Source organism: Pantherophis guttatus, chromosome 7 (genome assembly GCF_059756535.1).
Source record: "Pantherophis guttatus breed Tessera chromosome 7, ASM5975653v1, whole genome shotgun sequence".
Taxonomy (NCBI): domain Eukaryota; kingdom Metazoa; phylum Chordata; class Lepidosauria; order Squamata; family Colubridae; genus Pantherophis; species Pantherophis guttatus.
This window is the reverse complement of record NC_142069.1, coordinates 75,072,736-75,361,093: the sequence shown is the minus strand read 5'-3', so window position 1 is coordinate 75,361,093 and position 288,358 is coordinate 75,072,736.

Below are 288,358 nucleotides of genomic sequence, written 5' to 3'. Positions count from 1 at the left end.
AGAAGAATAAACAACACAATAAAAAAAATATGTAGTTCCTAGACCTAGAATGACTCTATCATTTTCTCCTAAGCTCCGTGACTCTAAATCTAGAATTGCTTTCCTCTTATTCAACATTGACAAAGAGGGGGTGATTTAAAAAAAATAAAAATAAAAAGGAAGACGATTAGAATGTTATCTTATTTATGGAGAATTGAACAAGCATTATGATAGATTACTGAAACCGATGCCTTCGATAGAAGTGTGCTTTGAACAGGGTTTGATAACATTTGCTGTGGACACCTTTGTGACAGAATTTTGGATGAAATAAGGTCGATTCTTTAGAAGGATATAACTCTGAATCAACATAAAGAAAATCAAATCAAATCCAGGACATGATGGTAAATCAAGTCCATTTGGGACAAAGGGAAAAACAAAACCGATGCATTGAAGTTCTAATCCAGCGCCACTATGATCTTCTGCCCATCATTGTGCTATAATTTTATGAGCTTTTAGGGTCTGATCACTAACTGATGTATGTGGATAACACCCATTAAAGTTAATGGAATTTGCAATTGAAATTAATGGAGGACTAATCCATTTAATGACATAACAAGCTAGCTCCAGTTTTCAGATTACTAAATCATTAAAAGGACAAAGTGAGACATGAAAATTATAGTGTTAATAAAATCTAGCAGGCAGCTATATATTGATTTCCTTTTTCTTTTCTTTTCCCATTTCTCAGAAATCTTTGATGGCTTTTGGCCTGGAGGCTAAGAAAGTTCATCAGTACCACCATTAGACAGAAATATTGTTGAAACTTTGGTGACTTGGAAACATGGAGCTTATTCCCAATTTTTTCGATGTGTTTATTCCCACTTTTTTTTTTTTTGAAAAGTATGTGATCTAATAAATTCCCTGATTTTTTTTTCTTAAAAGAACATTACCTTTGATGTTTAATATGCAAATTTACAACTTCAGTATAAATATTTTAGTTCCAAAAGGCTAACTCCTAATATAAAGATCATTTAATAATGTTTTGACTGGATTTAATTAAGAGGTTTGATCAATATATGAGCCAAATTATTAAAACTAGATGCAATTACTCATGTTAAATTTATCAAGAAAGAACAAAAGCAGTGTAGTTACTAACATATTGGACCAAGAAAAAATATTCTAGTCCTCCTTGTGGCACTGAAATTGTCTGATTTGGGGGCAATCACTCTTTTCTAGTCTAGATGGGAAATCCGAAAACATCTATCTACAAACCCACACTGGACTAGTGTAGTAGTTTATCACCTGTAATCTTGCATGAAAAGGCTTTCATTTCAGGGTAATAGTAACAATCACAATAATTAACCAGGTAATGGCGTTTTTTCAGTTGGGTATTTTAAATTCTATCAATCATCCAGAATATTTTTGGAGTCGGACAATTTCAAAATCCAAAAATTAAATTAAGCCTGATGCCTTATCATACCAAACTGGCTTTTTAAGACCATTACTGTTATTGTTTTTGTAAATATGGATGATGAGAGAGACATATAATTACAGCAATCTGCCATAGTGCATTCAGGTGGTCTTACTTCTATGCAAATGGTAAATAGGCTTTAGACTTATTGAATAAAAATAAAGATGTTGTGTTGTCATTTTTATATAATAGGGGCATTTCACAAAGAGGTGGAATATAAATAAACCAAAGACAGGATAATATGTGAGGTTTTAGTGATACAGTGTTCCTTACCCTGTTGAAACCAAATATCCCCAAAGCCTACGTACCTCTTTTATATATTCAGACACAATTACACCTGTATCGTAATTCATTTCCAGAGTACACTGCCTCATTAGACTCATTGTTATTTGCTTTCACACAATTTCCAAAGGCAGAATACAGTCTCATTGCACAACATATTAAATATCTAGTGTGCTGTATTTTTTTTATTATTTCCTCACACACATTGAATCTTTATTGCTTTTTTAAAATAATCCTGTCCAGATCTAGTAAATTTATCCTTTTTCCCATTATTCTGTGTGTGTGTGTGTGTGTGTTTTATTTTATTTATTTATTTTATTTGAAAAACAGTACCTTGTCAGGATAACATTTACAAATAGTGCAAAACCAATGAAAAATTAATAGTAAATCTTAATGCATAAACTAATAACAATAATAATAATAATAATATAATACCAATAATTATAATAGTATAACCAAAAAACTTAAACTAAATTTCATTTTATATTAGCTAATCTAGTGTGATATTGATTTCTTAGTTTAGAAGGGGTTAAAAATAACTTTCCTTTTAATACAGGTTTTTTCAGGAATTAGGGAAAATAAGTACTGCTTCACATCTTGACTTAAGCTGATAGCTTTAGATGAAAAGCTCTACACGGTTTGTTTTCAGATTATATTTTTTGAGTTGTTGTTTTTTTTTTACTAAAAATAATAGCAAAAAGGCAGAAACAAAACACTGTTGATGATAGACAATTCAGGATGTTTGACACCTGACTCTCCAAAGCACCCGTCCCAAAAATTATTTGAGCTTATTACTAAATCCTAAAAATCCCCATAATTGATGAGCCATACCTCCCATCAATTACTTTTCAAGAAACGTCCTGAGCCAAGGATTCTTTTCAAGTATGCGCCTGAAAACCTAATGAAGCCATTCTTTGATTGAATTTTCACAATGGCTTGATAGTAAGCTTCACTTTAGGGACTTGATATGTGTGTTTGTCTGTGTATGTGTGGCTCTCTATTCTGAGAAGTTCAAACTTCTCAGTGACTTATTCTTAATTCAAGCCTTATACCACACAAGGAGTCAAAGGACTCAGTCTCGTGGCCTTCTGAAATACTTGAGTCTGGCAGTGATGTTCCAGAAGAAATATACCTAAATTCCCCCCCCCCCCCCTTATTTTGGGGGTTTAAGTGTAGGAATAAAAGCAAAAGATCTCTTGAAAATTCAATTACTAGAATCCCCCTCATAAGCAACTCCCCACCAAAATTCCTGAAATTGCACTGTCCACATTCATCTATTTGGCTTCTAAATTTCAACAGAACTAACTCAAATGGTTGCTACTATAGTGGCATTACCTGAAGGCCGTAGTTCACAGATTGTCCATTTGTGATTGAAGCATGATACTCAACATGTGGACAAGAATAAGCACATGTCTATGGTTGTCTGAAACATTTTGTTTCTTGAAGCAATGCATGAAACAATACATTTAATTTATCTACAAAAGCTGGCTGGCCTGAAAATTGACAGTTTTTTTAAAAAACATTACCAGATAGGAACCCTCCACTTCTTATGAAGGTCTGGATAATTAATCAGCATTAGTTAGACTGTGTAATCCACAGCCTATCTTGTCAATCTACTATATAGTTCATAACTTACTACTGATGCCTCATCCTATTTCAAAGTAGCATTTATGACTTGAATCAACTACATACCTTTGGCTCCAACCTATCCTTGGTTCTAACATGAAACCCTTTTCCACAGCCTTTCTTAGTCATCTCCACACAACTGTCTGAAAAAAAAATCTTCATGTTTTATGCAGAAAGGTTTCTTTCAAAATACAAAACCGTTACAGTAAATAATACTTACTTGCACTGAATTTTTCCTGCGTACAGCTATACATGTATGTATAAAACAGTGGTGGGTTTCAAAAATTTTTTACTACCGGTTCTGTGGGTGTGGTTTGGTGGGCATGGCAGGGGAAGGATACTGTAAAATCTCCATTCCCACGCCACTCTAGGGGAAGGATACTGTAAAATCTCCATTTCCTCCCCAATCCAGGGGAAGGTTACTGCAAAATCCCCATTTCCTCCCGATCAGCTGGGACTTGGGAGGCAGAGAATAGATGGGGGCAGGGCCAGTCAGAATTTTTATTACTGGTTCTCTGAACTACTCAAAATGTCTGCTACCGGTTCTCCAGAACTGGTCAGAACCTGCTGAAACCCACCTCTGGTATAAAAGCTTATTCTGTGTATACTTAATTGCCAGAAAGGTCTCCAGAGGGGTGAAAATATCAAGAGGGCGGCAACAACCTGGTGACCAAAGCAACACTTTTTTATACAGGCACTATAATGCTTATTTAAAAGGCCATGGCTTCAATTTCTTGGTCGTGCATTCAACCTTGGCTTTTTTTGCCCTTCATCTGATTATTGCTAAAAGAAATTTACATAACTCATCATGTCAGAGGGAAATCTATAACATATAAATAAACCAGTAGGTGGAGTTACTAAGTGTGATCCAACCTCAGATATGTGTGGACTTAATAGCTTGCTTATTTATTTATTTAATCAAATACTCTGGCTTGTTTGCATTCTCTTCTTGAAGCCCATTGCCCTTCAAGTGAGACCTATTTATAATAATAATAAAAAAAATCACATTTCACATTTCTTTGGCTGAGAAAAATATGCCAGATCCTTGTTAATCTATTTTCACCAGTAACCGATATAACACCCTTGTCATTGATTAAGGGCTATTTCATCTTTTGTTCTTGAAAAAGAAAGATATGAAAAATGTTGGTTAGTTGAGAATGAATAGATTCTAAATTCATAGATCAATAAATAGAAGGAGATCCATCATGTACCACATTAGCACACTTTCGCTTAGGCTTTTTAAAGAATTTGTGCAAAAAACTTTGTTTCTACAGTCCAGAAATCCAAACTGTGCACTTTTAGTTCACTCAGAATATATTATGAAAATAGGATTAATTATGCAATTGCAATTTGACCCTAATAAATCAGCCATGCTTGATTTATTGGGCCCAATCTCCATTTAGTAATAATGGAAGTGGTAATCATCCCTTGGTAACAGTGCTATCCTTGCTTAATTTTGAAGCTCACAGCAAATAGTAGATGAGAAAGACAGGGCAAATTTGGGTCAGATTGTTCAGTACCTGACCTTAAATTGGGTGTCCATTCTTCATCTCTATCCAGGGGACCCCAACCCATCATCTATTGTATGATAAGGTGATTGATGTCTACTCTGAATTGGATTTATTTATTTACTTACTTACTTACTTACTTACTTACTTACTTACTTACTTATCAGACTTATATGCCGCCCTTTCTCCACAAGGACTCAGGGCGGCTCACAGCAATAAGCAACAACAAGTCCAAATTAAAATTCAAACAATAAAAAATCTAAAATTCCCGTTAAAACCCCTTCAGTCCAGGCCAGCCTGGCGAAACAACCATGTTTTAAGGTCACGGCGGAAAGAGCGAAGATCGGGGGCCACCCAAAGCCCCAAGGGGAGCTGATTCCAGAGGGTAGGTGCGCCTACAGAGAAGGCTCGCTCTCTAGGGGCCGTCAGCTCACATTGCTTGGCTAATGGAACCCCAAGTAGGCCCTCTTTGTGTGAGAGCACTGGGCGATGGGGAGCACAGCGGGCGATGAGGAGTTGTTGCTGGCTGCAGGCGATCCGCCAGATACCCCGGGCCTAAGCCATGTAGGGCTTTATAGGTAATCACCAACACCTTGAACCTCACCTGGTTCAACTTAGAACTGTTTTAATTATAATTATTTCATTATAATTTAAACAGTGTTTTTTTAAAAAAAAATAAGTTTCGTTTAAAATTAAATAAGGACAAGTTAAAAATCCAGCAGATCAGAAATATCAAACATTTACCTGTCTACGCTATGTGAAATTCTTTTCTGTCACTCTCCATGCTTCTATCCTTTCTGTTTTAAAACAGGACCTTTTGTGGCAGTATTCCAATTGAGAACTCTGAGAAATCAACTTGAAGGAAAGCTCTTCCACATGCTCACAAGTTTGTTGGAGCCAAAATAAATAAATAAATAAAATAAAAATCACATCATCTGAATTTTGGGGTCATCTGGATTTTGCCGTTGGTTGAAAACGTTACATTTGCTGACATCTCTCATAAAGGGAAGTTTTAGAGAGATAACTGTTTTAAAAAAAAAAAGCCTCTATCAAACGAAATGTTTGAGTTCTCTGCTTTAGGAGTTCAACAGAAGCTAAAAAGCACGTGAGGAAGGGTAGAAATGCTAGTTTTGAACTCTTGAGATTTATATTTCAGTGGACCCTGTTCTTATTATACAGGACTCTGGTGGCCATGGAAATCAGCACCATATTTAAAAAAGGTAAGGAACAGAAGAGGAAAAGGGAAGAGAAGTTATGACAAGTACAAATTTCACATTTTTTTTCCTCTGGCAACTGAAAGCTTCTGATGAATCAAGCAGATACTATGAATCTTTCTTCTTCTGAAAGCTTCTGAATTTCACAAGCAGGTTTTAGGATCTTTATTCTTTACCAGAGTTCAGCTCTCTAACCAAAAAGGTTTTTAGCTCCATTGATACCTTGTTGTGCTGTAAAGAAAATGGCCCCATGGAGCTATTTCCTTTTAATATAGCTTGGGAAAATAAAATTACATAGTAACAGTAGTGGGTTCCTCCCGGTTCGGCCCAGTTCTCCTGAGCCGGTAGTGGTGACGATATGATGTCACCAAACCGGTTCTGCCCCCTGCCCCCCTGCGCCCCCCCACTCCCCCGTCCCCCACCCCCCGCATTATTCTTACCTTTTATTTAGCCCCACCCAATCTATTGCTGCTTCCTGAGTCCCAGCTGATGGCTAGAGGGAAAAAAACTGTTTAAACTCTTGCCGCGGGGCTTCAAAGGGCTGCCCTACAGCTGATCAGTGTTAAAAGAAAACAAATGAGTAGACCAGTGCCTGCAAAAATAAATGGGTAGATCAGTGCCTGCAAAAATACATGAGTAGATAAGTGCCTGCAAAAATACATGAGTAGACCAGTGCCTGCAAAAATAAATGATTAGACCAGTGCCTGCAAAAAATAAATGGATAGACTGGTACAGCTCTGCAAGCAGTTAAAAGCCTGGTAGACCAGTACCTCTGCTAAATCCTAAATAATTGTCACATGACATTCAAACCATGCCCACAAAATAAGTCACGCCCACAGAACTGGTAGTAAAAAAATTTAGAACCCACCCCTGCATAGTAAGAATAGGGTGGTGGTAGCAGGGAAGTCCATTCGGGAAAAAAACCATTAAATACACTATAGAATCATAGAATCATAGGGCTGGAAGAGACCTCAGAGGTTTTCTAGTCCAACCCCTAGCACAAGGCAGGAGCCTTATACCATCCCAGTCAACCCACAATTCTGGGAGGCAAGTTATTCCATTGATTAATTTTTCTCACTGTCAAGAAATTTCTCCTTATTTCTAGGTTGGGTATTTTCTTTTTCAATGAAAAATAGAATTGTCAGATTCAATACCAGTTCACTTAGAGTAAAAAAAAACCCTGGAGAAATGGATTTATGAATGGGCAGACCTTTCTTTCTTTCTTTCTTTCTTTCTTTCTTTCTTTCTTTCTTTCTTTCTTTCTTTCTTTCTTTCTTTCTTTCTCTCTCTCTCTCTCTCTCTCTCTCTCTCTCTCTCTCTCTCCTTCCTTCCATATCACCCCCCTGACAGATCACCCCTCTCACCTGTCATTGCCAACCTCTATATGGAATACTTTGAAACCCAAGCTCTAGAAAAATCCGATCACAAACCCAAACTCTGGCTCAGATATGTGGACGACACCTTCATAATCTGCCACATGGGAAAGAAAAACTGGACAACTTCCTCACACACCTCAACAGCCTACACCCCAAAATACTGTTCACCATGGAAACAGAAGTGAACAACCAACTTCCCTTCCTGGATGTCTTAGTCTACAGAAAATCCAATGGCTCTCTAGGACACACTATATACCAGAAGAAAACACACACAAACCGCTATCTGCACGCACTCTCACACCACCACCCTGCCCAGATCAACTCTGTAGCCAAGACACTCATTTCCAGAACAAAACGCTTAGCTGACGAACAACACCTAAAAACCGAACTACACACCCTCACTAACGTACTCACATCCAATGGATTCCAAAGAAATAAGATCACCAACCTAATCCAAAAAGAAACCCCCACTAAAATCCAAGACAGAGAACAAGAAAACGGCAAGGCCCTCCTCCCATACATAAAAGGCACCACAGACAGAATAAGCAAAATCCTCCACAAACATAACATCAAGACAGCATTCTGCACAAACCGAAAAATATCCACCATCCTAAGGAACCCCAAAGACAAAATTGAGTTAGAAAATCAAGGAGTATATGAAATCCCATGCACCGCCTGCCCCACCACATACATCGGACAAACCAACAGACGAATAAGTGCACGCATAGAAGAACACAAGAACTCAGTCAAAAAAGAGGAACCAACTTCTTCCCTGGTCCAACACCTTAAAGCCACAGGACATGATATTGACTTTAAAAAGACCAGAACTATCGCCAAAACTGAACACTTTAACAACAGAATAATCAGAGAAGCCATCGAGATAGAAAAACGCCCACACAGCATGAACAAACGAGACGATACCTCCCGCCTACCAGCCATTTGGAAACCCGCCCTTATTGACAAACGAGTCCCTAACATGACGAATGACACCAGACCCACACTCACGAGAGCCACACCTGATGTCACCACCACACATCCACGCAGAAAGCAGACTCAAACCCACACTGATAATGACCCACGACCAAGGACCAGAAGCCAGACCGCAGCTGCATCAATAGCCACTTTAAACCCCTCCAATCCATACATGAAGCAGACTGACACCCACCATGAAGAGCTCGCATGGCCACAAACACGAAGCCAAACAACAACAACGCAGCTCACCAGCTCAAATCCCCCTGCAACTCAGACTAAGCCGAGCACAACCAAGCCCCCACCCAAACAGAACACACCCCCAGCCAATCAGAGCACAGCCAAGCCCCTAACCAATCAGAACACACCTCCACCCAATCAGAACACAGCCAAGTTCCCACCCAATCAGCTCACACCTCCACTAGCAGTTAAAAGGAAGAGACAGCTGCGATCTCACATTGCTCCTGGAAGCACGAAGCCGAGAACACCAGCCTGAAGATGACGAATGAGACTTCGTCGAAACGTCGCCAAGACACTTCCAATTTTACGTGGGAGAAGACCCGAATAACCAAAGACCTACATATATATATATATTCGTCATCTTCAATCTGCTTCATGTATGGATTGGAGGGGTTTAAAGTGGCTAATGATGCAGCTGCGGTCTGGCTTCTGGTCCTTGGTCGTGGGTCATTATCAGTGTGGGTTTGAGTCTGCTTTCTGCATGGATGTATGGTGGTGACATCAGGTGTGGCTCTCGTGAGTGTGGGTCTGGTGTCATTCGTCGTGTTAGGGACTCGTTTGTCAATAAGGGCGGGTTTCCAAATGGCTGGTAGGCGGGAGGTATCGTCTCGTTTGTTATATATATATATATATATATATATATATATATATATATAGATAGATAGATAGATAGATATAGATATAGATATATATATATATATAGATATATATATAGATATATAGATATATAGATATATAGATATATAGATATATAGATATATAGATATATAGATATAGATAGATAGATAGATAGATAGATAGATAGATATAGATATAGATATAGATATAGATATAGATATAGATATAGATATAGATATAGATATAGATATAGATATAGATATAGATACACACACACACATACACATACACACATACATACATACATATATGTAGGTCTTTGGTTATTTGGGTTTTCTCCCGCGTAAAATTGGAAGTGTCTTGGCGACGTTTTGACGAAGTTAGAAGCACAAAGCTGAAAACACCAGCCTGAAGATGACGAATGAGACTTCGTCGAAACGTCGCCAAGACACTTCCAATTTTACGCGGGAGAAAATCCAAATAACCAAAGACCTACATGCAAACACCCGCGAAAACCTCAGAAAACATATATATAGATATATAGGTTCTGAACACACCTCCACCCAATCAGAACACAGCCAAGCTCCCACCCAATCAGTTCACACCCCCACTGGCAGTTAAAAGGAAGAAACAGCTGCAATCACACATTGCTCCTAGAAACACGAAGCCGAAAACACCAGCCTGAAGATGACGAATGAGATTTCGTCGAAACGTTGCCAAGACACTTCCAATTTTACGCGGGAATAAACCCAAATAATCAAAGACTTACATCTCTATCTATCTCTATCTATCTATCTCTATCTATCTATCTATCTATCTATCTATCTATCTATCTATCTATCTATCCATATCCACTTTTGGATACTTCAACTGGCAGTTGCATGATCTTTATCTTACATAGCAGGCAAACATTAAGCTCCTGAAAGCGGATACCTCAATACAAAAGAAAACTGATTTTGAATTCAGTAACAGGAATTGCTTCCAGCATCCTGCTATGTGTTTCCTTGGTTTATACTTCCTTTATTTGAGGTCTCTGCTTCTCTCACACATTCATTCCTTGCTTTTGATTTCTGCTGGCTCCCTGTCATGACATTGCTCCTCTAGTAATACCTACAAGCCTTTTTTCTAAAGCACATTTGGCATGCTTTCCTTTCCTTTCTTCCTTTCTTTATCCTGTGAAAGACTTGTCATCTCTCTGAGATATCCACCCTGCCAGTAATCCACTCTGGAGTACATGAAGTTTTCCATACAGAGACATAAGTCTTATACATATGGCCATTTTTTTCCTTTTGCAAGTAGACCGATATATCAAATGAAATATAAATTATTTTACTCTGCTTTTTTTTCTATAACACAAGCAGAAGATCTGGCTCACATCCTATTTGACTGTTGTTTGTATAAGGGGGTGAGAGACAGTATCTTGGTCCATATACCAAACAAATGACCCATTGGGACTCCCATATCTAAGGTGACCAACTTTTTTACAATGAGGACACAAATAAATTGAAGAAAAAAAATATCGTAAATAAAAGAAACATTTTATTCATTGCAACAATGAGTCTAATGCGTGCGTGTGTGCCGTGTCATGTTTTGGTAAGAAGTAAACAAAGACACTTGCATGCGGTGCACTCTCTCAAAACAATTCTCCTGTGCAGAGCGCATGCATCTCATAATCGTGTCTCGACGCACTGTACAAATTGTCATGTCAAATACAAATACGTCACATCACACACAACGGATTGGATTGGCATTGATTGAATACGGAGATTTACAGATTAGTCCTCAAATATCGAAAAGCAGGACCTGTAGGAGGACACTTTTCAAGAGAGGACAGAACTTATAAAAGAAGGACTGTCCTCCCTAAAGGAGGATGATTGGGCACCTTACCATATCAAAACAACTTACTTTATGTGCAGCCAGAACCTGAAAATAATATTTAACACAGCACAGTACTTAAACAAAATGGTTCGTTGAGATCTTCATACATGGGACTGAATGGGGTAGATTGTAAGGATAACACTGAAATATATTTTTATGTCATTTTACTCTGTTTTATATATTTATGTATCAAATTATATTGTATCTAATCCTATAACTATTGTATTTTACCCTACTTTTATTTTAAATTGTTTGTATAAGATTTTAATGGTGATACGTGTTTGCACTTTGTGCTTTGATATGGCCTATAGGCTAATCAATAAAGCTAACTAAGTATAACACAAGCTCAAACTAGACATAAGTGTAGTTAATTTTCTTCTTTTTTTCTTTTTACTATCAGCCCATAACAGTTCTGGATTAAAGTAGTTTAAAAATGGAAGTTTAAATATAAGAAAAAGAGTGGAGGAAAATGGCCCAATCCTTCCTGCTTTAACCATTGCTTTCAGATTTGATCTCTTCTTCAGCTACTTTCCTACAAAGGGGAAAAAGGTTACATGGGTATTAATATAATTTTTACTGGAAATGGAAAAGAAACTAGGTGGTGATGAATGTGTGCGCTTTTGAACCTAACTTTTATCAACAAAGTTATAAGTTAAGGAGATGTCACTAAGGTCAGGAATGAACACGTCATAAGTCACAGCATCATCTTAAAAAATCAGAACATGCATTTCGGAAAGAAAGCATTTCTATTCCTTGCTTCAGCAAAATCTCTCTCTCTCTCTCTCTCTCTCTCTCTCTCTCTCCCTCCCTCCCTCCTCCTTCCCTCCCTCTTTCCCCCCTCCCTCCTCCCACCACCCTGGATCATATTCATGTCATTCACACTGACAAATCTAATATATGTTTGAAACATTAATGTTTGAAATAGAATATAGTAACCAACAATATTTTTGAGTATAGACACCATTAAAGATTAGATTTCTGATTTGGAAGAGGTGGGACTTACGTCTGCTGGTGTTTCTGTAGCCCCTTTCGGTAATGCACAGACACAGCTGTTATTTTTGTTCTTTCTTCCTATCCAGTTCCCTTGTTCCCCCAGTTCGCCTCCGTTTTTCTTCTGTTTTCATCACAGTGCAGCCACCATTGTATGTGTCTGCCCTGATCCATTATGCCAAAATGATGTGATGACCTCACGACACAAACACCACCATTTCCTACTTGTGTCATGAAGCTGCACGCACTATGCAGCGATATACTTGGAATACCTATTTCATATCACCTTCAGTGTGACTAGCACTTTTTAATACTCTTTTCTTCTTCCTTTCTGTTGATTCTACTGGAACAAAAAGAGTGGAATGTATTCATTTCTTTGTTTGTTCACTTCCTTGCTGTTTGCATTTCTACGTATATGAATCTTTCTGCGTGTGAGAATTTTTTTTCTGAGACAGAATGCTTGCTATAGGCAGACAGGAGATCAATGAATGTTATAAACCAGGGGTGTCAAACTCAAGGCTTGCGGGCCTACCCTGGAAACAGTGAGGGACCAGCCCGCAGTGCCTCTGCCAGTGAAAACAGGCTCCCAAGTTCCGTTTCCGGCTGCAATGGCCTCCTGCAACCCTCTGCCAGCAAAAACAAGCTCAGGAGGGCCACATGGCCGTCTCAAGTTCCATTTTCACTGGCAGAGGGCTGCAGGAGGCCATTGCAGCTGGAAACGGAGGTTGAAAGCCCATTTTTGCTGGCAGAGCACTCATGCCCCGACATGAGTGACATCGAGCAGGCCACGCCCACCCTGGCCACATACACCCTGCCCCCCCTGAGGTCAAACACAATCCTGATATGGCCCTCAATGAAATAGAATTTGACACTCCTGTTATAAATGGTATACTTCATTTTACAAGAAATTAAATCATGGTTCTTGTATGATTATTATTATTAGTTATGGTTTATAGTCAGCTGGATGTTTAGACTGCATTTGGCATTATTGTCCACCTTTCAAGTTTTTACCAAGGCCCTTGGTAAAGATATGGAAATGTTGCTATTTGATGGTATTAAGGGTGCCATCACAGAATATAAACTGTTCCAAGTAAAGCTGCCTTTTGCAGTGCAGCGATAGCAATTTTGTCAATGCCAATGGTGTTCAAGTGATACTCCAGATGTTTTGGGATTACAGCTAAGGCTCCTGTCACTATTGGTGCTGTCTTTGCTTTCTTTCATCGTCATTCCTTTTTTTTTAATTTTGGTAATCTTTATAAAATTGTGATGGATAAACAACCTTTCTTCCAGTAATCCTACAACTGCTAACCCTGGATGCTCAGCCAACAGTCCTGAGTCCTGTAGCCCATTTGTCACCAGGTATATAGGATTTTATCTTGATAAAGTGTTGTGGCTCTGTCCTCCGAGCCTATCTTATCGGAGGAAGAAGGCTCCGAACATGAAGGAGAGGAGACGGCCAGGCCTCCCTCTCCAGGACCCTCCTCTCTGGCAATGCCTCAGGTGTCTCCCGAAGGAGAAGAGATTGACCAGGAGCCAGGTGTTTCCGAGCCGTCGGATAGTGACGAAGAAACATTGTGGTTGGACCCACGCCAGCGTCGGAGAGACAAGCGTGAGCAGTAGAAAAGGAGACGTGCCAGAGATTAAGCTGAGTCACTGGACCACACCCCACAGGCTATAAAAGGGAGTGTGGTTGCCATTCAGATTCTGTGACGGACAAAGCTAATCTCTGACGAGGCACTTGCACCTTCGGACACAACATCTATTTGCCGTGGATTTAATTACAAACTGGACTATCCAAACTGTGTGTATTATTGTCTGTGTTATCGGAGTAAAAGCTCTTGGCAGGCAGTCACGGAGTTGCTGCCAAGTTCCTTATCACTGACGTTGTGTGTTTGAAGAGTTTATTTAACCCTCGGCTGGCTGGTTGGGGGTGTGCATGGTACGGGGACAGAACATAAAGAAAAAAAATCATCTTAAATGAGGCTACTGACTTATGCTTATGAAACTATATATATATACTGTATCAGGGTAACATATTGGGGGATCTGGTTTCATAAATGGACAACTGTTAGTTAACTATGTGGAAACATTGGATTCCTACTCTTCTGGGTTTTTTTTTTTTAGGTTAGTTCTAATTTCAATGCCAGATACAACACATACTCATACATACACAGAGACAAATGTATATAAAAACAACATGAAGCCATTAAAACCTTTTATCAAATAGATAGTTCTATTGTTGAACTGCTCTATGGCAAATCTAGACAGCATACTAAAAAACGGAGACATCACCCTACCAACTAGAGGTGACTAGAGAAGACTCCTGCGAGTCCCTTGGACTGCAAGGCAATCAAATTGATCAGTCCTAGAGGAGATCAACCCTGACTGCTCTTTAGAAGGCCAGATCCTGAAGATGAAACTCAAATACTTTGGCCACCTAATGAGAAGGAAGGACTCACTGGAGAAGAGCCTAACGCTGGAAAAGATTGAGGGCAAAAGAAGAAGGGGATGACACTGGAGTCACTGAAGCAGTAGGAGTGAGCTTAAATGGACTCCAGAGGATGGTAGAGGACAGGAAGGCCTGGAGGAATGCTGTCCATGGGGTCATGATGGGTCTGACATAACTTCACAACTAACAACAACAAATTGAACTGCTCTTACCATTAGGATTTTTAGCTGCCATTTCAGGCAATATCTGTTCTTTTATGTCTTAAAGTTCTTCAGCCAAATTATTGTTGCAAAGTATGCCATTGTTTTTCTCCCTATCCTCCATCAGTTTGTTCTTATTTATTACAACAAAAGAACACTCTATAGATTAGATAACATTTAACCCATCCCAATAAATGAGCAAGTTCTCTGCTTAAATCTTGCTCATTTGGACAATTTTCATAATGGCAAACATTCTTATATTCTCGCAGAGCAAATACAAAAAGCTTTTTAGTACAGCAGAAATGTGCACTAATTCAAGTCAGTACAAAAGCTTTTCATTTAGCCTGATTATGTGTGTGAGAGATTGAATTCTTGTGAGATTGAATGCATTAAACTCAAGTACATTCTTTTCTTTTCTTTTTTAAAGTGTTGAGCTCAAACAATTCCTCAAGTCTCCATAAATTTATTTTTTTGAGGCTTTTTTTAAAGGCAATTGAAATGAAAGAAAGAAAGAAAAACATTGTCTAGCTTTCCAATGACAAGGAAAGTGGTAAATATTCAAACAAGTTCCTTGAAATATACTAAACTACACATTTTTCACAAGAGATCAAGGTAATGTGGACAAAAGTGTCTCTTTATTTCACTGAACTATTTGTAGAATCTTCTAGGAATAACATTAAGGATAATAGCAATATCTTCTCAGTGGCAGTAAATATCCTTTTCTCCCTTACCTGTTTCCCTCATTTTTAAAAGGTTTTATGCTTCCAGCCAATTGTTTGAAAAAAGAGAAGAAAAACATTTTTTTTTACTCTAATGATTAAAAATAAACTTCAGTACATCTGTACCTTGTACAACACTGAGTATTTAACAGTGATAAACTAAGATGTTTACAGAATTATGTCCTGTTTTAGGTTAGCTTCAGCAAATGATACTAGAGGTGAATTATTAAGCAGTTCATTATGGTTGCTATGTAAATTAGATTAAGACCAAGGACACCTTTTGGGGGAAGGATCAAAAAGTCAAGAGGTGGGATCCTTGGTGCTCTCTGAATGACGCTGTTTCCTTGCAGATGTTTCATTACTCAACTGTCCAATTCCTACACCCATACATCATTACAAGGAAGACTATTGCTCTAACTAACCTGCTCTTTGTATTTATATGAATACCTCTGCTTTTCCAGATCTTATTCATATTAACCATTGCAGTGCGGTCTGAACATTGGGCGCTATCTAACAAAATCAAATTCAATGGTGGAAAAAGTAAGGTTCTACATAGGCAAGAAAAACAAAGTGCAGAGGTACAGTATACAGTATGTGGTACCTTGCTCAATAGTAGTAACTGTGAGAGGGATCTTGGAGTCCTAGTGGACAACCATTTAAATAGGAGCCAGCAGTGTGCAGCAGCTGCCAAAAAAGCCAACACAGATCTAGGCTGCATAAACAGAGGGATAAAATGAAGGTCATGTGAAGTGTTAATATCACATTATAATGCCTTGGTAAGGCCACACTTGTAATACTGCATCCAGTTTTGGTCGCCACAATGTAAAAAGGATGTGGAGACTTTAGAAAGAGTGCAGAGAAGAACAACAAAGATGATTAGGGGACTGGAGGCTAAAACATATGAAGAACGGTTGCAGGAACTGGGTATGTCTAGTTTAATGAAAAGAAGAGGAGACATGATAGCAGTGTTCCAATATCTCAGGGGCTGCCACAAAGAAGAGGGAGTCAAGCTATTCTCCAAAGCACCTGAGGATAGGATAAGAAGCTATGGGTAGAAACTAATCAAGGAGAGAAGCAACTTAGAACTAAGGAGAAATTTCCTGAGAGTTAGAACAATTAATCAGTGGAACAACTTGCCTCCAGAAGTTATAAACGCTCCAACACTGGAAGTTTTTAAGAAGATGTTGGATAACCATTTGTCTGAAATGGTGTAGTGTTTCCTGCCTAAGCAGGGGGTTGGACCAGAAGACCTCTAAGATCCTTTCCAACTCTGTTATAATAACAATAATGATATTGTTATTATATTATATTATATTATATTAAGGTTATCCTGTGTTTGATTTCAGGAGTAGAACCATTGTGAACAATTTTGAATCCAAGGAAGATAAATTCTCGAACTAATTCCATTTCCTCCTTGTGATTTTAAACATCTTATGTCCATCTGCAGCTGTTGTGGTTATCTTTACTTTCCTGACATTAAGGTTCCTATTTTTTTCCCCACTTTCATCCTTGATTTTCCAGGACATTTATTCCAGATCTTCCTTATTTTGTGCCAATAGTATGTATCATCTGCATGTCTCAAAATAATTGAAAGAAATTGTACTTGAAGAATAGCATGGAGGGTACTTGCTTATAAAGTTACCAAAGGTCGGACTCAACTAAATTGTTAAAACAACAATAATTCTTGCAGTGAATGAAAAACAGCATAAATATTGGCCCCAGACCTAAAACCAAACATCAATTTAATTTGGAGATCTAAGGTTGGAGATGTAAAAATCTGAAGGTCCTATGCCATAACATTCACAAAGATTTATTAAGCTCTCAATAAAGCTGGCTATGAGTACTTGATAAGCATCATCACACCAGTGGAAATTTGTATAGGTATCTATACAATGGTGAAGGTCAAGAGAAGAAATGTGTGATATCGGACACAAATAAGAACAAGCTGGGTTTGCATGGTACATCACAATTTGATTTGGTACATCACTTCAATGATGATGTTTCATCATTTTATTATTATAGTGGTTTAGTATATAATGGCTCTTATCTCAGCAATCTGATTCAGGGGTATCCAACCTTGGCAACTTGAAGACTTCTGGAATTCAACTCCCAGAATTCCCCAGCCAATTTAAGTCCACAAGTCTTTGCCAAAGGTTGCCAAGGTTGGACATCCTTAACCCGACTCCTGAATCAAGATGTTCCTCCTCACAGAATAATAAAACACCGGTTAATGTTTGTCTCAGAATTGTTGACCTTCTCAAATAAACCAGACCAGTGAACCCTAGATGAGATAAATCTTCTTTATTGTTAAGTCTACATTTCCCTATTTCTTTTTCTTCATTTTTCTTCACTATCCCTATACAATGTAGGGACGTGTCTGCACCAGGGGTGAAATCCAAAATTTTTCCCTACTGGTTCTGTGGGCGTGGCTTGGTGGGTGTGGCAGGGAAAGGATACTGCAAAATCTCCATTCCCTCCCCACTCCAGGGGAAGGATGCTGCAAAATCCCCATTCCCTCCCCACTCCTGGGGAAGGATACTGCAAAATCTCCATTCCCTCCCCACTCCTGGGGAAGAATACTGCAAAATCTCCATTCCCACCCAACTCCAGGAGAAGGATACTGCAAAATCTCCATTCCCACCCCTCCTGGGGGAAGGATATTGCAAAATCTCCATTCCCACCCTACTCTGGGGCCAGCCAGAGGTGGTATTTGCTGGTTCTCAAAATTTCTATTACCGGTTCTCCAGAACCTGCTAGAACCTGCTGGATTTCACCCTTGGTCTGCACAGATTTTGCTAGACTGATTGTATTTGCTTTCTAATGGCTTAATTTTAAGGCATGGGTGTTCAACTTATTTTGGCTGATGGCCATATTTGGAGTTTTTAAATGGCATGCCAGGATCTGTTCTCTGAACAGATGTAGGCATAGCCTGAAAAGGTTGCTTAATTTTAACCCATATTATAATTTAATTAAATCTGAATACTGTTAATATGATTACCCTCTAGCCTTCTATTTAATAATTCTTCTCTTTTGTCACTTTAAAAATGACACCTGGGTAACAATTTTTCGAAGGTTTAGTAGGCACACTAAATAGTTAGTAGGCACCGTAAATAGTTACAGAAGCAGTTCTGTGGTCTCATACTGTAAATCTGTTATAAATCATAAAATACAGTTTATCCTCCCTAACTTACTTTTAAACCAATTTCCTTTTCACACTGGACATTCCATATATTCTGGAAACAACAGGAAATTTGATTAAAACTAAAAAATAAAACATTTTTTAAATGTATAAGGAGTCTCTAATAGTACACAAAAGATAATGATTACAGTATTGTCAAACTGGTCAGCATCCAGTTATGCTCTTGGGGAGAATATACTTCGGTAATATTTGTGTATTTCATATGCAGTGCTCTTGAAAGTTCAATTGACTGCATTTGAGTCAAGGAATATTTACATTTTCATACAGGAGAGGAAAGAGACACATGTATTTAACCTACAATGTCTACTCTCAGTCTTATTCCCCAACCTTTATCCAATGAGGCAGAAGATCTAGAGCAGGGGTGTCGAACTCAAGGCCCAGGGGCCCACAGGGTACTTAGAGCTGGCTCGCAGGGCCGCCCTGGAAACAGTGAATGACCAGCCCACTGTGCCTCTGCCAGGGAAAACAGAGCCCGTGACAGCTGCAAGAAGCCCTCCCAAGCTTCGTTTTCACTGGCAGAGGGTTGCAGGAGGCCGTTGCAGCCAAAAACAGAGCTTGGGAGCCCATTTTCACTGGCAGAGCACTCAGACCACCACATCCACCCCTGACACGAGTGATGTCGAGCTGGCCATGCCCACCCTGGCTCCCCAAGATCAAACACAATCCTGATGCAGCCCTCAATGAAATAGAGTTTGACATCCCTGACCTAGAGGAAACTTCTTCACCAGGGGTAGGTTCTATTTACCTTTACTACCGGTTTGCAGCAGGGCCGTGCACAAGTGCAGAAGATGATGTAAGGGACGGTGGGCGGAGCCTCCCGCCTGTTTTACTACCGGTTCTATAGAACCGGTGTGAACCGGGGGCAACCCACCACTACTCTTCACCCCTCATGCAATGGTCCAGGTGGAACCAAAGGATTTGGGGACTGCTGTTTCTTCCATAATTTAACACAGAGGACAAAACCTTTTGCAGAACCATATAGCTGGTCAACACAATTCTCCTACATTTTTTTTTAACCAGTGTAAGAGAGAATACACTTCAGAAAGAAGTAAAAACTTTCTAAGACATTTTCGTGGTAGAAGTGTGGTGCTCTTCCACCTTTTTATATAATGTGTTGCCAAGGTGGGTGTGAATATCCTGCCTTACATCTCACCAGTGAGTTGCCCGGTCTCTGATCTCCTGTTGCTATGGTTTTTCTTAGCATTTGTCCTGCTTAGCTGCAGGCTCTGCTTGTTTTCCACTATACTTGCCCAGTTCTCACAGCAAAGTTTATCAGTGCATGATACAACAACAAGAGATTTTTTTTTTTCAGATGACTTGTTGAAGAGTCTGATGCTGATTTGAGCTGAGAGGGAGTGACTAGCCTGAGGTAACTCAGCTGCCTTCTATCCCTAAGGGAAGTCTCAGCCTGGGTTCCCCAACACTAATCTAGCACATTATCCACTGCACCATGGAATAATGGGGTTATTTTTTTTTTGGTTCTATGGGTTTTTCCATTTGTGGTGTCACTTGTAATGGGGGAACCCTGTTCTTGTGAAGCTCAGGTAAATTTGGTCACTTACTTTTTTCTGCCCAATAATTGTTGAAGAACTTTGAAAGGCCACTTTTGCCCAAATGTAGCTCTCTGTCTGTGACCTGTTTTTGGATGTATCAGAGTTACCATATTTTTTGGAGTATAAGACACACCTTTCCCTCCAAAAAAGAGGGTGAAAATCTGGGTGCGTCTTATACTCCTACATTATACTCTGAATGTAGCCCTGCCCAGCTTCTCAAATGGAGGTTTCAGAGGCTGAAAAAAGCATCAGAAATGAAGCTTCAGAAAAAAGGCCCCCAAACAGAGCTTCAGAGGCTTTTTTTCTGAAACTCTGTTTGGGAGGCTTTCAAAGGCAGGAAAAAAAGCAAAAAAAAAAAGCAAGGCACAGAGCTCACAATCAAGGAACCTGTTGCTAAAATTTACTTCTGGGAACAGCTGATTGGGGATATTCCAGGAGGTCGATCCACCTGCAAACAGCTTTTTTCTTATTTTCCTCCCCAAAAACTAAGGTGCATCTTATACTCCGGTGCGTCTTATTCTCCAAAAAATACGGTATTTTAGAAATGTTCTGATCTAGTTTCCGAAAATAGTTCTTCAAGTTCTGTTAATTCTGTAAACAATTTTGAGACCTGAGTGTATTTAAAAGGTAACACTTCCACATCATTGATTACATCGTTGTTAGTGCTACTTACACATCGATAGTTCTGAATGTATTCGTACTTTTGTCTATCAGATGCATCTCAAGGATTTAGGATAGTTAAATATACATATTATTGTAATATATGCTCTGTTCCAAATACTGTAATGCCTGGTAACCGATGTGTTGCAATTCCATCCATTCCTGTTGTGTTTTTCCAGATCTTTTGTATGGTTCCAAGCGTGGCAACCATCACTGGCGCTTCATTTTTCAGTCTGTATTTGAAGGCTATATTTCCCTATTTTTCTTTTTTCTTTCTTATTGATCCTTCTATCTCCAGCTACTGCAATATCAATTATTCATAGTTGTTTCTTTGTAACTCTAGGCATGTCTAACTCATTATGGGCTAAATTTTTACTTGCTTGTATTTGGATGGCCCCAACATCTCTGAACTCTTCTTCTTTGACCACTTTTTCAATATTGTGATTCCAAAAATCCTCTCTTTAAGATTCCAATGAATCAAAGTGGTCATTATTGTATCTTTTTGAACATTCCAGTTTGGTGATGGTGGCACCTCTCAGGGTTGCTACCATAGGAAAATAGGAGGTGGGAGGAGTATTAAGTATGCTCCCTGCCTTGAGTTATTTATAAAAAAATAATAAAGGAAGGATACACAACCTAAAAACAAATAAAATAATAAAACAAAACAAAACAAAATCTCTTTATGCAGTTATCTGATATCCACCTGCCAAGTGTTCCACAGTCTCATCCTATTCTTTGCATATCTGGCATATGTTCCCCTGCTGAGCTTTTTCAATTTTAGCTTTCATTACCTTTGTCTGTAACAACTGCTTTTGAACTACTGAAACGAACCCTGCCATTTCTGTTGTAAATGTAATTTTCTTAACCATTGACGTGGTTTTCATTATTTCAGCGTGCTTTGAATTTTGTTAATGGACTGACCATGTGGCTTCTTTTGCCGGCTTTGCCTTATCATCGTCAGTTACTTATCCTTATATACTTCATTTATTTCATTGCTTTTTAATACATCATCCTTTATTAGCTCATTTAGAATATCTTCTTGACTACTCTTAGCATATTCAGCCAGAGCTTTTTTCTTTGCTGACTTGCAGCATTCCATCTCCAGCTTCACTATGAGTTGTTGTTGATATTATTGTTATTATTCCAAATCAATTCAATGCAATATGAGTTTCTCTTGTTAGAAAGTAATGGATTAAAATCTACCATGCTGATCCAGTATGAGCTGATAGATATTTTTCAACTTCCCTATGGTGGTTCACCAGCAGCCTGCGGAGCTGGCAGCAGAGTCGGACAGTGAGGAGGCTGGGGAGGATCATGGGCCAGTCCTGGAGTCTGGGGAAGGCTCGGACAAGGGCTCTGTGTCAGAGGCAGAGATGGGGCCAGGGCCATCTGGGAGTTATGTGTGGACTCCAGAGCCTCAGAGTCGGACATCAGAGAGGCAGAGGAACAGGGCAAGAACAGTTAAAACAAAAGGGACAACTTGGGAGTAAGGCTTGGAGATGATTGGCTCCTCCCATAAGACATAAAGGAAGAGCAAAGGCATATGGGCCTTTGCAGGAAGCAACGTTGTGATTGGTGTCAGTTTGTACTTTGAAACTCCGTTTTTGACTCTGTGTTTCCGTTTGGCCATACCAAAATAATTGCCAATTAGATCTTTGGTAGCGTGTCAAAGAAGATAAAGATGGATGTTTACCAGCCTTATCCAAAGGACTGTGGCAGACTTCTGTTGGACTATTTATAAACTCTTGGTGATTCAGCAGGTGCTGTGAATGAAAGGAATTCACAGCCGCTAAAATAAAAAAAGGGGTTTTGGGACTTATTGTGTGCTTTTTACTATATCAGGAAGCATAGGTCAGAACATTCCCTCTCTAGGGCTGAAAGAGAATAAATGATTCATCCAAAGTCACACAGCTGATTTCCATGCCTAAAAAAGAACTGGATAAGGCTGGTAAACACCCACCTTTATCTTCTTTGACATGCTGCCAAAGACCTAATTGGCAATTATTTTGGCAAGGCTATACGGAAACACAGAGTCAAAAATGGAGCTTCAAAGTACAAACTGACACCAATCACAACGTTGCTTCCTGCAAAGGCCCACATGCCTTTGCTCTTCCTTTATGTCTTATGGGAGGGGCCAATCATCTCCAGGGTCTTACTCCAGAGTTGTCCCTTTTGTTTTAACTGTTCTTGCCTTCTGGCAGCTCCACACATGCATGCACTAGGAACAGGCTCCCCCTGTTCCTCTGCCTCTCTGGAGGCTCTGGAGTCCACACATAACTCCCAGATGGCCCTGGCCCCATCTCTGCCTCTGACGCAGAGCCCTTGTCCAAGCCTTCCCCAGACTCCAGGACTCATCCATGTTCCCCCACCTCCTCACTGTCCGACTCCACTGCTAGCTCCACAGGCTGCTGGAAGACCACAACAGATTTGTGATTTGTAAGACAATGTGGGGTGGAATAATGGATAACTACTTGAGGAATATTTGGGCTTTATAAATCCAATATTTTGTAAAGAAACATTTTATAAATACAACATCTTCTTTCACAGAGCCAAATAACTAAATAGCTAACATGTTACAGGTAGATGTTTTAATCTACCTGTAACGTAAGTATTCTACTCGGTCCACTACTCTTTGATATTAGTGTGTGTTTATTACATATTCAGAGATGTCTCCCAAAAAGAATCAAAGGACAATTAATCTTCCACCTAATCAGGACAGACTAGTAAGGTCATGAATAACTGAGCTAAGCATTAAAATTTCATGCCGAGGATAGTTCTTGATTTTGAGCATGTGGAGGAAACCCAGAGGACATAATATCCATAATATGTCAACCATGTCAAAAAGATTTTTTTTTTCAAAATAAAACATAAGGGAATCTGTAGATGGCTGCAGTCAAGTAAAAGTCACCCAGGTTGAAATTGTTGTGACAATTGTACTAGCAAACCTCTTTTCCTCTAGATACTGTCAGTGTTTCATTTGATGAAAACCATTTGAGTGACACTGTCATTTTTCCATCCTTCGGGTTCTGCCATCTGGTTCTTATTCATTCCATGACCAGAAATAAACAAAAAGATAGAATCTCAAAAATGCTGTTAATAAATTATCTCGCAAAGCAGAGGATAAGACACAATTCAGCATTCCTAAATCCTCTTCTTCTGTCAATATTAAATGTATATGCAAATAAATGTCAAACACCATAATTCTAATTTTAGCCAAGAGTACCCTAATAAATTAAAAATCTCAGTGTAATCAATCCATACTTTTTTTTCCAATAGCAATATCAATTTGTGGTGAAGTAGGAATATCAAGCATGCTCAGAATATGAATTCACATCTGTGCTTTATTATCCCGCATGTGACAGAGGCTCCTTAAAATGGACTTGATGCCTCTGGGCTGGTTCACATTTGACAATAAATGGTTGGCAGAGCAGGTTTCCTTTCCTTTCCAGCTGGAAACATTATCTCCAAGCTCACACTGAATGCTATTTTACCTTTGAATCAACACAGTTGAACTTGGGAAGGTCTGTTTACTATATAATAAACCATAATCCAAAATTGTAATATATAAGATACCTAGTTCTGAGGGAATCTCCAGAAAGAAATATCCTTCCTTCCTTCCTTCCTTCCTTCCTTCCTTCCTTCCTTCCTTCCTTCCTTCCTTCCTTCCTTCCTTCCTCCCTCCCTCCCTCCCTCCCTCCCTCCCTCCCTCCCTTCCTTCCTTCCTTCCTTCCTTCCTTTAGATTTCAGGAAGCCACAAAATAAGAAGAAACAAAACCTGAGGTTCTTTTACCTTTGATGTAACTGCAAATGTTTTTATTTGAAAGGATTTTTTTTAAGTTTCTAAGATCTATCGGTGGCATAGAACAGTGGTCACCAACTGGTGGGCCATGGACCACTGGTGGTCCGTGGGAAAATTTTGGTGGTCCACAGAAAAAATATTTGCAAATATTTAGGCCAAATATTTGATTTAGGCCAAATATTTGATTTGGCCTAAATCTTCCCCCTTTTTAAATGTGGAAATTTTAAATTTTTAAATTTTAAATTCGTCTTATTTATAGGGGTATGGGTAAGGCGTTTTAAATTGGGGAGCCATTTTAGATTTAATTCTGTTTTAAACGTATTTGAATTGTTTATATTGTATGTTTTTTAATTTTTGGCTGTTCACCGCCCCGAGTCCTTCGGGAGAGGGGGCGGTATAAAAATCTAATAATAAATAATAAATAAAAATAAATATTGCACTAAATCAGGGGTCCTCAAACTACAGCCCCTGGGTGGGATATGTGCAATGAATGTTTGTGTTGCTGCAGAGAGTCTCCCCCTTTGAGGTCTTTTTGTGTGGGGCAGAGGAGGGGAAGAAATTCCAACTTGGTGTCTGCTTTGGCATCCTGGTGCGGGGCTTTGGGTGAAAGCTGGAGGGAAGTGCCGCTGGTGCCGAAGAGCCTGAGACCCTTGTTCCAGTGGGACTGCATCATGGCCTGGAACTGGCTGAGCATTTCAGCCCGCTGAGCCTCCAGGTGCCGGTACCTGGCCTGCACTCCCGCAGGTCTTCCCTCTACTTGGAAAGCTCATAGTCCTCAGTGAGGTGCTTCTGCTGAGATTTCTTCTCGGTTAGATCCAATTTGAACTGAGCTATTTTGCCAATTCTTTCTCATGGTGGTTGCTTAGCTCCAACAACTGTTCCTGTTAGGGCCATAAGGAGCCTGGGCAGGGAGGTGAGGAGTTGGCCACGCCCACCCAGTCACATGCCCACCTAGCCACGCCCATCCAGCCAGTCATTAGGCAGATCATATTAGTGGTCCGCGGGATTTGAAATTATGAATTTAGTGGTCCCTGAGGTCCGAAAGGTTGGTAACCCCTGGAATAGAACATTAGCCCCATTCTTGAAAGTCTCTCATTTTATACATCTTTCGGACATTTCAAATTTGGTTGAACATCTTTCTTTTGTATCCACAACACAAAGCTTTCTCTTTGGCTATGTTTCACTAGGGACCCAAACAACCTCTTGATATTCATTTTCACTATTTCACTATTGCTGTTCTCTTCTTGGGAAGACTGAAAGGATAAACCCTTGGGCTCTTTTTTTTTAGACCTGGTGACTGTCATTTTTCTCTTTTCAAAGACAGCTGTTAACTGGACAGCTAATGGGTTCTTGCCTTTTGAAATAGGCACTGCATAATGGAATATTTAAGGTTACATGCATTACCCTCGAGTGGTTTACATTTTTTTTCCCTTCTCTCTTTTTCTTTTAATGAGCACAGGAGGTTATGTTATTAGCAAATGTTGTCAAACTCAAAAGAAACAATCATATAAAAAGATAGCCTGCTGAAGCTGCAAATTAAATAAAAAGAAAGGAAAAAGCTGAAATCTTGAGAGTAAATGGCTGTGGTTCCAGGACTCTCTGTCGCATTTCTTAGTGACTCCTGAAAAAAGGTGGCTTAGGTGAAGAAAATTTAGCCCAGTTTCAGTTCATGTTTGAGAAATGTCTGTGATAGATTCTATAACACCAGCCAACCCAGGGGTGAAATCCAGAAGATTCCAACAGGTTCTGGAGAACTGGTAGCGGAAATTTTGAGCAGTTCGGAGAACCGGCAAATACCACCTCTGGCTGGCCCCAGAGTGAGGTGGGAATGGAGATTTTGCAATATCCTTCCCCTGGGGTGGGGTGGGAATGGAGATTTTGCAGTATCCTTCCCCTGCCATGCCCACCAAGCCACACCATGCCCACCAAGCCACACCCACAGAACCGGTAATAAAAAAATTTGAATTTCACCACTGAGCCAACCTATTTTCCAATCAGGGCACACATTTGGGAAAGCATCCGCTTACCACAGTAGGAAACAATTTCAATGTTCCTGGGCAGTGCGTATCTAACTAGAGTAAGGATTTGTGAAGCAGAGCCTTGTAACTTTAATAGAAATAGAGCAGTGATGGCAAACCTTTTCAGTGCGAAAAAGGAGCGCCCACACACGTGCGTGGCACCGAGTGCCAAAAATGGAGTACTTCACACACTTGTCAGGGCCGCGACCAGGAAGAGGAGCTGTCCAGAGGGCATCCCACGCACCAGATAAGGTACTTCCGGTTTCTGGCGCATGCATGTGCAGCGGCCAGCAAGTCTTCTGCTTGTGCATGCGCCGATCAGCTGGCCAGCGCACATGATTATGCCAGAAAATGGAAGACCAACTCTTCTGGTTTCTGGCACTTTCCCACGCACAAAGGCCAGCTGATTGTTGCATGCGCATACATGCCAGAAACCTGGAAGAGGAACAGGCAACTCCGTGCATGCCAGGCGACATGGTTCCATGTGCCACTTCAGGCACGTGTGCCATAGGTTCGCCATCACAAATAGAATTTATTTCAGGAAATACAAGAAGATGGGCAATGGATATCCATTTGGTGGTCAAGGTAGGTGAAGGAAAGGAGGGTGTGAGATGAGTGACATATAGCTTTGATAATTAAATAAATAAACATTGTGGCACAAGCCCTGCCCTCTTCTCAAGATATTGCATACAAATATGTTTGGCAAACTGATGTTCTGACAAAGCCATTAGATTCTGCAGATGCCTTTGGATAGGTGAATGTCTTGCAACTAGCTAACTATGTCTTTTCAGGTATGAGTCAAGAGAGTCAGTGCCTACAAAAATGAAGGAAGGAAGCATCCAGAGATTGATGTCACACACACAAAAATCAGGCCAAATAAGACATAAAAAGGGAATAAGGGGAAAGTTCTATTTTATCTGGACTTTATCCCATTTTATCTGGACCTCACTGCATGTTGTATTCAGTAGGATGTGATATGTTGTGTAAGAATAACAAAATTGGAAAGAATCTTGGAGGTTTTCTAGTCCAACCTGTTGCTGAAGCCTCCACCATTTCAGACAAATGGTTGTCCAATCCCAGGGCAATGGAATACTTTGAACCATTTGAAATAAAAGCATCAAGAATAATGCATTATTAGAGCAATAGTTGTTTATCTTTAGCCTTGGTTCAGCTGTTTTGGGAAGCATCCATTTGTTTTTCACTGCTGTGACTTGTAACTTTTGCTCTTCACACTGGTCAAAACATCAAAAGGCAATTCCACCATCAAAACAAAGAAGAGGAATTTTTCGTACAGCATATAATTAACTTGTGGAAATTGCTGGAATAAAAAGTTATGATAGTTAGTGATTTGGTATAGGGAAATTAAACCAACCCCTAAGGAACATTTTAATCCTGATTGTTCAGTTAGATGATTTGGTGAATTAGCTAGTAGCTTTCCTCAGTAAAAAGATACAAACAGTATATAGAACGAAACACTAAAATAGGTAAGCTTTATTTAAGAATTAATATTGGGATAGGAATAAATTAGATAAGTTTTCTACAGTTCTCTTCCATTATGGAGAGAGAATCAGTCTGGTGAGAACTGAATTGTAAAAGAGAAAAGGACTGAAGCTAGAAAGAAAGTTAGCAAGGTTTTGGGAGCATCAATCTAACAGGAGGCTACTTAGAAAAGAAAAGTGGATGGTTATTTGGTTTTATTTCATTATTTCAATTTATATGGCTGCCCATCTCAAATTCAGGAGTCTGGATAGCTGACTACACTTTAAAACTAGGCAAAATAATGTAAAACAGTATAAGTATAATCAGCAGCTAAGGTTAAAAAAACATCACCACAAATTAACAAAAGTGTTACATGGGATCTACCACATATCTGGAATCCCAAGACTGATGACAGAAGCACTTCTTAAAGGTCTTGCTAATTCAGCCCTAAATACAGAGTTCTCTGCAAACTATCTCCACATCTATTGCTCCTTCAGGTCAATATGTATTGAAGTGCAAGTAGCTGGTGAATGCAAAGCTGAAGTCTGCCAAATTTAGATTTTATTAAATTAATGGTTGTATAAGAGCTCTCCTATTCTAGATGACATTTTGCATTATTTGCTTCCATCTGTAGTAGGACACTTCCGCTGCACTGTGGAAACCTCCAACTCATTTTACTTTGTGAGACCCATAATTGGGGTCCTTAAAACTTGCCTGGATGACACCAGTGATTCTAACCATAGACACATTGAGCAAGAAACTTCTGATAGTGTGAAGGTGGTATCTCACATGGTATGTGAGGGTTATAGTCAAAAATCTAATTTCCATCAACCAAGTTCCAGTATAGATTTGAATTTTTAAGGAACGTAATATGGGGCTTAATTTTTGCAAGGCTTAACACCTGCTTTTGCTCTTGAAGAACTTTGCAACTGCCCCTGAAATGAAAAAGAGGTCAAGGTGTTTGGCTTTGCTCATTCTGGAGATATCTGGGACCTGCAAAACAGGTGCTCCATATATATGTCTTATGTTAATAAGTTATGACAGTTTTTAAGTCCTGAGAACTAAGTGGAACCTGATGCTGAAAATGAGTGTGGTTTTGAACCTTAGATTTATTTATTTTTTATTTAGTTTGTCAAACATGCACAAGATAACAGGTATAAGTATAAACATGGACATGAGCACATGAAATGAGTACAAGTTAATGGGGACAGTAGGACAGGGATGGTAGGCACTCTGGTGCGCTTATGCATGCTCCCTTACAGACCTCTTAGGAATGGTGTGAGGTCCATGGTAGACAGTTTAAGGTTAAAGCTATGGGAGTTTGAGGAAGTAACAACGGAGTCAGGTAGAGCATTCCAGTTATTGACCACTCTATTGCTGAAGTCGTATTTTCTGCAATTAAGTTTGGAGCGGTTTACCTTGAGTTTGTATCTATAGTTTACCCGTGTATTATTGTGGTTGAAGCTGAAGTAGTCATTGACAGGTGGGACATTGTAGCAGACAATTTTGTGTACTATGCTTAGGTCAGACTGTAGGCGGCATAGTTCAAGGTTGTCCAAGTCCAAAATTTCAAACCTGGTGGCATAAGGTATTCTATTATTTTTTATTTATTTATTTATAATTAAATTTATATACCGCCCTACTCCCAAAGGACTCAGGGTGGTGAATAGCCAAAAAGTAAAATATACATAATACAAATGTTAAAAACCATTATCAAATGGTTTTTATGAACCAATTTATGAACCATATCAAATTATGAACAGAGGGTTGGAGTACTCTTCTCGTGAAATATCTCTGGACCCGCTCAATCGTATTAATGTCCGATATACAGTGTTATAGATGTTATAGATAGAGATATAGCTATAGATGTTGAAGCTGGGGAGAAAAAATACTCTCAGTCCTGCTTATGGACTTACTGTTGTAGAAAATCCATGCGCAGAAACATCGTAGAAATCAGAAAGAATGTATATATTAGTCTGCTCCTTGATTTCATTCTGTGGGGTGCTTCTTAAATTCAAATGATATACTTGATAACCAAATCAATGTACTGTAGACCTTTAAGGTTTCTCAACAGGACAGCTGTGCAATTAATTAAGCCAGTTGCTTTGTTGGATATACAGCCATTGTATGGTTTGCTACGATTCTATAGATACCATAACGAGCAATTGATTGGGCACATGCTGACAGTATAGTGCCTTTATTTATTTTTATATATATATGCTGCCCTTCTCCGGAGACTCAGGGTGGCTTACAATGCGTTAAGCAATAGCCTTCATACTTTTGTATATACCTGCTTAGTAGGGCTTTCGCCCCCCCCAAGCAGTGTTCTTTTTTATACAAAGTCAGCTTATTGCCCCCACAATCTGGGTCCTCATTTTACCTACCTCGAAAGGGTGGAAGGCTGAGTCAACCTTGAGCCTCTATGAAAGAAGAGAGAAGTACCTACAACATTAAACTTTTAGATAACCCTGTTCCAGTGTAAGACAATTTCTAAAAAGAAGTGGATAATTCTAGCTTGGTTTATGAGCTGACTTCCATTAAATAAAAATCCTAAACAGCTTATCTGAAATGTTTTTTTTCTTCTGGAAATTGGAAGATTCTTTATTTCTTTTCACTAATAAATTATATACACAGTTTCCAGGAAGGGAATAATATGCCATCTAGTTTAAGATTATCAAAGGAGCATAATATTTTTAATAAGAATTTTACATGCCGAAGCTTGCTTTGGGAGGCAAAAAAAAGAGAGGCTTGCTAATGTCAATCATTAGATTTTTCTAAGGATCATTTCCTTTGACACTGTGATCAAAAGTAAGATAGGAAATGTCATTTCATTTAGAAGGAAATTAATTTAGAGAGCACAATCTCCAGTGTCTTTTACTTAAAAGTGAAATTAGAAAAGACAAATCTTAAAGTATGAGAAGCGTCAATGCTTTTGTCAGATGCATTTCAGAATATGAATAAGGATGTGAACCTGATTGTTTCTGTAAGTCATCAGCTCACTTCTTTTTCCTTTATTTAAAAATTTATTTAACTCATTTATATAGCTGCCCATCTTCTAATCAATTCTGGGAGGATTTGAAGAGCACATTAAGGCTAATGTGTACCTTTGCATTCCTTGAGTATTTTTATTAGGTAAGTTTTATTAAGTAAGTTTCATTGAACAAGAAACTTCTGTTGAGATTTCACATCTTCTCTGCAATCATATAAGAACCAGAGTATATGAAGAGCCAAAATGCCAAATAACTGTGCTTGATTGCAGAAAATACGACCTCAGTAAAAGAGTGGTCAATGCCTGGAATGCACTACCTGACTCTGTGATTTCATCTCCAAACTCCCAAAACTTTAACCTTAGACTGTACTGTTGACCTCACCGCATTCCTAAGAGGTCTGTAAGGGGCGTGCAAAAGTGCACCAGCGTGCCTACCGTCCCTGTCCTAATGTCCCCTTTTATTTGTTTCCATTTCATGTATTCATAATCATGTTTTTACTTATATCTGTTATCTTATACATGCTTGACAAAATAAATAAATAAATAAACAAACAAACAAACAAATAATCAGATGATTTAAATCTAGATTACAAGCTTATTAATATATCCTTTCAACAATTATCAACAACAGCCACAAAAAAGATGGCGGGGGGAGAGAAACTATGGATATTAAGGTAATTAGGTTAAGTTCTCTCCCCAAGAGGACTAGCCCACTCCTCTTGAATCAGCAGAAGAGGCCTGCTATGGATCCCATCTGCTAAAGAGGAGGGCAAGAAGACCTCATCCTCATGCTGTCCAGCTCTTATTTTTAGTTTTTACATAGATTTGAAATTTTAATTTGTACAGTTGAACATTTGACTATATTTTTGGTGGCACAGCAGACTAAAGTGATGTTAAGTAACGCCAGCTGCCTGCAATTGATGCAGGTTCAAATCTCACCAGGCTCAAGGTTGACTCAGCCTTCCTTTCGAGGTAGGTAAAATGAGGACCCGGATTGTGGGGGCAATAAGCTGACTTTGTATAAAAAAAGAACACCGCTTAGGGGGGCACGAAAGCCCTACTAAGCATGTATATACAAAAGTATGAAGTCTATTGCTTAATGCATTGTAAGCCGCCCTGAGTCTCCGGAGAAGGGCGGCATATAAATCAAACCAATAAATAAATAAATAAATAAATAATTTTTCTATTTGCTTTTTATAATCTGTAAGCCACCCAGAGTCACCTTATAGGAAAGACGGGTGGCATAAGCATTTACGAAATAATAAATAAAAATAAAGAAGCAAACTTTCTCTGCACAGATTGTATTTTAATACCATAGCAGAGGTTGTATTCAGCAGGTTCTGATAGTTCTGGAGAACCAGTAGTGGAAATTTTGAGTAGTTCGGAGAACCGGTAAATACCACCTCTGACTGGCCCCATCCCCATCTATTCTGTTCCTCCCGAGTCCCAGCTGAATGGGAGGAAATGGGGATTTTGCAGTAACCTTCCCCTGGAGTGGGGTTGGAATGGAGATTTTACAGTATCCTTCCCCTGAAACATCCACCAAGCCACGCCCACCAAGCCAAGCCACGCCCACAGAACCAGTAGTAAAATAAATTGAATCCCACCACTGCACCATAGCTTGTCTAAGAGAACGACCATTAACATCCTTCCAAAAGCCTAATTATAAATATGGTCTCATTTCTATCACTCAGTTGTACTAGTCGCAACATTTTATACCTTTTATACCTCTTGCTTAAATAACTTACTCTTCTTCTTGTTTTGTGATCCATGCTTCAAAACTGATCCTTTCCCAAAGAAAAGGAAATCTAGTACTACGGTAATACAGATTGTACTTGGCTTTTTACAAGAGCTAACCGAGTGACTCAGAAGACATACAGTGAAATATTTTTCAAGTAAACAACAGGTAGAAGAAGAAGAAGAAAAAAAAATCATTGCAGTTGTTCCTTTGCTCTTTTTTTTGGTGGGGGGGGGACTTCCTAGGATGTCCAAGACATTCTCTTTTAAAGGACAGAAGCACAGTTAATACATTATTTGTAGGAACGGGCTACATATTAAGAGATGTATGTTGCCCCTCTTACAAAAGTATGATTTCAGTAAGAGTGGGAAGAGATCTCCATGTCCTGTTTGGAGGGTTCTGAGAGCATTCTTTTAGTCATTATATACAATAGCTGAAGGTTGACTCAGCTTTCCATCTTTCCGAGGTTGGAAAAACGAGGACCCAGATTGTTGGGGGCAATATGCTGACTCTGTAAACTGCTTAGAGAGGGCTGTAAAAGCACTGTGAAGTGGTATATAAGTCTAAGTGCTATTGCTATTATGAGGGAAAGGATGACGAGAGAAGTGGTCGGCCCAATCCAGCCGAGCTATTAAGGTGAGACATAGGATATCTCTTTGTGCTTATATGCACTGTCCTATATGCACAGAACACTTAATATGAAAGACAATCTACGTGCACATACATTTATAGTTTATAGATTCTGTCCCACTTTTCCTGTTTGGTTTTGCTTCTTTTTTTCTTTTCTTTTTTCTTTCTTTTTTCCTTTTCCTTTTCCTTTTTTTTCCTTTTTTTTTTTTTTTGCATATGCTCAGTAAAACATTCATACAGAACCATCCACATGTGATTGTAAGGAAAAATATTTACACTAATGGGTCTTTGCCACATATACCAGATATACTGTTCAACATGCTAAGTCGGCATGTGAATACTTGCCTAAAATGTATATGAGAGCACAGCTCTGTTTTCACAGCATCTTTGGAAAAGCTTTCTTAATCTACTGGAGAAAATTACATAGGAACAACAGAGAGGAGGATTACTGAAAACTACAATGAAGGATTCCAAACTGAGAGCTCAGGAAGATTTTCATATCTAACCACTGAAATATCACTGGAACTCTCACATCTTAGTATTGACTCCTATGCTAAATGCGTTCATTGATTTGGTCTTTAGGAAATGCCTGAGACAAACATAATATTATTCTTTTGAAAGAGTTAAGTCACGATCATAACCTGAATTGGTTGGGCGGGTGTTTTCAATTTCAATATATATTTTTCTACAAGGAAAAATAAATCATCCATATATTATCTTCCAGATTCAAAGGATTAACAGAGTATGTTACCTAAAATTTAAAATGATCAGAATATTATATGTACTAAGGAATAGCAGGACTGATATCATTTGTATTCAGCTAAATCTGTTCATCAGGTTGGGGAATTAAATAAAAATTAGTCAAAATCTCAAATGGTTTACAACTAATTAAGAATTAAACAGAGTTTTTAAGAAGGTTTGAAGAGTAATTTATAGTACACAGAGAAAGATTAATCAACTGAGACAGTTGATTAGGAATCCTGGGGATAAAAGGTCACAAGAAAATGCATTAATTCAATTGAGTTGATTTTTAGTGAGGATTAAAATGTGTCCTCATATAGGCTGTAAAATATTGTACAGGTTTTAAGAGCATAAACTATACCATCATTTACACTTATGCAGTTCAAGACGTCTTCATATGCTTCCTTAATGAAGGAATGTACAGACATATTCACCATCTCTTGTACTTCATTCCAGCAATAAAGAATAGTTCAGTAATTGTAATCTGAAAAATCAGTAATTGGTAGATCACAAACATCCATGGCCAGATAAGAACAACCCAGGGGTGAAATCCAGCAGGTTCTAACAGGTTCTGGAGAACCGGTAGCAGAAATTTTGAGTAGTTCAGGGAACCGGCAAATACCACCTCCGGCTGGCCCCAAAGTGGGGTGGGAATGGAGATTTTGCAATATCCTTCCCCTGCCACACCCACCAAGCCATGCCCACAGAACCGGTAGGGAAAAATTTTGGATTTCACCCCTGGAACAACCATAATCCTCACCGATATTTCACACCAAACAGTCAGCAGAAAGACAAAGAATATGATTAGGAGATTATTCAGAGAAAGGCTGAAACAATTCCCTTGGTCAAGATTGCTACTTCCATCTGCTAGTGGTAGTTGAAATCATTGATCCACCACTTACTTATCCATTTCTTCTCCCTTATTTCAATTTATCCTTTATACATATAATTCTAATATTGATTTATTTACATATATACATATAGAGAACAATGTGCACAATTTCGTTTCTACAACCTGGATCTTTTCTATTTCCTCTTATTTGTTATTACATTTCCATTCCTATATCTTCCTCATTTGCTCTTTCCTTGCCTTTTATCTCTCTCCTCTAATCATTCATACCATTTCTCCCATACTATATAATATTCTGTTTCCTCTTTTTCTTATATTTCCTTTGTAAGTTTGTCCATTTCTGCACATTCCAAAACTTTTCTAATAAATTATCTTCTGTTGGTATATTGTTATTTTTCCAATTTTGTGCATATATTATTCTTGCTGCTGTTATGATATGTATAATTAAATATTGTATTTTTTTTTCATTAAAAAAATGGATTTTTTTTCTCTTTGGATTCTTGATTCACAAATCAGCAACCAGAACCTGAAAAGCTTGCTCACCTTAAACAAGTGATAGAATTTACTCAAAATGTTGACTTCAGCACTGGAAAGACCAAACTAGTCTGCACTGAATACTGGAAAGACCAAATGAAAAATAGAAAAGAGACACAGCAAGGCAAGGCAAAGCATTATATGGTCAGTACTTTTTTTAAAAAAAGCAGGCAAAGCAGATAGCAACAAGACCTGGCAATGACTAACAGCAGGAGTATTGAAGAGAGAGAGAGAGAGGGAGGGAGGGAGGGAGAGGGAGAGAGAAGAAAGAAGAGAGAGAGAGTGAGTCTAACTCTGGCTGCACAAAACCAAGTCTTAAGAACAAATGCAAACCTGAGTAGACAGCAACAGGTAGCAAGTGCTGCCTCTGCAAAGAAGCTAAAGAAACAGTGACCCCCTGGTTAACTGCTACAAGGGAATCACACACACTAACTACAAATAATAACACACAATCTAGCAACAATGGTGCATTAGCAGATCTGCAAGAAATACTGGTTGCCTGCAAGGAAGAACTGGTGAGACCACAGAAAATGGCAAACTAATAGAAAATGAAGAAGCTAAAGTACTCCGGGACTTTAGAATTCAAACAGGCAAGTACCTGCCATATAACATTCTTAATAACTGTTCATAAGAAACATAAAACATATCTGGAGAACAGACATGCATGCCTGGAGACAGTAGAATGGAAGAGAAAGAATGGTAGAAAGTCACAAAATATAAAACCTGCAAATAGAAGTAGGATGACCATGGAAAAAGAAAGGAATGATAGTACCAATACTAATAGGAACCTTTGATACAATTTATTTATTTATTTATTGGTTTGATTTATATGCTGCCCTCCTCCGGAGACTCAGGGCAGTTTACAATGCATTAAGCAATAGCCTTCATACTTTTATATATACCTGCTTAGTAGGGCTTTCGGCCCCTCCTAGGCGGTGTTCTTTTTTTATACAAAGTCAGCTTATTGCCCCCACAATCCGGGTCTTCATTTTACCTACCTCGAAAGGATGGAAGGCTGAGTCACCCTTGAGCCTGGTGAGATTTGAACTTGCAGTAATTGCAGGCAGCTGGTGTTACTTAACAGCACTTTAATTCCAAACTATCTGGGCTATCATTGGAACACATTGGCATTGATAAAAATCACCATCAGTCAATTGCAAAAAACAGATTAGGTAGGAAAAGAGAAATAGTTTGGTACAACAATTCATTTATCGGGGGAAAAACAATAAGACAATAAAACATCATTTCTAATTAAAGGTAATAATAACAATAACAAAAAAATCCCCATCAGCTGCATGTATTAGTTGGTCTACAACGAGCCTGGATAAATTACAAATGGGATTAGTAAAGAAAACATCCAAAAGATGAGAAAAGCACTACAGATAAAATTGACTACTGGAAACACCATCAAAGCCATCAATACCTTGTCACACTTTGATGTAATATACTGCTGTAATGACTAACTGGACACAAGCTGAATTGTGCAATTTGGATTGATAAACAAGAAAACTGATGATTATTCACTATGTATAACATCCCCACAGTGATATTGACAGATTGTACCTGCCCTTTAGAAATGGAGGCAGAGGTTTATTTCAGATAAAACAAACTGTAGGAGAAGAAAGCAGTTTGTTTGGCTGAAAAACAGCCAGGAACAAACATTGAAATAACTTAAATATTGGAATTTAACTAAAAGTATAGAAAATGAAAAGTGGATATCAAAATAATGTAATGAAAATATGAGCAAGATGCTCGTGAGGACATGGTTAACCATTATATGGTTAATTTCTACAAAAGATCAAGGGGAAAGTGGATAAAAATAAAACCTGGCAATTGCTTACAACTGGAACATTAGAAAGAAACTGGAGGCTTGATTTTGGCTGCTCAAGAGCAAGCTATTCAAACTAAATGCAATCAAGGCCAGAACTGAAAAAAAATCATCAAATGATTCAACATGCAGGTTGTGCAGAGAAGCAGGAAAAAAAAACAATAGATCATATTGTCAGCTTGTGCAAGAAGATCATACTGATTATAAACATAACATAGTTGCCAAAATGATTCACTGAAACATCTGTAAAAAAGATCATGTACCAATAATGAAAAATCAATGGGAAAATAGAGTTGAAAAAGTAGCTCAAAAAATTAAACTATTGTGGGATTACCAAATACAGATCGATAACATCTTGGCTCATAAGATATAACTGTGATTGAAAAGAAGAAAGTGTGGGTAACTGATGTAGCAATTCCTGGGGATACTAGAAGACAAAGAATTGGAGAAGGTCACAAAGGATCGAGATCTAAAAATCAAAATTGAAAAATTATGGCATAAACTGGCCGTGATGGTTCTAGTGGGTCATTGGCACACTAGGTGTGATCCAAAAAAACCTTGGACAGGTACTTAGAATATCTGTGCATTGACAACATTTCCATCTGTCAGGCCACACAGCTGGGATCCACACATATGCTATGCTGATATAGTCTGACATCCTGGGTTCTTGGGAAGGACTCGATGCGTACAAAGGCCAACAACAACAGCTAGAGAACTGGCAGCTGTGACTTCACATTGTTGTGAACAGGTAATAATATGCCAAATCCAGCCTAAACATCTGTTGACTGTGTGATCAACCATAACAATATTGTGCAATCAACCATACACTTTTATCTTCAGATTTAGATCAAAGAAAGAAGTGATTTTTCTCCTCAGTGTTTCTGTTGTTTTTGTGCCTGGTTCTGGGCCTTTAAATCTCTCTCTCTCTCTCTCTCTCTCTTTTTTTTTTTTTTTTGAACTGCAGTCTATGACATTATTCTCTCCTTCAGAGTCAGCTGTGGGTGTTCAGTGTTTAATGCAAATAAGCCCAGGCAGTCAACACTGATACATTTTTGAAGATGTATGTCTAAGAGGAACACATGGACCATGGCAATAGTTCTAATTGTTATATAGCTTCTCATGGAGCGAGATTTCATTGGTCTCCTGAAGCAGAATTACATACACTTTGTCCCATTCTCCCTCCTTGAATGATATGTTTGATTAACAAATGTTTCCTTATACAATTAATGTTGCCTCTCGGCCACTGGTTTTCCCCTGCTATAATTACAACATTTCCACCAGAGAGCAATAAAAGTGTTGAATACAACAAGCTAGCTAAGGTTAATGCAAATCACATAATGCATATATCGCAAATTTGCTGTGACTAGAAGTTCACGTAACTTTCCTTTGCATTTGGTTCTGAAAGTGATAACACCACTGTTTTTGTGCCACAATTTGCAATGAATTAAAAAATAATTTTATATTTATTTAGATTTTTATTTTGCTCAGTATTTTCCTACAGTCCCTTCTTATTTTGTTACTTCCTCCCTTTACCTGCCAATTCTTACTACAAACTCTGGGTTTTTCAATTACCTTTATATTACCTACTTGGAAGCATACTTGTAAAGGTATATTCTAACTGTGCAATTTGTTTTGACAGCATGATTTGTAGAGCTGCAGCAAGCTGTTCACCAGAGATTTGAAATCTGGTGAACAAACTCCCTAACCTAGCAAGCCTTAATTCACCAACGCACTGCCGTTCATCCATTAAGTCTGTGATGAAATGCAAATCAGAAAGGGGGCTGCTAAGAAGACAATGCAAAAATGCCAGGCTATTTTAAGCTTGAGAGTTAAGTGGAGGCACACAAAATCTGGATAAGTCAGTAAAAATGGCTGAAAATCCAGTAAATCCAGTAAATCCAGTAAAAAAACAACAACAACTGGATTTATAACAGGCAGAATAGTAGTAAAGGAGTGTGGATCAGAGGTGGGTTTCAGCAGGGTCTAACCAGTTCTGTAGAACCAGTAGCAGAAATTTTGAGTAGTTCGGAGAACCAATAAATACCACCTCTGACTGGCCCTGCCCTCATCTATTCTTTGCCTCCTGAGTCCCAGCTGATCGGGAGGAAATGGGGATTTTGCAGTAACCTTCCCCTGGATTGGGGAGGGAATGGAGATTTTACAGTATCCTTCCCCTGGAGTGGGGAGGGAATGAAGATTTTAGAGTATCCTTCCCCTGCCACGCCCACCAAGCCACGCCCACCAAGCCATGCAATGCCCACCAAGCCATACCCACAGAACCGGTAGTAAAAAAATTTGAAACCCACCACTGGTGTGGATCTTACCCATTTAAAAAATAATGAGGAAAGTAAATCATAAGTCAGACCAATAAGATTTCAAACTACATGTCCCAAGGGCCAGGTGGAGCTCCTGGGGAAATATCTGCTATTTCTTTGTCACATAAAACAATTAAGATTATGGCTACTTCTGGCTATCTGATTTAGAGACTGGAAGATCAGTGAATGAATATCTATAGCAGGAGTCCCCAGCCTTTTGGACCTCAGGGACCACCAAGTTTAATAATTTTAAATCCTGTGGACCAGAGGTGGGTTCTAAATTTTTTTACTACCGGTTCTGTGGGTGTGGCTTATTTTGTGGGTGTGGCTCAGAGGTCATGTGACTAGGTGGGCATGGCTAGCTGGTCAGAGTCATTTCTGGAAGGTCCTCGCACTTACGACCCGACTCATTTGTTTGCTTTTAACACTGATCAGCTGTAGGACGGCCCTTTGAAGCCCCGGGGCAAGAATTTAAACAGTTTTTTTTTCCCTCTAGCCATCAGCTGGGACTCAGGAGGCAGCAATAGATTGGGGGTGGGACCAAATAAAAGGTAAGAATAACGTGGGGGTGGGGGGGTGGGAGGGCGGGGGGGAGAACCGGTTCGGTGATGTCATATCATCACCTCTACTGGCTTGGCCGAACCAGACCGAACCGGGAGGAACCCACCACTGCTGTGGACCACTAATACGAATCCAGCGTGCCACTTGCTGAAGCACCTGGAGTCCCAGTGATGGGATGGGGTCCTTCAGGCACTCTCCCTCCTCTCTCTCGCTCCCCTCTCTCTTTCTCTCTCTCTCCCAGTCTTTCTCTCTCATTCTCTCTCTTTCATTCTCTCTCTGATTCTCTCTCTCTCTCTGATTCTCTTTCTCTCTCTCATCTCATGGGCCAGCCAGTGCCTTGGGGCTGAGAGGAAGTCAAGCATCTTCCTGAGAGACCGAGGTGTGTGGAGCACCAACAAGAGCCAGAAGAAATGGCCGCGAGATCCAGCAAGAGACAAAGCTTCACTCCCGCTCTGGAATATGGAGCGAATCTCCATCCCCCATCCTTCCCTTCTCAGGCCAGGTGAGGAGTGACTGAGAAGGGAGGGCGAGGGGCGGAGACAGCCACTGGTGGATTCAGCTGACAGGAAGCTACAGCAGAAGGAAAAAACAGCCTGGGGTTGCCGCCACCTGTTGCTTCGGCCCGCCTGCACCGCCACCCCCCCTATAGCACCATTACCTCATTGCAGCCAGCGAGGGCTGTGCTGCAAAATTGCAAGTTGCACAAACCTCCCTCTACAGTGGAGATTTACAGCCCCACCATGCCCGGCCAGTCCCATATTCCAGAGCTCTAGTCACAGGACTGGCCATTGCTCACCCCAGCAGCTCCTCCACCCAGGTGCGCCACGGACCACCAAAATTTTCTCCTGGACCACCAGTGGTCCATGCACCACCAGTGGTCCATGGACCACCAGTTGGTGACCACTGATCTATAGGAGGATTAAGAGAGCAAATGATGTTGTGTTTCATGGCACCATCATATAAATGAGACAACTGAGCCAAATTACATAATTTGTATCATTTGCCCAATAATTTTATGAAGAATATGATGTCATTTTAGCTCCTACAGGAAGCCAATGGATCAGTCAGGTTCACCCTGAATATTCCTGAAAATAGTTTACATCTTTTTAAAGAAAACCTTTTCTGAGGTATAGTGTCAAAGATCTCTATTGCTTTCAAAAGGCTCAAATGAGGAAACGCTTCTTCCTGTAAAAATAAAATCCGGACACAGGAAAAGAAAACTTAGCAGAAAGGTTAGGTCAGGTTCTTGCCCTAATATGTAAACCTTGTACAGTTATTACTGATGAGTAAATGGAATGTACATATCGGCAGGAACATGATTATCTCTGCTAGTTTGGTATAGCAGTTTTACCTGGAAAAAAGTTTGTGGGGATTGGGTATGTCAAGTTTAATCAAGAGAAGGATTAGGGATGATATGATAGCAATCTTCAATTACCGTGTTTCCCCGAAAATAAGACCGGGTCTTATATTAATTTTTGCTCCAAAAAACGCATTAGGGTTTATTTTCTGGTTAGGTCTTATTTTGGGGAAAATACGGTACTAAATGCATCCATCTGGTTGACAGTCTTAACTGGGGCTTATTTGGGTGATAGGGCTTATATTACGAGCATCCTGAAAAATCATGCTAGGACTTATTTTCCTATTGGGTCTTATTTTTGAGAAAACAGGGCAATTGTCACAGAGAAGGGTGGGTGAATGTCATCCTATTTTTCCTAAGCATCTGAGAGCAGAACAAGAAGTAACAGATGGAAGCTTAACAAAGAGATATCTAACCAAGAATTAAGGTTAAATTTCCTGCCAGTAGTTAAAAATTAATCAGTGGAATGGCTTACCTCTGAAAGTTGTAGGTGCTCCATCACTGGAGATTTTTAAGAAGAGATTGGAAAGCCATTTGTTTGGAGTAGGATAGGGTCTCCTGCTTGACCAGAGGGTTGGCCTAGAAGACTGCTCTGGATTCTGAATTCCAATTCTGGTATTCTGTATTTTGTATTCTATAAAGGTATGTGGGAATGCTACAATATGCTTATATTCAAAGAATGAAGAATATGAGGAAACCAGAGGAAAAAAAAATCCTAGTCATGCTGATAGCAAGTGCATCTCCATTTGCAAACTGTTCAGAAGTTGTGCAGAATGAGTAAGGGAGTGTTAGACATTCAAACCAGCAGTGCATACTCTATATAAAGTCATTAACTTCAATTTAATATACATAGGTTATCTCGTACATATTTCATGCATGTGTATACACTCAATATAAAGGCAACCCAACATGCATTTTGACCTTTGCTGTATCAAATCTCTAAGCCATTATAATTCTATCTGGACTCCTAGTTTAAGAGTTGAGTTTAGTTAAACATAGTTTAGTTTTTAGAAAATTTTTGATTTGCTATATAAACCAGGGATATCAGTGATGAGGTGCAGGTTTTTTTATTGAACAAAGTCTCACAAAAGACATATTAAGGGATGTGTGGAATAAAGGAGCAATGTGACTGCTATGGTCTAACTGGCTTGACTGGTATTTAGCATCTGCAAAAATGTGGTTAAAATAACTGTCCTGAAATATGAAACCAGGATGAATACAAAGGAACAAAGGAGCTGAAATGTATCTGAGCCTGGCTAGGTGGCTCAGTGGCTAAGACACTGAGCTTGTTGATCAGAAAGGTCGGCAGTTCGGCGGTTCAAATCGCTAGTATAGGTCTCCTGTGTGAGCAGGGGGTTGGACTAGATGACCTCCAAGGTACCTTCCAACTTTGTTACTGTTATAGTCTGTTATAGTATCTATAACAGCATAAGGGACTTGTCAAAACAGCTTCTGTTCTGGAAAAAGTTCTCAATGTTATGAAACCACTGCCTTTATCAACTTGAAAGCTGTAGATACTTGGAAATGTTCATTGTAACCTACTGATAATAGTTTCACAGATACTTGTGCATACACCAAGTAAACTTTAAGCAAGAACTTTCTAGATTACTTAGAAAAAAATCAAGTATTGAATAATGTATTAGCCAATGCAATTGTATTACCTAAAACTGTTTGTGTATAAATGACTCTAAAAGCTTGCTTGCGTGTGTGCCTTGGGTATTGCCCAAGGACACCTTATCAAATGTATTTTTTATATGCTTGACCCAACTCTTAATAAAAGTACTGGAAACTTCACAAATTGTTTCCTGTTTGAGTAGAGGAGTAGACTTAAATCTCATTAGTAGATGACCAGAAAGGGAGAAAAGCATTGAAGGAACTCATTTTTTCTCTGACATAAGTTAAAATTCAAGTATTTCTCACATGTTTTAAAATGTATGGTCAATGCTCAGGAAAAAAACAGTAGGAGAAATAAGAATAGGAAGGGGAAGGGGAGGGAGAAGGAGAAGGAAGGGAAAATCCTATCTACAAACATTCAATTTAAAACAATAACAAAACAACAACAAAAACCCACCATCCTCTGCCATCTTCTCTTCAATCAACAGTACTCAAATCCAGAGCCTTAGAGATGATAAATGATTAGTTTAGTTAGACTGATTCTAATTATGTTACCTAGAATATTGTATGTGGTTCAGATCTTCTCTGTTTTCTCTCTGTTTCTCAAGAAACACTTCAAAACTATCTTGTGTTTCAGGACTGGCACAAGGTTTGATGAATTCTGCAATTTGGACAGAAAAATGCTTACTTTTACTTCTGGAAGAATTTTTGGACAGATGGTCTAAGAATTCCCTAAGTAGGCAAACTAGGTGTCCAATTTGACTGGAGGCAATTAGTTAAAATAGTTTTTTTGTAAAAGAATGTCTATGGGAATTCTTAGTCATCTAGGTCATGGTTGTCCCAAAGATGCTTTTTTGAAGAAGCAACTGGACTTTGTTATTCCTTGAAGATGTTTTGCTTCTCCTCCAAGAAGCTTCAGTCAGAACTGAAGAAGCTTCTTGGAGGAGAAGCAAAAGGTCTTCAAGAAAAAGCAAAGTCTTTTTTATATATATACGGGGTTTTTTACTCTGCCAAAGCACCTTTGGGACATTTTTGGATGAGAGTTGTTTGAAAACTGAGTCTGCCAGGGAAATTCCAAACATTTCACACTTCTAAGTTAAAATACATAGTTTTCCCAAATAAATGTTACTTGGTTTATATTTTATTTAAATGCTATATTGTATGAATTCTTCCAGATAAAGATAAAATATATTAATGAATGTTGTTTGCTGCTTTTCTCATCAGTTATGGTCTCCCTCAGTGGATTAATATCCTTTGTGTTTAAATGATAGACAGACAGACAGACAGACAGACAGACAGACAGACAGATGATTGAAAGATAGATGATAGTTATCTAGCTAGATAGCTAAATAGACAATAGACGATAGACGATAGACAGACAGATAGACGATAGACGATAGACGATAGACGATAGACGATAGACGATAGACGATAGAAAATAGAAAATAATAGAAAATAGACAGACAGACAGACAGACACATAGATGATAGATGATAGATGATAGATAGATGATAGATGATAGATAGCTCGACGATAGACAATAGACAGACAGACAGACAGGTAGACAGGTAGACAGATGATAGACAGATAGACAGATGATAGATACTTAGATCTCCTATGAGGTAGTTTTAGGAGGCCTTTGCTAGTGGCATTTCATTCTTTCCAGCAGCACAATTTAGTTTGCTGACAAGGACTTGAGAAGTGCTGCAAACAAAAGTAGCGAAAGATCTGTGACTTTGCCAAAGTTTCATACATCAATATCCATCTACATGTTTCCCCATAAGGCTTCCGCTGACAACAACAAGCATCAGTTTAGTAACAACATCTGCTCCTTCTGCTGAACAGTCAGGGATTGACCCTCCTCTTTGCAACAAGCCTTTCTTATATATCCTGGACATGTTCCAAATATCTTTGCTTTTGGATACTTTCGGTTCCCAGAGGAAAATATTATTCGCTGCATCCAAATTCCTATCTTTGACCCTAAGGACCCGCTAGTATAACAATAATTCCCATTTCTGACATTTCTGCTTCTCAACCACTGATGAGAAAACTGACATGATTTATTTCCTGTGTTCTAGGGCTACTCAAAATGTATATTATGGAAAAGCTTTTCCTCCCTGACAAGTTCACTGAATTTATAAATTGTTCTTCTGCAATACACTGCTGTAAAAAAAAAAAAAACACCTAACCTGGTCTGCAGGAAAGATCTCAGAAAGGGGAAACACTGAACATAAAATGTAAAATGTTAGGGTCTCCAACTAGGCAGCTAAGGCAGTATCAGCAAGAAGACCAACTTGAGTGGTGATAAGGTGCTTCTGAGAACCAGCTACCTTGAATCAGTCTTGGCAACTTAGATATTGCAATGCACAGAAAGAAGATGGAAAGGAATGGAATGGAATGGAATGGAATGGAAGGGAAGGGAAGGGAAGGGAAGGGAAGGGAAGGGGAGAGGAGAGGAGAGGAGAGGAGACCTTGTAGGTCATCTAGTCCAACCCCTGCTCAAGCAGGATACCCTATGTCATTTCTGACAGATGGCTGTCCAGTCTCTTCTTGAAAGCTTCCAGTGATGAAGCTCCCACAACTTCTGAAGGCAAGCTGTTCCATTGGTTGATTGTTCTCACTATCAGAGAATTTCTCCTTATTTCTAGGTTGAATCTCTCCTTGATCAGTTTTCATTCGTTATTCCTTGTCTGGCCTTCAGGCGCTTTGGAAAATAGCTTGATCTCTTCCTCTCTGCGACAGCCCCTCCAACATTGGAACACTGCTATTATGTTTCCCCTGGTCCTTCTCTTCACTAGATTAGCCAATGTCTAGTTCTTGCAATGGTTGTTAATATATTTTAGCCTCCAGTCCCCTAATCATCCTGGTTGCTCTTCTCTGCTCTCTTTCTAGAGTCTCAACATCTTTTTTATGGTGTGGTGACCACAACTGGATGCAATATTCTAGATGTGGTCTTAGTAAGGCTTTATAAAGTGGTATTAGTATCTTACGTGATTTTGATTGAATCCCATGTTAATGCGATTTAGGATTGCATTGGCTTTTTTTGGCTGCTGCCACACACTGCTGGCTCATATTTAATTGATTGTCCACTAAGACGCCAAGATTCCTCTCACAGTTACTGCTATTAAGCCAGGTTGTTAAGCCAAAATGCAATGTAATTTGTTTTCTTTTGACTTACTTGATGTGTAAACCTACATATTAGGACTAAATGTGTGAACCAGGACCCCAACACATTGTTCAATAAACCATTCTAAAATAAAGACAAAAAACAAACAAGAACTACCTTGGCTTAGGTTAATTAAAAAAACCCAGGCTATTATGAGAAGGAGAAAATAAGTGTTGTGACCAGGCCCAAGTAAGTAGTATTAGACACAAACAGTTCCAAAACAAACAGACTTTATTAGAACAGCTGAGAATTAACTCATTCTCAGCGTAGTCCAAACTAAATTAAAACAAACTCTTCATAACACAAATTCTTCAGTCTAATAACCAACCTTGGTATAATTAGGCAAACTGCCAAAGGCTTCTCTTGGCAAATGTTCAGAAGCAGAAGACGCCGACCAGAGATAAGTGCAGCAAGACAAGAACAAGTCTATCAACATTGTTTTCTGACAAAAAGCCCAAGAGCCACTGCTGGTCTTTTAAGCCTTATGGGAGGGGCCAATCATCTCTTGGCCCTACTCCCAAGTCATCCTCTTTGCTGTAGCTGCTCTTCTGGCAGCTCTTCTCATGTGTGCACTAGGAACAGACTCCTCCTGTTCCTCTGCCTCTCTACTGTCAGCCTCTGGAGGCTCTGGAGTCCCCACATCACTCCCAGATGGCCCTGGCCCCATCTCTGCCTCCGACCAGAACCCTCATCCCCAGCCTCCAGGACTGGCCCCTGTTCTTCCTCAGCCTCATTGCTGTCTGACTCCACTGCCAGCTCCTCAGGTTGCTGGCGGACCACAACCATAAGTTTGAACAAGTATAAAACTATAGGTAGTCCTCAATTTACAATCATTTGGTTAGCAGCCATTCAAAGTCATAGTAGCATTGAAAAAAAAAGTTCTTACAACTGATATTTGCACTTGCAACTGTTGCTGTATCCCCACAATCACCTGATTAAATTCAGGCACTTGGCAACCAGCATGTAGTTACAATGAGTGCAGTGGCCATCAGTCTAATGATCACTATTTGTGACCTTTACAACCAACCAACCAACTTCTAACAAATGAAGTCAATGGTAGAAGCAGGATTCGCTTAACAACCACATCATTCACCTAAAAACAGCGGTGATTCACTTCAAAACAAAATGTCATAAAACTGGCTGTGACTCATGTAACAACCACCTTGCTCTGCAACAGAATTTCCTGTCCCAATTGTGGTCATATGTCCAGGATTTTCAATCAGACTCATATTTATTGCAAATATATGACTGTTCCAGCAGTGGGTTTCACATTTTGTTACCACCAGTTCACCGCGTGTGCACACACTTGCTTTTTGTGCACGTGCGCATCTTCCATGCATGTGCCCAGTCTCAAAAACTCAAAAACTCTATGCTGTGCCTAAATAGGATGGCATAAAGCAGTGCTGGGTTACTCCAGGTTCTGTCCGGTTCTTGCGAACCGGTAGTAAAAGTGGCAGGAGGCTCCGCCCACCCACCCAGATGTCATAGATGGTCTGTGCATGCACAGAAGTGCGAGCAAAGTGAGCATGCATGTGCGCACCCGTTGCGAATGGTAATAAAGGTAAGTAGAACCCACCCCTGGCATAGATTTCCACTACCAGTTCGCTCGAACCAGTCTAAACCAGCTGAATACCACCTCTGGACTATTCACAGGAGATGGTACAGAAGAACAAATCATTCTTCCAGACAGACGTGTGGATTCATGTTAGTTGCTTGAGATAGTTCAACTTGATGCAAGGGATCCTTGGAATAGTATTGTCAAAATCCCCAAGATGTTAGGAATAGCATTACAAGCAAAACCTATTTTTTTTTGTACATCAACATAATGTACAAATAGGTAGGGCTTCAGTCAAGATGCGTTTACCATCACCTTGCAGATTTTTAAGTCACCTTGTGTACACTTCTAGTTTGATAAGCACCCATCATCTGGCTCTATTCCCAGATAAATCTAGGTTTTTCAAGGAAAAGAAAGAAAGAGAAAGAAAATATTACATGAACAAACTTGTTAGATGAATAATTTTCAATTGATTACAAAAAGTATGGCAATCACTTCTTTCTAAATGCTAATTATCACAGAGATTTCATATAATTACATGTTTGTATACCTTTGTCTTCCTTTCATTCTCTCACCTAAAATAGGTTTTTGAGAAAAGGGCAAAATCAAAGGCAAAGAAATGAAAAAAAACATGTGGTGACTGTCTTCTGGTCTGCATATTAATCCAGGACATCATAATCAAACCAATTTATTTTGAGAAGCGGACTAATAATAGTAATAATTAGAAAAGGCCACAGTCTACACATACACTACATGAATACATTGCAATATCCTAAGATCTTGGGAAGAATTTAAAAACTGGCAGCTGTAACACTGTGTACATCATCATCATCATCATCATCATCATCATCATCATCATCATCAATCATCATTATCAATCATCCTTAACCATAGTTGCTGGGCAATTCTCAGGAATTCTAGCCCTGGATCTAGTCTTTACTTTCCACAAACTCTTGAAAGCAAACTAATCTTATCCAACAGGATTCTTAAGGGAATGGAAGTGAAAGAATTTTCCAAGAATGGAAACAGAACAATTAACGACTTGGGTAACTTAATCAGATATCTTCCATCTGACTCCTATGGTACCTATTAGATTGAGCCGTGGAGTTAAAGTTAAAAATGCTTAGGTAAAAAGAGGAAGATTGGGGCAGGGGAAACATAATTCATTGTTAGCATGAAGCAAATCCATAAAGGGAGCCACGCTTAAAATGAAGATTACATGGGAGCAAATTGCATAGGAGTAGAGCTGATCTATAAATAAAACTTTACATGTGAGACCCATTGGGACATGAAGAAAATGGAGATGAAGCAGCAAAAGCAACACCTGGAATGCCAGAGGACAATGGTAAAAAGTGAATCTGACCAAGCAAGGCAGGGATTCAAATAATTTAACAACCGGTTCTCTGCCCTAATGACTGGCTGGGTAGGCATGGCTGGGTAGGCATGTGACTGGGTGGGAATGGCCAACTCGACGTCACTCATCACACCCAGCCCTGCCTCCTGGTCACTCTCCCTTTCCTCAGGCCTTGGGCCTATACGCAACACCTCCAGAAATGAAAGGGTTAACCAACCCTAAAGTTTCCTGGTGCAAATGTTCTCCACCCCCCAGTGAAAGGATGGGGAGAGACCAGCAAAGCATTCTGCTCTCATCACCAAGGAAAGTAAGACATTGGAGGCTGAGCTTATTAAAAAGCAATATATTGTGTCATAACAGCCAACATTTCACACCTGAGGAGGCAGAGGCAATAAATCCCATTGAATCCTCATAAGCAATTTACAATTAAAGCCTAATTGCACCCCCAAAATAATAAATAAATAGCAGAAGGAGAAGGATTGACAATACTTCTATACAGACAATTCTGAAAGAGACTAAGCTAAAAATGGATTAACCCCTTCCTTCCCTCCTTCCTTCTCCACATTCCCATCTCTTTCCTTCCTTCCTTCTCTTTCTTCCTTCTCTCCTTCCTACCTTCTTTCCCCCCTACCTTCTCCTCATTCCCATCTCTTTGCTTCCTTCCTTCCTTCCTTCCTTCCTTCCTTCCTTCCTTCCTTCCTTCCTTCCTTCCTTCCTTCCTTCTCCTCATTCCCATCTCTTTCCTTCCTTCCTTCTCTCCTTCCTTCCTTCTCTCCTTCCTTCCTTTCTCCTTTCCCTCCCTCCTTCTCCTCATTTCCATCTCCCTCCCTCCTTCCTCCCTCTCTTTTTTCAGCCTGTTTTCTGGGGCATTTTGGGGCATTTTTCAGGCCATTTTTCACCCAAAAACAGCCAAAAATGTCCTGGAAAACATCCCAGAAAATGTCCTGAAAATGTCTGAAAAACAGCCCGAAAAACAACCAAAGACGGGCCAAAAAACAGCTCAAAAATGACCATTTTTGAGGCTGTTTTTCAGCCCGCTTTTGGGGCATTTTGGGGCTGTTTTTCACCCATAGGACACCAGTTTGACACCCCTGCTATAGACTAATTCAGCTGTTGGGGGAGATGTTGAGATTCTTTTTCACTTCCCTTACAGCTGTTGGACAATTCTATAGAACCTTAAAATCTTAAAAGGAAGGAACTTTTATTCTTTAACTTTTAATTCCTTTATTCCTAATGCAGAAAGGGCATTTTTCATCCAAGAGATTGCTCTTTGGATTTTACTTAAATATATCCAGTCTAAGGGGATATATTACTTCAGGAAACAGGTGCTAGCATTCTGTGTGATGTTATTTCAGCTACTTAAGAATGCTATTATATTCTCCCTCAGTTTTCTCTTCTGAAGGCAAGATGAGCTCAGCAACTTCAACATCCCTTCACAAAATCTTCAACAATTCCATGTGGGCCAAACTGAAGTTCTATCTTCCTGTTCTTGAACTAACAGTAAACAAAGGACTGGAATGCCATCCGTAAGATATATAGCAGATGAAAGATAATTGATAATCTGATTACAATTTTTATCCAACTCATTCAATCGTGCTGATTGTACAGATGATTATTTGCTATGAAACTTTCAACACAGAAACAAAACAAACAGTAGGATTCTCATACTTGTGGATGCTTTCTGTCTTAGGCACACAAGGAGGGTAAAAACTCTCTGACATTTCTGAGAGTTCTAGAAAAATGATTAGTGGTGGGTTTCACTTACCTTTGCTACCAGTTCGCTCACATGCGCAGAGTGTATTTGATGACGTCTGGGCAGGTGGGCGGAGCTTCCTGCCACTGCTGCTACAGGTTCGTCCAAACCAGGGTGAACCGGTAGCAACCAACCACTGATTGAGACATTATTGTCAGTTTTCTTTTTGCTCTGAATGAAGCACTTTTCAACACAGCCAGACTGAGAAAGAATGATCAATACCACGTGGGTTTCTTACATACTTCAAACCTACCCTAAATTCCTGTTTAAAAAAAGACATTAGTAATATAGTATCCTGTAATATATACAGATGAATCACATTTGACAGGTGCAAGTTGCCAAAGAGAATTGAATGGTATAACCATGTCCAAAAGAGACTTCTCCGTTCCAAAAAACAGGCAATTCTTGAGTAACACAAACTGCTGTGAGATAATAAGCCACTTGCGGTGTGCACAGTTCCATTCTTCATCAGTTGACTACTTTCCACACCATCCCACATCCTGGAAATGAAACAAATGACTGGCTTTGACTACTGTTGCTGCAGATGCTAGGAGAGTGTTGCACACAGATCATCATAAACTCTGACACATCAGCCTTAGATGAAAGATAGAACTATAAAAAAGAAAAAGAAATCCTATGATGTTGCCAGCAGCAGCCTCATCCCAGCTTCTCTTTTCTGTGTTGATGACTTATTGAAAGCCTAGCAATCACATCTCCATTAAAGCCCAAGGAGTGGGAAACAAAAGGAATTTTCGAAACAACAGAGAACCTATATTCAATTACTTAAAATTTTTATCCCCTTAATTACTAAGCTGAGGGACAGATAACTTATTCCTACCATTCTTCATGATCAGAAAGCAAAGAAAAAAATAATTTAAAAAACTTGGGCTGGATAATTAAATCTGAAAGAACCTCTGTTTCCTCCATGTACAGACACTTTGTGGAATACTGTATGGATAATGTAAATAATACAGTTGTACAGTATGTCAGGCCTGGAAGCCATCTTTTGCATTGGGCCTTCAGGCCTGCCACATTTACTACTGTGGGAAATGGGAGGGGGGATTGTATGGAGCAGGGATGATATATAGTCATAACAACATTCCTTTCTCAGAGAATCAAGGACATCTTGCCCTGCACTTGGAGGGGTGTGACTGGGAGGCAGCAGTGCTTTGATTGGACCACATGTGGGTGCTGGGCAGGGACTTGGACGTTCCTTTGGGTGGGGAAAACCTGGAAACTTTCAGATTCGGGTTTCCCCATATGTGCCAATAGGACATCTCTAATAACATGGAACTTTGAGGAACTTCAAGCCTCAGAATCTTCTTTTGTTGGGGGTGTTACTTGAAACCCTGAAACAGTGTTGTTCAGAATTATTAGGAAATTGTTATTGCCCAACTGGTTGGTCAGGAAATATATAAACCAACATTGTGTGTTTGTAGCTAAAAGTATTATATAGCTTTAAAAACTGTGTTGCATCATCATGCATTCTGATTGGCTGAGCTCTGTAGCCAATGTACTTAAGGAAAGCTGAATTATGGTTTGTGTGGACATTACACCATTTTACCTGTTGATATGCTGTAACTCTATATTTGATCTCTTTGCATGATCATTGCTTGATCATGACTATTTATTGCTTTTCTAATATTTATTGACTGTTTTTATATTGAATTGTGTTCCTGATTGAAACTAAAGAAGATCTGTTTAATTGTATTTTTCTACAACTGGTAAGAAGACTTTATATTTGGAAAATATCCCTGGACTGATCTTTATGTCACTTTATATGTGTATGACTCGGATTGTTTTTGGACTATGATTTTGCTTTTTCCCTAAAAATAAAATATTATCAAAACCCAGTTTGTTTGTATGTGAACTGTTATTATCCACAATCATTCTCAGTCGCTTTCGTGCGTAAACTCAAAGGGTACTCTGCTCAATAACCCACATCATCGGTTATGAGCCAAGAATATCCTTAACAAGAATGATAATTTCACAATAAGAAGTAGACACAAATGTTTGTATGCTTTGATCTAGAGATAGATAGATAGATAGATAGATAGATAGATAGATAGATAGATAGATAGATAGATAGATAGATAATGTCCTATGAAGCACTATGAAACCAGAAGTCTGCAAGTTCTAGTCCTGTCTTAGGACTTTGGGCCAGTCATTGTATCTTAGCCCTTGGAAGGAAGCAATGACAAATCACTTCTGAAAATCTTGCCAAGAAAAGTTCAGGCACTTGTTCAGACAGTCATCAGGAGTTAAGACTGATTTAAAAGTACTAACCCCCCCCCCAAGCCCCGCACCACCACCACAACTAGAACCTGCTGAATATTTAAAGAAACACCTCCAAAATATATTTTCTATACATTTCTGGTGGCTTCAGCAGCTATGTTGTACATGATCTTATCAAAGAAATTTAGACTAGGAAAATTGAATCTGATTATTTGAGTCTTCTTATTATGGGGTTTCTCTCAAAAATGCTTTCCTGGGAGCCATTTTTTTAACAACAATGTTCCTGATTTCAAAACCATTGTCAAGATAGTTAGATGTTAATTTTTGAAAGCATATATGTTGAAAAATGGGCCACTGAATATATTCATTTTTTCTATTGTTCCTGTGAAGCACCATTTCTTTTTCTTAAGTCTCCTATGGCTTAAAAATGTGTGCCATATTTTCTCCAAATAACTCAATTGCCGTCCCATAAATTTTAGCTTTACCATACTGAAAAGGTGGGTAGTAGACTAATAGATGGTGACTTAACCCAGGTTAAGAAGTGAGCTGGCTCAGTGGGAATTCAATTTTGTGTCTCCTTGACCTTTGTAAACCACTCAGTCCACTTCACATGTTCTTATGAACTTGGAAGCTAAAAATATCACTTCTAGGGCAGCAACATCAAGGGCATAAAATGAACTGGAATCTTATTATATTGCAGAATTTCCAAAGCCGTTTGTTTTGTAATCTTCCAAAGTTAAAGTGAAATATGATTACATACAGTACAGTGAAATCCTGAGTTGTATAAAGGTTAAGATGCTGGAGTAAGAGTGGGGAGACTTAGGTTCTAGTCCTCCCTTAAGCATGAATGACCTTAGATCAGTGGTGAAATCCAATTCTTTTTACTACCGGTTCTGTGGCCGTGGCTTGGTGGGTGTGGTGTGGTGTGGCTTGGTGGGCTTGGCTTGGTGGCGTGGCAGGGGAAGGATACTTCAAAATCTCCATTCCCTCCCCACACCTGGGGGAAGGATATTTTAATTTAATTTAATTTAATATTTAAATTTATATACCGCCCTTCTCCCGAAGGACTCAGGGCAGTGAACAGCCAGAAGTAAAAAACATCAAATACAAAATATAAAAACAATTTAAAAATGAATTAAACAATTTGGCCCAACAGTTAAAATCCCCCATTAAAATCCAAATTAAAATACACAATTGGAGAATCTTCAATATTGCAAAATCTTCATTCCCACCCCACTCCATGGGAAGGATACTGCATAATCCCCATTTATTTATTTATTTATTTATTTGTTCGATTTATATGCCGCCCTTCTCCGGAGACTCAGGGCGGCTTACAATACGTTAAGCAATAGCCTTCATACTTTTGTATATACTTGCTTAGTAGGGCTTTCACCCCCCCCCCCCAAGTGGTGTTCTTTTTTATACAAAGTCAGCTTATTGCCCCCACAATCTGGGTCCTCATTTTACCTACCTCGAAAGGATGGAAGGCTGAGTCAACCTTGAGTCTGGTGAGATTTGAACTTGCAGTAATTGCAGGCAGCTGGTGTTACTTAACAGCACTTTAGTCTGCTGCGCCACCAAGGCTCTTTTCCTTCCCACTCCTGGGGGAAGGATATTGCAAAATCTCCATTCCCACCCCACTCTGGGACCAGATAGAGGTGTTATTTGCTGGAGATATAGAAATTGTAATTTTAGTTGAAAGGACTAAAAACTGTTTAAATTTGAAATACTCTGTTCAGCAAAAATACGTTGTATGTTTGTGTGTGTGTTTGTGTATAAAATAAAAAAAAGTTTTATAAATAAATAATAAAAAAAGAATTGCTTAAATATTTATCCTTAAATAGATTATATAATCAAAAGGACATCACATTTGTATTACTAACTGGTCAGTATTGAACCCCTCCTTAAACTTTCCACTTATTCTGACTGCATTCTTTGTATTTGTCATATTCAACCAAGCTTTAGTTCCACACTTGTGCAACATATTTTTCATTCAAGTCTAATCACTTTATCATCGCTGTAATTTTATTCTGTTACTATCAACAGTGAGCTCCAACAGGTTGGAGAAGATGAGTTTTGCCCTTCTTTTTCAGAAGCCAGGTTGAAATAGTATTTTATTTAATAGTTCTTCAGTATGACCTTTGAAATAGTTGAACTAATGGTTATGCCTTACAGCATTTCTTTTCACAGTTTTTGTCTCATTTAATTAGCTGTAGAATCATCAAAGTCTTGACCTATTAATGACTGAATAAGTGATTAAGCCATACATTTTCTTTATTGATCTGAATAACATCATTCTAAAAGCAGTTCTATGTATCTGGGATCCCATCTCCAAGGCAATAGCGACATCAGTGGTGAGGTGCGAGCAAGGGTGAATGCAGCCTGGATGCGTTGGCAAGAACTCACAGGTGTGTTATGTGACAGATGAATGCCAACCCGTCTTAAATCTAAGATTTACAAGACAACCATCTGCCCTGTTGCACTGAATGCTGGGCAGCAACAACAGGGACCAAAAGCTATCTCCATGCCATGGAAATGCAAATGCTCCATTGGATATTGGGCATCTCCCTTCTTAACCATATCACAAATGAAACCATTTCAACAACATTTTGGTGTGGCACCAATTATAGAGAAGATGAGAGAAGACTTGCTCTGCTGGTATGGACATGTCCTGAGAGCAGCACCTTCCACCGTTGCCAAGACTGCCTACCAACTAGAAGTCAATGGCCAGCGACCTCACAGGGGCCCAACACAGAGATGGCAAGACACCATCAACAAAGATATACAAGCCGCGGGCCTGCACCCTGGAGACACAGCTGACCATGTAAAGTGGTGTTCAATGATACGAAAAGTGGACCCTGCACTTGTGGGAATACGCTAGGAAGAAGACAATTCTAAAAGCCGTTCTATGGATTCCAAAGGAAGGTCCCATTTTTTTTTTTTAATCATGCACTGTGGCTGTTTGGAACAGTGTTTTTTCCAGCTCAGCAACTTTAAAACAGACTAGAGAATTCTGGAATTTGAAGTTCACGTCTTAAAATTGCCATCTTGAGAAATACTGTTTTAGAATGTCTTTGAGCTGCATTCTGAGCTTGCCCTATTATTTTAAGTTGATAATGGACACCCTTCTTCATTTTATTACATTTCTTTCCATTCCTCAACAGTTGTCTGCTTGCCTTATCTTCAAGAATGGAAAAGTCCCATTAAGAGTCTTCTTATATTTAATGTAGACTGCTGCTTCAGAGCATTTGGAACCCGCACTGCATATCGGACATTAATACAATTGAGAGTGTTCAGAAATATTTCACAAGAAGAGTCCTCCACTCACAACAAAATACCTTATGCCACCAGACTTGAAATTCTGGGCTTAGAAAACTTAGAACTACGCCACCTTTGGTATGACCTAAGCGTAGCTCATAAAATTATCTGCTACAATGTCCTACCTGTCAGTGACTACTTCAGTTTCAACCACAACAATACACGAGCACACAATAGATACAAACTTAAAGTGAACTGCTCCAAACTCGATTGCAGAAAATACAACTTTAGCAACAGAGTGGTCAATGCCTAGAATGCACTACCTGACTGTGGTTTCATCCCAAAACCCCTAAAATTTTAACCTAAGACTGTCTGCTGTTGACCTCACCCCTTTCCTAAGAGGTCTGTAAGGGGTGTGCATAAGAACACCAGCATTCCTACTGTCCCTGTTCTAATGTTCCCTTTATTTGTATTCGTCTCATGTATTCAAATTATGTATATATATTATCTAATACATGCTTGGCAAAATAAAATTATTATTATTATTATTATTATTATTATTATTATTATTATTATTATTATTATCACTGCTCAGTTGGAATCATCAACTGGACTTGGCTAAACTGGAAAACTTGGACTGGGAAATGCACAAACTTTTGAATATGCACCACGTTTTACATCCACAAAGTGACTTCGACAGGTTGTACCTGCCAAGAAAAATAGGGGGCAGAGGATTATTGCAAATCCATCAAACTGTAGAAGAAGAAAAACAAAGTTTGAATGATTATGTGAACCAAAGTACAGAAAAATTGCTGCAGGCTGTGAAAACGGAGAACATTATAAAAACAACAGAAACAAAGTCAGAATATAAGGAAAGACAACTGGATGACAGATTAAATAGATGGAAAACCAAAGCTTTGCATGGACAGCACTTGAAAAACATTGAAGGAAAATATGATGACAACTTTACATGGGTGTGGCTTAAGATGGGAACCATCAGGAAAGAAACGGAAGGTTTAATACTCACTGCTCAAGAACAAGCAATACAAACTAATGCCATGAAAGCAAAGATACAAAAATCCACCGACAATCCAAACTGCTGACTTTGCAACAACAACGTTGAAACTGTTTCATGTTTAATATGTGAATGCAGCAAGATCGCACAAACTGATTACAAAGCTAGACATGACAGAGTTGCTAAATTAGTCCACTGCTCATTATGTAAAAAATACAACTTTCCTGTATCCAAAAAGTCATAGGAACATAAAGTGGAAAAAGTTATAGAAAATGAGAAGGTGAAGATCTTGTGGGACTTTCGAATACAGACAAATCGTCACTTGGAACACAACACACCAGACATCACAATTGTCGAAAACCAAAACGTACAATTTATTGACATTGTGGTACCAGGAGATGCCAGAGTTGAAGAAAAAGAACTGGAAAAAATCATGAAATATTGCAACCTGGCCATCGAAACTACACAGCTATGTATGAAACATGTAACAGTGATATCCATTGTCATCGGGGCACTTGGTACCATGTCCAAGAATTTTATAAGATAAATCAGAAAATTGTAGCTTCCTGCAATAACACCAGCAGAACTGCAAAAAACTGCACTACTTGGAACATCGTACATCTTAAGAAAGTACTTGGTTGATACCTTGGATCATTCACTGGAAATTGTGCCAGAAGTTTGGATCTGAGTACAGCAAAAACCACTGGGAACATCAGGTCGAGAAAGTTTTAGAGAATGAGAAACTCAAGATCTTGTGGGACTTTAGGATTCAGACTGACAGGCACTTGGTCCACAACACACCTGACATAACAATAGTTGAAAAGAAAAAAGTATGGTTCATTGACATTGCAATACCTGGTGATGCACGGATTGAAGATAAGCAGCAAGAAAAAATCACAAAGTACCGGGACTTGCAAATTGAAGTTGAGCGATTGTGGAAAAAGATTGTTGTCCCGATTGTAATTGGAGCCCTTGGAGCAATACCCAAAGGGCTACCCCGCTATTTAGAAATTCTAAATTTACCAGACTTGAACATTTTGACTCTATACTTTAAAACCACTTTACTCGGAACAGTTTACATCCTCCGATGATACCTTAACAGTTCCTAGGTCCTTGGTTAGGACTCGAGCTGCTGAGTTATTAACCAGCCTCAAAGGCTGTGAATCTCACTAAAGATTTATTATTATTATTATTATTATTATTATTATTATTATTATTATTATTATTATTATTATTATTTGAGAAGTCAGGAACTCAAAGAAACATCTTGGCCACTGAAATAAATGTAAAAGAACTCATTCATGAAAATGTTTCTAAATGTCCTGTTTGGAAAAATAACAAGCAAAAGCAACATTTCTCTGCAAAATTCAAGAAGAATGATGGGTATAAAAATGAAGAATACAGTTCTGATATGATTTTAATGTTTAATATTAAGACAGTTCTCTAAACTGCTTTTCAGAGCTATTAGAGGAATTGGAGATACCCTAATAGTTTCTCAGCCTCCACTGTTAATATTTGGACTGAAGTATCTCCGGAATTTATGAACTAGATCTCCCACATTTCCCTGAAATTAACTTTGCTATCTGAGAATTGAAGAACATCTAGAGATTAGAACTAGTTTCCTACTACACAATGCTCACTGGAATAAACATTAAGTTTCTCATCTTCCACTTATAGTCACCAATAATTTGGAACTAGGAGGAAGAAATCTGATAATATGATGTTTATCTTCACAGACAGCAGAAAAAAATAACTCCCTACAGAGCATAGGTCTAAAATCCCAACATATCCAAGTCAGAAGCACCTCATCAATAATATTTTTACTGCCTCACATTGAATGTCTTCCTTCATCAGAAATGTATTGAACATATATATCTCCTATTTCATACATGATCATTTTTCTTCTTGGCTGGAATATTAATATTATTAGTTTAGTTTGATCATATTACAGGCAGACAATAACAAGGCAACAAAACTGACACTTGGTGAGACAAAAGTGATTTGAAATGAGAATTATGAATTTAGTCAACTGAAGATTTATTACCCCAGTCTATGATGTCCCATGGTCATTGCCCTAATAAGTTATCAGAGCTACTGAAATATCAATTTGGCACATGGATTCACATGGTTGCTTGCATTTCTTTCCCAAACTTATTACTTAACTCTTCTGTCATTAGGAAATTAAATCAATGATTCTTGCAGAAACGAGAAAGTTAGGAGCCTAGGAGTATTTAAACTGCCTCATTCATTATTACCCAAGAAAAGTATTTTAAAGCATGTGAGTCTTTTTTAAACAGACTATTTATTTGAACATTTCTTTCCCGTCCTTTCCCCACTCCTAACTCTTGCCAACATAGGGGGAAAAATATGTTGCTGAACAGCTTTTCATAGGGCATGAGAATTGATTTTCTTGAGAAAAAGTACACTTGTTGATGCTTAATTAACTGTAAATAACAACCTATAGTTTTTTTCTTATTTCCAGCATGGATGGCAGAGACCCTACAGTGCTTCATTTCTATCTTGGTAAATACTTATGACCTGTGGTACACTTATTTTCAGTGCCATTAAATATGAAAGCATGTTTCTATTGTTGCCTAATGACCATACCTGTGAGGCAATAACCCAAATAAATAAATAAATAAACAAACAAACCTAGAAGGCATTTTTGAAAGGCTCCTTCCAAAACAATAAATTTGAATTTATATTCCTTTTTCTCTTTTTCTCAAGCATGCACATAGATGCAAACACACACATATGCACGTGCACGAACATGCGTGCGTGTGTGCGCGCGCACACACACACACACACAGAGTGCTGACTAAGAAAATGGTATTGTTTTTCCATGTTTTCTAAAAAACTTGCTGCAAAAGAAAGAACATTTTAGAAAATCTACGGTCGGGACAGAACCTTGGAAAAATGCCTGACAAGCTGTTACATTTCTTCTCTGTTATGATGCTCCTTTCAATTAACTAACTAACTAACTGACTGATTAACTAACTAGTATGTATGTATGTACTATATGTATGTATGGAGTCTCCTCAGTGGTGGGATTCAAATAATTTAACAACCAGTTGTCTGCCCTAATGACTGGCTGGGTTGGTGTGTCCATGGTGGGCATGGCCAGGGGATGTGACAGGCAGCACTCGGCCTCCTGCAACCCCCTGGGAGCAAAAATGGGCCATGGGGGGATGCACCACCCCTTTGCGCCCCTTTTTGGGCCTAGTAGGCCTCCCTGCAGCCTCCTGGGAGCAAAAATGGGCTGGGGGGCATGCCGCATCCCCCACACCCCATTTTGGGCCTAGGAGGCCTCCCTGAATCCTCCTGAGAGTGAAAACAGCAATGGGGGGGGCACCACACTCCCACATGCCCTGTTTTGGGCCTAGTAGGCCTCCCTGCACTTACCTGGGAGCCAAAATTGGGTGCATGGGGACTCTTGGAAGGGGCAGGGTGAGGTCAGCCAACAATTTAACTACCGGTTCGCCCGAATTGGGCCAAACAGGCTGAATCCCACCATTGGGTCTCCTGCTTGAGCAGTGGGCTGGCCTAGAAGATCCAAGGTCCCTTCCAGCGCTATTCTATTCTAACCGATTAATTAATTAACTAAGGAATAATACCATTAACTCATTTGTAACAGATATACTGGCTTTGCTGGTAACACCAAACCCTTTCCTGATTTGGAATTTTTTCCGTTTTTCTCTTTAATTTCTTTGTATATGTTTGAGATGATGTTACTTGTTAGAACAAAAAATACTACTAATAATAAATAATAAGAGATATACTGACACAGTTACCTTGTTAATATTTAAGAGCAGAACTGGATTATTTTTATTATATATATTAAAATGTGTTGTACATTGGCTGCATTATATGTATAGGCTGTCAAGCCTCAATCTCTTTACCTTCCAGAATATAAACTGGGAGAAGATGACTTGTATTACCATGCTTTGATTGACAGTTCCATTATTCAATCATCTCACAAGTAAAAAAATCAGATGAGTGACATTTTTGGACACTAGCAAGTGAATGGGTAACAATAATTATAAGTGTCATGATGTTTAAGAGAAACAAAAGCAATATTCTTTACTGTGTACAGTATGTCTTCAATTCAGTCTGGACTTGTGTATGCTTTTTCTGTTAAGAAAGAGAAACTGATTCAAAGTCACTCAGCTGGTTTTGTATCTAAGATCCCACAGTTCCTGGTTTCTAGCCTGGTGCATTTACAGCAAATTGATTGTATTATTTCACTTAGAAAACAAAGAAATAAAAAGAATTTTTAGATAGGGAATGGGTGATGCCTGGTTTACTGAAATTTTTGTGTGTGGTGCAGCTGCAAGAAAGGCAAATACAATTTTAGGCTTAAGGTTTATAATGTGCAAATCATGGGTAATAATAGCATCATGGTATTCTGCATTGTTACAATTCCATCTCAAAGACTAGGTCCAGTTCTGACACTACACTGTTCCATAGAGAATGGAACAGCTTTAGAGAAGACCAACAATTATAGCAATAGCACTTAGACTTATATATCGCTTCACAGTGTTTTACAGCCCTCTCTAAGTGATTTACAGAGTCAGCAAATTGCCTCCAACTATCTGGGTCCCCCTTTTACCGACCTCGAAAGGATGGAAGGCTTTGTCAATATTTCTACATATTGCTGCATTTTTTAAATATCTAAAAAGAAAATGACTAATGAGTTGAAGAAAATCTAAATGGTTAATAATGAATAGTAGAGAAAGAATAATGCCTGTTCTCTCTCACTACAAAGTAAAATCACAAAATAATAGATTAAATTACAGGAAGGCAAAGTCTGATCAAATGTTGTGGGGGGGAAGTATTAGTAGTAAGAGCAATTTGACAGTATAATTAATTACCAGAAGGATGGTGGGCTGTCCAACTCTTGAAGCTGATAACTATCCATCTAAGATCCTTTAATATGTAAGTGTCTATATAATAGTAACATCTTGATAGAAGTTTTAAAAAACCTCTCTCTCTTTTTGTTTTATATGCCGTCCTTCTCCGGAGACTCAGGGCGGCTTATAAGGCGTTAAGCAATAGCCTTCATACTTTTGTATATTTTATACAAAGTCAGCTTATTGCCCCCACAAACCGGGTCCTCATTTTACCTACCTTAGAAAGGATGGAAGGCTGAGACAACCTTGAGCCTGGTGAGAATTGAACTCGCAGTAATTGCAGGCAGGTGGAAGCTAAATACTACCTTTAACAGTAGCATTAGTCTGCTGCACCACTCCAGCTCCTGATGTTCCCCCTCCCCCTCCTTTTAAACAGCCTTCTGATCTAGAATCAGAAAAACCCTGTCTCCATTCATACAATACTATGTTTCCTTAAAGACAATAGAATGCTGGCAGGCAGGAATCTAAGCATAAGAATCAACCTACGTTTGAAAGAGATCAGGGGCTGCCACAAAGAAGAGGCAGTCAAGCTATTCTCCAAAGCACCTGAGGGTAAGACAAGAAGCAATGGGTGGAAACTAATCAAGGAGAGAAACAACTTAGAACTAAGGAGAAATTTCCTGACAGTTAGAACAATTAATCAGTGGAACAACTTGCCTCCAGAACTTGTGAATGCTCCAACACTGGAAGTTTTTAAGAAGAGGTTGGATAACCATTTATCTAAAGTGATGTAGGGTTTCCTGCCTAGGCAGGGGGTTGGACTAGAAGACCTCCAAGGTCCCTTCCAACTCTGTTACTTCTATTCTATTCTATTCTATTCTATTCTATTCTATTCTATTCTATTCTATTCTATTCTATTCTATTCTATTCTATTCTATTCTGATGGAAATTTCGCATCTAGGTCTATGTTTTTCTTGAGCCATGGAGATCAATCAGGAAGAGCCATGTGCCTGGAATTATTATTTTTTCTGATAAAGGAGATAACTAGAATAATATTTCCTCTAATCCTAAACAGCCATATGTTTTCTATTTTTAATTTCTCTGGCCTTAAAAACATATATTACATCCATACCTCCTGTTCCCAGTTATAAAATCCTACATCAACCTCGCACTTCCTTCACAAAGAGTTCAGAAATCCTATAAAAATCTTATGATGGGTCAGTCTCTAGCCAGCTGCCCCCAAAGCAAACCTTGCATTGTTTTGGACCAAATAAAGAAACCTCCTTTCCAACAACTCACTTCCACATCTTGATTGCTTCCCGGTTCAGAAGAAAGAAACCCAGGGAAATTCTCACAACAATCTAACATACTGTACTTAATAAACTTTTAAAAAAAGATATAATAGAGAGAAAAAGTAAGAATTGCAAGGAAAAAAGGGGGAAAGAAAATGAAAAATATAATAAAGAAAGAGAAAAGAAATATATAAATAAGTGACTTCTAACCTGCATCACAAGTATAAACAAATTTGGTTACTCGTCACCCCCAGTAAGGTTACAAACATTGATCTCTTCACTCTAAATCCCATCTCTTATCTATGAACAAATCCACGAAGCATAATATTTTCAGTCCTGATGTCAGCAGAAAGTTGATAAAGCCAGAAGTAACAATGTACCATATCATGCTGCACCGGTTGGAAGAGTTGGGGGTGGAAGGCACCATACTAAGGTGGTTCTCCTCCTTTCTCTCTGACCGGTCGCAGTCTGTGTTGACAGGGGGGCAGAGGTCGACCCCGAGGCCCCTCATATGTGGGGTGCTGCAGGGATCGGTTCTCTCGCCCCTTTTGTTCAACATTTATGTAAAGCCGCTGGGCGAGATCATCCGTGGTTTTGGGGTGAAGTACCATCAGTACGCGGATGACACCCAGCTGTACATCTCCACCCCGGACCACCCCAACGATGCCCTTGAAGTGATGTCCCAGTGCCTGGAGGCCGTACGGATCTGGATGGGGAGGAACAGGCTCAGGCTCAACCTATCCAAGACCGAGTGGCTGTGGTTTCCGACGTCCCGATATAGTCAGCTAGTGCCATCGCTGACTATTAGGGGCGAATCATTGGCCCCCACGGATAGGGCTCGCAACCTGGGTGTCCTCCTGGATTCATGGCTGTCGTTAGAAGAGCATCTGATGGCCGTGTCCGGGAGGATTTTTCATCAGGTTCGCCTGATCCGCCAGTTGCATCCCTATCTAGATCGGGACTCCCTACACACAGTCACTCATGCCCTCGTTACTTCTCGTCTGGACTACTGCAACGCTCTCTACATGGGGCTCCCCTTGAGGTGCACTCGGAGGCTTCAACTGGCGCAGAGTGCGGCCACGCGGGTGGTGATGGGAGCGACATGGAGTTCCCATGTAACACCTCTCCTGCGCGAGCTGCACTGGCTCCCGGTGGTCTTCCGAGTGCGCTTCAAGGTTTTGGTTATCATCTTTAAAGCGCTCCATGGCTTAGGACCTGGTTATTTACGGGACCACCTGCTACCACCAATAGCCTCCCACCGGCCAGTACGCTCCCATAGAGAGGGGCTCCTCCGGGTGCCGTCGGCCAAACAATGTCGGCTGTCGGCCCCTAGGGGGAGAGCCTTCTCTGTGGGGGCACCTACGATTTGGAACGAGCTCCCCCCGGAGATACGTAGGATCCCGGATCTGCGCACCTTCTGCTGCACGCTTAAGACTTTTCTATTTTATCAAGCTGGCCTGGCCTAAATCTTCCCCCTTTTTAAATGTGAAAATTTTAAATTTTTAAATTTTAAATTCGTCTTATTTATAGGGGCATGGGTAAGGCATTTTAAATTGGGGAGCCATTTTGGATTTAATTCTGTTTTAAACGTATTTTAATGTTTATATTGTATGTTTTTTAATTTTGGCTGTTCACCGCCCCGAGTCCTTCGGGAGAGGGGGCGGTATAAAAATCTAATAAATAAATAAATAAATAAATAAATAAATAAATAAATAAATATCTTTTACATTGTTTTAACCTTGATCAAATAAATAAACATTATATTTTTTCTTAATTTTATTTCTAGTGGTTTTAATTTTTAGACCATTCAAAGGATGTTCTAAGATTGGATTTCTCTTCATTTCTTCTTTGTCCCATTGAATAGAATTCTTCAAAGCTTTAACAAGCCACATTCATAAATCCAGTAGAAAAATAATTATCTGACTCAATCTCTTGGGTTCTCATTCGTATTTCCTTGATAAATTTTAAAAACTCACCCAAATTCTTTTCTAGATCCAGTGAAGCAACCTTTTCTAAATAATTTTTTTGGCCTGCCAGTTGTAAATTCACTTTCAATACCATCTCTATCTTGTCAAATGAAATTTGATCTCTATATAACATTTCTTCAAGCTTTAATTTGGATTTTTGCACTGAGCAGAGGATTGGACTCAGTGACCCAGATTGCTCCTTCCAACTGAAGGATTCTGTGACCATAATTACTGATTTTTAAATCATACATTATTATTATAATATTCAGTAGGGTTGTGTTAATGGTCAGTTTAAATATGAATTGAGATGTATTCCCAGAAGCTTGGAGGAAGGAGTTCAATGATTAAAAAAACAAAAAACAAACCAGTTTGGGACTAAATTTCTTCTCCATTGCCAGAGAAGAAAACTCATGGATGAGCAATAGAAAAAAACAAATACAAATTTTACTTAATTTAAAACTCCCTGCAGTACATCAGACAGATGAACAGAAATGGCAATTGGTAACTGAAGTATGGACTTTTTGACACCTTATTGACATTTATAAGATTGGATGAACCGTTCAAATAATCTATTCATGTCACTTTGTCTAGTGAAGCTATACTCAGATCTAGCAATCAAAGACATTCTTTAAGAAGATGGCAATGGTGCCCATAGTATCAACTTAACATGTTTAAATGGTGCGGGGTTTTGATTAGGGTAATCCTAGCTGCTATCTTGCCTTATTGAAGTGCTTGCTTGGAATGGACTAGAATTAAAGCTTTGCCAGTTTGTTTCCTCCTCATTTTGTACATCTCTGTTAATATCATCCCCAGACTGTTGAAGATTTGATGAAAGGCACAGTATATATTTGTTTTGAAGGGATGGGAACACTGGTGGGATCTTCCTGTTTTAACAACTGGTTAGGTGATCACATGATTTGCTTCGCAGGCACCCATGCCTGATGCAAGCTGCGTGCACGTGCGCAGTTTGAAGAAATCTTCACTTCCTGGCTTCTTCGGAGGAGTAATACAGCTGATTCGCACAGGAGTCTGCTCTACTGTGCAAATCAGCTGAGAAGATAAAGGTAGGAAAATAGCGCAGGCGGGTGGGTGGGCCCATCTGATCGTCGGGGTGAACCGGTTCACTCCAGCTGATTGTCAGAGCTACCAGTTTGCCCGAACCGGTCCAAACCGGTAGAATCCCACCCCAGATGGGAAATGCTGAGTAACTGAGGAAGATGGTAGCCTTCCATGACTATGTCACAGCTGAAGAGAAAGAAGCTCCCATAGTGTGAATGGAGTCTGATATTTAACCTCCTATTTTACAGTAGCAGAACGTTCAATCCAAATTACATATGGGTCTGGTATTTGGCTCATAGATGCCAATAACAAGAATATATTTGATTACTTTTTCGCAATGCTACCCTCCAAAACTTAGGATAAACAAGGATTCCTTATTTTACATCTTCCCCTTTTTTATTTTGCACGGTCAGTGCTTTCATGGATACTCAAATCTTCATTCCTTTCGGAAATCTAACACCAGGAAAAAACAACAACCATGCCTTAGTTTAGATCTATTTCTAACTAAATGTGCACAAAGGTATCTCCCCATTGCCCTTTCTCGCTATTAGGAAGGGATTTTGCAAGCTATTTGGGACTAACAATTACTGCAAATTGCAGGTTAAATTATTTTTATAGTCCACTAAAAAAGAATCAGGACACATTGTAATCACAAAAAGAGGGAGACTAAAGAAACAGTAATGAAAGTATAATTCAAAGTACCTGCTAATTTCCTAGTGTTTTATAGTAGATTAATATGCACTGCCAAATCCTTGATTTGTGTGTCTGGCTTCAAGCAGAATAGTGAAAAGTACATATCTATGGAATTCATGAAACATCCATTTGATCGCTGGTAAGAAATAAACATTTTTAATGAGATTTTCCTCCTGGTTGTGGGAAATCTATGCTCCTTAGCTAACAACAGATTTGGTAAAACCACCTTTCCACTCCTCTCTGTCTTTCCATCTATGTTTAATCTACAATCATTGCATCTGTACAAGAGGTAAACTCATTAGCCACCTGCTAATTTACTTCTGAGCACTTAAAACTAGGAAATGAAAAGCTGCCATTTGCTTTCCTCTCGAAAGGATTAAGCAAATCAAGAAAAGAACAGAACAGAAACAAATGTTTTCCCAATCCAGTGCACTTGTTCTGAAAAAGCTTAGTGCACCATCCCCTCCCAATGCAGCAAAAGAGAGTTCTCTAATGTCAACAATATTTTTCTGAAAGGATGGATTTGGGAATGCATGATCTGTATTGGACCATGTCAAAGCATTGGTACGATCCAGATCATTATATACATCATCTAGGACTGTGTTGGGAATATAGATGGTAGCTACCCCTCAGTCCTTGGGAAGGTTGAAAGTAGAGTACTAGTAGACTAAAAATAATAAATCATTTCCTCCAAATTCAGGCTGGCCCTGATCTTCTTGGCCTTCTGGAAAAAACTCAAGATCTGGCTTTGACATCTGGCCTGGAGATCAGACAACAGTGTGGAGTCCATCAAATGGCCAGAATGTTCTTGAATGATTGTGGTCTCCTGATGACTGTACTGTATGGTTTTTCATTGTTTTAATACTTAATTTAGTACGTGCATTGTTTGTATGGCTGCTTTGTTTGTTTGTTTTTTAAAATGTTGGTATTGTTTATGTTTTTAGTTGTAAGACACCCAGAGTTGTGTATGTGAGGTGGGCAGCATTGATGGATGAATATCAATTGCTCCTACTAAGAAAAGACTGTAATCATTAAAATACATCCCATCCATCCTTCCCATCTTAGTCTATAACCTGAGGAAAAAGCCAGGTCCACAGGACTTCTTTGGAAGACAACAGCATCAGGGCTGTCTGGGTCTTGGGAAGAAGGAATGCTATTGCACAGGGCAGGTGCTATAACAAGGAAGGTCTCTTGGTTCCATAAGACTATTTTTTTTTATTATTATTATTTATATGCCGCCCTTCTCCGGAGACTCAGGGCGGCTTACAATGCGCTAAGCAATAGCCTTCATCCTTTTGTATATTTATACAAAGTCAGCTTATTGCCCCCACAAACTGGGTCCTCAATTTACCTACCTTAGAAAGGATGGAAGGCTGAGTCAACCTTGAGCCTGGGGAGATTCGAACCTGCAGTAATTAGAGGCAGCTGGTCTTAATAACAGGGTGCTTTAGACCACTGTACTACCAAGGCTCTTGCCTAATTATATTGCCTAATAGATGGACCCAAGCATGCTGACCTTCTTAGATCTTCTTATGGATATAAACAATGAAGCAATAACTCCTCTTTACTTTCATCCTGTCCCCTGTTCATATTTTTCCAAAAGCCCTTCTTTCTGTGTGTAATAGGAACAACTGCAGAAAGATGCAATCCTAGATAGGATTGTACATATTCCTATTTAGGATAATAGTCTTGTAATGATGCTAAGAATTTGATTATTCTCTTATATTTTGCCAGGCTCATTAATCATCCTTTAAATAATGCCATGTATCATATTTTCCTGCCAGGCAAAGCGTGCATGCAACTCTTTTCTTTTCTTTTTTTCTTTTTCTTTTTCAAACTGACCAAGCAATTCATTTTAATGACTTCTTGTTAGGAATGTGTCACTCAATCTTAATAGTTTAAATTTAAGCAGGTTTTGCAAATGGGTAGGTTTGCAGATTAAACCAAAGAAATCTATCATATGATGCAGTGCTATGAATAATTATTTTAGCTGTGGATAAAACTATTTTTTAAGACATGTCAGAGCCCTGACATAAGTGAAGCAGCTGTGTTGAAAGCAAAGTTTAAAATCCAAGTGTAAATGTTTCATTCATCCATTCTATCCCATTCATAAGACAATATTTCAGGAATTGACTTTTGAAGTCCATTATGTGCTGAATTGACCCACATCTTTCTGAAATAATATACAGATTGAAACTTAGTAACCTACCAGTTTTTGCAGATCTTCTTTTGAAACTCTGTTCTTCAATCTAAATGAATATGAATTGAAAAGATATTTCAATTCCATTTATGTCTCTGTTCACAATGAAGAACAAACTTGTCTGAATGAAAGAAGCAGAATTTGAATGTTATCACTATGGTGATGTTGCAACATTGGTTGGTTAAGTGATGGTTGCTTCACCAACTGAATATTCTCAAAAAAAAACAAAACATGGTGAACATAAGTAGGAAACTTGCAGTAACATACAGCATAAGACTAAAATGCTTCATTCACATCTCACACTTATATTCAAATACCAGAACACAGATATATTCTAGTCTTTTGTATTTCCACAATCCGCCTTTGAAGTAACAAGATACTTATCTCCTTCTAATCAAACTCTTGCACAAGTTCTTGCAGAAAAGCAAATATTTGCTTTCTCTCAAACTTTAGAAAAGAAAGCATTAAGCACCAAGCTCATTTCCTATCTTGGCAAGGATGTCTACTCTCCTGCCCTTCTTCCTACTGTTGTTCAATTAATGTCCTTGCACATATATTTTTTCTGATATAATGCATGATATCAGCTGAGAAGAAAAAGTTGCTTAGGTAGGAGCTCCTTATATGCTGTGGAATCTTATGACGCACTAGCTAGGATAGGAAGAGATAGGAAAAAGTTTTCCGTATGGCAATGTTTTTGCTTTAAAGTCTTATTTTGTTTTGTTACCATCTTATACATCTTCTACTTATTTATCATTTCATTTTATCCAGTGGTGGGATTCAAATAATTTAATAACCGGTTCTCTGCCCTAATGTTTCTTCCAACAACCAGTTCACCAAACTGCTCAGAAAGTTAACAACCGGGTTCTCCTGAACTGGTGCGAACTGGCTGAATCCCACCATTGATTTTATCCCTTCCTCATACTCATTACAATTGTTCATAAATCAGAAGTTGGCATAGTCTCTCCCCCCACTCCAGATGTATAGAAGAATGCTTCACCAAAAAAAATGTTTGAGTAATATTTCCTTGCTTGTATGTTTAACTTTGAAGTTAGTGTGGGATGGAGTCACCATCATATTCACTTCAGGCAAGTCTTGGCCTATACCTGTCCTCCTGTCATGTAAATCTCTGTTAGCTAATCATAATTATATTATTCCCTCCATGATATTTATCCTCTAGAGTGATTCTTGATTAAATTATCATATAACTTACTGGTCAGGAGTATAGAGTCAAAAAGATCAAGAGGGTATGATCCTTATTTTCTCTCTCTCCCTCTCTCCCTCCCTCCCTCTCTCTCTCTCTCTCTCTCTCACACACACACACACAAAGAGGAATTAAATGCCTAAACTAGTCTATGAAGATCTATCAATCTGAGTAGGTCTAGATCAGGGGTTGGCAATCTTAAACACTCAAAGAACCACAAAGGTCCTAACCGGAAGCCCCCCATTCAATTCTGGAGCCTACTGGAAGTCTGGTTACCCCACCATAGAGTCTCCTCCTAGCACAGTGTTCTTTTTCCTCTACCTGTTCTAATCAAAGGTCCTATAAATTGTGAAGCTGACCGGCGACAGGGAGCCGCAGCAGAAGGATGAAAGAGCCACATGCGGCTCCAGAGGTGCGGGTTGCTGACCCCTAGTCTAGAAGATCTATGAAGGGCTACCACATGGAAGATCATGTTCATTTATTTTCAATAGCATTTATAGGGTAGGACAAGAAGCAATGGATGGAAGCTGGTCAGAAGGAGTTGCAAGCTAGAAATAAGAGGAATTTCCTGACAGTGAGAACTATTAAGCAGTGGAAGAACTTGCCTCCCAGAGTTGTGGATGCTCCATTGTTGGAGGCTTTCAAGAAAAGATTGAACAACAATTTGAGCAAGATGGTATGAGGACTTCTGTCTTGGACAGCAAGTTGAACTAGAAGATCTCAAAAATCCCTTCTCGCCTTATGATTCTACGGTCTATCAATCTGACTTGTACAATCTGAATCTTAAGCCGAGCTACAGTGCTGTGACTTCCCTTTAAAAACCCTCTGAGACATTTTTTTCAACTTTCTTCTTAGCTGAGTTCAAAAGCTACAGATCTGTTGATACCCAGAACTTTGGAATCAATGAGTTCCTCTGCTCTGAGAGGAAATCATTAGTATTTCTTAAAAAAAATAACTGCAAAAAAAAAGTATTAGACATGACTTAAACTCCTTATAGATTTTTAAAGAGTTCTTGCATTGCCAAAAACTACAGAGAAGCAGAAGGTGGATGCAAATTGGGCTGTAACGGCCAGAACTGAAGACATTTAGAAATAGCCTTGTCCTTCTTATAGCCCAGAACTCCAGGGTAGAATAAAACTGCTCTACACTAAGTGTTTATCACTTAGAAACAACCCCAATTTGGGAGAATAAACCCACTAAACTATGGAGTACGGCATCTGGGAGCAAAGAAAGTTGGAAAGCAAAATTTATTTGGGATTCTTTGCCTCAGGACCTTATAACTAATGTGTAATTCAGTTCAAGCAAATCATAATATAAGCCAGTACAAGTCTCATTCCACCCACTGGTGCTATATTTATTCCAGTTCTTTCCCAATGTTCACAGAAGCAGACCGACCTACAAATCTTTCAACGAGAGAACTCAGCTGCTATGAGAGGCAGGCTGTCTATGGCAGCTGGAGAACATGACAGTAAGTCTGGTCAAGGGAGTAACACAAATCACCCTTGCTCTGCATGGCTTGCATATAAAAAGAGGGAATCTGCACTGAAATATGTAGAGGTGTTTGGCTGGTGTGCTTAATCTGCAGATACATTCTGGCTGCATCATACACAGACAAAAAAACAATCTCTTTGCCATAACGTTCTGTGTTTCTCTTCTGTGGAAGCAGCTCTAGTCATAAAAAGGGAAAGCTCTTCATCTAGAAAGCTCTAAAAGCCTCTGATGAAGTAGGTGAGGTAGTAGATATGATGAAATAAAAATGCTGCCATTACTCCAGCACTACTATATGTTAGTATTGGAATTATTTAGGGATATAATATTCATGATGAATACTTATATGCATACATGCATCCTTATTTATATGTATGAGTATGTATGTATATGCACAGGGGTGGGCTTCAAAAATTTTAGCAAGGGGTTCTCTGCCCAGCTGATGGGTGGGCATGGCTATGGTGGGCGTGGCCTAGTCGGCCTCCTGCACCATGGCAGGGGGGAGGGGGCGTTTTTTCCCTCCCCAGGCTCTGGAGGCTTTCATTGAGCTCCGGGAGGGCAAAAAGAGCCTCCCCAAGCTACGGAGGCCCTCTGAAGGCCAGAAACAGGCCTTCCAGAACTTCCAGTAGGCCAGAATTGTTGCCCTCCCTGAGCCCCCTTGAGCGCCCTGCACTTACCTGCATCCAAAATGGGCTGCAGGGGGACTCCTGGGAGGGGCGGAGGCAGCCAGGTGTGGGATTTGGGGGTTCTCTGAACTGCACAGAATCTTAGCTAGAGATTTCTCCTGAACCCCTGCGAACCCCCAGCAGCCCACCCCTGCATATGCATATTCTCTAAGTGTGTATATGCATGCTTTATTGAATAATATTGTTTAATTGAGACTTGCTTAATTAAAAGGGCATTAAAAGCTTACTTCTTACTTCAATTGTCATATTATCTGAGGATGACCATGCCCACTCCATCCACACTGGCAGAAGGGACATGCTGCAAACCCATCAGTCAAGGAACTCCAGCCGGTAGGATCTAGGAGAAGAGCCTTTTCTGTTGGCTCTCGTCTTCTGAAACATGGTATCCCCCAAAGTGAGAACTGCACTCATCCTTTTGGCCTTCTGAAAGGGCTTGAGAACCTGACTTTGTCAATTGGTCTGGACCTTGATGGTGGGTATGTCATACTGGAGGTTGTTAATGTACTAAGAAGGGACCCACGTGCATTTGATCCCTTCCTTCCCATCTGTGATGATTTTTAATCATATGACAGTGTTCCAATATCTCAGGGGCTGCCACAAAGAAGAGGGATTCCACAAAGAAGAGGGCTGCCACCAGGGGTGGGTTCTAAATTTTTTTACTACCGGTTCTGTGGGCGTGGCTTATTTTGTGGATGTGGCTTGATGGTCATGTGACAATTATTTAGGATTTAGTAGGGGTACTGGTCTACCAGTACCAATCTACCCATTTATTTTTGCAGGCACTGATCTACTCATGTATTTTTGCAGGCACTGATCTACTCATGTATTTTTGGAGGCACCAGTCTACTTATTTGTTTTCTTTTAACACTGATCAGCTGTAAGGCAGCCCTTTGAAGCCCTGCGGCAAGAGTTTAAACAGTTTTTTTCCCTTTAGCCATCATCTGGGACTCAGGAGGCAGCAATATTGCTTAACACATTGTAAGCCGCCCTGAGTCTCCGGAGAAGGGCGGCATATAAATCAAATTAAAATAAAATTTAAAAAAAAATAGATTGGGGGTCAGGCCAAATAAAAGGTAAGAATAACGTGGGGGGTGGGTGGGTGGGTGGGTGGGTGTGGGTGGGGGCAGAACTGGTTCAGTGATGTCATATCATTATCGCTACCGGCTCGGCGGAACCAGGAGGAACCCACCACTGGCTGCCACAAAGAAGAGCTATTCTCTAAAGCACCTGAAGGTAGGACAAGAAGCAATGGGTGGAAACTAATCAATGAGAGAAGCAAGTTAGAACTAAGGAGAAATTCCTTGACAGTTAGAACAATTAATCAGTGGAAAACTTGCCTCCAGAAGTTGTGACTCCAACACTGGAAGTTTTTAAGAAGATGTTGGATAACCATTTGTCTGAAGTGGTGTAGGGTTTCCTGCCTAAGCAGGGGGTTGGACCAGAAGATCTCCAAGGTCCCTTCCAACTCTGTTATTCTATATTCTAATCAATTTCAGTGATAATATTTATTATTTAATGCTTTTACTTAAGTTAGCCAGAGTCATTAATTGAGATGGACAGCTATAGAAATTGATTGATTGATTGATTGATTGATTGAATGAATGAATGAATGAATGAATGAATGAATGAATGAATGAAATTCATTTATCTAGGTTCAATGTCCAAAACAAAGATACAGAGTCCATTGGAATGTCCCTCCCAAGGTACACCCTTCCTATCTCCTTTGGTTTGACCTTCAAACTTGATCAGCTATTGGTAACATAAAAAGCCTTTAATCAATCAATACATAAATTTATTTATTTATTTTATTTATTTTATTAGATTTCTATACTGCCCTACTCCCGAAGGACTCAGGGCGGTGCACAGCCAAACAATAAAAACACATACATACAAAATTTAAAAATAGAATAAAATCAAATTAAATAATTTTGGCCCCGACAAATTTAAAACCCCAAACTTTTAAAACCAATTTAAAATTGAATATATAAAATACTAAAAGATATTTAAAATTTTAAAAATCTTTTATAAAAGAGGGGGAAAATTAAGCCAGGCCGGCCTGGTGAAATAGTAAGGTCTTTAAGGCGCAGCGGAAGGTGCGCAGATCCGGGATCCTCCGTATCTCTGGGGGGAGCTCGTTCCAGATAGTAGGTGCCCCCACAGAGAAGGCTCTCCCCCTGGGGGCTGCCAGTCGGCATTGTTTGGCTGATGGCACCCAGAGGAGTCCTTCTCTATGGGAGCGTACCGGCCAGTGGGAGGCTATTGGTGGTAGTAGGTGGTCCCGCAAGTACCCAGGTCCTAAGCCATGGAAAAAAAACAAACCCTTAGACATTTAGCAAAAGCAGAGCTGCTATTTCTATATTCTTGAAAAATTGAGAAACAGGTCTTTTACAGTAACAGTACATAGGAAAAGAAGATCTGCAAAATACCTTTTTATGTATAATGTATAACCTCAGTTTCCAAAAGAAACAGCCTCTATGGTTTCTCCAGTGATGCACCTTAACCTCAGAGTCAGACCAAGTTAGATCAACAGTAAAGCAACGGATCTTAGATGTAGAAAGACAAATACAATTTCAAATATCCAAATTTTAGTGTCTAAACCAACCTCATCTTTATGCACAATTCCCAAATTTACAATAGCCTTGTTTTTAGTTCTTCCATAGATGTCTTGGAAAGGAAATAAAGGAAAAACCCACATGAAACCCAATAATGCCTCTGCAATATGGGTATCATAGAAACCACAGCTCATCTTCTTCTGTATTGCCATCTCTGTAGAGGGACATTTACCAGCAGTTCATTACCAATCTTTTATTTATATTTCTGATACACTCTGATAGCTTTTGTTTGCGCAAAAATAAAAACTTATCTGTAACTAAGATAAATTTATTTCTCTAAAAATAGTAAAACTTTGCTACGTTATATGTAAGGCCCACCAACCCACAAATGGTTGCTAATCATTGCTGTTGTTAGGGCATAGTTTTCATTTTATGTATTGTACTTGCAAGTATTTAGTGACAGAAATAAAAATTATTTCTGTCAGCCCTTGTATAACATCAGCCATATTAGGTTGTCCAGACCAAGAATCAGACTCTACAATAAGACTAGAACCAAATTTCACTGAGATAAACTACAGTAACTGAATTTTACAAGTCTATTTGGGTTTTATCTTCACTCCATCTTGTACCCCATTGACTTAGGGTAGAGTCCCTTCCAGGGATGAAATCCAGCAGGTTCTGACAGGTTCTGGAGAACCAGTAGTTGTTGTGGCCTGCCAGCGGCCTGCGCGGATCGTGGCTGATCCCGACGACGAGGAGGCTGGTGTGGTGTCGCGCCAGCAGCCTGCGCTGTGTCGGACAGCGAGGAGGCCGAAGAGGATGTGATGCCAGAGGCAGAGACTCAGCCAGGGCCTTCAGAACCTCCAGAGGCTCCTTCCAGTGGAGAAAGCAAAGTGGAGGAGCCTCTCCTCAATGCTTGGGCACGCAGGGCTGCCAAAAGGCAGGAGTGGCTACTTAGGAGGAGGAGGTCTACTCGAGAGTAGGACTTGAGGATAATTGGCCACTCCTTTAGCCTATTTAAATCACACGCAGCTAGTGCTTTCTTGCTAGAAACAACGTCTCATTACTACAGAGCATCTTGGAGAGTGAGCGACTTCTCATATCTGGTTTTCTGGGCTGGTTGCCAACCTTTGTTGGACTTTGTTCTTAATAACTTTGATAAGGACCCTTTGCACAGGAATCCTGCATTCTTGAAAGGGGTTTGTTTGGAATTAAACAGTGTTGTGAAGCTTGGTGTGTGTCACATTCTCTGGGAATCCGAAGCTGGGGCAGAACAGTAGTGGAAATTTTGAGTAGTTTGGAGAACTGGCAAATACCACCTCTGGCTGGCCCCAGAGTAGGGTGGGAATGGAGATTTTGCAATATTCTTCCCCTGGAGTGGGGAGGGAATGGAGATTTTGCAATATTCTTCCCTTGGAGTGAGGTGGAAGTGGAGATTTTGCAGTATCCTTCTCCTGCCACACCCACCAAGCCACATTCACGCCCACCAAACCATGCCCACAGAACTAATATGAATTTCACCACTGGTCTCTTCCTAATACTTTTTCCTTTTTCAGTACTTCAGGAACATTTCTCCCTTATTATGGGAACATTTTCTGAATATTCTCTTCAAGGCCTTTTCCGTGGCTCTCTACTATAATAGACATTCACATATGCAATAACGTAAGTTAACCCAGTGACTGAGTAAAGTTTATAAGATCATATAGCAGCTTGTTGAAAGTTAAAAAGAGAACACCACTCCACCTAAGGATAAATCTTTAACAGCTAAAAAAAAAACAGCTTTTCGATTTTACGTAAGTTCAGAACGAAGTGAAAAAAGGAATCGTTATTGTGCAATTAATAAAGAAGTTTCAGAAGATATATATAAATTGTGCCGTAAGTCTATATTTACAGCAATGAGAAATCTAGGCAAAGAATTCTACCTTCGTTCAGTTTTCATCTGACTCTCATTCCTTTGTTCCATTTCAGTCTGTAAATTTAATGGCAAGTTCTCAATGGCCACCTGAGTAGCTCTCCTGATCTTTCAATGTGCTACTCTTGACTGCCTACTTCATCCTTTGTTCAGCTCCATTTCCAAGAAGAAAGGAGTTTTGGTTGTAATTTCCCCCATCCTACACGACTCAAGCTCAAAGAGGCAAACCTATTGAAAGGCATGCCTTTTTCATCACCTTGTCCGCAATCTCATTTACCATTTCCCCCCCCCAGCAAGTATAAATCAAAAAAATGAAAGAGAAACATTGGCTTTTCATGAGCATTAATTCTCCTCTTCAGTTTTCTTCAGTTATTTAAAAAAAAAAATGTGTAAGGTTGAACAGTGTCCTTGACATTAGCTTTCTCACCATGTGGAAAGGCAATGGCATTCAGCGTTTTCAATCATCCCTGGAAGAATGCTGACAAGCCAATTGCCAATTCAGCTTTTCTTTGTGCACCTCTATTGTGAGGAAAGAAAGAAAGAAAGAAAGAAAGAAAGAAAGAAAGAAAGAAAGAAAGAAAGAAAGAAAGAAAGAAAGAAAGAAAGAAGGTTTCAATTTATAATGCATCTTTGTTTTCAAAGGAGCTTTAATTTGAGGTACACTTAGGTGTCGGCTTCTGTGAAATACTGTTATTCTGTGAATGGCTGGGTGGTATAAATTTCTTCTATCTCTATTTTAATGAGTAGCTCAAGCTTCTTTTTTATTTTTTTCCTTGCTAATGTTCTTTTGTTTGACAAGTACAATTGCCACTGAACCATGAATTTGAAAGAGAAAGAGAGAGAGAGAGAGAACAATATTTATAATAGTATATCCTTTTATAATAGGACATTCTTTTGTAGTGAGTCGAAGAATAAGGTAGATTATGTCATTTAGTCCAAATTGCTTTTAAAGATTAAAAAAAAAAAAAGACCAACAAGTACACTGCAGTGGAGTGGAGTGAGGTAAGTGTGGAAAAGAAACTCTTAGTTTTAGCAAAGAAATACTAAGAGTGTTAGGGTGTGTGTAAAAAGTATTTGTTGCTTGTGCAACGAGCAGAGCAGAAACACACAGGGAAGGAGATAAACGTGCAGCTCGTGTGAGAAAAATACTTTATATACAAGATAATAAGCAGTCTCGGTGTAGGTAAAACAGTCCAAGGTCATAAACAGTAATATCAGTCCAGTAATTATCTTCCCTTACCAAAGCAAACAGACTTTAGTAACTCTCGGTATACAGTACCATATAACAATCCAGTCTAACACCAATCAGCAGAAAGACGCAGGAATCAACAGGAGCAATCAGGAACAAAGAACGCTTCTCTGCGCTGCTTATTTATGCACTGTAGCCTAATTACAGGGTTCAAGCAAACCCTGATTACATGGCTCAGTTGTTTCTTAAAGAAACAGATATATTGCCTGACCAACAAGTTAGGAGTAAGCTACAAGCTGAACCTAACAAAGAGAATGAAGGAAAATATGGGGGAGAAGAGTCATCACTTCCTAAACTGTGCCAGCAAATACTGAGTAAAGCAACATTTTCCTTCATTTTTTTCATTCTGTTGTTGTTGTTGTCTCAAAAGTGCTTCAGAAAAGAATGTGCAGTGCACAATAATGTCTACACAGTGAGAGGACTTGTATAAATATAGTTCTTATTTCTAGATGGAAAGTATCTGCTACAGGCGGAGAATCATGGATCTTCTTGCAGCAGCTTACTAGGCGGATCACCCTTTCTTTAGCTTCCTTGCAGAGGCAGCATTTGCTCTCTGCTGCTCTCTTCTCAATTCTGATTTTGCATGCATTTATTCTTAAAGTTTGGTCTTCTGCAGCCAGAATTAGCCCCTCTTCAGGGGTGAAATTCAGCAGGTTCTGACAGGTTCTAAAGAACCGGTAGCGGAAATTTTGAGTAGTTCGGAGAATCGGCAAATACCACCTCTGGCTGGCCCCAGAGTGGGGAGGGAATGGGGATTTTGCAGTATCCCTCCCCTGCCATGCCCACCAAGCCACACCAACCAAGCCATGCCCACAGAACCGGTAGTAAAAGAAATTGAATTTCACCACTGCCCCTCTGTCTCTTTTTTCAATTTTCCTGCTGTTAGTCATTGTCAGGTCTCATGACCCATTTTGCCTGCTCTGTGTGTGTGTGTGTGTGTGTGTGTGTGTTTGTGTGTACTGGCCATGTGGAATAAACCAGAAAAGAATAACTAGTTGATAAGTCAATTCTACTTTATTGTAAAAGTACATTGAGAGAGTTTTTCAACTCTGAAAGTACAATCTTTTCACACACACACACACACACACACCCTGCCTATCCCGGTTTGTTTTTATAGCCCAAGATATTAGGAGAGTCTCTGCTAAGCCTCTTACCCTGTCCATTATCCAGTGGCAGACTCTGCTGTCACTTATCTGATCATCCCCTTGACAACTGTCCTGTCTTCCAAGGCGGGGTGGGCGGGTGGGGTTCAAAATCCGTTGCTACCGGTTCACTTGTGGGCAGGTGCTCACTTGCACGTGCGATGCTTCTGTGCATGCACAGACGCATCCGGGTGGGTTGGCGGAGCCTCCTGCCGCAGCCGCTACCAGTTCTCCTGAGCCGGGGTGAACCGGTAGCAACTCACCACTGTTCCAAGGTCTTTCTCACATACCATTGCAGAATCAGATGAATTATGAATTTTGGGGGTTGGTGGACACATTTGGAATTTTGGTAACATGATTTTGGTATTCTAAGAAATAAGACAAGGTGTCTAATATGGTGGACATGGACAGTCCCAAATCTTTATTGAAATTAAACTTGTTGGGATAATTCCCACTGCCCTTCCCCCCCCCAGAGTGCTCTTTCTTAGCTTGTGCTTCACTTTGATCTGTCCAGAGCACAAAACACTACCAAATAAAATCAGTGGCTTGCAACCACAAGCTCTTTTTATTTTTTTAAGAAATGTGAATATAGTGAGCCTATGATAAGTCTCAGAGATCCTTTTTGAAGTTCAGATCATGCTAGAACATAACATTTTTCACTTTTCAGTTTACATTCATAATACATCTGAGACTTTACTTCCAGCTAACCAACCAGTATCATCTGTATTTTGTATTTCAAACTATTAGCATTTTGACTTTCAGTTTTGATTCTAGCTGCCACATCTTTCAATCTTGCCATTCTTTTATATCATATAAGTTAAATATATACAGTATGGGAACATATATCCTTGTTTCGCCTTTTTCCTTGTTCTTCACAACTCATAAATTCTATTGGAAGTACAGTTCTTAGAGTAGCGTGCTTTTAATCACAAAGCTCCCTCAAAAAGGCAGGTGTTCTGAAACATTCATTTATCTTAAATTAATATGCTCCACATTCTGATAAGATCTATAGAGTTAAAGGTATTGCTGTAGTTAATTAAGCAAAAGTAAATCTTCTGTTGTCTTGCTAGTGCCAGTATCCATCCTATGTTAGCAGTATAATTTTATTTCCTGTCTGCTTTATAAAACCTTCATTTAAAATTTTTCCTATTTTATGAATCTAGTCTTTTTTTAAAATCTCAAGGAAATGTATGCTTGTGTGGAAAGAAATATCCATCTGGTTCAGTTCCAAGCCAGGAGAAAGAGACTGGAAACATGGAGGCTGATTGGAAAGATGGTTTAATGACAAAGCAGAATCACATGTAATTCTGGGCAGCTGACAAAATGGAGTTGAGAGTGGAGGGTTTTTATACCTTCTCTTGGTATTTGAGCTTCCTGTTCCTGTGCAAGAACATGTCCTTTAATTTTCTATTGGCTGTTGTCAGATTCCCATGGGTTTATGTAGGGGTTATATAGGGGTCATAGCTGGCTCTATAGGCAAAAGAGGAAATGCAAATCCTAGGTGTTTGCCTGAGCTCCCAGGTTTGGTTGAAGTTTAGACTGCTCTGAGATGATTCAATGTCTGAAATGCCCTTAGGAGATTGTACAATGTAGTGAACTCTGTGTCTTCTGCTAAATGGTAGTAGGTTAATCCTATTAGGTCCTGGAGGATCATGTCCTGTTCTTAATCCCATCACCCTGAAGCTGAAGGTCTTTTGTTTTTTAGATAGGCTGACCCAATCTTTCTTAATGGACATAAAATATCTGCTGGGTGTTATTAAGAAAGTGAGGAGTTGCTTTATGCCTTTAAAAATGTTTCCCCATTTCTCCCTTTCTCCCTATAATGTTCTGCCTTTTTAAATATTCCTCAAAATATTTCATTCTTCTAGGAGTGTGGGTGCTGACTTTCTACATTTGCATAAAGAGGTTGTGCCATGATGTGTAAATTTATGCATTCCTCTTCTTTGTTATAGCTATACAAAGATCAATTCCTAAAAACATAATCAATTTATCAGTTCCTAAAACCACAGTTTTAGTTATATTCACAGTTATATTCCATATTTTGTTCCTACATTACTGTTAGCACTCCTTCTGCTACAATTTTAAGCAACTCTCCTGCTGATTTTGTATCTAATAGCTAGTCTACCTCCCAACAAACTTTTAGTAAAGTCAGTTTCTGTGTATAGTCTATTTCTGCATGTATCATTATGTCCTTCTATGTTTCCATTTGCAAAGGAACTTCTATGTAGTCTTACCATAACGTGATCTGTTTCTGTGAGGTCTCTTCCATGATTATTTATTATTATTATTATTATTATTTATGTAATTTATTGATTGCTCTTCCCTGCATAGTTTTGGTTTAACTATACAGATCTCTGATTTCTGCAAACATGTTATCTATCAACTATCTGTCAACTATATCTACATCTATATCTGTATTATTTATTGCCTTTTTTCACATCCTTGACTCAGGTATTTTTTCTTATTCTTTCTCATTTGACATAGGCATTGTGTATTCAGTTGTCATTCGTCCTTCTCATTGCCTAAGGCTTTCATCTTCTGCCTTTCGCTAGCTTTCATGATAGCTTACTCTAAAAGCTACTTGGAATTTTGTCTTTTTGAAGTGTTATTGATTTCAAATTAGTTGATTTTGTAATTTGTTGAACTGCCTGTTTTCTCTAACTCTTAAATTTAATCCAAATATTTGCCACCAATAATTCATGATATATTTTACAGCCTATACCTGAAAGTGCCCTTTCTTCATTTCCAACTCTATCTGAAAATGTTCAACACCGTTCTAGAATGTTGAATGGGTTCTAACCTGGCCTCATCATCTGATACCTAAAGCTCAGGATTTGTCATCCTATCAATTTTCATCAAGTCCAGCCTAAGAATGACATAGAACCACCCAGGGAAAGTTCAATTCTTTATTTGTTCACACCAACAGACAGAATTTTCGCAGATTATCCTTTTTGTTGTTGTTAATTGTGAAGTTGTGTCTGACCCATCGTGACCCCATGGACAACATTCCTCCAGGCCTTCCTGTCCTCTACCATCCTCTGGAGTCCATTTAAGCTGACGCCTACTGCTTCAGTGACTCCATCCAGCCACCTGATTTTCTGTCATTCTTCTTTTGCCCTCAATCTTTCCCAGCATTAGTGAGTCCTTCCTTCTCACTAGGTAGCCAAAGTATTTGAGTTTCATCTTCAGGATCTGGCCTTCTAAAGAGCAGTCAGGGTTGATCTCCTCTAGGACTGACTGGTTTGATCGCCTTGCAGTCCAAGGGACTCGCAGGAGTCTTCTTCAGCACCATAGTTCAAAGGACTCAATTCTTTGTCACTCAGCCATTCTTATGGTCCAACTTTCACAGCCATACATTGCAACTGGGAACCCAAAGTCTTGACTATACACACTTTTGTTGGCAGGGTGATGTCTCTGCTTTTTAGTATGCTATCTAGATTTGCCATAGTTTTCCTCACCAGGATCAAGCATCTTTTAATTTCTTACCATCCCTTAAAGTTTCACAGCAAAAATATAGAATGGTCTGAGGTTTTTTTCAGGTTTGATTTTGGAATTTCTGCTAGATAGTCTAGTTTACCTCATACTTGAAGAACCCATCTATCATTGAAGAGTATTCTTGTTCTCTCCTCTGCTTTTTGCTTCCTTTGCCCTCCTATCACTCCACAGTGATAATACTTAGGAGGAAGAACACTTGTTTACTACTTGTAAATGGTAGCCTTTTTATCATTCTAATCTAATCAGGTTTCTCATACTACATCATTGAAGCCCTATGAAGCAGGAACTTCGTAAAGTATCCATATATTTTCTGTTCTTTTGTTAAGCAAGCACAGTTGATTTCTTTTGTGCCTGGAAATAGCAAAGTTTTGTACTTAAACCTATCACTATTCTAAGGAACCAAAGATTCTGCTTTTGCTGTGTTTCTCTCTCCCCACACACACATTGAGTGGTTCTTTCTTCTCTCTTAAGTAGGTGAGTTTTCAGCTTGATATTCACCATGCATATCTAGACAGTCAGCATTTTCTTTGAACTCTCAAAAGAGCATTAAGGAAGGAATGCTAATATCAGTTTCTCACCTCCTTCTATTTCTTTTTCTTGTTATCTCAAATCTTCTGAAATTCATATTTCTCTACCCTTTCTCTCTGAAGCAGTAATTTTGGGGGGAAAATCTGATCTCACCTTAACAGTTCTCTTGGAATAAAATGATTATGCTTCCTAGACTAAATTATTCTGGTAATGCATGGTCATTCTCTATATTTGATTGTTTTATCTACAGGGTCCAATCATCACTCTAGTCCTTTTCTCTGGTGGGATAAAGTCTCTGTAATAATCTCAATTGGTTTCCATAGAATTCTACCCTGGCACCATTCTTCTTTTAGAAAGATTTTGTTTTCAATCTTCTCCTTTATTAAAGGCATCTGCCCCAAGCAGGCTTAGTAACATACTGTACATCTACTTTACTTGTAGGTCTAACAACAATGTGCAAACAAACTTAATTTGCTTGAAATATTATCCTAATTTGGATAATTTCCCTGTGCAGTGTTAAAACTCAGTTGAATTTTAGCAGCTACTATTCCATTTGTGATTTCCTACTTAGTGATTTATCTGTTTGTTCCAGCACTTTCTGTTCTTACATACTATGATTATAGCCTACCTGAGATCTGTTGAGGTTTTTCTTTTTAAATTTCCTCTTGTAAACCTGGATAAGGTAATATAATTTTAATTTGGTCTTCTTTGGTTTGGTAAGTAGATATATTTAAATATTATTGTGTAATTGCTTTTATAATGTAGCTGATGCAAAATGTCATCATGAGTTTCTTTGTTTGGATGAAATCTGCAGAATAAAATACATATCAGCAAATACATATCAGCCATTTATGGTGGACTATAATATGGTGAACTATAATGACTATAATATTTAATATAGAAATATTCCAGTAGTTATGAATGCTGTACCTTAGACTTTACAAAAACGTCTAATTGTGTAGTATTATCTTTGATATTTCCACTCCAAATTCTCTCCCAGATGTAATCATTCTTCTTCATCTGATGACAATTCCCTTGCTTTCTAGCATTCTCTGGCTACATTTTTAGATATACGTATAAGTGTGTACAGAATGATCTTGTTATTTCATAAAAATCTAGAGTATTCTAACTTTTTTAATGTTTTCCTGCCTGCACAGGTTGGGAATAAAATGTTTGCATCTATCTTGTCTCCCTGGATGTTCTGTTCTCCCTACGTACCCATCCAAATATTCATCCATCCATCCATCCATCCATCCGTCCATCCAAGGGTGAAATCCAGGTGGTTCTGACAGGTTCTGGAGAACCGGTAGTGGAAATTTTGAGTAGTTCAGAGAACTGGCAAATACCACCTCTGGCTGGTCCCAGAGTGGGATGGGAATGGAGATTTTGCAATATCCTTCCCCCAGGAATGGAGATGGAATGGGGATTTTTAATTTTTTATTATTTATTTATTTTTATTAGTTCAATTTATATGCTGCCCTTCTCCGTAGACTCAGGGCATCTTACAATGCATTATAGCAATAGCCTGCATACTTTTATGTATATACCTGCTTATTAGGACTTTCGCCCCCCCCCCCAAGCGGTGTTGTTCTATACAAAGCTGGCTTATTGCCCCCACAATCCGGGTCCTCAATTTACCTACCTCGAAAGGATGGAAGGCTGAGTCAACCTTAAACCTGATGAGATTTGAACTCGCACTAATTGCCGGCAGCTGGCAGCTAAGTACTAGCACTTAACAGCACTTATTCCGCTGCACCACCGAGGCTCTTAATGCACTGATTTTGATACTGATTTTGCAGTATCCTTTTCCTGGACTGGGGTGGAAATGGAGATTTTGCAGTATCCTTCCCCTGCCACACCCACCACACCACGCTCATCAAGCCACACCACACCAAGTCCACCAAGCCACCCCCACAGAACCGGTAGTAAAAAAATTTGAATTTCACCACTGCATGCATGCATCCATGCATCCATCCATCCATCCATCCATCCATCCATCCATCCATCCATGCATTCTGTTTGGGAATTCAGTCAAGGCCTGAGGAAGTGGCTTGAATTTAGGCATAACCACAAAGGAATTTATTGATGTTACTATACTACTATTGAAAATATTTTTCATATGAAGAATGCATCTTATCTCTGAGAATAACACCTTTTTTAAGGCTTTAGATTGTTTAAAATACTTGTACATACTGAGTGGCTCTGAGTCTTTGGGTCTCCTGGTTCTGGGAAATTATCATTTTGTCACTGCATGGGGTGGCACTATCTCAGACAGAGCCAAATAATTTGGGGTTCTTTCTAGACTCATGACTCCTTTTGCACAGCTTTGTGTTGTACACCAACTGAGGTCTCTTCTGGATCATGAGGATAATCTACTCAAGATTACCTCATGGTGAGATAGGCAGCAAACAAATTTAATAATAAACAAACAAACATACAAACAAACATACAAATAAATGGTTATCCATGTCCTGGTCAGCTCCAGAATAATTACTGTAATGTGGTGGGGCTACCCTTGAAGAAAATCTGGAAGCTTCAGCTGGGGGAGATTGCAGCTACAGGCACACATTAAACCTCTATTCTGTGAGTTACAATTCAGGGATGACCATGGCGGATCTGAAGGAGGCGATGTGAGAGACATGGAGAGTGCTGATACATTAGAGCAGGGATGTCAAACTCGATTTCAATGAGGGCTGCATCAGGGTTGTGTTTGACCTTGGGGGGGCGGCAGAGTAGGCGTTGACAGGGTGGGCATGGCCAGCTTCACATCATTTGTGTCGGGGGCGTCTGTGGTGGTCTGAGCGCTCTACCAGAGAAAATGGGCTCCCAAGCTCCGTTTTCGGCTGCGATGGCCTCCTGCAACCCTCTGCCAGTGAAAGCAGAGCTTGGGAGGATCACCCTCCCAAGCTCTGTTTTCACTGGCAGAAGCACTGTGGGCCACTCCTTCACTGTTTCTAGGGTGGCCCCACAGGCCAGATCTAAGCACCCTGTGGGCCGGATTAGGCCCCTGGGCCTTGAGTTTGACACCCCTGCATTAGAGTGACCGAGGGTCAGACATGACTGTATGGCTGATGATGACTATGATGTAATTCATGGTTTTAATTTTTTTTCTTTTTAAAGCCCTAGATGGCATGAGATCAAGTTATTTGAGGGGCCACTTCTTCCTGATTACATCTACCTACCCCTCCAGATCCAGCAGAAGTGATATGCTATGGGTCCCATCAAATCAGTTCCATCTGGTAGGATCCAGACAGACTTCTCTGTTGTGGCCCCTGCCCTCTGGAACATTATTCCCATCAAGGTGAGATTAGTCCATCTTTATTGGCCTTCTGGAAGGCCCTTAAAACATGCTTTTTTTTCATCAACTTTGAGGAACCCATGGGGAACCTGCAAAATGGCTTGTAGGTAGGCTAGTTACTATGGTTCTTCTGCAATCTTGGGGTTTATGTATTTTTTAAATTTATGTTTCAGATTATTCTGTAGTTTTATCTGTTGCTATATTTATATGTCACTCACTATATGTCACATTTTCACGAGGTGGGCAGTTTTATAAATATAATAAATAACTAGATATACTATGCTCCATTTTCTTGTTACTTTCTGATTCTGGGACATGTTTTATATCTTGTGAAAATGGTTCATATTTTGTTATTATTCTCTGAAGAGGTAAAGAAGGTAGTTTTTATTTTATCTTTCATTAAAGATGAAAGCATTCATCTTTTTAGCTCTGTAACATTTTCTTTTAATACATTATTTTTTTCCCCTTCTGGGGCTCATCCAATCAATCAACTTTGCTTTCTTGTCATTGATATGTTGGCTGCCTCCAAATTCCAGAACTCACTGCCCACAATTTACGGTGGCAAAACATTTGGCCAAACAGGTGCCTGGCTTTAATTCATGAAAGCATATTTCAGAACAAATCTGTAACTCTTTACCATGTCAGTCCAATATCCTGTTTACCTTGGAGTTGTAGGCAAGGTTGGGAGAAGAAAACAGAAGAGCTGCCAAGGGAATGCTCATCAGAAGGGTTTGAGCCTATAAAAATTGAATGCAGGAGCACAAATATGTCAATTCTGTTTCTGTTTATTCATTTTGTACCCCACTTTTTACTTCATCAAGTATTAGAAAGATAATGTGTTTCCCAGAAAATAAGACCCTGCCTTATATTTTTTGAACCCTGAAATAAGCGTTTGGCCTTATTGCCATGCGCTCAAAAGCCCGATTGGGCTTATTATCAGGGGATGTCTTATTTTGGGGGAAACAGGGTAGTTAACAAAAGTTTTTTAAAAAAAGTTTAAAAAATGAAATCCCAAATTTTGAAACAAAGGTCTATAAACCTGGAAGTGTGTCAGACTATTCATGACTGGGAAGACGTGGTAACAAGGTCAGCCAATGAATAGGCATAGCAACTGGGTCAGCTAATGAGAGCTGTTTAGAAACAGAAACATAAGCAAGAAATCTGGGTATGGCTTATGTATTAAGCTCTGAGCTCTGAAGCAGCAAACTAGTCTGTCTGCTGAACTGAGAACTGAAACTAGGCTGCTGTACTCTGCTTGTGTTTTGCCTGTAACTTCTACCTCATTGGAAGAATCAGCTATTGGTATTGTACATTTATCTTCATGTGTTATATGTATATAAAGAAGTTAATGAATCCTGTGTGTGCTTTCTGAATTAGATTTTTGCAACAAACTCTGATGAAGTTTCAGACTCATCAGAGTTTGTTTTGCAACAAACTCTGATGAAGAGCAAGAGACCTTAGTTGCCATCTAGTCATTTCCCCAAATCAGTGAGATACTCAACTGAGCATGTCTTTCGAATGACCATCCAGCATTTGTTTGAAGATCTCTAGGGAAGGTGACCCAACATTTCAGGTGGCAGCCTGTTCTATTGACTGATAAGGCTGTAGTCAGGAAGCTCCTTCTCATATCTATTATTTCCATGTTTTGAAGAAACTGGTTCGGATCCAGTTCTCCAGCCAAACAGTGAATTAAGATCATTCATTTTTCTGTGTAATTAGCTGTGGAAGAAGATGGCAATAACTTCTCCATTATTTAGAGTAAACTACCCTCTCTTCTGGTTAAATATAATCAGATTGCAATTTAAAGGTAAAAAAATAAAATAAATAATTAAAAACTGGGAGAAGAGATACATCTTTACATTGTTTCTAAATGGTAAGATGTTGTGGGTGAAACAGTTCTTGAGGGACTGCAGAATTTAGCATTGGGACAATCCAGAAAAACAACCTCTCTCATCTATTTGATTGTTGGCAAGAATTATAAAAAGTGATTATTCCAACAATGTGCTTCCTATTGCTCAGTTATCTTTTGTAATTCCATAGTAGAAGACTTAGTGCCATGCTGATGGGAAAAGTTTACCTAATTCAATCCCTAGATTTCCTTTTGAGTTTTATATTCACATTCATGAATAAAGACTGAAAATCAGGCTTGTCAGATGTTACATCTTTTCTAACCTGCTCTATGGAGTAGAGAGTTGGTCTCTGACAGAAAACCACTTGAAGAAACTAGAAGCATTTGAAATGTGGATTTACAAACAACTGTTACGTATAAGCTAGGTTAACAAAATCACAAATGAGGAGGTGAGAAACTGCCTGGGAAAGCAAAGGGAAATAATCAAAGCCATTAAAAAGCAAAAGTTAGAATATTTTGGACATGTGATGTGACACCCAGAAAAATACGACATCCTTCACTTAATCCTCCAAGGAAAGATTGAAGGCAAATGAGGTCCAGGTAGAAGAGGCCTAAGGCTTCAAAACCTTAGGGACTAGTTTGGACAAAACTCAGCAGCACTTTTTGATACAGCTTGTTGACAAACATAGGATTCCCAACATGATCGCCAATGTCCAATGATGGATATGGCACAAGAAGAAGAAGAATTCACATTCATGGGAATAAAGTGTTAGATTCCAGTGTTCAGTTCAGAAAGCTGAATAACTGTTTGACTAAAGGTCAGTTGAGAATGTTAGGATGCAGATACTGTAGGTGAGCAGTCTCTCAACACATAGTTGTTCTTTTTAAACAATAATGACACAACCATGACAGATTGCAAGTAAGATGGGGTTTAACCAGAGGTGGTATTCAGCCGGTTTGGCCTGCTTCACCCGAACCGGTGCAGAAATCGTGGGTGGGGTCGCTCACCTGCCCCAGCTCTATGCCATCCTATTTAGGCATGTTTTTGAGATGCATGGGTGCATGCATGGAGGGTGTATGCGCCGGCAAAGCACATGAACAGAAGCCCGGGCGCATGCATGGACACGTGGGCACACATTTGTGAACTGGTAGGGAAAGTAAGTGAATACCACCCCTGGGTTTAACCCTTTCTGCTCTGAAGTGGTACTTCCAATCAAAATATCCCTACTGGGCTGGAAATGGGCTCCTTTTAAAAAATGAAAAGATATGAATTCATGCTTGAGTAGGTAAACTAGCTTACAAAGACTGGATTGTGCTTCTTTGTGCTTCAAAGAGGGAAGTCTTTGCATGCAATGATGTGTTGGTATCTCCATTTTGAACTTTGCGATTCCACAGAGAAAGCCTCTGTTTTGGGTCTCTGAAATCTTAGCCATCTATCATTAATAGACAGTTCCTGGAGATGTAGTTTTAAATGACTCAGAACAGAAAATGTCCAATCCACAATGCAGCCAGTGCCGAGAAAGAACCTGAAAAGCTGCAGTATTGTCACCAACAATAGAGTATCAATGCTTCCAGCCTATTATAAAAATGTTGGCCGCCTCTTGTCAGAAGATTAAAAAAATTCAACAGTAATCCAGGTCTTGTCTGACATGACACTTTGGAAGCAAAAACCCAGAAACTTTTGTACTTAGCTGTAATAGGATAACATGGTACAGTAGTTACAGTAATTGCCCATCTCTCCCTATTGCTTGGTCCTTTCTTTCTCCTTCCCCCAGCCCCATTTCCAAATAAAACATGGTAGCTGAAGTCCTGATATTAATGCATGCATGCTCAGAAAGGAGAGAAATCCAAACTGAATTGCTGCCCAGACCAATGAGGTACTTAAAAGAATACATTCTTTTACTGATGGTCTGAGGGCATATAGCCTTGTTTGACTGATCAGACTCTTCCGAGCTGTTACTTTAATGGCTCTGTTGTGCAGTGAGAACTGCTAGTAATGTGATTCCTTGGGACTCTCTCTCTCCTTAGAGACGTTTACAGCTTTTACACAGAAAAGCTCTAAAATTAGTCCATTCTTTTTCTTTTCTTTTTCCTTTTTTCCCCCTATACTTTACTCCTGCAATTCCTAGTGTTGGGTGAGAAAAAAACATCCCTTGGTTTAATTTGGAATCATTAATTGGGTGCAGTTTGTCCAAAATGGCAGTATTGTCTCATCATTTTGCAAACCATTTGTAGTAAATTTATGAATCGGAGAGGCTCTAAGATGACTGGAGGCTACTCAGAAGCCAGCAAGACAGGGCCTTCTTATCTTTGGGCTGGAAATGATAGTATAGACATCAAAAACGTCATCAAAATAGCTCAGAATAGCAAAGAGTGTTCTTTTTGCGCCAACTCAGAAAGCTCAAACTGCCCAAGGAGCTGCTGATCCAGTTCTACAGAGGAATTATTGAGTCTGTTATCTGCACCTCCATAACTGTCTGGTTTGGCTCTGCAACCAAACAAGACAGACACAGACTTCAACGGATAATTAGAACCACAAAAAAAAAAACAAAAAAAAAAACCCCAACAAAAAACAATGGCAACAACCTGCCTTCCATTGAGGATCTTTATACTGCAGGAGTCAAAAAGAGGACTGTGAAAATATTTACAGACCCCTCAATTGTTTCAACTTCTACCCTCAAAATGATGCTATAGAGCAGTGGTCACCAACCTTTTTATCGCCGCGGCCCGCTGAGCGCGCGCAGGGGTAGGGGCACGGCCCAGGAGCTTTTGCGCACGGCCCATTGCGCACGGCCCAGGAGCCTTTGCGCTGCAGCGTTCATGTCCCCCGGCCGCTGCGCGGCCCGGTGCCAGGTACTCCACGGCCCGGCACCGGTCCGCGGACCGGGGGTTGGGGACCACTGCTATAGAGCACTGCACACCAGAACAACTAGACACAAGGACAGTATTTTCCCGAATGCCATCACTCTGCTTAACAATTAATTTCCACAACACTGTCAAATAATTTACTAAGACTGTATTACTATTATTCTTCTCTTCCATACTAGTATCTATCTCTTCCCACTTATTACTATAACCATGTTGCTTGTATCTTTCAATTTATATTGTTTTTACTTGTTTCCTAGTACGATTTGATAGCTTATTAGTAACTTTGGCTATCACTAAGGGTTGTATCTTTTTATTCTTGATGAATGTATTTTGTTTTCCTTATATACACTGAGAGCATATACACCAAAGGCAAATTCCTTGTGTGTCCAATCACACTTGGCCAATAAAAGAATTCTATTCTATTCTATTCTATTCTATTCTATTCTATTCTATTCTATTCTATTCTATTCTATTCTATTCTATTCTATTCTATTCTATTCTATTCCATTCCATTCCATTCCATTCCATTCCATTCCATTCCATTCCATTTTATAGTTTAAGAGAAGGAAGCTTACAGAAGAGTTTCTGTATCTTCCTTATTGCTTTGCATTATCTTTTAATCTCTACAATATGGACTAGGCCTCTGTGATGCTGATGCTTGTTGTGGCAGCATAATTTGTAGTGTGGCATTTTATCATATACAACCTTAGATAGATATTGATCAAGGGGCATCTTGATCAATACTTTTGTAACCAGTAAACTCATAAAGTTGATATTATTGTTCTTTTCTCCTTGGTCACTTCCAACTCTTTGTGAATTGACAGACAGCATTTTGCAATAACTATCTGAATGATCAATGATTTCATCTAATCAGCTCACCTTCTAGAACACGAGTGTCAAACTCATGACGTCATGTTGTCGTCATGTTACATATCATGACTTCTTCCCCCTTTGCTAAACTGGGGGGTGGCCAGCGCGTGATGCATCCTGTCTGCGGGCTGCTAGTTTGACACCCCTGTTCTAGGAGCATGATCTAAGATCATGCAACTATTTATTTATTTATTATTTATTTATTTATTAGTCATATTTCTATGCCGCCCACTCTCCGAGGACTCTGGGCAGCTTACACCAAAGACAGTATACTAAATAGCATATTGCCTCCAACAATCTGGGTCCTCATTTTACCCACCTCGGAAGGATGGAAGGCTGAGTCAACTTTGAGCCGGTGAGATTTGATCTGCTGATCTGCTGAATTAGCAGTCAGCGGAAGTAGCTGCAGTACTGTACTCTAACCACTGCGCCACCTCAGCTCATGAATATTACTTGCCAGAAAGAAGGGGTCTTAATAGCTTTTGTTCTTGGATCTTTTCTTAATTAGGTCCATAGGGATTAGCACATTCCTTTTCATCTCTCCAAAGTTCTACTATTTAGTAGAACAGTCACTTTCTGTTTCCAAGTTTCTACACTGGTCTTAAAGACTAAAAAGCAAATCACACTTGCAGCAGTAATTCTGACAGATATTCTATTCCTAACTGCATGTGCGATAACAATGGACAACTGCAGCCAGAGGGTCTTGGTAGCCTGTTATATTAAATGTCCAGAACTTTGCAATAAAGTGCACATTATGCTTTGCAAAATGTGGGATAAACTGAAATTAAAGATTTAAGGAACCAGCTGTATTTCAAATCTGTATCCAAACAGACTGCATGGGTAATTGGACATCAGTCATTTATCCAAATGGTCTGTGGTCTATTATTGAAATGTTAACTGATGCCCAACAAATCAACAAAAGTTATATGTCCACTGAAATAATTTCAACAGATTTCAAAGTAGTTTTACGTCTTCAAGGTAATTTTATTTATGCATTTTGTTTAATTTACCATTCCTCAGAAATACCGATTAGCTCTAAGCATATATAAAAACACTTTGTGCATCACAATGTTTCTTAGGCATGGGAATTGCCTAAATAGTGAAATACAGCACCAGTTATATATTATGATTTTCCAAATCCTGATCCACTGCCAGCAGAGTAGTAAATCACTTGATAATGGAACGAGAAAATGAGTCATGGGTTGGCTTTCATCTGTATCTGCATATATTTTCTTATTTGAAGTGGAAGCCAATCTTAACAATCTTATTGGTCCAGTGACATTTTGCTTTATATTTAACTAATCAACAATATGATTATGGTTGATTGCATAGTCACCAGAGGTGGGTTTCAGCAGGTTCTGACCACTTATGGAGAACCGGTAGTGGAAATTTTGAGTAGTTCGGAGAACCGTAGTAAAAATTCTGACTGGCCCCGCCCCCATCTATTCTCTGCCTCCCGAGTCCCAGCTGATCAGGAGGAAATGGGGATTTTGCAGTAACCTTCCCCTGGATTGGAGAGGGAATGGAGATTTTACAGTATCCTTCCCCTGCCACACCCACCAAGCCATGCCATGCCCACCAAGCCACGTCCACAGAACTGGTAGTAAAAAAAATTGAAACCCACTGCTAATAGTCACCCAGGTGTTTAGACTGGATTTGGTGTTTTTAATCCCCCCATTGAGTCCTTCCCAAGACCCTGGGTAGTGTGGGAAGAAATATCCCTATGGTTCAGTTCCAAGCCATGACAAAGACACTGGAAACATGGAGGCTGATTGGAAATAAGGTTTAATGATGTACAGAACCACCAAGGACATGTTTTTGGTGCAGCTGACAAAATGGAGTTGAGAGTAGGTTTTTTTTATACCTTCTTTGAGCTTTACACTTGAACTTCCTGTTCTTGTGCAAGAGCATGTATTCTAATGGCTATTGTCAGATTCCCATGGGGCCATGTAGGGATTATGTAGGAGTCATAGCTGGCTTTATAGGCAAAGTACAAATCCTAGATCAGGGGTGAGATCCAGCTGGTTCTGACAGCTTCTGGAGAACCGGTATTGGAAATTTTGAGTAGTTTGGAGAACTGGCAAATACCACCTCTGGCTGCTCCCCGAGTGGGGTGGGAATGGGGATTTTGCAGCATCCTTCCCCTGGAGTGGGGTGGGAATGGAGATTTTGCAGCATCCTTCCCCTGGAGTGGCGTGGGAATGGAGATTTTGCAGTATCCATCCCCTGCCACGCCCACCAAGCCATGCCCATGAAGCCACACCACACCACACCCACCAAGCCACGCCCACAGAACCGGTAGTAAAAAAAATTGGATTTCACCACGGTCCTAGATGTTTGTCTGAGCTACGTTTGGTTGAAGTTTGGACTGCTCTGAGGGTGATGCAATAATTCCTATTGCGGCTTAATGGCTTTCGTCCTGTTTTGGATTTTGAGTGAGGGCTAATCCTATCACTCTGGCTTTGTTTAGACTTTGATGCAGGGAATTTCAAAATATCCTGTCTTGAATGGATTACCAAATCTGCATTTCTAAAAGCTGGCCTCAGTAACTCCTGGGGGCAGGAAGATTGAGTCTGCTTTCTGTCTTTTAAGAGCATGTTTCTCCATTTCTCCTTTAGGGAAATATAATATTTTGCCTTTTTAATATTCCTCAAAATATTTAATTCTTCCGGGGTGTGGGTGCTGACTTTCTATAGTAGATATTGATAGTGTTAAAGGTTTTAGTTTAGTTTAGTTTACTTTATTGTCATTGCACCTCGTACAATGAAATTAAATGCCATCTTGAGTGTACATTATAGCCATAAAAATAAAACACAAACACACATCCTTCACATGCTATACAATTGAACTGAAAACCCGATATTGCATTAATATTGCACTATCCAGCAAAATTCAATATAGTTACTGCCCTGGGATAGAAGCCATTTTTCAGCCTATTTGTCCTTGTTTTTATTATCCTGTACCACCTGCCAGATGGTAATAGTTAAAAAAAAAAGAAAAGAAAAGAAAAAAAAAGGGTGCCCAGGATGAAATAGATATTTAAGAATGTCTTGAATTTTCTTAAGGCAGCGGGAGCTATAAAGCTGTTCCAAAGAGGGGAGAGGGCAATCAATGATCCTCTGGGCAATGATTTCCACAGGATCTAAGCTTTTCTTAGTAAAATTATCTTACCAAATGACTGATGGTAATTTTGTCATTGCCAAAGATGTTCCAGTGGTACTTCAGATGTTTTGAGATTGCATTCAAGCCTCTTATTACTATTGGTATTATCTTTGCTTTTGTTTGACACGGTTGTTCAACTTCTATTTGCAGGATTTTATATTTTGTGATTTTTCTCCAGTTCTTTCTGGAAAGACTTTCTTTGTCTTTTTTTATCAATAATTGTTAAGTATGGGATGTTGTATGGCAGATGCTTGTCTGTTTGAATTTTGAAGTCCAAGAATACTTACTTAGTTCATTTTCTATTTCTTTGTCTATTTCATCAGTTCTTGTTTGAAGGCAAGTGGTATTTTTTGAAGATATTCCAATTCACCATTGTTCCTATTTTGCCATGCTCTTGTTCATATAATCAATATGTGCAATCTTCTTGAATTGTTTTTTCAGCTTCTTTGAAGAACTATTTTCTGTCTTCTCAATTCTGATTTTATATTGTTTGTTCATAAGCCTTGGTCTTGTGCAGCCAGAATTAGCCACTCTGTTTCTTTTTTCAACTTTCCTGCTTTTAGACATTGCCAAGTCATGCTATCTGTTTTTTTTTTTTTTTTAAATGTACTGTCTATGTCCGGGGTCTCCAACCTTAGCAACTTTTAAGACTTGTGGACTTCAAAGTCCAGCAAAGCTGGCTGAGGAATTCTGGGAGTTGAAGTCCACAAGTATTAAAGTTGCCAAGGTTGGAGACCCCTGGTCTATGTAATACTTTGCCTTTCAAACATCTCTTTTTTATTCTTTATTTGGTCTTGATTGTAAGCCAGTTTAGTTTCTTTGTTATTCAATGAGTTTCCATGTTGTACCAGTTTCTTTAGTGCATCTTCTTCATTGTCCTTCAGATATTCTTTCAATGCCCCTCTTTTTTTTCTTATTCAGCTGTCTGGTGGGTGGATGGGTGTGGAATTGCAAAATTTCACACCCACATATGCTCCTTGATAAATAGACCCTGTGTCAGGGTTCCAAGTAATACCCCCAGCGAAAGAAGACTCTGAAGCTTGAAGTTCCTCAAAGTTCCATTTTATTAGAGATGTCATCTCGGCACATCTGTGAAAACCCAACTCTAAAAGCTTCCAGGTTTTCCCCACCCAAATGAAAATCCAAATCCCTGCCCAGCACCCACATGTCCATCACATGGCCCAATCAATGCACCGTCCCAACTGGAGATGCCTCCCAGTCACACCCCTCCAGGTGCAGGGCAGGATGTCCTTGACTCCCAGAGAAAGGAATGACTATATATCTCCCCAGCTCCATACAATCCCCACTCCCAGCTTCCCACAGCACTAAATGTGGCAGGTCTGAAGGTCCAATGCAAAAGATGGCTTCCAGGCCTGACACCCTGTCAATATTGCTGCATGGATGAAGAGCATGATTTATTGTCATTATGTTTCTGGCCTTCCTATCTGAGGCTTCTATTTCATCTCAAGTCCAGTTAACTATTCAAGCTGTATATCTAATGGCTGGAACTGCCCAGGTGTTAATTGCTTTGTTAGTATTTCCACCACTGAGTGTGAACCTTAAGATCCTCTTCACTCTTCTGATGTATTCAGTACTAACCTTGACTTCAGTATGCTTTTTATTGTCTGCTTGAAGAATGCCGAGTTATTTGTAATGTTAGTCTTTATCCAGACTCTTGATGTTATTTCCTTAGCTTAATACCTTCAGTTTTCACTATTTTTTTTCCCTTTTGATGGTGAGTGTGACACTGTGTCACAGTGTGACACAGTCCAAACTCCATTGCAATAACTTGGCTGTATATTCTGATAGTGTTGAGCAGTAATTCAATTTCGGAGGATGTTTTTCCATACAGTTTTAGATCGTACATGTAAAGAAGGTGGAATAGACTGATAAATATTTTGATGTTTGATAGCCATGACCTTACTTGTTTAGTCTTGCTGGCAGAGGAATCAATGTAATGACAAACAGGAGTGGTGATAGTGAGTCTCTTTGAAAGATTCCTCTTGTGATGTTAATCTCTCTGTCTATCACAGTTGACCAGCAACTGTGTCTTTTATTGTGCCATTGATCGTTGCACAAAGTTTCTGATGTTCCTACTCTGTTATTTCTCGGCATTTTATTATCCAGTCTTGTGGCAGGGAGTCAAATGCCTTCTTTAAATCAATCAATTTCAATTACACATGGACACCCAAGCAGAGATGACCTGGAAAAGCCTTAGAAATCATGAGGTAAATCAGTGCTTGACGAAGAGATGTTGATGTACTTTATACACCAGAAATCCCCAGCTTTATGCATCAGTGGCAGTAGTGGGGGAAGCGGGAGAGAGGATGGTTTTGTGTAAACATCTGTCACGTGCACAAATGGAGCTTCGTGCCTTCATGTACTCACCAACTGCTTGTGCAGTCTGGTTTCCAACAGGCCATGGACTGGTACTGTGCTGCAGTAGTTGGAGTCCCCTGTCATACACTACACCTAGGAATGTTTTATGTGGCACTTTTACTGAATACATTTGTGGAAATGACAAGTGAAGAAACATGCATTGCAATGTTGTGATGGAAGTATGAGATTTGCATCATTGCAATATTATGATGCATGCATCAGTTTCAATAGTTTGTCATTCGGAGCTTGAGATAAGATGGGAGGCTATATAAATGTTTTAAATAAATAAAATGAAAGACATCAGAAGATTGTACATCCTTTTCATTATTTTGAAATTTTTTGAATATTTTCATTATTATATCATGGTTAGGAATAGGCACCACCCACCCACACTGCAATATTTATTAAGTAGCCCTAATGGGTGGGTTCTAAATATTTTTACTACCGCTTCTGTGGGCATGGCTTATTTTGTGGGCGTGGCTTGGTGTGGGGGGGTAATGTGCCTGGGTGGGCATCACCTTTTTTTTTTTTTTTTTACTTTTAAAAGCATTTTTTCTACAACTTTAAGAGAAAAAAAATGCTTTGAAATGCCTCTGCCGATCAGGCAACTCAGCTGGGATCGTCAGAGGCTTTTCAAAGCATTTTTTAACCACCTCTTCAGCTGAAGAGGTTGTAGACAAAATGCTTTGAAAAGCCTCTGATGTTCCCAGCTGAGCCGGGATCATCAAAGGCTTTTTTTTTTTACTTTTAAAAGCATTTTTCGGCCAAAGAGGTTGTAGAAAAAATGCTTTTAAAAGTTAAAAAAAAAAAGCCTATAATGAGGTGGATGGGGTAAGCGATGGGCGACCGGGCCGGAGACCAGTTCGGGGGTGTGGCCAGCCAATGTTATTACCGGTTCTTGGAACTACTACAAATTTTTACTACTGGTTCTTGCGAACCAGTGCGAACCGGGAGCAACCCACCACTGAGCTCTAACACATGTGATCTGCGTCTGTAGAGATTCTCAGTCATCCAGGTCCTGGTTGTCCGAAAAGTGCTTTTTTCAGGAGGCAACTGGACTTTCCTGTTTTTTCTTTTGAAGACGTTTTGCTTCTCACCCAAGAAGCTTCTTCAGCTCTGACAGGATAGTGGCATAGCAAGGAATATAAATCCTTCCATTCCCCGCTATCTATCAGAGCTGAAGAAGCTTCTTGGATGAGAAGCGAAGCATCTTCAAAAGAAAAAAACAAGAAAGTCCAGTTGCCTCATGAAAAAGCACCTTTGGGACACACATGCTCTATGTTAATTCGAGATAACTTCAGGGTACTGAGAAAAAGGTCAGTGAAAATCCATTGTGAAATCTTGAAGGAAAGATGGGGGGAAAAATCTAACCAAGAAACAAATGTAAGGGAACACTTTTCAGTGATTGTACACAACACCAAACTACTGTAAATGGATCAGCTCTTTAACTCAGAATATAAGTAAATAGCCCTGATCCTCCCCCCATTCCTTTACCAGATAACCAGTTCCTCATTTCCTCAGACTTGTGAGAAAAGGCAAGGCGGCTACATGAAAAATAACTGTATGTGGGCAGAACTGGCAGCTGCAGTCGCCTTGCAAGTGAGATGAAACAAGGACTGGAAGGAAGCCTTACACTAAGCGAGATCAAGCAGTTTAAGAGCAAAGTAAAAAAGAGGAAAGAAATAGCATTCTGAACAGCCTCAGAAGAAGGTGAATGCTTAGCAAGTCATTCCTACTTCTTTATTTGGCTGTGTGAAGTGTGTCACTTGCAAAGTAAACATGAAAATCAATGATTATTTGCAGGGGGGGATGGGTTTGTGAGAACCTGTAGTTAACGTTATGGCCGGTTTGGAGAACCTTCAAATCCCACCCCTGGCTGGCCCCTCCCACCCCGCTCCTCCCATCCCTCCCCACCACTCCCAGGAGTCTCCTCGCGGCCCGTTTTGGATGCGAGGTAAATGCAGGGCCTATGCGGAAGCTCGGGGAGGGAAAAAATGGGCCTCCTGGAAGTTCTGGACCAGTTTATAGCCTCCAGAGGGCCTCTGGTGCTCAGGGGAGGGGTTTCCACCCTCCCAGATGCTTGAGGAAAGCCTCCAGAGCCTGGAGAAAGTGAAAATGCCCCCCCCCCATGGTGCAGGAGGCTGACTAGGCCACACCCATCATGGCCATGCTAACCCAGCAACCGGGCAGAGAACCCGTTGCTGAAAATTTTGAAGCCCACCCCTGATTATTTGCCCTCCAACTATAAAGCTATATTTATTATTTTTTATTTTCCATTTAAATAAATTATTATTTATTTTCCATTTTTAATTGAAAATTGGAAAATCCTGCATTACAGGGCAACATTAATGGTTTATTTTCAGCATTATTCCCCCTGTTCAGAAGTTAAGTGAGATAATAAAATCATACAGAATCTTTCACAAGCCAAACATTTTAAAGAAAATCATTCTTATAAGAACAATCATAGACTCATTCCTTTGTATATGTATCTGACATTGATGAATTCTAAAACATTCAAAGTTTAACTTGCAATGAGTGGACTGCCATCTTGCTTTTTTTTTTTTTAACCACCTCTTCCCTGTACTTCCAAACCAATCTTAGTAGCTACAGTCATGATTGCATTTGTACAAAAAAATCTTCAGGGAAAAAATAAAAGGAAAATAGAAATCATAGCAAGTTTGATTTCTGGGAGAATTGCCAAAATGATCAGTCACGAAATAGCTATCTATGCTCTTTTGCCTGATAATATGTAAATTTCAACAAGTAGCTATGGAGAACATACAACTGAGCTCAAGCTTCTTTTTCTCTATGTCCTCCCTATTTTTCTAATATACTTTTCAAAATGTCCAGGAATATATTAGATTATTTTCTCCTATTTTTAGGAGCAGCATAAATCAAACCTGCCACAAGTATTAATATTTTGCTATGCATAGTTATAAGCTATTGGATATATTTTAGTTATACTTCTTTTGGTTAATGATTTTAGTCATGCTTATTTTAGTTAATATTTATCACTATGTGGTTGGTTTTTGCTTGGTTCTTTTTTAAAAAGATATGTTATATTATTTTTTTTGCTTTATCTTGATTTTTTTTTTCATTTTCCTGCTGTACCTCCATTAGGTATTATCTTGCCTTGAAACTGTATATCAGCTGATTCCAAAGAAACTAAGAAGGTTTAGATATGGCTTGCAGATCACTAGGCAGCCAGAGTTATAAACTACATTTCCAATTTAAAGGGGGAAAAAAAAACTTTAAAAGTCAGTGGTAAACCAGAGTTCTTACTATAGTCTTACTATGTAGACAATTTATGTGGATGGGTCCATGAAGTTACCAGGAGCCACATTTGACTAAAAAGAGGCTTTAGTGCTTTCCCTACAAATATTAAATGAGAGAGAGACAGAGACAGAGACAGAGAGACAAGAGACTACAATGTATCAATAATATTTCCTGATATAAAGAATAGAATAGAATAGAATAGAATAGAATAGAATAGAATAGAATAGAATAGAATAGAATAGAATAGAATAGAATAGAAGGATAGTGGATTATAGTAATGATGGGTACACCATTGGAAGACCTGACAGGAAATTTAGGGAAAGATCATGCTGAGGAATGTCTATCTCTATGGTCAATTTGAATTGACACTGACTTGATGGCACATTTTATTTTTTTTAAAAAATCCCTAACATAAGAGAAATATGTTAAAGAAACTAGTCTTTCCTTAGAGTAGCCAATCATTTATTTCAGCAATAAGGTCTGCCCCCACCATAAAATAAAATGTTGGCAAAGAGAAAGAAAAGAGCTGAAAGATAGAATAAAAAGCTCAAGTTAGGCACTTGTGCAGTAGTCTAATCTTTTAAACAAAGAGCCTGGTTCTAGCACAGCATCCAAATATCGACACTGCAATAGGAAAATAAATTGTGGTAGGGCAGAGCTTAGTAAAGGTGATAGGATAGGTTCTATTGAGGAATGTTGTTTTAGTGTGTTGACAGTTGGTTTTTTTGGATGCTAGTTTTTTATTGGTTCTCTTATGTTTTCATAAATGTTAGTGTGAGATACTCAAGTTATGACACATTGGATGACTGGCGAAGGAAGGAAGGAAGGAAGCAAGGAAGCAAGCAAGCAAGCTTCAACTCTGGAAGCTTTCAAGAAGAGACTGGACTGCCATCTGTTAGAAATGGTGTAGGGACTCCTGCTTGGGCAGGGGTTGGACTAGATGACCTACAAGCTCCCTTCCAACTCATATGTTAAAGACTAAGAAGTGGCTTGAAGGAGGAATAATACCCAATTATTTTTATGTCACAATATAAATTATATAACTATTCAGAAAATTCTTTGGGTTAACATTTTTTTGGAACAGAGGGTAAATAAAAGCATTGTAGTTAAAATACAGTGCAACTTTTGATCTGACAGAATTTTTTGCAGAAATAACAAGATTTTTTATACACCCGCACACACCCGCACACACCCGCACACACCCGCACACACACACACACACACACACATTTGTTTTCGTAGATTTTCATGGGTACAAGTCTTGGCGTATTCGGATCTTTTCCCGCGTAAGATTGAGAGTATCTTGGCGATGTTTCGACGAGGTCCCATTCGTCATCTTCAGGCTGGTGTCTTCGGTTTCATGCTTGTGCGAGCAAAGCATGATCGGAGATGCTGTCTCTCTATAAATACTGGTGAGAAGGTATGGAGTGCTAGCTTTGTTGTTTTAAGCGGGTTGCTTGACTGTGTTGTTACAGTTGATGTTTGCAGATTAGTCGGTTGTTTTTTAACATCTTGTGTGGTCGAGGTCCTAGCTGTGTGCCCATTAGTCTTCTGTGTTGTAACGACCTGAGTAATAGGTTGTGTGGTAGCATCCTGAGCTCTAGTGTTATGACATCCTGAGTCCTGTGCTGCAACATCCTGGAAAATTATACCACAGAACATATAGTACTGATCTTAGATTTATAAATGTTCTTATGAAGAGATAATGGAACATTAATGTCTTTGTGATTATTGCTAATTGTTAATGGCAAATATATTAAATCTGTGCTCTATGAATCAATAGAGCATGAAAACAGAAGGGTAATTAGAAATCTATAAATTGGAATATAAAATTACATGAGTTTTCTTTTCCTATAAGAACACCAGCTTTTTCTGGAAATGTATTGGGTCAGTGCTTTCATAGGTGAGGGAATCTGCACTAAAATGATATTTAACTGTTAAATCAATGATACTTGCTGTTTTAATCTTGGGATCAGATACTATAGAAAAAGTCTAATGTTATCTGTGCACTAAACTTGGTCTTTAAACAATTTGTCAATATAAAGAAGAAATTCCACCAGGGTCTATGCCTTTAAGCAGACCTGAAATCTAATAAAAGTCTCCAGTGCTCAGGGTACTATTTGACTGTATACTATACTGAATCAAGCTTCTTAACCTTGCTATCAAATTAAATATCTTGTAACACCCGAAGTCTCTCTGGTTCCTTAGTTACTCCCAACTGGCTTTTTATCACTGTGAAAGTTCATGTTATATGGTGAGCCATAAAACTAATATCACAGCAGCTAGATAATTGCACACTCATTCCCCCCTGGAATGTCTAGTTGGCTTCCACCACTGTGTCTAAACCAAGGTGAATATACATACTCCAAAGTACAACTTAACAAAGTGGGAAAATTGGCAATGGTGTAAAAAGGTCAAGATAAAAATGTAACTTTCCTCATATACCTTTTTCTGACCTGTTTAGCAAGCCTCTTTTTCACGAGGATTCTACTTGGCAGCATTAAAAAGAATAAAGAAAGAAAGAAAATAAATAAATAAATAAATAATTAATTAATTTAAAAAAAGCTGCATTGGAAGCAATTGAGAATGGGCATTGTTTTCATATGTAAACCTCTGCTTGTTGTTGTTATTGTTTATTTCCTGGCTTCCAAAGGCTACCAGGAGCAGGGTAGCAATGTCTGCATCTTGTTGTTGTTAGTTCTGAAGTGGTGTATGACCCATTGCGACCCCATGGACAATATTCCTCCAGGCCTTCCTGTCCTCTGCCATTCTCTGGAGTCCATTAAGCTGACGCCTACTGCTTCAGCGACTCCATCCAGCCACCTCATTCTCTGTCACCCCTTTCTTCCTTTTGACCTCAATCTTTCCCAGCATTAGGCTCTTCTCCAGTGAGTCCTTCCTTCTCATTAGGTGGCCAAAGTATTTGAGTTTCATCTTGAGTCAATGCAAAAAGATTAATGGACTATATATGGCTTTTGAATTATCAAGGCCCTGATTAAAAATCATTTGGGAAGGCAGGTTGATGTCATATTGCCTGTCAGGATGGTCTGTTTTCATTTAGCAATAAAAGTTAAAAGTTTCTTGATCTTTGCAAGTTAAAGAGGGAATTGGGCAATCATTCGATCAGCTAACATGGGATCAATTTCTCTCCCACCCCCGTTACTTCTCACTTAGTCTTTTTTGTATAATTTCTAATGCGTTGCTTTTCTGTAGTGCTTGTGGAAAGAAGACAAGGAACATTCAACACAATGCTTTGCTATCAGCATTGCATTTTATTTATTTACTAAAATATTTTTTGTGTTATGACCTTTTTTTTAAAAAAAAAAATAGATTTTGAGCTTCCAAAGGAAAAAAATATTTAGAAACCCAGAACTTAATGAAAGTAAAAAAAAAGGAAGTGGAAGAAAGGAAGGAAGGAAGGAAGGAGTTATATCTAAATACAATGGAGCTCAAGTCTTAAACACAATACGATTCCTTGACCACAAGGAATCGTATTGATCACACCTTTATGTTGTCAGTAAAAGGTCAATTCATACATAGAAAGTGTGGAGTCATCAGTCCACATTTTTAAATTAAATAGTCTTAGAACAGTGATGGCTAACCTTTTTGCCGTCATGTGCCAAAAGTGGGGGGAGCGCGGGGGAGTCGTGTGCGCATGTGCCAATACCCATAATTCAATGCACCCCCCCATGCATGCATGTGTGACACCCCCATGCTCCCCTTCCTTTTGGCACACAATGGCATGGTGGGCCTAGTAGGCCCGTTTTTTGCCCTCCCCAGGGTCCAAGAAAGCCTCTGGAGGCCGGAAACGGCCAATTTGCTGACTTCCGGTGGGGCAGGAAGTCCCGTTTTTCACACTCCCTGCGCTCCAGAGGCTTTCTAGGAGCCTGGGGAGGACAAAACCATGCCTTCCCCCCACCCGGAGGCCAGAAACAGCCCATTTGCCGGTGGGCCCGGAAGGCTTGAAAATCAGATGCGCGCGCCAGAGCTGAGCTAGGGCAACATTCGTGTGCTCACTAATATGGCTCTGTGTGCCACCTGTGGTACGCATGCCATAGGTTCGCCATCACGGCTCTAGAACCTTTCCTCTGGAGAAAAGCAATCTTTTTCCACATTGTTTTCTCCCTTACTGTGTAATATTGCCAAGTACTGGCTTCAGGTTTAAGATTGCTTTATTTTATAAACTATTTCAAGCTTATCTGAACATTGGTGATCATGTAGAATTGTTACATTTTTATTGGATTTTGATTGAATGACTTTCGTCTTGCTCATTTGTGAGTGATCTTGGTCTAAAAATAAGAAGACACGAAATTCCACTGCTTGTCCTGAATTAACCTATATTGCTGTCATCTACCCCCAATTTCTCAAAAGCATTTTGAACTCACATTTGTCCTTATTTCCAACAATATTTTAATGAATCAGCTTCTGTGATGGGATGGAGAAAGTTGCTAGGAGGCAGGGGAAGGACTCCTGCTAATTGAATAATTAACTTTCCACAAGTTCTGCTAAAAACAAAATAAAACACCAAATTTCAGATGCAGTACAGCAGAGTCAGCAATAAATTGGCTCAATTCCCAGAAATAGCTGAAGTTGTAGATCTGACAACTGCAGGCTCTGAAATATCCACAATGGAGTAACAGATAGTGAAGATTGCAGAATTAGCAGAGATGGCAAAATTGACTTGTCTCATTAGGGAAAGGACAATAACCTAATTTATTAGCCACTGGAAATCCCTTCTGGACTTTTTGCTGAAGAAAGAAAAAAAATGAACCTGTGATTTACTGTATGTGTTTGACGATTAGAAGGGGTAGACTATGGAAAGAAGGAAATTACGATCTAAATTATGAGAGAGAGGGGGCAAAATATCAATGTATCATAATGTTTTCTTTTCTCTTCTTCCTTTATTGTTTCTGTTTTCCTTCATTTCCATATTTTGTTCCTTATCTATTTACTATTTTTCTTTATTCTCTAAAATTTACACTGTCAACAAATTAATAAATTACACACACAAACACACACACACAAACACAAATCACTTTTACTACCAAAAGCAACTTGGAATGGAGGGATTTAAGATGAGGTATTTCCTATGGAACAAATGTACTCTATAACTGAGCTACAGATTTTCTTTTGCAATCTTAAAGGTAGGATCCAAATTATTAAGTAATTAAAATAAATCCATATATAATTGAAGTTCTGGGTGGGTGGGGGGGCAGAGAAGACTGGTTCCAATTCTTCTTTAAATAATTGTAGTATTATTACTGTTACAGTAATATTTGGTTTCCAAGTCAGCTCTATTCTGAAGAAAAGCAATAGCAATTTTTTGGGGGGGCAATAATCTAACAAGGTAAATCAGTTACTCTTGAACATGGTACAAAAAGGGATGCAGTGACTCAGTGGCTAAGACGCTGAGCTTGTCGATCGAAAGGTCAGCAGTTCAGCGGTTCAAATCCCTAGTGCTACGTAATGGGATGAGCTCCCATTACTTGTCACAGCTTCTGCCAACCTAGCAGTTCAAAAGCACGTAAAAAATACAAGAAGAAAAAATAGGGACCACCTTTGGTGGGAAGGTAACAGCGTTCCGTGTGCCTTTGGTGTTTAGTCATGCCGGCCACATGACCACGGAGACGTTTTCAGACAGCGCTGGCTCTTCGGCTTTGAAATGGAGATGAGCACCGCCCCCTAGAGTTGGGAACGACTAGCACATATGTGCGAGGGGAACCTTTACCTTTACTTAATCTGAGAAGTTCCAGAAATCTAACAATGTGAATCTTGGTCACTGTGGTCAATATATGTTTTTACAATTAAATGTTGATTCGTGGCAGAGTCATGATGGAGTGGAGAGCTGACAAGGAAAAATATAAGGTATAAGGACTTGCCTCTCCTCTCACTTCAAGAAAGCAGAACTCTTGAAACAGGCCTTATTTCCAAAGGAAACTTTTACTGAGAGAAAGCGATAGCGAGTAAAGCAAGGCAGGATCTGAAGTTCCCTCTCAGAACTGTTAGGCTAAATGTTGCAGAAAACCCCTCCCCTATGTCTAGTCCGAGGCGAGCCGGTCCACAGGTGCGAAGTTGTTGTGAGAACTCTGAGCTGAGAAAGTGATAAGAAGCTGTTCTCAGGAACTGCTCTGCCTGTTCCTTCAGAGCTGAGACAAAACAGATGGCCACCAGGCCAATTCCTCCCCCTCCCTTTCCTAAGCAGGTACATCAAAGTGACAGGAAAATCAGAAACTGGAAAGAGGTTGTAAAGGAGCATCCAGGGCTGTTAATCTAATCTTGCGTAGCTTCTTCTCTGGTAATATTGTACTACTAACTAGAGCATACAAAACATTTGCTAGACCAATTCTTGAATACAGCTCATCTGTCTGGAACCCGCACTGCATATCAGACATAAATACAACTGAGAGAGTCCAGAGATATTTTATGAGAAGAGTCCTCCATTCCTCTAACCACAATAAAATACCTTATGCGACCAGACTTCAAATTTTGGGCTTAGACAACTTAGAACTACGCCGACTTCAGTCTGACCTAAGCATAGTACATAAAATTATCTGCCACAATGTACTTCCTGTCAATGACTACTTCAGCTTCAACCACAACAATATACGAGCAAATAATAGATACAAACTCAAGGTAAACTGTTCCAAACTTGATTACAGAAAATATGAGTTCAGTAACAGAGTGGCCAATTCCTGGAATGCACTACCTGACTATGTAGTTTCTTCCCCAAACCCCCAAAACTTTAACCTTAAACTGTCTACTGTTGACCTCACCCCATTCCTAAGAGGTCTGTAAGGGGTGCGCATAAGTGCACCAGGGTGCCTACCGTCCCTGTCCTAATATTCCTTTTTACTTACTCTTTTCATGTATTCAAATTATGTTTATACTTTTACCTGTTATCTTATATATGCTTGACAAATAAATAAACCTATGAGAATGGCAGCATTCTGAAAGGGATCTAAGGCAGGAGTCTCCAACCTTGGCAACTTTAAGACTTGTGGACTTCAACTCCCAGAGTTCCTCAAACAGCAAACCTCAGCCAGCAAAGCAAAGCTGGCTGAGAAATTCTGGGAGTTGAAGTCCACAAGTCTAAAAATTGCCAAGGTTGGAGACCCCCTGACATAAGGACAGTTTGTGCAAAAGAATGCATTCTCCAAAATTATTTTCTCTTCTCAAATAAAGACATGCTCCAAGATTAGCACTGCTAATGAGAAGAATTTACATTACGTGTACAACGATGGAATTCCCATACCCAGAAAAAAATCACTAAACAGTCTTTTCCACCCATTTCCTTTACCATTGGCTAAATATTAGCAAATTAAGATTAAGACTAGCCAACCAGAGTTGCATGACAGCAAGATGGGTAGTGAATAAATTTACTAAACAAACAAATAAAGCAAGTGGATATTCAAGGAGAGACAAACCTTTTACTTTAATGAATCCAATTTCAAAGTATTCCGTGCTACCAATAATTATAAGTTTTCAATAAGGTTATAGTTTTAATAAAATTTGGTTCAACCTTTCCTAGATGTTGCTTACCTTAATCGAAAAGTGGTGCACCATTCCACAGATATATCACATCCATTTTTTTTGTTCTATTCTCAAAATGCCAAAATGCAATATGTTTCATTGTTAAAATATAGTAATCCAAAATGACCTTTAATATTTAATGCTTGCAGTGTTGCTCCAGCTCTTGAGACACACACCAATAACATTGGTGCATAAGGCAATAAACAAAAGCACAACCACTTTAGAATATTACAAAACGTTATGTGTTTAATACCCTATTGATCCATTTCTCACAGAGACAATCAAAGCAAATAGTAGGAGCCAGAAGTGTCACTTCAATTTTACATCATCATTTGTATACATACGCATAGGCCCTCACATATCACACATATACACAAACACACACTTGAAGCATTGTGTAAATATGCTGCCTCTTTTCCTTCCATTAACAGCATAGAAATACCAGCCAGATTGTTCCATGAAACATTTCTTTCTGATCTCCATGGGATGGTAGAGGACAGGAAGGCCTAGAGCCGTGATGGCGAACCTATGGCACGGGTGCCACAGGAAGCACGTGGAGCCATGTTGCCTGGCACGCCAGCTCAGCTCCGGTGTGCATGCGTCGGAGTCTCTGGAGGCTGGGGACGGCAAAAAAATCACTTCCTGTCCAACCAGAAGTTGGGAAATGGGCTGTTTTGGGCCTCCGAGGGGGTGGGGAAGGCTGTTTTCGCCCTCCCCAGATGCATAGAGAGGATCTGGAGCCAGGTGAGAAAGAAAAACAGGCCTACTGGACCATCGTGTGCAAGGAGCGGGGGGAAGGGGGGCTCGCATGCATGGTGTGGGGTGCATAGAATTATGGGTGTGGGCACATGTGCACGCGAACCTCCCCCGCCCCCCCCTTCCTGGCATGCGATGGCAAAAAGGTTAGCCATCACTGGCCTAGAGGAACGTTGTCCATGGGATCGCGATGGGTCGGACACGACTTCACAACTAACAACAACATTCCACACTATCATGCCAGAACAGAAGAAGCTTCTTGGATGAGACGCGAAACGTCTTCAAAAGAAAAAGCAAAGTTGGAAACAGCCCAGTTGCCTCCTGAAAATGCACCTTTGGGAAAAGTAGCTGAAGTATTTTTGAAGTCCAGAAGATCCAGATAACATTTGAAAGTGTCTCACTAACACACTGAACTATAAAAAGGAGGTGGAGATACAGCACAACTAATCCTATAAGATTCTGCTATCACAACCAATCTCGATAAAAAAAATTGTTTGTGCTTCCTGTGGAGTTGATTTCCTGGTCAGATCCATCTAGTGAGGCTGATATCCAGACAGTAATTTCTTAAGATGGCCAGTTTCATCAAAGGAGACAAGCTACTAAGTGGAAGAAGTCCAAGTAATCAGCAGTTGGGAAGAAAAATCAGAGACATCCTCGAGCTTTTTACTCCACAGCTTTGGGCATGTGTGCAATGTCGCTATGACATAGAAAACGGGAGGGGCTTGTGTCACAATGTTGCAGTGCTGCTTTTATCATTTCTGAAAAAGCACGCCCCCCCCACCCCCCAGGAATCAAGACTGACTTGGAGACAAGCACACACACACACACCAAGTTTACATTAAATTGATAGCTTGAGACGAGAACCAGCGGAATAGCGAAATGCTGGTTTAATTTAGTGATTTGTTATAATGTGTGTGAACTCTGAATTTATACATACATAAAAGGCATTGAAATAAGTTGTCCATGAATGTGCAGAATTCAGATTAGATCCAAGATTTGCTAGTGTTGCCTATATGACTTCATCACATTTTCTACAAATCTATTACTTCTATGATTTTTTACAAATATTGGAGAAGCTATATATTTGTCAACTTGAAAGTTTCCCTGACTTTGACTAATGAATCTAACACAAATACTGCATAATTTTATCTAATTCATAGCACTTTTAAAGGAAACTATGGCTGAATACCCATGCTCTGCTACGAAACTATGTGATCGGGCTTGATAAATTGACACTTACATCTTGAAAATTAATGAGTAGTTATGATTGGCCTCTCCTCTCCCCTTCTCTCCTTCAGCCTTGCCCCACAGATGCCTCCCCTATTCTATCCCCTTCTCTCCCTCAGCCTTGCCCCACAGAAGCCTCCCCTATCCTATCCCCTGCTTGCTGTTGTGAAAGTAAAACTGAAACTCCTCTCCTCTGCTTGTGTTTTGCATTTGGAACAGATTTGTTTTCAGGTGGGGAGGGGGACTGGAATTCCTCAGCATCAGAGCGTGGAACAGATTTGTTTTCAGGTGGGGAGTGGAGTTCCTTAGCATCAGAGGGCTGTTTAGAAAGTGAAACAGTATTTGTTGTGTGAGCAAGGAGACAGGAAGGAGCCTGGCCATGGCTTAGCTCAACTGTTCTGTATTAAAGCTGTTTGCTGCTGTGAAAGTAACACTGAAAGTGAAACTCCTCTCCTCTGCTTGTGTTTTGCATTTGGAACAGATTTCAGGTGGGGAGGGGGAGTAGAACTCCTTAGCATCAGAGCGTGTTAATCATAATGTAGGAAATATTAATGCTCTGATGGTCATTTCAAAAAATCCTTTCTTAGTGAAGAAAGGCTTCCTAGAAGCCAAGAGGAACATATGTGGCAAATTTCAAGTGGCCATTATATACATTCCCCCGCCCTATACATGTAGTATAGTTTCTTTTTGTAGTTTTCACAAGAATTCACAAGAATTATTTTTGGATACAAATCTTTTATCCCCAAAAAAATGCTTGTGTAAAATATTTTGCTATGAATGTCTGGCACTGCTAGATTCTGTGAATTATTGCTACACGTGTCACTGCAAAATGTGAATTGGTGGATCATATCATTTTCATTCTAAAAAATAAATCCATAGCAAACTTATTTTACAAGTATAGCAGCCATCCTAAAAATGATAACCGTCTCATACTATTGTATAACAGGAAGACAAACATCCATAGCCCATACTGGCCAGAATTCAGTATCAGCTCTGAATGGAAGAAGGAACATAAATCCAAAGAATGATTCATATGTTCTTCCATTTCTTCAGCTTCTAAAGGTCACTTGAAATAACCTGAAAAATCAGTAGCATTTTAAATTGGATCCGCTATTGATGTATTCACGCTTTCCATACCTGTGGTTTGTACTGTATATTTTACTTTCAAAAAAATATTTAAAATTTTAATAATGATGGTATTATATTTTTTTATAAAGATTGTATTTATAAAAGTGTTGTTTTGCCTTGATTCTTGTAGGTTGCCCAGAGTCCCTTTTTCTAATCTGGGAAGCAATACATATTTAAACAAACAAACAAACAAACAAACAAACAAACAAACAAACAAACAAACAAACAAACACTTTTCTTAGAAGGCCAGGTGTTGCTCTATACATTTTACAGGTACATATACCTAGGAGTGCTCCCAGAAGCTGTTCCTCTGCTTATTCAAGGCAATATTTATTCCACTGATTGCCGTGAGTGCTAATTATATGGAAGAACAGAATGACAATGATTTTAAGGAAAGTTGACTGGGCACAGGGGGATGGTGTAGGTAGATTTGGATCCCTGTGGGTCTTCTCCATTTATTAAACAGATGGTAAAAGTGCTGTCGAAAATGGCACAGTGATCAAGAGCAGAAGGGAACAGTGGGATCCGCTCCCACTTTACAATAATGCCTGCAATTCATTCTTGCAGAGGCTCGGTTGCAAGGTGAGCAACCTGCATGTTGGAAGTTTGATTTATTTGGCCTTCCCAGTCAATGATTGTGAAAAGAATTCATTATTGTCTGAAGCTAAGAAAGCTGGCGGCAGTTGAAATCTAACCAACAAATGAGAAATTGAAACAAAAACAATTGTGGAGAGGAAGTAGAATATAGACCGTAAAATAACATGGTTGGAAAGGACTTTCAAGGTCTTCTGGTCCAACATCTTTCTTGAGCAGGAGACTATATAACATTCCAGACAAATGGTCGCCCAATCTCTGCCTGAAAACTTCCAGTAATGGAGCACCCACAACTTCTGGAGACAAGCTGTTACACTCATTAATTCTTCTCACTCTCAGGAAATTTCTTCTTAATTCTAGAATGGATCTCTCTTTAATGATCTTCCACCCATTACTTCTTGTCTTGCCCTCAGGTACTTCGGAGAAAAAGTCAAGTCCCTCAAGTACTGGAAGACAGTTATCCTGTCACTCCCTTATCCTTGTCTTCAACAAGCTAGACTTTTCTAGTTCCCTCAGTTGTTCATCATATAGCGTGGCCTCCAGTTTCTTAGTCATATTTGTTGCTCTACTCCGCACTCTTTCAAGGGCCTCAGAATCTTTTCTGTATCATGGCAACCAAAACTGAGCGCAGTATACCACTAGTGTAGTACAGAGTGGTACTATCATTGCTTGTGATTTTGATGCTGTCTCTCTGTTGATGAATCCTAGGATGGCATTGGCTTTTTTGGCAGCTGCAGCACACTGCTGGCTCATACTTAAGTGGTGGTCCACTAAAAAGTTAGATTCCTCTCATAGTTATTACAGCTGAGCCAAGTACTGCTTATTCTATATCTGTGCATTTGATTTTCCCTGCCTGGGTGAAGGACCTTACCTTTCTCTCCCCTGAACTGCATTTTATTGAATAGGTCTCAGTAGTCAAGTCTGTAAAGATCCTTCTGTATCTTAAGTTTATACTCCAATTCCCTCCAGCTTGGTATTGTCTGCAAATTTGATGAGTTCTCCTTCTATTCCTTTGTCTAAATCATTTATTAAGATGTTCTGGAACAATACTGGACCTCACAGAGCTTTGAGTTATCCCACTGTATGCTTCCCTCTATGTAGATTAAGATCTACATATTGAGTGCAGTTGGTAATGTTGCTGTGAATCACACATTTTTCTATCTTACCAAGAAATAGCAAATCTTCTGTAGGAAGTTAGCACCCACCGCTCTCCTAGAAAAATGAAATATTTTAGGAAATATTAAAAAGGCAGAATATTTCCCCTAAAAGGGAGGCAGAAACTCACCCCACCCCCTTTGTCAATTAAGGCCTGTGCCAGCTCATCTGCAACCCAAAAGACATGGCTTCCAGGACATAATAGGGCCCATCTAGCAACAGAAACTCACCACACGGCACCTGGGAAGATTACATCAGCCAGCAAGGCTCAACCAAGCCTGGGAGACAGACAGCCTACAAAGTTAGCTAAGATCCCCGCCCCCTGGGAGTCTGACCACCAATCAGAGTACATTTCTTACACAGGAACATGAAGCTCTAGAGTGGAGCCCAGAGATGGCATAAAACCAGGGCATTCTCAGCATCTCTGCCCTTTTCTGCTCAGGAACTCAAGCCATGTGACCTTGTTCGTCAATAAACCTTCGTTCCAAGCAACTTCCATGAATCCAGTGTCTTTTTCCCCACTTGGAACGGAAGGACATTTCTTCTAACACTTCCTTAGCTGCCTTCAAGTTTGTTAAAGTCTAAGGCAGTCATTAAAGGCTTAGACTTTCCCAGTAGAAGCATAGACTTTTCCAGATGATCCTACACAATATCTCTCATTTCATGGTTCTGTTCAAGCTCACCCTTCTCTTGTGGCCATCAGACTGCTGTTGAACCAATGAGGTTTTGCTCATCACATCTTTATCTCATCTACAAACAATATTTGACTACATTGAGAACAAGCCTTGAGAACAAAATTTTTCATGTGTAATAAAATCAGGGTGTGCACTGAAAAGTATGCATGACGATTTGTCAGGTCAATGATTGTGAAAAGAGGTATTTAAGTGGAAAAGGAAAGGGTGGTGGTGGTGGTGTGTGTGACACATTTATTCTAGGTTCATTCATATTTTGACTAATCTGCTGTCCTCACCAGATGTCTTTCTCCAAATGCTCTTATTACACGCTTAGGTATGGTACACAGTTATTCAACTACTGTACTTTACATCATAATGCCCAATCTGTGTCAGCTATAGAAAATCACGTCAACAAATTAATGTGCCTCTCCTTTGCTATCCTTTCTGTGCTAAACAGACCTTTGTCTTTCCCCAATCCTGTTATTTTTGTGTTTTTAAGCTATGTGTGTTTAAGTCGCTCTGTTTTGCCAATTTTGAAATTTTTGTTGTTTCTAGAGAGCTAAGAAGACCGGAGTAAAAATTCTCAGCGATGGAGGACAGAGAACTTGTCAATGCAGCAGCACTAAAAGAATTTTAGAAAGCTATCTCTTAAAATCAAGGACAGGTCCTTGTGTTACATCTGTTATTTTTTTTCCCTATAGCCGTGATGGAGAAGCTATGGCACACAAGAAAGAAAGAGCCATCTTTCCAGGCACCCGAGCTGTTGCCCAACTCACCTGCAGCTGTGCATGCGCCCCAGCTGCTGTTGGGGGCTCCAGTGCGCATGTGCGCAATTCAGAGGACCCAGCTGGTCTTTGGAGATCTCCTGCGCATGCACACGCATTTCTGCATGCCCACGAGAGTACTTGCACACAGCGTGTGGATGCATACATGGTGTTTATGTATGTGCATTGTGCGCAAAAACTGCATGCATGTGCAGATAGGGCGATTGTGTTTGCAGCACATGGGGGGCACACGCGAAAGCTGTGGGCATGCAGAGATGGTGCAGTTGCACACGTGGCGCACAGGGAGGAGCCACAGATTAGCGTGGATAGCACGCGCAAAGCGCACAAACCGCATACCTCTTTGGCACTCGGTGAGTAAAAGGTTCACCACCACTGCCCTACAGCATGGAAATGATTTATCACTGAATTCTTCCAGGATGATTAGTTTAACTTTCTAATCTAGCCAACAAGTCTGAGATTTTTTTTCCATCTATCTCCCGTCCAAATACTGATAAGGTTTGACCCCACTTAGCAAGCTTAGTTGCTTAGTTAGGTAGTACCACCTGCTATGACACTGACAAGCGTGGAGGAACAATTTTAGCTTAAATGTACCCATCCTAACTGGGCAGTAGAAAAGCAATTTATGGTCTCCTCCTTACCAGTCAGAGGTGACTTCCATTCTCCAACCTTAAAACATGCTGAATTAAATAGTCCAATATACTAAAACCTGACTAGGTGGCTCAGTAGTTAAGACACTAGGCTTGTCAATCAGAAAGTTCAGCAGTTTGGCGGTTTGAATCCCTAGTACAGGTCTCCTGTGTGATCGGGGGTTGGACTAGATGACCTCCAAGGTCCCTTCCAACTCTGTTACTGTTACTATAAGGCCTTCTTACAGTGGTGAAATCCAATTTTTTTTACTACCAGTTCTGTGGGCGTGGCTTGATGGGCATGGTGTGGCTTGGTGGGTGTGGGTTGGTAGGCATGGCAGGGGAAGGATACTGCAAAATCTCCATTCCCTCCCCACTCCAGGGGAAGGATACTGCAAAATCTCCATTCCCATCCCACTCTGGGGCCAGCCAGAGGTGGTATTTGCCAGTTCTCCGAACTACTCAAAATTTCCGCTACCCGTTCTCTGAACTGCTCAAAATTTCCGTTACCAGTTCTCCAGAACCTGTCAGAACCTGCTGGATTTCACCCCTGCGTTCTTATATGTAAAAATCAAGACTATCTTCATGATAGTATATCCTGGCTAATTATTTGCATTTTTATGTGCATTCAGAATAACTAGAATGGTAGATATATTATATCAGGAATTTCGCTGACCTACTGATATGAAAGCAGCAAGGAGTCGTGGATACAACAGAGAGGGTTAGAATTCAGTAACAGGAAGATTGGGTTCCTGTTCAACTCCCTCTCTAAGCCCAATGTCCTCTGATGCCCTTCTCCTTTTGCTAGCAGAGCAAAGCCTTTGTATTTTGGAAACCTGTCTTGTTTGTTTCGTAATGGCCAAATTAAATGTAACGTGAATCACATCGATTCAATTAATAGCTCCATTTTTGCTATGCAAATAGTAGCTTTGGGAAAGCCAGAACAATCTTGGGATTGAGCCCTTCTGGAAGACAATTTCTCCTTCTCTGTCAGTTTCATCATTTTTTTAAAAATTGTTTTATTTTCTCTGTTTGTGAAGTCACTATTTGCATCTCAAAGAAGTCCCAATGCTGTAAGTGGAAGATTGCCTTCATATTTCAAATAGTAACATTGGAAAAGGGGATTTTTATTTAGTCCATGGCAAGGGTAGAAAAAAAAAACTCAGCTCTTCCTTCTTCAATTCAAAATTCAGTCCAAGCTTCTCCTTAGCTAAAACACTCATATTTAATTGCATCTGTGCAATTATTGTCACTTTTAGTTTAGCCCACAGGAGCACTTTAAAGAAAAGTGATACAGCATATACTTAAAAACAAATAAAGATGCAAGGCAAGCATTTCCTGCATGGGTTTAGTTATCTGGAAATAAAAAGTTTTCTTTCTTTCTTTCTTTCTTTCTTTCTTTCTTTCTTTCTTTCTTTCTTTCTTTCTTTCTTTCTTTCTCTCTCTCTCTCTCTCTCTCTCTCTCTCTCACTCCCTCCCCCCCTCCCTCCCTCCCTCCCTCTCTCTCTTTCTTTCTTTCTTATTTCCTAAGCCATGTTTTGGTTGTTACTGGCTTATAAAAGTAATTTCTCTTCCAGGTGGTATCAGAGTTTGTTGCAAAATCAAATCCAGAAAGCACAGACATGCAGACTGATGTAGCAGGATTCATTACCTTCTTTATATACATATAACACATGAAGATAAATGTACAATACCAATAGTGGCTCTTCAGTTTCAGATCAGTTCAGAGAGGCAGATTAGACTAGTTCAGACTTGTTTGCAGTTTCAGAGCTCAGAGCTTAATACCTAAGCCACGCCCTGACTTCTTGCTTAAGTTTCTGTTTCTAAACAGCTTTCATTGGCTGACCCAGTTGCTATGCCTATTCATTGGCTGACCTTGTTACCATGTCTTCCCAGTCATGAATAATCTGACAGGTGGTATGTAAACACCATATACCATTTGCCTAGAAAGATAAATGAAAGGTGGAAATGAAATTAAGGAAAGGATTGAATGGACCATTGAATCCCAGGTCAAGTATAGACTATATTTCAAAGTCACAGTATTAGGCTTCTTGAGGTTCTAAAACCTGAACTCTATATTCAGAACTTAACTGAGCTTAAATTTGTTCCCAGAAAGCAAAATGAGTGGAAAAAATAGTTTACCGTATTCTAAGCAGTACCATCTGTTTAGTTTCATGAATGGGATATTATCGTAGATGTCAGCAAATTAGCAGATGTACTTAACACTAGATAAGTATCTCTATTGTCAGAAAGAATTACTTGCTAACAGACAGTTTCAGCAAGAGTGAGGATAATTTAGCCAGTGGGTACCTAGAATAAAAGCCTATCAATTGAATGGCTGTTGAAGTCTTTCTCTATCAGCACTTCATACAGATAATTATGGAAACAATGGTTTTAATATAATACTGTAATATAGTTGAAATGTTCCTTTTCATGGTAACTACATATTTGGGACTGTTCATATGTAGAACATTGTTTTAAAAAAATCATGACATTGATATTCTGATTTGCCTCCAAAATATTAAGGCAATTTCTTGGTCGTATCCCTTCACTTTTCATCTACCCAACCCTCCTTCATGTGTAATAAGCTAAGTGCCTTGTGTCTACATAATCCAAAAAATCTGATTGTAGATTGTGTCCCATGTTTCTCCCGTTATATTTCAGGACTGATTTTTATACCAGTGGCTTTCAACTATGCACAGTAAATCCTCCTGGGCATTTAGTGTGATTTCATCCATAGTATACCAGATTCTGATTGAATATCATCAAGCTGTATATCTTATCTTGACTATGAAGCTCACTAGTGGCCTTGGACCAGCCAGTAGCCCTACAACCTGCTCTGAGAATAGAAGAATGTTATAAAGATTATAACTGAGATCCTGGCACCCGGCCGTCTCAATTCATGGCAAATAGCTGGGGAAGAAATGGAGGTAGTGACAGATTTTATTTTCCTGGGCTCCAAGATCACCACAGATGGGGACTGCAGCCAAGAAATTAAAAGACGTTTGTTCCTGGGGAGGAAAGCTATGGCAAAGTTAGACAGCATACTAAAAAGCAGAGACATCACTCTGCCAGCAAAAGGGTGCATAGCCAAGGCTATGGTTTTCCCAGTTGCAATGTATGTCTGTGAAAGTTGGATCATAAGAAAGGCTGAGCACCAAAGAATTGAGGCCTTTGAACTATGGTGCTGGAGAAGACTCCTGCGAGTCCCTTGGACTGCAAGGCGGACAAACAAGTCAGTTCTAGAAGAGATCAACCCTGACCACTCTTTAGTAGGCCAGATCCTGAAGATGAAACTGAAATACTTTGGCTATCTAATGAGAAGGAAGGACTCACTGGAGAAGAGTCTAATGGGAAAGATTGAGGGCAAAAGAAGAACGGAATGACAGAGAACCAGATGGCTGGATGGAGTCACTGAAGCAGTAGGCGTCAGCGTAAATGGACTCCAGAGGATGGTAGAGGACAGGAAGGCTTGGAGGAACATTGTCCATGGGGTCATGACAAAATAATGCAAGCATTTTAGAAGAGAATATTCATAGGTCAGGGTTGAGCTGTGGGGTTCTTGGTGCTCTCTGAGCTTCTTGCAGACTTTCATTACCAAACTAGGTAACATTATCATTGCTAGAAGGGAGTGTGGTTTGCTCTCACTTGATAGTGGCTTCCCCTGCCAGTGTTGGTCGAGTGGTCATGATGGTTCCTTTATTAAAGGTAAAGGTTCCCCTCACACATATGTGCTAGTCATTCCTGACTCTAGGGGGCAGTGTTCATCTCCGTTTCAAAGCCGAAGAGCCAGCACCATCCAAAGACGTCTCTGTGGTCATGTGGCCAGCATGACTAAATGCCAAAGGTGCATGGAACACTGTTACCTTCCCACCAGGTGGTCCCTATTTTTCTACTTGCATTTTTTATGTGCTTTCGAACTGCTAGGTTGGCAGAAGCTGGGACAAGTAACGGGAGCTCACCCCGTTACGCGGCATTAGGGATTCAAACCGCTGAACTGCTAACCTTTCGATTGACAAGCTCGGTGTCTTAGCCATTGAACTGCCATGTCCCTCTTTATTATCCTCCTTTATTACGCAGTTGTAATACTTCGCTTGTTTGTCTGCATTGGTAATTCTTTGATTGGTATACTGATTACTTCTTTATTATTGGTATAGTGTTAACCTTGGTGTTAATCTCTGCTAATCTGGGTGTTGATTGATGGTGAGGAAGTCTTTTGGTCTTTTTGTTTCCTTTGTTGGCTTTTTGATTTTCTCTTTGGAATGGTATATAGATGTTATTTATCTCTGTATGCTTCTTTATGGCTGATTTGTCTGAGTGTTTTTTTTAACTCTTTGCTGTATTTTCTTTATCTTTGCTCAGTGGAAACTACTGCAACTCAACTTTTCTTGGTAGCTTCTTCATAATTACAGACCCTCACACATATGCATGTTTTCCTGACTACTGTTGTGGCCCGTCAATGGCCTGTGCAGATTGTAGCTGATTCTGACAGCAAGGAGGCTGGTATGCTATTGCGCCAGCGACCTGTGCAGCTGGCACTCGAGTCAGACAATGAGGAGGTTGGAGAAGATGTGGTGCCAGAGGCAGGGATTCAGCCAGGGCCTTCAGAACCTCCAGAAGCTCCTTTAAATGAAGAGGACAAAGAGGAGGAGCCTCTTCTCGATGCATGGGCGCGCAGAGCTGCCAAAAGGCAGGAGTGGCTCCTCAGGAGGAGGTCTCCTCGAGAGTAATGCTTGGGGCTAATTGGCCACTCCCTTAGCCTATTTAAGGAGGAACGCCGACTGAAGCAAGTTGTAGGGAACAACTTTAGTTCATTCTCCTTCACGTTTGGATCTCTGCAAATTGCTTCTGGACTTTCTACCAACCTTAGTAAGATTGTGATTACTTTATCTTTGTTTTCTTGTAGGCTGTTAAGGAAGTTTATTAACAACCTTTGTTTGGAAAAGACTTGAGTTATTTTAGTAAATGTAAGTTTTGTACAAACTTTGTGTGTGCTGTGTTCTTTGGGGTCCGTAGCTGGGGCAGAACAACTACACATTCTGAGATACCTGAAAAAGAAGTTGTGCAGGCAAACTTGCATAAACTGGAACGAGATCCAACTATTGGCATTCAAAGCCAACCACAACAGATGTTTCTTCTCAATGTGGTTCTTCATTTGGAAAAGAGTGACAGCTGCATTTCCTCATTTTCTTTTATCTCAGCTATGAGTGTTGCTGAAAGGTTACCAAACAGAATCCCTCTCTGTTTTGTAAGGCGACTATCACCAGCCATCAGCTATACACATATACGTCCGCACACACAAATTCTCAGGACACAATCTAGCTGATGATTAAGATTACTGCACTGAGCTGTGATAAAAGCCATGGACCAACACCACTCTAGAGCCTGCTGGATAGACAAACGCAGCTTTGTCTCAGTGATGAATTTGGCCCAGCATTTCTGATTGTTATTTGCTTAAATGTTTACTGACTGCTCTGGCATACAAATGTTCCCACTAGAAAACAGGTTGGACACCAGCTGCGTTTTGCATGTACTTTCAAAGACAGAAGAACAGACCTTGTCCAAAATGTTTGGCAGCTGAACTACGACAGGCATTGTGATTTAACAGAGCAACATTTTATCATATACATTTGATTTTCTTCATTATTATTTTTTATTAAAAAAAGAAAAATCTTCTCCCCTGCCGTAATTACACTGCGCTAATAATGCATTCGCTCTTCTGCAGCAATTACAAACGAAGAAATACCTGAGTGCATATTTCATTGCTTGCTGTTGGTAACAACAGATGTGATTATTAAACACCCTCCACATGAAATATCCACAAGGTGCTTTGAAATGCACTGCCGGTAATTTTAATTTAAAGTATTGTCAGATGATGAGGAATTGTGTTTTAGTTCAAATGAAATTCTGGAATAACCAATGCCCAAATCAACACTTCATTCCTGGCATTAGGATTTATTACAGAACAGTGAGATTCAAAGCCTTTCATATATTCAGCCACAAAATATTTTTTAAGGCATTTTAATTTATCAGGCAGCCTTCACCAATTGCACTGAAACAAATGCCTACAATTTACGCTGATTATTAGAAAAATCACCCCTGAGAGTTTGTATTTATTTGTCTTTCACATCGTTAGATTTCTAGAAGTGTGATTGGCTTTCAAAATGAGACATATCCACAACCAATTCATAAAAGAGGATTAATGGGTACTAAGTCTACCGGCATTTATATGAGAACCTCTTGTGCAGAGGCAAGCTGCTGCTAAAGACAATATTAAATGTTAGGCAGTAAGAGTGGGAAATAGTATAGTCTTCATGTCCAGCTTGTGGCATTTCCTTAGCCACTGGGGAAAAATACGTTGCATAATTAATATTATTTTACCGACTGCAATCACAGACCCCCTTTAGAATGCAGTTTAGGCCAGTGGTATTAAAAGCCTATTATGGTTATTTTTAAGGCAGTAGGAAAAATGCATGTCCATAGGGCAGAGGTACAGAAAAAGGCATACTTGAAATGTTGGAATCTCTGTAACAGTAGCGGGATTCAAATCCCAGTGCTACCGGTTCGCTATTGGGAGTGTGCGGCACTTCTGTGCATGTGCAGAAGTTTCTGTGAATGCACAGAGTGTTTTTGATGAAGTTTGGGCAAGTTTGGGCAGGTGGGCAGAGCCTCCCGCCGCTGCTACTGATTTGCCCAAACTGGGGTGAACCGGTAGCAACCCACCACTGCTCTGTAACCTCTGGAAGACAAAAGGTGCCAGCCAGGGGTGGGTTCTACTTACCTTTATTACCGGTTCACAATGGGATCGCACATGCGCAGATTGCTGATGACGACATCCGGGATGATGGGAGGGGCCTCCCGCCGGTTTTACTACCGGTTCTTGTGAACTGGTCCAAACCAGGGGCAACCCACCACTGGTACCAGCCTCTAGTCTAGGAATTGACTATCTACTATCACCAATAGATGGGGTCCAGCAAGATCTTAAGAACTTCAAGTTCGCCTGCCTTGTAAAGTCAGCAAAACAATGAAAGTTTTTTTCCTAAACAGGAAAAAAATATCATCCAGAAAGAGAAAAGAATTGCCAAAACCTGAAGGTGATAGCATCACATTTCAATAGTTTCATTGGCATTCTCTTCATCCCACACCTACTACTAAAAACCCATTCCTTTTATTATTCATTTCATTTGTAGTCACAAGAAAAGATCCATCAGGGACAGTATAAAATCTATTATTACCTTCTGTCCTAAAATGCCGTCAGCTGAAGATAACATTGCAAAATTTGTTTTATCTAAGCCAAAATGGCCTGTTTTGTGCTCTAATAATTATGCAACCCAAGACATTATATAGGGAAAATGGGTAACAGGTTTTTTTTTCTCAGCTTTATAGCAGCCCTTTTAAAATACAGAAGCTTGAGGCTTTCTCTAACCCTAATATGACGAATGACTTTAAAATGTAAGTTGCCTGCATCTGTGTTATTGTGCAATAGTTTTCATTCTGGATTAAGTACAATGCATACAATAGAATCTTCAAGAATTCATCTTTAATGACTGTTCATTAAATATACTCTTCCAGATGTACTATTTAGAAGAATAACAACTGGCTCTGCTTAGGTGAGTATTAGTATTTCATTTAAAGTAAGCATATTCTATAATCTATGCATCCCATTCACTAATTTTGAATGAAGGCTCATGTTTCCTGGGCTTCCCCTTAACACTCACACACATTCACATGCATTCACACACATTCACACACAAACACGAGCTATTGAAAGAGACCACCTGCCATAATTCAAAGGCTACATTCGATACTCCAGAAATATGCAAACATCTGGATCATTACAGGATGACAGAATAAATAACTGAATAACCGAACTGGAAGATACCTTAGAGGTCTTCTAGTCAAACTCCCTGCTCAACCAGGAGACCCTATACCAGTGATGGCTAACCTTTTCCAGACCGAGTGCCCAAAGCACACATGTGCACGTGTGAATGCGGGCGTGCGGGCACAAATTCCCAAAATGCAATGCACACACACACACACACATGCCCCCCAGGCCCCTGCGCATGTGCACGTGGCCCCCACCCAGGTACACACAGCCCCAACACTTGCACATGCAGCCCCTAAGCATGTGCCCCACCCCCTGTGCATGTGCAGCAGATGCCCGAAGATCAGCTGGCCGGTGGGAGGCACGCACACATGCGCAGCAGAGTTGAACTGGGGCAACAGCTCACATACCCACAGGGAGGGCGCTGCTGCGTGCCACCTCTGGCCCTATACTATTTCAGATAAATGGCTGTCCAGTCTCTTCTTAAAAGCCTCCAGTGATGGAGCAACCACAACATCAGAAGGCAAGACATTGCACTGTTTAATTGTTTTTACTGTTGGGAAATTTCTCCTTTGTTCTAGGTTGCTTCTCTCCTTAATTAGTTTCCATCCATTGTTTCTTGTCTTGCCTTTTGGTGCTTTGACCGCCTCTTCTTTGTCATGGTCCCTCAACTATTAGCACATTGCTATTATATCACCCCCTAATCCTTCTTTTCACTAGATTAGACATACTCAATTCTTGCAACCGTTCTTCATATGTTTTACCCTTCAGGCCCCTAAAAATCTTCGTTGCTCTGCTCTTTCCAAAGTCTCAACATCTTTTAATATTGTGGTGACCAAAAGTTTCATCTAATCTGTATTTGTACACTTGATTTTCCTTGCCTAAGTATTGAACCTTACTTTTCTCTCCATTGAATTTTATTTTGTTAAATAAGTGTTTGAGTCTGTTGAAATCCATCTGCATCTTAAGCCTATCTTCTGGAATGTTGGCTACTCCTGCTAGCTTCTATATCCTCTGCACAGTTTGTCAGCCAGTTACAAATCCATCTGGTGGTGATGCTGTCTATCCCACATTTTATAGCTTACTAAGAAGTAGGTTGTAGTCTACTTTGTCAAATGCCTTACTGAAATCCAAGTCTACTATGTCCATAGCATTTCGGTGGTCCACTAATTTAGTTACTTTGTTAAAGAATGAAATAAGATTTATATGGCATGAACTGTTTTTGGCAAACCCATGTTGGCTTCTGGTAATAACCTTGCTTGCTTCTAAGTGATCGTAGATCTGTTGCTTGATTATCATTTCTAGGATCTTTCAAGATACTGATGTTAGGCTGATTGGTCTGTAGTTTCCTGGACCTGTTCCCCCCCCCAACCTCTTTTGAAGATGGGAACCACATCAGTTCTTTTTTAGTTTTCTTGTAATTTTCTGGTGCTCTAAGAACTTTGAAAGATATGGTTCAATATTTCATTGTCACATCTGTATAATTCCTTCAGAATTCTGGAATGTAATCCCTCAGGTTCTGGTGATTTGAAATCTACTAGAGCAGACAGTTGCCAACAAAACATCAGTGATTTTGGTATCACTTTGTAGCTATCTAAGAGTCATTTGGATGTCTTCAGCATAGATTTGGAAATTTGGGGTATCTAATCTGGAGCTAGGCTAGATTTCAGCTCATTCCAGGTATTGCAACATGATTCAGAAAAATAAAGCTATGTTTTCTTTGGAAGAATTTTTTTCTGTCATTAAGATATCAATATCTTTGCTGATGGTAATGGATACTTTTTCTTGTCTATTATATAATAAAGAAAACAGTAGAGCTTAGCCACTGCAATAAAATAGAGCCTTGGTAGTACAGTGGTTTAAAGCACCCTGTTATTAACACAGCTGCCTGCAATTACTGCAGGTTCAAATCTTACCAGGCTCAAGGTTGACTCAGCCTTCCATCCTTTCTAAGGTAGGTTAAATGAGGACCCAGTTTGTGGGGGCAATAAGCTGACTTTATATAAATATACAAAAGTATGAAGGCTATTGCTTAATGCATTGTATTAAGTCTCCTGAGTCTCCGGTCTCTATTTCTTCTTGAACAATCAACTATCTAGAATTTATAAGATCTTTAGAAAGCACACAAATATGGATGTCATTTTTAGTGTCCAGTTCTCTAGAAAGATCTGGAGCAGATTACTGGAATTATTTGCACAGGAAAGAAGGATGGGCTGATATTTCTCTGAGAAAGCTACATGTTGTACCTCTACCCCTAATTATGTCTTATGATTTCAGCAATAACCCAAACTAGATTTGCAACCTTAGTCTTACCTAGCTGTGACTTCTCCTAGGTATTTTGATATGGTGATGGCAGCAACCCACTGGTTCAAACACTTCAGCAATGTTTTCAAGCCAACAGTCATACTCATACATACAGTTTGACTGATATTCCTGACCTGCCCACACTTACTACCCAGTGGTGAAATCTAAAATTTGTTTATACCAGTTCTGTGGGCATGGCTTGGTGGTGGTGGTGGGGCTATATGGCTGGGTGGGCATGGCCATTTTTTTTTTTACTTTTAAAACCATTTTTTCTACAACCTCTTCGGCAAAGAGGTTGTAAAAAAATGCTTTCAAAAGGCTCTGACGATCCCAGCTGAGTTGCCTGATCGGCAGAGGCTTTTTTTCTTTTAAATGCCTCTGACAATCAGGCAACTCAGCTCGGATCGTCAGAGGCATTTAAAAGAAAAAAAGGTTTTTTTTTTCTTTTAAAAGCCTTTGACGATCCCAGCTGAGCTGCGCAATCATCAGAGGCTTTTTTTTTTTTTTTTACTTTTAAAGCATTTTTTCGGCCGAAGAGTTTGTAGAAAAAATGCTTTTAAAAGTAAAAAAAAAAAAAGCCTCTGATGATTGTGCAACTCAGCTGGGCATGGGGAAGGGCAGGGATTTTTGCTACCGGTTCTCTGAACCACCCGCCTCCATTGCTACCAGATTGGGCGATCTGGTCCGAACCAGGAGCATTTCACCCCTGTTACTACCCTGTTTCCCTGAAAATAAGACCCAACCAGAAAATAAGTCCTAGCATGATTTCTCAGGATGCTTGTAATATCAGCCCTACCCCCAAAATAAGCCCCAGTTAAGATTGTCAGCCAGATGAGTGCATTTAGTACCGTATTTTCCCCAAAATAAGACCTAACCAGACAATAAGCCCTAATGCATCTTTTGGAGCAAAAATTAATACAAGACCCGCTCTTATTTTGGGGAAAATGTGGTATCTCTGATCAACTTTCTATGTTGCCCATACAGTATGCAAGAGCCATATTCCTATGATTTGTTCACTCATCCCAAAGGTTGGGTCTGGCCATGAGGCTGTCATGCATTGAAAAGAGACTTGTTGTCCACTGAATTCAGTGATCAGTGCCCCCCTTCATCCTTCCTCCCATCCCCACCAGGGCTTTTTATATCAACAAACAACCAGATATTTGTAATGGCGCTGTACTGTCACCTTCTACCATGGGTGAAATCAGAGCTTTTCAGAGAACTTTGAATTAGGGAAGGAGAGTCATATCCGCCTACCATATCTTTCCTGAATAAAAATATATTACAAAATTACTCATTTCTCCACATTCCTTCTCCCTGTCCCACTCTCTCTCTCTCTCTCTCTCTCATACACACACTAAGCATACTTTCAACCATCTCCCAAGGCTAATCACATCATAACATTTCCCAATAGATAAAGCTAGACTGAAGTATGTAATTAAGTAATGTATACAAAATGCTCAACTTTGCATTTTTAATTCCAACAACTAGATTGGGATTTTCTAGTCCCAGATTCTTCTTATTGCTTTACTCTAGCATTTTGGGGGGAATTTCCCTAGACATGGCTTTTGCTGAACTTCTTTTTTAAGGTGATAGGGTATTAGTTATATATGAAGATTGGATCTTTGCTATATGCAGAAGGAGTTGCAGAATCTATTCTTCCTTCCTTCCTTCCTTCCTTCCTTCCTTCCTTCCTTCCTTCCTTCCTTCCTTCTTTCCTTCCTTCCTTCCTTCCTTCCTTCCTTCCTTCCTTCCTTCCTTCCTTCCTTTTTTCTTGCCTTCTTGCCTTCCTTCCTATAATGCAAGCCCAGAAGGACAAATGCTAATGTTAATGTGATTTTACAGCTTTGAACTTTCCCTCTTTTGGTATTTTTAACAACCAGTGAGAAGAATGGAGAACCCATAAGCATAATAATGAGAAAGAATGCATTGATTTAGACCTCCATCTTGGTGGGATTGCCTGGGACAACTGATACAAATAAAATGATTACAAAAATGGTACTTATCAGCTACTAAACTGGCTGCAAACAAATGTGCTTTAAAAACTGATGCAGTCACTTATGAGAAAGCTTATGAATAAAATGAATGATTGAAAATCCAATCTAATCCAATTCAAGCACTTGTATAGCATTCTTCAGGGAAAGTCTCTGAAGAGGCAAGACCAAAAATAGAGAAACTGCCCGCAGAAAAAAATAATTATTTCAAACTAAATATAATAGTTTCAAACTCAAGCTGCCAGATATATAAGTCAGCTTTGGCATCTTAGAATTCTAGGATATTCAGCCATAGAAAAACTTATTAAAGTGGTAATCAAAAGCACAACTCCTTAGCAGAAAATCCCTCCCAAACCAATCTGAATTACTTCCTACTAAACTTGACAAGGAATCTACAGGGCAATGTTTAAAGGTCCTATGTCCCCTTCTTTGAAAATAGCCAACTTATTTCTAAGTAAATATGCATAAAAATGAATGAAAGATCTTTAATGCAGGAAGGATGAAACTATCTGTATTCTTTTTGCCACATTCATAGTCTTTTTAAAGCTTTCGTTCATTTTATATTGTTTCTCCATCCAAACGTTGCTAAAGTCTGCATGACAAATCAAATGTCTTTTCATCTGCATGTTTCTATGCATAAATATTTTAGTGAGTTTATACAATATCTTTCCTAAAACTACACGAACACTTTTGGCAGCAATTTCTCCCAATGCATGCTTTTTAAAATGCAATTTTGTTTAAAGTATAAACACATATATAATTTTTTTGAGCAGGGAACTGTATTGTGGACTTTTATGAAGTGTAAAAATAGACTAGTTTGTGGATTCTAGTTAATGCAAAAATCTTTAGACAGTGCAAATTAATTTAATTGGATTTAATGTGATCAAAGCATATGTCTCCCTTTCCCCACTTAAAAGGTAGAAGGGCATTGAGCTAATTGTATTGTGAAAGACTGAAGACCCAATTTTAAGTGGATCTATTAAGATAGCTTTCCCAAGTACAAAAATAAATGAGTTTCTACCAAACTTGGATCAAGGGAGGCAAGCAGATGTTTATCATCTGAGGAAAATTTCCTTCAACGTTGATTTGAAATCTTTCTTTTCCTTGAAAACATAAAAGTCTGGAAATAGGGTAGAAAATACCCCAGACCCGATGATTTCATATTCTTTCCCTCATCATTGTACATTGTCAAGTGAAAAATCATTGGATGACAAATACTGATAAATAATCTTTAAAGTGCCAGGAAACATTTGGCAATGCCTCATCAAAATAATATCTCCCCATCTGGTCAGGTTTGAGAAAATCCAGTTGCTATCTCCTATACTCACAAGATTCATGAAATGTGGGTCTTCTCAGTGGCAGACAGTACTACAGACCATCTACAGGGGACTAAAAAGAAAATAAATAGTAGCCACAGCCATCTGATTCATACCCTACCTTTTTTTATATGGGGTTTCAATTGCATAATTTTTGCTCCCCTCTTGATTTTCTTTTTCAATTTCGGCCTGCTGCATAGACGACACTATAGAGCACTGCAAACCAAAACAACTAAACACAAGAACAGTATTTTCCTGAACGTCATTACTCTGCTAAACAAATAATCCCCTCAACACTGTCAAACTATTCATTAAGTTTGCATTACTATTACTATTAGTCTTCTCATCGTTCCTATCACCCATCTCCTCCCACTTATGACTGCATGATTGTAATTTTGTTGCTTGTATCCTTATGATTTATATTGATATTGATTGTTTCCTAGTATGATTTGATGGCTTATTTGTACCCTATGACTATCATTAAGTGTTGTACCTTATGATTCTTAACGAATGTATCTTGTCTTTTTATGTACACTGAGAGCATATGGACCAAAGACAAATTCCTTGTGTGTTTAATCACACTTGGCCAGTAAAGAATTCTATTCTATTCTATTCTATTCTATTCTATTCTATTCTATTCTATTCTATTCTATTCTATTCTATTCTATTCTATTCTATTCTATTCTAATCTTCTCCAAGTAATATGAATGCCCCCTGTACTATTGCAATTTCAAAAACTCTGCGTTCCACCTTACAGCTGGTTATCCTTTTCCCTTTCTTTTCAGATTTCTGAGCATTAGGGCTTTTTTTTAAGAGAGCTGGGCCTTTGCTTTATATGTCCAAAAGAAGATGTAATTTGAACATGGCCATTTGTGCCTCAAGTGAGAATAAATCAAGAGTTGGTTTATTCAACAATCCAATTGTTTGTTTTCTTGGCTATTCTCTGGAGTCTTTTCCAACATCAAAGTTCAAAAGCATCAATACTCTTCTTATCCTGACAATTGGCTTTGTCAGTGTATTCATGACTGGCAAAGACATGGTAACAAGGTCAGCCAATGGGAACTGTTTGGAAACTGAAACAGTATTTGATTGAAACAGCAAGGAGTCTGGGCATGGCTTAGGCTTAGCTTAACTCCCCTGTATAGAGGAAGTTCTCTTTCTCTGTATTAAGCTCTGAGCTCAAAAACTGAAACTAGTCTGCTAAATTGAAACTGAAACTGTTCTCTCCTCTGCCTGTGTTTTGCTTGTAACTACTACCACATTGAAAGAATCTGCCATTGGTATTGTACTTTTACTTATGTGTTATATTATATATAAAGAGAAGTTAATGAATCTTGCTGAATCAGGTACCTGTGTGTGCTTTCTGGATGTGGTTGCTGCTGCAAACTTTGTCACAGTGAATACAGTTACTTGCACTATTCTGATCTTCATAGATATAGACATATCACAGTATCTGAATATCTTTTTCATGGCCTTCATGACTGTTCTACCAAGTGCTAGACTAGATGGATAGTAAAAATTATCCATCAATTCAATATCTTCATTGGCGATTCTAAGGTTGATCTACCTGTTGTCACTAGTTTGACTATCTTTATATTTAATTTTAGTCCCAACTTTTCACTTTGTTCCTCAACTTTTCTTACTAGAGTTTGCAGATCCTTTACATTTTTGGCTATCAGGGCCTAGATGTTTCTTCCTCCAATTTTAAAACCACACTCATCTTCTTCCGATCCAGCTTCCTTTAATATATCTTCCACATTACAACTCTTTAAAAAATGACACAGAGTCCCTAAGTACAGTGGCTTAGTCAGCCTTGGTTTAATCCCAGTGCTAACCATAGAACTGAGATTGAATACCAGTGTCTGGGCTCCAAGTAGCACCCCCAACCAAATAAGACTCCAAGGCAAGCAATTCCACAAAGATCCATTTTATTAGAGATGTCATATTGACAGATGTGGGAAAACCCGAATCTGAAAGCTCCCGGGTTTTCCCCACCCAAAAGAAAATCAAAATCCTTTTCCCTGTACCCACATGTCCATCACATGGTCCAATCAATCCACTATCCCAACTGGAGATGCCTCCCAGTGACAACACTCCAGGTACAGGCTGAATGTCCTGGACTCTCAGAGAAAAGAATATTGTTATGGCTAAATAACTCTACCAAACTCCATGCAACTCCCCCTCCCACTTTTCCACAGCACTAAGTGTGGCAGCCAAAAGAAAAGATGGCCTCCAGAGTGGATAACCAGACTCAAAATTTTATGACTGGTCTCTGCATTCAGACATGCAATTTTCCTAGCCTGGGGAATCTTTCATTTCATGGAATGGAAAAATGTCCTTTTAATTTCCAGAAATCTGTGTGACCTATTATTCTGCACTCGGCAATGATAATTTCTATATAAATTTTTGCACAATTTCTTAAAATTCTAAAAGGACTCAAAGGAAGCTTTTTGACGGTTAAGGCAGTTTTTACGTACAACCCAGCACAGTGGTGAAATCCTGCCGGTTCTCTCTGGCTCGCGTGAACTGGTAGCGGCGGTGGCGCATAGTTTGGTGAACCGGTAGTGGTGGCAGCGCGAGGCTCCGCCCACCCATCCAGACATCATTACTTCCTGGTTTTAACCCAGGAAGTAACCTGTTTTTGACCCTCTGCGCATGCGCAGAGGGTGAAAAATCAGATGTGACAATGGTACCGCGTGCACTTCCGAACCGGTAGGGGAGTAAATAGATTTCACCCCTGACCCAGCACCAATAAAATCTTCTAAAACAGTGTCTAACAAACCTATGTAGGGTGATTCTACCAAAGCAGTGAAGGCTGAAGGCCAAATTTCATATTAACAACAGATCTATTTTAAGCCTAGATGTTAAAGGAACAGAGGAAAAGAAAAGCAGAAACAGTGACCCTCACAATGCCAGGAGCAAGTCTGAAACAGGAAGACAGTTGCATTTTGTTGTAAAGAATGTTAATGAAATATCTGCAAGTCCTTGGGTGCATATTGAATAAGGCTTTTGCTCTTTTCTGTATTTATTTAGTAATCAAGTTAAGACAGATTGTGGTCAGCAGGATACCCCCAGAGAAATGCAATGTCATTTTTATCCCATTTCTATGCAGCTGGAAATGAATTTCTACTGACATTTCTGCCTCTTGCCAAGCATTTAACTATTCTATAGTCTATTAATTGGACTGTACCTGGCACTGCACAATTAGCGATGGAAACTTGACAACGATAAATCAGAAAGCCATGTCCTGAAAAAGAAAGCCAGTGTGGGAACCACTATTGGTTTCTCCTACCCAGGGTTCCTTGTGGAGTATGAGTCATGATGAATGTGTCCATTTCAATTTCTTTCAGTTTCTAATTTTTCTAAATTTTAATTGATTCTCCCTTCGTCATCATATTTTCAAATTGAATACAAATTGTGTCGCGTGACCACTTTGCCTAATAATTCCATTTTGCTAATGTACGGAACTTCCTCAAGTATTTTCTCATGATTTTGCTTATATTTATAACTCATGGTCATAAGGCCATCAGGTTTTGGGTCTGTGAAAAATATATTTAATTTAATTTAATTTAACAGAGTTGGAAGGGACCTTAGAGGTCTTCTAGTCCAAACCCCTGCTTAAGTAGGAAACCCTACACCACTTCAGACAAATGGTTGTCCAGTCGCTTCTAAAAAACTTCCAATGTTGGAGCATTCACAACTTCTGGAGGCAAGTTGTTCCACTGATTAATTGTTCCAACTGTCAGGAAATTTCTCCTTAGTTCTAAGTTGCTTCTCTCTACAGATAGATAGATAGATTGATAGATAGATAGATAGATAGATAGATAGATAGATAGATAGGGCAAGTTTTGGGGATGCAATCAGATGGCATCACTTAACCATTGGGACTTTGATCAATGGGAGTAGGATACAAACTCTATCTGAGCAGATATGATGGAGAGAAGGTATGGATGAAAGGTGTTCCTTCAAATAATTAAGTCCTAAACTATGTTTTAGCTCGGTATAGGTATAGTACAGGTCAGTGATGGCGAACCTTTTTCTCGTTGCGTGCCGGAAGTGTGTGTGTGTGTGCGCGATAATGCCCGCGTGTGCCAGCATCCATAATGCAATGCGACCCCCCACGCATGCGCATACACACATGACACCCCATGCATGCACCCACATTGCGAACACTCCCCCAAGCATACGTTCTGCATTGCGCATGCGCAGTCCCCCACATGCTCTTCGTGCCTCCTCACCGCGACTTGTTTTGGGCTTTCGGGAGCAGGGATTGAAGCGCAAGAACCGGCTTGGCTGGGAAAAAAGGGGTGGGGGAAAGATCTGTTTTGGGGCTTCCCTTCTCCCCAGCCGAGCTCCAGACCTGTCCAGGGGCAGGGATTGAAGCTCCCAATTGCGCCAGAAGCAGCGCAAGAACCAGCTCGCCTGGGAAAAAAGGGGTGGGGGAAAGATCTGCTTTGGGGCTTCCCTTCTCCCCAGCCGAGCTCCAGACCTGTCCAGGGGCAGGGATTGAAGTCCCCAATTGCTGCTTCTGGCAGCGCAAGAACCGCTGTTGCCGGGGATGAGGGGGTGCCAGCGCCAGAAGAAGTGGGCTGGGGCTTCAATCCATTGGACAGCCTGCTCGGGTGCGGAGACAGGGAAGCCGCAGATCACAGATCCTTCCCACCACCCCCTTGCATCCGGCGGTGGCGGTTCTTGCGCTCCCCTTCCCCAGCGATGGCAGGAGCAGTTGGCGGGGGAGAGAGGGTGGTGGCAGGCTGCAGCAGCAGGCTGGTCGCGCTGGCTACAAGGCAGCAGCGGCTCCTCCTCCTGCCACCCTCGCGCTCCAGGCAGCGTCCAGGCAGCCATATCTGTCCTCCCCCTGCGCCAGCCCACGTGAATTCCAGGCAGTGCAGCTGCAGGGCCTTTCCTCACAGTGGCGATGGCGTGATGAGGCAAGCAGGCAGCCGGGCATAGGGGAGTGACTGGTGGCAGTGCTCCTGGCTGGCAAGGGGTGATCCCGGGGCTGTATGCGGGCAACGATGGCATGGCCGATGCGCACCCGCATTAAAGGCCAGCTGATTGTCATGCACGCATGCGCACCAGTAACCCGCAGACTAGCTGGCTGGTGCGCATACGTACCCTGGAAACCCGGAAGAGGAATGGGCGATGCCACGTGTGCCAGGCAACATGGCTCTGTGTGCCACTTCCGGCACGCGTGCCATCGGTTCGCCAACACTGGTATAGGTAATCCTTTACTTAAGAATTAGCAGCCATTTGAAATTACAATGGACTCCTGTCCAAAGGTATTTACAACCTGATTTCATTGTTACAATGCCACCCCCCACACGTGTGTGGTCATGTGATCACATTTTGAGCCCTTGGCAACTGGCAGACTTTTATGGCTGTTTGCAGCATTCCCTGGTCGCTGATCATGATTTTCTATGTTTGGTTTGCAGTGTTTCTAACAAAAAAAAAAAAAAAAACATTCGGTAAAATGGATCAGTGGTAAAATCCATTTTTTTTTTTACTACCGGTTCTTTGGGCGTGACTGGGTGGGAGTGGCTTGGTGGGTATGGCAGGGGAAGGATATTGCAAAAATCTCCATTCCCACCCCACTCTGGGGCCAGCCAGAGGTGGTATTTGCTGGTTCTCCGAACTACTCAAAATATCCGCTACCAGCTGTCCAGAACCTATCAGAACCTACTGGATTTCACCCCTGAAATAGATTCAATTTACAACCATGACATTCACTTAACAACTTCCCAACAGGAAGTTGGGTCCCAACATGGTAACTAGTTTAATGACTTCAGTGACCATAATTCCGGGGTCAATTATGGTGAAAAAGTGAGGACTACTGTATACTTTTGCACATATTTTTTTTACCATTATTGTGATGTTTGAATTGCATTTGAAAATTCAGAGAAAAAATATCTTAAAAAGATAACTGTAATTCATATTAACAGGAGAGGCATGCTCTAGTTCCCATTCACAGCCTTTTCTTCTGTGGCACCAATTTTGGGCATATCATCCCTTCCTCGATAGATCAGATTTGTCCCAACCTTTTTGGCTTTTCACAAGACATTAAAAACTTGGTTTTTCCATCAAGGCTGGGATCCTGATAATATAGATAACCCTATTGTATGGTTATTATGATTGCTGCTTCTCAGCTGCTATTTTATGTTATTTATTTATGTTAAAATCATTGTTTGTGTTTTACTTAGTTTCTTTTTGTTTAGTTTTGTTTTGTTAGCCATCCAGAGTCATGTATATGAAAGGGGTGGTCATATAATCTTTTTAAAATAAATTTCAATCAATCAATCAATCAATCAATCAATGCTATTTGATTATTTCTTCATTAAATTTATATGCCACTCATTTCACTGTCGAGCGACTGTGTGGCTTATTACATCACAACATACAATATAAAACAATTAGAGCAGTGGTGAAATTCAAATTTTTTTACTACTGGTTCTGTGGGCGTAGTTTGGTGTGGCTTGGTGGGCGTGGCTTGGTGGGTGTAGCAGGGGAAGGATACTGCAAAAACTCCATTTCCACCCCACTCTGGTACCAGCCAGAGATGGTATATTTGACGGTTCTCCGAACTACTCAAAATTTCCACTACCGGTTCTCTGAACTACTCAAAATTTCCACTACCAGTTCTCCAGAACCTGTCAGAACCTGATGGATTTCACCCCTGAATTAGAGTGTTAAAAACATTAAGCATTAAAATATTAAATAAATGCTACCCAACGATGACAAAAAAGGAAGATTTCAACCCTTGTTGAATGGATCTCATTGTCTGTGAAATTGGACTGCTGTTAATATTCCATGCCATCTCACAGGCCCAGTATACACATACTGTAGTTTCTTCTGTAACCTTTATAAATATTGAATCTGTTTCACAATAACATTTGCTACTATTAGAAGGTGGGGTTTTTTTTCTGTCTAAGTTACTAGTCATTTGTCCTGCTGCCTAGATTTTTATCTCATTTGAAAAAGGGAGATCTAGACTGATAAGTGGCATTTTTACATGACAAAGCTCCATACATTTATACACAATTTATATAAGAAAATCTGAAGTTCCAATTGCATGAATTATTGCCCTTAGACTGGAATTATTCTTTTTAGACCTGTGAGTGCTACTGGCCTTGTTATAGAATACACAGCACACTTGCAGAATATTTCTTCTCTTGAATTATTCAACCACAATTTGCATCTAAATAATAAGATTTTCTGAACTATGAAATGCTAGCTTATTGTTATTTCAAAGTTTATAATAAAACTATAACTTCAAGTGATAGAAATTAATTTATCCAGCTTCAGTGAGGGAGGTAGATATTAATAAGAGAAATGCTAATGAAAGTGGTGTCTCTACAGGATTTGAACCTGTACCATTTCATAATCTGTTCAATGAACCTATTCATAAATTACCCTGGGCCATCAGTATGATGTAGTCAAGTGTTTCTTTAGACAATTGAGGATACATTCACAGTCCCAGGAATGCCATAAAAATATATTGAATTGGAAAAGTAATTAAAAACTTTACATGACTATGAGATGCAGACAGAGTAGAGCTCATCACTAGACCTTTACATTTTTGAAATTCACACAAACATAATGTATACCTGCTCATACTTTGCCATTTTGAAAGAATCTTTAGAGAAATGCATTACTGATTACATACATTTCCTATCTCAGAATTCCATCTGAATGGTTACCTAGTCCCAGTAATCATTTAGAAACCTTTCTAACAGTTGTCATTTTGGGGTTTTCCCCATCCAAGTGCTGTTTAAAGGAGAAAATAACAGCTCTTTGATTTAAACTGGAATCAGTATGCAAATAATTTAATAATCTCATAATAATCTCAACTATTATTATCAAAGAGCCTTGATAGTACAGTGGTTTAGTGCACCCTGTTATTAACACAGCTGCCTGCAATTTCTGCTGGTTCGAATCTCTCCAAGGCTCAAGGTTGATTCAGCCTTCCATCCTTTCTAAGGTAGGTGAAATGAGGACCCAGTTTGTGGGGGCAATAAGCTGACTTTGTATAAAATATACAAAAGAATGAAGGCTATTGCTTAACGCATTGTAAGCCGCCCTGAGTCTCCGGAGAAGGGCGGCATATAAATCAAATTAAAAAAAAAAAAAAACTATATGCAACTCTGCAAAATCCTATTGACAGTAGATTATGAAAATGACACATGCACAGCAGTGGTGGTTTTACTTACCTTTACTACCAGTTTGCAACGGCATGCACAGATCGCTGATGATGACATCTGGGGCGGTGGGTGGGGCCTCCCGCCAGTTTTACTACTGGTTCTTGCAAACCGGTATATCGAGGGGGGCAGTGTGGAGAGGGTTTCCTCTTTAAAATTCTTGGGAGTGCTTATTAGTCAAGATCTTACCTGGAAAAAAACACGTCCCTAGTGATTGTCAAGGCCCAACAGAGACTTCATTTCCTTAGAGTCCTGCAAAAAAATCAGGTGGAACAATGGCTGATGACTTCTTTCTATCGGTCCACACTGCATTACAGTATGGTGTGCTGGTTTAACTGCTGCGGACAGGAAGGCACTACAGAGAGTGATCAATTCAGCACAAGAAACTATTGGTTGCCTTCTAACACCACTGGATGACGTCGCCAGGTCTCACTGCTTTAGCAGACTAAGAAAGATACTCAGAGATGATTCACACCCTGGTCAGTGTCTCTTCGCACTTCTACCATCGGGCAGAAGACATCGAAGCATAGCCAGCCAAATAAATAGGTTTAAAAATAGTTTCTATCCTTGGGCTATCAGACTCTTAAATACAACCACAATCACTCCACACACACACAGAAATGTATGACTAGTTTTTCTTTTTCTTTCTTTTTCTTTTTCCCCCCTAATTAGTTGCATAGGGATTATTCTTTATACTATTTATGTTGTTTGTATTTTTTGTCATGGATTGCACCAGTGAGGCTAAAACCAATTTTGTTGTATACATGATGTACAATGACAATAAAGGCTATACTATACTATGATGTTACCTCTAATCCTTCTATTTTTTTAGATTATCCAACCCAAATCCTGCAACCTTCATATGTTTTGGACTCCAGACCTGTAATCATCTTAGTTGCTCTTCTCTGAACTTTTTCCGAAGCCTCAACACCTTTTTTGTAGTGTGGTGACCAAAACTGGATGCCAGTTTTGTATTCCAGATGAACTTTTATGAAGGTTTTATAAAGAGGTACTAATACTTCACATAATTCTGATTCTATGCTCTGATTGATGAAGTTGTTGAAGATAAATGCACTTCATATGTTTTTCAACAAAAGGATGTGAGAAATTTAATAAAAGGGAGGGAGGGAGGGAGGGAGGAAGGAAGGAAGGAAGGAAGGAAAGAAGGAAGGAAGGAAGGAAGGAAGGAAGGAAGGAGACATTAGACTTCAAAATATTGCAGGAGTATTATTGATTATTTCATCAGACAAAATAATAGGTGTAAAACAATTAACCATTTGTTTCTTGTACCACATCATAGTATCTTCAAATCCACTTAAGTTCTAGTAAAGCTTCTCTGCCTATAAATGTCACTCTTAAAAATCTCCAATGATTAAACCTGATTCTAGAAAGCACCCAACCATGTGACATTTGAAACTGCTGCAGTTGTCTGAAAGTACAACTAATGTCATTTCAAGGTCTGGCTTCTTTACCTTATTACAGTCACAAATCATGCCACTGGATGTTTTAAGGATGAAACAGTCTAAACACTTTGATTGGCCTAGCTTTTCAGCCACAGAGTTAAATAGTTAAACAATGATTGATTGGAATAAGATTAGTTAAACCAATGTTAAATAAGCTTAAAAAGTGAGAGGATTGTGAAAAATGGGGTTTTTTTTCATTAATTTTCTCTGTGCTTTCAAAGATCAAGCTAAAACAACCTTTTGTATTAATGGCTAGAAATATTTTATTTTATTTATTTGTTGAGTACGTATTAGATAATATATATCTAAGTATAAGCATGAATTGAATACGTAAAATGAATATTTTTAAAATGATTTTAAAAATCATTTTAAAATGAATGAGCCCTGGTGGCACGGCAGACTAAAGCACTGTTATTAACATCAGCTGCCTGCAATTATTGCAAGTTCAAATCTCACCAGGCTCAAGGTTGACTCAGCCTTCCATTCTTCCGAGGTAGGTAAAATGAGGACCCAGATTGTGGGGGCAATAAGCTGACTTTGTATAAAATATACAAAAGCATGAAGGCTATTGCTTAACACATTGTAAGCCGCCCTGAGTCTCCGGAGAAGGGTGGCATATAAATCAATTTTTTTAAAAAAAATTTAAAAAATACAATTAAAGGGAACATTAGGACAGGGACGGTAGGCACACTGGTGCTCTTATGCACGCCCCTTACAGACCTCTTAGGAATGGGGTGAGGTCAACAGTAGACAGTCTTAGGTTAAAATTTGGGGGGTTTTGGGATGAAACCACAGAGTCAGGTAGTGAATTCCAGGCATTGACCACTCTGTTGCTGAAGTCATATTTTCTGCAATCGAGTTTGCAGCGGTTCACTTTAAGTTTGTATCTATTGTGTGCTCGTGTATTGTTGTGGTTGAAGCTGAAGTAGTCATTGACAGGTAGGACATTGTAGCAGATGATTTTATGAGCTATGCTTAGGTCATACCTAAGGCAGCATAGTTCTAAATTTTCTAAACCCAGAATTTCAAGTCTGGTGGCATAAGGTATTTCATTACGAGTGGAGGAGTGGAGGACTCTTCTTGTGAAATATTTCTGAACACGTTCAACTGTATTAATGTCCGATATGCAGTGCGGGTTCCAGACAGATGAGCTGTATTTGAGAATTGGTCTAGCAAATGTTTTGTATGCTCTGGTTAGTAGTACAACATTACCAGAGAAGAAGCTACGCAAGATTAGATTAACAGCCCTGGATGCTCCTTTACAAGTGTAATATTACTGGAGAAGAAGCTACTTAAGATTAGGTTTACAACCTAATCTAATCTAATGTTGCTAACCCTTTCATGAAATATTGGAATTAAATGATGTGTCAGAGCCAAATGCTCAAAACAATTGATATTCAGAGGGTGGGTTTTTTTGTTTTTCTTTTGGAATTCAACATTAACTCTGTGTAATGCCACAATAAAAATAATTACTATGTAAACTATGGATATAGGAACTTTCATAATCTCATGGAACAGCAAAAGATAAGAACAAATGTACATACATTCAGTAGAAACAGTGTGTCAGTTGGAGTCTATGCACCTCCAATTTTTGTAGTTGTTCATTAATTATATTTTCAAAAGCATTTTAAGTAGTAAAAAACTGACAAACCAGACTAATTCCAGTAATTCAAGCAAAGATACATTCTGTAGAATTTTAAGAAATGCAAATCTAGATTAGCACAGAACATATGCCAAAACAGAGTAATCATTGTAGCTCTGTGTATATTATGAGCATGTGGCTGTATGCTATATGTTAACATAGACATAATATGTACTATTGTCATTCCATATAATCCATATAATTGGATGTGGTTTTCTTTGCAAGTCAGGCTAATATGTAATGGGATGGCATCAAGACATGGAAATGTTCTACTATATTAATGAGGATGATTAGCTTGACCTGAAGCATCCATTTCATATTTAATTATAATATATTTTTTTGCCAGGATGCCTAAACTCGTATGTTGGTTATAAGGGATGTCCAAATCTTGCTGAATTATATAGGCTTGGCCTTTAAAATTTGAATCAAATAGGCTTGGAGCTTTCTGGGGATGTTAAGAGCTAAAGCTTTTCCAGTAGCACTGTGTAAATTTTTGAGTAGTAAGTTTGATCCAGAGGATATTCAGGTGAGTCTTTCAGATTGTGAAGTCAAATCAGTTGCCTTCAAGTTGCTTCAGGAGATTCATAGATGATTTAAAGATTCTTGGCATTGCATGCTCAAACATGGCTGGAGCTTTTCTTTTATTTATGGAGAAGAGGAGAAAATGGAACAGAATATGATATTTGCCTCTCTGATAATGACATAGTGATGGACAATGACTTTTACCACCTCCATAAATCCTATCACTATGTTTAGAACTTCTCATATTATTTAGATCTCATTGTAGGATTTGTTTTAGTACTCAGGTGTCAAACTCGCCACATCACATTGCCATCAAGTAATTTTTCATGATGTTTTCCCCATTCACGGAGCTAGGGTGGGCATGGCATGGCCTGCGGGCCACCAGTTTGACGCCCCTGTTTTAGAAGTTTCACTGGATGGGAAGGAGAGATTCAAATTTATTGTTCAAAATTCCAGTTTTGCTTTTCTTGTTCAAAATTTCAGTTTCCTCCCAATTCTATTTTTCATTGTTGTTGTTTTTTTGCCAGTCATTCTGTTTGTCTCATGTGTCCCACGGTTGCAATTAGTCCAATTCAATTCATTCCTTTTCCTGTTTTCATTTTCATTTTTCATTCATTCTCCTATCCCTGAAAGGCATACATCCCTTACTTTCTTTTTACTACTGTCTGCCTGATTTTTCCTGCGCTATGTGAATGAGACTGAGATAATATGCTTGCTTTTAAAGCTTTGCTTATATACTTGAATATATATTTATTATGATTTATTATATGTGCAGCAGTAATAACGTGCACAGAGTACACATATTGCTGGAAAAGCAACACATCATTTTTATGCTAATGGTTTGCTAACAAACCTACTACTCCAGAAAAGCAAGTGTTCTTTCAACTTTAATATGAATTGCCTTTTAAAGAATTTTAGAAAAAATCAAGTAAAACATTTGTCTGCATTGGTTCAGCATAATTTTTTTAATGTGCTTTTTATGGACAATCTGGAGACTGAAGTGCTGTCATTTAAAAGAGATATAGGGCAGTGATGGCTAACCTTTTTGCCATCATGTGCCAAAAGCAGTGGGCGTGCGGGGGGGGTCGCGCACATGCATGCCCACACCCTTAATTCTATGCGTCCCACCCCCCTGTGCATGTGTGCGCACCCCCCCTGCGCTCCCCCGCTTTTGGCACACGATGGCATAGCGGGCCCAATAGGCCCATTTTTTGCTGTCCCTAGACTCCAGAGCCTCTCTAGGAGCCTGGGGAAGGTGAAAACGGCCTTCCCCACCCACCCGGAGGCCCTCCGGAGGCCAAAAACGGCCTGTTTGCCAACTTCTGGTGGGACCGGAAGGGCCGTTTTTTGCTGTCTCCAGGCTCTGGAGCCTTTCTAGGAGCCACCGATATGGCTCCGCGTGCCACCTGTGGCACTCATGCCATAGGTTCGTCATCACGGATAGAGGGGAATAACTGCAGACTGCATGATGGTGAAAATCATGAAGATACCGTGCTGAAATTTTTCATGAAGTAAATTTTTTGCTTTCAGTTATCAAATTATGCTATCTTCAAATCTCAAGTCTTTGAATTTATTTATTTATTTATTTATTTATTTATTTATTTATTTATTTATTTATTGCTTCGATTTATATGCCACCCTTCTCCGGAGACTCAGGACGGCTTACAATGCATTAAGCAATAGCCTTCATACTTTTGTATATACCTGCTTAGTAGGGCTTTCGCACCCCCCCTAAGCAGTGTTCTTTTTTTATATATACAAAGTCAGTTTATTGCCCCCATAATCTGGGTCCTCATTTTACCTACCTCGAAAGGATGGAAGACTGAGTCAACCTTGAGCCTGGTGAGATTTGAACTTGCAGTAATTTCAGAAGCTGGTGTTACTTAACAGTACTTTAGTCTGCTGCGCCACCAATTTGAGTTTGAATTAGATCTTGCTTGATTTGCACACCCTCTAAACCTTGTTCCCTTAAATAGTCCTGTTGAACACAAAGATAAATTTAATACAAAACACAACAATTTTTTTTTTAAAAAAACATGGAATGGATATACTACATACAATGTTTGCATCAAGGGTCTTATGTCCCTGGGATGGCATACTAGCAACCAAGCACAGCTCCTGTGATCTATATGTCATTTTGCGCTATTGACAAAGTATTTAGATGAAAAATGTTCAAAAGGAAGGTCAGGCGTATCCATATTCAGGATTCTCCTTGACAGAAGTTTCAGTCAAGCCATCATTCTCTGTCTTAAAAATTTCACACATCTCTTTGAACTTCAAACAGCTACAGGCTACTGATATTCTAAGCACTATTAATAGCGGGACCTACTAATTGCCATTTTAATTTCCTGTAATACCTCATTATGATTCTAGATTGACTACAACCAACTGCCTGGCCCACACCGCCTCCATCATTGTGTGAACCTATTATCAGTTTGGAAAAACTGAGGTTTTCCTTCTGAGGATGCTTTGCCCAATGTTCGGATGTGAATCCAAGAAAGTCAAAGGAGCACAAATGTCATTTTTTGGTATGATAGTAGAGATGGTTTACATTACATTCCCTATCAAGTAAACCTTTTTCAGATAGCATCTGTGAAGAAAATAATAAGCTTTCACTAGCCCAGAATGAGGGAGCAGTTTGTCATTTTTAACTGATTCTCATACCTCATCTTCTAATCCCAGGAATGTTTTGCAGTAGCACACATATCTGTTAGGAACTTTTATCTGGTCATTTGACATCTTCAAGTCTGTGGCCACATCTCACTTCACCTTTATCCCGTAGGGTTATTATTGTTGCTAGCTGCACTAGGCATAGGAAACCTTAAGTGTAATTGCAAGAAGGTATCATTGACAGTCTGTATCTTGTTTTGTAACTCACACTGAACACACTGCAGTTGTGCTTCAGGTATTTTAATATAACATGTTTCCTAGGCTTCCTGTGTTTTAATTTGAATAACATCTTGAAGCTATAAATCCTCAGAAATATAACAGGCTAAAATTTGATCAAACAGTGGCATCCAGTGGGGAATGTAAAAGCATATTTTGCACAAGATGTTGTTGCTGTCTATCTTTTGGCTCCTTTTATTTTATCAAAGTGCTAACACAGGTGCATTAATAGCAATCCAGAATGGCAGACACAGGAGTATACATTTAGTTTACAAATTATCATACAGAGCTGGCCTTTATGTAAAATTTTAAGATCTCTGGCAGCTCCTTCACTTCCCACTATCACTGGCTTTTTTTAGTTGGCTTGGTTTCAATTCACGACTGTGCTTTTTGATTCATTATCGGGTTCTGACAGGGATTTCTTCTTCTGCTATCTCCTCTGAACAAAAATGGAATGAGACAAGACAAGTTCACTGTATGTATGGTAGAACTGCATAATTTAGGTATTAAAAGCAAACACATTGCGTCTATATGAAGCCTATGTGTAAGACCAAAACTGTCTAGCTTTTTTTCCCCCTTCTTTAGTAAATTTACAGTGAAAGGCAGTTCATGAGGAAATAAATGTTTGTGTATATTTGTAAAAGAAAGCTATTACTTTTATGCTTGAGGGTTTTTCTGGAAGCAACTAAGAATAGAGAAATGATTATGTATCAGATATTGGTTTGATATCAGCTCTCTTCTTATTCACTTCCATATGTCTGTAGATCACCTTGGTCTATTCTGAGGGGCACTATGGTGAAATCTGTCTTCCACTTTCACTAAATCTCTTCCATCTTCACTGCAAAGATGCTTTTCATTCATTCTCTCAGTTGAAATGTTAAAAAATGTTGGATGTATTTTGAGCATTCTTAGAGGACTTGGAAGATGGTATCTGTCTCACTTCCTTTGTGTCATATATCTGTATTGTTCTGCAACTGCTCTAGGAAAACACCATGAGAAGACCTTCCTTCCTTTCTTCTGTCTTTTCTTGAAGTTTATTTGCAAATTGAGAAGCCAAAAAGGTCAAAAGAAATGATTGCATAGTGAAAGAGAAGACATGATTGCAATAAATTTTCAGACAACAAGAAGAAGAAGAAGAAGAAGAAGAAGAAGAAGAAGAAGAAGAAGAAGAAGAAGAAGAAGAAGAAGAAGAAGAAGAAGAAGAGGAGGAGGAGGAGGAGGAGGAGGAGGAGGAGGAGGAGGAGGAGGAGGAGGAGGAGGAGGAGGAGGAGGAGGAGGACTCAAGAATTAATAGATATTTAGTGAATTTGGATTAAACAGAAAAGTAAACGACCAAAATAAAAAGAAGTGCATTGAGATTGTGTGATATAGAGAAAATGAATTAAGATCTAAAGCCCAAAGCAAATGTATCACAGAAGAGTTAGTGGCAAGGGAAAATGACAAGAAGTTCAAAAGAAGGTTTCAAAGGAAAGCTTTTGTTTTCCTCCAGGTATAAGTAACAGTAACAACAATACACCAACAATGATCATCAACTCTTTTCAGCTCATAGAAGGCATAGAACAAAAAAGTTAGAGAAACATTTTAGTTTGCATTGTAGGTGAATTATTTAATATTCTTAGCAATATGTCCTGGATGTGCAAATGACAAAATGTTGTCCCCATGCTAAAATTCAAAGGAGCAACTAATTATAATAAAGCTCATTATGGTTTTTTTTCCCTCCCCCTCTCTCTCTTGCAGCTGGAAGAATAGCAATCAATTCACAAAATGGTGTTCACAGTTGAATCTAAATAGTGAATTGCATGGTGCAATTGGGAAGTGTCACCATTATTGATAGTCTTCTACCCAAGTGAGAGTTATCCTGAATTTTAATTAGCAAAATATTCTTTCTCTTTACTCTGGATAAAACACTGAAGAATGACACATGTGTCAAAACAGTTTTATAAGCATAAAGAATGTGGCAATGTTCTGTAAAATAGCATGTTTTAGATAGTTTTCTGGTGCTAAAGAAATACATGATTAGAATTGAACACAAATACTCTTTCAAAATTCTCTGCTAAATTTGTCAGTTAAAGAGATTGAATGGGGTACTTCTTTTTTCTTTCCAAAAGGTGAAATCATGCAACAATTTCTCAAGGGAAACATTCAGGGGTGGGCTTCAAAAATTTTGGCAAGGGGTTCTCTGTCCAGTTGCTGGTGGGCATGGCCATGGTGGGCGTGGCCTAGTTGGCATCCTGCACCATGGCGGGAGGGGGGGGTGTTTTTGCCATGTGTGGGCGGAAGCTTTTTTCGAGCCTCCGGGACGGTCATCAGAGCCTTTTGAAACCATTTTTTTAATAACCTCTTCACTGAAGAGGTTGTAGAAGAAATGGTTTTAAAAGTTAAAAAAAATGGCCACATCCACCCAGTCACCTTACCCCCCCCACCAAGCCATGCCCACAGAACCGATAGTAACAAATTTTAGATTTCACCACTGGTTTATACCCATCGTTTCTTGTCTTGCTTTCTAATGCTTTGGAAAATAAGTTGCTCCCCTCTTCTTTGTGGCAGCTCCTCAAATACTGGAATACTGCTATCATGTCACCCCTAATCGTTCTTTTCTCTAAACTAGCCATACCTAGTTCCTGCAACTGGTCTTCATATGTTTTAGTCTCCAGACCTTTAATTATCCTAGTTGCTCTTCATGTCACTTTGACCAAAGTCTTTTTTGTAATATGGTGACCAAAACTGGATGCAGTCTTCCAGGTGTGGTCTTACTAAGGTTTCATAAAGCAGTACTAATACTTCACATGATTTTTATTCTCTGCCAGGATGCGTTCAGAAGGTTGATGATCAGTTTCTGCACTGAAGATAAATACAAGCTGCTATAACACAAAATCTTATCAACTGATGGCAATTATTTGGCTGTTTTAATGATTTCATGAATGAGTTAGTTTGATCTCTGAAATTCAACTCTGGAGTATCCTCTCAAGAGGGTGGGATGAGAACTGACTGTCTTTTAGTTTGCAGTGCCAGATGGATTTGTAAAAACATTGAAACAATTGCTATCCAAACCCATTTTTGATGGCTTCTTGGTTGTGTAATTTCATGCCTTGTATGATCACATTTTTTTTACCCTATTTCATTAGTGTGTGTGTATGTGTGTATGTTCCAGCATAACTCTGGAACACCTTGAGAAATTTCAATCAGACTTGGTACACAGATGACTTACTCTCTGGAAAAAAATACTGTGGGGCTAAGACACCCTTAACACACCTCAGGGTGTGTGTGTTCTGTTAAGATACACCCTGTTGTGCCTTAAAATGACTGCTACTGTACTGCCTTAAAATGGCTTCTACTGTACAGCACAGTGGAGTTGCCATGGTAATAGCTTCACAGTACTCCACAAGGGGGCTCCCTCCAGTAAGGAGGAAAATCCAACATTAGAAATTACGTTTCTAATGGACATTTTCAACAAGGCTTTGATTATTCTTGAGGACAAATGTATGGCTATGAACAGGTTCGCCTGATACGCCAGTTGCGCCCCTTTCTGGATCGGGACTCCCTACGCACAGTCACTCAAGCACTCGTCACTTCTCGTCTGGACTATTGTAACGCTCTCTACATGGGGCTCCCCTTGGGGTACACCCGGAGGCTCCAACTGGTGCAGAATGCGGCCGCGCGGGGGATTATGGGAGCGACTGGGCGCTCCCATGTGACTCCTCTCCTGCGCGAGCTGCATTGGCTTCCGGTGGACTTCCGGGTGCGCTTCAAGGTGTTGGTGACCACCTTTAAAGCGCTCCATGGCTTAGGGCCGGGGTACTTACGGGACCGCCTTCTGCCACCAATTGCCTCCCACCGGCCAGTTCGCTCCCACAGAGAGGGCCTCCTCAGGGTGCCGTCGGCTAGACAATGCCGGCTGGCGACCCCCAGGAGGAGAGCCTTCTCTGTGGTGGCACCTACCCTTTGGAACAATCTACCCCCAGAGATACGAGTGATCTCCGACCTCCGGACCTTTCGTCGGGCCCTAAAAACTCATCTCTTTCAGTTAGCCGGTCTCTCTTGATTTTATGATTTTATGGTTGGTTTTAAATTTTGATATGGATTTTAAATTGATAAATTTTAAACTATGGGCCAAATTTAATTATTTTAAATCTATTTTTAATCGTATTTATGTATAAATGTTTTTATTTTGGCTGTTCACCGCCCTGAGTCCGAAAGGAGAAGGGCGGTATAGAAATTCGAATAATAAATAAATAAATAAATAAACAATAAAACATTACTGCAACTCGGTCCATTTGCACAACTACGAGACCAACACGACGTACTTCACACAGATTACATACGAGAAAAGAACTACAATGTCGAACAGCTTAGTGCATATATCGTGAACAAGAAGCCACTTCTAAATTAAAATCAGAAAAAAGCATACGAAATGATCATGGATCAGCTAGCAAAACAAGAAGGTGGTATCATTTTATTTGATGTTTCCGGGGGCACATTTTTAACTAATTTAATTCTTGCCAAAATCAGGGCTCAGGGTGAAGTTGTTCTTCCTGTTTAATACAGGATTGGGATAAATACATATCTGGGCAACACCAGGTTATCAGCTAGTCTGATATAAAATTGTTTGGATTCTTGGATACGGAGTGATTTAAAATACCGCATAAATAAATAATCCTTTTCAGACAATGCAGTGCTTTATCAAGACTTGTGATGAAGAGGAGAGCCGTGCTTACATTCAATGAAATTGAATGTACCATTGCTATGTACTCTTGCACATAGTACCACAGGATGAGAACAAGTTAGGAAAAACGTAGGGAATAGCTTCTTTAACCTTCAGTTTGCATCCCCCATTTAAATGTATGGCTGAAGATGGCTTGCAGTTCCGAATTAATTCCTTTTAATTTAGAAGGTCATTTAGGACCGTTCCAATGCTATTCTATGTAAAATATATTTTTTATCTATTTATTGATTGCATGCCTTTATTTCTTGCCCTTCAACCTGGAAGAGTCCCCAAACTACTTACAAAATAATTAAAACAAGACAGTCCCTGCCCTTTGACTTACCATCTCAAAGGAGGAGGGCAGGGAGAAGAATAATTACTTAATCCGAACAGTGTTTTCATCAAGACTGTGTTGTGGAAAAGAATGCTTTCATAGCAAAATATGCATTATATGGATTAATTAATTGGTCGATGTTACAGAGTGCATTGCATATGCATACATAAAAAAATAACAATAGAAAACGTTTCTAAGGATAAAAAGGAATTGTGGAGAATTGTTGCCAGCAATTAACTGAGATTTCTAAATCTTATAATCCTGCTATCTAGTAAACAGAAACCAACTCTAGCCTATAGACAATAAAATGTATTCCTCTTCTATATTTTCAGAAAGAATAGCTTCTTCACTCTCTTCTGAGATTCATTTTAACACCTTCCCTATATAGACATCTTTTTTTTTCCCCTAGAGGGGACTAAATTAACAGCATAAATGAAAGTTGAAAACGTCTCAGACAAACAGCTGTGGAACTGATGTAGTGAAAAAAAAGATTGGTGGGATCATTCTTGGCTGTTCTTTGCACTGATACTCAGATAGATAGATAGATAGATAGATAGATAGATAGATAGATGGATGGATGGATGGATGGATGGATGGATGGATGGATGGATGGATATCTATATCTATATCTATCTATCTATCTATCTATCTATCTATCTATCTATCTATCTATCAAATCTCGAATACAGCTCATCTGTCTGCAACCCACACTGCATATCGGACATTAATACCATTGACAGAGTCCAGAGATATTTCATGAGAAGAGTCCTCCATTCCTCCACTTGCAACAGAATACCTTATGCCACCAGACTTGAAATTTTGGGTTTAGACAACTTAGAACTACACCGCCTTCAGTCTGACCTAAGCGTAGTACATAAAATTATCCACTACAATGTCTTGCCTGTCAATGACTACTTCAGCTTCAACCACAACAATACACAAGCACACAATAGATACAAACTTAAGGTAAACCACACCAAACTTGATTACAGGAAATACAACTTCAGCAACAGAGTGGCCAATGCCTGGAATGCACTACCTGACTCTGTAATTTAATTTAATTAAATTAAAACTTTAACTTTAACTTTAGACTACGGGTGAAATCCAAAATTTTTCCCTACCAGTTCTGCGGGCGTGGCTTGGTGGGCATGGCAGGGGAAGGATATTGCAAAATCTCCATTCCCACCCCACTCCTGGGGGAAGGATATTGCAAAATCTCCATTCCCACCCCACTCTGGGAACAGCCAGAGGTGGTATTTGCCGGTTCTCTGAACTACTCAAAATTTCCGCTACCGGTTCTCCAGAACCTGTTAGAAGCTGTTGGATTTCACCCCTGCTTTAGACTATCTACTGTTGACCTCGCCCTATTCCTAAGAGATCTGTAAGGGATGCGCATAAGCGTACCAACGTGCCTACTACCCCTGTCCTAATGTATTTATTCTTATCCATTTCATGTATTAATAACCATGTTATTAAACCATGTTTATACCTATATCTGTTATCTAATACATTCTTGACAAAATAAAATAAATAAATATAAATATAAATATTTACAATTAATTTTCCGCCAATTAACAAAGGGAAAACGGAAATCTAACCCAGTCAGTTATTGACTCTTCAGCCTATTGAATATTATCAGTAAGCTTTACACTAAACATTTATTTTGGAACTCGGTGAACTGGGGTAGAACAAGAAAAGATACCAAAAGATTAGATGCATCATAGCTAACTCTCCAAGGGTGTGTAATTCTGCAACATTAAATGGGAAAAGGAAATGTTTTAAACATTGAGTTCAAAACTAAAGGAGCTCCTCATGCCACCTTCGTAGATTTTTAATTGATTTGATTCCACCAGAGATAGGTGTTTGCCGGTATTAATAGCAAGGTAATTGCCATCATGCAGGATAGATGATTATCTATTCATTATCAAAATTTTATTTGCAGTTCAAGGTAAGAGGCAAATAAATAAGACAAGAATTGAACAGGCTTTAGGTTACAAATATTTCTGAGTAGTTTTCCTAATGATGGAAGTGACCAGTGGTGGGTTTCCAATATTCTTACCACTGGTTCACCACATGTGCACACACTCGCTTTGCGCACATGCATGCCTTCCGTGTATGCACCCGGCCTTCCGTGCATGCGCTTTGCTCACGCACCTTCCATCCATGCGCCCGACCTTGAAAAGATACCTAAATACGACGGCATAGAGCTGGGGCGGGTGGGCGGGTGGGCGGGTGGGTGGGCCCCCCGCGATTTTCACTACCGGTTCGCCCAAATCAGTACGAACCAGCTGAATACCACCTCTGGAAATGACCTTTAGCCTTAGTACCCTAGTATATTTTACACTACATGTTTTCTATAATTAAATTATTTATAACTAAGACAGTTGCTCAGCAGTATATGATATACAGGCAATACAGGTAGATAAGACCACTTAAATGATGCAATCAAACTTTCTTAGGACTATTTGCTGAGTCTCCAGTAGGTATGGAATGGACTACTACATTTAGAATTAATAGGATTAAACTGAGGCAAGAATATGGGGTGATTTATTTTAAAATATGTATTTTTCCTTAGCAAGTTTCACTGTCTAATTCTATGGAATAGTTTCATATCTGCTTAGGCAAGACTTTGGACTGATAAACGTAAAATGTATGAGTTTGTGGGGGGGGGGGCTTTTTTTTTTGGTAACCTGTGCTAAACTGAGTTTTACAGAGCAGACACAGAAAACTGAATTCCAGAGAAGTTTAACTTTTACACTTTATAATTATAGCTTTGGTTTTAATCTGGGAGATGTGCTTTAATAAAATGGTCGAATCTTTGCTTAGGGTTTTAAGGTTACTGAGAGAAGGTTTCCATTGCAGCTATATGATCTTGCAAACAAATCATCTCCTTTTAATGACCCCATAATTTCTTGCAGGGTGGAGTCTGAGCAACCGAAAGGATCTAAGTATTTACTGGCCAGATGCCCTTCCTTTCACCAATGCGGAGTTATATTCAGCAGATATATTCTCATTGTGCCCAGAGAGAGAAATATCTGCCTCTACCTAGGATCGAACTGACAGCCTCATGATTGTGAGGCAAAAGCTCCACCTCTAGCCCACCGCACCACTCATAGTGTTGCAAATAAATGCAGCTGCTTTAATATCTCAGATGCTGCATTCTACCCCTAGCTGTTTCAAAGCAACTCTTCCAAACTGAATCTGAGCACTGTCCATTCTCACTAGTTATGTATTGTAAATGCCCATCCTTCAAGTAGGATGGGCATTTACAATACATTTTATCCACAGACTACTTTTATGAGTGTGTAAGAATGAACAAATGAATGTTTATGTTGGCGTTATTTAAACTGTTTTCCCTGTTGAGGGGAAAGTACTGGTAAATTTGATTATTTTTTTTTTAGTCTGCCTGCCTACATCAAATATAAGAGCCGTGGTAGTGCAGTGGTTAGAATTCAGTACTGCAGGCTACTTCTGCTGCCTGCCAGCTGCCTGCAATTTGGCAGTTCAAATCTCACCAGGCTCAAGGTTGACTCAGCCTTCCATCCTTCCGAGATGGGTAAAATGAGGACCCAGATTGCTGGGGGCAATATGCTGACTCTGTAAACTGCTTAGAGAGGGCTGTAAAGCACTGTGAAACAGTATATAAGTCTAAGTGCTATTGCTATTGCTATATTGATTTAAGGTTGGTCAGGAAGTTTGATACCGTACTTTTGAGATCCCTGCCTTGTGACCAAATAAAAAAAGGAGTTTGCCTATGAAGTTCAACAGGAAGAAGAGACCATGAAGAGAGGAGAGTGACCAGAGATCCTGTGCATCCTGAAAATCTGTATCCTTAGGTAAGATAGATGAAAAGTTTATGTCTGAATAGTTGTTGATTATAAAAAAGATATATCCTGAGAACTGCTGACTTCCTATTGTGATTGAATAACTGATTCCTGCTGAGTAAACAGGGGCTATAGGAAGAATATAAAGCAGTCGGATTTCAGGGACCAAATACAACGAACTAGTGAACAAGAAGAATGAACAGGAGTTTGCCAACAGGGAATTGGGAGTTGGGGGCTTGTTAAAACTGTTTTCTTTTGTATGAACACCGTATATGTGGTTAATTTAAAATCCCAAGAATGGAACAAAGAGAAGTAATACGGGGTGGGGGGAATGAACAGACAGGAATATCTACTCCTAAACAGCATGTTTGTATTCCTGCCCGAAAGCAACCTGACATTTATTTTTAGCAAGTGAAACTTGTAGTGGTCCTTGAAGAAAAAGTCAGAAGACTGAAATGCTGAGTCGCCACACTTCAGCTGATGAGAGAGAATGAAGATTTATTAGCTCAAAAAAAGAAAAAAAGTTGCTACATAGAAACCGATCATGGAGGCAATTTTCCCGAAAGAATTAAGAAAAACAAAAACCACATCTAAGTGAACAACAGTTACACCCAGAAGTGAGTGATTAGGAAGATGTTTTGGAACACTGGACTTTGCAGAGGAAATAGACTTTGAATATTCCAAAGAGAAAAATAAATACATGTTGTTGAACAGGATCCAGAAAGAAATACATCTGAAAAGATGTAACTGTACCCTGAAAGAAGATAAATGAAATTGGTTAACACTTTGAGAAGAAACTAAAACAAATTGTGAAGACCAGACCTTTAGTTAATCAAATATATTCTCTCTGGAGCTTGGATCAAACATGTGACGAAACTGCTTCCAAGAGTTACCAAATCTACTGCCAGTTTGATCTTCCTGCTCATAGCTGGGTGGAGGGGAATGAGGGGGTCAAATGGTATTGCCTGGAATGGCTGCATAGACCTCAAAGTTCTTTATCCAGAACGTGGGCTGAAGTTATATTCTCAATCACCCATAATATTTATAGAAATATAAATACGCACACACTATATATATGGTAGGTCAGAGGTGTTAAACTCAAGGCCTAGGAGCTGAATCTGGCCCATGGGGTGCTGAGATTTGGCCCGTGGGCCACCCTGGAAACAGCGAAGCACTGGCCTGTGGTGCTTCTGCCAGTAAAAACAGAACTTGGGAGGGCCGTGTGAGGCCTGCCTGGGCTCAATTTTTGGCTGTAACAGCCTCCTGCAGCTCTCAACCAGCAAAAATGGAGCCTGGGGAGGCTGCACCTGGCCCTCCCAAGCTCCATTTTCTCTGGCAGAAGCACCCTAGGAGGCTGTCGCGGCCAAAAACAGAGCCTGGGCAGGCCTCACGCAGCCTCCCCAAGCTCTGTTTTTGCTGGCAGAGGGCTACAAGAAGCTGTCATGGTCAAAAATGGAGCCTTGATGAGTGACATTGAGCTGGCCATGCCCACCCTGGTCATGCCCCCCATTTCCCCAGGTCAAACACAACTCTGATGTGGCCCTCAATGAAATCGAGTTTGACCACCCCTGTGGTGGGTGATCACTAAAGGCGATAAGTTGATATTCTTAAACTGTGGTGCAAGTCATTTGACTTTATTTTCTTTTCTTTTTCATTTCATTTTTAGATTGATATTGTTTTAATTTGGAGTTATGAACAGAGATGTTCAAGATGGGTGGCTAGAAATGTTTTAAACAAATAAATAAATATAACTGATCCTTGCACTATTTAGAATTCTATTTGACAGGATGCCAAAAACTGCATCCTCTAAAACAGCTGTCATCAACTGGTGGTCCGTGGACCACTGGTGGTCTGCAAGAAAATGTTGGTGATCTGCAGAAAAATTATTTGCACTTTTTATATTGCACTAAATCAGGGGTCCTCAAACTACAGCCCGTCGGCCGGATAGATGCAATAAATGTTTGTGTTGCTGCAGAGAGTCTTCCCCCTTCAGGGTCTTTTTGTGTGGGTCGGAGGGGAGCATAAATTCCAACTCAGCATCTGCTTCAACCTCCTGGTGCAGTGCTTTGGGTGAAGGCTGGAGGGAAGTGTGGCTGGTGGCGAAGAGCCGGAGAGCCCAATTCCAGTGGGACTGCATCATGGCCTGGAACTGGCTGACCATCTCAGCCCACTGAGCCTCCAGGTGCTGGTACCTGGCCTTGCACTCCCGCAGGTCTTCCCTTTGCTTGAAAAGCCTATGCTCCTAGTCCTCAGTGAGATGCTTCCGCTGAGCCTCCTTCTTGGTCAGATCCAATTTGAACTGAGCCAGCTGTTTTGCCAACTCTTTCTGATGGTGGCTGCTTAGCTCCAACAACTGCTTCCTGTTGGGCACTAAGGAGCCTGGGTGGGCAGGCGAGGAGGGGCTGGGAGGGGAGGGGCAAGAAGAGGCCAGTGAGGCACCCCTCAATGTGAGTGACATCGAGTTGACCGCACCCACCCAGTCACATGATCACCTAGCCATTCCCACCCAGCCAGTCATTAGGTAGATCATATTAGTGGTCCGCAGGATTTAAAATTATGAATTTAGTGGTCCCTGAGGTCCAAAAGGTTGGTGACCCCTACTCTAAAAGGTTCCACCAGAACTCTATTATCCACCAAAAATTGTCAGTCCTTCAAAGTAAACTAGATGAGGACACTAGAATAGTATTACTACTAATACTACTTTGAACATGCCTTACTGACTTGGGACAAAGAAACTCTGGAGTCAAGTAGCTGCCCTATCTTCTCTGCTTTACAATTCCCAGTACCTTGCAAAATAGGAATGAGGGAAAGGTGTCCAATATAGCAACTGCTATTTTTTTATTTGGAGGGGATGTAACTTTGGTTTCCTTGCATCTGCTAGTTATGGTTGGACCTATAGGTTTCTGTGAATATATGTCTTAAACTTCATACTAATCTACCAGAGCTTCAAATTTCAGCCTGTCACTGCCAGCTCCTCCTATAGTCTTTCTCCTGATCCTATGAATTCAAGTGGCCCATGATAACCCTCCTCCACCTTCACCAGTTGGATAAAAGCAGCTAGTGGTAAGTAAGATGGTGCTGTTGCTGATGAAAAGGCCACTATCTGTTTAAGAGAGAAGGGCAGAAATGTTCACCCACTACCATCTAAGCCATGGAACAGTGCTATTCTTATTGTCATGAGCCCATTGTCATGCACTTACTTTTGTTACAAGATTACCGTAACAGAATATTGTGAAACTAGATGTGCTTCACCCTACCATTCTTTGAAAACCAGGGAGACTGAGGTTGACTCACTTGCCCAAATTATATTTCTACCCAGGACTCAGATTTATTTATTTCTGACCATTGCCTTGGTTGTGACTCTACCTCTTTTCCTCAGGGTTGTTCCTACTGTCCATTGAAAAACTGGTACTTATTGCAACTAAAATAGTAGCTACCACAGTATTTCAGTGGTTGTTGCAGCTTTAACTCACAACCAACAAACTCTAAATCACAAACTGCAGCTCACATAGATGTTGGTGAGGCAATTCTTCTAACAGCATGTTCCGCCCCAGCTACAGACCCCAAAGAACACAGCACACACAAAATCTATACAAAGTTTATTTTACTCAAATAAGGCTGTTAATAAACTTCCTTAACAGCCTACAAGTTTTGGTTTAGGTTTAGGTTTTATTAAATTTGTATACCGCCCTACTCCCGAAGGACTCAGGGCGGTGAACAGGTACAGGATAAAATACAGAAATACAAAAGTTAAAGACAATTTAAAACCAAATTAAATAATATTGGCCCACGACAATTAAAATCCCAATAAATTTAAAACAAATTAAAATTGCGATTTAAAATTTAAAAGAAAGGGGAGAAAAATTAGGCCAGGCCGGCTTGCTGGAATAAAAGGGTCTTAAGAGCACGGCGGAAGGTGTGCAGATCCGGGATCCTCCGTATCTCCGGGGGGAGCTCGTTCCAGATAGTTGGTACCCCACAGAGAAGGCCCTCCCCCTGGGAGGTAAGGTAATCACAGTCTTACTAGGGTTGGCAGAAAGCCCAGAAGCAATTTTGCAGAGAATCCAGACACGAAGGAGAGTGAACTAAAGTTGTTCCCTACAGCTTGCTGCAAATGGCGTTCCTCCTTAAATAGGCTAAGGAAATAGCCAATTAACTCCAAGCCTTACTCTCGAGGAGACCTCCTCCTGAGGAGCCACTCCTGCCTTTTGGCAGCTCTGCGCGCCCGTGCATTGAGAAGAGGCTCCTCCTCTTCTCCCTCTTCACTTATGGGAGTTTCTGGAGGTTCTGGAGGCCCTGGCTGAATCCCCGCCTCTGGCACCACATCTTCTCCAGCCTCCTCACTGTCTGACTCGAGCGCCAGCTGCACAGGCTGCTGGCGCAGCACCACACCAGCCTCCTTGTTGTCGGAATCAGCTACAATCTGCACAGGCCGCTGACGGGCCACAACACAGCAGTTCCAACCACATACATGTGCATATAAGGGCCATGCACAAGTCCCTTGGGCACTATGAAATAATGCAAACAAATTCAACCTCACATCTCTAGCCTTTTAGATTCGTTCAATATGATATTAAAACGGTGTCATTTCACCCAGAAAATATTGCCACTCCCGAATGTCCCATCTCAAGCATGAGATTTCTCTCATTAGGCAGGATTCATTTCTCCTAAATAATGTTGAATAAAAGATGAAACAAAGTTTTAAATCCAATGCACTTAATTTTCCTGTTTTAATGGGGAAGTGACCTCTGGTGCTCTTCCTCACTGCAGAATAATGACTATCTGGTATTATTAACACTTCCAGGAATAAATGTTCTAGTTGGGAGGAGAATTAAGAAGAAAGGTTGATTGAGTGGCTATGGGCACATTTCATGTCGTCAATTTCATCTGACATTTTTTTTTCCCATTAGACTCTGTTCTAGGGAGTTGATTCTAAAATAGTTTTTTTTTTTTTTAATCATAGTCTTGGTCTCTTTATCTGCATTGGGTAGAAGCCGGCAAGGAAAAAAAACAACATCACTTGGCTCAAGAAAATATTACTTAGATCAAGACAATAAAACTCATATTTTATAAAAACATCAAATTATATATGGTTAAGGGTCACTTAGCAAAATGGACAAAGGATCTGTGGTGACCATCTCGGTCAATTCCTTAAAAAAATAGAGCCAGTTTGATCTAGTGCCGTCATCGTGAACCTATGGCATGCATGCCCTAAGTGACATGCGGAGCCATGTTGCCTGGCATGCATGGCATTGCCCGTTCCTCTTCTGGGTTTCTGGTGTGCATTCACGCACGATGATCAGCTGGCGTTTTTGTGTGCAGCAGTGCTGGAAATTGGAAGAGCTGGTCTTCCATTTGCCTGCGTGATCATGCACACAGGATGCTGATTGTCACACGCATATGTGTGCCAGAGACCTGGAAGACTAGCTGGCCGACATGCATGCGCGCACCAGAACCCAGAAGTTCATTTTCAGGCATGCACATGTGCCCTGGACAGTTCCTCTTCCGGGTTGTGGCCCAAATGAGCATGAGCATGCTCCCTTTTTGGCACTTGGTGCTGAAAAGGTTCGCCATCACTGATCTAGTGTTTAAGGCAGCAGGCTAGAAAGAGAAGTCAGTGAATTCAAAAACCAGATGGATAACCTTGGGCCAGTCATTTACTCTCAATCCAAACCATGTCACAGGGTTGTCGTTGTTGGGAAAACAGGAATAGGAAGTTGTGTTGGATATGTTTGCTGCCTGGAGTTATTTTAAAAAGCAGAATACAAATAACTAAATAAAAAGAGCTAATTCTTTTCCTACACTCATATGAGAGCTATACACACACACATACACACAAAGTTTCCGTATAGGTCCAGGAAAAGAAGCAACCCTTTAAAAAGTATGTGTGTATGTGCATGTGCTTGTACAGAATTCTCTATGTGAAAATTGTATAGAATTATATAGTGTAGAATTGTAAATTATATAGAATTTACATAGTGCAGCAGTAGCATGGTATCAGCCAAAACATTTGGGGATGAAAGGATTAATAGAGCTATCAGATCTGGAGTGTAAAAATCCAAATTACCAATGTTTGGTCCCATCTAGTGGTCATCTGGATGTTCGCAATTCAGATGTGGTACTTCTAAACAGACTGTGTTGTACCTCCAGTACAAAATATATGCCTTCCAAAATCTGAGTTCCAGTATTAACGCTAAAACTTGTGAACTGGGGCTTTGAGAGATCTGGAGCTATAAAATTTGTATCCCTACTGATTTTTTTTTCAGTGTTCATTTTCTCCCTCTCTCCTTCTCTCCCTCTCTCTCCTTCTGAAGTCAGTGGAAAAGTGTGTCCTTACATGATTACTCAGATCAGATTTTTATTAGAGTCCATGAATAGGAAGCATTGATTGATCTGATTCTTTCAAATACTGAATCATTCTTTAGAATGCTCCCCTAAATATATCGCCTCACTCCCACACAAGTTCTGCTCATTTCCATTAAAATCGTTTGAGAAAACTAACATCTTGTTGTCTGCATCATGTAAGAAATTGGGTGATTAAAAAAAAATAAAGCAGAGGAAGAAAAGGCAAAGGGCCCCATCCACGCCTAAGATAATTTCTTCCTTGAAAAGTGTGGAAGAAACCAATATTGGAAGGCAAGAGTTAAGTTGGGAGATCCACAGAAGGAATCCATTACAACAAATGATTGAAAATGCCCAAATAAATGTAAAAGAATAGGTACTGTATCTTTGTCCTTGGAATCCAGTGGAGTTTACTTCTGAGGAACACTTGTAGATGCATACTGGAAAAAAGGTGTGTGGCCCATCAATCCTTCTGCAGATTCCTTTCTCTCCAAGTAGATGCAGCCATTTATTTAATTATTTATCACATTTATGTACCATCACAATACCAAAAAAACCCAAAACACTCAACTGTCAGTGGATTATAAAATAAGCCCTCATAGAAATTTGATGACGCAACAATAACAATAAAATCAAAAGAAGAGAACATCCTTTGGCTTCTTTTGGTGTTGGAGGAATACTAGCAAAGAGAAAACAAGCCTAATCTCCACAGGAACGCTCCCCTTGCAGCAGAAAACCAGCAGTTCCTTGCCTTAGCCTCCTGCAGCAGCTTTTTCCTGTTAGATCTAATTGAGTGGGCTGCAACTGTAGAAAGTGGTCCTGAAAGAATATGGATGCTAGTACCATATTACTGTGGAGATGCGGTGGCTTAGTGGCTAAGACGCTGAGTTTGTTGATCGAAAGGTCGGCAGTTCAGCGGTTCAAATCCCTAGTGCCGCGTAACGGGGCGAGCTCCCATTACTTGTCCCGGCTTCTGCCGACCTAGCAGTTCGAAAGCATGTAAAAATGCAAGTAGAAAAATAGGGACCACCTTTGATGGGAAGGTAACAGCGTTCTGTGCACCTTTGGCATTTAGTCATGCCGGCCAGATGACCACGGAGACGTTTTTGGACAGCGCTGGCTCTTCAGCTTTGAAACAGACATAAGCACCACCGCCTAGAGTCGGGAACGACTAGCACATATGCGCAAGGGGAACATTTATCTTTACCTTACCATATTACTAGCTAATACTACCCATATTACTGGGTAGTACCACTACCCAACTAGTATCTCATACTGGACCTGGAACCAATGTAGACACTAATAAATGTATGTTACTTGCTTCCAAGGTCAAGAATCTAAAAGTTTGTGGCCTTTGAAAATTAAACCAACTGGAGATATTAAATATCCAACTGGAGTACCTTATAGTAGTGTAGATCAGGGATGTCAAACTGGTGGCCCACGGGTCTGATGCGTTACACACAGGCCATGCCCACCCCAGCTCCGCAAATGGGGAAATCATCACAAAATGTCACATGAGGGCAATGTGATGCAGCAGGTTTGACACAGTAACAGTAAGAGTAACAGTAACAGAGTTGGAAGGGACCTTGGAGGTCATCTAGTCCAACCCTCTGCTCACACACTTATACTAGGGATTCGAACTGTCAAACTGCCGAACTGCTGACCTTTCTGATCAACAAGCTCAGTGTCTTAGCCACTGAGCCACCTAGTTAGGTCTAGATGTGATAGGTTCATGAATTATTGTTATCTCCTGTACCTTATCCAAGTAAGATAACAACTGGCACATCAGTCAGAATTTCATGTAGCCCATCTGTCTTCAGTTTCCACTTACTGATCCAGCAGGAGCCATGAGGCCGGAAGAAACCCCAAATCATGAATATTCTCCATGATTAGATTGCACCTCTGATGACCACAGAGGACTACCATCTGGAATGAGCTCCCCCCAGAGATATGGAAAATCCCGGATCTGCGCACCTTCCGCCGTGAAGACCTTTTTATTCCATCAAGCGGGCTTGGCCTAATCTCCTCCCTCTTTTAATATGTAAATTTTAATCTGTTTTTAAATTATTGGGATGTTTTAATCTGTCCGGGCCAAAATGATTTAATTTGATTTTATCTGGTTTTTAAATTTTTTGTATTTATGTATTTTATTGTTTGGCTGTTCACCGCCCTGAGTCCTTCGGGAGTAGGGCGGTATACAAATCAAATAAACTAAACTAAACTCTTACATATCAGCAACAACTCCAGCTCATCAGGGATCAATATGTCCTGATGGCCTCCAGAACTTGGGAAAGGAAGTGACATCATCTCCCCAACAACTTGCATTGGTCCTATACAAATGGGAACACTGGCATATTGATGATATTGCATTCCAGACGATTGAATTGTCTCTCCCAATGGCTTCACATACTGTAGATCAGGGCTGTCAAACTCCCGGTCCATAGGCTGGCTGCGTCACACACACAGTCCTGATATGTTATGTGACGCCACCGTGATGACATGAGCTTGACATCCCTGCTGTATATGTTTAAAAACTGGGAGATAAGACTGCTTCTTGCAACACCCCCAGTAAGGTGACCAATTGTCCTCCTTTAGGGAGGACAGTCCTCCTTTTTAAAGTTCTATCCTCTCTCGAAAAGTGTCCTCCTACATGTCCTCCTTTTTGATATTTGAAGACTAATCTGTAAATCTCCGTATTCGATCGATGTCGATCCAATCCGTTGCGTGTGATGTGATGCATTTATATTTGACATGACGATTTGTCAAGGCTCGGTGCAATGTGTGAGACATGATTATGAGACGCATGCGCTCTGCACAGGAGAATTGTTTTGAGAGAGTGTGCCGATTGCAAGAGTGCGCTGCGTGCAAGTGGCTTTGTTTACTTCTTACCGAAACACGACACGGCATACACGCATGCATTAGACTCATTGTTGCAATGAATAAAATGTTTCTTTTATTTATGATATTTTTTTTCTTCAATTTATTTGTGTCCTCCTTCTCATTGTAAAAAAGTTGGTCACCTTACCCCCACTCAGGGGCCACCAAAGTGATCTTCATCACGAGTATAGGTTGGAACTGCTTAATAAAATGAAGTAAAATTACTGCAAGAAAGTATCAAAAGCCACAAAGAGATCTAAGCAGACCAGATGTATTCATTTCTGAAAAACTGGAGTGAGATTTTTAAGAGAAAAGAGATTCATTAAGTCCTGCAAAATCCTTTCCCCAAATCAAGTTGTGAACCACCAACCCATTTGAGTCTTCTGAGTCTTTGAGTCTTCTCTTTTCCATAATTGGAAAAAAGTTTCCTTACAACAGAAATCAGAAATCTCATTAGTGGTTGTCAGGCTAAATGAATTATCATTTCTGAATATTTACTACAATGACTACAATTGATCAGAGGAGTAGTGAAAAAACAAAACAAAAGTATAAAAGACCCCTGATTCCTCATCTTTAGCTATATGACAAGTACATGATTAAACAGATACCTGTGCTATAAATTGAAAATAGTTAATGTTCATACATGAATAAAGGTGAAACTGTTTATTCCAGATAAATCATCTGTTTTCTTATTTATTTACTTGTTAAAGGAAGAGTATAAGACAGATAAATTTGGGATGTCATTTTGTGTTATAATGTATTATTCTGCATTTCTGCAGCGTGTTGCATAGAAGAGGGACAATAAACATTTTAAATCAGAATGAAGACATTTTGAGTGAATAATATTAAGTAGGACATCTTTATGTGCAATTTTCAGTAAACAATACATTTTTGTTTGCATAATTATTCAATGCATTTGTCGTGCAAAATTCACTATAGAGAACGGCATCACAAGTACATTTTTTTTATTTCAAAATTTGTTAGAAATGTACATTGCAAGCTTCTGAATATGTCAGGATTAGAATGAGGAACACGCAGTACAGTGAAACCTCAGGGCAATGAACAGTTCGGTCAGTGGGAGTGTTTGTTATACACAACTGTTGATTAAATCTGAATTTACATCATGACATTAATTTTCATCAATTCTCCAAAGAAACACAGATAAAAATCCACAGTCTGCAATTAAGATCCTTTCCTTAAACCCAAAATAACAAGCTAGCCAATATGTGATGTAATATGTTACAGAATAGAATCAAGGGTGAAGAATTGTAGCTTTACACATTGTTCAGCTGCGATGCTTCACATCTGTCAACACTGGAATTGTTGATTGAAGTAGCTTAAAACAGAATTCCAAGAACATCTGCAGGGCAACATGTTCTGTATTCCCAGCTGGATAAAAGTTTTACGATCTTTAGATAGTCTTATAAATAGAACTTTTCTCTGTTCTATATATTATAAGGTTGCGGAAAAACAGGCCACCTTAAATGGCATGATGGGGAACTGTCTCAGTCAACCAGTTACAAATGAGACATAGGTTCCCACTCAGGTGTAAACATTACTTCACGAATGCAACACCAATTTTCAGTGGGGTAATGAACTTCTTTTCCATATGGCTAAGCAATAGAACTTGTCATGTTGAATGATTTAAGTAATCCGCAAGTAGACAATAAGGAAAAGATGTACACAAATAACATTAGGGTTAGAATGCAGTATAAGATTGATCAGATTTACCTTGGCATGGAGTATAAGAGATGCTATTTTTCTGGAGACTGAATATTCTCGGAGCATTTAAATTAAATATTCAGTAGTGAAATAATTCTTGCAAGCAGCAACCAAACACGTAACAATGCAAAGGGTTTAAAAATGCTCGCAGAAGCAGAATCAAAATTGGACACTTCTGGAACGAATGTAACAGATTTTCTCTTATGATAGAAGCCTTCCATTCAAGATGCCTGCAGCAAGTCATAAGTTTGTTATAGTGATGTGATGTGCATGTTGATGTCCCAGTGGTTAAATGGTTGCACAAGACCTTGTGACACAAGTAAAAAGGGGCAGAGTTTGTGTTGGAATGTTACAATGTGTGTTTCGTTATTTTCATCCCTCTTGTGTTGCCTACAGATGGTAATGCCCATGCTAGTAGAATTAGGCTGATAGAACCTTATCTTGCTTCTCAAAATCCATCGCTAGTAATGTTGTATTATGTCATTATGCATACAGATGAGGAATATTGTGCTTATTCCCACATGTTTCTTACTAATTTCCCAAAGTTTATTTATTTTCCTCTCTCATGCTTTTTTTCGTTGTTGTTGTTCAAATTAGACTGCCCACATTAGCACAAAACATTCAACCTGGGAGCTGCACAAATTTGTGCATTTTAAGAGGGATTAAAGACTATCTGCCTAATTCCATCTGACAGAATTCTCTGTTCTCAACTTTGCTATGAATAGACAGAAAAGGGATCAGACCCTTTTGGTCTTTTGGGCTGCCAAAAGTACTTTATAATGCAGAATAAAGATTAATCCCTTTCTATAGATTAGGTGGAACTGTAAGTACTCTAGGAAATAAAGAGATATAAATTGGAAAAAATGGGAAAAGGGGTTATCTATTCTCAAGCAAATGACTTTTATCTCCAGGCAGAGCATCCATAAGTCTAATGATATTTCATATTAATCTTGAGGAAAAATCATTTTCAATGTTTACATTAAAACAATGACAAGAATTCCACAAACTGAGAACTGAGTTCCAGATAAGGAATTCTGCAAACGTCTCACGCATTCAACAATTAAAAAGTAAAAAATAATGAGTCATATATTAAATTTATTTATTTAGTTGCTCACTTACTTTTGCAATGTTTATGGCCTCCCACTTGCCAAGTGGAACATTGAAAAGAGAGAACTTTCATTCATGTAAGAAAGACATTATTATCCAATAAATTGAATAATAATTAAGAACTTGATGGGAAAAGTTAATTATGTGACTGAAATATTTCTTCTAGAAATGGAGTACAGTGGACACCTGCTCTCTCCCCTGATGTTACCCTTGCAACAGCCCTCTATGGTGGATTGATCTGAGGGAAAAAAACATGGGCCAACACATTGTTTGGTTTAATGGTGAAGATGTTGGATTAGAAGGAGGAAGAGTATGACTGTAGTCCACCCTCAGTCATAGATCAATCTAATAAGTCCTGCCTCACCACGGACCTAAGTTAAATATTTCTCAAAACAAATAAGTTTTTACATTGACAATTACTGTATTTTTTGGAGTATAAGACGCACCGGAGTATAAGACGCACCTTAGTTTTTGAGGAGGAAAATAAGAAAAAAGCTGATTGGCGGGTGGATTGGCCTCCCGGAATACCCCCAATCAGCTGTTCCCAGAGGTGAATTTTAGCAACAGGTTCGTTAGTTGTAAGCTCTGTGCCTTGCTTTTTTTTCAGCCTCTGAAACTTTCAGTAGTTTCAGAGGCTGTTTCAGAAAAAACTTCTTTTTCTGCCTCTGAAAGCCTCCGAAACAGAGCTTCTTTTTTGTCTGAAGCTCTGTTTCAGAAGCTTTTTTTCTGAAGCTTCCTTTCAAAGGCTTTTTTTTTCCTGAAGCTTCATTTCTGAGGCTTTTTTTTAGCCTCTGAAACCTCCGTTTGAAAAGCTGGGCGGGGCTACATTTAGAGTATAAGACACACTCAGATTTTCACCCTCTTTTTTTGGGGAAAAACGTGAAACCTGAAAAATACTGTACTAATGTTAACAGTAAGAAAAATGGAAATAAAAATGTATTGTGTAGATTTTGATTTTGTAAATATAGAGAGGTGGTAGCATACAAATTATGTAAAAACAAATAAAAATGCATAATACAGGAGGTACTGTATTAATGGACAATGCAGTCATACTAAAAGCATTTCATCAATATTATTCCAACTTATTTAAAAAGTGACATTTCTATAGACAAAATAAACCAATATCTAAAGAAACAAAATTTATCAAGGAATGTATTATGAGTAGGCTTACAACCATAAAGGAAGTTACTGAAGCTATTATAAAAAAAGATTCATTAGGAAAAAGGCCTAGGCTAGATCCATATTATAAAGGTTTTGAGGATTAAACTTTTGCAACCTTTACAAAATATGATGAACTTTATCCTGTAGGAAAGAAACACACCAGAGAGTAGAAATAGGCATTAATATTCATCACCTTTAAAGTTAGTCACCTTTAAAGCGCTCTATGGCTTAGGATCTGGGTACCTACGAGACCGCCTTTTGCCACCAATAGCCTCCCACTGACCAGTTCGTTCTCACAAGGAGGGACTACTCAGGGTACCGTCAGTCAAATTATGCTGACTGGCGACTCCCAGGGGGAGGGCCTTCTCTGTGAGGGCTCCAACCCTTTGGAATGAACTGCCCCCGGAGATACGAAATATCCCTGATCTCCGTGCTTTCTGCCGTGCCCTCAAGACCCTGATGTTCCAACAGGCGGGGCTAAACATATGAACATGTGAATGATTTTAAAATGCTGTCTAATTTTGGGTTCTATTTAATTGGGCCAAACTATGTTATAATAATAATTTTAATTAGCAATTTTATGATGTTTGTGTATCTATATTTTTTCTTGACTGTACACTGCCTTGAGTCCTACGGGAGAAAGGCGGTATAGAAATATAATAAATAAATAAATATAATAAATAAATAAATAAATAAATAAATAAATAAATAAATAAATAAATAAATATCTGAAGAGGGACAATATAGGACTTTAACAAGAAACTATTGCATAGGCTGATATCATTATTGAATAACAATAACAGGGTTTTTTTATCATAATTCTAATTTAAGACTGAAAATAAATTTGCAAGAATTTATTAATGAAAATCAATGTTTTAACTTACAAGACAGCTAAAGAACAATATTATAAATGTGTTGTATACTGGAGGTTTTACAGAAGAGATTGGGCAGCCATTTGTCTGAAATGATAAGAGGGTCTTCTGTTTGAGCAGGTGGTTAGACTGGATCTTTTCCAACTCTTGTTATTCTATTCTGCTCTCTTCTATTTTGAAATCTTTGGAGAAACATAATAAAAAAAAAACAAGCCACAATTATATTCTTAGATGCAGTGAAGGCCTTTGACAAACTGAATTAGGCTTTCTTGTTCAAGATTTTGGAAGCTATGATTTTGGAGAGAACTCCATAAAATGGATAAATTTACACTTCATAGAAAGCACAAATCCTTGTTAATGGAAGTGTAACAGAACCCCGTGAGATACAGAAAGGAACAATACAGGGATGCCCACTGTCTCATCTTGTCTATTTAGTTCTTGAAATACTGAATAGACATATAAGTCACCAACAGAAAAGAATATTAGCAGCTCAAGTATAACTGTATAACCTGGTACTCTCTGAGCTTGATTGCTTTTTTGTAGACATTTCATTACTCAACTAGGTAAGATCATCAGTGCATTGATAACTCAGAATGAGAGGACTGTGATAATAAAGATTTTAAAACAATATATAAATGATAGGAGGTTTCCTGCTTGAGCAGATGGTTAGACTGGATCCTTTCCAACTCTGTCATTCTATTCTGTTCTTTTGAAATCTTTGGAGAAACATAAGAAATAAGAATTTTTGCATAAGACTTGATACTGGTTCTGGAAGATCCTTTAAAGGAAATTGAAATATTAATGATCAAATTAAAAGAGTTTGGTGCATTAGTAGGCTTCAATATTAATACATAGAAGTTGAAGATATAAACAAATATCAAAACACAAGTGATGAATGAAATGGGGTTTACATTTGAGAAGGAAGTAAAATATTTATCATTATGACAAACATGTACCCTATGTTATTTCAAAACAACTATGTTAAGATATGCAACTCATAGCTAAAGATTATTCAGGGAATGCTTCCATTTTATAACGTCTTAGAAAACAATCAAACATACAATATAGAACAATATAAAATATAATACTGAATGCCCTTAGCATAAATAAATGCTTTGTTCTTCCATTTTTCAATATCACTTGGATTAAAAGCAATTATTTCTTCCCACATGTCTTCCCAGTGCAATGATATCCATTCAATTCTATGGGACGTTTCAATATGTTTATTGGAACTTACTATCTGGGAAATAGATTGCAGAATTAACCTGTCAGAATCAAATCCCAATGTTATTCACCCAGTCTATATTTAATTTCATTATGATTATTCTTGCTCCAGTAAATGCCCTTTAGCACCTTTTGTGATAATGAGCAGAATCATTTGGTATTCACAGTGATGTTTTACATCATAAATTCCTTCAAAACCAAAAATACCCTGTCTAAACTATTGCCTTAAAATATATGTTGTGCTTCACCCAAATAATTAAAATAGAAAATTTACTTGTGTTCAAGCAATGAAAATGAATACTTAAGTAAATGAATCCTTTTGATGTGAACAATTTGTAGAGATGCATGACCCTAGGTGTTCTTTTAAATTAATCTGTCATATTAAGCAACTTTCATTAGCTGTTGGCACTTTCATTATATATTTACAATTAAGCCACATGCACAGTTAAGCAACATGCACATAAAATGCTAGGGCTTTGACAAGATGGTTCTACCTGCCTTCTTAAAGTTTTGGATGTCTCCAGCATTTCCTTGACATACTAGGACAGTGATGGCGAACCTTTTCGGCACTGACTGCCCAAACTGGAATGCACATGTGGGTGCCGCCCACCTGGTTTTCTGGTTTCTGGCACACACATGCGCCTGGCCAGCTGGTCTTCGGGTTTCCAGGGCCCTGGCATGCATGAAGATCAGCTGGCTGGTGCGCATGCACACACTAGAAACCAGAAGAGCAGCTGGCGATGGTGCTCATGCCCACAGAGAGGGCTCTGCGTGCCACCTCTGGCACACGTGCCATAGGTTCCCATCACGGTACTAGGAGATTTTGAAGGGCTTCTAATGTCGTTTATCTGTGATAAAACGAAGTTGGTTGTTTTGCTTCTCCATAAAACTAGATGGGATTTTGTCATATCATAATTCTTTTCATCCACGGCACGATCAGTCAGTGGCATTCCATTTCTTAAAACGTTCTTTAAATTGTAATTACTGAAAGCTACCATCTCCATTTGGAAATCAATGGCAGTAGCAGAACGAGTCACAAAGGACAAGTGTCTCATTCAAAAACAGTGGCAAGGTAGTAAAACCGCAAAATTAAACTAATGATCCTAATGTGGATTAGTGTGCGTATCTACTTGAAGAAGTACAGTCCTGAAATGTATGGGTACCGTGACACTAATGCTTGACTTTTGTGTGACTTGGTCCATTTAGTTTTCACAGTTTGCTACTTCAGGAGAAAAATGTATAGCTTAGCAAATGTCTGTAACTTGTATTTTAAAGCTACAATATTTGAGAGCTTTTCTGAAGTCTTGGCCCAAGTAGGTAAAAATAGAAAGATACACCGATGATAGATAGATAGATAGATAGATAGATAGATAGATAGATAGATAGATGGATGGATGGATGGATGGATGGATGGATGGATGGATGGAGGGAGGGAGGGAGGGACGGAGGGAGAGAGAGAGAGAGAGAGGAATGGATGGATGGATGGATGGATGGATGGATAGAGAGAGAGATGATAGATGATAGAGAGATAGAAAGAGAGAGAGAGAGATGGATGGATGGATGGATGGATGGATGGATGGAGAGAGAGATGATAGATGATAGATGATAGATGATAGATAGATAGATAGATAGATAGATAGATAGATAGATGATAGATGATAGAGAGAGAGAGAAAGAGAGAGAGATGGATGGATGGATGGAGAGAGAGAGAAATGATAGATGTTGGAGAGATGATAGATGATAGATAGATAGATAGATAGATAGATAGATAGTTAATGGATGGATAGATGGATAGATGGATAGATGGATAGATGGATAGATGGATGGATAGATGGATAGATGGATAGATGGATAGATGGATAGATAGATAGATAGATAGATAGATAGATAGATAGGTAGATAGATAGATAGATAGATACCATGTTTTCCCCAAAATAAGACCCTGTCTTATATTTTTTTGAACCCCGAAATAAACACTTGGCTTTATCTTCGGGGAGGTCTTATTATTTTGGGGCACGTGGAGCAAGATGGGGCTCCTCTTGCCGTCTTACCTGATTTCCAGCTCTGCGTTTGGGGAGGGCTTATTTTCAGGGGGAGGCTTATTTTAGTGTATGCGCTCAAAAGCTTGATTGGGCTTATTATCAGGGGATGTCTTATTTTCAGGAAAACAGGGTAGATGGATAGATATGAAAGAAGACAGACATAGATCTTTTTCTTAAAAGAAATAGTTACAGAGGATGACCATCTTTCAACCAGCAGAAAGATACTTTTTGATTGTACAATGCTTAAAAATGATGGGTCGTACACTATTTTATATTCTGAATTTTTAACAGCTTAACTTTTTAAAAAAATTAATTGTTTTTAATTTTAATTTGTGCTTATTTTAATGTTTCATTTATTTAAACACCTCCCTCAAGAAACAGGAATACAGATTTATTAAAATGTGGACTGTTTATTTAAATGTGTATTCAAATAAACACATGTTTATTTGAGTTGATGTATTACATTATTTTCCATTATAAAGATCCTCGGAGGATGCTTTAAAAATGTCTGTATTGTAGTCTGATTGATAGTTGCTTGTATATCCAGAATATTAAACCTGACAGAAGTGAATAGTTGGCAGTTCCTTTGTTTATATCTTTACTTCACATCATATCTGTAAAGTGATCACCACAGAAGGAAGAAATGCCAAATAATGCAGTTCCGTCTGTTCATGATAATATGAATGCAGATATTACATTGGCAAATTTGGTTTCACTGATCAAAGAGGTGCAGCTGTCTTCAAATGGGACATCTGAGGAGGCAGTAAGCAAAGTCATGACTACTCCTTGTTGTACATGCATCTGATATCATCGCAAGAGCAAAGGGGCAGGACTTCACCTGCACAGTTGTGATTACCAGCTCTACCTTATGATTCCCTCTTCTAAACACACCTGCATCAAATCCACACACACACACACACACACTTGTAATTTGGATGTCCCTGTAGTGTCCATGCTTAACAGTTTCATTTTGTCACATTTCTTTTTCCCTTCCTAGCAAAAAAATGTGTGCTGTAAAATAAATGCTTAGTATACATTTATTTATTTACTTAGTATAAATTTATTTATTTATTTAATGTAGATTTATTTCTCTGGAACGCGGTGGCTTAGTGGCTAAGACACTGAGCTTGTCAATCGAAAGGTCAGCAGTTCAGCAGTTTGAATCCCTAGTGCCATGTAACGGGGTGAGCTCCCAGCATCTGGCAACCTAGCAGTTCCAAAGCACGTAAAAAATGCAAGTAGAAAAATAGGGACCACCTCTGGTGGGAAGGAAACAGTGTTCTGTGCACCTTTGGTGTTTAGTCATGCTGGCAACAAGACCATGGTGATGTCTTCAGACAGCACTGGCTCTTTGGCTTTGAAACAGAGATGAGCACCGCCCCCTAGAGTCAGGAATGACTAGCACATATGTACGAGGGGAACTTTACCTTTTACTTATACATACTGTCCATTGGATGGACTAATTTATCATTTGGTAGCAAACACAACTGTAACTGTTTGAAGCCACCTTATTTTGGAGAACCCAATCCAGTAGATCCAGTGCGCGCTGGCTTGGTGTAGTGGTTATGCTAGGCCAGCTGGGTGACCTTGAGCCAGTCACTTTCTTTCAACCCAAATAATAAGGAGAAGGCAAACGACTTCCAAAACCGTACCAAGGAAACTGCAGGGACTTGTTCAGGTAGTTGGAGTTGTCCTCTGGCTCACCCAAAATAAATATTCCTTGGAGTTTCCTCCTTGGACTGAAGAACTTCAGATCACTATTTGAGAGCATATGGTAGACCATAATGAGGAAGTGAAGTGTGTGGAGAAACAAAGCATATACTAAATTCCTAGTTTCTTTTTCATCATTAGAATCTGCTGATAGTAATTGAAGCACACAATTGGATTTCCTCCTACGTCTGTGTATCCATATAATCAGAGGTGGGTTTCAGCAGGTTCTGACCAGTTCTGGAGAACCAGTAGCAAAACTTTTGAGTTGTTCGGAGAACCGGTAAATACCACCTCTGACTGTCCCCATCTATTCTCTGTCTCACGAGTCCCAGCTGATCGTGAGGAAATGGGGATTTTTCAGTAATCTTCCCCTGGAGTGGGGTGGGAATGGAGATTTTACAGTATCCTTCCCCTGCCACGCCCAGCAAGCCACACTCACAGAACCGGTAGTAAAAAATTTTGAAACCCACCACTACATATAATGCAGTGGTGGGTTCCTCCCAGTTCGGTCCGGTTCGGCCAAGCCGGTAGCGGTGACGATATGATGTCACCGAACCGGTTCTCCCCCCCCCGCCCTCCCACCCCCCCAAAATTTTTCTTACCTTTTATTTGGTCCCATCCCCAATCTAATGCTGCCTCCTGAGTCCCAGCTGATGACTAGAGGGGAAAAAACTGTTTAAACTCTTGCCGCGGGGCTTCAAAGGGCCGTCCTACAGCTGATCAGTGTTAAAAGCAAACAAATGAGTCAGGTCGTAAGTGCGAGGACTGGTTGTAAGTGCGAGGACCTTCCAGAAATGACTCTGACCAGCTAGCCAAGCCCACCTAGTCACATGACCTCCAAGCCACACCCACAGAATCGGTAGTAAAAAAATTTAGAACCCACCCCTGATATAATGTCAAAGCAATGATCAGCTTTGCCACTGTGGAACTTAGAAATGATCTTTAGCGTAGAGAGGAAAGCCGCCTTTCATCACAAAGATTCAAATTCTCATAAACAGATCCAGATGTTTAATTCTGGGTTCATAAAGTGCCCATTTTTCTTATGAAGTCTTTACTGTGTAAATTTGCCAGTCTATTGCAATAAACAGACTGGCAAATTTACACAGTAAAGACTTCATAAGAAAAAAAAAATTAATATATCGCACTTTGAATTCCAGAAATTTTCAAATAAAAATAATACATTGTCTTTCATGATATCATTTTTTTTTTCAGTCAATAATATTTACTTATCGTGATTATCCTGTGATTTACCCAAAATATTCTGCCCTCTTTTTTTTGGCCTAGGCAGTGAATGGTTATTACTACTTACATGCTTTATTTCCTTTTGCATATATACAATTTGGTTCTGCTCTAGTAAATCATGAAGAAAGTATAGAATTAAAAGATTGGAAACCTGCGCTTGGAGTACTCTGAAACTCAGGTCACAGTGTATCCTAGGGAGACACAAAGGAACAGATGCTGGAGTAAGCAGAAATAGAAGATTATCCATCTTACTGGACATATAATTTCTAAAGTCTCATTTGAAGAATAGTTATAAGGCAGGGAAATGATTGGAGCAAATGGTATCTTGGAGAGGGAGTCATTTTTCCATGTTAACAGTTAAGACAAAAGAGCAGCATTCAAAAATACAATTGACTACTTCTTCTTCCCTATCTCTTAAGTTTTGTAGGAAAGATGGTGAGATAATAATTAAAACTAGGTGTATAAAATCAATCCTCAAAATATACAAGTGAATACCAAATTTTTTAAAAACGCATACCCTATATCCGTGATGGCGAATCTATGACATGTGTGCCAGAAGTGGCAAGTAGCTCCCTCTCTGATGGCATGTGAGCTATCATCCCAGTTCAGCTCTGCTACACATGTGCCCGTGCCTCCCATCGGTCAGCTGGTCTTCGGGTCTCTGCCACGTATGCCTGGTGGGCAGGGCGCTTGCGGGGGCCTGCACGTGCATGTGTGGGGGGCAATCGTGCATGCATGGGGGACATGCACACATTACATTTTGGGGGTTCGGGCATGCACTTTGGGCATTCTGTCCAGAAAAGGTTAGCCATCACTGCCCTATATTAAAAGAATGGCAATGGATGAATGAATGAAAGAATGAGAAAGTGAAATTTCTGTGATACTAATTCAATTTCTGCTCATAGACTATGTATGCATCATTGCTCGATATCTCTAAATTAAAGTTATTACCTAAGCTCCACATTAGGTTTGATGAGATCACATCCTAATCTATTCTATGTTGGTTTAATAGCTAATGGCAGCTTTTCAAAATTTGTCAGCTATCCAGAACTTACGTGTAAGTTTGTGGCTGTAGAAATTGAAATTATAAATGAATGAATGATAAATAAATGCAGGAGAGACATTTTTATTGGAACAATGACAAGGAGCGTGAAAGCTTGACAGTAGTAATGTACAGTAGCTGGCATCGTATCAGGATAACTTGCTGTAGAAGAGATTACGAGGAGGGTTGTAGCACAGTCAAGCATTTCAGTAATGCTTGCCATTATTCAGACATTTCCTTTAATTAGGTCACTCAGATTTTTTAAATTTCATTTTTAGCATTTTTGAAAATATTCACCAATTTTTAAATTTCTATTTGAATGGATCAGTTTAACTTTAAATAGCATGGCTTCATTATGAAATATCTATTTAGCTGCACAATGGAGTTTAAGTTCTAATAAATAAACAAATCAACTTACTTTGATTTCATTTTATTTATCAAACTTGCCAGAGTCTTGATTTTATAAACTTGAGTGTGTATGAGGGTAAAGGTTCATCTTCAAGCTTGTGGTTTCATTATCAGACTAGATAACACTAGTCTGATTGTGTATATTTGTTTCCTCATACGAGGAATCTTAAGGAGAATTTCATGTGGCATTGTGATCCAAACTTTACTCCTTTTGTATATGTGTGCCTTCTTGGAAATTTTGACATACCCTGTCAAAATTGAGTCACCACAGTCATAAGAGCGATCCAGCTTGACCAATGGCATTTTTTGGCAGAAAATGGCCAAAGCATCACAAATTGGGATCAAGTAACTCTGGGACACAGGGGTGGGTTTTAAATTTTTTTACTACTGGTTCTGTGGGCGTGACTTATTTTGTGGGTGTGGCTTGATGGTCATGTGACAATTCTTTAGAATTTAGCAGAGGTATTGGTCTACCAGACTTTTAACTGCTTGCAGAGCTGTACCAGTCTACTCATTTGTTTTTGGAGGCACTGGTCTACCCATTTACTTTTGCAGGCACCGATCTACTCATTTGTTTTTGGAGGCACTGGTCTACCCATTTACTTTTGCAGGCACCGGTCTACTCATTTGTTTTTGCAGGCACCAGTCTACCACCACACTGCCTTTTAACACTGATCAGCTGTAGGGCGGCCCTTTGAAGCCCCACGGCAAGAGTTTAAACAGCTTTTTCCTTCTAGCCGATCAGCTGGGACTCAGGAGGCAGCAATAGATTGGAGGTGGGGCCAAATAAAAGGTAAGAATAATGCGGGGGGCAGGGGGGCAGAACCAGTTTGGTGACATCATATCGTCACCATTACCAGCTCGGCGGAACCGGGCAGAACTAGGAGGAACCCACCATTGGTGGGACATTGCAAACTGTTGTAAAGGCCAGCCAGGTGCCAAATGTCCAAATGACAAACATGCGGCAGAGTGACGATTGTGCATTTAAATTTAGGTTGTAACTTCGCACAATAACAGATTTGGAAGGGATCTTGGAGGTCATCTAGTCCAACCCCTGCTCACGCAGGAGATCTGTACTAGGGATTCAAACCACCGAACTGCCGACCTTTCTAACTTAGTCATCAGAAATAGTCGTTAATTGGAGCCATTAATAAGCAAGTGGTTGTAAGTTAAGGTCTACAAGTGCATTAAAGATATGTTAATAGAGGGTAAATATTTTTTTATATTTGTTGAATTTTTCTTTCTAGGGTAAGAGGAAGTTTTCTGAAATTCAGGATCAGCTTTATATTGAGAAAATATAAAAGAAGTTTATTGCTTTTGATTATTAATACAGATGGTATTGGGTAGAAATTCAGAGCAACACCCACCCACCACCCACCCACCCACAGCCCCACACCCCAATGGTTAACTTAATTTAGATGAATATTTTTTTCTGTTTAATGGGAAGAAGGATAAACAGTAAAACAAGAACATAGTAAAAGGTTATCAGACTATACTTCATTATGTCAGCTATACAAAGTAAAGACTTTGTATTAATTTTATGGCTGATAATTCCTACCACACATGAGGAGAATTAATAATACGGATATGAAGAAAAACAATTTATTAATGTTAATAACTCCTCCAATAAAATTTTCAGAGAATATATGGTGATAAATTGAATAATTATGGGTATAATTATGACTAACTAGGACTATAATTGCATACTAATGTAATAATAATGACACAAAATGTAGATCATGAATTTTAACTGCTCAGTTATTTCAAATTTCCAAAAGGACAGATCATTTTTCTCCAAAAATGAAAATAGAAATAGCCTTGTTTCTTTTTATCTTAAAAAACAAAAACTGAACAGTATATGCTTTTACTGAGGGGAAAAAAAAAACTTATTTGTACCTTAAAATCAGTGTCATTAATGTGATATTATGAATATCTTATGATAATTAGCAACCCTAAACTATTCTAAAATCAAGAAGATATTCACTAGTGTCCACCTCATATCAGAAAGAATGTATTAGGTTTTTTGTCAAGCATCTCATTTGTTGTGTGTGAAAGTCCAGATTGCTACTTATGGCTTTGTGCATTCTGTACCTCTTTGCTACTATCTAGTGGCCATCTGTATTTTTTTTTTTTCCAGTATAGCTACAGGTGTTTTTCAATTTACAACTGCAGTGTAGTTTGCCCATTACAGTCGTAATTAGTGATGCTTGTACAGCAAGTCACCCATGTGACCAATCCAATTTGATGAGTTTTTTTGGAAGTTGTTGTGGAAGTTGTTAAATAAATGTTGCAGGGGTGGGTTCTTCTTACTTTTACTACTGGTTCGCAGCAGGACCGTGCACATGCGCAGAAGCTTCCTGATGACGTCGGGGGTGGTGGGCGGAGCCTCTCACCAGTTTTATTACCGGTTCTTTCAAACTGGTCCAAACCGGAGGCAACCCACCACTGAATTGTGGTCCAGTCTTGCCAAAAACTGAAACTAAATGCCAATTTTCAGGAAAATGTCATAAAGTGTGGTCATGGGATCGCAGGACACTGTAAACGGACATAAATATGAGTGATTTGCAGAGTTGCCAAAAATGCAATCATGTTACCTGAGGAAGAGGCGGCAGCCATTAAAACTTCAGAACCTGGTCATTAGAAACTCTGGTGAGGTCTGTCCTAACTTTGAATGGTTGAGGGGTCCTTGGTGCTCTCAGAGCTTGCTTGTAGACATATCATTACCCAAACTAGGTAACATCATCAGTTACCTAGAAAGGAGTGGAGTTTACTCTCAGTTTTATATTTTAGTGGCTTGCCTCTCACTGTTGGTGCGGGTGTCTTAGAGATTCTTTGATTTGGCTGTTTCCTGTTGGCTTCTTTCTTGATTAGGGTATTGTTTACTTGATTGCTGGTCTGGTGTTAACCTTGGAGTTGATCTATGCTGATCTGGGTGCTGATTGCTGGAGGAGATTGTGCTTGGGTCCTTTTGTTCCTTTTTGGATTGGGTGCAGAGCAGTGGTGGGATTCAAGTAATTTAACAACCGGTTCTCTGCCCCAATGATTTCTTCCAACAACCAGTTTGCCAAACTGCTCAGAAAGTTAACAACCGGTTCTCCTGAAGTGGTGCGAACCGGCTGAATCCCACCACTGGTGCAGAGGTGGGTTTCAGCAGGTTCTGACCAGTTCTGAAGAACCGGTAGCGGAAATTTTGAGTAGTTCGGAAAACCGGTAGTAAAAATTCTGACTGGCCCCGCCCCATTTATTCTCTGCCTCTTGAGTCCCAGCTGATTGGGAGGAAATGGAGATTTTGCAGTATTCTTCCCTTGCCATGCCCACCAAGCCATGCCCACCAAGCCACACCCACAGAACCAGTAGTAAAAAATTTTGAAACCCACCACTGGTTGGGTGATAGTCTCTTTGGCAGAGTCCATAGATGGTGTTAATGTCTATATGTATATTGATGGCTGATTTGTCAGAGTGCCATGCTTCTAGACATTCCCTGGCATTTTTGGACATGGCTTAGTCTAGGATGCTCACATTTTCCCAATTGAAACTATGGTTAAATCTTCACAAATATGTTGTGAAATTAAAGAATTTTCGTCATGTCTTCCGACTGCTAGTTGGTGTTGCTAGTGTTCGTGGATGTCTTCTGCCTGTTGGTCCTACATAGTGGTTGTTGCAATCCTTACATTGTATGTTGTAGATGATTCCTGGTTTTTTTCTTCTGGGCTTGTTGGGTTTTTTGGGTCTGCTTAGGATGTTTTGGAGGGCTTTACTTGGCTTGTGTGCTAAGCTGATTCCATGTGGTAGCAGTATGTTGGTGGTTTCTGAGATATTCTTAGTGTATGGCAGTGTAATTCTTTTTAGGGTTTGTGTTGGTTGTGTTCAGTGGTGAAATTCAAATATTTTTACTACTGGTTCTGTGGGTGTGGCTTGGTAGATGTGGTGTGGTGTGGCTTGGTGGGCATGGCAGGGGAAGGATACTGCAAAATTTCCATTCCCACCCCACTCCAGGGGATGGATGCTGCAAAATCCCCATTCCTTTCTCACTCCTGGGGGAAGGATATTGCAAAATCTCCCTTCTTACCCCACTTTGGGGCCAGCCAGAGGTGGCATTTGCCAGTTCTACAAACTACTCAAAAGTTCCGCTACCGCTTCTACAGAACCTGTCAGAACCTGCTGGATTTCACCCCTGGTTGTGCTCTGTTGGGTTGAGTGGTCAGGGACTTTTTGATAAAATTGCATGGATAGAGTTTTTATTACAGAGCCATGATGGCACAGTGGTTAGAATGCAGTGCTGCAGGCTAACTCACTGCTCGCTCCAGGGATTCAATTCTGAGTGGCTTAGGGTTGACTCAGCCTTTCATCCTTCCAACATCAGTAAAATGAGCACCCAGATTGTTGGGGGCAATAAGCTGACTCTATAAACCACTTAGAGAGAGCTGTAAAGCACTGTGAAGTGGTATATAAGTGCTATTGCTATTATTAGAATATGTTGTTTCAATGGTTGCCAAATGACCATCTGTAAGTCTAGGACTGCCTATATTTGCATCTGTGGATCTGTGTAGTACTTGGGATGAACAAAAACAATTAAAAAGAACAGAATAATAATATATAATATATAATAATAAAACAAAGCCTTGTACTCCATGATAGTTCAGTGCTCCTTTAGGCGTGGATGAAAAATACTGTATCTCTGTGTATTTGCTGACAAGATCTGAAAACCTTGACCTTGCTGTCCATCACAACACAGTGAGCTTAAAAATCAAGTCTTATATAGAAATTTCTCAAGATATAAGAAACAAGAACTGTCTTACTTTCTTTTCAGTTAGATAGCAAATACTCTGGGTAATGAGTAACGTAAGTATGTGTTTAATGCCTGTCTGCACTATTTATGAGAATAAAAGCCCATACAGTGATTTAGCCCTTCCGTTGCACTTTTATAAAAGTAAAGTGATACACTATTATTTATACCTTTACAATTTTTGTAAAACCACTTTTAGCTAAGGAAATTGGTAGAAAGCCCAAAGTGATTAGGATTGGTGTACCTGGGAAACAAAAGAAGTAGAAGAATGAGAAGGGGAAGGAGAAGGGGAAGGGGAAGGAGGAGGAGGAGGAGGAGGAGGAGGGGGGGGAAGGGGAAGGGGAAGGGGAAGGGGAAGGGGAAAGAAAAGGAAAAGGAAAAGGAAAAGGAGAAGGAGAAGGGGAAGCGGAAGGGGAAGGGGAAGGAGAAGGAGAAGGAGAAAGGGAAAGGGAAGAGGAAGGAGGAGGAGAAGGAGAAGGGGAAGGGGAAGGAGAAGGAATTACAAAGAATCATATGACTGAAAGAGATCTTTGAGGTCTTTTAGTCCACCCACCTGTCCAAGGCAGAAGACCTTATGCCATCCTGGACAAGTGGCTGTCCAATATTTTCTTGAAAATTCCACTGATGGAGACCCACAACTCCGAGAGGCAAGCTGCTCCATTGATTAATTGTTCTCACTGTTAGAATATTTCTCCTCAGTTTCAGGTTGAATCTTTCTTTAATGAGCTTCCATCCATTGCTTCTTGTCCTGCTTTCAGATGCTTTGGAGAATAATTTCCTCCAAAGACTCTTTCTTCCCTGGGATAGGCCCTTAAATACTGGAAGACTGCTATCATGTTACCTCTAATCCTTTTCTATACTAGGCTAAACATACCTATTTTTCTTAACCGTTCACCATACAGTTTAGCCTTCAGACCTCTTGTCATCTTCGTTGCTCTTCTCTGCACTCTTTCCAAGGTCTCTATTGTGGCAACCAGAACTGGGTGTAGTACTCCGAGTGTGTACCGCAAGTGCAGTACAAGGTACATATATCACTTCTCATGATCTTGCTGCTATACCATTGTTGATGCAGGCTAGAATGCATTGGATTTTTTGGCCAGTACAGTACGCTCATGGCACATAATTAAGTGATGGTCCATTAAGACAGCTAGATCCCTTTCACAGTGCATTTGGTTTTACCTGCCTAAATGTAGAACCTTCCTTTTGTCACATTTTCTGTAGTTCAGCTGTTTTTAAACGATGAAGACCTCCTCCTCTTCTTCCTCCTCCTCCTCTGTGTCCAGTCAAACATCTAAATATGAAAGACATATAGTTTTTCATATCTGTTTTACTGAGTAGGCAGATCTTTATGTATATAGGCTCATGCAAACTGCAATGCAAAAATTAATCAAGGTGAGCCATATCTATAAGACTTCGCTGAATAGCCGTTCCAGAATAAGGGATTAATATATGGAAAGCTGAGATTTACAGATACAGCTGGGAGAAAATTGACGCACATGGCCATGTAGGTACAACTATACAAATAAATATAGTTGTAGATATACAGCTTCAGAAAGTAGAAGAAACTTTATGACTGGGTGATCTCAGAAAGATAAAACTATAATCGGATCTGATTTGTACTTTCTTTGGAGCTCATCAGGAAATATAAGAGATATATGCTAGATTGGGAAGTTGAAAAAGCTTTCTGCAAGAAAGTAATGGCAACCACTTCTATATTTTTACCAAGAAAACTACAGGGACTTATCCAAATTGAGAATAGAAGGAACTTTGTGGCTATTTTTACTCACATGTATAAATAAATACCATTAATACAATAACCAGAATGTCTGAAAAGCAATAAAAAACATGTGCGTATATTATTATTATTATTATTTTTAAAAAATGTTACATTAAAAAAAAAGCAGCTAAATTGTGATTATGTAAAAATACTCCACAATGTTAGTTTCATTGTCTGACCTGGAAATATTCTTGTAGAGCAGGGGTATCAAACTCGATTTCATTGAAGTCCGCACCAGGGTTGTGTTTGACCTTGGGGGGTGGGGGCGGGGTTGGGTGTGGTCAGGGTGGACATCACCTAATCGATGTCACTCAGGGGCGCCTGTTGTGGCTTGAGTCCTCTGCCAGCGAAAATGGGCTCCCGAACTCCATTTTTGGCTGTCACGGCCTCCTGCAGCCCTCTGCCAGTGAAAACGGAGCTCAGGAGGGCGGTCCTCCTGAGCTCCGTTTTCACTGGCAGAGGGCTGCAGGAGGCTGTGGCAGCCAAAAACAGAGCTTGGGGGCCCGTTTTTGATGGCAGAAGTACTGCGGACTGGTCCTTTGCTGTTTCCAGGGCAGTCCTGCGGGCCAGATCTAAGTACCCTGTGGGCCTTATCCAGCCCCTGGGTCTTGAGTTTGATACCCCTGTTGTAGAGCAACTATCAAATATGGATATTTGATAACTCCCCGAAGAAGAGATTTTTCTTAAAAAGGAGCAGGTGAATAAACCCTGGAGTTATTGAAGCAGGCAAGTGGTTTTCTCTCTGTGTATTTTATTTTTTTAAATTCTCCCTTCTGCCTTTCCACATTGTTCTCTCACATTCATAGGTATTTACTCACATTTTACTCTTGTATATTGCATAGGTACCATCATTATTTCAATCAAAATGGCTAAAAATTATCACCTCATAATTATTATGAAGTCACATTTGTTGTGGAAAGGAGGCCAGTAGTGTTTATTAAATAAATTTAAAACAATATATGTTGGGTTCAGTGTTCACTCATGCTTCATATACATCAATTAGTGTTTAATAGTATGCTTCTGGTCCATATTAGTTTTAGCATCCTGAAGACCTTTAGATATGTTGCAGTTGAACATTCAAACCACAGAAATGGCCTTCGACCTTCAGACTATCCATTAGTAATCTGTCTAACTGCTTATTAAAAATGAAAATACATATGCTTCAGATTTTTCAAATTTCTTTTTTTCCAGAGCTTTTCTAAAAGAATTGTAACTATTTGTGGAGTCTTTCTCCTTGTAAACACCAGGGAGATGTCCTTTCCCATCCTTCTCGGTCCTTCTTTCATTCAAATAACATTTTGTAATGTTTTCCAAATGGCTTCCATTATTAATTTTTTTTTTTTGCTTTTGGAATGGCAATAAATTATGTATTCGGCTGTGAGTTGCCTGCCATCTCTCATAATAATGAGGTCCTTTTTTAAATCCATTTTCTTAGCCAATAAGTATTACTCAGAACCCCCTGATTAATGTCTATCTCCAGCTTTATTTTAAGACGGTAAGAGTAATATCACTTCTTCTAAAATAAGACTTCATTTCTAGAGACACCAGGTTGTGATTGGAGTTTAATACAAACTCAAAACATTTAATATTACTGAACTTCAGCATTGTTCTTGGAAGATATACACAAGGGCATAAGTGAAATAGAGACAATCAATCAAAGTTTACAAGAAGCATACAAGGGTTTTAGCAAACTGTTTGGAAGCAATATATCCAATTATGGTTGCTGCGCATAGTACATATATTATGCAGATTTGAAACTTTAGAGCAACCCAAGATTTTTGTTAGGAGACAGACTATGCAAGCATGATAGCCTTATCTTAATTGCAGTTGTCAGCTATCAATATCTGATTTATTGTTTGAGTATAGCAAAACTTCCATTAAGAGAAGAAATAATAGCTTTGCCTTCTCTTTGGTAAGGGATGATATAGCATTATAGGCTGTCTAATGCACAGCTTCGCGTCTCATAATTCGAAATCATAGCATAAAAGAAGAAATTCATCAGGCTTATGATTTATCAGTTCATTACAATATTTTAATTCATTATATTAAGGGTGGTTTTTTGTTTTTTTGGTAACAGGAATAATAAAATAGTTCATGTTTTGCATGGGAAAAAAACAATATTTATCCCTTTAAGAGTGCTTGGAGGGGGCAGGTTTTCTCTGAAGATTGTCATTCTGCAGGCAGACTAATGGTAGAGCACTGTAAAGGTTCATATTTATTGTAGGTAGGGCTTTCTACTTTTTGAGTTGTGATTATAAAATTTTTGTCAGATTGCTGTTAGGAAATTTTGCTTAAGGTTTGTATTTTAGACAGAAGCTTGAAGTTTGCCTGGTGTTCGGTTCTAGACAAACAGTTACTTTAATCTTTTATCAAGTTTTTCTTGCCGAAAATGTCATATTTATCTGATCCCTAGTTATAACAGGAAGCTTCCTGTGTTCCTGGTCTTTTTTCAACCAAACCAGATTCAGGTGATAATGAAAAAAAGTCAGTTGAACACTAATGATGACCCTGCTTTCAAAAGCTGTCTCCTCCAGGCAATTCTGAATTTAAGTATGCAAAGGGAAAATCCTTCAGGTCTGCAGCTGCAACAGAGATAGAAGAGAATTAATAAGTTTTGGGCAGTAGAGTTTCCCAGGAGAAAGAGACAGTGTTGAGTAAAAGCGACATAGAATCATGCTATACAAAGCTGTGATGACTGACAAAATCAGTCCTAAATTGTTACTACTTAAAAGGGATGTGTCTGAATACCTACTGATCAGGGGTGGGTTCTAAATTTTTTTACTACCGGTTCTGTGGGTGTGGCTTATTTTGTGGGCATGGCTTAATGGCCATGTGATAATTCTTTAGGATTTAGCAGAGGTACTGGTCTACCAGGCTTTTAACTGCTTGCAGAGCCATACAGTCTACCAATTTGTTTTTGGAGCGCACTGGTCTACCACCACACTGCCTTTTACCGCTGATCAGCTGTAGGGCGGCCCTTTGAAGCGCCGCAGCAAGAGTTTAAACAGTTTTTTTCCTTCTAGCCGATCAGCTGGGGCTCGGGAGGCAGCGAATAGATTGGGAGCGGGGCCAGGCAGAGGTGGTATTTACCAGTTCTCCGAACTACTCAAAATTTCCACTACCGCTTCACCAAAACCGGGGAGAACTGGTAGCAACCCACCACTGCTACTGATTGTATCCAATCTTAGTTTCTATATGATTGAGTAACCATTTTTAACAGATTATTGAATGCTACAGATATGATATATTTGACTTCACGGAAAAACAATTGACAAAGTACCCAATGACATTCTGATTAAATAGCTAGTTAGGTATGGCTGAATGGCATGGCAAAGGAACAGCTGACTTGAAAAAATAGGCTCACAGGAAGGTTATCCCTGGTTCCTTCTGAAACTAAATGGAATATAGAATCATGCCGAAAGTTCTTGGTTCTTGGCTCAACATTTTCACTGATCGCTTTGAGGAGGAGAGATAATTTGTATCAGATTTGCAGATGATGCAGAATTAAGTGAAATAATCAATTCCCTAGAAGACAGAACGTTCAAACAATATTGATACATTGAAGAAATAGTATGAGAATAATAGAAGGACATTTAACAGAGATAAATGCATACTTTTGTGCATAAGAATCTGATGCACAGGTATACGATGGGGGAAGATTTTTCATGCTAATGGGAATTTGTGGAAAAAATGCAATGGATTACAACTGTACAAAGGAAATTTCAACAGGAATTTAAAAAAAATACTTTTCCAAATTTTAGAAACTAATAACTCTATTTTATTCAAAAATACAAATACAGACACAGGGAGTATTTGGGATTGCTCACATGAATATTCTTCTTTCAGTAGATTATTGTTATCCCATTATTAGATTTAAATGGAGGTGCGGGGTCTCTGCTGACTTTTCTTCTACATTGTTACATGAGAATTTTGAAATTCAGTAAGATGACAATATTATGTTGCATGACTGGTTGATTGAAGGATCGCTCATCCAGAAAGGTGCAGAAATCAATTGTGATTAAATACATGCAGAATACTTCCATATACTTTTCGTCATACAGTTAGATTGCATGTTTATTTATTTATTAGTTTGATTTATATGCTGCCCTTCTCCGGAGACTCAGGGCAGCTTACAATGCTTTTAAACAATAGCCTTCATACTTTTGTATATACCTGCTTAGTAGGGCTTTTGCCTGTCCCCCCCCAAGCGGTGTTCTATTTTATACAAAGTCAGCTTATTGCCCCCACAAATTGGGTCCTCATTTTACCTACCTCGGAAGGATGGAAGGCTGAGTCAACCTTGAGCCTGATGAGAATTGAACTCGCAGTAATTGCAGGCAGCTGGTAGCTAAATACTACTTTAACAGTAGTTTAGTCCACTGCACCACCAGGCTCCTGTTTCCTCACCCATAAAGTTTTATTCCTTAACAGGTAGGAAGGAGGAAGCTACCAGAATTGAATATGGAAGATATAAATCAGTACTGCATAAATATAGAGCGTGTTGAATCTTAATATCTTAAAATCAATATCTCTATTCACTGGAAAGAATTTTCTAAAGTTTTACTTCTCTCTCTAGTAAAACTTGGCATAATTGCAAATGTAAGGTTGGATCGGTATACAGTAGAAATCAGTGGTGGGTTACTACCAGTTTCCCCGGATCAGGCGAACCAGTAGGGGCAGAGGCAGGAGGCTCCGCCCACCCACCTGAACATTTCTGCGCATGCGCAGAAGCATCGCGCGAGCACATTCCCACAAGCGAACTGGTAGCGACGGGTTTTGAAACCTGCCCCTGGTAGAAATGCATATTATCCCTGATGTGAGCAGATTTATTACATTAAATGCAACAAAAGAAGATTGTCCTTATAACAATGGCTATTGAATATGCTTCAGAGTACTTATTCATGTAAAAATAGAGTATGTTGGCTAACAACAACTCTGAGTGGCTTACAAAGATGCAATATAAAAAAAAAATAACAAGCAAGAAGTATAAAGCCATAAAAATTGAAACCATAAAAAAAACTTAACATTTTAACAAGGCTGGGAAAATAAATAAATTTCACCTTTAGAGCCCTGCGTGGCATGAGTCTAGGTTACCTGAGGAATTTTATCTTCCAAAGAGGATTGGCCCACCGGCAGATGGGTTATGGTGTGGGCCCTATTGGCTACGGAATTCTGGCTGACAGGATCCAGGAGAAGAGCTTTCTCTGCCATCGCTCCTGCCCTTTGGAATATCTTGAGGAGATGGCCATGCTTCTGACCTTCTCCAAGAACTTGCATTGCCCTGGGTTCCAATGGGAGAGCATCATCCTGGAGGCCCTGCCCTGCTCATCTTCCTCCCTCCCTTCCCTCCCCATCCTTTAGTTATAGCGGATAATTTGTATTTTTATAGTGTTTTTTTCTTATTCATATTTATGGTGGTTTTGTATTGTTTTATTCTTTTTGGCATTGTAAGCCACACAGAGTCATTTCATGGTGAGGTGGAGAGCAAACAAATTAAATACCGTATTTTTCAGAGTATAAGACGCACCTTTTCCCCCTAAAATGGGGTGAAAATTTAGATGTGTCTTATATACCGAATGTAGCCCTGCCCACCCACTGGTCCCTATTCTTTGTCCTCTGCCTCCAAGCAGTTACCTCCTTGTAGCAATCAGCAAGAAGAAACAGCTTGTTTCAGCTTCAGCACAGCCTAATTAGCACAAGTTGATTGGATCAGCCTCCCAACTCTCAGCTGTTATGCTCTCAGCTGTTTTGTGCGGGCCTCTGCTGTTTGCTGCAACGAGGCAAAATTGCTGGGAGGCAGAGGCAGATTTTTTTTTCTTGTTTTCCTCACCAAAAATAGTCTGGAGCATTTTATGCTCTGAAAAATATGGTAAATAAATAAAAATAAATAAATAAAATAAAATAAAATAAAGAAGTATTTTTTTAGTGTTGAAGTCTTGTGAAATTCTGTGTTCTATCCATTTTAACCACTCATTTAATACGTATGAATCATTGAACAAATAAACAATAAGCTTCTGGCTTTTCTTCCCTCCATACATGATTGATTTATTAATGTATGGCTATTTATAATGCCCATCAAAATAAATTATTTAAAGAATTGTAACTATTGCTTAACTCGACTGAAATTTCTCAGACTATTTGCTTCCTCTCTACCCAATTGTTAGCAGATACATTATTTCAAACAATGTTGAATTAAACAAAGCCTTCTAATTTCACAAACCACAAATACCAAGAATTCATGAAATTCATTCCCGCATCATTGTTTTTATTTTATTTCTGCTCTTTGTAGTGTAAAAACTGCAACAGGTTTCTCCTTTCTTTCCTGCTTATAGTCACAAACTACCTTTTGGATTTATTTTTATATTTGATTTGGTTAATCCTACTGGTCATGATAAATAAATGTTTTGATTTGTCTTGGGTTTATTTGTTCATTCCTAACAGATATTTAATGTCGACCTATGATTTCTGTTCACATAGAATTGTGAGTTTTATTTCACACGGTTCCTTCAGAAATCTGAAGTCTTGAAAGTCAGCTAAGAAAGGCATTCAGCAATCACATCAGGGGTGAAATCCAGCAGGTTCTGGAGAACCGGTAGCGGAAATTTTGAGTGGTTCGGAGAACTGGTAGCGGAACCAGAAAATGCCATCTCTGGCTGGCCCTAGACTGAGTGGGAATGGAGATTTTACAATATCCTTCCCCCAGGAGTGGAGTGGGAATGGAGATTTTGTAGTATCCTTCCCCTGCCATGCCCACCAAGCCACACCATGCCCACCAAGCCACGCCCACAGAACCGGTAGTAAAAAAAATGGATTTTACCACTGAATCATATGTTTCTTGATTTGAGTAAACTATTAAATACATTTGAACATTTCCATGTTTAGGAATGAAGGCAAATGAGTCTAAAAGCTCAGAAGAATAAATTTCTAGTCCTGGTAATTGACCCAAATTCGATCTCAAGTTTTATGTTTATTTTTTACTTTTGGATTCGGTGTCAAAAGAGTTTCTGGGTACTTAGTTTTTTTTCCCCCTAAAGTACTCAAGAAAAACCTTATAGTATTTATTTAACTCTTATTTTAATATAATATAATATAGGATTGATATTTTTTTTTCATAATCAGGTATATTATCTTTTAACAGAATGCTGCATATAATAATTTGGAGCTCCACTCTAACATAATTTATAGGAAAGCATATTGGCAAAACACAATATAAGCCATAACAGTAATAAAGAATTCACAAATAAAGACACTGATAAATGCTCCCATTCAGTTTGGATAAGAACACTCAGAATTCTCATTCTCTCTCTCTCTCTCTCTCTCTCTCTCTCTCTCTCTCTCTCTCTCTCTCTCTCTCTCTCTCTCTCTCTCTCTCTCTTTCTCTCTCTGTATCTGTATCTGTATCTACATGAGTTTGTGCATACTGTATACAAGAGAATATGCACATCCAGGAATCTTTTCCTCACTCATTTTTTCCAAATTCTTTCTCACTTTGTCATCCATAACAACCACATCCTTCATTCTGAGGCATGGGTTAAATCTCCTATTTATCATGAGAAGCTTTTAGAGACATTCAGGATCAGAAGTAATAAAAGAATCTGTTCAAGAGCATTTTATGCCACCCTACCATAGAATATACTATAGAATACCATAGAATGAGAGATGTGGTGGCTCAGTGGCTAAGATGCTGAGCTTGTCGATCGAAAGGTCAGCAGTTCAGCGGTTCGAATCCCTAGTGACGCATAATGGAGTGAGCTCCCATTACTTGTCCCAGCTTCTGCCAACCTAGCAGTTCGAAAGCATGTAAAAAATGCAAGTAGAAAAATAGGGACTGCCTTTGGTGGGAAGGTAACAGCGTTCCATGTGCCTTTGGTGTTTAGTCATGCCGGCCACATGACTATGGAGACGTCTTTGGACAGTGCTGGCTCTTCGGCTTTGAAACAGAGATGAGCACTAGCCCCTAGAGTCGGGAACGACTAGCACATATGTGCGAGGGGAACTTTTAACTTTACCATAGAATCATATAACCCAGTGCTCCACTTTGTGTTACTTAAAGCCTCACAAAATAAAGCTCCTGAAGAGGAACAACAGATGACCTTTTGAATATCATAGAAATGGCTTGCACTTTATGTAATACAAATAAAGGGCATCCAAGAAATTTATGGTAGATTAGCAAAAGGCATTCCAGTTGGAGTGGGCTTCAAAAATGCTTCAGAAACTCAGCTATGCTCAATACAAGATTTATTCTCTGGTACCTGCCTTATAGAGAACATTAAGCATCCAATTTATATCTCAAGGTTAAGACTGTAGGGTTCTAATTATCACCTGTGGAGAACCCAGTCCATATTTAACATCCAAAAGAGGAATAGAAAATATGAAATGGAGGCTTTTCTACCACCAAATCTTAGTGGTGAAATTCCTTTTCAAAGTAAGATCAATTATCCCAACTTTAATAGTGTTAATGTAGACCACATTTTAATTTTGATCTGCTGTCTACTATGACATTTTATCCATTTATTTTGATTTTAGTGTTCTATGCTTATTGTTGTTGTAGTTTTAGGTACCCTTATTAGAAGAGCAATAAGTGTTTAAAAAAATAATATTTGCACATAAAATTAACATTTGTCTGGCATTACATGGTCAATTAGCTTGGCCTGTTCACTTTGGTAACAATAAAATGCAGTGTAATAAGGTACCAGTTAATTTTGCTGAAATTACTTACCATATTTTTCGGAGTATAAGACGCATCTTTTTACCCCCCAAAAAGGGGGTGAAAATCTGGGTACGTCTTATACTCCAAATGTAGCCCCGCCTACCCGCTGCCCCCCACCCTTTGGACATTTTTGGGCAGTTCCAGGTGGCGGGGATCTGGGTCAGGGCACAATCTGAGGAACAACCCTCTTCAGGATGGTCTGAGGGGGGGGGGGGAATCTGCCTGGCAGCTTCGGGGAACAAGGCTGGTCTCACGGTTTGCGGCTGGTCACCCCTCTGGCCGCCCAGCAGGCAGTTTAGGGCAGACAATGGTCGCAATGACTTCACTCCCCAGCAACATGAGGAGCCGCTGCCTAAGCCCTCTCCATGCCCAGGAGCTGAATGAGCCGAATCGGAGCTCCTAAAGTGAAACGTCCCTCCTTTCCAGCCACCGCTGCCTGGATTCCCCAATGCAATTCTCAGAGCCGCGTTTCAGGCGGCAGGCGGCCAGTTCCCCTGCAATGTGCAGCTGGGAACTGGGAACCGTTTTGGATTCAGGGAGGGGATTGCAGCGCTGCCGCCTGAAAGTGCTTTTCTTCCCATTGCACATTGCAGAGCCACGCGCCCTCATCCTCCTTCTCAGCAGACTCACCTTCTCTTTCCTCCTGGGCAGATCCGCCGCCTGAAACGTGATGCATTTTTTTTTTGCCTCTGCACACCCCATGTTTGGAATCAGGAAGGGGATCACAGGTCTGCCGCCCGAAAACGCTTTCCTTTGGCATCAGGATTCCAGGAGGCCCCCTGGATAGCCACCCACTCCATAGTGACCTATGAATGGACTATTGCCATGTGCTCTACATTGGGCTGGTGTTGTGGCCTTTTGGCCGCCGGCCCCTCCAGCAGCCGAATCAGATAAGGAGGTGGTGTGGGAGTCAGGGTCAGCATCAAGGCAACCTGAGAGCTCCAAGGGGGAAGAGGAAATGGAGCTGTCAGAGAGAGAGAGAAAGGCAGAGCCTGGGCCATCCGTCAGCTCTCAGATCGGGAGTCAACAGTCCCCAGGTCTGGAGGTGGCTGATGAGGAAGAGGAGGAATAGCTGAGTCCAGTGGCTGACACACGAATGTGCAGAAGGCAGAGGAGAGGAGAGCAGTGGAAATCCGTGGGCTGATCCTTGGGACGGAAGAGCCACCACTGCTAGCGAAGCCCCACCGTAGCTCTGGGGATAAAAGGCAGGGGACGAAGATGAATAGATGTGGCAGACAACTATTCATCTCCCTGCTGAACATACTTGTTAGCCTGGAGTGAGAGAGAAACTTTTTGCCGGGGTTGCTGGTGCTCCTAATAAAGGAATCATTGATTTAATTACAGAGGGTTTGCCGTGTTTGGGGAACTGGGTCAGAACAGCTGGCTTGATCCCTCAGAAGCTACAGTTCATCCAGAGTGCACCAGTAATGGCAGTAATGACCATGCACTGATTGCCAGGTAGCTTCTGAGTTCAGTTCAAGGTGCTCATTTCCATCTTTTAAGCTCTTTAAGGCATAGGTCACAATTATTTGAAGGACAGCCTATCTGTTATAGTTTTTGCTTCTTTTGATTAAACAATATCATTTTTTGGGATCTTGGAAAAACACATATCCCCTGCGTGGAATCTGTACTCTCAATAGCAGCTTCCCCAAAATATATATTACTCCATTCTGATTATGTTTAAAAAATCTGGATTCAGATAGACATCATGGACTTATGGAATTTTATCTGCTTCAGTGTGCACAAAGTCTTGTTGTTTGTATTGTTGTCAGCTACCCAGAGTTTTAAGGAGCTGGGTCAGCTCTCATAAATACATTCATACTTACTAATGAGGACCAGCCCTACATAATTTTGAGGTTCAGCCAAAATCAGCTAAATCATCTTGTAATTCTTAATGTTGAAACAGTACATCTAAAATGAAAATGAAGAAAAAGGCAATCTCCCTTGCCATCTAATATTAATAGACATGATGCATCAAAATAATGAGATTTACTACCAATCTAGTTCAGGGACTGAATCCAGAATTGTGAAAGTGAGACTTGAACAGTTGCTAAACTAGCAGTTGGTAAACAAGAACTCTCTATAATTGTTAATCCCTCTCTTATAGTTTGTAAATCTTGTTTATGGCTCTACTATTTGAATCTAGCTTGTTATGGTTTATCCAATCAATCTCGTTGAAGTCAACTATGGCAGGATGCAACATACAAGTAGTCCTTGACTTACAACAATTGAGCCCAAAATTTCTGCTGCTAAGTGAAACATTCGTTAAATGAATTTTGCCCCTTTCTTGCCACAGTTGTTAAGTGAATCACTGTAGCCATTCAGTTAGTAACATGGTTGTTAAGTGATCTGGTTTCCCTGTTGACTTTGCTTGTCAGAAGGTCTCAAAAGGTGATCATATGACCCCAGGATGCTGCAAGTGTCATCAATATAAGTCGGTGTCCAAGCACTCAAATTTTCATCATGGGGATGCTGCAATGGTTACAAGTGTAAAAACTGTCATAATTCACTTTTTTCAATGGCGTTGTTACTTTGAACAGTCAGTAAATGAGCTGTTGTAAGTCGAGGACTACCTGCATTTAACTAAATAATCAGTACATTGCAACCTTGTTTCTGCAATCAGTGAAAATGTCCGTATCCAAGATGTTTCCAGCCAGGTATGAAGGGGAACATTTAAAGTAATAGATTTAGAATTCCTGCTAAACCTACTTTAATCTGAGCTCTGCTTTGATTTCTCTTTTTGCAGAAATCTGACAAACCGAAAACAAAACAAAAATAATGCAAGAATACCTTATCTTATCTAGTATGCTTGACAGTCTATTTGTACAGGTATAAAAGTGCTATTAATTAAAATTAAGACGTTGAATGGTAGTTTAAGTTACTTTGTTTACAAAGCAGACATTAAAATGAGAAACCTACAAAGACAAAGGGTCTCATATACCAACACACTGAACTAGTGTATTTCTTTCCGTTGCAAATTCCCTAAAGCAAACTCCCTATGATTTTCACAATAAAAGACAATTTGTACTTGGCTGTCAGACTCATGCTATGAGGTTAACAGAGAAAAAACAATACCAACAAAGTTATAGTGTTAAATACAGCCTGCCAATGAAAAAAAAAAACCAGTCTAGATGTCATGAAGATAACTTGGATAACATAGAAAATTTATTTCTTATTTCTATACGACTTAGTAATGAAATAACTGTTTACAAGCATAGATAGCTCGTTTTAGAGAAGGACTGGTCTAGTCTATAACTAATAACTCTAACTAATTCTAACTAACTAACTACATCTATCTTCTGCCTGCCTACCTGCCTACCTACCTACCTACCTATCTATCTATCATCTATCCATCATCAATCTATCTCTTTTATATCTATTTTTATAAGGACATAGGTCTAATCATCCAGTTTACCAATTGCTATACTGGTTAAACAGAGTAGTATTTTGACTGAGATGCACGTATGTATCAATATATATATTACATAATCTGTTAGAATCCATCTACCCTTTCTTCGCCTGAAGAAACTTCACGGAACATAAATCAGCATTCAGTTTGAGCTCTAGAAACAAAGTTAAAGTTTAAAATACTTTTTCATTCTAATTATTCTTCTTAATTAAAATGCTTCATAGTGATATTCAGTGGCAGGTTAAATGTGATGTATGAGGCCATCTGTCTGCACAAATTTCTATTCAGAAACGGATCAAGCAAGTTGTATTTTGATTCATTTCCCATTTATTATTAATATAAATTTCAACGGTACAAGCAGAGTCAACAGAAAAACTTCCCTCTATAAAACTAGCAACTATGTGAAGATATGACTGTTCTTTCTACTGAAGCTGACATAAAGAAAACTGTTTGAGTGTTTGCCTTATACTGCAAAGAGAAAACAAAGTTATAAAGCAAAGATCTTTTTAAGAAGGAGAATGCAGTATAAACACAATTGGACCATAAACGGAAATCTCTTAGGATGAGTTAAATGAGTTAGGATGAAATCATGAGTTAAATATTTTAGATTTATTTGTTAAATCTCTGGTTTTCAAAAGGAATAAAGCTTCCTGTTTCACTAGAATTAGCAATTATTTAGTGGCAGTGTATATTGTACAGTTTCCAGGTCTGCATCAATAAAGATTTCAGATTGCTGCTAGCTACTCAATCAATTTTTAAAAAAGTGTTAGAGTCTAGGTCCCCAATGGGTCTGCCAACTGTTTTTATGCTTGGAATCACAAGATCATTGGTAACTGTGTTTGACATTGTGGGATCCCTGCTACATCCAGTTATTTATTTTGCACTGTTACAGGAAATAGCAGCGAGAACTAAAGGAACTTTGAGCTATTTACACAGTCACTAAATGACTTGACAATTCCCATTTTACGGCAGGATATTGGCCTTATATTGTCCTCAGGGGCTGATTTATGTTCTCTTATAACCGTAGTGCTTTTTCTACATTGCCACTACTCAGGCCTTCCTACTTTAGTCATTAGAGCCCTTCTATACGACACAAATATTTATCTGACCAGCACAGTTACCATTAGTAAGTGCTCAGTAGGAGCTACTACATTAGGAGGGACATAGCATAGATAATGGTACCATTAGCAATCAATTATCAGTGAATGCTTTAAAAACATGTCCATAGAGGCAATACATTATTTATCTATAAATTCATTAGTCAGAAATAACCGTTGGGACAAGGGTAAAGACTATACAACCTCAGTTTCTTATAGTTTCTAACTGAGAATATATGAAGAAAATGTGAAGGAGACGATGATAAATTGGGCTAGAAATTTTGGATACAGCATCTAATTAGACCATTGGGATAAATTATGGGAGAAAAACTATAAATTAACGATGTCAGCTGCTTATAAGGAGAACCTCTATAAAATGTTCTACCATTGGCATTTATCACCAGCCAGATTGGCTAAGATGTTTTCAAATTGCTCACCCAAATGTTGGAGATGTGGTTATAAACAGAGAACTTTTTACCACATGTGGTGGACTTGTCCCAAGGCCAGGGAATATTGGCATAAGATAAGAAAATGGTTAGAAGAAATAACTGAACAAAAAATCGACTTGAAGCCGGAATTATTCCTTTTGGGCATTTTAGATTGGAAAATGGATAAAAAATTTCAATACATAATATTATACATATTAATGGCAACCAGAATCGTTTTTGCATAGAATTGGAAACAGGCAGATATTCATTCAGAACCAATGATAATAAGAAAAATATAAGAGTGTGCAGAAATGGATAGTCTGTCTATGGAATTGAAAGAGTGAGAAAAATCCGAGTATTATCAAATTTGGAGTAGATGGTATACCTGGCTTGAGAATAGGAGTAAAATTAATGTATAAAATGTATAAAGTATAAATATATAATGTATAATACATAAGAGCTATATAATATTGTTTGTAGATATTATTATAATTTAAACAATGGTATAATATAGGATAGTGAATCATAGAAATAGAATTTATGTAAATATGAATGTTATGGATGATATTGATACTGATACGGATATGCTGTAATGAGTGTAAATTTATGTTTTGTGTTTTAAATGTTGGAAAATTTAATAAATATATTTTTAAAAAAGAGAGAATATTCCCTCTCTTCTTCCTATTCCCATTCAAAGAAAGAATAATAATGGATTTTTATTCATCATTTATTCCCAGGGATTTCCCCCTAATTAAAAGAGTAATTAATCCCTCCCCATGTGTCACTGATCACATTGTCCAATGAAGGTAACTGGGAGGCAGCTTGGTCACTCCTCTGCAATCTGTTGGGATGATCTTGGTTCCTACAAAAAAACTTTTTTGTTTTGACTGGTAGCCGGTCTATCTTCTTCCCCACTCCCTTCCTCCTTTCAAAGTTTGTGGCAACTATGAGGCAGGGGGAAAAAACAGCTTCAACCAGGTCAGCTTCAGAGTTGACACATGAAGCACTATAAATTTCTCTCTTATCATTTTTTTCCCTTTCAATGCTTAATCTGACCTATATGTAAACTATATACATATGCAACATGATCATTTTCTTCAACTAGTATAAATACATTCAGTTTTACTGTTCTATCCACATCATCCACATTGGATGATTACTAATGGTTTAGATCTATAACTTCAAAAGCAAAAATGCTCATGATATGACACTTTTGAGTCATATGAGCTCATGAATTACCTCTTTATTACTGCTGGACAAAGTTTTCCCAAAAAGTAATTCAGAAAACCTCAGAACACAAAAAAAAAAAATTGGTGATGGAATTCTCTGAACCTGAGAATGATAATATATTTCCTAAATATTAAAAAAATATGAACACAGACATTTTTTGTGGCATCAAGTAAGTGATTAGTATCCTCCCCAGGGATGGGATACTGGGGGTTTGCAGGGGTTTGGGAGAACCTCTAGCTAAGATTCTGTGCAGTTTGGAGAACCCCCAAATCCCACTCCTGGCTGGCTCCATTAGGGTTGCCAGGTCTGCTTCCAAAAAATAGCGGACAAGCGGTGTGTGTGTGTGTGTTAAGTAGTAAAAAAATAATAAAAAAAATTACAATTAAATTATATATTTTCTTACAAACATTTTAACACGTATTAAAATAATCACTTCAAAACTTTACTTAAAATTCAAAACATCAAATATATTATAATAATATGTAAAATATTAAATTACATTTTACTTTGCTGTCGTGTGTATTTTTTATTTGACTGCGCAGCTTTGATCAATTCTTTGTGTTTAAGGAATAATTCTTTAATTTCAGTACAACGTTGAGAAATATTAAAAAATATACAAAGTTCACTTCGAACTGATGATACAAGCAGTCGGTTACGTTCGTCAGTCCACAAATTTCCCATGACGCTGAAAATTCGTTCAATGTTTGCATTTGATACCGGAATTGATGCACAATACTGGAACAGTTTCAGTAAACTCAGAGCTGGCTCTTTCTTGAAAAAGTACGTCCACTTATCAAGGGATGACTCGCCCTGCAGATGAACATAAACTTCTTCTAAGGCAGAAATTTCATCGAAGAGAGTGTTGAGTGGAAGCTCTTCTCGCCATGGTGATAATAACCAGATGTTCGTCATTTCTTCTAAAGTTGGAGGATTATTGCGATCAATTAGATTGAAAGAACTTAGTATCTCACATACTGAATGAGTGAAATTATACCACTTTTCTAGGTACGCAATGGCTCTTTGATACACGTTGATGGCTTCTTTCTTGAACTTTTCCACGGCATTCTCAGGCAAATGTTTTTTACGTAAGGCAAATAAAACTTTCATTCCAAAAAACTACTCATCGTATTTTTTTTGCAAAGAATCACGCAGCTCACACATGATAATGTGAAGATCACATGCAAGAATTTTCTTGCTTTCCAGCTTCAGTAGGGTGTCTTGCATTATTGACATGAAGAAGTGCGTGAAATATAAATACAATTCTGAAATTGTTGGTTCATCGTCCTTTGCGAGTTCATTTTCCTGATCCGAAATAAGGTTCCAGATAACCTTATGGCACTCATCAGATCCAAGAGAAATAAAATACGATTTTAGAGGTATCCAGTTTAAAAGAAGTCTTTCGACCACTTTAAACAAACTTAACGAACGTGTTGGAACATGGCGCAAAACTTCATGGTATTCTGACTCGCAAAACTTACGTACTATTTCATCATAAAGCTTTTGAATAAAAAAAAATGTCCACTATTTTGTGAAAAAAAATAGTGAACATAATGTGAAAAAAGTGGACTGTCAGCTCAAATAGTGGACACCTGGCAACCCTAGGCTCCATCCACCCTGCCCCATCCTTCCCAGGAGTCCCCATGCGTCCCATTTTGGATGCAGGTAAGTGCATGGTGTGCACGGAGCCTTGGGGAGGGCGAAAAACGGGCCTACCGGAGTTTCAGGAAGACCAGAAATGGGGCCATTTCTGGCCTCCAGAGGACCTCCGGAGCCTGGGGAGGCCATTTTCGCCCTCCCGGAGGTTCAAAGAAAACCTCCGGAGCAAAAATGCCCCCCCCCCCCAGTGTGGTGCAGGGGGCCGACTAGGCCATGCCCATCATGGCCACCCTCACCCAGGAACCGGGCAGAGAATCCCCTGCTAAAATTTTTGAAGCCCACCCCTGATCCTCCCCATTAAACAAACACTCATATCAGAAAGGGAGAAGGCAATAGGAAGGCTTTGCCTTAAATTATAACTGACAACTGAGAGTCAAGGTATTTATAGCCAGTTTCCAGCATTCTGTTACCTAATCCTTTTGCTGATTGCAATAAACTTACCTACTCTGAATCCTTGAGAATTTTACTTTCTAGATTATGAATAGGGTTGGCTACTTAACTTCAAATTGTTAAAAGCAAAGCTGCTTTAGAAGCTATCCCTGATTGTCTGCATGCTGACTTCCAATGGGATCACCGGTGCAACAAAGGGATTGTGCAAAGAAAGCTGTGAATAGTTTTGAAGCAGCCATCTGAACCTTGCAAAGGTTAATGGAACATCAATGCTTCCAAGAGAGTTTGTTTGGTTTACACCACTGCCCTGTGTAAAGAACCTCTTTCAAATGCTTTGTACAGCGTTTCTTATGCAAATCATACTAAATATTTTAAGTGCATTTTAGACTAAATATTTTAGATTGTGGTTATAATTATGAAAGTAATATTCTTTAACTAAATTTGTTAGAAACAAATGCATTTCGCTATAGAAAAAAAGAACACATACCAGCCAAACTTATCAATATTTTTTGTCTACTAGTACATGTCTTAGGGTTAAACTGGAATAAATGAAAATAATTTCTTGGAACACACACAAAGATAGCTGCTATAAAGTTAGCAATTTTCGTTTTGTTAAAAACCTATTCCCCTTTGTCATTAAGGATTTATTTCCTCTTTTATATCAAATGCATTATTTATTATGTCAGAACAAGTTTTGGGAGATGATAAATTGGATTTGCTGTATTTCTTATTTTGCAAATGGCTAATACAGTAAATCAAATAAATAAATAAAATGAAATAACAGAACTTTGGAATTTATGTGTCTGCAAATACTAATTTGACTCTATATTTTCCCTAAAAGACTCACTATTTCCATCTTATGCTGAAATAGACCAAAATGTCTGCTGCATCGTTTAACTTTTTTTTTTTTTTTTAATCCTTTATCCTACTGCTGGGAACTCTATCATACTTGATGGCATTTACTTAGAATGAGCAAAAGAAATCTGACGGTAAATATATGTAAAAATATACTTTCTGATTCCTTTTATTCAGTGGTGAGTTGCCCCCTGTTCGGACTGGTTCGTAAGAACCGGTAGTAAAACCGGTGGGAGGCTCCACCCACAGACCCAGACATTGTCAGGAAGATTCTGTGCATGCGCACGTGGTCCCATTGCAAACCGGTAGTAACGGTAAGTAGAACCCACTCCTGCTCTTATTCCTTTTATGAAATAAATTAACTTCTGCCATGCCGAATCAATTAAGTTCAATATACCACGTTAAAGAGCCTTGGTAGTACAGTGGTCTAAAGCACCCTGTTATTAAGACCATCTGCCTGCAATTACTGCAGGTTTGAATATCGCCAGGCTCAAGGTTGACTCAGCCTTCCATCCTTTCTAAGGTAGGTAAATTGAGGACCCAGTTGTGGGGGCAATAAGCTGACTTTGTATAAATATACAAAAGGATGAAGGCTATTGCTTAGCACATTGTAAGCCGCCCTGAGTCTCCGGAGAAGGGCGGCATATAAATCAATTTTTTAAAAAAATAAATAAATCTAAGTTCTATATGTCCCATTAAATTAAGCAAAATACAACAACCATGGCTCTCCTATTGACAGGGCTATTATTTAGATTTTTTTTCCCCTCTATTGTAGTCTAACTGGAATGATTGGTCTCATATTCATAATTGCTGTCAAACATTGGATTCTGCATCTGGATTCCATTTTACAGCATACTGAAATGGCATCAAACTGGTCAAAGCTTGAATCTCAAGGCAGACTGATGTAATTCAGAAGAGAATTCTATTTATCTTGGTAGGAGGGGAGGAAAGATGACTCCATTTCAGTTATTGGTTATGCAAAAGGGTGATCCAATTTTATTTCCTGTTTGGCATAGGTTGCATAAGGCAGCCATGCCCAAATGAAACAAGGAAACCACTATTTTCTTATTGATATAAATCCCACTATGGTGTTGGAAGAAATGTCCATCTGGGTTCAGTTCCAAGTGGGGAAAAAGTCACTGCATTTATGGAAGTTGCTTGGAAATAAGGTTTATTGATGAACAGGATCACATGGCTTGAGATCCTGGGCAGAAAAGGGAAGAGATGCTGAGAGTCCCTGGGTTTTATACCCTCTCTGGTTTTGAACTTCCAGGGGCACAGGAAGAGTATCCTGATTGGTTGCTGTCAGAGGTCATAGCTAGCTGTTTAGGTTGTTTCTGTGTTAAGTTTGGTTGAATTTTGCTGGGTGATGCAATGAAAGGCAATTAAATGGCTCTTCCTGAAGGAGGTAGGTCTGTGTTATGTAGAATGGACTGGCTCAGGCTTTATATGGCCCATTAACAAAGGTGAGGGGGTTCTGAGTTTCTGCCTCCCTTTTAGGGGAAATATTCTGCCCTTTTAATATTTCCTAAAATATTTAGTTTTCTAGGAGAGGGGTGGGTTTTAACTTCCTACAATGGGGAAGGGGAGGAAAGAGAATATTGGATTCTGACTGATATAGCTGTTTTGAATTCGAATATCTCTTACTAATCTAATTGGCAATTAGACTTCCTAATATTTAACATTTAGTCAGATTTTTTTCCCCCAGTTTTCAATTTTTGTCTCCAAAACAAACACTTCTAAGTCTACATGTTTGGATAGCAAAATGATGTTTGCTTCACATCCAAATTTGTTAACATTCTGATCCCCGATTTGGATTCCAGTAGCCATGTCTTCCAAGCCCAGCATTCCTGTTAATATATTCACTGTAAATGTATTTTCCTCCTTCCAATCTGAACAGTACAGTAGAAGCAATTAATCCAAAGGACAGCTCTCTCAGAACACCTATTAGTAGCATTTATTAGGACCGTTAAGGCTATAACCCAAGAATTCCTCTGAGTATTCTACTTTTCTAAATAAATGGTGATAACAGTCTGATCTACTTCCTTCTTGGGCTTTTCTGGTGCAAAGGAGATGAAACTTCAATGCTTAATGATTAGAGGGCAGTCAACATCTGTTAATTGTTTTGGTAACTGCTAGTATAATCAAATGGGGACAATACACATTCTTGACTCACTCCTTTATCTCTGTTGAACCACTGTTTCTCCAGACTGAGTTCTTGCAGTAGCTTATTGTATATTGCAGATATTCCTCAAAAGAATAATTAAGTGCCCTGCATTACCCTCAGCCTTAATAGGATAGGATACTTAGTATGCACTATTGAGGGACTATTTATTTTTTAAAGATTTTAGAATAGAATAGAGTAGAGTAGAGTAGAGTAGAGTAGAGTAGAGTAGACTAGACTAGACTAGACTAGACTAGAATAGAATAGAATAGAATAGAATAGAATAGAATAGAATAGAATAGAATAGAATAGAATTCTTTATTGGTCAAGTGTGATTGGACACACAAGGAACTTGTCTTTGGTGCATGTGCTCTCAGTGTACATAAAGAAAAAATAAAATATATTCATCAAGAATCATAAGATACAACACTTAGTGATAGTCATAGGATAGAGCAGCTACAGTATATAGTCTTAAGATAGTTAAGTGGTATCATTTTTTTAAAATAAGGACAACAAGTGCCGTACCACTTACAATCTATTACATTCTTTGAGACAAGCCTTTACCAAACTTTATTTTCAAACAATGTCAAAAGCCTATTTAAATGGAGGATACAAAGCATTAACAACCTCATACTTCTTACGCATTTGTAACAACTTACACATGGAAGGCGTGACTCATTGCATGCTTTATCAGGAATCTGGAGCTAGATTCATTATGTCCTTGTTAATCCGATTGAATCAGTCTAGTTTAGAAGAAAAAAGTCTATTTCCTATTGTCTGATGAAGATGAACACGTAACAAAACAAGTTGCATTGTTTGTGATGGCCGCATGGAAAATACAAAAGCTCATGCTGACAAACAATGCTGTAAATAGTAAAGGGGATTTGTTGAAGTGACATTGATCGCTGTAATATATGAATTTTGCTAAAACCCGTGGTTGCAAATAAATGTTTCAAACAGAAAATGATTTACATGCTGGTTTTATCTGTATACTCAAAGGCTTTACAATAGTCAATGAAGAAAAGGTAAATTTTCTCTCTTCTATTCCCTTGCCCATTCTTTTTAGCAATCTTGTGTTATCCAGTTGATCTGGTACCATCAATCTACTTTATTAAAACCTGTTTATTTGGCATTTCACTCGCCTTGGTCTATTCTTGTTCTATTTGTATGTATGTATGCTTGTATGTATATGTGTGTGTGCCAGTGGTGGGTTGCTCCCGGTTCGCCCCAGTTTGGGCGAACCGGTAGTGGCGGCAGCGGGAGTCTCCGCCCATCCGCCCAGAAATCATCAAAAATGCTCTGTGCATGCGCAGAAGCTTCTGTGCAGAAGCGCCATGCACTTGTGAAGCGAGCTCGCATGCCCGTGTGCTACCAATAGCAAACTGGTAGTCCCAGGATTTGAAACACACTACTGGTGTGCGTGTGCGTTTATGAATATATAAATAAAATATACACCTGTGAAAATAGAACAGACAAAATCTTTTCCATCTTCTAGGGTATTTGGGGTTGTTCCATATTTGTCGGTATAGAACTATTAACACTTTAATTGCCATTTGTCCTGCAGCTTCAAATTTCAGTGTTTTTTAATAGGCAGTTGGTTTTTTCCTGTTTGATGTCTGATTTATTGTCATCTCTGTCACATCTCACTTACTCGTAAAGTCACTTCCTAAATGTATGTTTTCTGTCTACAATTTTTAATCATTTATGATATGTAAAAAAAATCACAGTCCCTTTGTAAAGGGCTTCAATATTGGTTTTTTATATCCTTTAATCTCATCTGTCTTTATTAGATTTCTTCTGTGATTGCTCTTGAATATTCCTACTTTATACATTTTCCTGTAATATCTCTGTTCCTAAAAAAAATATTTCTCATTTACTATTTCTTGTTACGTTCCTTCATTTGCTCACTGCTTTGACTGAGATAGCCTTTCTTATCATTTTTTGCTTGATGTTGAAAGTCAGCAATCAGTCATCACATGTCATTCTTGTTCCCAAGTCTTTCATCCCACAACTTTCCCTGCTTATAATGAAAATAGCTTTTCTTGAATCACTACTTTTTGAAATTCTATGGAATTGTTTTGCCACTTGGTTTTTCAACGTCTTTTATATCTTCTTGTAGCTTCTCAGATTCACTTTTGCATATTAAAGATATCAATATTTCTTACACTAATATTATATTGCCCTGTTTTCTGGCATACTTAATCTCTTTCATATCCAAATTTGTGTGTGTGTGTGTGTGTGTGTGTGTGTGTGTGCATCCCCAATAATCCATAACAAACCTATAATTTGGAAATGGCTAATTGGATTGCTCTGAGGAAGGAATGCAGCAGTTGGATTGTTTAGTTTAGAAAAAAATACACTCATGAAGATATATGATTGAGGTTATAAAATTATGTATGCTAAAGAAAAACTGAACAGTCTTCCCCAACAACTGGACAATCATCCCCCACAATATTAAAACTATCTGCACAGTGAAAATTACTAGTAGAAAATATAAGGCAGATAAGAGGGAAAATGTTCATATAGTATATAATAAGCCTTTGGAATATGCTCCCACAAGATATGTCTTCTTAAATTCCTATAGGATGGTTCCATCCATAACTACTATAATTATTCTAGTTATTTAGGAGTGGAGGGCTACACTGATCTTCTATTTACGTAATCTGGTGAGTCATTCTTTAAAATAGATTACTGGCTACATAGGCCTAGATCTGATCAATCAGGACCATTCTTAAATTCTTATTACTTCAAGTCTGGCATTCCAATTTTCCATTGAGTTATTCTCTGATTTATTGGTTTATAGCCGAGCATGTAATTACAGACATCATTTTAGAATATCATTCCTACTTTATTCTTTCATGTGGTCTTATCTAAGTTTAAATAGCTCACTTTAGTTCACTAATGTTCAATTATTCCTAAAACATTCAATCTGGTGTACCTGCCTGCAACTTGGCTAGTAAACATTCCTAGATTATTCTCTTGAGTATCATAGACCATACTGAGTCAATCTCTCTCTCTCTCTCGCTCCCTCCCTCCCTTGCTGCCTAACCTAATATGCTAGGACTGAGCAAATGAGTAAAAATAATTCTATATCGTGTGACTGAACGCCCAGTAACTTGTTTACTATAAGATACCAATGGTATCTTACTATAAGGTACCAAAGAGGAAACGATTTATTATGAAACATGGAACAGATGGCATGATTGGCTAGAAAAGGAATTTAAAATTAATGGATAGTGTATAGCAAAAGAGAAGATATTATAATGGAATGTTATATTTAATGTGTAGTAGATATGTATATAAAATATATTAATTATATGAATAAGTATGTAACAAACAAAATGTATATGTATATAGTTGGCTGAAAGATAAATTGGATATTACTAAAACTGCTGGAATTGGAAAGCTGTAAAAGTGTAACTAAGATTTAAAGATGTAAACGTTGAATAAAAACAATTTTTTAAAAAGATTCCAATGTCATAATATGTTGTTTTTAAAGTCACTTTTTAGCACATAAAGCCTGAACATGAGACTTTCTTATTTCTGCTCATCCCCAAAAATATTTATCAATAGAGATCTATCTCAGCATCTACTTCTGTCCTACTATCACAATACCATTTAGAGTGTCCTGAATATATCATTCTTGCATGGTATGGGAGCAGCTCTGTAGCAGACAAAAAAGCTCTACAGAGAATCATTAAAACTGCCCAGAATATCATCGGACTCCAGCTCCCAGCTCTGGACGACATCTTTGAATCTCGCTGTTTGAGAAAGTTGCATAATATTCTCAGAGACTCTTCCCATCCTGCTTACAATTGTTTTGGACTGTTGCCTTCTGGCAGAAGATACAGAACAATTAAAACTCAGACCACACATTTTCTGAGTAGTTTTTTTATTCCAGAGCTGTAATTGCACTCAACAATGAACTAAAGGGCCACCATCAGTGAGTTGTTGGACAACATTACTTGGTCTGTTGTGTGGATATTTGGGTGGTTTAGGGGTGGGGAATTGTGGTGGGTGGGAGTGTGTTTGGGGATTGTTATGTGTGTTAGACCTGGTCTTTGGGTGTTAAGTGAATTTTGCTGTATGGATATACTGTATATACATGTACAATGACAATAAAGTTATTTATTTATTTCATTCAAATTCATGAATGAAATCTCTTTGTCCAAGCTCACTGTAGAAACAACAGATCCACACATGATTATCTGTACTTCTGCTGGTTTAGAAATGGCTTGATATGAATGGGTTGGCTCAGCCTGCAAGAAATCAAACATTTGCTACTCGTAGGTGTTCTTTCAGAAACTTGACTAATTTGTACTATGATCCAGACACATTTGTGACACTATGGGCATCAGATGTCAATGTTTCCACTGACAATGTAGTTTGAAGCCTACATTCAATTATCGCCCAGTCCTGCTGACTTCAAAATACCAATTGGTTTCCCGTCCAGATGGCTAACAGGAGTGGGTTTTTTAAAAAAAAGAAAGAAAAAGAAAACAGAAAGAAAGAAACCTGAAAAATCAACATTTCTCATCTCACGCTGCTACCGCTCTTAGAATAACAATTACCCCTTTTCCTCTATTCCATAAAAAAAGAAGAAGGAAATTACCTTCAATTCTTTTGATCCATGCTTTCAGCACGTATTACAGAGTGCGTGTAAAAGAAATTGCTAAAGAGGGTAGTCACCTTTCTTACAGGGGGAAAACAACATTGCTTCTCGTAGTGGAATTCTCTGAGCCTGAGAACAAAAATGGACATTTGCAAAACCTCGCTGATCAGAGTCAATGGACATTCCATTTGTATTTTTTAAAGGTGAAAATCCTTCCCATTTAAAACAATAGTTAGACAGAGCATTAAAGAAATGGAGGAGGATCAAGTTCAATGTTCAAATGAATTAAAGTACGTACAATGCAACGCAATGCAACACAATATAATACAATACAATGCAATGCAATGCAATGCAATGCAATGCAATGCAATGCAATGCAATGCAATACAATACAATACAATACAATACAATACAATACAATTCTTTATTGGCCAAGTGTGATTGGACACACAAGGAATTTGTCTTTGGTGCATATGCTTGCAGTGTACATAAAAAGAAAAGATACATTTGTTAAGAATCATAAGGTACAACACTTAATGATAGTCATAGGGTACAAATAAGCAATCAAATAATACTAGGAAACAATCAATATAAACAAGGATACAGCAATAAGTTACAGTCATACAGTAGGAGACTGGGAGGAGATGGGTGATAGGAACGATGAGAAGATTAATAGTAATGCAGCCTTAGTGTATAGTTTGACAGTGTTGAGGGAATTATTTCTTTAGCAGAGTGATGGCGTTCAGGAAAAAACTGTTCTTGTGTCTAGTTGTTCTGGTGTGCAGTGCTCTACAGTGTCGTTTTGAGGGTAGAAGTTGAAACAGTTTATGTCCAGGATGTGGGGGCCTGTAAATATTTTCACAGCCCTCTTTTTGACTCTTGCAGTATACAGGTCCTCAATGGAAGGCAGATTGGTAGTAATTGTTTTTTTCTGCAGTTCTAATTATCCTCTGAAGTCTGTGTCTGTCTTGTTGGGTTGCAGAACCAAACCAGACAGTTATAGAGGTGCAGATGACAGATTCAATACTTCCACTGTAGAACTGTATCAGCAGCTCCTTGGGCAGTTTGAGCTTCCTGAGTTGGCACAGAAAGAACATTCTTTGTTGTGCTTTTTTGATGACGTTTTTGATGTTAGGTGTCCATTTTAAGTCTTGAGATATGATAGATCCTAGAAATTTGAAGGTCTCTACTGTTGATACTGTGTTGTCTAGTATTGTAAGAGGTGATAGTATGGGAGGGTTTCCCCTAAACTACATGCTTAGTTTCCAAGATCCTGTGATTTCATAAGAGAGAGACAGAGAAAAGGGGAAGAAGACAAATTACAATAATCCAGACGACCAATAGATAGCAGCAAGGAGAAAAATATTTTGCTGCTGTCTTGTGACCAGCCAGATTGTTGCAACTCCTAATAAAGGAAAAAGGGGAAAGATTTTTTTAAAAAAATCTACTTTGAAAATGTTTCATGCATTCCAATGTCCTTCTAAACTCAGTATAATAAAACACAAACAGATTATTTCCACTACTTTGTTAATATCTACATGTTACTGTGGATACATATATCCGCAGTATCACAAATCCTATCCCCTTTTCTTATTTTCATTAATATTCACAGCAGAAGTGGGTGATAGATGGCACTTTAAGAACACATTGGGTAATAAAAAAAAGAATAAAAAACATTATCCACACATTGTTTTTCGTTCTCAATGAATGCAACCAGCAGTTTATCCTCTTCCTCTTCAGTTCTCACATCTGCTAGGCTTTGCCTGCAGCTACACTTATTAAATTTTAAAGTCCCTAGACGACTCAGTGCTGTAACTTGTCTATATTTAATGCTTTCAGCATATCATAAGTGCACAATCTAATGTATTCATTGTAACATTTTTCTATCTTCTTGCAATTTACAAATCTCATTTCTCTCTTTTTAAAGACCCTGAAGAAATTAACAGTATCTTACCATACTGCTTGAGCAGAATATTGTTATCATGAGGTCTGGACTTTGGTTCGTGATGAAAAGAAAGAAATTAACTTGGAGAGAATGAGAGAGAGAGAGAAAGAGACAGGCAGGCAGGCAGACATTGTACAGCTAAAATTCCCGATATCCTGTCAGAGCTGAAGAAGCTTCTTGGATGAGAAGCGAAACATCTTCAAAAGAAAAAACAAGAAAGTCCAGTTGCCTCCTGAAAAAGCACCTTTGGGACAACCATGACGTGCATGACTGAGAATCATTTTAAGGTAAGGTGACCAGATTTTAACATTGGTAAAGAGGGACATTGTGGGCGTGGCTTATTTTGTGGGCGTGGCTATCTGGTCATGTGACTGGGTGGGCGTGGCTAGCTGGTCATGTGACCGGGTGGCCATGGCTATGTGTATAGGGTAAGGTGAACAGATTTTAACATTAGTAAGAAGGACACCATTGTGGGCGTGACTTATTGTGTGGGCGTGGCTTGGAGGCCATGTGACTGGGTGGGCGTGGCTAGCTGGTCATGTGACCGGGTGGCCATGGCTATGTGTATAGGGACTACTCAGAGGGCTGGAAAGTCATTTCTGACAGGTCCTCACACTTTTGACTGGTCTTCACACTTATGACCATCCTCACATTTATGCCCGTGCAGTATTCTTAACAACCATGTCACTCATTTCACAACTACTTCTCTTCACCATGGTGACAAGATAGGGCAAAAATGTAAAATGTGAGGACAGTCGTAAGTTCGAGGACTGGTCAAAAGTGTGAGGACCAGTCAAAAATAACTTTTTCAGCCCTCTGAGTAGTCCATATGCATTAAAGGATACAGCAATAGAGAGGGATGAAGGAATGGAAATTAGAGTAGGAGTGAGGGTAAGAGAGGGAGGAAGAGAGGAGGAGAAGGAGAAAGGAAGAGGAAGTAGGGAGGAGAAAAAGAGGGTGGGGGGAAGAGAAAGTAAGAAGGAAAGAAAAGAGAGTGGTGGTAGGTTTGAGGAGAAAGATTGCTGTACAATAAAAAAGATGAAAGGGAAGAAAGCCAACCCCAAGCAAATATAAAGATATTAAGATTAAGAATGAATTGTTAAACTTTAAAGAATAAAAGAGAACAAATATGAATAAATAGCAATAATTAGAAACACACATACAAACATACAATGTATTTTCTTTGAACAGAATATTTGGCTGGTTCACAAATTTAAACAGCGTTTAGTCATTTCAATTAAATTTACAATTTCTATATTTCCTTTTTGCCATATTTATTCCTCATCTATTTTTTTAAAAAAACAATATTACCCTTCATCCTCATCTCTAATCTTAATCAAATTCAATTTTTCCCTTCTATTCTATATTATACCCCTTCCCATTGTCATCTATTTTTATATCCATCCTCACATTGGTTAATTATGTAATTATGTAATACAGTTGTTTAATACAAATTCAACATTTTAATATAAATCAATTAGTTATATAACTATCTTTTTTGTATATTAATCAATATGAACATGAATATTCCAATTATTTCCATGCAATCCAATTTCTTACAAATCAATTAATTATATTTACCAATAATAATAAACCAAATAATTTCCCCCATATATTCCTCCAAACCACAACTTAACCATTTCTGCTTTCAACACAATATACAATTATTAATAGTATCTCAATTATTACAATTCCCTAGTTAAATAGAGCTTTTTTTCTTTTATGTTTTAAAATCTTGAACTCTCCTCTTTTGCCCAAAATTTCCCATTGTTTGCAGTTTTGTACCTACCTTTTTTGGTGAGGAAAAAGAAAAAGAAAAAGAAAGAAATCTCTCTCTGCCTCATTTTGTCACCTTGCAGGTTTAGTTTCGCTTTCGCCTTTGTTTTCAGTATAGCTAGGGGGGGGGGAAATCTGTTCCAGGAACTTTTTGCAGCTTTTTGCAGCTAATTAACCTAGCAGAAGCTGTTAACAGGGGCTGTTTTTTCTATTTTTGCAGACATGGGTCTATTCATTTTTTTTTAACACTGATCAGCTGTAGGTCGGCCCTTTGAAGCCCCGCGGCAAGAGTTTAAAGACTTTTTTTTCCCTCTAGCCATCAGCGGGGATTCAGGAGGCAGCCGGGAGTCAGGAGCAGAATGAAAAATCGGGACTTTTTTAAAACGCCGCGGGACGCGGGACAAATTGCTCAAAAGCGGGACTGTCCCGCCAAAAGCGGGACGTCTGGTCACCTTATTTTAAGAGCCCGACTTTTCGTTGGGCCTTTAAAACCTACTTCTTTCAATTAGGCGGGCTGTCCTGATTTTATGGTGGGTTTTTAAAATTTGAAATTGGTTTTAAATTGAAATGTTTTAAATTATGGGCCAAACTTATTTAATTATTTTAAATCTATTTTAACTTTTGTGTACAAATGTTTTACTTTGGCTGTTCACCGCCCTGAATCCGAAAGGAGAAGGGCGGTATAGAAATTTGATAAAATAAATAAATAAATAAAAATAAATAAATCCCCACAGACTTGCAGACCAGCACATTTCCTTATTTCCAGATTAGTATGCAAAATTCATATTATGCTATTAAGGCTAAAATTCAGAAGGTCATTCAGCCTTAATTTGTGCTTGTGTGGCTATAGAAATTACTATTGCTTCCTGACAGGAAATGAAAACAGTTACAGCTCCATCTTGCTTAGATACCAATGAGGTGTCTGACAAACCCCTCAACTAATCCTGACAATGGATATCATCTAGCAAAAAGAAGTCCCTTTTCTCAGATTGCTGATAATTGGTAGCAGCTCATTCTCAATAACATTCTCAACATAGTGTAGGAAGTTAGCACCCACCCTTCTTCTAGGAAAATGAAATATTTTAGGAAATATTAAAAGGGCAGAATGTTTCCCCTAAAAGGGAGACAGAAACTCACCCCTCCCGCCACTCTTGTCAATGGGCCATTAAGGCCTGGGCTAGTCTATTCTACATAACAAAGATCTACCTCCTTCTGGCAGAGCCATAATAGGAATCACAAAACCCTTTCATTACATCATCACCCAGCAAGAGTCAACCAAACTTGGGACTCAGGACAGATTTGCCCCTGCATGGCCCCATGGGAGTTTGACAAACAATCAGAATACAAGCTCAAATTCAAAAGCCCAGAGAGGGTCTAAACCAGGGCACTCTCAGAATCTCTTCCCTTCTTTTCCCCCCCAGGACTTCAAACCATGTGGTCCTGTCCACCATTAAAAACCATCTTTCCAAGCAGTCTCCATGTCTCCAGTGTCTTTCTTCCACACTTGGAACTTAACCCAGATGGACATTCCTTCCAACAATAGGACAAAATATAAACAAAAAACATTTTTCGGAAATCTTTACAGTGCTTAATTTCATTCAGCCATTTCCCTTTAGCCATTTGACAAAGCCCATAGTGAAGAAATGGGGAGGGGGGAATTCTCAGCTCTGATGCACATACTGGTACCATTCCATATCCGTTCTCAACTCAATCAGTTGTACACAAACACACACACAAACATACATTTAATTTCTGTTAAGAGCAACATTTAGAATTCTGACATTTGAAACTAAAAGGGTCTGAAAAAAACAGTGCCAAATGCAAGAAAGCAACTTTTTCTCCTGAATAAAAAGAACGTTACATCTACCAAATTCAACAAGTGCGGTGGCAAATGCCCATGCTTCTTGTCACATGCTATCGATTACTAATACGGATGAGCAGTTGACTAAATAGGAAATGTTGGAGAGTTTTTATTAGGAAATAGCCTTATCTTTTAATTAGAATATATGATAGAAGAAGAAAAAAACCAAACAAAACAAGATGGTAGCAAAAGACACCCCATGATAATATGGTGACCTGTAGTGGTCCAATCAGTGATGGTATTTATCTGGTTCTATCCAGTTCGGGTGAATCGGTAGCGGCGGTTGCGGTAGGCTCATGTTCTGCCCCAGCTATGGACCCCAATGTCAGGGTGGCAATTAATCCCATTCCGCTTTGGGGTAATTGCACCTTGATTAGAGAATGGATCGTGGCTTTCTCCTTGCAGCATACTTTAAGAAAATAAACCCGAGATATATTCTAATAAACATATTTTATTATAAAGAAAGTAAAAACAGTCTTACTAGCTAATGATTACATCTTGGCAGCGTTCCTGCCTTACCTCTTGGCAGGCGAACAAAGAAAATTAGAAGAAAGTGAAAGAATGTGGAAGAAAGAATGTGGACATGCGCAGTGGCTTCTGAGATAAGAGTCAAATCAGTCTACCGTAAGTCTCAGAATGGGAGCCCAGCTGACAAATACAAAAATGCAGTGACACCCAAAGAACGCAGCACACACAAAGTCTGTACAAATCTTAGTTTACTAAAATAAAATCAATTTTTTTTCCAACAAAGGCTGTTAATGAACTTTCTTAACAGCCTGCAAGAATCCAAATAATAAATAATCTTAATCTTACTATGGTTGGCAGAAAGCCCAGAAGCAATTTGCAGAGAAGTAAGATCAAGGAACAAAGGAGAGTGAACGAAGTTGTTCCCTGCAAATTGCTTCAGTTGGCGTTCCTCCTTAAATAGGCTAAGGGAGTGGCCAATTAGCCCCAAGCCTTACTCTCGAGGATACCTCCTCCTGAGGAGCCACTCCTGCCTTTTGGCAGCTCTGCGTGCCCGTGCATCAAGAAGAGGCTCCTCCTTTTCATCCTCTTCACTTAAGGGAGCTTCTGGAGGTTCTGAAAGCCCTGGCTGAATCCCCGCCTCTGGCACCACATCTTCTCCAGCCTCATTGTCCAACTCAAGAGCCAGCTGCACAGGCTGCTGGCGCAGCACCACACCAGCCTCCTCGCTGTCCAAATCAGCCACCAGCCGCACAGGCTGCGTACAGGCCACAACAGCTCAACCCACCCACCTGGACGTCATTACGTCCAATTTTTTGACGCTCTGTGCATGCGTGCACGCTCTCACATTTGCAAACCGGTAGTGAAGGTAAGTGAATACCACCTCTGGGTACAATATACTATATTCTCTGAAATACATGAAATCAAATGCTGTTTCATTTTATAGTTAGTATAAATTCCTGAAGTTTCAGAAGTTTCAGCACTAGAGGTTGTTTTCTCCCTAGCAACGGCTTCATCTAGATTTCCCCAACCATCATTTTGCCAAAGAAGAGTCTTGTGGATAGGTGGTCTGTCTTTTCAATGACAGCTGAGTGATGCATGAAGATGCTGTAAATCTCTCCTGCAGAAAAGGGCCAGAGACATCCTATTAATTTCTTTCCAATATACACTGTTGTCTTGATCTTTCCTGTCCTCGTAGGTACCATGTTTTGAGCTCTCCGTAATCTTTCTAAGAACAAGAAGCCTCCCTGAAGGACAAAATGTAATCATGGTAGATGGATCATATTTAATAGTTGTTGCTGCTTTGTTATATACTTTAAAAAAAAAAAAAAATAGGTAATTCTTTAAAGCGAGGCACAGTCCTGGAGCTGCTATTGGCTGATTGCAAAGAAAGCAATCATAAAAAAGCCTAACTTTCTAACTTAAGTGTAATTATTAAATGTTTTTTTTTATAATGATTTTTTAAAATGTATTGTGAGCTGCCCTGAGTCTTCGGAGAGGGGCGGCATATAAATTAAATTAAATTAAATTAATTAAATTAAATTAAATTAAATTAAATTAAATTAAATTAAATTAAATTAAATTAAATTAAATTAAATTAAATTAAATTAAATTAAATTAAATTAAATTAAATTAAATTAAATTAAATTCTGATGGTGAAAATTTTCATAATAAATGTACCATGTTTGCTTTGAGCAGCATTAAGTCACATATCTCGAATCTTGCCAGGCTCAAGGTTGATTCAGCCTTCCATCCTTTCTAAGATAGGTAAATTGAGGACCCAGTTGTGGGGGCAATAAGCTGACTTTGTATAAAATATACAAAAGTATGAAGGCTATTGCTTAGCGCATTGTAAGTCTCCGGAGAAGGGCGGCATATAAATCAAATTAAAATATATATATATCACATATACAATCATATACATTTTTACATTTTTTGGAGGGGGTTGCATCTACAAGCTCTGGTGAATCTATATTAGTAGCAAAAGAAGCTCAGCTTTATCTGGGAAAAGAGATCCATTGTTCTTCCATCAAAAAACATAAATTGATTGTTAATTTCCTTGAAACCAGCTCAGCAAGGGAAAATGAAACTGCTAAGTGCATTTAGCCAGGACAATGTGATTTACTGAAACATTATTTATTTTAATTTGCTCTCCAATCTCATTTAGAGCATGTACTGCCTGTGGCTGCAGTCAGGGTATCCTAGAATACTCTGAACAAGATTAAATATCAGAATCCTTCTTAGTTCCAACTTATGGCATAGGATATACAAACTCAATACAATTATCGAGCTTAAGCCGACGTGTCAGCTGCTGCAGCTTACAAAGATCAAGTAAATAATGGAGAAAACAAGGTGACCTAGAATTAAAAGACACACAAAGACTGTCAAATTGTTTTTTGTCATTGTCTGTGTAATAACCGCTAACTCAGAGAATGAAAAGAAGAGCATCTTTAGGAGACACACGGCGCCCCCTTTTCTGTCACAGCATGGAATTTGAAAAAAATACACCCCAGGAAACATCCGAAATTTTAACATTTGGCACATTGAATAGACAGATGATGGTGCCATGTAATTCTTTGAGGTGCAGTTTGGAAATTGTCTCTGCAGAGGCAGACAGCTAAAGGTCTTCGGTTTCTTTCTATTACCTGGTATTTTAAGATTCCGTGTTTCTCTATCCTGTCTCAAGGGCAAGGGCCATTTTTGACTTTGATACAGCATGTCTTGAAGAATCTGTGGTTTCTATCTTCTCTTCCTCATCTGCATGGCTGCTGGCTATTCCAGGGTAACCTTATGTCTGAGCCCATTGACTGCCCTCCCTGATGCAGCAAGATCTCAGCACACAGATAGACGCATAGACTGTATTTCTGTCACCTGGATGGCAAACAAAATTATTTTTTTTAAAAAAAAATATTACTAAAAACATATATTGCATGGAATCTATCCCACTTTCTTTATAGGGTTTTATTTTCATGATTTTTCTGGAACTCCGACCACAATTCTATTCTACTTGAAAAATGTTCGTTTGCCTCTAGCTGTTGCATCTTTTGTTTTTGTAAATGTGGATTAAAATGTAGCTGTACAAATATCTAAGACATTTGATTGCCTTGTGAAAACACTGATCATATGATTTCTCATTTATATACTAGCAATGGCTTTGATGTTAGTGGGCATCAGTGGTGACATTCAAATTTTTTCCCTACTGGTTCTGTGGGTGTGGCTTGGGGGGGTTCCTGTGACTGAGTGGGCATGGCCAACTCGATGTCACTCACGCCCACTCAGTCATGTGACTCTCACCACCACCAAGCCACGCCCACAGAATCCGGTAGGAAAAAATGTGTATGAGCACCAGAAGGGCTCATAGTGAATGCTGTGGCAGAGAGAAGCTGAACTTTTCTCCCTCCATTCACAGCAGAGCTGCTGCTCCCTTTATGGTCCCCCCTGTCCCCCTCCCTCCCGGGGACTACCTTAAAGGGACAGGCTGCAGCAGCTCTGTTGTGAATGGAGGGAGAAAAGTTTGGATTCTCTCTGCTGCAGCATTTAACGTTCAATAGGTTGAGCGGCCAGAAGGGGCGAGCAAGTGGCTGGAAGGGGTGAGCAGAGACCAGGCGAGCAGGCAAGTGCGTGGGCATGGGCGTGGCGAACCAGGGGTGGTTTTTACCAGTTCGGCGAACCGATTCAAATTGTTTCTACCGGTTTGCCTGAGCCGGTCTGAACCAGTTGAATTCAACCCCTGGTGGGCATATAACTAACTATTCATTTGTCAGAAACAATTTCATTAAGAGATATTCAGACATCTTTCTTCAAATCTAATTTAGCTGAAAACATGATCGCTCCATTCCAGGAAGAAGGCTGTTTGTTATTGTGTGTTTGTGTGTGTATGTGAAAGAAAAAAAAGAGAAAGAGAGGAAGAATGAAGGAGGTGGAGGAAGGAAGGAAGGAAGGAAGGAAGGAAGGAAGGAAGGAAGGAAGGTTTTCATCCCATTTTAGATAAATATCCTATTCCACTTTTCAAAAACAATAGTTTTTTTTTTCTTCCCACAGAAAGCAAAGAAGATCTCTCCTTACATTATAGAGAGGGAAGAAAGGACCACTTTTTCTTTCCTATAGAAAAGAACACTCCTACATAAATAACTAAGCATGTTTTTAAAAAATATAATTTTGGGCTGCATGAAGTGCATAGCTCCAGGGACACATTTTGGCACGAATACTTAAATACTTAAAATATGGTCTTGACATACAAAAAGTATCATCTAGATAGTCTGGGGCCAATGCTAAACTTCACACGTGGTGACAAAAAGGGGAACTAAATAAAGAGCAAACATCAATTCAACAGTACCTTCTAGTGCAGCCCCGGATGACAAAAAGATAGTAGAAAGATAAAAATGAGATGGCAGCTGGGAATTCCCTTTGCGTTAAAGGACGTAATTTTCATTTCCATACAATGGAGCAAAGCAACACTTTTTAACTGTTTCTTTTAGTGATAAATAGTCAAAGTGATTGTAATTTTTTTAAGGCAAGTTTGCACATCTCCCAGAAAGCTGCTTCTTCCATTTGTTTGAAGATTCACACAAATGGAAAGCATTTAGTAAAGCATTATCAAAGTACTTCAGGTGATTTTGTAGTGTTTTCTTTCACCTCAATAAACTAAATGTGCATTCTAAGATAATAAGAATTTTTTAGTAGAAATAGCTGCTTCATAGCTTCATATTTTCTTCTTCACTTTGTTATTAGAAGATCCAAACTGGATCTTCTAATAAAAGAGGGGCATAATTATTATTATTATTATTATTATTATTATTATTATTATTATTATTATTATTATTATTTTATTTATATACCGCCCTCCTCCCGAAGGACAGCCAATTAAAAACATAAATATACAATATCATAGTTAAAATTAATTAAAATCATTAAATAGTTTTGGCCAAATTTTAAAACCAAAAGTTAAAACCCAATTTAAAATCATTCAGGCTCTGCCTGTCGGAACAGTAGGGTCTTGAGGGTACAGCGAAAGACCCAGAGATCAGAGATGTTATGAATATTCGGGGGCAATTCATTCCAAAGGGCAGGAGCTCCGACAGAGAAGGCTCTCCTCCTGGGTGTTGCCAGCCGGCACAACTTGGCCAACGGCACCCAGAGGAGTCCCTCTCTGTGGGATCGAATTGGTCGATGGGAGGCTGTAGGTGGCAGAAGTCGGTCTCGCAAATACCCGGGTCCTAAGCCATGTTTGGCCTCAATTCTAAATGTTATGTCTGGAGGGAACCAGGCATCGCTCATCACCTGCCCAATATTATCCCAACAGTGAAACATGGTGGTGGCAGCATCATGTTGTAGGGCAGTGGTGAAATATGAACCGGTTTGCTACCAGTTTGCTGGCCACCCATGTGCACTGCGCACCAAAAGGAGGCTTGGCAAGGTAAGTAAAACAGCAAGGGGGGGAATCAGCTGTGCCGTGTGATTAAGCTTAGCTAGAAAGGATTTCCTGCTTTCTAGCAAAGCTAAACCGCACAGCACAGCTGATTGTCATAAATACTGGTTCAGAGGAGCTGGTAGCTTTTTTTAATTACCGGTTTGACTGAACCGGTAGCTTTTTCTTTTTTTACTACTTGTTTGCCCAAACCAGTAGTTTTTATCACTACCAGTTCGCCCGAACTGGAACGAACCGGTAGCATTTCACCCCTGCTGTAGGGGTATTTTTCAGCAGCAGAGATGGGAGACTGGTCAGGGTTGAGGGAAAGTTGAATGGAGCAAAGTACAGGGATATCATCAATGAAAATCTGTTTCACAGAGCTCAGGGCTTCAGCTTGGGCCAAAGGTTCACTTTCCAACATGACAACAGTCCTACACACACAGCTAAGACAGCAGAGGAGTGGCTTGGAGACAACTCTGTGAATGTCCTAGAATGGCCCAGATAGACCCTTGACTTGAACCTTATTGAACATCTCTGGAAGAACAGGAAAATGGCTGTCTACCAATGGTCACCATCCAACCTGACTGAACTTGAGAGGATTTCAAAGGAAGAATGGCAGAAAATCCCCCAGTCCAAGTGTGCAAACTTGTCACATCATACCCCAAAAGACTCAAGGCTGTAATTGCTGTCAAAGATGCTTCAATAAAGTACTGACTCTATACTTACGCCAATGTGACCTTTCAGTTATTTCTTTTTAATAAATCAACAGACATTTCTAACATTCTGATTTCATTATGTCATTATGGGGAACTGAAGGTAGATTAATGGGGGAAAAAATATTTTCAACAACAGTAAAATCAGGCTGCAGCATAACAAAATTGACAAAAGTGAAGGGGGTCTGAATGCATTGTATTTGTTTTACTTTCAGAATCTTAGTCATGCATTTTTATAGCAGAAAGCTGCAGGCTGGTGAAAAAGAAAGTTCAGCCGGACCTTATTTAAGGAACAAAGATAACCAGCTGCACAGAATGCATAACATCCAATAGAACAGGGATCCAGCCCGTGGCATGCCAGAAACCAGTGCACACAAACAAGCAAAGCCCATCTGTGGGGTGCAGGGAGCACATGAAACCACTCCCCTCCAGTCTGTGGAAAAACTTCTCTCCACAGAACTGGTCCCTGGTGCCTAAAAGGTTGGGAGGTGCTCAGGGATGGGCTTCAAAAATTTTAGCAAGGGGTTCTCTGCCTGGTTGCTGGGTGGGTGTGGCCATGGTGGGCACCTCCTGCACCACAGTGGGGAGGGCATTTTTGTCCTCCCTGGGTTCCGGAGGCTTTCCTTGAGCCTCTAGGAGGGCAAAAATGAACTTCCTGAGCTTCCAGTAGGCCCTTTTTTTACCTTCCCCAAGCCTCCACGCACACCCTGCACTTACCTGCATCCAAAAATGGGCCATGCGGGGACTCCTGGGAGGGGAGGGGCACGGTAGGCAGGGCCAGCCAGGAATGGGATTTGGGGGTTCTCCGAACTGCACAGAATCTTAGCTAGAGGTTCTCCCGAACCCCTACGAACCTCCAGCAGCCCTCCCCTGTGGGCGCTGCAATAGAATAACCCTATTATTTATTTATTTATTGGTTCGATTTATATGCCACCCTTCTCTGGAGACTCAGGGCGGCTTACAATGCATTAAGCAATAGCCTTCATACTTTTGTATATACCTGCTTTGTAGAGCTTTCGCCCCCCTCCCCCAGCGGTGTTCTTTTTTATACAAAATCAGCTTATTGCCTCCACGATCCGGGTCCTCATTTTTACCTACCTCGAAAGGATGCAATTACTGCAAGTTCAAATCTCACCAGATGAGTCAACCTTGAGCCTGGTGAGATTTGAACTTGCAGTAATTGCAGGCAGCTGGTGCTACTTAACAGCACTTTAGTCTGCTACGCCACCAAGGCTGTCTATACCTATATTGTTGTGGTTGTTGTTTTCCTGTTGGGATGTATGACTGATTCATTTTTTATATGCATTTCTTCACTGATACAAGTTCGTTCATTTAATTTCTGTGGCAACTTGTAACACTTCTTTTAAAAAAATGTACTAAAATTCAGTATGCTTATCATTTTTCCTTAATATACATACTTTCTGCAGTTATCTCTGTGGCAAATCATTTGTGTACCGTGTCTTGTAAATTCCTGTGTGATGCTTATATACTATGTCTTGTAAATTTGCATGATATTTACAAGCATTTTTTTAAACTGGACTTTTGGTTCAGAAAAGATGAAAAAATAGGAAAAAAATCTTTGGTTATTCACAATTATTTTTCAATTTGTGCATTAAGTTTGAAAATGAGAATTTGATCATTTCACCTGAACAGTAAAGCAATGGACTCTGTTTCCCAATGAAATACACAAAATTTTAAGAAATTACTGCTTAAGTCTCTGATCTATCAAACTAATTATTTTACTGCCATGTATTTATTTTTTACAAATGACAGCTCTTGAAAGTTCAATTGAAAACTTTTACTAAACATTGTTTCATGTTTATTGCAATTTATTATTGTGCGAATAGACAATTTTCACTCTATACATTTCATCGATACTGAAAGAGGATGCTTTAATTGAGTAAACACAAATGAAAACTATTTTTTAAAAAAGTATGCCTATTTTTCTTCCCTTCCCTTTATGTTTGTTTCTATTAGTAACTAATTTCATCTCTTTTTCTAAAACTTATTTTTATATCCTCTAGTTTTTTTTAAAGTGCTATTTGTCTTCTACTTTGAAATCATTGGTGTCTCCTCTAAATTATCCTGGGAAATTATGAAAACGTGAGGATGCCATGGATACTTACAAGCAAAATGTCTTGAACTGAGAAAGAGGAAAAATGACGCCATGAAGAATATAGCAGCCAATCTTGGAATAACATAATTGTTCAACATTGAGTCACTGGGCTTAATTAATTCTTCTGCATCATGTGTATTAATTTAGAGGCAAGTATCACAATGCAGCCACAAAGCAGTGTCATTATGGACTCCTTGATGCAGTTCTAGCAGGCAGAGGCAAAGAAAAATCCGAAGTATTTGAGATGGTTGCCAAGTGGGTACACAGCCAGTGTTGCAGCTTAACACTGACATGGATAAAGCATCCTTAGATGTGATTTACGAGTTAATTTTTTGCTGCCCCTAAGAACTGATCATTTTGGAGGATTACAACAGCCCTACTTCAACTCAATTAAAGCTGGAGAATGAGTATACTCAGTTTCTTTCACCAGCTGAGCAGCAAGGCAAGAGTTTCTATTGCTGATAGATGCATATTTTGAACTAAAATATAGGGAAATACTTTGTTATGTGTGCCAGGCTATTAAAACTTTTTAGATTGGAGTTGGTGATAAGAACTATAGTAATAAAGCTGTCCAATTAGTCTGGGGGAAAGTAGCCAACAAAGCAAATGTGCAAATGTTTATAATAGGATATAGAAAACTTTTCATCTCCATGCTAACTCAGCATCTTGCAAAATTATTAGTATATGGGTAATCTTTTGCCCTTATACTATCATAAGCGGTTATGCATCCTATCAAGTTTATGTTACTGTGCTTCCAAAAAAGGTGAAGCAGTTCTAATCTTTTATTTCATAGACCTTCCTAATTCTTTCGTGTCAAGATGCTTTATCCTTCTCTGACAATTCCTAACTAATAATAATAAAATAATTAAAAAAAAATAAAGGAAAATGACTAGCAATTGTAAATGCAAATAAATTATGTACATAGAAAAACCCAGCATAGATCTTGCATGAGGATAACTAAACTATAGCCAGTTCTCTATTTTTTAAAAGTATAGCAGGGACAATGATTTACCAATATATCAAGAAATTTACTTTTTTTTTTACTGTATAAAAAAACCTGCCTGGTTTCAATGTAGACATTGAAAACAACTTATATTGTATTACAATTTAAATAATAAGAAATACAAAGCTAGACTGCCCTCTCCTCTCTTCCCTCTAAACATAAATAAATATTTATTTATTCATTTACAGTATTTATGCCTTCAAATTAGTATTGACTCCTGGAGACTGCCTGGAAAAAACCGGGGCATTTTCTGAGCAAGTTTTTTCCACAAGTGGGTTTCCATTGCCTCCATCCTAGGGTTGAGAGAATTGACTGGCCCAAGATTATATTCAGTTACTTTTGTACCTAAAGTGGGATTAGAACTCATAGCCTCCTTGTTTATAGCCTAAAGAAGGAAGTTTATATCAGTATTAACTATGATTTCTAAAATGTCAATGTTGGTAAACATAACATTGTTTATATTTCTCTCCAAATCTAAATGTGACATTAATAAACAGCATCAAAGTATTGGTTGTCCAATAAAGTTTAATGCTGTCTTAAGTTTAATATTTAATATTAAAGTTCTCCACTGCTTTGTTATTTATTAAAATAAAACAAAAGTGCCAACTGCACAGCAAAAAGAAAGGGAAGGGGATTTGATTCTTACTTCTTTTTGTGCCTCTACTACAGTGGTGGGTTGCCCCCTGGTTTGGACCAGTTCGCAAGAACCGGTAATAAAAACGGCAGGAGGAATCACCCACTGGCCCAGATGTCATCAGGTGATCTGCGCATGCGCAGAAGAGCGTGCACGGGCACGATGCGAACCGGTAGTAAAGGTAAGTAGAATCCACCCCTGCTGTACTAATTTGTTTATAGAATGGGAAGAGCTTGTTTTGTAACAATGCCAAGTTGCTTTCAACTTTTGGATAAAAGTACTGGATTGTTTGGGTGCCCCTATTGTCTCATACAATTTCTCAAATTTTTATTAATGATTGCAACTGAAACAAATATAAATGAATTGTGGAGTCATTTGCACAATCCTTATCCCGCGGGGGAGGGCCTTCTCTGTGGCTGCCCCAGCTCTCTGGAACCAGTTACCTCCTGAGGTCCGGACCATCCCCACCCTATTGGCCTTCTGAAAAGCGGTGAAGACCTGGCTTTTCTGGCAGGCCTGGGGCCGTTGATCTCGCTCTTGTGATCTGGCGAGATCCGGCCATGAATGGCGTGAATGAGTTTTTAATGTTTTTAATGTTTTTAATTTTAAAATGGTTTTTATAATGATTTTTTAAAATGTATTGTGAGCCGCCCTGAGTCTTCGGAGAGGGGCGGCATATAAATTGAATTAATTAAATTAAATTAAATTAAATTAAATTAAATTAAATTAAATGTTGCAGATATAGAAAGTGTTGAAAAAAAGTGGTCCCGTATCCACTAGGTGTCACTGAATCAGAATACCAATTTCCTTTTTCATATGATACAGAAACAAATTTAGATTATTACAAAGGAGCAGTAGTGGGTTTTGGATTATTTTACTACCGGTTCGCCACTTCGCACATGAGCCTGCCTTCCACACATGCGCCTGGCCTTTTGCGCATGCACTTTGCTTGCACGCATCTTCCGTGCATGTGCCAGGTCTCAAAAACGTGCCTAAATAGGATGACATAGAGCCGGGGCAGGTGGGCAGGCCCACCTGCGATTTCCGCTCCCGGTTCAGGCGAACTGGTCTGAACTGGCTGGAAACCACGCAGGGGTGAAATGCTCCCGGATCGGACTGGATCGCCCGATCCAGTAGTGATCTTGGCCGTTGGTTTGGCAATCTGGTAGTGATGTTTTTACCTTCTGCGCATGCACAGAAGATTTTGTACATGCACAGAAGGTCTGCGTGTGCGCGTGGCACGTGCGCTTCCGAACCGGTAAGGAAGGTAAGTAGATTTTACCCCTGATACCACCTCTGCTAAGGAGACACCACACCACACCACAATACAATAGTCATAAAGATGATACAATAGAACTAAAGCAAAGTAAAGCAAATCTCTGCTACACAGAAAGGATAACATTGTGATATATAGCTGTCAGATATATCCAAAGAGGATATAGATGTCCATTTAATATCACACTAAAACCTGTAATTTTAGAAGTGCCTTATGCATTGGGTGAAATAAATGAAAATGGCCATCTGGTTTGAAAGTCTACATTTATTTCCCCCCATTTTCGTCCACCAATTACCATAATCAAAGAGTCAAAGAGATTTTTTTCTTTTTCTTACAGCATATCTTAAAGGGTTTATGGAGGATGTGAATCTCTTTGAGCAGCTTAAGCATGGTTAAAGAACCAAGCATTATGTAGAAGTGAAAATCAATACTTGCTCTTATTAACATTGCAATTATTCCTGTAGACAAGAGGAGACATTGGATTCCAACACCTGTGCACATTTTAATTTATAGCACTTCCTTAAATCTTAGGCTGCTACATATGTTCTGTTCACAGCTGGGTACATGCAATACATCTGCCAAATCAAGATACTGCTTAGAGTATTGGTTTAACAAGGTGCTGAAATGCAGAGGTCTCAAGGCAGCCTTTTTGTGAAACAAAGAAAATGGACCCCTTCCATACGCCCCCTCAAAACAATGAAAGCAGAAAAAAGGATTCTGTCATACATAAATGTCCTCAGCAATTTGCAGAAATTTTCAGTTAATGAAATCTGCAAAGATAAATTAAATGAAGCTGGCTCTACTGCATGAATTTTTTCTCCTGTCTTAATGTTACAGGCAATAAGGCCTGGGATAAGAGCCTTGGTGGCGCAGCAGACTAAAGCACTGTTAAGTAACACCAGCTGCCTGCAATTACTGCAAGTTCAAATCTCACCAGGCTCAAGGTTGACTCAGCCTTCCATCCTTTCGAGGTAGGTAAAATGAGGACCCGGTTTGTGGGGGCAATAAGCTGACTTTGTATAAAAAAGAACACCGCTTTGGGGGGGGGGCGAAAGCCCGACTAAGCAGGTATATACAAAGTATGAAGGCTATTGCTTAACGCATTATAAGCCACCCTGAGTCTCTGGAAAAGGGCGGCATATAAATTGAACCAATAAATAAATAAATAAATAAATAAATAAATAAATAAATAAATAAATAAGAATGAGTAGTCAGTGAAATTTATTTATAGATTAAGAGAGTTGGAAGGGACCTTATAGGTCATCTAGTCCAACCCCCGCCCAAGCAGACCTTACATCATTTTTGACAGATGGCAGTCCAGTCTCTTCTTGAAAGCTTCCAGTGATGAAACTTCCACAACTTCCAAAGGCAACTTCTGTTCCATTGGTTATTTGCTCTCACTGTCAGAAAATTTCTCCTTATTTCCACGTTGAATCTCTCCGTGTTCAGTTTCCATCCATTATTCCTTGTCTGGCCTTCAGGTGCTTCAGTCTGTTTAAATGAAGATCTTTCTTAGTGGAGTAATTTTGAAATAATAGAAGCAGATATATATGAATAATGTAAAAATTATTCCACTAAGTATGAACTAAATATTTCCATGGTCCTGAATATTTGATATTACTTCTTTCTTGTATTTTGTTTTGTACTGTATATTTTACTTTTGTTACTGGGACTTTTATACTGGCTGAATTTTCTTTTTTTCTTTTTCCTTTATTTTTTGTTGTGTATTAGATTAAGAAATTGAATAATTTATTTGAATACTATTACTACTAAATTTAATTCAGTGTAATGTAAAAGACATTGGGCTAAGAATTTAATGGCCAATTAAATTCTTGGCGTTTTTTTAGAAGTAGTACAAAAGATATTCAGTGACAATATTAGCCACTATTATAATCTTATTAGTAATAGTGGCTAAGATTTCTCGCATTATTTCTATCACCAAATTGATCAATACTTTCTAAATTCAGGTAGAACAGTGACATTATGAACAGGCTTATAAATATTTAGAACCATTTAACCAAATTTAGCTAAACATTTAACCAAAATAAGTAGTCAAGAAGATGAATCCAGACTGAAAAAGAAAAGAAACATGATGCAAATTGCTTACCTCAACCTCCATCGATACTTAGATCATTCAAAACATGCAAGCACATGGGCATGTGTGTGTATAGAAATACACAAACATATTTAAAGGTTTTTAAGAATAAAGATAAGAACTATTGCAAACTAAGAATAAAGAAAGAAAGAAATCAAAGACAAAGGTAAAAATGCAAATAAGGAAAAAATAATTAATGAAAACTAGAAAGAATGTGCCTTCTGTGTCACTGCGTTTTTGTATTTACCAGATGAACTCATATTTTTGGACTTTAAGACTTTCCGTAGCTTGCCAAGTTTCTTATCAGTAAGCTAACTACGCATGTCCGCATTCCTTCACTTTCTTCCTTCACTTTCTTTGTTCTCCTGCCAAGAGATCCGGCCGCAGAGAGGTGGTCGGCAGGAATGTTGCCAAAATGTAATTATTTAGATAGTGAGATGTTTTATTTTCTTTATAACAAATAAATGAGTTTTTCTTAGAAAAATATATCTTCGGGTTTATTTTCTTGCAAAAGTATGCTTCAAGGAAAAGCCTCGAGTCATCCTCTAAATCAAGGTGTGATTACCCAAAAGCAGAATGGGATTAATTAGCACCCTGACATTCTGATCTCCATTACAACAGTTATGAAACAATTATGAATTTTTCTCTTGCGCTATGGTTACAACACAGCTTTCTTTTTTTCTATAATCTATTCTAATTATCAAAACCAAAAATTGCTTTTCTGTTTTATCTTTAAAAAAATCCATATGGGTTTCCTCTCAGCAATAAATGTAAATATTGTCTTTTTTCTTTGATCAAGGAAGCCAATTTAGCCACCTCAGCTACCAACCACTCCTACATTGTGGATAATGCCAAATCTTTTCATCTTTGTGCATACAATAATCTGGCTGCAGTTATTATGTATTAAAATAAAGTTCCATAACTCTTTGTGATTGTGCATGAATCCTAAAAAAAAACCCCTCTAGTCTCCATTGTATTTTCATATTTAAAATCCTCTGGATCAATATTTGTATCCAGAATATCCTAGCTTTTTTCACATGTCCAGCAAAAAGGATAAAATGTTCCTTCTTAAGATAAAATGAATAAGATAGGTTCAATAATAGAAATAAATAGTATAAATTTTGAATTTAATAGTTAGAAAAAAATGGGTATGTTGAAATTATTATTTTTTGGAATGTTTAATATAATGTTTAAAACAATGTATGATTTATATTGTTAAAATATATCCATCTAATCAAATGAAAGAGAAAATGGATTGATAATTGGTTAGGATTTAAGATTTAAGTAATGGGTTTTTGGGGATAATGGCATAGTTATATAGATAGATTTGAGGGAAATACTTGTTTTAAAATATTTAATTGTGTTAATTGAAAATAAGATTTGTTAATGATTTGCTTTAATATGTGACTGGAGCAAAAGCTTTGTTTTGAAAAGATGTGTTTTATGTTTTTGTTTTATATATATATATATATATATATATATATATATATATATATATATATATATGTAGGTCTTTGGTTATTCGGGTCTTCTCCCACGTAAAATTGGAAGTGTCTTGGCGACGTTTCGACGAAGTCTCATTCGTCATCTTCAGGCTGGTGTTCTCGGCTTCGTGCTTCCAGGAGCAATGTGAGATCGCAGCTGTCTCTTCCTTTTAACTGCTAGTAGGGGTGTGAGCTGATTGGGTGGGAACTTGACTGTGTTCTGATTGGGTGGAGGTGTGTTCTGATTGGTTAGGGGCTTGGCTGTGCTCTGATTGGATGGGGGCCCTTATTGACAAACGAGTCCCTAACACGACGAATGACACCAGACCCACACTCATGAGATATATATATATTTTCCTTCTTGTAGTTTTATATTTGAAAGAGAAATTATGACTTCTTTTATACATTCTAGACAGTTTCTTTGGTAACATATACCAACAGTAAATCATTTTATAAATATTCTCTATAAATATTAGAACCTAGTGTAAATTTCAACTACATCTTTTCCCATTGTTCTATCTATATATTATAACCATTTAGCACATTACCATACATTCTTTTATTTGATTCTTTCAAATTTCAATAAACATTTATACACTTTAGCAAATTACGTGTTCATCACGTGTACATAATCCTATTTAAAACTCAGTCTTACACTATTAAAAACAATTTTTGTCTACTTTCAAATTTTCTAATAGTTACCAATAAAACAATTGACATCTATATCCCTCTGTTATCAGTTCTTTTCTTGATTTTATTTTATATTCTCCTTGACAAAATTCTAGCATATTCGATAAGTTAGCCCATTTACGTTGGCTATTATTTCTCATCTATCAAATGCTTCTTGTGTTAACAACTACTGTCAACCATCCCAGTCAGTCGTCTAGCAAAGAAAGACTGGTGGCCATTTTGCCAAGAGCATACTTTACTGAAGCTTAAATAGTTACAGAAGTAACATAAGCTGAATCTGAGGTTTTCCCATGCAAACAACACAAAGGAAAGTTTTCCCGACGCCTCCAGCCATTCCCTGGTTATCTGCAAATATCCAATCAGGAATCAGTGGTGGGATTCAAAATGTTTTACTACCAGTTCTGCGGGCATGGCTTGGTGGGCGTGGCATGGCTTGGTGGGCATGGCAGGGGAAGGATACTGTAAAATCTCCGTTCCCACCCCACTCCAGGGGAAGGATACTGCAAAATCCCCATTCCCACCCCACTCCAGGGGAAGGTTATTACAAAATCCCATCATTTCCTCCCGATCAGCTGGGACTCAGGGGGCAGAGAATAGATGGGGGCAGGGCCAGTCAGAAGTGTTATTTACCAGTTCTCTGAGCTACTCAAAATTTCCACTACCGGTTCTCCAGAACTGGTCAGAACCTGCTGAATATCACCTCTGAATCAGGTGCTTCTATATTGTTCAGGAAATAGGTGCCTGATTCCCATCTCTGCATAGTGTTACTTGACCTTGGTTGGCTGGAGCCTCTCACATAGATCAGCTGGGCTTCCATCCCCTTCTCCCTTTTCACATTTCAATCTTTCCCTCTTCCCCCCCCTCCCATGTTAATCTCTGCCTGCCTGCTCATGAAGCTTGGATAGGTAAGATGCAGCCATGACAACAAGAAAGGTATTTTCAGTCAGAGCCTGGGTTTGTATCTATTCCATATTCTCAATTTGGCACATGTAGCATAATGATTTTTAAACTCCACATCAACCTTACCTTTCTCATACCAGAGATATCTGGGCCACCCAAAACCTAGGTCACATCCTTCTAATTCCAAGAACCCTTTATTTCTCAGCAGCAGTCATCCAAAGTACAGATGGAGGCTAATAAGCCAATTCTGCAGTGTTAACAGGGTGATCATGTAAATTCTGCAGAATGTCTGAATGCTAATCAGTTTATAAAGCAACATCTTAAAGTTACTTCTTTAAGATGAATTCATTTTTTAATGCATCTTTTTTTATTAAAGAGTTTTACAAAAAAATTTTTTTTTTACAAATATTTCCCCATCCCCCCTCCTTCCTTATCCCCAACCCCCCCCCCCCCGAACTTCCCAGATCAAAATACAGGGTATAACAATTAACAATCATATACTAAACTAAGCTAACTAACTATGGATTCCTATCCCCCCCTTCACACTTTAACTCCCCTTTTACTTAACTAAATATAAATACTCTTAATTTTTCTATTCATTCATAAGCTATTTGATACTTTTTAATCCGATATTTGTTTTGAATATAATCAATCCATCTTCTCCATTCCGATATATATCTTTCTTGTGAATGATCTTTCAAATATACTGAAATTTTCGCCATTTTTGCCAAATTCACTACTTTTAATGTTCATTTGCCTACTTCAATAGTAGGCAAATCTTCCTTCTTCCAATATTGCACCACCAAAAGTCTAGCTGCAGTTATTAAATTTAAAATCAATTTAGTCTCTATAACCATACAATCTGTGATTATACCCAGCAAAAACAATTGTGGAATAAACTTTATCTTCTTTTTAAGAATATTTTGGATAATCCACCATATTTTAATCCAAAATGCTTTAACTTTTTTACAAGTCCACCATATATGATAATAAGTGGCATCATCACAATCACATCTCCAACACTTAGATTGCAAATTTGGATGCATACAAGCCAGCTTTTTAGGATCTAAATGCCATCTATAGAACATTTTATAAAAATTTTCTCTTAAATTTTGTGCTTGTGTAAATTTTACATTTCTAACCCATATTTTTTCCCAAGTTTCCATCATTATTGGTTCCTGAATGTTTTGTGCCCATTTTATCATACAATCCTTAACTAATTCCGTTTCTGAATCTATTTCTATCAATATATTATATAATCTTTTTATATGCATTTGACCTTGATCTCTAATTTGTTTTACCAAATTTTCCTTGTTCTGCATGATACCAATTCTCTGATCTTCTTTCCATCTAACTTGCAACTGTCCATACTGAAACCAAGTTTGAATTATTCTTTCTTCTTTTAATATGTTTAAAGATTTTAACTGCAATATACCCCCTTCCATTTTAAGAAGCTCTTTATAGGTAATCACCTCTTGCTTTTGTTCTACACTTATATTCTCTATCGCATGTCTGGGTATTGCCCATATAGGTATTTTATAATTTAACTTATATTGATACTTTTTCCAAACTCGTAACAAGGCATTCCTTAGTATATGGCTTTTAAAGGACTTATCCACCTTTTTATCATATAATAAATAAGCATGCCAGCCATATAACAAATCATATCCTTCAATATTCAATATTTTTTCTTCTGTTGAATTAATCCAGTCACTAATTATTGTTAGGACAGCTGCTTCATAGTATGATCTTAAATTAGGCATTTTAAGACCTCCTCTTTCACGTATATCTTGCATTATTTTTAACTTTATTCTCGGTCTTTTCCCTGCCCAAACAAAATTATTAATACCCTTCTGCCATTCCCTCAAATTTTCATCTTTCTTGAGTATTGGTATCATTTGAAACAAAAATAAAAACCTAGGTAAAACATTCATTTTTATTGCTGCTATTCTTCCCAAAAGAGATAATTGTAGTTTTCCCCAATTCTCCATCTCTTTCTGTATTTTTTGCCATAACAATTCATAATTATTTTTATATAATTTTACATTTGAAGCTGTAATATATACTCCTAAATATTTAACTTTTGTTACTATTTCAAATCCTGTTAGTCTTTCTAGTTCTTCTTTTTGTTTTACCGTCATATTTTTAGTTTTTTGTTTATTTATTTTAAATCCAGACATTTGTCCATATTGGCTAATTATATCCATTAAACCTGTAACTGATTGTACTGGTTGAGTTAAAGTAACAACCAAGTCATCTGCGAATGCTCTTAGTCTATAATCATTATGTCTAATTTTAATTCCCTTTATTTTATTTGACCCTCATATTTTATTCAATAAAGGTTCCAAAGTTAAAATAAACAATAATGGTGATAAAGGGCATCCCTGTCTTGTTCCTTTTTCAATTTTAAAAGTTTCTGTTAAACCACCATTAATTATTATTTGTGCTGTTTGTCTCTGATATATTGCCCTAATAGATTGTGTAAAGTATTCTCCAAACTGCATCTTTTCTATTATTTTCAATAAAAATTGCCAATTCAATCTATCAAATGCCTTCTCCGCATCCAAAAAGATAAGCGCTGCAGGGACTTGGTTGTTCCTTTCCAAATATTCCAATAAGTTTACAATTTATCTTACATTACATTTCATTCATTCCTGTATTTTTTAATACATCTTAAAGAGATGTATTATTATTTTTTTCACTATCTCATGGATTATAATTTTCGGTGTCTCCCTTTGTGTTCATTAAACATTTGACCCCATTTTGCCAAATTTGTCTCCATCTATCTGATCCATGCATCTCAAGAGAGTCTGCTAAGGGACCATCTTCTTTGGGAGATTCACAGGATTTGGATGATACAGACACAGATTAACAGAGTTGGAAAGGACCTTGTAGGTCATCTATTCCAACCCCAACCAAAGCAGACCCTACAGCATTTTTGACAGTTGGCAGTCCAGTCTCTTCTTGAAAGCTTCCAGTGATGAAGCTCCCACAACTTCTGAAGGCAAGCTGTTCCATTGGTGGATTGTTCTCACTGTCAGAAAATTTCTCCTTATTTCCAGGTTGAATCTCTTCTTGTTCAGTTTCCATCCATTATTCCTTGTCCAGCCTTCAGATGCTTTGGAAAAATAGCTTGACCCCCTCCTCTCTGTGGCAGTCCCTCAAATAGTGGAACACTGCTATCATGTCTCCCCTGGACCTTCTCTTCACTAGACTAGCCATACCCAGTTCCTGTAACCGTTCTTCATATGTTTTAGTCTCCAGTCCCCTGGAGACAAAAAGTGCAGAGGTTGGTCTCCTCTGCACTTTTTCTAGAGTCTCAACATCTTTTTTATAGTGTGGTGACCAAAACTGGATGCAGTATTCTAGATGAGGTCATACTAAGGCTTTGATGAAACGGACCTTTCTCTGACCACCCCATAGCATGAGAAAGGCTACCCCTGAAGGTGCAAATGTCCCTTTTTCATCAAGCATTCAGTTTCCTTTGATTGATTGTGAGTGAATATATATATATATATGTTTATTCATTTCATATTTTAGGCTTGAAGTTCTGGCTCATTTTTTTCTTTTAATTTTTATCCTGCCAAAAGTCATAAAGATAAAGATAAAGGTTCCCCTCGCACATATATGCTAGTCGTTCCCGACTCTAGGGGGCGGTGCTCATTTCTGTTTCAAAGCCGAAGAGCCAGCGTTGTCCAAAGACATCTCTGTGATCATGTGGCTACCATGACTAAATGCCAAAGGTGCATGGAACGCTGTTACCTTCCCACCAAAGGTGATCCCTATTTTTCTATGTGTATTTTTTATGTGCTTTCAAACTGCTAGGTTGGCAGAAGCTGGGACAAGTAACGGGAACTCATCCCGTTAGGCGGCATTAGGGATTTGAACCGCTGAACTGCTGACCTTTCGATCGACAAGCTTAGCGTCTTAGCCACCATGTCCCTTTTTATCAATATATTATTTCCACATTTTAGGCTTGAAGTTCTAGCTCATTCTTTTCTTTTAATTTGTATCCTGCCAAAAGTCATAGGATTAGGTTAATTACCAAATATGGAGAATAAATGAATGAATTGTAACATCAATGGCTGTTAAGAAACATGTCCTGCATTTTAGGACAGGCAAGATAAAATACCTAGTGAAAGAATTATCAAGTGCAGAAGCAGTTGTTGCATCTCTCAACATCTCCCAGTTTTATGTCAGAGTGGAGAAGATGGCATAAAGCACAGTGCAATGCCAATGACTTCATTGTCCACCAATGTAAAGGGCATAGGGAATTGCCTTGGGGAAGAGGAGGAAGAACTGCTACCAAGGCAACAAGCAGATAAGTGAGGTTTGAGTCTGGGCCAAGAAAATAAATTGAGAAAACAGCTCAGATAAGCCTTTCCCTACTTCCCAGGAAGATAAATTTGGAGCACATTCAGACTTCAATGTTCCACTGCTATCACTGCTATGATAAAAGTAGTCCTGACCTATAGGCACTGGTCACCTTGTAGGGCTGACAACCACAATGTCTTTTTATAGACAATTAGAATGGAAAAGATCCATTAAAAGCATCAAATCCACTTCCCCATTCAGAACAGAAATTAAATTAAAGCATTTCTGGGAGATGGTTTGCTTGTAAACATCCAGCAAATAGATAGATGTATGTTGAGAAATATATGTCCATGTCTTCATGGACAGAAGGATGCTTCTATCTTACTGTCTGTACATTTGTAGATAGTGACAATGCCATACATCAAGACCTTCTCTTTTCAAGGCCAACTTTGCCAGGACTTTTTGCCATGTGGTTTTTCAGGCAATCTTTGGCTTGTTTTTCTCCCAAATAAACCATCAGAGGCAGTGCTGGGTTGCCCCCGGTTGGGACGGGTTCGCAAGAACCGGTAGTAAAACTGGTGGGAGGCTCTGCCCACTGAGCCGGACATCATCATAGGTGATCTGCACATGCGAACTGGTAGTAAAGGTAAATAGAACCCACCCCTGATCAGAGAGTTACTTAGTACAGAAGTTCTCATCCAAATGAATCAATTTTGAGATCCATTGTCATGAATGCTGAAAACTTATTTCTTAATACAATTATAGATGCCAATCCACCAAGTGTGCAATTTTTGAGTGCAAATACTGTTTTATTTTAATGGGACTCAAATGGAAGTAATGATAGATAGATAGATAGATAGATAGATAGATAGATAGATAGATGACCTCGGAGACCAGTTTCAAAGAATGCACTTCTGAAAAGAGGGCCTCAATAGTTTCCCCTCTTGTATACCCCAACGACCTAATTTTGAATAGAAGCAATTTGAATAACTTCATCAAAGTACCCTATGCTTCTGCAAGCTATGGAAGGCAGTTTGATTAAAATAGTCAGCTCCAAATAGTTTGAGATTAAAATACGATTGCACTTATTAAGATTCTCGTTAATGCTTGATTTCCATGAGTGATGTGGAGGAAGTGTTCATATCAATGCTACTCCGCAGCACTGGAAAAGATTCTTTGGACAGGCAAAGAAGTCATTATAGTGCAAGCTTATCAAACCCACAGAGTACAATAATGGCGCTAAGTTGGGACCTGAAATGAAATGAGCCAATAATTACTAAGGGGAATGGGAGGTATTCAGCCTGGAGATAGTGAGATAAAGGGATATCATAATCATAGACAGAAGAAAAAGAATCCATAAGAGCTCACGTCTGATAATCTACATTATTTTAAAGTCAACCTCTTTTTAAGTCATTCAATTATATCAATAAGAATTGAACAAACCACAGGAGACAAGATGTTAAAAGCAGAATGGGTTTTACATAATGCTAGTCATAGTGCAGCTCTACGGGGGCACCCAAGTTTTCATCTTCAGAGGAAGGAAATGAGGAAATGAGACAAAGTAATAAAGAAACAATAATTTGTGAAACAATAATTTGCAGCACAGTTTCTAAGAGCACAGTTTAAGGATACAGTATAGAGAAAGACACACACACACACTTTTCTACATTCCTGTAAAAGATTTTCATTCTTTCTTAGTGAGGAAAAAACATTAACAATATAATTAGTTAGGATATATTAATTTTGCATTCTTTTTTTAAAGGGCTACCAGATGTGTTTTGTTCAAATCATTATCTTCTTGTGACAGAGTTCAATGGCAATGGGAAATTTCAAAGAATACTAGACACCTGGTTACCATCTACACCCATCTTCCCATTGGCAATCCTAATCTTTAGGTATATGATCCCTCACCCCTCTCCTTCTACTTCAACTTTCTTGACCTTCGGAAAATGATACTTCCATTGGAAACACAGAGATGCAAAGATGGCTTGATTTACCTCAGCCTTTTAGAGGGTCCTAATAGCATCCAGCCATGCCATTGGACTGGCAAAAGCAAGCCATATTCATGAAAATAAGGATAAGAAACTGAGCTGCTAATTGCAACCTTTGGAAATCTGAACTAATTTGTTTATAAAGGGGAGAAATGTCAAAGGAATGTCAAACTCCAAACACACCAAACAGGTAGGGGGGAAAAAAAGACCAGTTGATTTATTACGCTTTCTGCCTCAGTGACATTTGTCATATGGTCTGAAAGAAGGAATATTTAGCACAGTCTTATTTGCCTACTGAGTTCTATGGCAAATGTTTGCAAGAAAACGAGTCTGTCAAACCTAACAATGCAACAGTGCTCTCTGGTGGCATGAAACAAAGGTACTTTAACCTTTGTAGAAAACTCACATGTGTTGTCCAGTGCATAAGTCCTTGAAGACAGATAAGTGACAGAAAGTCTCAACATGTTCCTCAGAGATAAGAAGAAAGGCCTTAAACACCTTTCAACCCAGTAAAGCATGAAATGAAGATCTTGGTTTAAGCACAAATAATGTAAATGCGTATTTAAAACCCATGGACACATATGCCTACAAATTGATGTTCATGTGATGTGGAGATACCTTCATGTTGCGTATAATTTCTTCATGCAATTCATATGTGTAATATTGCGTTAAAAAATGTGAAAGAAAGAATTTACATTGGCAGTCTTATTTTTGAGCAGAGGAGTGGACTTCAAAATGTAAAGGTGATAGAATTGCGATAAAATGCTAGATTGCAAAAACATAGAATTTAATAATAAACACGGGGAGGCAATGACTGAAAAAAGAAAGAAAATAAACTTGCAAAAATCTTTACTGGTAAATAGGGATTTAATTTATTTCATATTTATTTATATTATTTACTTTGAAGCTCCTGAAAAAAAGGGGGAAAAAGAAAGGAAGAAAGGATTAAGAAAGGATAATAAGGATTAAAAGGTGCCTTAAATTAATCTGAAACTGTTCAGCCTTATAATTGTGGCCAGTACAATAAATTGTAGTGGTTTAAAACCTTTGAAATAAATAAAAATGCAAGCTTTGCATGTGGCATCTCGCTATGCATATATTTCAATAGTAGCATATGAAACAAGACCCTGTAGAGTACATTTTTAGGTGAAATGAGGATATATTTCTGCTTTCTCTGGAACTCCGATGATATTCACCTTACTGAGAAATGTGAGAATCAGTTGCTCTGGGGGAAAAATATACTGCTATAAGCAGAAGTAGTTTTCCACCAATGGAACAAGAGGGGAGTGATTTTCCATTTAGCAGATTAGCAGAGTTGGAAGGTATTTTATAGGTCATCTAGTCCAACCCCCACCCCCGCCTAAGCAGGAGAACCTACACCATTTCTGACAAATGACAGTCCAATCTTTTCTTGAACATCTCAAGTGATGAAGCTCCCACAACTTCCGAAGGCAACTTCTGTTCCATTGGTTGATTGTTCTCACTGTCAAAAAGCTCCTCCTTATTTCTAGATTGAATCTCTCCTTGGTCAGTTACCATCCATTATTCCTTGTCTGGCCTTCAGGTGCTTTGGAAAACAGCTTGACCCCCCTCCTCTTTGTGGCAGCCCCTCAAATATTGGAACACTGCTATCACTGCTACCCCAGCCCTGTGGAATGAACTGCCCCCGGAAATTCGTAAGATTTCTGACCTCCGGGTATTTCGCTGCGCACTCAAGACCCTATTGTTCCGCCAGGCTGGGTTAGCAACATAATTTTAAATTGGATGTTTTAAACTTTTGGGGTTTTAAATTAAGCCAAATTTATTTAATACTTTTAAATTATTTTAAATTGATGTCTATTCTGTTTTTAAATAGGCTGTACACCGCCCTGAGTCCTTCGGGAGAAGGGCGGTATAGAAATAAAATTATTATTATTATTATTATTATTATTATTATTATTATTATTATTATTATTATTATCATCATCATCATCATCATCATCATCATGTCTCCCCTGGACCTTTTCTTCACTAGACTAGCCATACCCAGTTCCTGTAACCGTTCTTCATGTTTTACTCTCCAGTCCCCTAATCATCCTGGTTGCTCTTCTCTGCACTCTTTCTAGAGTCTCAACATCTTTTTTATAGTGTGGTGACCAAAACTGGATGCAGTACTCTAGGAGTGGTCTTGCTAAGGCTTTATAGAGTGGTATTAGTACCTCACTTGATCTTGATTGTATCCTTCTGTTAATGCAATTTAGGATTTCATTGGCTTTTTTGGCTGCTGCTTCAAACTGCTGGCTCATATTTAGTTATAAGACTCCAAGATTCTTCTCACAGTCACTGGTATTAAGCCTGGTTTCACCCAGTTTATATATGTACTTTTATAAACATTTCAGCAACACCTCCCTTTTTATCCTCATGGCCTTGTTTGGAGGGTACCCCTTCTCTTCATAATAGGTTGGAGAGCAGGTAGAAGATCCAATGGCACTAGATTCCATCCTCTGCCAGGGAAAAATGGAGATGTTGTTTTTGTTACACTGCAATGGTGCAGAAAGGGAAGGTTCTTTGGATTTTTCTTTGCAATTAGATTTGCAAAGAAAGTTGAGCTGAACTCTTTGGTCAACTTAAAAGATTCCAGGAGCTTTGATTTAAAAGATCCACAAGTTGTTTAGCAGATTATTAATACTGTTTTAAAAATAAGCAATTCAGCCTTGGATTGGAATGGAAGTAATATTCTTCTTCCTGTAAAACTGAAGAAGCTTCTTGGATGAGAAGCATCTACTTCTGTCCTACTATCATAAGTGTCCTGACATATGGCATTCTTGCATGGTATGGGAGCAGCTCTGTAGCAGACAAAAAAGCTCTACAGAGAATCATTAAAACTTCCCAGAATATCCTCGGACTCCAGCTACCAGCCCTGGATGACATCTTCACATCTCACTGTTTGAGGAAGTTGCATAACATTCTCAGAGACTCTTCCCAACCTGCTTACAATCTTTCTGGACTGTTGCCTTCTGGCAGAAGATGCAGAACAATTAAAACTCAGACCACATGTTTTCTGAATAGTTTTTATCCCAGAGCTATAATTGCAATCAACAATGAACTAAAGGGCCACCATCAGTGAGCTGTTGGACAGTATTACTTGGTCTGTTGTGTGGATGTTTGGATGGTTTAGGGGTGGGGAATTTGTGGTGGGAGGGGGTGTGTTTGGGGATTGTTATGTGTGTTGGACCTGGTCTTTGGGTGTTAAGTGAATTTCGTTGGATGGATATACTGTGTATACACATACAATGACAATAAAGTTATTTATTTATTTATAAAACATTTTCAAAGAAAAAAAAAGAAAGAAAGAAAGTTTAGTTTCGTTTTGGAAAAAAACACTTTTGGAACAATTGTGACCTGGATGATTGAGAATCTCCATAGACATTCTCCCTGCAATTTCTAAAACAGATCCAAAATGGCTATTTCCAATTTCTCACTTTTTTTAAAAAAAATGGGATACAGAATTGAAGCTGGCTTCCCTGAACTACCATCCTTTCAGCCTTTGCCCCTAGGAAGAGATTTGCTGGAACAATAATCAGACTCAATCCAAAAGTAGGATGATTTCCATAAATAAACAACTGGAACATTCTTGCAAAAGTTTGATAAATCCATTGAAAATCTTTGTGAAAACAGGTGATATTGAGAATCTTTTATACATCCAGCTAGGGATTAAAATCCATTGGAATCAGTGCAATTTACTTCTACTAAAATCCAGTCCACATAAATTTGGGTCAGAGACATCCCAATTGCATGTTTCATGTGATTGGCTAGGAGGCTCTGAACGTTGTACAGTAAAGTGGAAGAAAAAGTGACCGACAGAGAGGAAGAGGAAGGAGAATATGTGAAATGTAAATTAAGTCCAAAGTTTCAGAAAGCTTAGATTGCCCAAGGAGCTGCTGATCCAGTTCTACAGAGGAAGTATTGAGTCTGTCATCTGCACCTCTATAACTGTCTGGTTTGGTTCTACAACACAACAAGACAGACACAGACTTCAGAGGATAATTAGAACCGCAGAAAAAACAATCTGTCTTCCATTGAGGACCTGTATACTGCATGAGCCAGAAAGAGGGCTGTGAAAATATCTATAGACATCCTGGGCATAAATTGTTTCAACTTCTACCCTCAAAACGATGCTATAGACTCTGCACACCAGAACAAGACACAAGGACAGTTTTTTCCCGAATGCCATCACTCTGCTTAAGAACTAATTCCCACAACACTGTCAAATTAACTACTAATACTGTATTACTATTCTTCTCATACTTACTAGTACCTATCTCTTCCCACTTATGGCTATAATCATGTTGCTTGTATCTTTACAATTTATATTGTTTTATTGTTTCCTAGTATGATTTGATTGCTTATTAGTATCTTATGACTATCACTAAGTGTTGTATCTTATGATTCTTGATGAATATATTTTATTTTTTCTTTATGTACACTGAGAGCATATGCACCAAAGACAAATTCCTTGTATGTCCAATCATACTTGGCCAATAAAGAATTCTATTCTATTCTATTCTATTCTGTTCTGTTCTGTTCTGTTCTGTTCTGTTCTGTTCTGTTCTGTTCTGTTCTACTCTTGGTGGGAAAGCGTTTCTGTAGTTTGGTCAATCATTGATGAGTAGGTTGGTGATGTGCGAAGCTAAAATGTATAATCTTCTCCTACTTTCATGGGAGATGGGTTATTTTGGGTGACTTGAATCTCCTATGTTTACAGCTAGTAATGGTATGTTAGAAGCACTTTATTGCTGGTTTTAAAGTGTTAAATAATATGGAAAGAAAATTGGGTAATTAAATATGGGATAAAAAAGCAAAAGCAAAGCAAAACAAAAAAATATCTGAGCTAATAGGAGTTACTAAAAAGCTAGAAAGTGCACTTAATTTCTCCAATTAGGATGCATACCATCAAAAATGAGCTGGTAGAAGAAAACAAACGAGTGTTCGAAGTTGGATTGGCAGCTGAAGGGCAAACTCCTCATTGGTGTAAATTCATCATTTATTCTTATTGAGCAAAGGCAGGGATGAGACTGCAGCCTTATTTTAATTAAAGTAGATTAATGATGTTGAATATTACAAATGGTAAGCCTGTATCTCTGAAGCTAGAAAAATGAGGTGTAATTTAAAAGCTCCCTAAGGGAATTCCACTTTGTGGAGGGCAGACAAGGTTTCCCACAAGGAAATGTTAGATTATGTCAAAGATTACATAAAAGGAGGTGATAACTAGAGGACGTTATTATCATATCTTGGTTTATGGCACCCTAAAGTATGAGCAGGACTTTGCCAAGAGGTTAAAATAATAGGACCCTTATTCAAAATGTTAAACATCTAATACAACTATATGCAAAAAGGAAGGGTTATACTGCCTTCAAACATGATTGAACAGTATGTCTAGTTCTTAAAAGCTCTGAACTCAATTCAATTTTAGGTTTTTTTTTCTTTTTCTTCTATTAATTTGTACATTGCTGAAAGTGTGCATGAGTTTTCTATTTCCCCACTCTCACTAATGATGCAAAAGCTCTGGTACAATGTACAACTGAGACCAGGGGTGAAATGCTACCGGTTCGGCCGAATCGTTAGTGATGGCAGAGGGTGGTTCAGAGAAACGGTAGCAGCGGCAGCGTGAGGCTCCTCCCACCTGCCCGGATGTTGTCACTTCCTGGTTTTAACTAGGAAGTAACCTGTTTTTTACCACATGTGCAGAAGGCTTTGCGCATGCACAGAGGGTCCAAGCTTTGCGCATGTGCACTTCTGAACCAGTAGGGAAGGTAAGTAGATTTCACCCCTGACTGAGACCTTAGCCATTGGTTGAAATTAATATGCGAATATGGCCTTGGATCAGTTCACACCAAAGCTAACTCTCAGTTTTTGGGGAGTTCTGGGAAATGAAGTGTCATAAGAGATACACAGAGTAACTTAGAAAAAGACAAATCGCAAATGCCATAGATATTTGCCAAAAGTTGAATCTGCTGTTTTAGTCTAAATATCTAGAGAAGTCCTGCTGTGAAACCTCAGTCCCTTAAGATGTCTACAATCCAATTTTAAATAGTTTGTTAAAACTTGTCTCTCAATAAAGTATGCTCTATTCTTCTTTTGCAGTCAGTTTTCTGGATCTGGATCAACTCAAGGTTCTGACAACAGATATTTTAATTAAAATCTTTGCCCTTTAATGTGAACTCATTTTATCATTATTGTTTATTAAACTTGTATGCTGCCTGAATTTCAACAACTCTGGTGTTATTCTTTAACATGATCCACTCATCCTTCAGTAACACCAGCAGTTTAGGGTTCTGCTTGCTAATTTTTGAATTTGTTCTACAGTTAAGTAAAAAAAAAAAAACCTGGAAAAATATAGAAATAAGGCTTCTAGTTTGGTTTCTTCAGACTTTCCCTCCAAAGGCAAATTCTATAACAATCATTCCAGGAATTGCTTTATTTCCACTTCAAGTATTCGGCATTTGAATAGTTCAACTGTATTAAACATTGCTCATAAATCTGTGCCATATTATTATTATTACTACATACAATTTTTTTCCATCTTCTGCCTTTTTCTGAGTACATGAGAAAACAAAAGTTCATATAATTATGGATAACGAGAGACAAATGATATGTGGCAGAACGGTGTCAATTTCACACATTTCACAAAAGAGCTGCTCGATACAGTAGCAAATCAAATAAAGTCTCTGTTTTCATATTGTCTTGAAATTGTTTCAGGCTATATTAATGCCTCATGTTGGAAAAGCTGTCAAGACTTCGCACTAGACTTCTAGTGAAACGGATGCTGTCACTCAAACATCTTGCCTGCTGATAATGGAAGAGAGTAATGGGTGTTTGAGAGTTATTTGTTATTGAAGTTCTGTCCAGCCTCCATGTTAATCCACTAAGCTGCTTGAACTTTAGTAACCAGACATAGTGTATGTAATATCCCGATAAAAGGTAGAAACTACAAAATGAATTTATATCTCCTTAGGGAATGATCAGGATTCTTGATTTCCTTATTCTAAGTCCTAGTATTATGACTATCACAAACAGTTTTATAATTAGCACATTTGGCTCATTGAATTTAGTATTATTTAACAATAATCCATAAAAGGGATTCCTGTCCTATTCCTTAGTCTAACAGAACAGCATAATGGTTGCTGATAGAAAATATTAGATTTGCTTACAAAGGTACTCAGATATAATGCATACTAAAATTAAATACTCTTTAGATCCAGTTTGGTTTAAGCCTGGGTGTCAAACTGGATTTCTTCGAGGGTCGGATGAGCATTGTAGTTGTCCTTTGCAGGGGGGGAGGCAGGGGGAGATGGGACGGACGGCAGATGGGACAGATGCCTCCTGCAGCACCCTGATGGTCAAAATGGGGCACAGGGGGCCGCAGGAGGCCATCCAGGCCAAAAGTGCAGCATGGAGGGCCATGCCTGGACCCCCATGTCCATTTTCGCTAGCAGAGGCACTGCCAGCTGGTCCTTTGCTATTTCCAGGCTGGCCCCTTGGGCTGGATAAGCACCCACTGGCCAGATGTGGCCCGTGGGCCTTGAGTTTGATACCCCTTGTCCATGGTGGGTTTCACTTACCTTTGCTACTGGTTTGCTCGTGTGTGTGCTCACTTCACTTTCATGCACGCCACTTCTGAGCATGCACAGAGCGTATTTGATGACGTCCAGGCAGGTGGGTAGAGCCTCCCTCCGCCACTACTACCGGTTTGCCCAAACAGGGGCGAACTGGTAACAACCCACTGTTGCCCTGGTCTAAGTGGTTAAAAATACCCAGGCTAGAAATGAGTTTTAATTCAGTCTTAGGCACAAAGCAAGCTGGGTGATTCTAGGTCAGTCACTTTCTCTTAGCAGACCACTTTTGAAAATCTTGCTTACAAAAATACAAGGACTTATCCAGATGGTTGTCAGGAATCAAGACTGACTAGAAGGCACTATAATCCTTTCATATTATAATACAGTGTTAATATCTTTATATTATAATGTTAATTATGTACAATAAAATCAATATGATTAGATGCACAGTTCTGGTAAGATTGTGCCCTTCAGGAATATTTGTCCATTTCCATAGTAATCAAAAAGTCACAAATGAGTTCTATAACTTTTCAGATTCACAATAGCCTTAAGGCACTAAGGACTATGATTTATTTATTTTTTTTAAAAAAAACAAAATAATTATTTTAACATTGCCTATATAGTAACTTAAATTTATACACAACAAAGAGGATGCTTTTAAAAATCAGCAAAAAACATTTCACAGCATTTTTATACCGTACTTGCTGAAAAAGTTATGTATTGAAGAGGTTTCTATTAACAATTAGTTCAGTGAGAATTTTTGTTTAGTAAAAATAAAATTCATGTTACAAATTTTAAAAGTGTTTATTCGGGATTAATCAATAAACAAACATATTCACTGGAACTCTACTAAATTTATTTTTGATACGAGATTTCAGAATTATAGACTGCTCCGGTGAAATATTTAAACTGATATTCTTATATATCTTTATTACTTATTGTATTTTTACATGAATATCTGTCTGTTTGTCTGGCTGTTAGTCTGTCAGTCTTTCTTTATGTCTATCTATACCTATCATAGGCCTGATGGATAAGATAACCAGAATTTGTCATATTGCATTGTATCATAGAAGTGATGAATCTTGTTTTCAAGGCACTATATTAACAAATTATAATACAATGTATTTTTTCTTTCATCCTTTTTTTTATTATTTGGCTATTTTATCTTTCTTTTATTCTCATGTTTTTAAATATTGTTTATTGGTTTTTCCTTTAACTGTATACACATCATCTAATCAGTCAATAATCAGACTTATAAACTGCTATTACTATTAAGCAGACATATAAACTTATAAGACTAAGTAGACTTATAAACTACTGCTATTAATCCTACCACTACTACTTGGATGGGAAACCAACAAGATAACTTACGACCATAAATAAGAGGTCCTAAAAGAAGGCAGTGGCAATCCACATTGATATTATTGCCAAAGAAACAATAAGAATCGATTTTTCAGCCATCTGGAACCAAGCTTAACTGAAAAGTCTTTTTAGAATTGTAAGATTGAACTATTAGCATTGAACCTTCATATTGCATACAAAGCAGGGGTGAAATCCAGCAGTTTCTGACAGGTTCTAAAGAACCGGTAGCAGAAATTTTGAGTAGTTCAGAGAACCGGCAAATACCACCTCTGGTTGGCCCCATGGAGTGGGAATTGAGATTTTGCAATATCCTTCCCCCAGGAATGGGGAGGGAATGGGGATTTTATTTATTTATTTATTTATTTATTTATTTATTTATTTATTTATTTATTTATTTATTTATTGCAATTTATATGCCGCCTTTCTCCCTAGGGACTCAAGGCGGCTTACAAAATGACAACTTCAATACAAATCACAATACAATACCAAATTAAAATCAGTAACCCAATTAAAAAACGATTTAAAATTATACCAGTGTGCCCCCAAACGGATCAGTTTAATTGGCGGAAGAGCCATGTCTTCAGCTCGCGATGGAAGGAAAGAAGATTTTGCAGTATCCTTCCCCTGGAGTGGGGTGGAATGAAGATTTTGCAGTACCCTTCTCCTGCCATGCCCACCAAGCCACACCCACCAAGCCACACCACGCCACCAAGCCAGGCCAACAGAACCGGTAGTAAAAAAAATTGGATTTCACCACTGATACAAAGTGAAAACGACAAGTTTCCCTCATTCTCCTTTACTCTCTCTCTCTCTCTCTGTCACACACCACAAACACACATTCAAGTATATAGAACTCATGCTACACATTCTTCTGCAAGTCCCTGAAATGTTGAATTATGCACAGTTTTGATTTAGTTCTGGCTATTTTAAAAGTAGTTTTACTTCATCTCAGAAAAGTCTAAAGTGGATCCATTTGGCTTAAATTTGTATCATACTGGCCTCTGAATATTCACCAAAATTTATCATGCAGACTCCAGTGAACATAATTTCATGTTTATTTAGTAGAGCTAAACAATAAACCAAAGAACATTATATTCCAAACAATATTGTTCCGAACAATATTCCATTTTCAATAGCCATGATTATGCCTCTTCCATTAATAATGGAACTTAATTTTCAAGAAATATCTCTAGGGTTGAGCAGATAAGTTTAAATCTATTTTATATCAGTGTTGTGGGTTTATACAAATACCATTCTATTAATTTTTAAAATGGCTGGAAAATGTGTATTCATAGAGTTCCAAACTGTTCCTCATATATTTAGTTAATAAAGCATAAAATAATAAATGCAGCATATGAAAACATATTTTATCAATGTTTCTACTAATTTTTGCATTAATATATTTTCCCTAATGTAGGCACTTCTGTAAGCATTTATTTTTAATATAATATGTTATTTTTGTAATATTCACATTTATATATGTGCTTTCTTGTTCTTTATTAATTTTGTATGAATGTTTAATTAGTCTGCTAGTTAAGCATATTCAGCAAAGAATGGCTTTCAGAGCAAATCTGCTTTTCTCTTTTAATGTCACTTGGAAAGTTAAAGAATTTGAATTTAAACATGGAAGTAAATACCTTTAACAGCTCATTCTTGTATTTTATTAATAGTTTATACAATTTTTATTTTAAAATGTTTGATTTCCAAGTATATGTTATACTTACTGTTTTAGGGTTATAACAAGTGAATTATTTGAATTAATATTTATTATTGATTTAATGTAGGATGAGAATATGACAAAAGAGAAGTAGACATATACACCCAATCCATGTAATTACCATATTTTTCGGAGTATAAGATGCACCGGAGTATAAGACGCACCTTAGTTTTTGGGGAGGAAAATAAGAAATAAACTGATTGGCAGGTGGATTGGCCTCCCGGAATAACCCCAATCAGCTGTTCCCAGAGGTGAATTTTAGCAACAGGTTCCTTGGTTGTGAGCTCTGTGCCTTGCTTTTTTTTTTTTTTTTCTGCCTCTGAAACTTCTGAAACTCCATTTCAGAAAAAACTTTTTCCTGCCTCTGAAAGCCTCCGAAACAGCTTCAGAAAAAAAGCCTCTGAAGCTCTGTTTGGGGGCTTCTTTTCTGAAGCTTCGTTTCTGATGCTTTTTTCAGCCTCTGAAACCTCCGTTTGAGAATTTGGGTGGGGCTACATTCGGAGTATAAGACGCACTCAGATTTTCACCCTCTTTTTTTGGGTGCGTCTTATATTCCAAAAAATACGGTATGTACAAAACTTCTACTTGAGTACGCCAGGAGCCTCATACCTGGATATCCAATTCAGCTATCCAGGGGATCACTTCTGGCACTGGTTCCTGCAAATCTTTGAGGGCAGGGCTGTCAAACTCCTGGCCCACAGGCTGGATGTGTCACGCACTGGCCAAGCCCACGCCCAGTTTAACAAAGGGGAAAAAAGTCCTGATACATCACGTGACACTGCCGTGTCGACGTGAGTTTGACACCCCTGTTCTAGGTAACTAGAGAATGCATATAGTGACAAAAGGTTTAATAGTGTGCATATCAGTATTACAAGGATAACTTTTCCATTATTTGAATTATTTAAATACTCTTAAGTTTTCAAACCAAAATAACATTTGCAGCAAAGAATACCCATTTTTCGTTCACAAATCTAGGGATTTTCTTGTTTAAATTAAGTGATAATGAGCTCGTTTAGAATTTAAAGAAAGGGAACATAATGTCTTACATCATGTTTTATATTACTAATACAAGTTATCTATACTTACTATGCATTTATATCTAAGAACTATACAGGCAAAACAGTGAAGTATCACCAAATAGCAATAGCAGTAGCACTTGGACTTATATACTGCTTCACAGTCTTCTCTAAGCGGTTTACAGAGTCAACATATTGCCCCCAACAATCTGGGTCCTTGTAGAGTATAAATCAACATCAACAATACACCAATGCAATAATCAATTTAATATATTATCTATACTGGCTCATCCATAATTTAAATGTGTGGTTTAAACCTCTTTTTTAACTTTAAATTTGTACTATAAGCTTGCTGGCAGAAAAACTAGTGGGATGAAGTCATGTCTGATCCATTATGACCCCATGGACAACATTCCTCCAGGCCTTCCTGTCCTCTACCATCCTCTGGAGTCCATTTAAGCTCATGCCTACTGCTTTAGTGACTCCATCCAGCCACCTTGTTCTCTGTGGGACTTAGAGAGGGCAGATCTTCAAATGGACCATCTTTCAATACTTAGAAGAAAAATTCACATAGGGAGCTCAACATTATTATTATTATTTACTTTATTCATTAAACATGAAACTCAGTCAACTGAACATTCAAAAATGCGTCACAAATACCATTGACTGGTGCTAATGTTTGATACGGCTTGCTGTATCAACCTAAGTATCAACCAAGGTATCAATCCTAGGTATCAACCAAGTACCTTCTTAAGATGTACGATGTTCCAAGTAGCGCAGTTTTTTGCAGTTCCACTGGTGTTATTGCAGGAAGCTGCAATTTGTTGATGTATCTTATAAAATTCTTGGACATGGTACCAAGTGCCCCAATGACAATGGGTATCACTGTTACATGTTTCATCCATAGCTGTGTAGTTTCGATGCAATATTTCATGATTTTTTCCAGTTCTTTTTCTTCGACTCTGGCATCTCGTGGTACCGCGATGTCAATAAATTGTACATTTCAGTTTTTGACAACTGTGATATCTGGAATGTTGTGTATTCGAAAGTCCCATAAGATCTTCACCTTCTCATTTTCTATAACTTTTTCCACTTTATGTTCCCATGACTTTTTGGATATAGGTAAGTCGAATTTTTTACATAATGACCAGTGGATTAATTTAGCAACTTGGTCGTGTCTAGCTTTGTAATCAGTTTGTGCGATTTTGCTGCATTCACATATTAAATGTGAAACAGTTTCAACTTTGTTGTTGCAAAGTAGCAGTTTAGATTGTTGGTGGATTTTTGTATCTATTACAAAATCTATTACATCATCATTGTTGTTGTTGTTGTTGTTGTTATTATTATTATTATTATTATTTATTATTATTATTATTATTATTATTATTATTATTATTATTATTATTATTATTATTATTATTATTATTGCAATTCTAGGAAATAGATTTGGTGAAAGTTCATTCTTATATATTGACAAATGGGAATTTTTTTCTAATCAGAATGTTGTATGAAAACAAGTAATCCAAGTCCAGTATAATAAAGCTGCCTATTTTATGGCAGACATTCCAACCTGCCAAGCTGTAAGGCAAGGATGTAGTTTAGCTCCTTTACTGTTTAATATTCATATAAACTCAGTGGTTACTGCTTTTACCAAAAAAATAATAATAATAATAATTTCACCCCCTTAAGTCTGGAGATAGACATTTGGCAAATGCTGCTGTACACTAATGATGCAGCAAGGTAGCCTCAGGAGAACTTTGCGGGGCTAAGCAGAATTCTGCAACAAGGAAGGGATTACAGTTAATTACTCCAAAACTAAAATTATGCTATTCTCAATAAGACCTAGCTGTCACAAACCCCAATGGCAAATAGAAATTAACAAAATGGAACATGTTCCAGGTTTTAAATATCTTAGGGTAATGTTTCAAGCCTCTGGAAGTTGGCAGGAACAATCTAGAGTCATTTCTGCCAAAGCCAATAATAGTGCCAAAGGCAATCTTGGACATTTTTTTTCATTGTAAAGAAGGTAGATGCGTACTTGCTGCTGTTAAGGTAATTGTACATTCCATATGCTGTACAGTCTGCAGATATGTATATACAGTGACCTAAAATTCCTGTATGCTGATCAGTCTGATTTTTGGTGAGTGCTCTTCCAGGTTCCAGGTTCTTTCCTAAATGTTCAACTTTGCATGAAAACAGCAGTGATCCCCCTGGATGGGAGAGTTTGTGCTTGCCACCTCTCTTATTGGCTCAAATTTATATTTTTGATAGCCCATTGCTACCCCTCCCCAATACTTCTTGACAAATTCATATGAAGATGGAAAGTAAAAGACTTAGAGAAAGTAAAAAACAGAAATGTGCCAAAGAGTCTCTCAACTTGGCAAGCTTGGTTTGATTGGTCCATGTCAGTGGAATCCAAAAAAAGCTGGTTCCTGATGGAATACCAGTTCCTGATTGGTCTGTCTCAGCCACACTGTTTTTTTTTTTTTGTAAAGGTTTTTTTTAAAAAAAACACACAAACAAACATACAATATATCTTTTCTGAACAAAATATTGGCCCGGTCTTAAATTTGTACAAATTTTGTTCATCTTTAACACAGTTTTATATGTTCAATTTTTCTCATAGCATTTATTCTCTCTAATTTTAAAAAACCAATATTACCCTTCATCTTAACTTCTCGTCCTAATATAATTCAATTTTAATTTTCCCTCCTTAAAATTTGAACCCGTAAATTTAAATTCACATAACATAGTACAATCCCCAATTATTTCCTTAAATTCTCTTATTCTAATCACCAATGATTCTTTTATCAACTATTCCAAATAATACAATTCAACATATTAGTAAAAACCAATTAAATATATATCTTAACCCAAATGTTCGGACTACTACAATTTCATATATTAAACTTCTTATTTCTGGATCTTATTTTCAATTCTTAAACATCCCTACATTTTGTCATTTCTTCATATTGACTTAAATCATTCATTATTACCATTCTATCACTTCATCAATTATTTATATTCTTATCTCTTATTTTAAAAATAATCCAGTTATCATAATTTCACTAATTAAACATATTCAATAAAAATCAATTAAGTATCAATCTTACTTCAGTACCCCTAAATTTAAATTCACACAACATAATACAATTCTCAATTATTTTCTTAAATTCTCTTGTTCCAATCTCAAATAATTTTTTCTTTATCAACTGTTCTAAATAATACACTTCAACATTTTTATAAAAACCAGTTAAATATATCTAATTAATTCATAATCCAATATCATTCCAGCTTTCTTTTCTTATTTAGTTAAATTACAATTACGTAATTAAGCATATTCCAGTTATCACAGTCCCCTTCATTATTTAAAAATATTCCAATTATTACATCATCATACATCCATATAGTTTAAAATCACTTCATTAAAAATATAATTTCATCTTTTCTCTAGTATTCATTTAATTTACCCCATATCTTCCATTTCTTTCTCCCTTTCTATCTTTATATTTTATATTATTTTTCTTTCCCATTCTTTTTTTTTTGTACTTTAAAATCCTGAACTCTCTTTTCCCTTTTTCTTATCTTTCCACTGTTAGTCCCAGTATAATCATTTTGTTTTTTAAGGCCATAAACTCTTCTATTTTGCTGTGTCTTTCCCTTTATTTTCCATCCCTTTTCCCTTTTTCTTATTTTCTCACTGACAATCCAGTGTAATCATTTAAGTTTTTCTATTCCACCCTCTTTTCTTTCTTTGTTTCTTTCCCCTTTTTCTATTTCTTCCATTGTTAATCCCAATGTAATTTTTAAAGTTCTCCTTTTTATTATTACTACCCATATAATCATTTAATTTTCCATAATCAATCTCCTTGTCTTTGCCTTCTTCTTTACTGTCAGTCTCTTTTTCTTGCTTCTCATTAGTTATTTCTTTGTCAGCTTGAATGTATCCTAAGTCAATTTTTTGGTCATCATGTTGCTAGTTTGGTTATCCTGGTTAGGCCCATATATAAGAGACTGTAGGCTTTCTTGTAATAGTAATATTTATTTCTTTTCTTCCTCAGGAACACAATTAGACAAAGCACTAATCTGGGAGGAGCAAGAACTTATATACAGAGAAGGCGGGGCTAATGGTAAGTACTAACCAATGGTAAGTGACACAATGACATCACACAATGACATATAAACAAGCACACATATTTACAGATATCAGGTTAGGTATTTTCATCTGTAACAAATCCCCCTCTAAAATACCTAACTAATGGTGGGTTATTAAGATTATATATGCACATCAAGTTTGGAAGTCAAATACATATGTTGTTTGGTTGGCAATGGCTTAGTGAGGATATCAGCAATTTGTTCACTAGTATTGCAATGGATAGCTTTAATAAATCCTATACTTGACAGTTGTCTTACATGTTTATATTTTATATCGATATGTCGAGATCGTTGACCTATTGCTTCGGAAGCTGATATATCAATTGCTGCCTTATTGTCCTCATTGATAATAATTGGATAAACAGGTTCATCCCACACATTGGTTAACAAGTCATCGAACCAAGTTAGATTGTTGACCGCTTTGGATAAACAAACATATTCGGCTTCCGCTGTGGAAGTGGCAATTAAATTCTGTTTGCCTGTGTACCAGTGCACCGCACAGCCATTTATAAGAAAAACATATCCAGAAGTACTTTTTCTGGTTTTTGAATCAGTAGCCCAATCAGCATCAGCGTAGCAGGTCAAAGTTGGTTTTTCAGAAATGAATGGTTCTAAGAATAAGCACATATCAATGCTAGACTTTAGATATTTTAGAATCCTCTTAATTCCTTCCCAGTGGTATGAGTTAGGATTGCTTACATGTCTTGACAACAAATTTACAGCAAGGGTGATATCAGGCCTGGTCCAATTAGATATGTATAATAAGGACCCAATAATTGATCGATATAACGTGTTATCCTTGAATGGTTCGTACTCATTATACACATTCCTATAAAAATCAGTTGACATAGGAGTATCACAAATTTTTGAATTAATTAAGTTACATTTTTGTATGAGTTCCATAATCTTGTCTTTCTGAGATAATTTGAACCCCTTATCTGTTTTGTCAATTTGGACTCCTAGATACTTATTTACCTTTCCTAATATTTTTAAGTTGAAATTTTTGCCTAGTTGTTCAGCGAAATTATCACATTTAATTTTGTCGTGTCCAAAATACAATATATCATCAACATAAATCAAAACATATTCAATAGAATCATTATTTTTTTTTGTGAAAAAACAAAAATCAGATGAAGTAGCTACAAAACCCATATTTTTAAGTATCTTTGATAAGCACTCATACCACCGCTTACCGGACTGTTTTAGTCCATAAAGGCTCTTGTTTAATAGCCAAATTTCTCCCTTTTTTGTATCCTTTCCTGGGGGTGCTTTCACATAAATTTCTTTATCTAGATCAGCGTGCAGATAGGCTGTCTGCACGTCAAATTGATATACTTCCAGATTTAAGATAGAAGCTAACACTAGTGCTGTTTTCACGCTTTCTGATCTAACGGTTGGGGAGTAAGTGTCTTCATAGTCATCCGGAAATCTTTGGGCAAAGCCTTGAGCCACCAACCTGGCTTTGTATAGGAATTTACCATCCTCTAGCTCCTTGATTTTATAGATCCACCTAGTGCCAATAGGGGATTTCTCAGTGGGCAGGTCTGTTGGTGTATATACATTTAGTTCTCTCAAACTGTCCATCTCTTTTTTCATTGCTTCCTCCCACTTACTTTTTTCTTCTAGGGGTAGCTTAAGTATGTCATCATATGTGTTAGGAGTCAGGTGTTTAGCTTGGATAGACAGTATGTAATCATCTAATCTTTTAGGAATTATGCCCCTATTGGATCTAATGGGCCTATTCTGGGGATGTTCATCGCTATGCATATACTTAGCTTCTTTTTCGGTTAATTGATCTACTTTCAAAGTGGGGTGTCCTTTTTTCCATTCATCATTAACTATTACTGGGCATTTGATTCTGTTAGTAGATGTGGATTTGGGGTTCGTATCTGATGTGTGATGTTTTGCGTGCGTGTGTGTAATGTTTTTTGATTCTGGGTAAATTTCATTGAGATGTAATTTTGACCAGTTCATGTGTTCATGAAACACGGCAGATCTGGATACAACGAAGTGATTATTTTTATCAATGAAGCGATATCCCTTGGTTCCTGATTCGTACCCCATAAATATCAGTCTTTTGGATACTTTCTCTCCTTTGCGCCTTAACTGTGAGGGCACATATACATCAGCAGATACACCAAATACGTGTAAATGCCCAATTTTTGGTTTCCTTCCATACATGAGTTCGTATGGGGTCTTATTGATTGTACTGGACCATAAGCGATTTATAGTGTAATTGGAATAATTAAGGGCTTCAGCCCAGAATGACTGGTTTAAACCAGCATCATCTAACACACATTTAACCATGGTTTGTAGCAAACCATTCTTCCTTTCAGAGACTCCATTTTGGAATGGGGAAAATGGACAAGATTTAAAGTGCAATATTCCTTGTGATTTTAGCCAAGTTGAAAATTCGTTGGATAGGAATTCCGACCCCCTGTCAGTCATTATTTGTTTGATTTTGGTATTGTGTTGTGTTTCTACCATTTTAAAGAACTCCTTAAATTTTTTGAAAACCTCACTTTTGTGGTTAAGGGTGTATACAAAACCAAATCTACTATAGTCATCGACTATGGTCAGGAAGTATCTTTTTTTGTATTTAATTGAAGGTTTTAATGGGCCTACTACATCCATATGAATTAGTTGAAAGGTTGATTGTGTGGTGCGAGTGGCTTTTTTGGGTTTTGGCTTGTTTTTAATTTTGGAAGAATTGCATACAGAGCATTCTAAGTAATTTTTACAGTTCTTTATTTTTAAATCTTCGGAACACTCTAACATTTTTCGTATGACTGGAAAGCTCGCGTGTCCTAGCTTTCTGTGGAGTAAGTGACTACAATTATCGTGAATAGGTTTTCCATTGTTTAAATTTTCAGACATATTAGTATCAGTGTTTGATGCATTCTTATCATTATTTTCATCATGGCTATCTGAATTTGGTTTTTCGTTTCTTAATTGATAGTTTGCATAGACTAGTTCGTTATCTTGTGGCAGTAGGTATGTTAGTCCATCATTTGTAAATAGTTTACCTATGTTTCTGTTGTTCTTAGTCATGAATACCTTTCCACCTCTGAAAGTGGTTTCTATTGCATTGTCTATGCTTAACTTTAGGGTTGCCAATATGTTATTTGGAATTTCGGGCACAAATAGTACCCCCTCTATTTTTCCTATACCTTTTATATGCGTGTCTCCTATTCCTCTCACTAGGACTCTATTTTGGTTTGCTACTTTAATATAATATTTCTTTTCAGTGAAGTTACTTAATATTTCTCTATTATGAGTTGTATGGCATGTGGCTCCTGAATCTATGAGCCAGGTGTTGAGTGAATCAGATATCAAAGTGTTATTATTTCTTATTCCATATAGTGATCCTTTCTTATTTTTTCTAGGGTTATTTCTGTATGTTTGTCTTTCTCTAGAGTGTGGTGATTCTCTTCTCTTATACCTGTAATCTGGGGAGGTTCTGTCTAAAAAGTGTATTCTTCTATCCTTGTGTTTATATGAGTCACTGTATCCTATATTCTTGGGGCAGTCTCTACTCTGATGTCTTTCAGATCCACATGTGAGACATTCATGTGGGTATCTGTCTCTGGCCCTGAAATCAGTCCTTCTTTGATTTCTACCTTCTCTTTGTTGTGTATATCGCTCTCTTCTAAGTCTATCTTCAGTAATAAGCTTATTGGTAAGGTTTTCTAAAGTAATTTGCTCTATACTTAGGTTATCTATTAGTGTAATGTAGTTATCCCAGCTGTGATCTAGTGAGTTAATTATAATGCTTTTCATGGTGTTGTCAGAAATGGTTTCTCCCCTTTGAATAAGGTCTGCTCTTACAGCGTTTAAATTCAAGATATGCTCACTCATGGATGTATCATGTTTTAGTTTGGCAGAATAGAATTCCCTAGAGATTTTTGTGGTAGTGGCTACATTTTTGCTATAGAACAGTCTGAATAATTTTTGATATACTTCAAATACAGTTAAATTATGCTCTATACTGGGGAGTATACTTGGGGAAATAGAAACAATTAACATATAGTATGCTTTGTGGTGGAGGCAGTCTATTTCATAGGTCCAAGGCTTATTTGGTGGGTTATCAATAAAAAATAAAACATTTTCTTTCATATATACAATCTGTAAACACTGATCCCATTCCATTAAGTTGCTTCCATCTAATTTCAATTTTATAAAGTCTGGAGGTATTGTCCCTGAGTGTAGTGAGGTGTTATTCATGTTTAGTAGCTGTCCATGATTTAAGACCTTAGCATACTCACAATAAGGCCTGGGTATGGTAGATGTATGTCTGTATTTACTTATCTCTATGTTGCGCTGACTTGTATTTATGTTTCCTTCTTCTTTCTTTGCAGGCTCGTTCTGGGCATGCTCAGTCCTCATTTTTCTCCAGCAGTCGATGAGGGAGGTTCCTGTGTCTGTAGCTCCTGGGGTGAAGTCCCAGACGGCCTTCTGTTGCTCTGCTTTGTTTCCGGAGGGCCTCTGGTGACTGAAGAATGCCTGGGGTGCTGCTCTGCTCATCGGGGAGTCTTCTCTGAGGTCGTCAGTAAGTGGAGCTTGAGGCGGGCCGCCATTGCCAATGGAGCCGGGTTGTTCAGGGAGCTGCTCTTCAGTAGGTAAGTATGATTGCCAGCTTGTCTTTCTTCGGGTGGCTAGGCCTTTCTTTAGACAGTCTATTTCTTTTTGGCCTTTGGTAGATGGTAGTTTAGAATTTTTTATTTCATTTTCTGGTTGTTTGTTTGGTATTGTTAGTTTAGTCCCGAGTGCTGCAGTTAGCACCTGTATAGCATTGTCTATTTCTACTTCAGTAGGTTGAGCTTTGTTTTGTTTAAATAATTGTTTTTTATTTGTTTTTGGACTCGGGTAATCATCTTCTTGGTAGGTTTTGTTTTTTATTTCGTAGTTTGAGGTTTGGAATTCTTTTAGTAATTGGTCAGGCATTTTAGAGGTATTAGGTGGGTAAGATGGCTGCCATGAAAAAGGCGGGAAGCTGTCGCCATCTTTGGTGTCATTTTTGAAGTCAGGGGTTGAATTTCTTACCTTGCAGTTTTCTTGTTTGTTATTTTCGTTATCTGCTGCTGTTCTGTGGTCGTTTATTATGCTGCGGATTTTCACAAGCAGATTTGATTCAGCTGTAGTTGTTTCTATTAATTCTAGTATTTTTCTTTTTACCTCATCTTCTTTGTTTGGTGTTAGCAGTTCATTTTCTTGTAATTGCGTTTGTTTCTTAATATTTTCAAGTGGTGTATATTTGTCAGGAGTTAGTTGAGCTGCCATTCTTTTCGTTATGTATCTGGTGGCAGGTCTTCTTTTGTCGTTATGTGAGTCTTGCATCTTTATGTTCGGTTGGGCCTACCAAACCATCCTCTGCTACCAATTTGTTGCTAGTTTGGTTATCCTGGTTAGGCCCATATATAAGAGACTGTAGGCTTTCTTGTAATAGTAATATTTATTTCTTTTCTTCCTCAGGAACACAATTAGACAAAGCACTAATCTGGGAGGAGCAAGAACTTATATACAGAGAAGGCGGGGCTAATGGTAAGTACTAACCAATGGTAAGTGACACAATGACATCACACAATGACATATAAACAAGCACACATATTTACAGATATCAGGTTAGGTATTTTCAATTTTCCATGCAACATTGTGGTCATTTCCCTTATTTCCATTTTCAATGATAAGTACATCGTTTTCATCATTTCCTTAAGTTCCTGCACCATTTTGTTCTTTCTAGGTTGATATTATTCCAATTGAAGTTACGTTGTAATCCTCTTTTTCTTTCCTCAAAGCCAAAACACTTGTGAACAAACAAAGCCTCCTTAAAAATTCTCACATGCTCAGAGTCCAAGTTTTTTTTTTCCAAAACAAAGATTCAGTGTTGTAATAATTTTTTTTCCTGAAGATGGCTCTCTACAATTCACAATTACAATCAACAAGCTTGAAAAGCATCCATTTTGTTTGTAGTCCGCTTTAACAATTTTTACTTATTTAATTTTTCTTCTTCTTTTTCACCTTTATATGCACTAATTCAATTTAAAATTCAGTCCAGATTTGCATATTCCAAATTCCACATTACATTCCAATTTAATTTTAATTTAGTCATTAACCAGTCCTTTCTATTACAGGTTTTTCTTCATTCTTTAATCTTCCTCCCTTTAAGGTTCCAAAATTAAAAAAGGATCTTTTCAGGTTCTTAATTCTTCTAATTTTTTTTTAAAGTTCTTTAAATATTTAAATCCAAAAAAACCAATTTTCTGATCGGGTTTTATCACTTTATAACTTCCGCCTTAATCTTCTTTTTCCATCCTTTCTCACACCTATTAGCCGCTGTTATAACGCCAGGACATTTACAATTATTTTGAAAGTCCTCTTTTTTTTTTTCCCTTTCTGCCTATGAATTAGATGTCACTCACCCGGCATCAATATTCTGCTCAATTCTCCGCTCCTGCACAATGCTTGGTCCAGTTGCCCCAGTTTACTGGCAATCATAATGGCCGTCCCCCCCCCACTCCGCTGCAGAGCCAGAGAGAATTTCCTCTGACTTGCCTGTTCCTCTTGGTCTTCCAAGGTGCCTCTCCTTCTTCCCTGTCCCTACAGGACAGATCCAATCCAAAGACCCCTCTGCAGTGGTTCGTCAGCCTGGGATTTTGCAGGGCTCATCAGAGCCCGCTAATCCCTGACTGTCTCGCTGTGACACTTCCGGTTGACAGCCACTCTGTTGATAGATTCTTTGCATAGGTAGTCTTGAAGAATTCATTCAGGAACCAACTTTCTGAGACTTCTCTGACATGGACCTTCAGAAATAAATAAATAAAGGGTAGGGGCTAAATGGGAAAAGATTGAAGGAATGAAGTCACTATTTTAACACAAGGAAAAACTGAATAATCTTGATTACACAATCAAGAAAAGTTTAAAGAAGCTTACAGTGATTGCTTCTGTTCGTCAATATACCTGAAAACATAGCATAGGATAAGCATGCTGTAAAAATAGAGAAATATCTGACCTTCAAGTAGGTGGGGGCAGATAGTGATATTGCTTATTATGTATTAAGAAGAGATAAGATAAGATGTGGAAGATCAATCAAGTTAAAGGGTTTCAATGTAAGAATTGAATAAAATGAAGTTTATTGTTTATAACCAAAAACGTGATGGGGATTACAAGAAATATACTTTATAAATGGAGAAAGAAGATAATTAATTGAAGCAATGCTAAGAAATTAGGATTTGAAGGGCGGATGGTGATACTGTTTATACATTATACATTAAGAAGAGATTAAGATAAGATAAAGAAGTAGAGAAAAAGAATATCATGTCAGAAAATGAAATATGTAAATTGTATTTGGATAAAACAAAAAAGAAGATTGGAATAGATCATAAAAATCAACATATAATTATGTCATAAGTCAATACTCTGTTCATAAAATATGTATGTAAAAGAAAAATTCAATAAAACTTGTCTAAAAAAAAGTAGGTGGGGGGATGGAAGTCAGGTAAAACCTTGTACACAGGGGCAAGAAATAATTTAACACCCACATCTCTCTGAGAGCTTATGAGAAAGTAGACAGTATACTGTATATTATTTTGATAGATTGTATATATCGTAATCCTTCTTGCAACTGCTGAGCTTTAGGATCTGGACAGTTCCTGAAACCCTTACATTGTATAAGACCAACTAAAGGGCAAGGGTCCTAAAAGAGGCTTGGACTCCTTGGATTAGTGTCTAGATATCTAAGTCTGATTAATCTCAAATAGGAGAAAATCTTCAATCAGAATAAGAGCTGGAAGGGACCTTGGAGGGTTTCCAGTCCAACCTCTTGCTCAAGGAGGAGACTCTATACCAGTGATGGGATTCAAGTAATTTAACAACCAGTTCTCTGCCCTAATAATTTCTTCCAACAACCAGTTTGCCAAACTGCTCAGAAAGTTAACAACCGGTTCTCCTGAAGTGGTGCGAACTGGCTGAATCCCACCACTGCTCTATACCCATGATGGCGAACCTATGGCATGTGTGCCACAGATAGCATACAGTGCCCTTTCTGTGGGCACGCAAGCCATTGCCCCAGTTCAGCCCCACCACGCCTTCTGCCACCAAGAGCCTCCCCCTGGCCAGTACGCTCACACAGAGAGGGGGTCCTCGGGGTGCCATCGGACAAACAGTGTCGGCTGGCGGCCCCCAGGGGGAGAGCCTTCTCTGTGGGGGCACCTGCCCTATGGAAGGAATTGCCCCCGGAGATAAGGAGGATTTCAGATCTACGTACCTTCCTACGCACTCTCAAGACCTTTCTATTCCAACAAGCTGGGCTGGCCTAACTCTTTTAATTGAGTAATTTAGTTCTTAATTTGATTTTAAATTGGGGGTGTTTTAATTGTCATGGGCCAATACTATTTAATTTGTTTTAAAATATTTTTACATTTTGTATTCTATGTATTTTTATCTTCGGCTGTTCACCGCCCTGAGTCCTTCGGGAGGAGGGCGGTATATAAATTTGAACAATAAATAAATAAATAAATAAATAAATAAATAAATAAATAAATAAATAAATAAATAAAATGTGCGTGCACCTCCCGCCATCAAGCTGGTAGCTGGGTGTCTGCTGTACATGCGTGGGAAGCAGGGTGCATGAGGGGAGCCGCATGTGCATGTGAAGGGGTGGGAGTGTGGTGCGTGCGGGAGACCGCACGCACATGCATGGGGGGCCCAAGGCACATGCAGGGTTGCATTCCCGCATGCACAGGGGTGCATGGGAAGGTGCGTGCGCATGCATGGGGGGCAGAGTGCATGTGCGGGAGGGCACACACATTGCATTTTTGGGGTTTGGGTGTCCTATACCCAATACTGTGGCAAACCTGTGGCACACAGCGCCCTCTCTGCGGGCACATGAACCATCACCCCAGTTCAGCTGTGCTGTGCATGCATGCACATGTCCTGCCAGCCAACTGATCATTGGGTCTCTACCGTGCATGTGCAGGGGACAGGGCATGTGCAGTGGTACATGCACATGTGTGGGGCTGGGACGCATGCACAAGGGAGCATACATATTTCATTTTTAGGCTTCGGGTGCACACGCACGCATTCACGCATGCACACTTTGGGCACTCGGTCCGGAAAAGTTTAGCCATCACAGCCCTATACCATTTCAGATAGGTGGCTGTCCAGTCTTTTCTTAAAAACCTCCAGTGATGAAGCCTCTACAACCAGTCATGTTAGGTTTGTTTCCTGATGATCACTATAACCTATAAGAGCCTTGGTGGCGCAGCAGACTAAAGTGCTGTTAAATAGCACCAGCTGCCTGCAATTACTGCAAGTTCAAATCTCACCAGGCTCAAGGTTGACTCAGCCTTCCATCCTTCCGAGGTAGGTAAAATGAGGATCTGGATTGTGGGGGCAATAAACTGACTTTGTATAAAAAAGAACACCGCTTAGGGGGGGTCGAAAGCCCTACTAAGCTGGTATATACAAAAGTATGAAGGCTATTGCTTAACGCATTGTAAGCCGCCCTGAGTTTCCGGAGAAGGGCAGCATATAAATCGAACCAATAAATAAATAAATAAATAAATAAATAAATAAATAAATAAATAAATAAATAACAGGAGGTCCCTGCAAATGTGATCTAGGGGGGGTCAACATCAGCATTTATACTAATAACTTTCCCAAAGATAGCCAATATGATTAAAATAATTAATAATGATTAATTGATTAAAGCTTTAGGGTGAATCTGAAGTGGTCCAGAATGAGAGAATCCACACTATTCCAGACATGAACTGTAGGAACAGTAAAGAAGACTGAGCAAATAACTATATCAATCATTTGTCCAGGAAGCCACCAATGCATTAACTGCTAGTTAACCCTTTTTGAAATTAAATATAAATTAATTATTTGGATATTCAAGGTAAAAGGTTTTTTAAAATAGTAAGTTCTTATCGTTTGATTGAAGAAATACTTCAAGTTCCTCATTGATCAGGACTTCCAAGTCACGTACTACAGAAAAGTTTCGCAACTGACAATCCTGAAAAATAAAAGAAGCAAGCAAAAACAATAGCATTGTTTTCATGTAATCACCGGTTGGACAGTTGAAATTGAAGAAAACTTTCTCTTTAAAAACTTTGTGTCATGAGCTTTCAAGTTTTAATACATAAGATAACACAAGCATTTAACCTAGGCTTTACTTCAAATGAACAAGTTAACACCTGTATTTTTCCTGTGGTGGAAATGAAAAAGGTAAGATGAAAATACATTGGCATCTGGCCTTAACTGCAAAAAGAAATGTATAACAGTAGACTTGAGGGGAATCCTTTTTTTTCCCAAAAAAAACTTACCAGATGGCAATTTAGTGTCAATCAATGAAGTTTAGCATTTCAAAGGCTTTTAGAAATCTACAAAGTCAAATTTTCAAAAGATGTTAAAGGCATTAGAATTCTTGAACTCATATATAGAATCCAAGTGGGGTGGGTGGGAATGCAGATTCTATGCTAATTTAGAGTTGATCTGATACAGGTGGTCTCAATTAAATTAGGTCTTCATACAACAATCTAGCTAAATACTATCTATTTTGAAGATTAAGTGATTGTCACTCTTCCTTGCCCCAGAATTTAAGCTCAAGGTTGGGATGACGGGTACCTAATCTTGAAAAATGACATAGGGAAGCAATCAGAATGCCTTTAAAAACTGGACTTCAAAAGTGATCTGTTGCTTCTTCATGAGGCTGCTAGAAAAGCTAGCAACAATAATTTTTAATGCATCAAATTGTGAAGAAAGTTATGGTCCACATTAACAGTCCATAAAGTATGGTTTGAATGGGACCAAGATATCACAAATGTTCTCATTTCATGTTATAACTTATTTTAATATGTGTACAAGAGAAAGAATAATGAAAATATCTGAGCTGTTCATTACAGCAGAACAGTGCAAGTGCCAGTAGAAACTCACATCAAATCCAACTATCCTAAGATAATTGAGGCAATGAGTTTTAAGTTATGGAGTTACAGAATAACAGAGTGTGAAGGGACCTTGTAGGTCCAACTCCATGCTCAAGCAGGAGACCAACTACCATTTCTGACAGATGGCTGTCCAGTCTCTTCTTGAAAGCTTCCAGTGATGAAGCACCCACAACTTCTGAAGGAAAGCTGTTCCATGGTTGATTGTTCTGTCAGAAAATTTCTCCTTATTTCTACATTGAATCTCTCCTTGTTCAGTTCCCATCCATTGTTCCTTGTCTGGCCTTCAGGTGCTTTGGAAAATAGGTTGACCCCTTCCTCTCTGTGACACCCCTTCAAATATTGGAACACTGCTATCATGTCACCCCTAGTCCTTCTCTTCACTAGACTAGCCATGCCTGGTTCTTGCAAACATATGCATTCTTCATATGTTTAGCCACCAGTTCCCTAATCATTTCTGTTGCTCTTCTCTGCACTCTTTCTAGTGTCAGCTTTGAAAGCCATATTAGGACGGAAGCTTCCACGCTGCCACATTTAGAGTCTCAACAGGACTAAATATTACTAATGTCATCATTTCATATTATAACTTATTTTAATAGGTGTACAAGGGAAACTATAATGAAAATATCTGAGCTATTCATTACAGCACAACAGTACAAATGCCAGTAGAAATTCACATCAAATCCAACCATTGTAAACTGGTTGATGCAATGAGTTTTAGTCTGTCTGACTGAAAACAACAAGGTGGGTTAGATATGTCCCACTGATTTCAAAGTGGCTATTCTTAGCATGCCTACAAGTGCTACCAATCTATTCTTCCTACTCTCTTGCTATTAGATTGAAGTTTAGCCAAATTAAGATTTCCTATTTCCAGTCGCACAACTTTGATTGTCACATTGCTCTTTCATTTCAAAAGAACGGCACAGATTTCTAATTGTTTTCTCAATTGCTAGTTTTTCCTAGGAAGTAGTGATTGTACATTATTCTTAATACTGATGTGATTTTCTTCTGATTCTCATACATCACTACATGTATTTTCGTACAAATTAGAAGGGAGTGGAGGTTGAAGAGCTATGCATGCAGATTTTGTGATTATTATTAAATAGATCTGTGTGCATCATAAATATTTATCATATACTACCTTAATTATTTATTTCTTCTGCACTCCAGTTTCTTGCTAGTTTGCATGAATAGATGTTAACAGCCAAAATGTTTTTATCTTTCATTATTATGCAGACTACACAGAGATTTATTGCTACTTTATGCTGACAATATCTTGACAAAACTATTTTGCACTTCAAAAATGTGTGAGAGAGATTCGGGTGGATAAGATGCAATAAACTGTATCTTAATGTCTTGGTAACAGAATTATTAACAGTTCTTTATCCTCTTGGAAATAAAAAAAAGGGGAACTGTGAGATTCCTTGCCTTATCTCTATTATATCAGCATCAGATCTAAAACACGAGTTTAGTACTCTGGACCTTTACCAGCTGAGTGCAAACATTCTGCCTTTTGTTTTAGAGAGTAAAAATATTCCTCCTTGGTTAGAGCTTTTGAACTGAATTAATAATTTTACTTGGATTTAAATTGTTTTGATAGCCATCAGAAGAAGGCAGACCAAGATGTATGTATCCATAAAGAAATAAATTTACTCTTGGTGGAAATAAAACATAGGCGTTCGGGGTTTTTTTATGTAATATCAATGGCAAGATTGGTCTCTGACTTGTTGGAAGAAATGTCCATCTGGTTTCAGTTCCAAGTAGGGAGAAAGACATTGGGAACATGGAGACTGCTTGAAAAGATGGTTTAATGGTGGACAAGACCACATGGTTTTAAGATCCTGGGCAAAAAAGCACATGGGTGAGAGAAATATATAGATTTATACCCTCTGTTGGGCTTTGAATTTGAGCTTGTATTCTGATTGGTTGTCAGACTCCCATGGGGTCATGCAGGGGACCCCATGGGAGTCATGCAGGGGACCCCATGGGGACCATAACTTTGTAGGTCATCTTTTGACTCTCAAGCTTGGTTGAGCCTTGCTGGGTGATGTAATCTCCCCAGGTGCCATGTGGTGAATTCTGTTGCTAGATGGGTGGAGGGCTAATCCTACCTTTGTTGGATCTTGGGTGAGGACATTTGCTTATGAATAGAACTAGCTATCTCTTTATCTCTTAAGTGCTGACATCTGCTGTGGGCTATTGAGAGTGTGGGGGCTATTAAGAATGAGTCTGTTTCCTGCCTAAAAAACATATTTCTCCATTTCTCATCCAAGGAGGTATAATATTTTGCCTTTTTAATACTTCCTAGAATATCCTAAGACCAAAGAGGAAAAGAGGAAGATATGGAAGAATGAATTTTGAAACTAATGGATGGTAGAACTGACTGCTTTGCTTAGAGACAATAACTTGACTAATTTCTTGTGACTTGGAGACCACTGTTAGGTTTCTTATAAAACAAGGGGAGGGAAATGAATTTTTTTTTACTTTGAGGTTTGAAGATTAGATAGGACATTGTACCTTTTTAAATATAAGGTCGTTTACATTTGACAATTTATTATGCAATTGGTAGCATAAGATTATTAGATTTAAATTATGTATATTTTTAGAATGTTGATTATTAGTATGTTAAGTTTGGTATTTTAAAAAAAATGTAGAGAGAGGTGGCTGTATTGTTAATATCTCTGCACTGAAAGAAAGTCAAAAGTCGTTTTTGTTATGGATTTGTTTGATGTATTTCTGTTGCTATTAGTTTTTTGTTACTCTCTTTCCCTTTTCTCTTTTATGTCAGTTTGTATTTTAATGATTGATTTTGAAATTAATTAAAGATATTATACATATAAAAAGAAATAAGACTACCCCAAACAGAAATTACTCACTGTTAGTCACTGAATCTTTCATTTTAAAGTATAATTCAATTCTTTCCATTAATATCAAATAACGTATCAATTTCCTTGAATATTTGCCCTAACATAGTTCTAGTCCTATCACAGTTATGAAAGCTACCTGGATGACTTTGGACCAATCACTCTACCTCATAGGGTTGTGGTGTGGAAAATAGGAGGAACTATTTATAAAACATGATGAAGGTGGAGGATGGATGGATGGATGGATGGATGGATGGATGGATGGATGACAAACACAATACACTGCTTGGCAACTTTCTCAAAAGAGAATATTGGTTTAACACTGGATTCAGTTCAGACAGCTGAATTAGAGCTCTCCTGAGGTATAACAGCTTCAACAAATAGTAATATATGACTGATCTTGCTTGGGCTTAAAGCTAAGCAGAGCTGGCCCTATCAAATTATGAGTTTATAGGCTAGAGAGAAGAGACAACAGCAAAGGGGGAAAAAAACACAATAGCAACCTACTTCTTTATATTATTTATATTATATTAAACTGTCTGGTGTCCATAAAGCCACCAGGAGCTGAGCTCAGGTGAAAGACAGAGCTAATCACATCTAGCTAGACACCTAGAAGCTAACTACATTTTGGAATGCTATATGTTTCTCTTGAAATATTTGATATGTAAGCAGCTGAGAACTGTCTCTGGAAGGATTTAAGTTGTTACATTATCTATTTCAGGTATGATTCCCTTGATTGAAGAATGGTATGTTTCTTTATTTGGGATGCTCATGTTCTTTCATAGAGCATGCAGCTTTGAGAGGACAGTACATGGACTGGTGAGGAAAGAAGGGAGATCATCTGAACCAACTGGCAATTAATGGGTGACAGATGGTCATATTATATCACACCCACAACAAGAGCGAGCATTATTGTCATGCCCAAATGCCAAAGTCTTCTGAGTCACAAGCTAGACGAGAATCAGTATACTGGCTGGATCAAATAGGACCCTGCTGATTGCATGTTTTATTTCATCAGTGTTGAATTAGTAACTGCACTATGATATATTTTTTTTAGTCGTCTGTAATAACAAATTTGGCCACATGGCAGAAATAACTTCTTTGTCTAATAAACTGTTGCAACATTGCAAAAACAAACAAACAAAATATTGAATAACACGATCCTAGAAAAAGTATACATATTTCTGTAGTCCTACTGAAATGATGCACTTTATTTCCATCACAACCTGCAAAACCAAGGGGACAGTCTATTTATGTTAATAACATATCCAATTCAGACTTTTTCTGCATCAGTCAGCTCATCTGGTTACGATATAGTGAGTTAGATGTATCTATTATAACTGAATGTTGACTATAATAGCAATAGCAATAGCAATAGCACTTAGACTTATATACTGTTTTACAGTGCTTTACAACCATCTCTAAGCAGTTTATAGAGTCAGCCTATTGCCCCCAGCAATCTGGGTCCTCATTTTATTGGCCTCAAAAGGATGGAAGGCTGAGTCAACCTTGAGCCTGGTGAGATTTGATCTGCCAAACTGCTGGCAGCCGGTGATCAGCAGAAGTAGCCTGCAGTACTGCACTCTAACCACTGCGCCATCGCGGTTCTTATTGTATAAGTATTGTATAAACAATTATACAATCTTCATCTTTTCATGAAAATATTCTTTAAGAAACATATTGCTGTGGAGTATGGTGGCATCGTTATACTACAAGACAGTGTTTCTCAACCTTGGGAACTTTAAGATGTGTGGACTTCAACTCCCAGAATTCCCCAGCCAGTTGGCTGGGCAATTCTGGGAGTTGAAGTCCACACATCTTAAAGCTCCCAAGGTTGGAGAAACATTGCTATAAGAGGATTTCTTACGTATCTTTAGATCTATTCAGGAAATGAACTGAACCTACCAATCAGAAGACGATGCTAGAAGGCTGTTTTCTATCATGCCAAGCCTCAATTTCCTCCTGCTGTGATTGTGAGTTTTGTGCACAGTGGCACTTCCAGCTGATCCAGAGAGATGTCTGCTTCTTGAGCAAATCTGAAGCACTATTCTGTAACATCTTACATACTGTCTACTCTGTGTCTTTTGTAATAGCATACTCTTACAATTAGCAGCCCTTGCTAACCATGCAGCTATTCTCACAAAGAAGCAGTAGGCTAGCAAGTTATTCGTACATGTGTTTTTAGTAGGTTTCCTTCTTGCCATCCCTTTACACAGTTTATGAGGCATTAAATATTAGACCTGGGGTTAGAGCATCTGATAAAAACTACTGTTCTGTTCTGACAGATATTAAAATTGAATACCACCTCCGTATGAAGTTTGTTTAAACAAATGTCAGCCAGATCTTAAATCTAGCAGCAAAGACCTTAATATTCCCAGGGGGCAAATTCAACAATGTATGCCAAAATCCTAGTTAAAGAAAAGGCCTTAAAGAGGAGTATTTGTAGTACCATCTGCTTCAAGTTAATTGTTCTCAAGAGGCTACTAAGTTGCCATTTAATCTCTGCATCCCCTATTAGAAGAGTAAAAGAAACCCAGAGATATATGAGGAATATCAGCAAAACTCATGCTGCATGAATAGCGGGTCTGACAGAGTCATGTTCTTGCTATCAGACTTCTTATTGTTCAACTGAAAGAAATTAAGAGGCTGGCATAGTCTATTCAAAGGCATTTCCGTGGTAGGTTTCTGCTTGAGGATTTTCAGAGACTCACTTCTTGATTTGAACACTTTTATCATGACATTTTCAATTGTGGGTCCCCACATCAGCCAATATAGTGCAAGGTTAAGATGGACCAGTCACTGAAGGTTAATGACTCCATCATTTTCCTAGTGTTCAACCTATCTCACAAGGTACTTGCAGTCAGGATAAAAGGAAGAGAAAAGTAAGCTTTTTTGTGGTCCTAGAGAGAAAATGTGTGTGTCAGAGGTGGGTTTCAGCAGGTTCTGACCAGTTCTGGAGAACCGGTAGCGGAAATTTTGAGTAGTTTGGAGAACCAGTAGTAAAAATTCTGACTGGTCCCACACCCGTCTATTCTCTGCCTCCCAAGTCCCAGCTGATCGGAAGGAAATGGGGATTTTGCAGTATCCTTCTGCTGGACTGGGGTGAGAATGGAGATTTTACAGTATCCTTCCCTTGCCACGCCCGCCAAGCCATGCCCACCAAGCAATGTCACGCCCACCAAGCCACACCCACAGAACTGGTAGTAAAAAATTTTGAAACCCACCACCGGTGTGTGTGTGTGTGTGACTGACTGCTGCTTGCAATTTGGCAGATCGAATCTCACCAGGCTCAAGGTTGACTCAGCCTTCCATCCTTCTGAAGTCAGTAAAATGAGGACCCAGATTGTTGGGGGCAATATGCTGACTCTGTAAACTGTTTAGAGAGGGCTGTAAAGTACTGTGAAGTGGTATATAAGTCTAAGTGCTATTGCTATTTTCACTGGGAAGCTGGATATTATAACTTTGATAGAGTGGCATCATCTTCTAAGCATTCCATATCCTTGAGAATGCAGAGCTTTTAATTTCACTGATTTGTACATGAGATATGGTTTTTAGTTCACCCCAAATGTCTTTAGATTACTTTTACGGTGCCTTATTCAGATGCTGATGCTGCGGTGCGGAACTTCATATTATTGGTCTGCTAATTTTATTGACTTTTCTGGGTCAAAAATAGATAGCAATCTAAATACCTTCAGATGAATTGGACTGTGGTGTAGGCTGCAGAAATGATTAGAAGGCTATTTAAAATAACATAGATTATCCCGTTTATCAATAATATAATGAAATTTAATATTTAATGATGGAATATTAGCATGCAATGATTATATCCCATTATTGAAGAGCCATATTAAATAGTATTTCAGACCTCTCCAATGATAATCTTCTATGAGATGAATCTAGGACTGAAAAAATTGTTAAATTAATAGCCAGTATTATTGCCTGTGTTAGAACTATTCTAAAACTAAGTTCAGAGGCAAGACATTTGATATGAACAGTTAGACTTTTTTTTTTTAATTTGATTTATATGCCGCCCTTCTCCGAAGACTCAGGGTGGCTTACAATGTGCTCAGCAATAGCCTTCATCCTTTTGTATATTTATACAAAGTCAGCTTATTGCCCCCACAAACTGGGTCCTCATTTCACCTACCTTAGAAAGGATGGAAGGCTGAGTCAACCTTGAGCCTTGGCGAGATTCGAACCCTGCAGTAATTGCAGGCAGCTGGTCTTAATAAGCTTAATAACAGGGTGCCTTAAACCCCTGTACTACCAAGGCTGTTTAATATCATTTAACATTAATATCTTGATTGCATAAATTAAACTAATCTCATATGAATGCATATTTTCCTTTCAGGTAGAAGACAAATAACTACCGTATTTTTCAGAGTACAAAATGCACCTTTTTCCCGCCTAAAAGGGGGTGAAAATTTGGGTGTGTCTTATACACGGAATGTAGCCCCGCTCACCCACTAGCCCCCACCCTTTGGCCTCTGCCTCCCAGCAATTTACCTCCTTGCAGCAAGCAACAAGAAGAAACAGTCCATTTCAGCTTCAGCACAGCCTATTTAGCACAAGTTGATTGTCTGTTGGATCAGCCTCCCGACTCTCAGCTGTTTCAGGCTGCAGGGAGTGCCATTGCCTATTGCTGCGCGGGCCTCTGCTACTTGCTGCAAGGAGGTAAATTGCTGGGAGCAGATTTTTTTTCTTGTGCTAATCAAGCTATGCTGAAAACGAAAATGAAAGTAAAGCAGGCTGTTTGCTGTTTGCTGCAAAGAGGCAAAATTGCTGGGAGGCAGAGGCAGAAGCAGATTTCCTTTTCTTGTTTTCCTCACCAAAAAAGGTAGCTGAGTCTTATAGTCCGGAGTGTGTTATACTCCAAAAAAATACAGTATATATGTATACCTACAGGTGGAATTCCACTTTATTTTCTTAGCTCTTGAGCAGCAAATTTCTGTAAAACATGATTCGTTCTATTTTTTCCCACTCCTTTTATGACACCATTCTTGTGATGCAGTGAATTGTTTCATTCAGATGAAGGGCCAAGATGTCACCTTCAACAGAAAAATATAGGAACATGGCATTATGATGTGCATATAGACAACAAAGCTATGTTGATGCATGAGGGAATGCTTTTGTTTAATAAAGTTTGGGGTGAAGCACTTTGTAGAAGGTGCTTCACATAGCAGAATGGTTCTTTCATTTCTAAGAATGAAAATAAGTGGTCATTGCTTCACTCACCTCTGCTTTGCTGCTTCTTCGCAACTTTCTCCATTACCTGCAAAGAACTCAAAAAAGCCTCTTCATGAACAGCCTTGTATTTTGCAGTTTGAAAGAGATGCTGATAGGAGGTGGGGGTGATGCTGTCCTCTGGGGCTTCCTTTAAGCATCTTCCATCAATTGCGAAAGATGAAAGGGAGGTACTATTTCTCCTTTCGTGTTCGTGTTTCATTAATCAGTTCTTCAAATTGGGATTCCGAGACTGCATTGGGTGCCCTTCTACTAATCGATTGCTCTACCCATCTATCTGATATGCTACCTCAATCATCACAGCAATTTTAGGTGGCTTTGTGCCCAGTCCAGGAGACAGGCAGATTTAAGATATCCTTTGCTGTCCCATTTTCCTCTTATTCCAACACTGCCTGATGACAGTCTCAAGATGTGCAAAACCTGCTAGGCATTGTCATTTATTACCTAAGAGGGAAGTCATCAATGCTGAGGTGCGAGCAAAGCAGGGGTGAAATCCAGCAGCTTCTGGAGAACCAGTAGTGGAAATTTTGAGTAGTTTGGAGAGCCGGCAAATACACCTCTGGCTGGCCCCAGAGTGGGGTGGGAATGGAGATTTTGCAATGTCCTTCCGCCCAGGAGTTGGGAGAAAATAGGGATTTTGCAGTATCCTTCCCCTGGAGTAGGGTGGGAATGGAGATTTTGCAGTATCCTTCCCCTGCCACGCCCACCAAGCCACACCTACCAAGCTATGTCTACAGAACCGGTAGTAAAAAAAAAATGGATTTCACCACTGGAGCAAAGGTGAATGCAGCCTGGATGCATTGGCAAGAACTTACTGGTGTGCTGTGTGACAGACAAATGCCAACCCATTTTAAATCTAAGATTTACAAGATAACCATCTGCCCTGTTGCACTGTATGGCACTGAATGCTGGGCAGCAACAACAGGGACCGAAAGCTATCTCCATGTCACGGAAATGCAAATGCTCCATTGGCTATTGGGCATCTTCCTTCTTGACCACATCACAAATGACACCATTTGACAGCATTTTGGTGTGGCACCAATTATAGAGAAGGTGAGAAAAGGCCGGCTCCACTGGTATGGACATGTCCTGAAACCAACACCTTCCACCATTGCCAAGACTGCCTACCAACTAGAAGTCAACGGCCGGCGACCTCATTGGTGTCCAGAACAGAGATGACAAGACACCATCAACAAAGATGTGCAAGCCACGTGCCTGTGTCCTGGAGACGCAACTGATCATGCAAAGCAGTGTTCAATGATCCGAAAAGTGGACCCAGCACCTGTGGGAATATGCTAGGAAGAAGAAGAAGGGAAGTCAGTGACTGTCAATGATTGGGTTGTAGACAATAGAGGCAGGACATGGATCACCAAATTTCATGTGGTGCTGTTTTCTGCAAGCTTAACGATAATTGGAAAGTACATCAATAAGATAGTTGAAAAACCCTTCATGTTGAATAATAGTAAAGATTCTGGATAGGACTGGAATAATCCAGGTTAAAGTGTCTTTACAACCATGTCTTATTTTGAGTCAATAACCCTGCTTTGTTTCAACTCAACTCAATGCCTTTTGGGATAAAATCAGTGGTAAAATCCAGCCGCATCTATCCTGCTCGCATGAATCGGTAGTGCCGGTGGCGGGAGGCTCCGCCCACCTGCCGGGATGTCATTACGTCCCATTTTTGACCCTCTGCGCATTGCAGAAGACTCCTGCATGCACCTGTTCCCAAACTGGTCGCGAAGGTAAGTGGATTTCACCTCTGGATAAAATCCCTATGGATGACACATTATGATCTTGGAGAAAAAAAGTATTACAAATGTAACTAATAATAAAAGGAAAAAAATCAAATTGCTCTCCATTGGCAAATAGCCAATGGAAAATAGCAATGCTCTTTTTTCCCCCCTTTTTATTTTGTCTATAGCTTAGTTCACCTTTTACAGATGCTTCCTTTATTTTGCATGGAATGAGGTACTCTATTTCCCCAAAGTTGTTTAACAAAATGTATCTCTGGGTATTTAATATGCTGAATGACTGACAGAATTGTGAAATTTAATTTATTAAGATTGGAACAGAAGACTAGTGTGTAGGAGAGAATGAATAAACATCTTGTATAGGGATTTGGATTTAAAATGCAAATTGGTAATAAACTGCCAAACAACTTTTATCAAGTATTTCCACCTTTTCCACTCTTCTCTAGTTGCAAGAATATACCAGCTACTTCAGTAGTTCTACTTGCACTGAAATAGAAATGAAATATTGAAATATTATGCCTCTCATAAGTTGCTATATAACTTATAATAATAATTAAAATTAAAAAAACCCAATGTTGATGTTATTTTTTTTAAAGGACTTTGAAGTCTTCCTCACCCTGTATATATTTAGCTGTATTGCAGCATATATAATGGTATTGTCTTTTTTTTGTACTGTGTACAATTTATTGTACCAGACACTTTGTTCTGAATACAGAATTAGCTGAAAGGATCTTCTGTAGGACAACTTCTAATGATTTCTTTCAGTTAAACGAGGAGTTAAAGCAACACAAGTTGAAATGTGCTAACATGGAGAGAGTCGGGAGGGAGGGAGGGAGGGAAAGAGAGGGACAAAGAGAGACAGAGAGAGACAGAGAGAAAGAGACGACAGAGTAGTACTCAGTCTGTAGGGATCAGATGATGTTTCAATCATATCCATAGAACACCTCAGGAATTCTAGGAATAATAATAGTAATAGGAGTTGTGGTTCTATTGACCTTAAGAGATAAGATATTCCTTAAGGGCTTCACAATCCCAAAAATAAAACTATTCATTTGACCATGAATGCCTGACAATTGTGCTCACCAGAGGGGAAAGGAAACGTTGATTCATTTTGATGTTTACTACATAGCCATATGCCTAGCATTACTTTCTGAGCAAATCTAACCAAAGATAGCATTCTCATCTGTTTTCATTCTTTGTAGCACTCTAACTTATCAGTTCTAATCACACTTGCCAACTTCCCAGTTGTCCTTCACATCTTGCTGGTCAGCTAGCCATAATGAACACACATTATTCACATAGAAGTCAATTCTAATTACTCTTCTCAATCTACAATATAAACAATCAGTGACACATGATCTGACTACCAAAGGTTTGTACTATGTAGCGGGCTATTTGTTCATCCTGGCAGCATACACAGTATCTATAATGATCAAGTGTAGTAAGAAACATAAATGGTTATACTGGCAGTTTTGTATCATTCTAGTTATTTGCAGATTTAGAAATAATAAAAATTCATCTTTTATTGGTCACAATGGGTGAATGTTGAGCTGTTTTATTAAAATAATTTCCATTTGTAAAGTTATTTTTGAGGTTAGTTTCCCTCACACGGGTCTATAGGAGATGATAGGTGATAGATAGATAGATAGATAGATAGATAGATAGATAGATAGATAGATAGATAGATAGATGATATATGATAGATAGATAGATAGATAAATAGATAGATAGATGATAGACAGACAGAAATGTGTGTGTGAGTGTGACAGAGAGAGAGATTAAATACTTAAAGCTATAAAATATTTTTTTAAATAATGTAAGCATTCAACACTTGGTGAAAACACCAAGTACAATGACGCTTGAATGACAAAAAATAAGTTTTGTTTTATCATACAAATAAGTAGATATAAAAATTAAATTGTGGTAACAAAAATGGGTGCCTATATTAGTCTCTTACAAGACAGCTGAAAGCCAAACTATAATTTATGAGAAAATTATGAGGAAATTATATTATTATATTATTTTAGGGATGGCTCTCCCATCCCCAAAACATTCATTCCACCAAAAACAATCATGATTGTTGTCTCGTTGTGAATTTTAAATTTGCTTTTTTTCTCCTTTTAATTCAGGCTAAACTCTTTTTCACTCCCCTCTTACATTGCCAGAAAGCGATACATTAATATGAATGAATGAATGAATGAATGAATGAATGAATGAATGAATGAATGAATGTGTTCAAGTCACTATAAACACAAACATAGAGGTCCCTATCTATTCCCCAAGTTTTAGCCCCATCTGACTCTGGATGGGAAGGAAGGAAGGAAGGAAGGAAGGAAGGAAGGAAGGAAGGAAGGAAGGAAGGAAGGAAGGAAGGAAGAAATAATACTTACTCAGGAAAACAACTCTTCCCACTTCCTTGGCAAATGTGTTCACTGTAATGGGCTTTGCAAATATCTCACTCACATTTCTGGTTGCATAATCTCTCCTTCACATATCACAAAGCCACTTATTTTAGCTTCTTCCCAGTGGGTTGCTTTATCAAAATTGCCAAAATACCTTATCCAAGTTGGCAAAGATGCCAATTCGTCACCTTAGCAAGCCACTCTGCTGTCTTAGTAGCAGTATGGATTACAAGGAGAAATGTTCCTAATCATGATTAGTAGTTATGCCCTTTCTGCTTCTTCTCAACACTTCTTCCCCTTTTCTTTCTTCTGCCCCTGGATTCTTTATGTTTCTGAGCCAACTCTCCCTGTTGCTTCTGCTTCCTCAGATAATCTTCTTTGCCTTCATTTAGTCCCACCACGTCTTCTTTAAATTTAAGGACTGGTTCAGCTTTAACCCTGAAACCAATGAAGGAGACAGGAAGAGAAGTGCAGTCGTAGTTCTTGTTCCCCAAATCCATTACCTGGATTAATATTGTAATCTTTTCCTTGGTTCAGCAATTTCATTTTTCCACATGGTTACAACCAAATGGATTGCACATTTTTTAATTTTATTTTTTTACCTCATCAGAAGTTGCCAGAAAAGGTCAAAATTTTTGTTTTTCCTTTTGAACTGTTTCTGTTGTTGTTGTTATTGCTGCTGCTGCTGGAGTACATACGTTTTATAGATCTACAGGTAGGAGGTTTGATATTCAAAGTATATTGTATATTAAACAAATAGCAAGAGGTAGCTAGGATTCAGAATCTGAATTCAAAGATATGAAAAAGTGCCCCCCTTCTCTTCTTTTCCCTCCTCTTCCTTCTCCATCATCAATTAATAATCAGGAAGAATGTCATGTCATTCAGATATTAGTATGTATGTATGTATGTATGTATGTATGTATGTATGTATGTACTATATGTATATATGTATGCATAAAATTTCCTTCAATAAACTAATATCAGTCACAATTTATTGATATTGTTGCCTTTATGTTCAGTGGATTTCTTTTTACATTGCCATATGATTCCTCATGAATTCACGATGTTTCTCTGATACTTTTCTGTCTTGTTTCTAGGAAACCGTTGTGTGCTAATCTGTTGCATGCCTTTTGCTAGGTGAGAAAGCGAGACTAAAATAAAATGGAAGTTGTTTAAATATGGTACAACAGTCTTAAAAATTAGTTGTTTTGTACTGAGATGACACTTGCTTCTGCGTTAAAATTAATAGATGATATAATTCTAGATTCTGTTTGACTTAGTTTGGTTTGGTTTTTGAGAACTACAGGCTGGAAATCCTTACTGTATGGATTTTTCCAGGTTTCATTTTTGCTCTCAGTGGTAGCAAACAACATGCTGCCACTTCAATTTCCTGAACCTCTTCCCTCAGTGTAATTATTTTTGTTATTATTTAAGCAATATTCCTAGGTTTGCTATAGTATTGATCTAAAGTATGCAATCTGTAAGCACTGAAGAAACTGATGGAATTTTAAAGGAGTACTTATGGTCATTCATTTGGGATCCCCTCCTAAGCATGGCAGTAGAATCAACTGCACAGAAAGAGTAAAAAGGAAAAGTCAGTGCTACGTGCCTCCAATGCTTTTGTATTTGGGGTTAAATTGTTAGAAAAAATATCCATCTAGTTCAGTTCCAGGCTGGGAGAAAGACACTGGAAACATGGAAGCTGATTGGAAAGATGGTGTATTGATGAAGCAGAACCACATGTGATTCTGGGCAGCTGACAAAATGGAGTTGAGAGTGTGGGGGGGAGAGTTATGCCTTCTTTGGGCTTTGCACTTGAGCTTCCTGTTCCTGTGCAAGAACATGTATTCTATTGGCTGTTGTCAGATTCCTATGGGGTCATGTAGGGGTTATGTAGGGGTCATTGGTGGCTCTATAGGCAAAAGAGAAAATGCAAAGGTGCTTGTCTGAGCTAATCTGCTTAACCTCTGGCTTAATGGCTTTCGTCCTGTGTTGGATCTTGGGTGAGGGGCTGCTTTTAATCCTATCACTCTGCCTTTGTTAGCTTTGCTGCAAGGAGTTTCAAAATATTCTGTCTTGAATGGATTATCAAATCTGCATTTCTAAAAGCTGACCTCCTCAGTTTCTGCTTGGGGCTATTAAGAAAGAGTGGGGTCTGCTTTCTGTCTCTAAAAAAACATGTTTCTCCATTTCTCATTTAGGGAAATATAATATTCTGTCTTTTTAATATTCCTCAAAATATTTCATTCTTTTAGGAGGGTAGGTGCTGACTTTCTGCAATATTTCATTTTAATTGAATTAGTTTAATTACTTTGTTCTGTCTAGTGTGCTAAGAACAGAATCATCGGTATATGTATATATTTTCCCAAATTTCCCCAAGTCTGCCCCATCATCAAATTTATGAATGTGATTTTTTAAAAAGTAAATGAAATTCTCATCCACCTCCATTGGTCATGTTCCATGCAGATAATTTCTCTACGCATGGAGAGAAGGATGTTAAATCTACTTTCATATCCCTTTTAAAGAGAAGGGGCCCATCCAAAAAAAGAAAGAGAGAGAGAGAGAGAGAGAGAGAGAGAGAGAGAGAGAGAGAGAGAGGGTGTCAAATATAGTTCAATACAAAGACATTCCAGCATATTCAATAGCTCTGACAAAAGGAAAAAAAGTCTTTTGTGCTGCTGTTCATTGTTTAATTAGACTGCTGCTAAAAAGGATCTGGAAGAAAATTGCTACTAAACTGGCAGCCCACAAAGTTGATTGTAATAAATAAAAAGCCAACAAAATAATTCCACCAAATCAATTTTCGTAGAACAATGGATGTCATTGGCCTGGCGAGAAGCAACCTGCATAGGAGAAAACCTTTTTTTTTTTTTAGAGCTAATTTGATTCAGGGTCTTTCAACAGCTAAAAAGGTATAATTCCAGGAAGAGATGATCTATCCCAAAGCAACCATTTGTGTGAAATGGTATAGAGCAGCGATGGAATTCAATTTTTTTTTACTAACGGTTTTGTGGACATGGCTTGGTGAGCGTGGCTTGGTGGGCATGGCAGGGGAAGGATACTGCAAAATCTCCATTCCCACCCCATTCCAGGGGAAGGATACTGCAAAATCTCCATTCCACCCCACTGCAGCAGAAGGATACTGCAAAATCTCCATTCCCACCCCACTCCAGGGGAAGGATACTGCAAAATCCCCATTCCCTCCCCACTCCTGGGGAAGGATATTGCAAAATTCCCATCCCACTCTGGGGCCAGTCAGAGGTGGTGTTTGCCGGTTCTCTGAACTACTCAAAATTTCCGCTATCGATTTTCCAGAACCTGTCAGAACTGCTGAATAGCACCCCTGGTATAGAGTTTCCTTTTTGAGCAGGGGATTGAACTAAAAGACCTCCAAGGTCCCTTCCAACTCTTGTTATTTTATTATTTTGTTATTGTGCTGTTATTGTGTTGTTGTTTTGTTATTCTGTTAAAAGAGTCAGAAAAGTGAATGACTAAGGAAAGAGTAACTGAGAAAAAGCAAGACAAAGTTATCCAATTTATATACCAATCTTGTGGCCCAGTGCGAATGTAAGTATTTTCATAAAGGGATGCAAATAATTATTTTTATGACAATCCTATGAGCAAAAGGCAAAACATAAAGCCGTAGTGGTATTTGGGATGCTGGAAGGAAAATAAACAGACAAATTCCATACCTAATTCATTTTCTGCCTCTTAAGAGCTGAGTGTTACATGAAGAGAAGAGATTAAGAACTATCTTTGTTTGAAATGTCCCTTTGCATTCCCACCACTTGTCAGTCCTTCAATCTAGATTCGACTAGGAAATGAATATCATGCAGTTTAGTCCCAATATTATTATAAAGTTATAGTAAGAGAACCTTGTAAATCTGAATCTGCTTCAGCTCTTAATCTTTGGGATGTGAGCTAGGGAGATGCTTACAGTTTTGATTCAGACTCAGGTTTTGTTTTGTCTTTAATCTGACCATTGCCATAGTAGTGCCTCTTCTTCCTGTCCCTCAAGGCCACTCCCTCTTCCCTCCACAACACCTCAGCATTGCTGACAGCTAAGAAGACTTCCATTGCTTCAGTAGGACCTCCCACTCTGCCTGTGGGTTTCTTTCTCAGCTGAAACACCTGCCATACTTAATAGCCCTTCAAGGATCCTCTCAGGAACTGGAATGGGACAACTTGCCACAGCCAACTTGCCATGGCCAATTCACCACAGGACAATTGGTTGTGGGACAATTCAACAATTCCATTTAATTTTTAAAATAATTACTTAAAAAAAAATTCTGTCATTTACATTTCACTTTGTCACTCCTTTGACATCCTTTCTTTAATTATTTTTTTCATTATTTCTTCACTCTTGTTCCATGGCAAGTGTTGTGGTCTGCCAGCAGCCTGCGGAGCTGGCAGCGGAGTCGGACAGTGATGAGGCTGAGGAAGAACATGGGCCAGTCCTGGAGTCTGGGGAAGGCCCGGATGAGGGCTCTGCGTCGGAGGCAGAGATGGGGCCAGGACCATCTGGGAGCGATGTGCGGATTCCAGAGCCCTCAGAGTTGGACAGCAGAGAGGCAGAGGAACAGGAGGAGCCTGTTCCTAGTGTATGCATGCAAAGAGCTGCCAGAAGGCAAGAGCAGCTGAAGCAAAAAGGACAATTTGGGAGTAAGGCCAGAAGATGATTTGCCAGTCCCATAAGGCTTAAAAGAGCAGCAATGAGCCTCTTGCTCTTGGGTTCTTTGTAGAAAAGCAACATTGATTCCAGTGCTTCTTGTCAGCGTCTCTTGAACTTTGTGGGGTTTTTGCCAAGAAAAGCCAAAGGTTGCCAAAGACATCAAAGGTTGGTTGTAAGATTGACAGACTTGTTATGAAGAATTTGTTTTGGACTAAGCTGAGAATGAATTAATTCTTAGCTGTTTGAATAAAATAAGTTTGTTCAGGACTGAATTGTGTTTGGTAATCACTATTTGGGCCTCGGTCACAACAGCAAGTTATCCCATGGTGAGTTTGCTGTGACGAGTTGTCATAGACCACTCAGAAACTATAATTTTTGGCCCAGACTTTGCAAACTCAAGGAAGGTGTTTCAATTGGTTTTCCTATAGGGCTAAATGTGGGGTGTATTCCATAAAAGATGAGGGATGCGGTGGCTCAGTGGCTAAAATGATGAGCTTGTCAATTGAAAGTTTGGCAGTTCAGAGGTACAAATCCCTAGTGCTGTGTAATGGGGTGAGCTCCCGTTACTTGTCCCAGCTTCTGCCAACCTAGCAGTTCAAAAGCACATAAAAAATACAATTAGAAAAATAGGGACCACCTTTGATGGGAAGGTAACAGCGTTCTGTGCACCTTTGGCATTTAGTCATGCTGGCCACATGACCACGGAGATGTCTTCAGACAGCGCTGGCTCTTCAGCTTTGAAATGAAGATGAGCACTGCCCTCTAGAGTCGGGAATGACTAGCACATATGTGCGAGGGGAACCTTTACCTTTACCTTGATTCCATAAAACAACCTCTCACTTCATTACTCCCAACAGATTAGGTGTCAGAGCTATCCAATTTGTGCCCTCCACCTGCCATTTCTGACACTAAAGCCAAATCTACAAAATCCTCTTAATAGAGCTCCTAATTGACAGATTGCTGACTTTTGAGAAATGAATGTCATTGGAACATATCCCAGAACACACAGAACTAAATCTCTAATTTATCTTTCTGAAAATGAAACTCATCCAGCAAGTGGAACAAAGAATTAAATAGCTATAAATAAAAGTTATTATTGTATTTGGCTAACTTCCTGAATGGTGTCAGCACATCTTATTGAAATGTTACACAACTATATCAGTTCATCATCTATCAGAGCTGCAATTCCACAAGCACCTCTCAGGTTTATATTTTATTATTTTAAATTTGAATATTGTTGTCCTCAGCTAAATGTTATCTCATCACCAGGAGAGGATTTGTAACATGCTACAAATGTTATTCACCAACTGGACATTATTTCAATTAATTCCTGTCCAGAAGATAATTCAAAGAATTATTGACTTGGTTAGATTTTAGATAATACTGTCTGCACATAATGTGCAAGATGTTGGTGTGATATGTTGCTGTTTGCTTAGCTCTTCCTTCTTCCCACATCATCTGCATCAAATAACTTTTATGTCAGGGTTCCAAGTAACAACCCCAACGAAAGAAAACTCCAAGGCTTGAGTTTCCTCAAAGTTACATTTTATTAGAGATGTCATATTGACACATCTGGGCAAACCTGAATCTGAAAGCTTTCAGGTTTTCCCCACCAAAAAGAAAGTTCAAGTCCTTGCCAAACACCTACATGTCCATCACATGGTCCAATCCAAACACCATTCTAACTGGAGATGCCTCCCAGTTCCAACCTCCCAGATGCAGGGCAAGATGTCCTTGACTTTCTGAGAAAGGAATGTTATTATGACTATATTATGACTATATGGATCTTGGAGTCCTAGTGGACAGTCATTTAGATATGAGCCAGCAGTGGGCAGCAGCTGCCAAAAAAGCCAACACAGTTCTGGCCTGCATAAACAGAGGGGTAGAATCAAGATCACATGAAGTGTTAATACCACTTTATAATGCCTTGGTAAGGCCACACTTGGAATATGGCATTCAGTTTTGGTCGCCACAATGTAAAAAAAGATGTTGAAACTCTAGAACGAGTGCAGAGAAAAGCAACAAAGATGATTAGGGGACTGGAGGTTAAAACATATGAAGAACGGTTGCAGGAACTGGGTATTTCTAGTTTAATGAAAAGAAGGACTAGGGGAAACATGATAGCAGTGTTCCAATATCTCAGGGGTTGCCATAAAGAAGAGGGAGTCAAACTATTCTCCAAAGCACCTGAGGGTAGAACAAGAAGCAATGGGTGGAAACTAATCAAGGAGAGAAGCAACTTAGAACTAAGGAGAAATTTCCTGACAGTTAGAACAATTAATAAGTGGAACAACTTGCCTCCAGAAGTTGTGAATGCTCCAACACTGGAAATTTTTAAGAAGATGTTGGATAACCATTTGTCTGAAGTGGTGTAGGGTTTCTTGCCTGGGCAGGGGGTTGGACTAGAAGACCTCCAAGGTCCCTTCCAACTCTGTTATTCTATTCTATTCTATTCTATTCTATTCTATTCTATTCTATTCTATTCTATTCTATTCTATTCTATTCTATTCTATTCTATATATCACCCTGGCTCCATGCAATCCCCCCTCCCTGTTTCCCACCATAGTAAATGTGACAGGCCTGAAGGCCTAACTAAAAAGATGGCTTCCAGGCCTGACATTTTAACTATAAGCAAGGAAAGTAGAAAATTCAGGACAAGGTTACCTAAAAAAAGACAAGAAAAGAAAGAAAACCGATTTGATTCATGCAAATAAGGGCTGATTCATACAGGTGGCCTATGTAGGATGTAAGTAGACTAGTAACATTAATGAAAGTAATGCTTCTGTATGAGGAAACCCGTGTCATCTATGAAACCTAATCATCTAGGAATTGGAGAGAATACCTGAATATATACAGCAGTATGTATGATAAAATGCATAAACAGGGCAAGAATAGTAGTTAGACTGGCTGAGAACTGAAAAGCAAAATCAAAGAATAAATCTGAAGAGCAAGTTAGGACCAAAGGAAAGATATATTATGTCGCTTGATCAAATTTTAAGATGCACAGGAACCCTTTCACAGACTTTCCTACACAAGACAATTAAGCAGCCAATTGCAACCACATGCAAGCAGGGGTGAAATCCAGCCGGTTCTGACAGGTTCTGGAGAACCAGTAGCGGAAATTTTGAGTAGTTCGGAGAACCGGCAAATACCACCTCTGGCTGGTCCCAGAGTGGGGCGGAAATGGAGATTTTGCAATCTCCTTCCCCCAAGAGTGGGGAGGGAATGGAGATTTTGCAGTAGCCTTCCCCTGCCATGCCCACCAAGCCACGCTCACCAAGCCACACCAAGCCCACAAAACCGGTAGTATTTTTTTTTTGAATTTCCTCACTGCATGCAAGCCAAAGTTGATATGTCTGTTTTATGTACATATCCATTTGCCTTTTATCCCCCAAAGAGGATGCAAACTATACCCGTTATATACTTGTATAGGACATCATGATAGAAGTGTAACAGGGCAAAGCTTATATTTTGTTACCACGATACATGTTTCATCATTTGGGTGCCATTGTGGTTAAGAATGGATGCTCATGGACCCTTGCTTTACTTGTTGCTTGATATTCTGGCCATCTGACTTTTGCATCTTCAAGAAGGATTTGAAAAAGAGATGCTGGCTCTGATCTTCAGACCTTCATTGGGTAGATCCGTGTGTGTGTGTGTATCCCTACTTTAATATTTTTAAAAATAACCCAAGGCAGTGAACATATTCAACACACATTCTTTCTCAAATATTTACTCACAATTTTGTTGGAAGTGATCTGTTTCCTTTTCCAGGTGGCAACTGTGTCTTTGTGCTCATCTGAATTCTTATGCAGCTTCTCTTGTGGGTGGTTGAGTTGTTGCTTTAGTAGTATGGAACATGATTGATCTGGGTAGTTTTTCAATAGACCTGTGTTTCTAGTTTCTATGGCCAGCAGAATGCATCCATGAACACCAGCTAGCAGTCAGAAGACATGATGAAAACTTCTTAATTTCACAACACATTGACAGATGTAACCATAGTTTCAACTGGGAAACTGTGACCATCCTAGACCAAGCCAAGTCCAAAAAAGCTAGAGAATTCCTGGAAGCCTGGCACTCTGACAAATCAGTTATCATTAGGCACATAGACATAAACAACATCTACATACAGTGCAAAAGAGACAATTAACAAGTCAAAAAAGGAACAAAAAGACCCAAATACCTCCCCACTAGCAATCAACACCCAGATGAAAATAGATTATCACCAAGATTATCACCAAGATTATCACCAGATCAGCAAGCAAGAAATAAATAACCACCCTCAACAACACTGAGAGGGTAAATCAATGAATGTAATTTTAGAATGTAAAATTAGACCAAACCGCACTCCCTACTAGCACTGATGATGTTACCTAGTTTGGTTAACCAGAAAACAAGAAAACCAACCAAGCTCTGAGAGCACCAGGCCCCCCATATAAAACAGTATTGAAAAATAACAAGCAACATCTGGAAGAAGAAAATCTTATTCTGTCATCAAACAAACCATATACCAAGATTCAAGAGATCTTTTTTGTGGATGATATTTCATAGAATGAACAGAATAACAGGATTGGAAAGGACGTTGAAAGTTGTCTAGTCCAACCCCCTGCTCAGACAAGAGAAATTACATTATTCTAGATAAATGATTGCACAACCTCTTCTTAAAAACCTCTAATAAAAACCTCCAACCCACCACAACTTTTGGAGTCAAGTCATTCTATTAGTTAATTGTTCTCATTGTCTGGGCTGGGAATTTTTACTTAGTTTTGGGTTGGATCTCTAATGTTCTTCCACCTGTTACTTCTTGTCCTGCCTTCAAGTGCTTTGGAGAATAACTCAATCCCTTCTTCTCTGTGAGAACCCCTCAGGTACTGGAAGATTACTATCATGTCATCCCTAGTCCTTTTTGTTAGAATAGACCAGGGATCAGCAACCCGCAGCTCTGGAGCCGCATGTGGCTCTTTCATCCCTCTGCTACAGCTCCCTGTTGCTGGTCGGCTCCACAATTGTTAGGGCTTTCAGTTAGGACAGGTAGAGAAAAAAGGACGCCACTCTAGGAGGAGACTCTGATGGGGGAACCAGACTTCCAGTCGGCTCCAGACAGGGGGCTTCCAGTTAGGACCTTTGTGGCTCTTTGAGTGTTTAAGGTTGCCGACCCCTGGACTAGACATACCTGGTTGCTGTTCTCTGTACTCTTTCTAGGGTCTTACCAACATTTTTGTATGTGGTGACCAGAACTGATGCAGTATTTCAAGTGTGGGATCACTAATGCAGTAAAATGTGGTACTAACACTTAATGTGTTCTTGATACTATGCCTCGGTTGATGCAGCCTAGAATTACATTGGTTTTTGGCAACTGCAGCCAGTTCATACTTAAGTGGTTGTTCACTAGGACACCTAGATTTCTCTCACAGTCATTACTGTTGAGCCAGGTACCACCTATTCTAATCTAACAGGTCCAACAGAAAAGGCCTTCTCTCTCAGAGATAACTATTTATTGCTTCCAGTGAAACTATCTAAAGGACGGTTTGGTGACATCATGATCTTTATTTTATTTATTTATTTAAAATATTTCTATAGCCCCCCCCCAAAAAAAAATCTTCTAACCTACTGTGGGTGGCTCCCAATCAAAAGTTAAAACGACATATTAAAGCGGGCAAGAGAAGCTGGGTAGATGATTTTTCTTTTTTCTTTCTCTAATGTTTTGACTTGCTTTTCCTTTTACCCAGTGGTGGTATTTAGCCAGTTCTATCCAGTTCAGGCAAACTGGTAGCAGTGGCAGTGGGAGGCTCCGCCCACCCACCCGAATGTCATCATGTCTCGTCTTTGAGGCTCTGTGCATGTACGGAGGTGGCACGTATGAGTGAAGGTAAGTGAATACCACCCTTGCTTTTACCCTCTTTCTTTTAAAGTATAGCAACTAAAGTACAAAGCAGACAAGAGATGATGGTTGGATGATTCCTTTTCTTGATTGTTGTATTGAATTGTCTTTTCCTATCTCTCCCTTTCTATTCTTTTTCTTCTTCTCTTTTTGTAGGTAGGTGACATGATTAGAAGTTAGACAGGAAAGAAAGAAAAAGCTTTTTAATATAAGGCGATATGATTAAAAGCTAGAGTAAGAGACAGAAATAAAGGGAATATTAATGTATTGCATTTTTATTCGATAAAATGAAAATAATAATGAGAAATAGGTGGAATAATTGAACAAGGATAGACTGTAACCTAATAGAGATGTGCATTGTTATGGGAATTTCATAAGTTGATTAAATGTAATAATAACAATCATGTTTAATCTGATCAGTTTGGTTTGTAGTGGAATGTATGGTGCCCAGGTGCCACACTGTTCAAGCATTGATTTGACATTTTTATAAAAAATAAAAAACTTGGAAAAAAACCTTGAAATTTATTTATTTATTTATTTATTGGTTCGATTTATATGCCACCCTTCTCCGGAGACTCAGGGCAGCTTACAATGTGTTAAGCAATAGCCTTCATACTTTTGTATAAACCTGCTTAGTAGGGCTTTCGCCCCCCCCCCCCAAGTAGTGTTCTTTTTTTTATACAAAGTCAGCTTATTGCCCCCACAATCCAGGTCCTCATTTTACCTACCTCGGAAGGATGGAAGGCTGAGTCAACCTTGAGCCTGGTGAGATTTGAATTTGCAGTAATTACAGGCAGCTGGCAGCTAAGTGCTACTTAACAGCACTTTAGTCCACTGCGCAAGCAAGGCTCCTATGACATATTAAAATGACATATTAAGACTATAAAACTAAACACGTTAATGATAACACACACACACACACACACACACACACACACACACACACACACAAACTGGCACCGCCAAACTTCTAATGTGCAGTTCTCTAATCTTATTCCAGCGCCTGGGGGGAAAAAACCAGGACTTCAAAGCTTTACAGAAGGCTAGGAGAAGAGAGGCCTGTTAAACTTCAGTAACATGTTTAGGATTTTAGCTAGGTAAATATAACCAAAAATGTTTCTCCGACTATTGATACCCGAGCTGTTTAATGCTTGACAGAGTCAAGGAGTATATTAAATTATGCCTGACCTGGCAGTCACTATGAATCAACTATCAAATCCTGATTAATAGATTTATTTTGGGTTAAGATTTTCTTGATCAAAAAATGCCACAGGCTAGTTGAAGATAGCCAGAAGCTTTCGTCTTATGATATGTATGTGTGTTAAGACCTTGTCTTCCTGATAAGCCCCATACTGTCAGAAAGTCCAAGTACTTAAATTCAGTTACTGACCCCCCAAACTAGAAAAATGATTTGATATTTTCCCCCATTCTCAAATTTCCTCTTATCTCCTGTCATTTTTTGCATTCGGTTCAGTGTTAGTATAATATAGACGCCATCCAGCTGCGGATTTTAGCATATCCCCCCCCTTCTTATTAACTGAGCATCACCACAATTTTGCAAATCTATCATAGCATTTAATCTTTGGTTGTTTTAAAAGGTATGTTCCTAGGAGGAAGGAGACAGGAAGAGCAAGAGGCTAGCTTGAGAAATAATTGACTCATAAAAAAATACAAGCACAAATAATTGAATGTCAGACTTTGACGAATTTTCATTCTGCAAGTCCCCCAAATATCAAATGCAAGTGTTTGTTTCCCCCTTTTGTTTGACTTTGGTAGTTAGAGCCACAAACACGAGACTCGTTAGGTTACTGCACCTCTTCACTATTCTGCTCTCCTAGTCTGTGCTTGGCAACTTTGGAAAACAGTTTAATAAAGAAGCAATTTTGCTAATCAACTATTTCTCTCAGACTCATCAGCTCTAATTAGAAAGTTACTGTCAAGATACAAAAATAAATCCTTACCTTGACCTTTAAATAATTGAAATATAAATAACTTTTTAAAGCTAGATAGTGTTTCAGCAGGATCTTTTGCTATTTTGCTGAGACCTGACTGTGAAACATGGCTTCCTCCCCCTTCTGTGTCCTAATGCATGAAGGTTAGAATTTTTTTTTTAAAGATTCCCTTTTCAAGTTCACCATGGAGATGATTCATATTAGGAAACAAGGCACTAGGATTCCCAGAATATAGATATGACTGTATGGAATCCCACTGAATACTCAAATAACAGAATCTCAGGGTTCTTTATTGTCCTTCAAAAGTTCTTAGTCATGGGAATAAAAATAAATAAATGTTGGCATTGGGAACATATCAATAGCAGATCTATTTTCTAGGATTTATTAATTTCCCCTGCTAGAATAGAATAGAATAGAATTTTTTATTGGCCAAGTGTGATTGGAGACACAAGGAATTTGTCTTGGTGCATATGCTCTCAGTGTACATAAAAGAAAAGATACATTCATCAAGAATCATAAGGTACAACACTTAATGATAGTCATAAGGTATAAATAAGCACTCAGGAAACAATATCAATATAAATCGTAAGGATACGAGCAACAAAATTACAGTCATACAGTCATAGGTGGAAGGAGATGGGTGATGGGAACGATGAGAAGATTAATAGTAATGCAGACTTAGTAAATAGTTTGACAGTGTTGAAGGAATTATTTGTTTAGCAGAGTGATGGCATTCGGGGAAAAAACTGTTCTTGTGTCTAGTTGTTCTGGTGTGCAGTGCTTTATAGCATCATTTTGAGGGTTAGGATTAGGGTTTTTTCCTAATTTCCCTAAAGTTCCCTACTAGGTATTAAAACAAGGATATCCAATACTGGTTTATAACATGGTGTCTAGTATGTATGTGTGGGTTTGGGTTTGTATACACATGCACACATAGAGATATATATTTCACATAATTTGAAATCTCAGAATTAATATAAAAGCTTCACTTGAGCAAAACGTGCTAACTAATCAATGCTCTGGCATTCTAATGGAAAACCATGTCTATGAGAGTTATGGTTCTTGAATATAGTATTAATGTTAATGAAAGAGTAGATCTGGATGATAACCAAAATGCCTCTTCCAGCATCCTGCTTCTGCCAATGACAAACCAGATCTTTTAATAATGATTAGTATGTCACAAAACCAATAGACTTCTTAGAGATACATTGTCCTGAATCTGAAGTATTTTCACCAAAAGCTAGCCAATGCAACACAGCCATGATTTGACTAATAACCGAAGATGGCACGATCTGATTCATGTATGCAAGCTGATTCAATTGAAATAGCTTCAAGATTGAAGATTTTATCTAAAAATTGACTTATAATGGAGAAGCATAAAAACTTCAGCAGGTTCTGACCAGTTCTAGAGAACTAGTAGCGGAAATTTTGAGTAGTTCAGAGAACCAGTAAATACCACCTCTGACTGGCCCCACAACCATCTATTCTCTGCCTCCCAAGACCCAGCTAATCGGGAGGAAATGGGGATTTTGCAGTATTCTTCCCCTGGAGTGGGGAGGGAATGGAGATTTTACAGTATCCTTCCCCTGCCACACCCACCAAGCCACGCCACGCCCATCAAGCCACGCCCACAGAACTGGTAGTAAAAAATTTTGAATCCCACCACTGCTCCTCTTCCCCTACTTCCCTTCTCCTGTTTGAATTGCATGAAAACAGCAGGGCTAGTTCATTTAGGGGACATTTTAATCCTGCCACATTCAGTTAGAAAGCTTCAAGAGTTTCACCACAATATATTTTCCAAAAATATTCTCCCATATTACTCAAAAGATTGAAATATAAGAAGGAAAAAAGGACAGCATAGCAACTATCCAAAATGTCTAGCAAGGAACAAAGAACCCTGGTGATGCAGAGGTTAAAATGCAGTATTATAGGCCAATGCTATCTGCAGTCTGGAGTTTGATCCTGACAGGGTTCAAGGTTGACTCTAGCTTTCATCCTTCCCATTATTGGTAAAATGAGGACCCACATTGTGGGTGGCAATGTGCAAATAATGCTCTAC